The sequence below is a fragment of the Alligator mississippiensis genome, chromosome 8 (assembly GCF_030867095.1).
Source record: "Alligator mississippiensis isolate rAllMis1 chromosome 8, rAllMis1, whole genome shotgun sequence".
NCBI lineage: Eukaryota > Metazoa > Chordata > Crocodylia > Alligatoridae > Alligator > Alligator mississippiensis.
In genome coordinates this window covers 82,826,167-83,106,664 of record NC_081831.1, presented here as the reverse complement: position 1 = coordinate 83,106,664, position 280,498 = coordinate 82,826,167, and the positions used below count along the sequence as shown (strand labels likewise).

The 280,498-nt window shown below is 53.1% G+C and overlaps 5 protein-coding genes and 2 long non-coding RNA genes across 23 annotated transcripts in view; 4 read left to right on the top strand and 3 right to left on the bottom strand.

The window, feature by feature from the left end:
- SLC7A3 (solute carrier family 7 member 3) overlaps positions 1 to 6,771 on the top strand; it is a 10,679-nt gene extending 3,908 nt beyond the window's left edge. Inside the window, exons 2-12 of the mRNA XM_059732941.1 lie at positions 789 to 1,197; positions 1,441 to 1,602; positions 1,697 to 1,877; positions 2,224 to 2,336; positions 2,676 to 2,898; positions 3,833 to 3,972; positions 4,068 to 4,170; positions 4,731 to 4,936; positions 5,267 to 5,433; positions 5,639 to 5,747; positions 6,114 to 6,771. Of these exons, the coding sequence (XP_059588924.1) occupies positions 828 to 1,197; positions 1,441 to 1,602; positions 1,697 to 1,877; positions 2,224 to 2,336; positions 2,676 to 2,898; positions 3,833 to 3,972; positions 4,068 to 4,170; positions 4,731 to 4,936; positions 5,267 to 5,433; positions 5,639 to 5,747; positions 6,114 to 6,235 (1,896 nt within the window). The 5' untranslated portion in view covers positions 789 to 827 and the 3' untranslated portion in view covers positions 6,236 to 6,771. The remainder of the gene's footprint in view (positions 1 to 788; positions 1,198 to 1,440; positions 1,603 to 1,696; positions 1,878 to 2,223; positions 2,337 to 2,675; positions 2,899 to 3,832; positions 3,973 to 4,067; positions 4,171 to 4,730; positions 4,937 to 5,266; positions 5,434 to 5,638; positions 5,748 to 6,113) is intronic.
- Positions 6,772 to 10,185: 3,414 nt separating this feature from the next.
- LOC102574330 (nuclear cap-binding protein subunit 2) lies at positions 10,186 to 12,933 on the bottom strand. The gene is made up of 4 exons (XM_006258063.3): positions 12,797 to 12,933; positions 12,503 to 12,684; positions 11,699 to 11,837; positions 10,186 to 10,942 (listed from the first exon to the last, which is right to left on the bottom strand). Exons 1-4 carry the CDS (start codon positions 12,881 to 12,883, stop codon positions 10,844 to 10,846), a joined length of 507 nt encoding a protein of 168 aa, XP_006258125.1. The 5' UTR covers positions 12,884 to 12,933; the 3' UTR covers positions 10,186 to 10,843.
- Positions 12,934 to 13,154: 221 nt separating this feature from the next.
- Positions 13,155 to 75,239, top strand: TEX11 (testis expressed 11). 3 transcript variants are annotated; one of them, XM_059732939.1, is made up of 29 exons: positions 13,155 to 13,300; positions 15,372 to 15,493; positions 18,246 to 18,330; positions 21,928 to 22,007; positions 22,557 to 22,637; positions 22,734 to 22,853; positions 25,328 to 25,408; positions 29,697 to 29,782; positions 31,821 to 31,878; positions 34,258 to 34,353; positions 36,136 to 36,217; positions 36,849 to 36,927; positions 38,858 to 39,009; positions 41,162 to 41,247; positions 44,002 to 44,139; positions 48,091 to 48,193; positions 49,635 to 49,759; positions 50,827 to 50,912; positions 51,625 to 51,678; positions 52,639 to 52,679; positions 53,685 to 53,771; positions 55,821 to 55,891; positions 58,027 to 58,143; positions 59,446 to 59,518; positions 67,077 to 67,226; positions 68,805 to 68,913; positions 71,478 to 71,586; positions 72,682 to 72,846; positions 74,826 to 75,239. In XM_059732939.1, the coding sequence occupies exons 1-29, from the start codon at positions 13,267 to 13,269 to the stop codon at positions 74,895 to 74,897; spliced, it is 2,742 nt and encodes a 913-aa protein (XP_059588922.1). In that variant the 5' UTR covers positions 13,155 to 13,266; the 3' UTR covers positions 74,898 to 75,239. The 3 variants fall into 3 exon arrangements, with proteins under 3 accessions (XP_059588922.1, XP_019348404.1, XP_059588923.1); XM_019492859.2 differs by having other exon boundaries at positions 13,157 to 13,300; positions 71,478 to 71,598; XM_059732940.1 differs by lacking the exons at positions 48,091 to 48,193; positions 49,635 to 49,759 and having other exon boundaries at positions 13,157 to 13,300; positions 71,478 to 71,598.
- Positions 75,240 to 78,428: 3,189 nt separating this feature from the next.
- DLG3 (discs large MAGUK scaffold protein 3) lies at positions 78,429 to 194,185 on the bottom strand. 11 transcript variants are annotated; one of them, XM_019492817.2, is made up of 24 exons: positions 194,100 to 194,185; positions 191,719 to 191,850; positions 182,502 to 182,650; positions 179,167 to 179,325; positions 139,225 to 139,278; positions 127,851 to 127,901; positions 122,927 to 123,051; positions 122,167 to 122,336; positions 121,459 to 121,595; positions 119,759 to 119,903; positions 119,116 to 119,275; positions 112,103 to 112,259; positions 110,071 to 110,173; positions 97,732 to 97,846; positions 91,707 to 91,883; positions 90,507 to 90,582; positions 89,727 to 89,826; positions 86,450 to 86,491; positions 85,561 to 85,611; positions 84,573 to 84,674; positions 84,288 to 84,460; positions 83,729 to 83,838; positions 82,969 to 83,060; positions 78,429 to 80,995 (listed from the first exon to the last, which is right to left on the bottom strand). In XM_019492817.2, exons 1-24 carry the CDS (start codon positions 194,113 to 194,115, stop codon positions 80,889 to 80,891), a joined length of 2,703 nt encoding a protein of 900 aa, XP_019348362.2. In that variant the 5' UTR covers positions 194,116 to 194,185; the 3' UTR covers positions 78,429 to 80,888. The 11 variants fall into 11 exon arrangements, with proteins under 11 accessions (XP_019348362.2, XP_019348361.2, XP_019348360.2 ...); XM_019492816.2 differs by lacking the exons at positions 89,727 to 89,826; positions 194,100 to 194,185 and adding exons at positions 87,761 to 87,806; positions 192,225 to 193,790; XM_019492815.2 differs by lacking the exon at positions 194,100 to 194,185 and adding an exon at positions 192,225 to 192,577.
- A 2,556-nt stretch (positions 194,186 to 196,741) lies between these two features.
- On the bottom strand, positions 196,742 to 216,125 carry GDPD2 (glycerophosphodiester phosphodiesterase domain containing 2). 5 transcript variants are annotated; one of them, XM_019492844.2, is made up of 16 exons: positions 216,040 to 216,125; positions 204,057 to 204,183; positions 203,152 to 203,255; positions 202,986 to 203,079; positions 202,695 to 202,754; positions 202,251 to 202,349; positions 201,860 to 201,953; positions 201,373 to 201,518; positions 200,938 to 201,020; positions 200,694 to 200,844; positions 199,994 to 200,209; positions 199,248 to 199,399; positions 198,942 to 199,089; positions 198,638 to 198,720; positions 198,095 to 198,123; positions 196,742 to 197,751 (listed from the first exon to the last, which is right to left on the bottom strand). In XM_019492844.2, exons 2-16 carry the CDS (start codon positions 204,162 to 204,164, stop codon positions 197,699 to 197,701), a joined length of 1,620 nt encoding a protein of 539 aa, XP_019348389.1. In that variant the 5' UTR covers positions 204,165 to 204,183; positions 216,040 to 216,125; the 3' UTR covers positions 196,742 to 197,698. The 5 variants fall into 5 exon arrangements, with proteins under 5 accessions (XP_019348389.1, XP_006258127.2, XP_019348388.1 ...); XM_006258065.4 differs by having other exon boundaries at positions 215,972 to 216,055; XM_019492843.2 differs by lacking the exon at positions 216,040 to 216,125 and adding an exon at positions 206,197 to 206,281.
- LOC132252185 (uncharacterized) lies at positions 207,446 to 258,456 on the top strand. Its single transcript, XR_009464041.1, has 4 exons — positions 207,446 to 209,346; positions 212,177 to 212,271; positions 231,947 to 232,183; positions 258,282 to 258,456. It is a non-coding gene; the product is annotated as an uncharacterized LOC132252185 (long non-coding RNA).
- On the top strand, positions 216,125 to 220,173 carry LOC132252184 (uncharacterized). Its single transcript, XR_009464040.1, has 4 exons — positions 216,125 to 216,168; positions 216,780 to 216,840; positions 217,254 to 217,377; positions 218,767 to 220,173. It is a non-coding gene; the product is annotated as an uncharacterized LOC132252184 (long non-coding RNA).
- Positions 258,457 to 280,498: the final 22,042 nt, after the last annotated feature.

The window sequence follows — 280,498 nt, the reverse complement described above, 5'->3', positions numbered from 1 at the left end:
TGAGCTCTGGGCACTTGGGGCTGTGCTCATACCGGTGGCTGCCATGCAGGCCAGGAGCTGCCCAGGCCCAAAGCTGGGGCAGGCAGGCAACGTGGCACCATGATCCCATGCCTGTAGCACGTGGGCAGCCAGGAGGGCTTGGTGCTGGGGGCAGAGCTACATTCACACGCTGCACTTGCGCGTGCAAGTGTCTTGGGAATGGGATGCAGGCGCCGATGCAGGTCCGGGCGCTTCTGCTACCTGGTGACTCACCCACGCCAATTATCTGTTCGCCCTGGCAGAACATCCTGGGACGCTCATGCCCCAAAGCTCCATAAGAGTCGGCATGGAGTCGAGTCCAGGCCAAGTTGTGCCTGGCTGCGTAGGAAGTGTCAGACGGCGAACAGGTCCCAGCACCTCCCTGCAGCCCCGAGCAGGGTGGGGCGCACAGTTGTGTGGAGCCCCTGGTTGCCATCACAAACGGCGCTGGGCTCGTCCTCCCAGGAATCGCAGATCACAGCCTGCTCGGGGTTCTTCCCACGGCCTGCGCTCTGTGCAGGGAATGCCGGTCATGGGTGGAGAGCTGGAAAGCAAACCGCTCTGCTCTGCCCTGCAGCCAGGTAGCTCTCAGCCCGGTGGGGTCTGCTGGAGGGCTCTCATGGAGCCTGGGAGTTTCCTCGCTGGGCAGTAGCTGTCCTGGGGCCCCTGGGTGCTCTTCTCTCCCTTGACTCGCCTGGCGCGCGAGCTCCCTGCGGTCTCTAGGTGGACCTGGGACTGTCCTGACGAGGCTGCGTTTGCCTTTCTTCCAGGTGCTGCGAGTAGTCTGACGCCTCCTGCCAGCGGAGAAGATGTTTCAGACAAAAATGGCCAGCTTTGGGAGGAAGCTGATCCGCCGCCGCGTCCTGGATCTCAGCTCTGACGAGACGCGGTTTGCCCGCTGCCTCTCCACCCTGGACCTGATTGCCCTGGGAGTAGGCAGCACGCTGGGCGCTGGGGTGTACGTGCTGGCCGGGGAGGTGGCCAAGGAGAAGGCCGGCCCCTCGATCGTCCTCTGCTTCCTCGTCGCGGCGCTGTCGTCTGTGCTGGCCGGGCTCTGCTACGCGGAGTTCGGGGCCCGGGTGCCGAAGACAGGCTCTGCCTATCTCTACAGCTTTGTCACCGTGGGGGAGATCTGGGCCTTCACGACCGGCTGGAACCTCATCCTCTCCTACGTCATAGGTGCGTGCACCGCAGCCCAGCTGCCGCGCGGCTCTGGGCCTGAGCTTGCTGGCTGCACCACGGGGGTGGCACGGGGCTGTGTGGGCCAAGGGCTGTGGGTGGCATTTGCAGTCTCCAGGTCCGGTGGCCACGCAGTGCAAGGGAGCTGCGTGGGCTGTGGGAGTAGGGCTGTCTGGTGACCTGCCCCAGGGGGAAGGGGCAGAGGCTCTCTGGACTGACGGCGACTTCCCTCTCGGTCCCCAGGAACGGCCAGTGTAGCCCGAGCGTGGAGCTCGGCTTTCGACAACATCATTGGCAACCACATCTCGGTCTTCTTCAAGAACCACACCTCCATGGGCAGCGTGGGGGGTGTCTTCACCGAGCACCCAGACTTCTTTGCCTTGATCCTGGTCTTCCTGCTCACGGGTGAGTGCTGGAGCTGGGAGCTGGCGGGCGCCTGGGTGAAGGGGTGGGGGCAGCCTTGTCCCTCTGGTGCCAGCTCTGTGTCTTGCTTCCTCAGGCCTGCTGGCATTCGGGGTGAGCGAGTCAGCCCTAGTGAATAAAATTTTCACTGCCGTGAACCTGGTGGTCCTGAGCTTCGTCATCATCTCCGGCTTCGTGAAGGGGGACGTCAAGAACTGGCAGCTCTCCAAGGATGACTATTTTAATGACACAGTCAAAGCCAGCAATGAGGATGCCAGGTGAGGAGCACTCTGCCCATGCCCCGTCCTACAGGGACTGCCCGCTGGCCTTTCCACAGCTGGCCGCGACCAGGTGTGGGGCTGGCTTTGCTCGGAGCTGCCCATCTCACACCCAGGTCCTGAGCCCTGGGGTCGGGGCAGCATGGCCTGTCTGCTCTGGACAGCAGGGCTGCCTGGCACCTGCCCACTGCCAGCAGCGTAGCTGCATGCAGATGCTGGCACTAGCCAAATTCTCTCGATGGTGGCATCGGTGCAGATGGGCCTTGGGCTGGTCCTGCCCCTGCAGACGGACAGGGTTGATGCTGGCGGAGATGCTGCGGTGCTGACCAGGCTCTTTCCCTTTCAGCATTGGCCCCCTGGGCTCGGGGGGGTTTGTGCCCTTTGGGTTCCAAGGGATCCTCTCTGGAGCCGCCACGTGCTTCTACGCCTTTGTGGGTTTCGACTGCATCGCCACGACAGGTAAAGCAGCATCGCGGAGGCTCTGCGGGGAGCCGGGGTGAGGGGTCTTCCCTGCACTGCCCACAGTCCACGAAGCACCAAACATGGGGTGCTCCCCAGGGGGTGATATCCTCCTCCCAGGAGTGGCCTCTGCCTGCTTGGTGTCGCGGCCACTGAATCCTGGAGCTGGACTCTGTCATTTAGACGCTGTCTGGGTGGGGAAAGCAATGCCACTGCCAAGCTCCAGAGAAACCTGCTCACCTGGAGCTCCTGGCCCTGGTTTTGGGCCCTGCCGCCTGGCCCTGGGGGTGCGAGGGCAAGGCCAGGCTGGGCTGACGCTTCCCCCGCTCCCCTCCGCAGGCGAGGAGGCCAAGAACCCGCAGCGGTCCATCCCCATCGGGATCATCGTGTCTCTGCTGATCTGCTTTGTGGCCTACTTCGGGGTCTCCGCTGCTCTGACCCTCATGGTGCCCTACTACCTCCTCAACAAGGAGAGTCCCCTGCCGGAGGCCTTCAAAGCCGTGGGCTGGGAGCCAGCCCGCTACGTTGTCGCCGTCGGGTCCCTCTGTGCACTCTCCACCAGGTGAGGCCTGGGGCTTGGCCATCTGGAGCCCTGGGGGGTGCATGGGGCTGGTTGTGCCACGCCAGTGGGGATCCACGGGAGGGCTGGCTGGCTAGGGAGAAGCTTTCTCTCATGGTCCAACAGCAGTTGCACCCGACTCGGTTAGACCAGCCATGGCCCTAAAACCAGTACCTGCAGCCCCCACGACCTGCGCTGTGGCCCCGGCGGGGGAGAGCAGGCAGCCAGCCCCGTGGGGTGAGGCACATGCAGCGTGCATGCCTCCCCACTGGAGCACTAGCCCCCAAGGTCACGCTTTCATGTGACATGGTGCTGGGCCCCAGGCCCCTGCCAGTGCTATGGGGCGCTGGGTGTGCTTGTCAGCCCTGTGCTCCAGGAGGAGCTGCCCCCTCCGCCCATCCCTGGCTGGTCCCTCGTTCGAGATGGACCCACGGCCAGAGCTCCTAGTGTTCCTGCCAGCACCTTGTTAACATGTGCGTTCTGGGCAGGAGCCAGATCTGACTCCACAGAGGGTCAGCTGGCACATGCAGGCCTGGCCTGGCCCTGCCCTGGCTCCCAGAGCTCCCCAGAGGGGAGAGACACCTTGCAATGGGGCAACAGCAGCCTCCTCTCTAGCAAGGAAGCTTTTTCACCCAGCATGGCATTAAAGGGTGGTCTCGTGGCCACCAGGTGTGGTGGGAGCTGAGAGTTCAGCCAGATTCACCAAGGGGTTGGACATGTCCTTGGAGGATAAGGACATCGGGGGCAATTGAGTGCTAGTGGCGGGTCCAGGGTGCTTCCCCACGGACTTTGTGGTGTTGATGCCCCTGGGGGTAGAGGATCGGCCAATCTTTCACGTTGCAGCCTCAGAGGCTGCAGGCAGGTCAGCGACCGGTTGGTGCAGTGATGGGCAGGGGTGGTGACCGCTGACGGGGGCAACCCCCTCTTCTCCCCGCAGCCTGCTAGGCTCCATGTTCCCCATGCCGCGGGTGATCTACGCCATGGCCGAGGACGGGCTGCTGTTCCGGTTCCTCTCCATGGTGCACACACGGACAAAGACACCCCTGATGGCCACTGTCATGTCAGGGATCGTTGCTGGTAAGAGGCTCTGTCTCCTCCCAGTCTGTGCCTGCACCTCGCCCCCCTTTGATGTGAGCCCACAACCGGTCTAACCCTCATGCTTGTGTGTGCAGCCCTGATGGCCTTCCTGTTTGAGCTGAAGGACCTGGTAGACCTCATGTCAATCGGCACGCTGCTGGCCTACTCCCTGGTTGCCGTGTGTGTGCTCATCCTCAGGTAGGTGCCTGCCTGCAGTGCTCCCCTTCTGCGTGGGGTGCATGGCCCTGCACCCCAGCCTCGCAGCCTGGGCATGTGGCAGCCATGTGCCTGGAAATGAATGGTCCTGGGGGGCAGGGCCAGGTGTAGGGACTCCCATCAGACAGAGGATGATGCTGGGGTGGATTATAACAGCTGGGGCTGGCCCCGCCGCAGGGTAGGAGTGGGCTTACCATCTCCAGGGAGGTTGCAGCTGAGGTTTGGGTGCCCCCCGGTGTCACTCAGAGAGAAGGGCTGGGGGCTGTGTGCTGGTCTCATGGGTAAGGCTGGATAGATTCGGACTAGTAACATCCCCCTTGCATGAATTCCCCCTGCACCCGTGAGAATGGTGCTGGGGCAGGCAGCCCGAGAGCAACAGGCTGGGGACTGCCCTGTGCTGGGGTGGGCTGCAGCATGGACTGTGGGGCTCTTGGCTGGGCAGTCCCAGGTGGGTGTGGGCACATGGGGGGACACTGGGGAACCGAGTCTGTGTTGCGGGGTCTGCCCTAAGACAGCCACCCACTGGTGTGCGTCCTGTCCAGGTACCAGGAGAACCAGCTGAGCGTCTCAAAGGGCATGGAGATGGTGGATCTGCACAGGCAGGAGGAGGAGAAGGCGATCATGGACCCGGACATGATCACTGCTGAGCTGAAAGAGGAGTGCAGCCTGCGCAGCCTCATCAACCCCCGCTGCAAGATACCCACCAACCTGTCCGGGCGGATCGTCTACATCAGCACGTCGGTCATCGGTGAGGACGCCGGGAGCTGCATCCAGCGGCACCCAGGAGGGGGAATGGGAAATGGGAGGGGACCCAGCCTGGCTTTGGGAGGAAGGGGCTCTGTCTCGGTGTGAAAAGGGAGCTAGCATGCAGGTGGCCACGGCTCCCTGGGCTCTCCATCTGGCCTGTTCTGAGGGGGTCCAGCTGCCATCAGGGGCTGCACAGGGGCACATGTCCCCATGAGCTCCAGCAGAGAAGATCATGGGCCTGCCCACTGCTGTGGCTCTGTCCAGGGCTGCAGGCTGGTGCAGGAGCAGGCAGTGACCGACAGCTCAACATCTCCTGCCGTGTCTCTTGCAGCTGTGCTGATCACCATCCTCTGCGTGGTTCTGGCCCAGACCATGGACTTGCTGCTGAGTGGCAATGCGATCTGCATCGCTGTCTGCATCGTCCTCATCGCCATCATCCTGGTCCCCACCATCATCATCTGGAGGCAGCCAGAGAGCAGCGCCCGGCTCACCTTCAAAGTAAGCGCAGCCAGGGTCTGCCTGGTATCTGCGGCTGCTGCAGCAAGAACAGCTGGGCTGTGCCATGCTCTGTTGGTGGCTGGGTCCCAGGGCCTCTCCTGGAGCTGACCTCCTGGTTGGCTGTGCTGGGGCTCCCTCTGCCTTGTAGCACGATGAGGGCAGGTGCCCAGCCCCCAACCCCACTGACCTGGCATCTCCTCCCCAGGTGCCTGGCCTGCCGCTCCTCCCGCTCTTCAGCATCTTCATCAACGTGTATCTCATGATGCAGCTGAGCACCGGGACCTGGGCCCGCTTCGGCGTCTGGATGCTCATAGGTGAGGCCTGGGGCAGCTGACACTAGTCTTGACATTGTGCCCCAGCGCAGAGGAGCTGCTGGGGCTGTGCTTTGCCCAGGTGCCTGGTGGGGCCCTGCTGCTGGAGAGCCTGGTGGGGGCAGAGATCTGGGTCCCCTGGGGTGAGGCTGGGCAACCCTGGCTGGGACATCTGTGCTTCACCAGCCCCTCCTGAGCCCCGGGCTGGGAGCTCGTGAGCTGCTCTTGTACATGCCCGTGCCACGGAGGGCAGGTTCCTGCGGGCAGGGGTTGTGCTTGGGAGGAGGAAGCGAGCATTGGGCGCGTGGGCTGCAGCTGCCATAGCGATCCCTGTGGGCTGCTGTTCAGGGCCGCTGTTCTCTCTTGCAGGCTTTGCCATCTATTTCGGCTACGGCATTCGGAACAGCGTCGAGGCGCAGAGCACACACCAGGCCCCTTCTGCTGGTAGTGGCTCCTCCAGCACGGAGAAGCCTCTGGACCCCACGGTCTGAACTACAGGGAGGTTGGGGGTGTCTTGATCTTGCTCTGGATGCCATAGACCCTCGCCCTCCCCACCCCTTCCCTACAGAGCAGGGTGCCAAGCTGGCGATGTTCCTGAGCCCTGCTTGGCCAGGCCAGGGCGCAGCCAGGGAAGCGCAACTCTGTGGGACACTCGTGCTTCCCTCGAGGAAAAGGATGGCAATGGAGATGTTTCTAGTGTGGCTGAGGAGCGGGACGGGGGGCCGGTACCCAGACCCATGGCCTGTCAGCCTCCCCCGCCTGGGGTATCGTCACCCATCCGCCTCCGCCCAGAGTGCCGCTTCTTTCCGCTCGGACCCTCTGTACATAGTGTACATTAATTTATTGCCTGGCATGTGGCTAGGGGCTGCCTTCCTCGGTGTGAGTCTTGTCGTGCATCAGCTACTGGGTGCTGGACCTCCCCAACCTACCTCCTGCGCGGAAAGTGGCCCTCCCACGTCCTGCATCCCTGGTAGAATCTGAGCATTTGTTGGCCTTTGTACAATTAAATTTGACTTTTTTTTGTAAACCTCGGCTCCTGCTTCTGCGCCACCTCATCCCAGGCAGAGCCCACCGGGCCGTGGGGAGCCGCGTGCAGGGAGCGGCACGGCAGGAAGCTCCTCTGGTGGGGTGGGAGTTGGGCTCCGGTGCAACCTTGTTTGGGCCATGGCCTCCGTGCAGAGGCAGGCGCAGGCCCCCAGGTCCGCTCAAGCCCCTGGTATCCAGTCCCTGGTCCTGGGCAGGAGGCAGGGGCAGGTGCCAGTTGGGTCCCATCTCCAAGGGTCCTGTGAGATGCTTGCTTCTGCCCAGGGAGGTTGCTCTGCTCTCTGCCTTCCCTCCGAGATGATGCCAGAGGCTGACGGGGGGGGGTGGATCAGGGCTTGGTTCTGGGATAGTCTGGGCTGTCTGCTGCCCCTGACGACAGGAAACTCTCAACCTGCTGGCGTGGGCTGCAGATCTGTGCCTCCTGCGTGGCATGATGTGCTGGGCGCCTGCATGAGCACTAGTCTGGGTGTTGTTGCTGCAGGGCAGGTCTGCGGGCACGAGGTTGCAGAGGAAAGCTGTGGAGTGCTGGCGGGCAGGGGAGCTGCTACCCCTGTCTCTGGGGCAGAGCGGTTCCAGGCTTCCCCACTGGGGAGCAGGCAGGACCAGGAGCCTGTGTGGGCTCTGTGGCATGTGAGGCAGCTGTCCCAGGAGGGTTGGCACACCCCTGCCCCAGAGCATCCTAGAGAGGCAGCAGGAGAGGCAGGGAACCCCGAGGCGTCTGGCCAGGTGCCGTGGCTGTGCTGGAGATGGCCTGCCCCAGCCGCAGTTTCATGGGGTTCGGGCGGCACCTCCCCTCGGCGGCTTGCTCAGCCCTGACCCGGGCAGTTCTCCTGCCACGGGACCCACTTCCTGCTGGGCTCCCCCTTGGATGCTTCTGCCCAGGTCTCCTTGGCCTGCACGGGCAGAACGGTGTCTGGACAGCGCATGCTCACCGCAGCCTGCTGCCTCCACAGCGGTGCGGACCATGGAGCCGGGGCAGCTGGCGAGGTGCACGCTGGAGCCCAGGGGCTGGCCTTGCGGCCCTGCAGCAAGAGGCAGGGTCTAGGACTAGCCCTGCTGGAGTCATGCTAGTCCTACCTGTGCCAATATGTAGCAGGGAAGAGGCTCCACTTTGTTGCCTATGCTGTATCCAGGAGGCTGCTGCGCTTTGTCCCTCCCTGGCAAGCGCCTCGGGGAGCAGGGCCCGTAGGTGCCAGGGATCCAGCCCAGGAGACGCTGGCCAGAGGGCAGTGGCCAACAGCAGGATGCACCTCCTCTCCCTTCGGCCATGGGAACATGACCTTGGGGCCAGCCATCGCTGCAGCCTGTGGTGCTCAGCCAGCTTTGCCATGTGCGCACTTTGCTGGCTGAGAAAATACCAGGAGTCTGCTCCCCTGGGGGTCTGCATAGAGAGTTCATCCCTGGCTGAAGGTAGCGGGCACCGGGCATCTTTGAACAGCACCTGGCCCTCGGCCTTGGAGCAGGAAGCCCGGGTTGCTCAGTGCACCCCATCCAGCCTGCATGCTTGCTGTTGAGCTGCACTGCCCGTGTCCAGGGCCCGGTGCCCACACCCCCCGGCCTTGGCAGTCCCTGCCCTGTGGGGACAAAGGGCCTCCTATGCTCCAGCGCGTTGTATGCGGGCGAGCCGTGTCTGAATGGCAGCCCTGGAGACGGGCGTCTCTGGGCACAGAACATCCCCCGGCAGCGCCAGGCTCTGAGACAGCTCCGTCTGCGCTGGCTGGGGTGTCTTTTCCCTCATTAGTGTTTATTGTTTTATTCCTTCCTCTTTGGATCCTCCAGTGGTTGTGAGGCCCCTTTCTCTCATCCTGCTTTTCTCTAGCTTAGCATGACTACAGGCTAGCACTAGAAGTACCAGCACCAGCTACCAGGCAGACAACACAGGTGTGCCCGGCTCCGGGAGCTCTTCTGAGAGATGCAGGTCCTTCCCCCGGCACTGAGCTGGCCCCCGCCTCTGCTTGGAGAAGAGATCTCCCACAGCACAGTGGAGCAACGTGGGAAGAACAATGCGTGTTACGTAGTTCTGTCCCAGCTGATTCACTCCTCCTCCCAGACACTCCCTCAGCCCAGTCTATTTTTTGCCTTCACCCAGCTGCACCTTCCCAGGCACTTACTCCTCTGCAGTCTGCCCTGACCAGGCTGGACAGACCGGTCCCCTTCCCCACAAGACAACCACACACTTGTTCTTACTGCGCATTCCTGCCTGCCCTGCCCTGCAGCCAGCGTTTGGGCCCCGGACGGCCTGGTGCTGAGGGCAGCATCCTCGAGTCTGCATCTTTGCTCCCTGCCTCTTACCTGTTGCATCTGACCAGGGCACAAAGCCCAGGTCACGCTGGCAGGAAGAGCTGGATGGAGGCAGCAGCCTGAGCTTCTCCACAAGTGGACTGAGCCATCTTAAGAATTCAATGTGAAACCCCTTCGAGTCAGGGCTTTGTGGCGACTTGAGCTATAAGCATAGCCTTGTCCAAATGCCTGGTCTGTACCAGCTGCAGCCAGAAGCAGGCTTGGTTCCCATTGGAGCCCAGAGACCCCCTTGAGACAGAGAGCTGCTCCCAGGTAAGTGGGGGATTTCTTTAAACGAGTTCAGTTACATCCCACCCTTTCCCAAAGGCTCAGCACGGCCTACAGCAAACAAGCCACAGAGGATCCTCTGGCACTTGAGGGCTCTGCAGAGCTGTGGCTGCACTGCACAGAGCAGAAGTTGCTGGTGTTTGCATGATCCCAAGCCAGCTCTGAGCAAGGGCGTGATGTACGCAGCTGCGGGGTTCTGCTCTGGCTTGGTGCAACACAGGAGGGGCATATAGCACCCCAGACCCCAGGTACAGGTCCGCTCAGCTGTGCTGTCTTTGAGGGGGAAGCAGTTCTTACAGGAGTCTCCTACCATTAGCTAAGTTGAATTTGGGCAGCCTTGCAAAGGGGCTTGGGGATGAGTGCCGGGCTTACTTTTCTAAGTTCTTGGGCTGACCTTAAAGCACAGGCTGGGCCCTCATGTAGCTGTATGCACCACAGAGGACCCGACACTGCTTGGAGGCAGGGCAGGGCCATTAAGAATAGTGACCTCTGGCTAGTTCCCCAGGCCAAGGGGAAGGCAGATAATGGTGAATTACCCAGCAGTGACCCGTTATCAGTTGATAACTGGGAATGGGCAAGCAGTGGGAAGTAAAGGAACCATGGTGAATTAAGTCACAGTAGTAAGTTATCCACACTCACCTGGATGGGAGCACGGGAGCACTAGTTTGCTGATTTCCATCTTGTTTCAACCAGGAATAAACACGAGAAGAAAAGTGACACCCACACCAAGGGGAAGCTCAGACAAATGCAGGCATCCATCCCTTAGCATGCAGGATGTGCCCCCCAGGCCCGTCACAGGTAAACAGCACCAGAGCACAGACTGCAGAGACAGGATTATACGTTTATTTAAAAAACCCAAAAGACACTTAACAAAAACCACACAGTAACTGGGAGACTGTGCCCCACCTAGGCAGTGCCAAGGGCACGGCGAGGACAGGGACTCTGCAGGTCTGACTGAGCCCAGGGATAGAAGTGCAGGCACCACTTGCACTGGCCAGTACAGTCTGATTATGCTTCTCCAACCCAAGCCAGCAACAGTGCTTTAAAACAGCAGGAGACAATGTAAACGGTAGACTTGAAACTCCTGCCTGTGCCTGGGCAGGTGAGACAGCTTTGATGGCTGATGAGTTCTCAAAGCTTGAACTTGAGGGAAACAACAGTGGCTGGAAGAACAGCTTGGAGGCAGCCAGCTGTGCCAGAGAGAGCAAGAGGAGTGAGTTGCTGCCAGGGTCTGGGTGCCATGCTGCACTTGTCCTTAAAGAGAATCCTGCAGAGCTGGCCACGCTGTTCCCTTGCTGCCCTGCATTAGCAGGGAACAGCCTCTCTATCCCAAAGGGAAGGGGAATGAGCAAATGTAGACAGCCAGTCTAAGGAGGATCACTTCGTCCTGGAACCTGGACCTTGCTCCCCATCCCAGTCCAAAGGGCAAGGACAGGGCTATCTATGGAGGACCAGTGCCCTTCTCTGTGCTAGGACAAATGAGGCACTTAGTAGATCATAGTCTGCTGATTCGCCTTTTGCATCTGGATGATCTTGCCAAAGCCACCTCTCCCCACGTCATAATCCGTCCGGTACTCATCTCGCACCTGGGGGCAGAGCAAGAGGAGGCATTAACACCCTCCACCTACTTACATGTCACAACGCTTTTAGGAGCCAGCTTCCTCTCCACCTCACCCCAGCAGTTGGTGGGCTGAAAGCCAGGGTGCAAGTTCATGTTTTTCAACTCGCTTGATAACACCCCATCACAACAGGGACAGGACAAGTGTGGGGCTGTTTTGAATGTCAAAGCAATACAAAACAGTCCAAACACTGTTCAGTTTGGCTTTGCAGTCTGGCTTGACGGATTGTCAAGGTTGAACCCTCTGAAATCTGGGAATGAATCTCATCTTCCCACTGGCGCATCCCGTCTGACAAGACTGCCCTTGCAACCACACAACAAAAACACGGGGCTGGCAAGACCTTCAGGGGGTCACATCTAGGGCAAGCCCCTTGCTTGAGGTAGAGTCATCTGTGTCAACCATCCCAGACTAGCACTTGTCTTTCCCGAGCACCGTTTCTTCCTCCCTGCTTGTTTCCTCCATCAATCTGACAGCATCTCATTGACAGCAGAGCAACATTCACTTTGCGCCCTCAGGAGCCGGGAACCCAGCTCTTCAGCAGCAGCAACTGTCAATCACTTACTCCAGTCCAGCATCAGGTACTAAACCAGTTTGACCGGCTTTAGTTCAGTTATTGGGTCTACGCTGCATTACTCTTGCTTTGTGTTGGCTCAGTCACGGTGAGCAGCACCCAGCTGAGCCCCGGGGAGCCATGTTCTAGACTGACGTTGGTCTGTTGCTTACCTGTCCTCCCGTCTTTCCTCTCCCGTACTGCCGGCCCTCCTTAAACCCTGCGTCCCAGTCTGTCCGGATAATGCGGTCATCCAGACGGGTGCCATTAATAAATCTCATTGCATGTTCAGCTTCCACTCTTGTGTAATATCTGGAATAACTTATAAGGAAAATACAAGGTGCTGTTCTGCTGGGTAGGGAGGTAGAAAGAGAGAGTAATTTTATATGGCATGGAGGAACCCTGACTTTCAACTCAAGACCCAAACGCTAACTGGCTCCAGTCCCCTCCCAGCGCAGCGCGAGGCCGCGCTCGTGCGTCTCAGCTCTGGCACAGCGAAAGCAACAGCGAGGGGTCCCTCGCTTCAGGGAGAGGCCGGGCGCTGCCCCCAGGGCGCTACACGTGCCCCTTTCCGGGACAGCGCGTGCTGAATTTGTACGCAGGACTTCAAGCTGCATCAGCCCCGCTTCGAGCCTCGTTTGTAGGAGACGCCTCGTTTAGCTGCCCGTGCGCGGCCGCTGAAGATGCTACTGCGCGGGTCGGTCGGTGATCGCACGCACTGCGATGCGCGCCGTGCATGGGCACCGCCACGACAGCCGCCCACCGGGCCGGCACAGCGCGGGGGACACCCCCGCCCGGAGCAACGCACCGACCGCACGGTCCCTCCGCCGGCCAGACACCACGCGCGCCAGCACGAGCAGCGGTCCCACCCGGCCTGGCCCCGTCCCACACGCGGAAAGGGCTGAGACCCGGCGAGGGGCAGCAAAGAAGCCCCTGGAAGAGGGCACCGCGCCGCGCAGGCAGCGGCTGCAGGATACTCCACGAAGCAGAAGCCGCACGGCGTCTTCTTGATCTTGTCCAGACCCATGACGATGCGCTTGACGTCGCCGCACTTGGAGAAGAGCTCCTGGATCTGCTCCTCCGTGGTGTAGAAGGACAGGTTCCCCACGTACAGCGTCGACGACGCCTTCAGCGACTTCTCCTGCAGGTACCGGCTCCCCTGGGGGCACAGCGGGCGTCAGCGCGGGGGGGCCGGCTACCCCCATCCCCTCCCCCACAGCCCGCCGCACCCCAACCCCCTCCCCAGCCCTGCCCCACGTCCCCCGGCGCACCCGGAAGTGCTGGTCGCGGTACTGGCTGATGTCGCAGTAGGAGTCGCTGCTGAGGCCGCCCAGCGAGGTGCCCAGCAGCCCCGACATGGCGCCGCAGCACGCGCCGGCTCCTCCCGCCCTTCTAGCCCCGGCGCAGCGCCGCCGGAACCGCCCCTCCCCCGCTCGCCCGCGCGCCCACCCCATTGGGCCCAGCGCCCGCCACTCCGCAAGGAGAGGCGGGGCGGCGCCCCCATTGGAGGAGGGCCCTGCCCGCCAGCCAATCGCCGCGTGGGGCTGGCCTCCGCCGCGCCGGAAGTGCGCGTGCGCGGCCGCGGGGGGCGCTGGGAGCTGTAGTTTCGCGCCAGGCGCGAAAGCCAGGCGCGTGTCCCGGCATACCTCGCGCGCCCAGGCGCTGAGGTGCGAGGAGCGGGGTGTGAGGCGCAGGCGCTGCCTCGTGCTTGGGGCAGGCCCGAGCAGCCTGGCGCTGCGGCATGGCGGGCGCCCCCAGCCTCCCCGCCCTGCAAGGTAGCGCCTCCCTCCCCTGCCCGCCGAGGGTTTGCAGCCTGGTGTGGCGGGGTGAGGGGCCCTGCTTGCTGGGGGCGGCCTGGTTCACTGCAGGCCCTGCGCACCCCGCTTCTCCACCTCACCCCCCTTCGCCAGCCTCCGTCTCCCAGTGCAATGCAGTGCAGCGCCGCCCGGCTTCCCGCCTCCGAGAAGAGCAAGAGCTCCCCCGAGAAACCCTCCCGCGCCGTCTCTGCTCCCACGGCGCTCCGGTGCCACCGCAGCGCCGTGCTGCAGGACAGCCTCGAGTTCGAGACGAGCGCCCGGGAGAGTCGCCCGGGAGACGAGCAATGGGGCGCTCGTTACAGCCGATACGAAAAGCTGTGTCTGGTGTAGACGGGAGGCCGGCAGGGTTTTCCAGTGTCACAGTGGCGTGCGTCTGCCTCCCTGGCGTCGGGGCTGCGTGCTGCGCCGGGCGCGGTGGCGTCCCGAGAGCAGGCTCTGACAGAGCCGGCAGCCTCCTGGGCAGACACGCAGCACGTCCGGGGGTGCAGCGGCGACTGCCGGGCAGTCTGGCTGTTCAGTGGTGCCGAGCTGCTTTGCCTTGGAGCCGGGCCGCCAGGAACAGGCTGAGTCGTCAGGGGAGATGTGCCGTGAAGCGGGACGCCTCCGGCTGCCGGGGCCCCGCCCCGGGTGAAATACTTCTGGCCCTAAACCAAAAGCTTAGCGACCAGTGCGTAACGTTCGACGTGAAGGCCGTGTCTCGCCCTGTACCCGGTTGAGCTGAGCGCACGGCTGCAGAGGAAATAGCAACCTGTATTTGTTTTAGTTTTGGAGTCTAAAATAGGTACTTGATAACTTGTTCCCGATCAAGGAAAAGGGCACGCTCTGTTACGTAACTTACAATTAAAAGTAATGCGTGATTAGTTCTGGCGTGCTAGGATTACAGGAAAGGAAATGTGGTCGACAGATTCATTTTTGTTAGGACAATATGTAATAAGGTAACTTGTGAAACTCGCAGTGGCTGCAGAGCCTTGTGTGTTCCTGAGTTCATCAGTTAAGAGACTTGGACAAAACTTGTTTTGCCTTTTCACGTTATTGTTTTTGATGTCTTTGGAAGTTAAAACTATTCTCTCTTGCCAGAGATTACAGGGAGCTTTCCGTCGACTTGAGTAAAACAAACATTATAGTGACTGGGGCAGAGGTGCGGGAGGGATTCGTTTTGCTCCTGGACCAGAGTCAGGGTTTTTGTTAGCAAGGTACTGGGCTCTCATGTCTGTACCGTGTAGTGCTGCTACTGGCTGCCCAACTGGGGGTAGATATTTAAGCTAGCACGTGAAAAACTATGGAATTGGAGACAAGGGAGGGCAAAAAGGTTTTATATGGTTTTATTTGGTCCCCTAAACTGCTCTGAGGAGTAGTTTCCAGCTGCCGTTGTAAGGGATTTACCCACTAAAGCAACCTCATTCCTTCCACATTCTGAGAGTGGTTAAGAGAGCACCTGATCAAGTCCGACTTTTTCCTTTTAAGCCAAGGGCAGGGATTTAAAGATTTAGCAGTTTTCTCTCTTTTTATAAAGATGCATGGGGGTTTTAGGATTCTAGAATCGGTGGTGGCAGGTTGTTCTATGATCCTCAAAGGAAGCGCTGGCGTTGGCTTACCAGTATCAAAGATCCTGAATACAGGTTGTGTACATTATACTTTCAGAGGGCCCAAGAATAAAAGTTGTTTAGGAGGGAACAAAAGACTTGGGGGAAGCAGACATTTTATTCACAGATAAGATGTGCCACATTCTGCACTCTTTACTTATGTTTAGTTCCTTTGACAAATGTAGATTTCACTGCCGCAGTTTAGCAGAATATAGCCTTATGCCTTAACTAAAATAAATTTTCTTTAGAATAGAGTTGTTTCTCAGGAGTTACTTTGTTCAGCTTCTCTTGGTCTCCTTGTTTGTGCTTTTTTATTAGCCAGGAAAATATGAAGAAAATGTAAACCAATGGGTTTTGCTTGTACAGACTTGTTCAGAGATGATGTGCTACTCATAACATTTGTATGGTGCTCACTCCGTTTCTGCCTCATGCACCTTATTTTTCAGAGCTTGTTCAAGAGCTGCTGAAGAGAGACGCCCCATCCAACGTTCCTGAGATCATTGACAAACTATTCTCTGAAATAGAAAATGTGGATAAGAAGGCAGAGGACGAGATTCAGGAGGCTGAGGTAGAAGGCCAGGGACTGTTGGATCCCAAAGCTGGATATTTAAAAACAGTCTGTTCTTACAGCCAAGGTGGAGGCAAGCAGTATCTACTGCAGTTTGAATGCTCATTGGCTGGTGCAGATAATGAGTTGTCATAGTACTGAGAATCTATAAAAGCACTTACATTTTTGCATGTTTTACTTATGTTTTGTATAACTATAGAGCATACACTATAACATTTCTACTTCTCCATTAGCACATTTGAAGAAAGTAGAGGTGTTTCTAAAAAAAAAAAAATGTAAATATTAGAATAGTAAACATTAGCAACTGGCAAGTGGGGGATTCCACCTGTCCTTCAAAATGATATGTATTAATGTTTTTGAATTCTGAGGCAAAATATCCTTATTTAAATGTCAACACTACTGACATGAATGAGATGCTGTGACTTTTTACTTTTGAATCTAACAATGCAAAAAGACTAAAAAAAGCACAATAGTAAAATAAATGTAGAAAAGAATAATGAAGATGTTAAAATTGTAAATACAAACACTCCAAAATCGCAATATAAAAACACTGAAGTTTTCTTAGTAAAAATCTTTCCCGTGCTTCACATTGATTAGTGATTACTAGTCATAATTTTAAATGTCCACCTAAATGATAAACTGTAGATGCATTGTAAATGAGTTAATACTTTTGGAGTCTTGGCTTTTTGATTGCTTATAGTTCATACCTAATCAAAATAGAAGAGATAATTGTGTAAAAGCTTATAAATTTAGTTCTTGGTTTTTCCCCTCCTCCAAAATCCTAGTTAAGGATGATTTACAAATAAAGTTGCAAACTTCTCCCATTTTTAAATATCCCTGTCAAAATCTTGCTTGGAAATGTTAGCAGACAAAGATTTTGTGAACTACTTCATTGGAAGTTCTCAAGAAATTGGATAAGCATCAGATATACATGATTTAGGAGTAGTGTTCATGCCAGGGGTTGGATCTAGAGGGCGATCCTCTCAACCCCCTCCAGCCCTATTACGCAATGATGGATGTAAGGGAGGTGAAGGCATCTTGGTTGTTTCCAGCTGCAGTCCTGTTCCCTCTTATAACATGCTACCTTTTGGATGCCTGTTACCTAACTAAGCTGCTAGTGAAACTTTTACTTCAGAAATATTTTATATAAATATATTTTTCCTAAAATAGGAAAAATAGGTTAGGTTCATAGATTTTTATAATCCAAAGCCAGAAGGAACCGTTATTATCCCCCATGTAACCTGACCTCCTGCATAACATGAGCCATACAATTTTACCCAGCTATTGTATCGAGGCCATAACTCCTGGTTGTGCTAAACCATGTTTTAAGGAAAATGCCCAGTCTCGATTTTAAGACTCAAAATGATGGAAATCCAACACATCTCCTGGTATGCTGTTCCAAGGGGTTTTTTTTACTTTGGAATTTGCACCATGCTTCAAGTCTGAATTTGTCTAGGCTCAGTTTTTAGCTGTTGTCTCTTGTCTTAGCTTTGCCTGCTAGATCAGGGGTTGGAAATGTTTTCTGGTGGGGGACTGGAATGACTTGGCTCAGATCTTAGGTGTGTGAGCTTTAGGACCAGACCGCCTCTGCCACTTCTTCCTGCCAGCCAACTGTGGCACAGCACAGGGAGAGCCCCTACTGCCAAATGAGACCTGGCCTGCAGGCTACAGGCTGCTGATCCCTGTGCTAGGTTAAAAGAATCCTGTACTGTTGGAAAACTTCCATGGAGGAACTTGCATACCCCAGTGAAATCGGCTTTTAATCTTCTTTTGTATAAACTACCGGTAAATAAATTGACCTCCTTGAGCTTTGCAGTATAAGGCAGGTCTTTCAGACCTGAAATCATTCTTGGAGCTTTCTTAAACCCTTCCCAATTTTTTTAACATCCTTGTTAGGCTTTGAAAGATCCCAGTAAGTTAGTTGTTTGTCAGTAGCAGTGAATGTGCTATTGCACACATCTTATGTGCTTGTGAGATTTCAGCCCAGACAGATGGGTCAAGTCAAGTCGTAGGTTGAGAGAGTCAGGAAAGGACTTGTCAGAAATGCATGTAAAGACAATTGAATGAAGTGACAGATGAAAAGAAATCTGTTCAAGAAGATGCGCTAATGAAACAAAGCAAAGACTTTGAAATGTTTCTCATTTCTAGCATTTCATGTAAAGAATTTCATGTTCTGTAAAATTTTAAATTATGACTGAAAGCACTGATGGAAAGAAGGCATACGTACTGATAGGGTATACTGCCATCTATCATATGTCTGATTAGATCATTTTAGTTTCTGGTCATAACACTCTTTTGATTTATTTAGGCATAAATATTTACCTAATTTATTTTATTGTAGAAATGTCCACAAAAGCTCAGATGTGAACTAGTATCTTAACATGCTATGAAATACATTTGGAACTAGAATGTGTAACTCATGCTAGCTGAAAATCTTCTGAAATTATCATAATTATACAGTATCGTTCTTGTTTTTAGGACAACAGAGTTCATGTTGTCCGTATCTTATGTCTGTTTTATTCAAATCACTATTGTAGATTCATTTCTGGAGCCACTTAGTTCATGCAATAGTTTCTCAAGAGTCTCTCAGCTTTTGCCTCTGCTTTAAAAGAAATAAACATACACACTTACACGGATTCTTTGAGATGTCATACAGGAAAGATGGCTGTGTTTCTAACAGTAAATTCAAGTAAGCCTTAAAAGCAGGCCAAAAGTGAATTCTGTTCTGAGTGAATTTTCCTTCCTCTCCTAGGTTGAAGAATGTTCAGTAAACCTGTGGAACTGGGCTGTGACCAAGAGAATGGGTTCATTTATCAATGATGAGCAAAGAGCTAAATGTATGTATGTATGTCCTACACTTCAGTTCTTTTATAGTCCAGAGCAAAAAGAAAAAGCTCTCTGATGGTACTTGTCCTTAACTTTTTATGTAATAAACATGCATGGATCTTTTCTGACAAGAATAGGCAAGGCACCATGCAGCTATTTTAGGTAATCAGTTCAAGAAGGATAATTCCAGTTCAAGAATGTTCCACTGGTGATACAGAGTTCATATTCCAGCTCTTATATTAGTCTCCTTCCTTGCTGCTGGTAAAGAGGAAAGAAGCTGTTATCAGCTATGACCAGGAGAAAGAAGCTGTGATCTGCACTCCCCCATGCTCTGTTAAGCGGTGGCTTTGTTTTTGGAAATAATTTATACCAGTATAAACATCTAGACTGTGGAGGTATATTGATACAAACCAGTATAGTAAAATTTGTATAAGCAAACCCTAAGGACATTTTGAAACCTCAAGGTTGCTTTTACTTGATGTGAGCTAATGGCCCTGTCCTATAATAGCACCAGTACTAGTAGGCAGGAGAAGTAGGCTTTAAACTCCCTTGGTACCCCCATCCTCTCCTGCTTTCTGTGCAGGTATTTGGGACCACAGGTTGCTGGAGGAACTAGATGGAGATTTCTTAAGGCTATTGGCAATAATATTTGCAAACATGAAGATGACATGTGAGGTCTTAGGACAGTTAGCGAAGGGCTATCATATTGACTGTTTTTAAAAGGGGAGAGCAGAAGGCTCTGTAGTTAGCCTTATTTCAATTACTATAGGAAATTATAAAACATTTAATTTGTAAATGTTTGGCGAATGAAGGGGTGCTAGCAAATCAAAGCAAACATGGATTTTTTTAAGAACAAATCCTGCCAAATCAAACTTCTAATTCTTTAGCTTGGGAAACAGGTTTAGTGCATAAGCCTTTTGAGACAGTCCCACGTGCCATTTTGATAAGCTGGAGAAATGTGGGTTAGACGGAATTCCTGTTAGGTGGGTTTATAACTGCTTGAATAACTGCAAGCAAATGTTGAATTAATCCCATGTTAGACTGGTCTCAAGTGGGCTTTTATAGGGATCTCTTTTGGGTATTGTTATATTAACATTTTGATTAGCAACTTGGATTCATGAATAGAGAGAATACAGATCAGATTTTCAGATGTCATAAAACTGGAAGGGTTTGTGGACACTTTGGAAGATAGGATTAAAATTCAAATGGATGGGTTATAGATGACAAAATAAAATGCATCAAGGCAGATGTCAGATGCTACACCTAAGGAAGAAAAAAGAAACACCCACAACCAGAATGGGGATAACTGGCTTGCCAGTAGCTGTATCAAAAAAGAGCAGGGGATTGTCTTAGATCACAAACTCAACAAGAATCAGCACTGTGATACTGTTGCAAAAAAAAAAAGTAATGCCATTTTGGGTTGCATTAACCGAGGAATTGTGTGCAAGGCACAAGAAGTGCTGTTTTACTCAGCATTGGTTAGGCTTCAGCTAGAGAACTGTGTTCAGATTTACAAAAGAATGTAGAGAAACCAAAGAAGATTCGGAGTGGAGCGATGAGGATAATAAAGGGATTGGAAGCAAGTCCTGTGAAGAATGTTTGAGGGAACTAGGTGTGTGGTTAGTTTGGGGAAAAGGAGATCGAGCAAAGGACATGATAGCAGTTTTCAAATATGTGAAAGTATGCCATAAAGAAGATGGAGAAAAATGGTTCAAGGCAGTGTTTTTTTTAAACTGCAGCAAAACATTTAAATTAAATCTCAAGAGAAAATAAAACCCTAACTGTGTGAACAGTAGAAAGATGGAATAAGCTGCCCAGGGACGCGGTAATATCTCCTTCCTTGGGGTTTTTTAGGAAGAAGCTGGATCTGTCTAGGATATTTTAGGAATGGTGAATCCTGAATTTGCACATTAGATAACCCTTGAGGTCCCTTCCAGCTCTGTGATTCTATATGTTCCGCTGTGTCTGCCCTAGGAGCTTTACTTTCAGAATCTGAGTTATAAACATGCTACAGGGAGGGATGGTCCAAGGCAAAGGGGAGGGAAGGAGCTTTGTATAAAATTTTGACTGGTCTTGTATCATAGTTAAGGAAGACCTTCAAAATATTAAAAAAAAAATGGGTTGTCATTTTCCTCGTTACTACTTTCTCATATAGAAAGATGTGAAAAAATGCTCTGTTTATTTTTACTTTAGAAATATGAAGGATGCTAATCTTGTCTGCCTTTGTTTAGCTGGAGGGGATTTTGGAATTTTCAGGATGAGTTAATTTAAGCACTTCCATTGTCACTAAAATGCTATAGGCTTATTTAAAGACTTTATCCCAAGTGTTCATTAGTCATTTTTTATAAGAAAGTATTAAGAAAAATACATTTTAAGTGCAGCTTTAAACAGTCTGGCTAAGATTCACATACTGTCTTTGCTGGTGAAGTTTTCTATCTTGTATTTCTTATGATATTATGATATCATAAATTTTCCAGGTACCACAAAAGTCTCACAAGATAGATAAGACCTGAAACTATTATATAACTATAAGAAAAATAAATAAAGAACTTTCAGGCTTTCTTTTACATGTCATAAAGAAACAATAAGTGTACCAATCCTATTTTTGTAGGTCTCCTTTAATCAGGGTCAGTCCTTGAATGGGGAGACCTACCCAGAGAATTAGTGGTGCAGGAATCTTTGTAATTTGGTAAGTAATACATTTGTCTGGTCAGTACTGAACCAGTGCTCCAGTATTGCACTAGTATATGCTGTTCTAGATTTTGCCACCTTCTAATTGAGGCAGAGCAGGTCCTACATACTTGTAGTTACTAAGATCTAATCAGCAGAGGTTGTGTTCATGTGTCTGGTACATTGCAAAATGTGCTGCTACTTTTAGCAATAATAATAATAATAATAATAATAATAGATAAAATTGTGGTGTAATTCAGTGTCCACTGTTATGGATAGTTTCCTGTCTTCTGATGGTACTTTTGGCATAACTAAGATTGGGGATGCTTTGCAGCACAAGCCTTGTGGCCATCAGAATGTTCTACATCCAGTGCAGAATGAGGTTGAAGTGTTCTCTAGAAGACTTCAATTTCAGTGAAGTCTTCTCCAGAGTTTATACCCATGTAGGGGCTGGGGTCTTTTGGTCTTGCATACGTGGAGTCTAATTCTCCCCTCATGGAAGTGAAGGGTGAAATGTGTGTTAACTGTAGTTGGAATGGGCTCAAGTCTCATATGGCATGAACAAATATTACTCTACATAGTTTGCAGAGGATAAATTTTTACAGGTTGTTGTTGTCAGTAGTGGACTTCCATACAGGTCTGGTCTTGGATGTTGCCTGGAGTGGAACTGGTAATCCATAGCAGATTTACATTCAGAGACCTGCGCTCAAGAATGTCAATACTAAGCTCTTGTGCTGACTTCCAGTTTACTGTAGTTACTCAGAACAGTCGACACACACAACAGGGCTTAGGTAGTTAGGCTTTTGGGAGGTTACATTTGCCAATAAATTATCACTTCTAATTGGTGAAGAAGTAACTTCTCTCAGTTTTTGCCTTCATAAGGACTGAAAGGGGAGAAGTGCCCCTCCCAGTTATGTGCATACATTGTTTTCTTGCAGTGCGCCATGTTGCTTGTAGGCTAGCATTGCTGTGTGAAGATAACAGTTCCTCGGAAGAAACTGTGCGAAGGCAGATTCTGGTAAGTAGCTAAATAATATGAGCATAAATAGAGCAGTAGATCACGAATGGAAATCTTGGAATGTTATTTGGAGGTGGTAGTGTCATTCAGGAAAATGGGTGAAATACATACCTTGAATTTCTCAGGAAATGCCAGGGGTGGGCTTATATCATCATAAGGACATCTGGTTCTCCCACCATAGCGAGGAGTTTTTAGGAATGCTGTTATGAACCTTGGCTGCTTTAGTAAACCTACAGTGAACAGTTCATCCTGTAGTGTGAAAAGGAGCTTCTGAGGTCTTGCACATATCAACCAAGAGCACCACCTTTCTGGTATCAGTTCAATAAAGTGTTGAAAAGTTAATTGACTTTTTGTTTCAGCATCCTCATGAAATCTGTAAGTCTCTTTGTGCTGCATTAAAATGAATGGAACTGTATATAAAGAGGCAATTGTTAAATTAATTGTAAAGGCTGTAGTATTAGGTACATGTACAGACATAATGACGGCCAATATCAACTGGTTTGGAAGTTGATGAATTTTCAGAAGACACATTTTATTTTTATTTTTTAGATGACCATGAAGACGGGAAAAGGGTGGGTGGATATTGGAAAAGCTGTCCTTGCTGACTGTTTTCTTGAGATTGCTATAAAAGTAAGTTTCTGCTTAGTTCCAGTCTCTTGCAAATGTGCCTATTTGTACGTTTCACAGGTGAGTAATAGCTCCCTGGATGATTGCTTTGTTTTCCAGAGTATAGAAAACCTGTACACCAGATTAATGAAGAGGAGTAATGGGGAAGCAGATATACATGTGCACAAAGCTGATGTGGAGAAGGACCTGTTCAAAGTGCTGTCTTACCAGGCTGAATCAGTACGTGTCCTGACCAGTTTTCTGTGTGTGTCACCAGCCTTGGAGTGATTGGATGGTGAAAGGAGAGCTCTGACCCACTTGTTAGCAGTGTGAACTCTGGTTGTCAAATGGAAAAAAAAAGTTTACTTTGCTTTGCTGTAAGGTCTCAAATTTGATCTGTGCCCTCAACGTTGCAATTATGTAAATATTTTTAATGTTCCCTTTAGATAGGTATCTCTGCTAATTTATCATAATCTTCTCTGCAGTATTGTTTAGATACTCTCTTAAGCACTTGTTTCTCTTTGATTTGGCTAGCAGGGGGTCTTTATAAAGCAGCCAGCTATCTTTTTGAGTCTTAAATTAAGTACACTCAAGGAAGCTCTGTGTTTCATTGTCTGAAGAAGCAAGATATGTGAGGTTACTTTGGAACCTGGGTCCCCTAGAATCCATGGTCGAACAACATATTTTTAGGAACATTGGTTAATTCACAGCTATTTATCTCTGTGCCAGTATTCTGCAGCTCAAGTACCACTATCTAAGGAGTAGCTGAATAATACTGAAGTACCATTATTTAAGAGGTGGCTGATAAAAAGCTGCACACAGGAAGGCATTTGCAGTGCATAATAATTTGATTGAACCCACAAACTCATGAACATTACAACAAATGCTAGTACTTTTAGATACCGCTAGACCAATGGGAGCAAACCATTTTGGCAGGCATGCCACAGATTAACCCTGCACCCTCCCAAGTGCCACTCCAGTCCTCTTCCCTTGCCCGATCTGCTTTAGTTTCTTCTCCCAGTCCTGTGCTCCCTGCCTGATCCAGTCTTCTACTTTCCTTCCTCCTTCCCTGTACTCCCTGCTTGGTTTGCTGCTTTGCTTTCTGCCTTTTCTGCCACAGCATTGCCCATCCCCTCCCTGATGTCTGCCCATGTCACTTGTGGCACCTGTGCCACAGTTTGCCCACTCATGCATTCATTAGATGGTGATCTTGAGATAAATGATTTGCATTTAGGCACATGCACACATGGTGTTTTAGTGTAAGGCTTGTAACAGCAGGGGAATCAATGTTGCTAACTCTCATCATTTCATCAGTTCTGGCATATATGTGGACCTGTCCTTGATGCCTGTAAGGTGCAGCTGGTACAGAACATAGCAGCCTACCTTCTGATGGGGGTGGGTCACTGGGAGCCTATAACTCCAGTGCTCCAGAGTCTGCATTGACTCCTAGCAACTTTCTGGGTGTAATTCAACGTGCTGGTTTTGATTTACAAGGCCTTAAGTGGCTTGTGTACCTAAGGGACTACTTTCTCCCTTATGGCATATCGTAATCCCTAAAGTCAGCCAAGGACATCCTTCTGCAAGTACCATCAATGTGCCAAGTTCACAAACAAGTGGGAGGTTGTTTTTGATAGTCGCTCCTCAGCTCTGGAACCCCATCCTCTTGCGGCCTACCAGAGCTTGAGCCTGGTCATCTTCAGGAAGTGCTGTAAGACTGTACTGTCTGAGCAGGTGTTTAGCAGGCAAGGCTAAACTGAATTATTGTTTAGGGGTTTTGTTCTATAAATTATCTCAATACCCTATTACTTTTACATGTTATTTTGTTTTTCCTGCTTTGTTCTTCATCTATTTTATAAATTTGCTGTCTTCTGTAAGATGCCCTGAGACCTTGTGAGGAAGGTGGCATATAATCTGATAGTCTCATGATATTTTAATGGTGTTCTCAAAGAGGTGAGAATCAGCTGTAATTAAAAAAATCTTTTTAAGGAGAAAAACATTAAAATTAGTCATGAATGTACTCCAAAGAGTTAAAAGCAAATGAAACATCCCAAATATACATAGAAAAATCTTGTGATTTATAAAGCAATCTAGTAATGATTTTGGTCAGGAGATTTGACTGGATATTTTTGCATATTTGGTACTGGTAATGCTACAGGGTGTTACAGACATTGGGGTGCAAACATAAGGAGGCCTATTTACCAGTGTGTTTTGTATGCAAAGTCCAAAATGCTTTACTGGGATCTCAGAATCAAAAATGGAAGATTCCAAAACACAACAGTTAGCCCAAAAATGTCTGAGAATTTTAACTCAGTCTTTGAGTTGTATGGCTGGAAGGGGAGAGTAGGGGGGAATAAGGGAGAGTCCAGTGTGGCTGGAGAGAGAGAATATTAAGTCTGCTGAGCTGTGTCATACCATATTGTTTGTATTTGAATGGCAGTTTTAGCATTTGAAGGAAATTATCATGTTAGTTCTTTCTGTTCACACTAATCTTAGGGTGGGAGAGTGTCTCTTCATGTTTTTATAAAATGCCCTTGTGCTACTGTATAAGAAAACCTGCTAGCAGGATGTTAAGTATAGTTTTCTCATGTTACAACTGGCTATGCCATATGTGCTAGAGTGCATAGAAGATACACTTTCTTAGAGAAGCAGGATATGGAATTATTTTTGAAGACAAATTGTTTAACAGTTTATTGGCACATCTGTTACTTTCTTAGGCTGTTGCTCAAGGGGATTTTCAAAAGGCAGTGATGTGTGTGCAGCGCTGCAAGGACATGTTGATGAGGCTGCCAAAAGAGGTCAGTAAAATCAGTTTTCCTGTACCTTTCCAAAAGTTTGAAAATGTCTTGCTTCTTGTTTAATGTATTACCAAGCAACTGATGCCATGCGAACTTCTGAAAACCACTGTGAGACTGTTCCATTTGCATCTATTCTGTGCCTTTTCCTTGTTTGTTTCGCACTGTTAACAATATGTATATGAACATACCAGCTTTATTTCTCTAAATATAGTTTCATAGTTTCTAGGGTCGGAAGGGACCTGAACAGATCTTCAAGTCCGACCCCCTGCCCTGGGCAGGAACATGTGCTGGGATCATAATACCCCAGTCAGATATCTATCCAACCTCCTCTTGAATACCCCCAAGGTATGGGAGATCACCACCTCCCTTGGGAGCCCATTCCAGAGCCTCATAGCCCTAACCATAAAGTAATGCCTCCTGATATCAAGCCTGAACCTACGCTCAATCAATTTATGGCCGTTATTTCTTGTTATCCCCAGTGGTGCCCACGGGAACAGAACCTCACCTGTTTTCTGCTGGTCCCCCCTGGTGAGTTTATAGACAGCCACCAGATCCCCTCTCAGTCTTCTCTTGTGGAGGCTGAATAGATTCAGGCCCTTTAGTCTATCTTCGTAGGGCCTGGCCTGCTGCCCCCTGACCATGCGAGTGGCCTTCCTCTGAACCCTCTCAAGGTTAGCCACATCCCTCTTGAAGTGCAGTGCCCAGAACTGGATGCAGTACTCCAACTGCGGCTTGACCAGTACCGCATACAGGGGAAGGATCACCTCCCTGGGCCTGCTTGTGATGCATCTGTAGTCGACAATGACTCCAAGATCCCTTTCAGCCACTGTGTTGTTAGAAGGGTGTTCCCCAGCCTATAGATGTGTTTCAGTTTCCTGCTCCCTAGATGCAGCACCTTGCACTTGTCTGTGCTGAATTCCATCCTATTCTCATCCACCCACCTCTGTAACCTGTCTAGATCTAGTTGGATTTTGTCCCTCCCCTCCAGCGTGCCCACTTCTCCCCACATCTTTGTGTCATCAATGAATCTGGATAGTATGCTTTCCACTCCAACCTCCAAGTTGCTGATAAAGATGTTGAATAGCACAGGCCTGAGGACCGAGCCCTGGGGAACTCCACTGCCCACATCCCTCCAGGTCAATAATGACCTGTCCACCACCACTCTCTGGGTGTGACTGTCGAGCCAATTTGCCACCCATCTGACTTTAGGCATCAGTGCTGCAGTCGCATAGTTTTTTTATGAGCATGGGGTGAGAAACAGTGTCAAAGGCCTTCTTGAAGTCCAGGTAGACGACATCCACCTCAATGCCCGCATCCAAGGACTTGTTGACCTGGTCGTAAAAGGAAACAACGTTAGTCAGGCAGAATCTGCCTGCAGTGTACCTGTGTTGGTTGCCCCTGAGCATTACCTGCCATGCTGGGCCCTTGCGGATGTCCTCTTTGATAATTTTCTCAAAGGTCTTCCCAAGGACTGAGGTGAGACTAACTGGCCTGTAGTTACCCGGGTCCTCCTTTCTCCCCTTCTTGTAAATGGGGACCACACTGGGCCTTTTCCAGTCCTCTGGTACATGGCCAGAGCACCACGATTGCTCATACAGCCGTGTCAGGGGCCCTGCTATGACCTCCATCAATTCCCTCAGTGCCCTCGGATGAAGAGCATCCGGACCTGCTGATTTAAACATATCCAGCCCCTCCAGAAGTTCCCTAACTAGATTGTCCCTGACCCTAGGCATGGTGTTGTGTCCCCTGAGTCTGTCTGTAATCCTAGTGGGGGAGTTGTCCCAGTCTGTGCTCAGAAATATGGAGGCAAAGAACTTGTTGAAGAGATCGGCTTTTTCCTTTGCTGCAATCACTAGATTGCCAAGCCTGTCCTGTAGGGGCCCCACGTTACCTGGTGCCTTCTTCTTACTCCCTATGCATTTGAAAAAGGACTTTTTGTTATCCTTAATTCTGGTCATATTGTGATTTGTTCTTTTTTCTTTTGTGTATTTTAGCAGTACCCTTTCCTAATTCAATATTTGAAATACGTTTGTGATGTTTTGTTCCTTCTCTTTATTAAGTAGGTGATAAAGTTTGAAGGGACAGGAGAAAGCTGAAATAAAACATGGGGAAGTGAAATGCAGTATTGTACATATTGTAGTTGGCTAGGATTTAATTGGTTTCTGCAGTCCTCGCCCCAACCCAGTCAGAGTATCAGTGCTGGTAACTCACTTGAGGAGGTTCTACTTTCATAGCAAAGGCAAAGCTGCAGTCCTTGGCTGAATTGTTACCATGACTCACTAGGGTCTTTGTGTTGCTACTATTCATTTAATTTGAAATGAGTTGCATGCTTTCCAGCTAAACTCCTCCATTAAATAATGTTAAACCTGGTGTCTAAGGAACTCACAATTCACAAACCACAGGCATTGAAGCAGACAGGGAAAGAGTTTCTCTTCATAAAAGATGTGATTTGCATTTATTTTAAGTAGGAACTAATGGTAATTGGAAGGATGAGAAAGAAAGAAGGAGCAAGCAGTTATTTTGACCTACGGGATGAAATCTCAGGAGTGTATCAATCACTTGTAGTTTAGAGGATTGTTGCTGGTGGGAAGAGCTGGTGATATGGCTGATATAGCCAGCCAGCTATTCAGCCATTCATCTGAGAAGCAGCTTTTAATTAATGCTTGCAACTCCTCTGTTCCAAGCATGTTAGTGGAGAAGATGTATGCCTCCAGAGCAGTAATGTTTCAACCAGGTGTTGTGACACCCTGGAGTACCTTGAGATCCTTTCAGGGGTGCTGCAGGGCGCTATGCGGTGTTAGTACTGTTAGGTGTGCAACCACTATACACAAGATAGAGAGAGGTAAGTAGCCGTGTTAGTCTGAGGTCAGACAGAAGGCAGGTAGATTTGTACCTTATAGAGTAAGTGCTAGTATTTCTCATATATAACACTTATATAATATATAATTGCATGCTAATATACCCAATGCTATATATCTCTAATTTAGTTTGTAAGATACAGGTCTACCCTGCCTACTGTCTCTCAAGATAAACCCAGAGGTTCCACAGAGGAATCCGTAGTATTGAAAACATTCCCACCTATGATCTTTCTGGGTTATTTGCAACAGAATATTTTTTCAATTATTTTTCTGTAGCGAAAACAAAAATGAAAAAACTAAGAGCTGGCATTTTCTGAGGGGTGGCTTCTGTAGAAAATGCTTGAGAACCACTGTTGTAGGGTTACGTGAGGGATCCTACCTTGCTCGACACTTTACCTGCGGGGTTATCAACAAGTTAAATTATCTTTTGAGGAGGAAAATCACAGTTTTCCTTAATGTTGTGAAGCATTTTGGAGTCTGCTTCCATGAGTGACCATTCTCTACTTGTGCATTGGCAGGTGACCTGTGCTTTTCATTCCTGGCTGCAGGGAGATCAGAAAGAGATTTGTGTGTAGCAAGATAGGATTTTGCATGGTGGTGCTGTTGGCTTCACTGGAGAGATTCCTTTGGGCTCCTACATAGCACTTACAAGAGGCAGTGTTTACAGCTGGGAGAAGAAGTTATTCGAAAGACGAAGTTTTGTAAATGCTAACAGTTTATTTGCACTTGATTTTTGTTCTCATTCTGATTAAGTGATAACATTTGCAGATAATATTGAGGAGAGATTTTGGTGGACAGATGCCTTCCTCACAGAGAAGTGCCTCCTCAGAGCAGTGGTCTGAGTAATCACATAAGACTATCTCCCCAAATCATGCAGAACAGTGGTTCCTGCTTTAATCAAAAAGAAAATCACCCCCTTTCTCCCTCCTTTATACTCTGCCTTCCCCGTCCCTCCTACTCCTGAAAAAAAACAAAAAAACTATTGTGGATATTGTGGAGGAGTTGTTACCTTCTTCTTTCAGTCTTTTAAAAACACCTCTCTTGGCTTCAGGACATTCTTGTGCCAGGCTTTTGGATAGGTTTTGTTATTTTTTAAAATTCACTTTTAGTTCTCCATTTTTTCCTTTTGTATCCTAATTTTCTCTCTTATTTCTCTACAGTTCTTTTTCAATGATGCATATGAGCTACAGTATGCTTGACCAGTTCTGCTGTTCTGTATGACCTTGGGAGATTTATTTATGTTGCTTTATTTTTGTCATGGATCAAGACTCCAATTTTAGTCACATTCCTTCACCTTCCTGCAAAATCACCTCCAATAGTAGTGGATAGAGCTTTGATATAAAAGGTGTTTTAACTGTGTCTGGAACTGAGCTGCCATAGATCTCAATAAGCCCCTTCAAGAACTGAAAAAACATTGTTTTTATTTGCAGACTTGTTACCTGTCTCTCCTTTGCTATAACTTTGGAGTGGAAACATATGAGCAGAAGAGGTATGAACAGAGCTCCTTCTGGCTCAGGTAATGTGTAAAGAAAAACTAGGTGAAAAGCCTATTTCTGAGAAGAAAAAAAATGTGGCTGAAGAATAGAGAAAGGGAAACTCAAAATATTTTTAGTTTGGGGATTTAATAAAAAAATGGAAAACAATGAAAAACTTCTTAAAAATAAAAATTCTCATTTTTAAAAAAACAGACCAACCATTTTTTCACACAAATTGAGAATTTTCAATTAGCTCTGGTATGAAATTAATTAGTTTAACACTCTAGCTGCCAGTCAAAGCAGAGCTTTATGCTGGTAATTGCTCCATTTTCAGGCACATTCTTAAATTCATATTTTGTTGCCTCACTTGCACACCACTGCTTTGCATGGATTTTCATAATTCTAAAAGGGGCCTTGTTGCATGCAGAAGTTATATTCATAGTTCTCCGTATTTGCAAACAAACTGCTTAGAGATGCAAAGAGAACCTGATGTAGGAGGACTGTTTCCAGCTATTGTGCCTTTCATAATGCAGTGGTATATTGCTACATTTGAAGGGAAATGAAAGTGTTGAAAAGTGCTGAAAATATCTATTTTGCCAGTATTACATCTATTTCTTGTAAATGGTCTTTGATTTTTTTTTCCGAAAGGAGATGCCTAACTATAAGCCCTAATTGTATTATTGGTGAAAATTACCTTGTTTCATGTATTAGTTCTCCTTGTTCTAGTGCTCTCAGTCACATTCACTGGCACAGAGCAGCTCCATAGCAGGCTTGGATACCTTTTCTGCCCACCTGCTGTCACAAGTGACCTTGAGTTATCACATTGTTGACAAACTAGAGAGAATCCAGAAATTAGCAACAAAAATTATTAAGGAACTGGATTTATTGGGATGAAAGATTAAGTGAGTTACGTCTGTCTATTGTGGCTAAATGAAAACATGCTAACTACCTACAAATACTTACGGTATGTAAACTCTGTGGTGGGAAAGGAGGTTTCAGAAGTGGGTAAGTTAAGGTGCAGGGAAGTAATGTATGAAGATTAAAAAAGAAAAGGAAAATTCAGGGTATCAGGAAAAATCCTCCTCAGAAAATTAGAAACCCTGTTTTTTAAAAATGACCTGTATAAGAAATCGAGTTGATGGTGTTCCTTCTAATCCCAAACATTAAGGTTGTATATGTGGAACCAGGGAAGGTATGTGGCAGTGTACAGTCTTAATTAAGGCTGATAGTTTGAACACTGCTTGTTCTCTTTCTTGTAGTAGATGGGGCACTGAGTGCAGAAAAATGCCCCTGAGAAAATCTGAGTATGAAATCAATCTTCCACAAAATACCAACATTTTCTGGATAGAATGATTTGGCACCCTCTAGTGGGGATAAGGTTATCTCAAAATGAGAATATTATCAGATCTGGAAACACATTCCCAGCAAGACTGTTTTTGTTTTTAAATCCCTAGTTCTCTCTTTGTACCACTCATGTACCACTTGTTACGGAGTTTTACTTCTCTGGTGTTAACCTCCAAGCCTGTCTGTGCTGTGTTTAGTTTTTTTGGAAAATACTGGGAATCAAGTATTCTAGGTTCTGTTTCTGGCTCTGCTGCTGATTTAACTGTAATCTTGGCCAATATTACTTGATTCTCTGTATCTTAGTTTTTTCACCTATCAGGTCAGAACGGCTGTCTTTACCTACCTTAAAAGTGGGGAGTGGGTCAGGATGTATCTGGAACATAACTAAAATTGGAGTATAAAGGGCCACAAAGGACTGATTTAAGTCACAGGGCTTTACCACAAAATGCCTAGTCTGTGGTAGATGCCCTTGTGCACATTCTTACTGTATGGTATGTGGAAGCAAAACCATGGTAGCTTCCTCCTCTTTCATTAAGTCAGTAGGCTACCATGAGTTAGTTTCCAAATGCTGCCAGGCAAGATCATGCAAGTGGGCAGTTACTGCAGTATAGCTGACCTGCAGTAAAGGCCTACTCTTTTGTAGTCATGGTAATTTTTTTGTATGTAATATATTAGGGGTGTCAGAGATATGGAACCATATTTTTCCTGATTCTAGTTTTCCTTTATCAATGGTAGCCAGAGCTATGCAATTGGGAAGATGGATAAGAGATACTCTACTGGGCAAGAAATGCAGGTAAGAAATATATATAGTTAGAAGCTTCTGAACTACTAACGCATCAGTAGGAAGATGTAATTATTGCCATCACTTTAACCTTACTGTGTAGCACACATTGTCTCCACAAAGCCTGTCTGGAGTGTGCACAACTGCACCAGAGGTTCTTAGTCATGATTTTCAAAAGTGTCTGATAGTTAGTCTGCAGAATTGAAGTATCATTCAATTGATACTTCATCAGATCCCAGGTGCAGTCAGAGAGAGCAGAAATTGAAATTACAGCCTTAATCACATTTGCATTTAGGTTTTTATACAGATAAAATGTTAGTACATTGACACTCTATACCAGCTAGCATCTCTGGAGAAGAATTACAGCAGAACCCAGAGCAGTTGTATGACTGCTATTAGAGTACTGTGTCCATTTGTGGTATCCACACTTTAGGAAGAATCTGGAAATAATGGAGACAGCAAAGGAGAGCCATAGAAATGGTTGCTGTCCTAGAAAGCAAGCCTTTATTGGATAAAGCTTAAAAGCTTACCTTATTCTTGTTATTGGAGAGACATTTGGGAGGTTACTTGATGACCTGTATTGTGTATTGGAACTTGCGTATGGAGAGGTATGATAGAGGAGGACTTTTCAGCCTTGCTGACAAAAGCATAACAAATGCCAGTGGTGGGAAGATGAAGTGAAGCAAATTCAACTGTAGTATCAGAACATGTTTCCCAGAAATGAGGGTAGCCCTAAAACTGGATACTAGGGATGGTGAACTACTGCTGCTTACAGTTTTTAAGACAAAACCAGATGCATTTCTAAATGAGATGTTTTAAGTTAATTTCTGGGATGAACCTTAAGGCCTTCTTATGTGAGAATTGGGGATGCATAGTCATGGTTGTCCCTTTGGCTTTGGAATCTGAGAGTCATGGGCCATGTGGAGAGCAGGGTTTCCTGTATTTCCATCAACATACTTAAGACTTGAGGCTTGGCATAAAGGCACTGATTATAACCACATTTTATGCTCAGGGTTTTAAGTACTTTTATGCAGGGGTCAGGAAGAATGATCTCCCTTGATGCCCAGTTAGCATAATTCAGTGTGTGCACACGTGTGTATGTGTATGCATGTGTGTATTGGGGGGTGGGGTCAGCCACATAGGAGATTAGAATATTGGATGGGATGGACCAGTGATCCAGGGTGAATTTTTTTTTTTTCAGATGCCTACCTGGTGTGTCTTGCTCAGGTGTTCAGCATCATTCTGCTAACCAGATTTGGGGTCAGGGATGAAGTTCCCTGCAGGTCCCATACATGGAGACTTTTGCATTTTCCCAGTTCTTCTGAAACATAAAGGCTTGGTTTGCTGGCTAGGATTATCTGGGTATGTTTCACCCAGGGCATGTCTACACGTGCTTTTTACGTGCACCTAAACTAAATACGCATTTGTCTAATGCACATCATGGCAATTTAGACATGCGTCTATACCTGCACACATTAAGGCGTATTAATGAGGTGTATGGACCGACTTGGAACTAAAGTTAGTCCCAAGTAAGTCGACATAGAGAGCATTAATGTGCCTTAGTGCATCTACATGTGCATTAAGGTGCTTTAGCTATTTGTGCCTAAATTTGATACCCGCTTTTGCAGGTGAATTTAGGTGCGAATAGCTTAAAATTGTGATTTTAAGGCGCCTTAAGGGTGTGCATGTTTAGACCCGCAACCTTAAGTGCCTTAAAAATGGCTAATGTGCCTTAAATCAGCACGTGTAGACACATCCCCAGTTCTCCTCTTCTCTGCCTGTAATGCACAATAATGTTTTTTTCCTGAGGATTGAATTGGTTTAAATAACTAGAGGGATTGGGCTCACTATAGGAGGATCTGCATGAAACTTAATGGTACTTGGTATATAGGGGGTCAGATTCAGTGGTGTACTCATTGTTTTGGCCTGTATCTCTATGACACCAAGAGGCTTTGTCTTTACTGGGAAAAGTGGTCATGGAAAGTCAGATATTGTGAATATGTGTTAGCAGAGCCTGACCTAAATTCAGCCTTTCCCTTAGGGTAGGTCAACCCAGAACTTGACCAAGTAAATTGAGCTAAAGGTTCTCTGAATCTTCACTAGGAAAAAGGTCAAGTATAGGTTAGGCTTAGCCACCAGCATCCCTTGTCAAGACAGCCTGAGAAAATACATGGATGCAATTATTTATGTAGTCCTTAGCATCCTCAATCAAGGAACAACACATTATGCTAGGCCTTTTACAGCCAATTAGTAAAAAGATAGGCCTTTGACCTATAGAACTTCTTGTCCAAACATTTATGTTTCAGCATCTCATTTTTCAGCCCTTTATGCAGTATTCAGGTGCCATTCATGGTTATTCTGCTTAAATATAGATTTTGTCCTTTTTTCTAGGCTAAAGTGCTGCGGTTATTAGCCACTGTCTACTTGGAATGGGATTGCAAGGTGTATCAAGACAAGGCTCTGCAGGCTATAAGCTTGGCTAACAAGGTTGTAACTTCCTGTAATGTCTAATCCACACAGTAGCTAACCTCTTTTTGGTCTGTTTGCCTAATAATGGAATGTGATAAATTAATCACTAGAGTGTCTCAGTTGAAATCGGGGGAGTTGCATCAGAGGTGACTTCGACACTGAGTAATAGCTGTGTTTTCTTTACATCAGTTGCCATATTCACAAGCTCATATTGCGCTGGTGGCTCTTGCTGTAAAGCAGCACTGCTGAGTTTTACAGGTTATGCATCTGTTCCTGCTGTGTATTTCCATCTGTAATGGACTCCTGTTGATCATGATGTGGCTGGCACTTTTCTGGCATATACCCAAGAAAGCTGCATGTGTTAAGTGGACTTCAGTAGCGGTTCATGTGAGATTTGGGAACTTGGCTTTTCAGATGCCAGACTGGGAAACAATAAAACGTTGGACTTGTAGAAATTCTCTTTGTCAGTTAATTTCATGCTTCTGTCCCATCAGATTAACTGGTACAAATTAAATCATGGTAGCATTTGTCTTTGTTTACCCATCATTTACCATTAAACCATCATTTTCATTATTTTTTGCTTAAAAAAGGATTTATAAGTTTAAAATGCTCTTGATTGTAAGTAAAATCTGAAATCCCAGTTGGTTGTGAGCAAATATTCTGGAAAGATCAAGGTGGTGGGTGCTCTATTTAGGTATTCATATGGCACTTATTACCATAGTACTGAGTGCTTTTCAGTCTTCAGTACAGTCTTCCCTCCCTTACAACACTTCAGTGAGGGAGGGAAGGAGAGAAGTACTCTTCATCTTCATCTTACAGAGGGCAACTGAGGCACAGAAAAAGACTAAGTAACTTCAGCAAATCTGTGGAGGAGCATGGATTTGAACCTACCATGCTGACTGATACCCCTGTCCATCCTTTTCTGAGTGTATTATCAATGGTATGGAAAACTATGAAGGAAATTTTATGTTGGCTTCTGAATTGCACAGGACTGTAGGATACTGTTTTCTCTGTTTCTGTGCATTACAGTGTTAAGGGAATTTCTGTAATTCCTTCATTACGATTAAAATTGCATCACACCAAAATCCCAACGTCATCATTGAGTATTTTGGATTTAGTCATGTTGACTGTTTTCACAGAGTATTTCACCAGGCTCATGAATTATGGCAGCCCTGAGTACTAGTGAAGCTGTGGCATTTTTCAACTCTTGTGAAAATAATAATAATCCTCCCCAGCATTCCAAAATCATTTCACGCACATTCCATCATTGTTGTTTGAGCTGTCTGGTTCTGTAAGCATGTTAGAGTCAGAATTACTAATTGGTTGGAGGGAGCTTGACATAGTGGAAAAGGGCACAGGACTGAGCTTCAGAAGACCTGACTTAAACCACAGGCGGGGGACAAGCTAATTTGGCCTCACTGCAGACTTTCAGGCCCTCTCTGCTGTTGTTTGGAAGTGCTTGAACATGTTTGAGTGGATCCAGCTACATCAGATTTCTGTGTTTTGATTTTGAGCTGTCCTCAGAATCTTTTTGGTAGCATAAAATTAAGCAACAGAATAAAAAAACGTAGACATCTAGTTTGTCACGAGTAATTATCACCTTCTGGGAGGAAAGATTACTGTTTTTCCAGAAGAAAAGATTACACTTATTATTTATGGCCCTGTCACTTCAGAAACTCAAGCTTAGACTGGACAGTACTGTATGTTGTGAGGACTCTAATAGGAGCTAGCTAAAATTGTTCTTTGAGTTCATAAACAATTTGGCTGTCCAAAATAATGCTTTTGTTTCTTAATGTGCAGGAGAATTTGCATCCAGCTGGGTTTTTCTTGAAAATTCAAATCCTTCTGAAAAGTGGAGCAGCTGATGAAGACCTCAGTTCAGGTATCACAGTTCTGTGTTTGATTCAGAACAGGATCATAATATTCCATGCCCAAGAAACAAGGCTAAATGTTGTTAGGGCAAGAGCAAAATCACTGCACAGTCTACTTCAGGAGAAAGGGACTTAATTTGCCAAATGTCACAGTCTGGTTTTCGGGTATGTGTGATGTGGAAATCTGACTGATATTACTATAGCATCATGGGAACACTGCTGCAATGAAATTTTGAGTTGGAAGAAAAAATGTATTTTGTAGTTGATTGAGAGTTTAAATGCATTTCCCCAGGGAGGACAGACCCTGGAGCTTGTGAGAACTAAAAGATAGAACAGATGCAGCAGCGTAAGCAGTGAAGAGTGAATATGGTGTCAGTTAATGAAATAGTCCTTCCTGTTCAAGGATGGGGCACAGGTTCAGGGAGAAACATAAAGAGGAAGCTTACACTATTGCTGCCTGTTCTGCTCTTGTTTTGAGTAGACTGAGGACTTATGTCCCAGAGCTGTCAGCTTGGAACTCTTCATTAGTACCAAATTAGAAACGAAAGTGAAAACATGAAGAAGGAGAAGGCAAGGGACATGAGCAAACAGTTCATTTTCCTTAATGTGTCAGTAATCTTTACTGTTCCCTCCTCTTTCTAGCTATTGCTGAAATTATGCATCACGAGGTATCTTTAGATTTCTGCTTGAACACTGCTAAGATGCTGCTGGAACACAACAGGTAGCGGAACCTTCTTATCCCCTGTATCAGAGGGAAAACACGTTGAGTTTCCGAGATGAGTGATTCCTCGCTATTTGAAATAACGTTTACCATCAAATAACTGAACAAGTAAAGAGGTGCCATGACTGAAATTTTCAAACAATATAAATCATTAAGGCTAGTTTATGAAAAAATTGCAATTTACAAGTCTTTAGAACCACATATCCTTTTAGAGATGGAGAGGTTATTCACTGTGCTTTTTAGCTTTTAAAAAAAACCCCTCAAAATATTTTATGTATATATAGAGAGAGGAGAGATGGATGATATTCTCTGGTTTGTTAAAGTCTCTTTGCACTGTGAATTAACTGGCCAGAGAAAGCCACTGGAGAGTTTCCCACAGGCAAGAGAACTTTTTGCTAGTGGAAACTGGAAGAGCATGGTGTGCCATCTCCTGTACTAGCCAGCCACTCCACTTCCCAGCATAGGTGGGTCAGGGCTGTGCATGTCAAGAGCATGCCATGCCATGGAACGTCCTGGGAGGGAGACATGGTATGTCTTGTTTTCTGTTGGCATGAATATGACTATCTCCATTTAGCTGTAACTTGTGCTGGTGGGCGTCAGCAGGCTCTGAATTATGAGACTGCAACTGGCTGCCTACCAGTTTCCCTCCAAGTTGTCCAACCACTGCTCAGAAAGAGTGAGCAATCCATGCCCATGTGATGGTGGGTTTTTTTTTCAGGTGATGTGATACTGCTGTTTAGGGCCTGCTTTAAATTTTCTTTACAAATTTCTCGTCAAGTCTGCCTACTTCTCAGATTTGGCAGCACTGTTGTGCAATGGGCTGCGGGATATTTTGGTACACTAGTAAGTAGCTAGACAAAACCGAAACAGAAAATATTTTTGGTCAAATTCAGTATCTACCTCTGTCATTACTTGTTCAGCTTTAGTAGTTTTCTTGGTAGGGACAAATTAGGATAGAAGACCAACATGACAAATAATGTTACAGAACATGTTTACCTAGGAGTGTCTCTAGATGATTGGTGATCACCACAACTTTGGGAGAATAATAAGATAGCTAGTAATGCACTTCAAATGAATGTCTAGCCACTCTATTAAGAGCCTTCCTAGGGATTAGCACTTACTCTGCAAGGCTATATCTTTTGGCATTTGCCTTGATGGGCCCTGTAACAACAGGCATAGTTCTTATGAGGGTGTTGCAAAGTGCTCCCTTCTTTCAGGGTTTGGGCACATTACCCCATAGTGCTTCTAGTTCCTTCCCATGATGTACTGAGCATAGGGCTAAACTCTGAGTCCATGTGTGATAGCAGAGCTGCAAATAAGATTCCCAGTGGCCTAAATCAAAAACTGAAGGTTTTGAAATTCTGATCTTGCTGCCTGTAGTTTTGGAAACAAAAAAAGTAAGAGTCTGGATGATAAGAAATGGCTGTAAGTAAGGAAGTTCCATTTCCTCTATTTTCACTTTTTGTTTCTGGTTTTGAATGCATAAAGCTATGCAGAACAGTGTTTTAACTTTACTTCTAGCTTTCATTATTTTGTGGGCTTTAATTAGTCTTTGAATATTTTTTAAATGTATGTGTTCATGGGTTAACGCAACAGATTTATCCTGGGGCCAAATGAATGGTTACTGGTTAAAGAGCCAGTTCTCACACTGATCTGTGGAACACGTGGGGTGCGTGGTCTCTATCCTTGTCATCTTCAGAAGGGTATATTTTCAGTCAGGCAGGTGGCATGGGATACTTGATGTAGGAAGGGTATCTTTCTCTAATTAGTTGCTCCACAGAATTAAAGAACTGGAGAACAACTGAGTCAGGTTATCTGGATTCTTTTTTGTGAGAAGTAATCTGAGTGAGAAATGTATTCCGTGGGTGTATGTGTTAGTTCCCAGAGGAGAAAGCTAATAGCTCTTTCACAAATGCATCTTTGTGAACAGGGAGTTGGTGGGTTTTGATTTTCTGAAGTCTGTTGCTGGGCGATTCGAGTCCTCGCCTGACCTTGGAAAGGTCATCCTGCTCCACATCGAGTTCCTGTTGCAAAGAATGAGGGAGCCACTTGCCAAGCAGAAGATCGAAGACATCATTACAGGTTTGTGTCTGTCCAGCGCCTGCTGTCATTTGCTGAAGACAGGGATGAATTGGCTTAAATATTGAATCTGTCTCTTCCTTCTCATTACCCCCTACTTTCCTCCGTCCTTTTTTTCCCTGTTTCTCTTACTTTCTCTCTCACAGGCTGTCTCTGACTTGTAAAGAATAGCAACAATAACAGAACTAGATTTATTTCTAGCACAGGCCCTTCTCTGTGATTTAGGCTGGGGTAAACATACATTTTAGCTGCTTTAAAAGGGTAGGGGATACTGCTGCTAGGTGGTGAGCAGCTGCAGTTACAAGCTGACTGGTGTTTCCACAATCCTGCTGTGACACAAGTTAGCTAAAACACTGCAACTTGAGGCTATTGATATCAGTGCAGTTGTTAAGTCCATCTGTAGTGAGGGTGACCAGTAAGAGGGAAAGGACATACTGACATTTCTGCACAGTGCAGAGGCATGTGTCGCAGACTAGTCCTATCATTGTTAAAATGCATTGAGTGCAAATCCTTGTTAGACACCTTAATGAACCTGAATACATGTACTTAGCATCTGTATCTCTCATTATCCTCTTTGGCTGCTCACAACTGTAGAGAAGGAGGTCACTTTTTATTTAGAGGCCTAACTACAATGTTAGGAGTTTAATTTTGGGCTTTTAAGTTAAAAAGTGGCAGTGTGTGTGTGTGAAATGCTGTGTTTTTCCTCTAAAACAGGGGTGGGCAATTATTTCGGCTGGAGGGCCACTTAGCAAGTTTTAGTGAGCTGTCAAGGGCCACAAGGGTAGCCCCGCCCCTTGACAGGTTCCCTGCCCCCTTGATTGCCACCTTGGGACTGGAAGTCCCACCCCTAACCTCAGACCTTTGCCACTAGAAGTTCCTCCCCTTGCCCCCAGAAATACTTCTTTTGGGAGGGGTGTTTGCCATCTTGGAACCCCCCAAAAAATCATATACTAAAAATCAAACATCTACTATAGCATAATTTAATTTAATTTTTAATTTTTTTCCCTGATTTACATGTTTGCATAGTTTATAGAGGTGATTGCATTATAGCTCAAAATAAAGTCTCATAATAGCTCAAAATAAAATCTTGTATGTGGGGGGAGTTGGGGGTGCGTGTGTGGGGGTTATGGGAGTGTGGGGTATTTGTGTGTGTGGGATTTGTGGGGTGGTGGGGTTTATGGGTGTAAGTGGGTGTGGGCCTCTCTCCACCATGGCGCACAGCTTCCTCTGGCAGCAGCAGCAGGAACAGCAGGCAGCGGGTCCTTGGGGTGCTCATGGCCCGCACCAGGCAAAGCCCCCCAGTGGCATGTGGCTCTGGCTGAGTCTGGGCAACTGCACATAGCAGCACAGAGCCCACCCGGCCCACTGGTGTGCACCTTCAAACCAGACCAGGTTGGCTGCAGGCCAGCATGTGGTGTTCCCAGCACTGCAGGTGGGAGCTGCATGCCATTGGGCCATCGGGCCGTTTCACCCCATGCCTCCATGTGGGGCTTTCAGCACTCCAGCAGGGAACCACATTTGGAGGCACAGAGCCTGCCTGGCTGGATGGTGTACAGATTGGGTGCCAGGGGGAGCTGTGTGCCATTGGGCCAGGTGGGCTCCATGCTGCCACGTATGGCTCCCTGCTAGAGTGCTGGCAGCCCCAGGTGGAGGCACGGAAACAGCCTGGTCCAGTCCCACACACATCCCCACACCCACCTACACACCCGACACACCCCCACCTCCCTCCTGCAGGCAGGAGCTCCCCTCCCCACTCACCAGCTGTCCAGTCACGTGCCATCACGCTCAGTGCATCCCCGTGGGGGTCCCAGCTGGAATGCTGGAAGCCCCATGGAGGTGGAAGCACAGAGCCCATCTGGTCTGATGGTATGTGACCTCTGAAAGCCCACCTCCTGTCAGCTTTCAGAGGGGCAGCCACGGGCTGGTAGTAATTGTTTTTTGGAGGGGCCCCATGGGCTGGATAGAAGGGCTTGCTGGGATAAATCCAGCGTGCAGGCCATATTTTGTCCACCCATGCTCTAGGAGATGGCAGAGCTACAAGTCACTACCTCCTTGGCTGGAGCTCTTGTTAAGTGTTTGACCATATTGTTTGTGAGTCTAGTCAGCATAGCCTGTCGTCCTCAGATAATTCTAAGGTGTCTCTCGCTCTTCTCAGGTCACTACACAGGAAAACAACTGTCAGCTGAAACACTGAACCAACTGCACATCATTCTGTGGGACAGAGCTGCCAAGAACTATGAGGTTTGGGACTAGATGGGAACTTTGTTCTTTTCTTAAAAGACAAGTGGGTTACTTTTCTTGGCTTGTTTCCTGTGTGTTGTGTCTGTTCCAGGTTGGAGATAAATAATCCTAAATTTGCTGCTCCAACTGGAGTTTGCTTTATTTCTAAGCAGCAACTTACTCTTTTACATCACATTTAGCAACCCAAGTGTGGTCTTGTTTTAGGATTTTTGCTCAGGAGTATAATTATTGCCAGACTAGATTTAGCTGATAAGTCCATCACTACCTGATGATTCAGAAGAGGGTATAGGAACCTTATAATAAATAATTCACTTATCAAATAATCTGCCTGTGGATAGTCACTTTCCTAACCCCTATCAGTTGGTGATGGACTAATGAGGATTTTTTTTCCTTTAGCTTATGTAAGGTATTGGTGGATGTTTGCATTATTTATATCAATATCCAATTCTTCTTTTGAATTGTCAAAAACTCTTGGACTTAGTGATGTTTTGTGGGACTGAATTCCATTGATTAATTATAGGCTATGCAGAGAAATATTTTTCCTTTAGCAGCCTGGCCATCTGCTGCCTTTTTTGCTCAGTGCCTCAGCTTCCCAGATGATATTTCTGACAGATGCATTCATTTTTGTGCAAGAAGGTAAAAGTTTTGTTTATGTCCCTGAGTTTAAGTGAATTTTAAAGGGCTCATAATTCTTTAAACCCCACTTATAGAAACAGAACATTACAGGGACAGGTGAAAATGGATCTTTTAATAATACCTATGTTTAATAATACCAGAGAGTTATCATGAAATAACCAAGGATTGGTAGCTTGTCAACTGCTCTCTGGGACTGCACATGTGTCCATACTTACTCTGTGGTGAGTGAAAGCGAAATTGTGGCAGCTAACCCCTCTTTCACTGGGGGTTAAGTTTTCGCACATTGGCTTCCATTCACCACAGAAGAGGCAGAGGGGTGTTGCAGACTAGTCACCCATCCTGCAAACCCTGATTAATTTCAAAGCAGGTCTGTTCTGAGCAGTGGATGAGGCAGGGTCCTACTGCATATACATCTGTGTAATTAAGAAAGAACAGTCAGTCATATAATTGAGGGCTCTGATTGTATTACATGAGGAAACTCAGTTTCTTGACTTTGCAACCATGATAATGTTTTGTAACATAGCATCTTATGTCATTTTCAAGGCTTTTAAAAAAGCAAACTGAAGAATGCAGAAATCCCATCATGTAGCTTCAGGCTGATATAAGATGGGCTGTTAGCAAGACTGGAATCCTCATATTCATCACACAAGTTCCTGCCACTGGAACTAATAGAGTAACTCACATCAGTAGCAGGTTTCATCCTTTCTGTGGACTAGCATGAAAGGGGGATGGTACATTCACCTTGCCAGTGGATTTCACAGCTGTTTGCTGACAGCAGAGGACTTGTGAGACTGCAGACTCTAGGGTCCCTCCCAGGATTTAGAAGGGTCTGTGTTCTAACAAGCACAGATTCTTTTGCCTCTTACCCAGAGTTTGAGCCCTTCTTCACCATCTCCTCCAATCTGATCCTGGTCCAGTCCCATCTCTTCCTCACTCTTGGCTCATGGACCCAGTCCTGTTCTTGTCTACCTAGACCCAGTCTCTAGTTCTTAGCTTCTTATTCTAGTTCCTGTCTGCTTGTCCAGCAGCCCTTGTCTCTTTCTCCGTGCTAGGTTTAAGTCCAAGTTTTCCTCTCCATTCCTGGTTTCTTACCCTCCACATCTAGTTCTGCTCTTCTTGCCCAGTCACTCTGTTCTGCCTTTGTTCCTTGTCTGCTCAGTCCCTCCCTTCTCTGTCCTCTGGCACTTTAAAACTGCAGAAATGAGGAAAAGACAAGGTGCTTCAACCCAAAATTATTTCAAATTAGATTTACTTAGTAATGAAATGCAGTAACATGCTGGTAAATATAGCAGCTCCAGGAAAAAAACCTGTTGTTCATTCCATTAGAGCTTAGATAGCTGTGTGACCTTCCTGAGGAATGTTCCAATTATGGGGATTTTCAGAACAGCTAAATGATCCCCTCATCATATGTTTGTTCAACGCTGTGCCTCAAAGAAACTGTGGAAAGACAATTCTTCAGTCATTTACGAGGACACTAAATTCCCACTGCCTGAGGAGCACTGTTTAGGAATTACCTAATATATATGAACAGGCACATACATAAGGAAAAACTGTTACCTATATACAAATTATAGTTCTTTAAGGTGTATTATGCACACACATATTCCATGACCCTACTACTGTGGCACATAGCATTGTCAAGATTGTGATGGCAAAGAAATTGAGGATTGGTTGGAGTGGCCAGAACTATTTATTTTCTTGCACAAGGATGTTTGTGATGAACACAGAACCCCAAAAAGAACTGCATGTCACTAGCTGCTGCCTCAAGTACACTGGACAGCCACCCACTTTTGGTGAAATACAGGGGCAATTCTTTATTGGGCAAAAGTTGCCGTTACCTCCCATTCCATTACTTGCTGTGGATCATAAGGGGACCATTTCTTTCTTGAGGCACTGATTCTGTTTCCTATTTGTGTCAACTCTCTACAAATTAACCCATCTTTTTACTGGATCATTTGGTGCTGTTTGAGTGGAAAAGGTTACATTAGAAATGGTGGTTGTATTTAACATGTGTGATTATCTGAATATTTTGGTTGGTCCCTCTGAAGTCTGTAGTTTAGCCTAGGAAAATGTAATTTAGACATCATTGGACTTTTTTGTTTGTTTTTAATTTTCTAGGCAAAAAACTACCCTGAAGCTCTTCAGTGGTACAACTATTCTCTCAGCTTCTATTCATCTGGGCAAATAGATCAAAATTTGGCTAAGCTGCAGAGGAACATGGCTTCCTGCTATCTTCATCTGAAACAACTTGAGAAGGTACTTCATTCATTCATTCGTTCATTCATTCATTCATTCGTTCATTCATATAGCAGTGCCATTGGGCCTTGATTAAAAATTCTGAAAGGGCGAAGTCATTTCCAGAGGTGCAGGATTACCCCAGCAGTCAATGCTAATGTTTTAAAATAAAGCTTTGTATCAATTTCAGTGGACTAAGTGGGTCCATGTGACCCAGTCATTTTACAATGTTGAACAGTTCCTCAAGGTTTGGGAACTGGAGTAGAGAGCCCTTAGCCTGCTTAGTCATGAACAAGCAATCACCATAAAATCTTTTTAACCTTTCATTAAAGATACAGAAGGAAGGAAGAACAAGTAAAGCATTTGAAATAAAGTATAATATAAGGCTTTCATTTTAACATCATCCCCTTTGCCCCTTCTCTTAGCAGGAGAGAATTTTTGTAGGGAAATCTGCATTTTTGATAGATGGTATTAAAGGTATCATAAACAGTCCTTTTTAGGGAATGAGAAAGTTTATTGAGATGGGAACTGTTGTAGGACTCTCATCCTGCTTCATGGAAGACAGAACAAGAAAAACACAAAAGGGGGGAAGAGCATGGAAACGTAGCAAGGATAGAAAACCTAGGTTCTGTTTCTGGGGCTGACTCCCACTTGCAAACCTCCCTGTTGGAGAAAGAGAGTCTATGCAAAGTCTTATCAGCCGTTCTAAAACTTGACAAGCTTGTAGCAGGGTCAGGTTGCTTAAAGTATTGTTCATTGCTTTCTTGCTGGTCATTGGTTCAGCCCTACATTGCAAAAGATGCAGTTTTGGCTAAGTCAGAATCCTGTTAAGCAGAAGGAAAAAAGGAAGAGATAGAAGAAATAAGGTAGGGAAGGAAAAGGAGACCTGAGGGAGGAGGTAACAGCAGAAATGCAAGTTTCACTTTCCTGGTTGTTTTCTGGGCTCAGCCAGAGCTGATGCAGTTGACAATGTCATCAGTGTTCTTCTCTTTGTCTTGTCCATCTCTTCAGGAGCTGTCAGGATGTGGCCCAGTGGTGTTGTGGTGGGTCCCCAGTGCTCAGGACACAGTGTGGGTGGTAGCTGTGGTAGTAGACCTCTCTCCTTCCAATGGACTCATTCTCCTGTGTCCTATCAATTGCTGAACCACAAAAGAGTGAGGGGTAGAACAGCCCATTCTCTCAGTATTTTGCTCACTAGCTCAGTCAAGCTTATGATGCACCAGTTTTGATCCATTGATTTCTTGTCCTGACTTAATGTAATCACAATGGCTGAAAGCCTCAGGGTAAAGGTACTTAGCTAGGGGGTCAGCAACCTGAAGTTCACTGATAATGCTGATCTGCTGGATGCAGAGAATAAGGGTTTTTAGAACCAGGTGGATGCCCTTCATAGGAGGACTAAATCAGCTGTCTGCCACAGGAGAAGGGAAGAGACTTATGCAAGCATTAAAATAGGTAAATGCAAGGTGTCGTCACGGACAGCTTAATTTACCTGGGAATCCACATCAGCTGGAACAGCAGTTAGGGCAATATTTCTGGTGCAGGGTACCTTAGATGGCCTGATACTGGTTGGAGGGACAGCAGACTCTCCCAAGGCACAGAAATCCAACTGTTCAAGTTGTACATGTTTGCACTCCTGCTGTATGTGGCAAAGGCATGGATCTTCAAGGAGACCCACACATGAAGATGCTGACCTTTGAAGTGAAATTTTATGTACAATTGTTTGTGGTCAGTTAGCAGGAACATGTCAGAAATCAGATGATCACAAATAATCAGTGCAAAAGAGACATTTGAGGACACAGCAATGAAGAAGAAGCTCTGGTTGTTTTGTGACATCTGCCAGATGGAGATGATCACCTGCTAAAGGCTGTGCTCAGCCTGGTAGAGGGCAGCAGAACGGGAGGCAGACCATGCTCCTCTGGCTAGATGACATAACAGAATGGTACAGTATGGTGAAAATCTACAGATTCTAAATGCTGAAGCACAAGACAGAGCCCAGTGAAGAGTTAAGAGACTGTCCTCTAAAGTTATCAGGCTGTGGGTGAGAGGAAGGTGCGTTCTTCGTTCACCAGCTATGATCTCAGGACAGTATTTGGGTATTATTCTTAGGCATTTTTGCTTGGATTAATTCCATTTTTAACTTTTTCTCACTTTCATATAACTTTCCATTATTCGGTTTCTTCAAGTCTGTCTTCAAGGAACAAATGTACTTTTCTTTTACATGCCTTTGCATGGCTGCTGCTGGGTGCTGTACTGATGAAAAGGAAAGCATGGCTTCTGTCATAAATAGTTTCCAGTCAAAGCTAGACAAAGGATTGAGGAAGCAGAAGGTATCCAGCAGATAAAGTGGTAAAATTGGAGGTTGGCCACATTTTGATCATAGTGTTTTTGATACTAAAAAACATTTAAAATAGAAGAGCACAAGTATCCCAGTTGCTACTTGCCCTGGCCATTATTTGTTAGGTCATTTATTGAGGGCATTGTGATAGAATATTTTTTCAAAGAGGCCACTGTTAGAAAGATTAAACATCCTGACTGCATCATTGGCAGAGCAGTCAGTAAGGAAACAATGCAAGTGGGCAGGTAGAGAGGGCTTCAGAGAGCAAGAGGATTGAGCCTAATACAGTGGAAAAGCTATCACTACAGCAAGGCCACCTTGGTGTTAGTTGTGAATAGATTGTTTTATGTAAAGCCGGTCATCAGACCTCTTAACTACAAGCAATCTCAGTAACAAAATGATTGAACTGAAGTTTGCACAGTAAAGACTGCTGTAAAGACCAAGAAAAGCAAATGAAATGAGTGCCTCTTGGCATAACAGCTAGCAAGACTCGGGAGACCCCCAGCTAGTATCTTCATCCAAACCTAAAAATCTTTCAACTCCAAATATGCAGGTTATAAAACCAACCCCACTTTTTTCTAACTTGACACTGTCTTAGGCACTTGCTTTACAAAGCCACTAGATGGGGCTGGAAGTTCTGCTTGTTCTGTATTAACACTTGGTGGTTAATAGAGCCAATTATGTCTCTGATCCCGAAGGAGCAGAGGGTGCTCTGAGGTGCAGTCAGTGGTGGCCTGTGAAGTTAAATCCATAGATCTAAGAATTGATTGAAACTGAAAGAGTTAAAGATGCTGGGAAAATGATTAAGAGTGTACTGGAATCCCTGGCCTCTGGTTTGGGGAGATCTACAAGTGGAAATTGTGTATGTGAAATGCAGGCTTAACTGCACCAGTAAATTTGGATTGAAAAAAGTTGCTGTTTTAAAAATTGTACTGTAAATTTGTTAGACACAGTGTGCAGAGCCAGTTTACTAGAGCTAGAGCATAGTGACGACTACTAGTAAAATTGCTAAGTTATTTACATTTTAAACTGGTTTTGAGCTCCCCACAACAATCATGTTTAAGATCTGATCCCTGCTTGAAAGTGAAAGTTCAGGCAAAAAACCATTTGACTGTTTGTGAAGAAGGGAAGAGAAAAACATATTTTCTTGCTGTTTCTTTTTTAGCCAGAGTATCTGAGGGAAATAGGACATTTGGCAGGGACACAGCCATGACTTAGAAGAGCTACCTTGGCAATTTCCAGTTATAACCAGTTTTGATTTGGCCGAATCGGGAAAATTTGAAAATTAATACCTCACACATCTCTAAGACATTTTAACAATAGCTCTTTAAAACATTGTGTGATGGCAGTCAGAATTGTGCTGTACACGTGCTGTTCAAGCAAGGCACATAACAAGCTTCAGTGACTGGAAGCTTGAAGTTAAAAAATTCCAATCAGAAACAAGACCTTCATGGTTAAAAACTTACAGTTAACCGTTCAAATAACTTCCCATGCACCAAGCTCAGCTGGGGAACTATACAAGTAACCACAATATAATCATTAGGAATGTGCTATCTCTGTTCAGTTCACCCCTCCTACCATGTGTTAGTGATTTGTCATAACTGAAGAAAAGTCTTGCTAATCTTTTCTGTGAACAGGCTAAAGAGGCAGTGAAGGAAGCAGAGAGGTGTGATCCTAGGAGCATCTTCACTCAGTTCAGTGTGTATAAGATTGCAGTCTTGGAGGGTAACGCTGACAAAGGTAGAAATAATCGGGTTTAATTGTGCTACGTAAATATGAACAATTGATTATTTTGCAGTTTTACTGCTTTGGTCTCTCAAAACAAAGGATCATGCGTTTTTTAGGTAAAGCTATAAAAATAATAAATGTTAACAGTGACCTGCTGGCACCTTCTTAGCCATTATCAGGGCACAGGCCCAACTGAAGAAAATGGGCCTTAGCCTTACAATGCTTCTTCATTTGTCTCCCAGTTTCCTTCACCCCTGCATCCTTTGGATATGCTGTCTTTATCTCTTACTGTGACCTTCTGTTCTGCTTCATGTAAGACCCTCTCCAACCAGACTGCTTTCCTTTATTCCACTGACATAGCTCTTACCAAAGTGTGATCATTTCAATTTGGCCAAATGTCAACTTCTCTGTTGTCTCTCTGTCTTCCTTGATCTCTCCGTTACTTTTGAAACAATTGATCATTCTCTCTTTTCTTGATAGCTATCCTAGTCTTTTGTGACATGTGATTCTCTTTCTACCTCTCTCGCAATTCTTTTGATATTTTCATTTTTCCCTCTCCTGCTATTCTGAAGAGTTCTTCTGGCAGAAGACTTTAGAGGATGTCATCCATTCACGTAGATTGAGCTACCATCTTGATTCTGATTTATGTATTTGTCCCTCTGCCTTTGACTTGTTTTCTCCTGTCTGATGATATCTTGTCCTGTCTCTGACATCTTCTTTTGGATGTTTTGTGTCAGTATAGCCAAAACTGACCTGCTCAACTTCCTGCTTGGTTCCTGACATCTCTTCTCTCTCTCATGGTTGACGCTTGTACCATTTTTCTCAGTTGGGCCTGTGCCCTGATAATGGCTAAGAAGGTGCCAGCAGGTCACTGTTAACATTTATTATTTTTATAGCTTTATCTAAGAAACGCATGATCCTTTGTTTTGCAGATCGTGTGCGCAACTTCCACACAGCCATGTGATGCTGACCCTGTCTTATTGGCTGTCTGTTTGTTACCCCCATGTTTCATCTTGACTCGTCTTAGAGTGTAAAATACATGAGGCATTAGTAGTCTCTTACTACATATTAGTTCAATACTCAGGATAGTGGGGTTCTCATTCTGCTACTTCAACACAAAATATAAAAGAACAGAAATAGTTGGAGGAAATGTTAAAAATCAGGATGTCTAATGGGACAAAAGGGGCAGAGTCTGGGGACCATCAGTTCTCCCTAGGAGGGCCCTACAGAGCAATGAACTCTGCAGCAAATCTTACAGGAGCAGTGTGTGCTTCCCCAGCATGCAGACTTGCAGGGACTGGTCATCCCCAACTATCAGACCTTGTGCTACTATTCCTGGGTGGTCTCATGATAATCAGCTGATATAATATTAATGTTAAAACAGCAGAGTACAGCCATCACCTCAGCTTCTGTGAGAAATCCCACTCACCATTTTTCTTTGTGTATATTTCAGCGGTGGAGGCAATTGTTTCAATGGGAAAGCTAGCAGAAGAGCCAGCCCAGCACGAAGACAAGCTGTTGGCAGATGGAAGTACAGTAACCAGCCTTTTAAGTTTAGCTGCCCAGATTGCATTAGAGGTAGTTAGAGCATAGCTTTCTCCTTGTTTTTATGCTTTATTTGTGTATAAGTGCAGTAGTTGCAGCCTGTTCTACTTATAGTCTCTTTTTGCTCTGTGATACATTAAAGAAGACCTCACAGCGTGGGCATAAATATACCAGATAAAAGGTATATCTTTTTTCCACTAGAGAAAGAATAAAAAAAAACTTATGAAGATTTTTGTTAAGGCGCAGATGTTAGTATTTAGAAATTGTAATCAGGTGCTTTCTGAAGAATTCTGTCAGCCATTGGCTACAGATTTTTTAATTTTGGGGGGTTATTACATCTTGATTAATGAAGATGTTAGATTTAGAAGGGGAAACTTCCTACTCATAGGGTACTGACAGACATGGAAAAATAAAAACCCAGCTCTTTCCCAGGTGAGGCATGTCAGTTTGACCCAGCACCCATATAGCTTGCACGCTTCAGCGGCACTTTCTGGCACTTTTATTTAATAGCTGATTCAATCAGCTATTAGATAAAAGCACCCCAAAGCCCTGATGAAGTATGTGAGCTACATAGACTGTGGGTGAGCCGGTTCAAACTAACATGATGCCTCTTCTGGGCACGTGCTGTGCTTGGTGCGGAGACACACCGAGCTGAAAGTAAAGCACTGGTTTTTGGAGTTTTTTCTGTGTCTGTTAGCAGCCATAGTGCTTAAAGAAGTCAGACTGGACTGGACAAGACTGAAAGACTATGAAAAGTCACTTGTCTCTTTTGGTTGTTTATAGGTTGTGACTGACTAGTGCATGCTCTAAATCAACAGTTCTTGGCTCCTGTTGCTTGTCTGCTGGGACTTTGTTCACAGCATTCCAGGTACTGATGGCTTCATCAGGCTGTGGATCCTGTTCTGTCCATGCAGTGATTGTGCTCGGGACTCAGGACTTTTCACAAGGGGATTTTTCCTTGCATCTGAGAGAGTTTCTGCTACAGAGTCCTTTTGCCTCTCCTCCATGTAAAGACCACAGCAGCCCAGCTGACATTTCCTGGTGAGGGAGGTAGTCTAAGGGTTAGCACAGCTTTTAGAAAATCTGCTTCTTGTTTTCAGAATGAACAACATGCCGCAGCTATAAAAGCTTTGGAGTATTTATCTCAGAACTCACAAGACTGCCAGCAAGTGTTTATAGCTTTAAAGTAAGTACTTGAGGTACTAACCTAACCATAAGGGTGGGGGATCCGTACTGTATTTCTGTGTTGCATCTGAAGTCAATGATAAAGTGTGTTGATAAAGTGAAGAAAGGAGTGGGAGATGTATGCAGTTACCCAAATATCAGCACCGTGAGGCTAGGCAGCAGCTTGTCTGCTCGCACAGTCCTGAGCACTTGATGATTGTGCAGCTGTAGCCCTGTCCTGAACTATGGCACCTTCAGCTGGGCTTGTCTGAGACCTCTTCTAAGCAGAAGCTGTCAGTTGCTTTGGATTCATGATGATGTGGATGAATGACCAGCAACATTAATGAAAGTGCAACAAATGCATTTGACTTGCAGCTCGTGATCCCCACAGGTGAAAAGGCCCAGTTCATGATGAATCCTGATTTTTAGCCCCTGAACCTGGGCTTTTAGATGACTAATTAATGTGTCATTGAAATGCATTATTCAAACAGAGTAGAATAAATAATAAGATGAACATATTTCCTTTTCTGTTTACTTAAGCCAGGTTGGCCCTGATTTAGTTTGAGATGTGAGATTTGTTGATTGTTTTATAATCTTAAACCTGGTCAGATTGCCTATTTTTATCAGTGGGTGTCTTAAACTGATGGCCTGGGGTCCCTTGGACCTTTTGGGCAGATGATGTTCGTGGAGATGTAATTTTTAAGTTTTATTTTCTGTATTTCTTCTTCGTGTAGGTGTTTGATTCGTCTTGTCTTGTCAAAGGTCATAGCAGAGCTTGAAGAGAAGAGGTGAGTCCATTTGCCAGTACATTTCCCTGCTGCAGCTAGCTGCTTAGTATGACGGCTATGTGGTGTTTATTTTCTTACAGCATGGTCCTTATTCAAGCCAAACTTCCAGACTTGAACCACTGACCTCAGGTGTAACCCTGCCTTGATCTTTTGTAACTTGTCTCCCAAATACTGCTCTGCCCTGCCTCTCTCCCATTAGCTGAATGCCAGCTGAGCATTAAGTTAGTCCTCAGCAAGGAATGTGAATCAGGGAGCTCTTCTAAGGCTGATGATATCTCAAGTTGATGCTAGGATGGGAACAATGTAGCCTTCTATGGTAGACTCCAAGCACTTCACATTTGGATGCTGTGTTCTCATAAGCTCAAGAACTGAAGAGTTCCAGTTGTGGGGCTTGGATAGGGCGGCCATCCTGGAGAACAGCCTGGTTGTCCTCTGTTGATACAAAACCGGACACCTTTATGTCCTCTATTTTTCTTTTGTTAAAACCCAAGAGAAAATAGAGGACATAAAGGTGTCTGGTTTTGTATCAGCAGAGGACAGAGTACAGAAAACTGGAATGTCCTCTATGATGGCCACCCTAGGCTTGGACCATGGGCCTACTTAGACTGGGCTCACTTGTTTGCTCTGCACCAAAGGAGGAGTTAATGGCATACACATTACTTTTGGTGCAGCACTGAAATAAGACTGCGCTTGAGTCTGCAGCTTATCTGCTAAGAGTCCCTTGCAGTGCTTCTACCATGGGCCTACAGTACTGCAAATATACAGCACAGTGGGGGCTGCAGCACTCCTACTCCACAGCTTGCAACTCTGTGGGTTTTAATAAAACTGGGAGTTTTACTGTATTGCAGAGTTACTGTATTCTGTCATATTGGACCAAGTGTTCTATAAAATCGTATCATCTCTGAACCAAGAGTTCTAGAGTTGTGCATTTCTATAAATCTGGTTTTTCCTCCATTCTAGAATGAAAGATCTGGACACACTTCTGACTTATTTGACCTTGGGTAGGTAGCTGTTTAATTTACACTTTCTGTTTTGTGTTCGTCTGTGAACATGGTTATGGTACAGTTAGTGCTGTGGGCTTCCACTCTGGAAAGCTTGCAGGGGAGTACTGAAAAATCTTCACTTAGCACCTGTACAGTGTTAGCTGCTTTCCTCAGACAGAAAGCTACCTCCTTCTAAGCAGTTCCCTTTAGGAAGCAAGAGTTATGCATATAGTCAAAGCAGCTGCTTGGGGCCCAATAATACTGACAGGGCCAGGGGCTCCAGACTGAGAGAGCTTGAAGTGGCAGTTCTCGGCTCACGCTGCATTAGCAGGAGCCAAAACAGCATCTTTCATAGGAAAGCAGGAGATTCCACAGAAGGAAAAAGGAAAATTGCCGTGAGAAATTGGAAGTTAATGCTCACTTCCAATATATACTGCCCTTTCCCACCTCTTAACCAACTGTGAATCCCTTGCTTCCTGCACTAGAGCGTTTTTGTTGCTTGTTTTCAGAAGACTCTTCTCCAGGGGAGAACCGTTTACTTGTACTATGTTGTTTTCAATCTTCTTTTTCTGTCTTGGATAAAGAAGCTCATGAGCGCCAACCTTTACTCTTGTAGTGCCTGGGAAGGGAAATGGCAGGGAAAAGAGTGAAGAGTTCTTTTAAAAGGAACAAGAACAATATCCCAGAAGGCTGATGGGAGCATTTTCTCACCCCATTAGATTGATCCCAGCTGCATTCAGTCCTAATATAAAGGAGGTTGTTGCACCTTGTCTATCAGTCCTCTGTAACAGCCCTACGTATTCAACTGCAAATGCCACTTTGGGCACATCTTAATGTTTTCTATAAGATCTCTCTAGTCATTCAAGTATCTTAGGTCAAGGTTGTAAGTGCTACCTCTCATCCTGTGTTATGTCAGCCTTTTGGAAACCCAAGTTGTGTGTTACTGTTAATGTAGGGTGTAGGAAATACATTTGTTCTGCTCAGGAAGAGCTTCTTATATATTTAATGCCACATTTTCTGCAGCGCATCAGAAGCTTGCCGAGCCTTTCACAGAAGGGAGCCTGACACTGGAACTAAGGACCCAGGTCACTCACTGGTTTAGAAAAGTGGGTAAGTGACACACCCAAAGGCTAAACAGAGCCACTGGCCCCATCTCTGTTAGACACAAAGAAAGAAGGAAATGATGGGATAGGCTTGACTACTCTTCAGTGCCTTTGGGAATTCCCTTTCCAACCTGATCCTGAAATTCCCCTTCTGCACACAGTTTATTCAGATACTGTCAGGCAATCATGTCTGGGTTGTATGGTGATAATTATCAGGAGAAGAATGGCACAAAAACAATGTCATCCAGTAGGTAAGAACCAATATAATTGTTCCCACCAACCCCAAGAATGTTCTCTGTCCCTGACAGAGCTCTGAAAAGTCCCTACTTTTGTTCTTATTTAACTTTTTTCACTATTAAGATCCTGTTCCACAGCAACACTGCTCCTAGGTCAGGAGGACAGGACAGGAATATTAGCTGCTGCTTCTTCAACTGAATGAATTAATTTGTATACTCAGAAGTGGAGCACTGTCAAGTGCCAGCTGGACAAGAGCAGGATTATGCAGCTGAAATGCATGTTCTTGTATGGCATACAGAGGAGATCTTATCTCTGTTGACCATAGGGATTATCTTGATCAGACCCTTAAATCAGGAGCCCTAGATTAGGATTCTCCTTTAACCCTGGGAAATGAAATTTAAAAAGAAACGGAAAGTCTTAACAAATAAAGCTCTTTCCAATGGAAAGTACACCTCACATGTAATTTTCACAAGTCCTATTCACATTGTGTCTCTGGAACTTCATTCCTAGCATACTTCTTAGTGTGGCCATAGTTTTCTGCAGGTAAAAAGGTACTTCTCATCTAGAGTGATAACAGCAATTAGCAGAAAAATGTGTATCGTTTGATTTAGCGGTAAGATGCTGCCTTTGTTTGGCCTATTTGGAGATGGGAGGATTGGCATATACTGTTTACAGGTATAAAGAAGAACCTATGCTCATGCAGTGAAATAGTTTTTCAGAGCTGTACTTCGCTTCAGGGCACATGACAAAAGAATATGTTCCAAATCAGATGTATAAGTCGCCTGTGATACAATGACCTTCATAGGTACGGCCTTCCTTACAGTGGTAGTGTTACAAGATGTTACAGAAGAGAAGGGGAGAAACAAAAGTTGGGAATAGAAGGCTCAAGTATGGAGGTAACCGGCCTTTGGTGATATCTGAATTTTCCTGCAGCAAAGATTTGCCTCACAGGACAAGCTTCTTATGCATAACTGAGAAAGCATATCCCAGAGAAAGACGTAGTATGTAGGGCAGAATCTGAAAAATTGTTGTAGAACCTGAGCTCCTAATTAGACCACTTAGGGTGTCTCTACACATTGTCATATGGCAACATTGCTATGGCGCCATGCTTTTGGAAGTACTAAAGCACAGTGCTTTTGTAAATGTCACTGCTATGGCGCTGTAGCAGTGTGCTATACCTGGGGAGTGTGCCGCTACAACGATGTAGCTGGCCAGAGCATGCCATACGTCGTTGTAGTGTGTCGCTGTCACTGTAGGGTGATGTGTAGATGTGCCCTTAGATATTAAAATTCCACAGTGATGGGTACCACATAACTATCTAGAGGCATATATCGCTAATTAATACCAACGAGAGTTGTGTGCCTAATTCTTCTCTGAGTGAACCTATCAAAGTAGAAACTATGGAGACTGGTCTGAAGTAGTCATCTTTAATGGTATTGGGGATGGTATTGTAAACTTTCAGACAGATTGTCATCTTATTTACAACTTTATACAAGGTTTTTAAAGTTGAAGAAGTTATTCTGATTTTAAACCATCATGATTTAGACTGAAATCTGGCTCTTCACCCTTTATCTTGGTGTGAATGGGTATAGCAATGGAATAATTACTTACTGAAATAAAGGATTTGACAGCATGAATAACTTGTATTAATAGGAAAGCGCAAACAGTATTCTCAGCTGGTGTTAAATGACCCCTTGATATTTATATTGTTTAAAACTTAACAGTGAGCCTTAACTGCCTCTTACTTGAGGTTTTATGGGCATAGCTTATGGCAAGTTGAAGTTCTTTATTCTCTTCTCCTGTTTATTCATTTTATGAGCTTGGAACTTGGCTGTACAGTTCGAGAACTGCCCAGGAACAATGAGGGATTTCTTCATACTGTCTTTCAAGGTATGTGTTTTTTTCCTAATGTTGCCTGTGGTATGAGGGATGGTATAGTGCAACTGGTTTTGTTGCAAGCTCCTGCCAGATACATATGGTGTTTCCTTAAAGAGCTTTACTTTGGATTGGCCACAGTGCGCCGTTTAGGAATTACTGTCACACTTTAAAACAGTCGTTTAAAACGTGGGATGAAAAACTTGGAATTAAAGGGCATTTTTAAAAAAATCAGGTGATTACTGATATTTGGTTAGTTTGGAGTTGATACAATGTTGTTGCATAGGAAACTGCCCCTACTGCACCTGCATGCAGAATTCCCATAACATTGTGCCTTTTATACACCTTCATAGCAGGGGGACTCCAAAGTCATTAGACCTCATTTTCAATGTCATTTTAAATCAGTGGCGCTTAACCTCTGGCTGTGGGAGCCATGTCATCTGGCCTGTGGGGCTTCCCTCAGGTCCAGAAATTTGGCAGCAGGGGAATGATAGCAGCATTAATTACTCCCAGAGCCCCAACAATTAACGCTGCCACTGCTTTCCTGCTGCCAGATGCCTAGATGCACAGGGAGCCCCAAGGTCTAGATGACATGGCCATGCCAGCCAGATTGCACTGGCAAGGGGTCACACTGGGGCTGTATTTGGCAAGTGATGTCTTGCTGTGGTTGGATCTGGTATGCAGGGTCCTGCTGCCATGCCAGGGTCCTATTTTATGCATCTAAATCTCCCCATGCATTTATTAGGAAAGAGGTGGTAGCTCAGGTTTGCAGATTCCATTAGATGGCAGGGCACCCAGACGTGAGCTGTGTCAGCTCTGAGCACAAGTCCCTGTTGTGGGTATAACCGACAGAGCCCCCACAGACTTTAGTTTTCATTGGATATTTAAAAGCCACTGAGGATGTGAACAAATGAACACATGACAGTGAGTTAAAGGGGAGGATGATTTTCTGCATGTCAGCTGCTCCACAGCAATCACTACTGGCCCCTGCTACTTGCAGTTGTTGGTAACTGAATTGTGGTAGCTCGGCCATCCAAGGAATACGAGCAACTGACCATGGCTTAGCTTCCACTGACTACAGGGTTAGAGTGGGCACGTGGGCAATTACTGCGGAGTAACGGAGGCTAAGTAGAAACTCATCCTCTTTAACTAACTGCCCTGTGTTTGTTTTCCCATACCCTAGCTTTCACTTGTAGGGACAGCAGGCTGGGATTAATTTAGGAAGATTTCAAAATACTCAGTGGATCACATGTTTGAATTCTGTTCTTGTTAGGTTCTTATGTGGCTCTCATTGTGGTAGTAATGACCACCTTCTGGAATCACATAAAGTCATGTGATTATCCCCTGTCCTTTCGGGTTTGTTCTTTCTGTGTTGCCCTTCCCAAAGAAGGGGGTTTTTGTTCAGGATTATTGCTATTTTTTTAAGTATTTAAAATTGTTATATACATATCATGTTCTGTGCTTATATTAGGGAGGCAAATCAAAGTATGGTCCCTGGCACTTGAAGCAGACAGGTCTTAAAACTTAAAAACTGTCTTAATATCAGGGAGTCTCCCCTGGGAAGTGTGAGACTTGGCAGACCTGAACTATCAACTTTTGGGAGTGAGGACCTTTTGCAGACTTGAGACATGTTTAAAATAATGGCTGCCACTTTCACAAGGCAGTGGAATATTTGAAGCTTGGGCAGTGCTCCTGTAAAACAAGCAGCAGTGGTAATAATTTCAGTTCTTTTTAGAGCAGTGGGACAATCGGTGTCTGTCAGTGAGAAAAGGAGAGAGATTTTGAGCTTTTGAGGAAGTTAACAGTACAGAAAAAACACACAAATGATTCAGCATACCTCTAACACGTGTCCTCTAGCTGTACTGTCACTGTTTCTGCTGCTGCGGTACAAACCAGGGATTAAACACAAAGCCCCAGAAAGGTCAGCTCCAACATAGTAGTGACATAATCCATGCTCTCCAAGTGGAATAAAACAAGAGCGGGGGGAAGGAAGTGGTAGTTAAGCCCCTGGAAAACTTGCAACTGGAGGAAACATAGAAATGATAAATAAACGTCTCTCTTCACCCCTGCAATAGGGAATATTTTCTTTTGCTGTTTACTGGTAGTGACCAGGCAGAATTCTCACTGATCATTCATGTTTCTGGTTTCAGTTTTCTCAGTTCTGCCGTCCTGATAAAGCTGTTCTGATTGCCCAGAAGACATGTCTGCTAATGGCTGCTGCAATTGGTTTGGAAATGGGGAGACAAAACGTAGCACTTGCTGAACAGGTAGAGAGGTTGCACTAGCTGTTTTGTATCCTGTAAAGATGGGTCGTGTGCACAAATGATTTTCATTTGAGCACTGCTTCTTTTGGTGGTAAAATCTCAGTTACTTACCTTAGGAACTGAGCTTGAAAATATAGGCCTTGGATTTTTTCACAGTATAATTAAAACAAATACATATGGGGCTTTGCAGACAAATACAAGATGCTGGACTGGAGTTAATTGGTCACATTGACTTCAGCAGAGCTAAACGGATTTACACCAGCTGAAAGTGTAGGCCAGTGTCATTGCCCAGAGAATTGTAATCTACAGTAAATTATTGAAGGATTGTGACAAGGAGGTGTGACTGGCAGACAGGGACTTTGACAATAGGGTTATGTAGTTGCTAAAGTTGAGGTTAGTCATATGCATGTCAGAAAGGGCACAGGTATTTTATTATTTTTTTCCTGATACATATACACACCCTTCGGGGGAATGTTGTGGAGGGAAGGCGGGGGACTGCTGCCTTCCTTTGAGAACAGTGTGTAGAGATGTGTTGCTTTCTTAAAAACCACATCTCTGCTGTGAGCATTGCCCCTAGCTGACATCTCTACAATCTTGTGTTTCTGTCATAAGGATTGAGAGACCAGCCATGCAGGAGCAACCAGAGCTGCCAGTTGCCTTCACTGGTCTTCAGCTTGTACCCTTTGCTTCCTTTAGTATGTATGTTTGGTGCCAGATGCCTCTTGCCTTTGTGTTACCACCCTGAATTCTGGGTTTGATTTCTGGTACAACTGCAGATGATAATGGCCTGTGTTACTTGCTACGCCCTTGATTTAGTTTCTGGTTCCAGTGAAGGTGACAGTGCCCTGTGCTACTGGTGTGCCAGAGATGTTGAGATGTTGGTTCAGTTTCTGATATGAAGCTTGTACCAGTCTCTTGCTTTCTAGACAGTCAGTCTGCAGAGCGTTGCACAGACAGTTTAGCTTTTTATAAGATTAAGTGCCTTGCAGCATTTGATAGCAACGTTTTGTGGCTCCTGGTTAAAATAAGTCACATCCAACAAAGTCTGTCTTCTCTGTGCCTAGACTGCTAGACCCTTAAAGCATGAAGGAAACTTGAAGCTTTGACTCAGGTGTAGAGATCTTTAAAAAAAAGAAGAGGAAAAGAAATCTGGGAGCAGATGGTGCATTAGGATTAGCTTGATTCTCCACTGATAATATAGCTACTTACTCTTGAGGCCTCTGCTGAACTTCACTGTAAGAGTAATATACATGTTGCCTTTCAAAAAACATGACCTAAAAACAATGTATTAATTTTGCAAAGTAGATTGATCTTCTGACTCAGGCTCTTCAGCACATCCAGGCATGCAGGGATATCTGGAAAGCTCTGAAGCCAACAGGTAAGCAAAGAAGCAAATGCTTTCAAGTATATTGGAGTAACAGTTCTTAGATCAAGGTATTTCTAAACATCCTATCACCTTGATAATGAAAAATGCGGATAGTAGTGAACTATTCTCTCCCATTCAAGGCTATTGAAGCAGGTGTACAGTTTTAAAGACTGGAGAAACCCACAGCACAAAGATTTGCTTGTGGAGAAACCCACAGCACAAAGCATCCTTGTTGCTTTTTCATTGTCTGGATGTCACTTAATCTTATTTAAAACCAAACAGAGTTCTAAAGGATGACTCTGCACAAAAATTCCCAGGTTTCAAAAACAAGGTCCACTCTGCCTTCCTATGATTCTCTGCCTTCCTACGATCCATTCTATGATTCTCTGATTCCTGCACTGTTCCGTTTAACAGGAGAAAAGAGACCCCGATTTCCTGGTTTAACTAGTGGCACAATAGGCCAAGTGTTCAATGGTCATAGCTACACACCTAGGAAGGCCCGGGTTTCAAATTCACTGATTCATGGTTGACTAATTGCTTTGGGTTCAGGTGTCTCAACAGGTACAAACTCAGTCTTTGTACTCTTGGATCCTTTGCTGGATCCAGTTTGTGTTGCAAACTGAAGATTGAGAGGAAATATCATTGCTGTCCATAAATACATCAAGAAGTAAACACCAGGAAAGAACTGTTTAAGCTAAAGGAGAGCATTGTCACAAGAACAAATGTATATAAACTGGCCAAGAGGAAATTTAACAGGAGGTTTCTAATCATCAAGTGAATGACTTTCTGAAACAGCTTCCCAAAAAAGCATGGGGCGGGGTGGGGGCAAAAAGCCCCTAATTACATTTAAAATGGAGCTGGATCAGTTTGCGTAAGGGATTATGTGATATGGTTGTCTGCAATAGCATTGACCCAGGATGTCCCTTCCAGTCTTAGGTTCCAGTGTAATTTTTGCTGTACCAAGAAAGCAAACATTTGTCTGAGCTCGCAGATGCCTGAAGTAAAATGGTATCCTGTGTATTAAGCTGTAATAATTGGTGGCATTGTTCACTATGACATCTTTTGGTAGCATGCATACACAGAACTGTAGTTGCTACACTGTGAATGTTACCTGCTTCTGTCACAGCTGATTTTGGCTCCTTCCGTTTAATGCCTCTTGCCTAAGAGCCCTTAAGAATAGGTTTTTGGTGTTGTGCATTGAAATGTCCTCTTTTCTCTGAAAGTCTTCAAGATTATTCTTTCACAGCCAAGGACAGGCATTCCTGGCATACAAAACCCAGTCATATTCTTCTGTGCTCTAATTGATGGGTCGTGCACTACCCTGAAATATAGCCAGCTTTCTACTTCAGACTCTCCAACTTGGCAGATTCCTGCTGAGGCTTCTATTCAAAATGGTTGTAAGTATTGGTACCCCAGAAATACAGTGGGACCACTAGGCTGTTGTAGTTTGCATTTTAAAACCATCTCTGGGCAGTGTCCTCTAGGCTTTGCTCTACTGACTGGAAGTTTCCCTGTTGAAGTGTCTGCAAGCTCAGCTTTGTGTTAGAGGAAATCCCGTTTGCTTCTTGCTCCCTGCTCAGGTGTTGGAATCATGCAGGAGTCATCAAGTCCAGCCCTCTGCTCATGGCAGGATTGTCCCTTTCTACCTCAGGGGTGTCTAACTTCCACTCCCTGTAGGCTGCACCAGCAAGGGCCACACAGGTCACACCAGGGTGAACTACAGGCCTCCACTCCACACTGCACAGATGTCCCCACTGCTCTATTGCACACCCATGTGTCTGCCCCTGGTGCTGCACTGCATACCTGCATGGGCACCCACATCACTGCACTATATATCCACCTCCACCACTGCATTGCACACCTGTGCAGCTGCCCTTGCCACTGAATTTTGTGCCTGTGATTCCCCCCAATGCTGTACCATGTGCGTGCATGGACATCCCCCCCACTGCTGCACTGTGGGCACCCTGCCCCCTGCTGCTGCACTGTGCCCAAGTGTAGCCCCAGATGCCCTCTGCTCCCTGCACTGCACTGCTGAGCAGACAGGCAAGACCCTCTAGCCAGGAGCCTCCTGGTTTTTCAATCCTAACAGAACTGGAATTGGAACTCCCTCCCTTTCCTCTTGAGCCTCACCAGAGCCTCAGGCTGGACATTTTTCAAAAGCACTGCAAGACCTTTCTATTTGGGCTGGCATTTAGTAACCAGAATTGGGTCCAGCTGTTGTTTAGTGGGTTTCTGCTCTGTTATTTTGTTTTATTTACTTTAGTTATCTTTTAAAGTTGTTCTGTTTCCCTTGCTGTAAGCCTCCCTAAGCCTTTGTTGGGAAAAGCAGCATGTAAATCACATACATACATACATACACGTGTGTGTACGTGCATGTGGACACACACACACACACACGCGCGCGCGCAAAATGAACAACAGGACCATTGACACACCCCAGTGAAAATCTCCATCCTTATCTGTAGCCAGCAACCAGTACTTCTGAGGAAGGTGGAATAAGCCCCATGACATTTTTAGCAACAAGAGAAACATTTCTTCTTGGTCCCATGCGGCAAACAACAAAGCCCAGAAAACCTGGGAAAACCAAACACCCTCCACTCTGCACTGCAGCCTGGGGACACAACTCCACATGTGACCCACCCTCAATGGAAAGCCAGAATTCCCCTCCATAAACTTATCCCAGCTCCTTTAATCCATCAGAGCCAAGCCAGTTGTAGAGTCCTGCTTAATTCTCCGGTTTCTGCCTCCTCTGGACTGTGGAGCATTTCTCCTGATCTCCAAGCAAGGCATATTTGGGATCTCCTGAGTTTCCAGTTGTTGCTCTTCACAGCACACTCCAGGAGTGCTTTTTTGGATCTGGATGAATTCAAGTCACCAGGGCAGCTGAACTTCATTCTAGGGTACTAAAGGAACTGGCAGAGGAAATCTCTGAGCCTTGGCAGTGATCTTCATGCAGTCCTGGGAGATGGGCCAGATTACTAGAGGACTGGAAAAGGGCCATCATGATGCCCCTCTCTAAAAAAAACAAAAAAACGCCCCAAAAAAACCCAAAGAGGCAAGGAGGAGGACCTGGGGAACTACAGACTAGTTGGCCTCACCTCAATACCTGGGAAATTACTGGAGCAGATCCTAAGGAAGCATCTGTAGGAGGAAAGGCTGATCACAAGCAGCCAGCGTGGACTTATGAAAAACAAATCATGTCAGACAAACCCGATCTTCTTGGACAAAGGAGCTGCTTGGGTGGATGAAGGGCATGCTGTGGATATCTTGCATCTGGACTTCAGCCAAGCTTTTGACAAGGTCCCGCATGACCTTCTCACAAACAAACTGGAGAAATGTGGGCTGGACAAAACTACTACAAGGTTCATAGATAATTGGCTCAATAGCTGCAAGCAAAGGGTAATTATTAATGGTCCATGCCAGAACGGTAGGCGGTTTCAAGTGGAGTCCCACAGGGGCCTGTCCTTGGCCTGGTGCCATTCAACGTGTCTATTAACGATTTGGATCTTGGCCTAGGAAATTTCTTGAGCAAGCTTGTGGATGACACAAAACTGGGAAGGATTGTGAACACGTTGGAGGATGTGAGCGCAGTTCAGACGGATCTTGACACATTGGAAAGTTGGGCTGGAGCTAACAGGATGAAGTTCAGTGTGGGCAAATGCAAGGTGTTGCATTGTGGCAAGAATAAGCAAAAACACAAATACAAAATGGGGGACACCTGGATGGATGGCAGCTCTGTGGAAAAGGACTTGGGAGTCTTGGTAGATCACAGACTGAATAGGGATTTGCAGTATGACGCAGCCACACAAATGGTAAATGTGGTTTTGGGCTGCATCAATAGAAGCATCAGGTGCAGGACATGGGAGGTGACCATGGCTCTCTGCTTGGCATTGTTTAGGCCTCATCTGGATACAGTGCACAGTTCTGGGCTCCACATTTTAAAAAGGATATGAAGAAGTTGAAAGGGTCCAGAGGCAGCAACAAAGATGATCAAAGGTTTGGAAGGTGAATCCTTTGAGGAGAGGCTGAAGGAGCTGGGTATGTTCAGCTTGTAGAAAAGGCACTTAAGAGGGGACATAACATCAGTCTTCAAATACTTGAAGGGCTGTCATAGAGAGGAGGGCAAGCACCTTTTCTCTCTTGCTGCAGAGAGGAGGATGCAGACCAGTGGCTTGAAGGTGCTGAAGATAAGTTTAGATTGGATATATGGAAAAAAATTCTTCACTGTGAGAATAGTGAAGCATTGGACTAGATGCCGGGGAAGCTGTGGACTTTCTATCACTGGAGGTGTTTAAGAAGAGGTTGGACAGCCACTGGTTGGGGAGGATCTAGGTGTAGTGATGCCTATGTCCTACCATGGGGATTTCCCATAGTTCTGTGCTTTGCTGGTTGCTCTTGCCCTCCCCTTTCTGCTACATGTGTCAGGGTGTTTTTAAGTTGCTCTCAGAGGCATTGGGTCTTGGCTACAGCCAAGGTTGGGGACTTTGACTGGGGTGTGCCAATGCTCCTGCTGGGACCAAAGGTGGAGGCTCCTGGCTAGATGGTCTTACCCCTCTGCTCAGGGTCAGACTGATCACTGTCAGAGTCGGGAAGGAATTGTACCCCATGGTCAGACTGGTGTGGACTGTGGGAGGTTATACCTTCCGTAGCAGAGGCCTGGCATCTACCTGACATATCTTAAGCATATATTGTCAACATTTCATAGAAGCAGGATGTTGGCTGCCATGGCTCCCCTGCTTTACCCGTGGTAGGTTAGGGTGTTAGGTCTGTGTTGGCCAGAGTTGAGGGTCGTGTTATGTAGAGTTTAGATTATGGATTGTATAGGATGGTTTGGATAGGGCTGATCGTGCCTCAGACAGGGGGTTGATCCTGCCCCTGGAGGTCCCTGCCAGCCGTACTTCTCTATGATTCCATGAGGCTGTATCATTTCCTATGGATTGCTACTCCAGTCTCTTCTTGAAAGCCTCCAATGATGGAGATTACATGCTTCCCCAGATAGTCTATTCCATTGCTGACTTACTGTGTGAGCTTGGATCCATCACTTCTTGCTTTAGTTTCCCATCTGTAAAATAGTGATGGTGATATTTATTCATTGGTGCAAAGTGCTGTGAGCATGCACTACTTAAATGCTAGGTGGTATTATTATTATTATTATTATTATTATTATGCTTGTTCTGGAGAGAGTCTGCAGAAAGCTTAGTGGAGATCAGGTGATTCTGCATCATAGCTAAACCTCAGAAAGAAGCAGCAGGAGGAAGAGAATTCAACTCAGTAGGTGGAGTATCTTCCTTGGCTTGAAAATGCTACTGCTTCTCCTTATTAATTTTATGATTTCTCTTTACTGTAAACAGCCTTGAGCCTTTTCTGAAGAGGATGGTGTAGAAAAGAAATAAATCCTAGAAAAGTAGGGTTGGAAGGGATCTCATGACATCATCTAGCCCAGCGCCCTGCTCAAGGCAGGACCATTTCTGTTCAAAGCATCCCAAAATAATGCATATACAATCTCTGTGCTGCACCTTGTGCAGAACAACAGCATTTGGGCCCTGTCTCTTGGAATTCATCCTCAGTGAAGGAGCAGAATAACGCCACAAACTGTGCTAGGAACCAGAGGAAAACTAAAGGCACAATTCCCATTTGTACATGTTGCTAGCTGCAAGCGTGTGGTGGTACAGCTCGCCTCTATGGGTAGAGTGCTGTGCTGTGTCAGAAGTGAATTTTAGGATAGGGATTGGGTGATTAGATGGAGGATGCCTAGTGTGGTGATGTTAGGAGTGTTTTTCAGGCATAGAGGAAAGAAAAAAGAGTGATAGAGTTGGAAAAGGATGAGAGAGGAGCGTTCCCAGTGAGGCTGAAAATCTGAAATGCAGCCAAGGGGGATTGTGTTGGCCCTTCCAGGCAGGTAAGAAGCTTGAATTGGAGACGGAGGTTGAAGGAAAGCCAGTAGAGAGCTGTGAGAGCAGGTACGTGCCCGCGTGTGCGTGTTCCCTCGGTGGGGTTTTGTGCTGTGTGTAAGTGGTTCATTGGCATACAGAAAGCTGTGGTCTAGGGACGGACAGGAGCGCGCTCGGATGACTCAGGCAGCCTTTCACTGAAGGCTGCAGCCCTGCTTCTGTCTCAGAGCCCTGCTCTGGAGGGATGAGAGATCCTTGAAGCTAGCAGCCAGTTCTGGAGTGAGTGAAATGAGAGTGATTAGAACTGATGGCAGAACAGCCTTTTGCAGAAGGGAAAGATTAGATCACATTTAAAAAAACCCCACAAATGCACTCAGATCTGTGGCCAGTGCTAGCAACCGTGTTACCCCTGGGATGGTGACCGCTCTCCCTTTGATTGAAGGAAAACCTCTCCAAAGGGACGTGGGCATGTTTGTTCTGGAGACTTTTGTCCATCTTCACAGTACTGCTATTCTGAGTTTTGAATTCATTGTATAGCCCCCAGGAGCACTGCTATAATCTTACTTGCCCACAGGGCAGGGCCTGCTGCCAGGCCTAATGAGGCCCTGTGCTGGGAAATGCCATGCTGATGAGCAGGGGATCAAGCAGGATGCCATGTCTGAATAGTTCTGGAGGGCCATGTAGGGTGGGTAATCTCACCACCAACACTGTGCTGCCTGTCCCAGCCAGGAAGGATGTTTCCTGTCCTCTGCTCTGTGCTGCTGTTAGATACATCTTCAGTCTAATTTCATTAAATATGCAAACAGCAATCTATTTTTCAGTTTTCTTCATAAGGTTGTGGTATCCTGGCAACAAAGTCTAAGGAAGGTGCTGCTAGCTTTCCTCTCACTTCCCTTTTCTTACTATTTAGAGGCCTTTTTGCTATTATAAAATGTAGAACAGTATTTTGAAGCTGTCATTAATTTGCTCAGCGCAACATGTTGTGTAAGCTATGAACTCTCTGACAGATGATGACATTTTTAATGTAGAAGGACATTTCTGACCCATTTCCCTACTTAAGAACAACGTTTTCCTTAGGAGCAGTAGTTAGAGAGCCCTTGTTTAAAGGCCATCACTCACTCATGCCTACTCCAATACCCATTTCACAAGTGGAAGAACTGTACTGCTTAACGTTTAATCTTGGGTAAAAAATCTGCTGTTTATGAGATTGGTACATGCATCTTTTAGGACAGGATCCATTTATCAAAGTTCTTCCTTTTGTTAAAGCATGAAAGAACCTGTTTCACAATCACATCCTGTCAGCATATCAAAATTAAATGTCACTTATCTGTCAGTAAGGCGTTTTCTGCCTGGGAAATGGTTGTGCACTTGGCAACTTCCTGAGGATTATCCACTTGAGATTTCTGCTCTGAACTTTGAAACAGCTACAGACAACCGGGTTCCCAAAAAATCCACCCTGCGTTATGCTGAAAAAGACTTCAGGAGTTTAGTCTATGTATTACAAATATTCATGTAGCTCCACATGACCTGTAAACCACATAGTTTATGTTCCTTCATACTAAGTTCTGGTGCCTCGATTTAGGGCTCTTGTGTGAACCAAAGGCGAAGCTGTCCCTTTCAGTTTCGTCAGCTGGCTTTAATGAAATAAGTAATTATAGGCAGTGCTGTCTCTCCTCTAGGAGATTTCTCCAAAGACCCAACTGACACATTGCTGCTCCTTTATGAGTTCGAAGCAAGAGCCAAACTGAATGATCCAGCCCTGGAGAGCCTTCTGGAATCTGTGTGGGACCTGCCGCAAGTAGAGAGCAAGACGCTGGAAACCATTGCTTGTAAGGGCCGTGCTTGTTCTTTCACAATTCTTAGAGTCATTTTAAAGAATTTGGTCATGGTTGTGTTTTATGTTTTCATTTGTAGTGGGTAGGATCTCTTGTGCTCCACCTTTGGAAAATCTGAGTAAAATCTGGATGTAACTTGTCTTGGGTGGGGAGGTATTTGGGGACTCAGGAGTAGCCAGAAATCTTTGTATTTGGATGTGTCAGGACTGAGTGCCGTACATGGGGGTGACACTGTCCTAAGGGACTCCTTTTATCTCAGGAACCTGAGACCTTTCCCTAGATTATAAGGTAAGAAGGGAACATTAGGGCCTAACACAGGCCAGAAGATGTCTGCATCCAGTCGAACAATTTGTGGTTGAGTTAGTGCAAACCCTTAAGACAGACATTCAGCCTCGTGAAGATTAAAGTTGTGGAGCAGCTGATGAATGAACTTTCTGTCGTTCACCATGGCATCACCAGAAGCCTCCAGCCACTGCTTCTCTAGACTGAGCATCTGGAATGAGCTGTGAGGAAGGTGAAAGAAATTTAGAGCCACAATGATAAATCACTGGTCTGGATGCAGCAAGGTGCTCATGCCAGCACTTCATAACCGGGCATCTGGACTTGGAGAACCAAGCTCCAGTCCCCTTTGCATAACTTAGGGCAGTGCTTTGACCCCAGGTCTCTTCCCTGCTAGCAGAGTGCTCAAGGAGCTGCTTCATGGGCATTCCCAGGTGGGGCTTTTGGAATCCCCCTGCTGAAGCTGTTCATTGTAACAGGGACTGGAACGTGCATCTCCCAGGTGAGTGTGCCAGCCTGCAGGCCACGGAGTCGGCCTGACTGAGTGTTGATACGAAGGACAGCAGCTTCAGAAAAGAGGCTGAGGAAGGCTTGCCTTAGAATACCCTGTAACCAGCGGTCGGGATGCTCTTGGAGATGGGAAACCTTTGGAGGAGGCAGAGGAAGAATGTGAAACTCAGTTTCCCATAGCTCAGGCAGATGTCCCAATCCCAGCTGCTTTATGGGGGCAACGCCTTTTCATTTTTTTCTTGTTAGAAAGAGAGTACTATCCTGGGATGGTTAGTGTGTACCTTTGGAGCAAGGCTCATGGCTGATGATGCCAAGTGGAGACGGGCATCTCCCTCCAGCCTCAACTTAGGGGCCTAACTCTTAAGGGGCCTGGCTTTGGGCACCTAAATGTTGTTCCCCTTGTGAATCTGGTCCTGTGCTGTCCTGAGTTGTCAAATACATGCAACAAGAGCAACAGAGAGTTGATCTTATTTGTTGGACCCTCTGATATTTTGTGTGTGGCTGCAGAAGCAGATTGTCGTGGGAGCACTCATTTAATTATTTAACCTGTTTTCTTAAGCTCTGCAACAATCATTGATCTTGCTTATGACCAGAACTTGGTAAAACTATCTGTCTTGTGCCCTGCACCTGCAATCATCAGCACAGATCAGGCCTCTGGGACAGGAACAGTTTCCATGTTGCTTCATTTATCGTAAGGGAGGCTATTGTAGCTTTGCAGTGGCTTGTGACAGAGGTCTGGCTTTGGTGCTTTCTCTACTTTTCTGTATCCTTTTGTTTTCCAAGCTTTAGCAATGGAGCCGCCAGCTCATTATCCTTCCGTGTGCAAGAAGGCCCTCAAGACCGCGCTGACCATACATAAGAAACAAGAAGCTGTGGATGGTGTGAGAATCAGGTGAGTGGTCACAGGAATTGCTGTGTCTGCTCGAGGCTGGGAATGTGCTGAGCAGCCGGCCATTGCTTATCTTGGATGCGTGTCAGACCATATTCACAAGGGTCTGGCAGGAAGAAAGACAGATGGGACTCAGTCATTGTAACTGCATGGTAGATCCCTTTCCCTGGTCTCTCTACTTTTAGTCTTGTAAGATTGAGACCTGTTTTTACTATGCCTGTGAGGTACCTGGCACTGCCTTCAGTACTGAATTAGGAACATCAAGCACAGTGATTGTCTCTTTGTTTATTCTGACTTCAGAGAAGGTGTTTGCATTACCAAGGGGTTCAGGCTTAGGCCCTCCGCACACCTTATGCTGGCAGAGCCAGCTCTGGTGATCAGCAGGTGGGTTAGCTTAATGAGTTGCCACAGTCAAGTGATGGTGTTCTCACTTTTGCTGCATTCACCGTACATGTCGAAGGTGCATCTCATAGCTCTTGGTGCTTTGGGAACGTGCACTGCTGCTTATTTATGTCCCAGTGAATTGTGGGAGAACGTCTGTAATTTGGGACACGTGGGGATTATAGGAAATACTGACGATTGAGTGATTAAGCCTGTGTGTTCAGTGGGTAGGTTGCACTCAGCACTGTGATGCTACCTGGGGAGGTCTGGTTCCTGTGCTGCAGACCTACAGCAGGCAGAGCGGGAATCTCCCATTTAGCTTTGTCTAGATTGGGATCTAGTCTTATAAGAAAATATGGTAACTATGGTAATAGGCTGAAGTCTCTTAACATGTTGCTAAATGCCATTTGACTGGTAGCCTAGGTGAAGGCAGCTGGTTGTGATTAGCCCAAGAGGCTCTTGGAAGGGGACTGACAAGTGGCTGGTTCCATTCAGACCTATCAGTGGTTCCTTAGTTGTTGGAGAGATGATGCCTGCCCCTCCGTGTTAGATCATGCAGTTCAGGATGATACGCTTCGGACTAAAGATGTTCCAGATTTCAAGAAAAAAAAAAAAAAAAAAGAAATGAAAAAAGCTGTGGACCTTGGTAGGAGAGGACAGGCTGTGCTGAATTTGTAAAGGTTTTTTATGCCTTACTCTCACTGAAATCACAAGTACATTTGAGGCAAGATGTAAGCCAGGAGCTTCTGGTTGGTGGCAGGGCAACAATGAAATGCTTGAGGTAGTTGCAGTTTTGGCCACTTCAGCTCAAGAGGAGCAGAGTTTGCACCCATTTTATAAATCAGTCAATTACCATAGAAAATCTCTTAACTCCATGTCACTGAATTGTCTGCCACTACAAAACAGCCAGGGCCCAAAATTTGCTACTGCAGATGGATAATGCAATAGCAGCAAGTATCACTGTGGTTGTTAAAGTCTGTTTAGGTAACTCGCTTCCTAACATGACTGACATTCGCAGTGGAGATTAAGCCTTTGATGAGGAATATTGGGTAGAAATAGGAACAAGTTACCACTCTGGCTTTATCCTTTGATGAGACTGCTTTCCAGAAGTCACTCTGCAGCACGTGAGCTGTGGAAAAAAATCTGAGCTTGGAGGAAGGCTTCATGTGCTGGGAGTTAGTTGTCATACCACTTTGCATCAAGAATCCAGAGCCACCCACCCTGCATGGAAACACGTGCCTGACTTGCAACAGAGTCTGTGTGTCCCAGATTGGCATTGTCAGCCATCTTCCGACCCACAGATAAGACAATCATGGAAAGCAATCATCCTTGACTGTGAGGGATTGCCAAAAGAAGACCCCACACATGCATGGCATGGTGCTACTGAGCCCCTGGCTTCATAGATTCATAGATTCATAGATGTTAGGGTCGGAAGGGACCTCAATAGATCATCGAGTCCGACCCCCTGCATAGGCAGGAAAGAGTGCTGGGTCTAGATGACCCCAGCTAGATGCTTATCCAACCTCCTCTTGAAGACAAGTAGTAGCTGCTGCATATGAAATCTGAAATACCTCCTGGTATACGTGCCCTGCACGTGTCCCTGTAAGTGGAATCCCCATCCTGAACTGCCTGGCAGTGCTCTGAGTTGCTCACTGCCAATCTCCAGGTTGAGTTACCATCGAGAAGCTGCCTTTTCCCTTCTCACTGAGGAGGAAAAACAGCTTCACCGTGCATGGGTGTTGCTGTTTTCCTTCATTTTAAAGGACAGCAAGACAGGCAGGACCCTATATGGTTATTCCCCTGTGGTAGGCTGGAGTAGCTCTTCCCTTGCTTTCAGTTGTGGCATCGCCTAAAAATACATTATTTACTTAGCTGTATTACCCTGGAGCCTCAAAAACTAGTCATAGACCAGCAGTTGCTCCCTCTGATGTGCCCCCACCCACCCCACATAGGCAGCAGAGATGAGATCAGACACCGGAGAATCTCTTTTTGCTTTCAGGATTGGGTAGGGTGCATCGCAGTGGAGCGCAGACGCCAGATTGGTAACCATAGAGATGGCTTGTAGTGTTGCTGATGTCAAAACTCAGCTATTTGTTCTGTTCACGGTTGCTTTACAGATCAATCAAAGATGTGTTTTTCATATGGCACTGAATACGTTTCCTCTTTTGGTCTGCTTTTATTCCCAGCAAATGTTTGCACAGTTTGATTCACCTTTCTCTGCCATCTGGAGTGATAGATGCAGATGCTTGTGTACTGGAAGAGGCATGGGGTTACTTTGAAGACGCGCTGAGCACTGTAAGCAGCACAGTAAGTTGAACAGAAAAACAAGAGATTGGGCATGATCTTGAGTGCCCTTAAAAATCCTCACCAGAATGAGAGCAGTCATCAGACTCACCTGAGAGCACTGTGGCTCTGATGCAGGTCAGACATTTTTGCAGATGGATGCTGCGTGAGTACCTCAAAGCCACCAGCTTTTTAGATGGCTGTGAATTTCCTATGTGCTTGTCAAGGGGCTTCTTGGACTCCTAAGGCCAAATTTTCAGGGCTTTAGACATTTCCAGAGCCAGAGTATTCCTCTCCTGTTCTCAAAGCACCATCTGCCTTTGCAGATGCAGCTTGTCATGCCAGATCAGTTTGAAGCTGGGTGAAATTTGGCTTGCAGTGTTGCTTTTGAGTCAGCTCTGTTTGTTAAATTTCTTTGTGTGTTTATTAACTTACTGTATTTTTAAATGACCTGCAACTAGGTCTCCCTGCTGTCTATCCTCGCTGCACTGCCTTTAGTCTTTTGTGTCGTGTTTCCATGGGGACTGGTCTACTGGAGAGTGAAGTCTTTCTTTAGCTCAGGCCTTGTCAGCCCCCCCTGTCTGTCCTTTCCCAGCAGACCTGAAGTATTTCTTGGACAGGGCAGACAGCTGAAACTGAGGAACTGACTCAGGATTTGTCCTTACAGTTCCATGAGTGAAAACAAATTGCACAATATTCTCCTTGTTCAGCATCAATGAAGCCAGCACCCTGTTTCACAGTGTCCTCCAAAGCTGGAAAATCCCTTAGTCAAGAGTGAAATTTTCTTTCCTTCTGCAAAGGATTTGAAGCATGCGGCCTCACCCCTGCCAGCCCCCGCCAAATACCCTACTGCGTATTCAGCGCAGGTACATTGCAGGTCTCTTGTCAAGTCCTTCTCCCAGGGTGTGTGCTAGCAGTGCACAAATAAAGCCTTCTGCCTCCGTGCTGGCAGCCAGCAGCTTGGATGTGGTGTGGATGAGTGGTGAGCTATGGGGCATTCTGGCATTTGGCTGTCCAAGGGAAGGGAGCTCAGGTAACTGCTTCAGGCAGGCTTGTAGTGAAAGCTCTCCTAATTCTCCTCCTTGCTTCTTTCTCTCGCTTCTTCAGGACAATTACCCTGAGGTGGAGACCCTTTGGCTGATGACCAAAGCCTGGAATACAGGGATATTTCAGTACAGCAGTGGTAAATACAAGGAAGCCGAGCAGTGGTGTGGGCTGGGAATGCGCTTCCTCCATCACTTGGGATCCCTGAAGAGCAGCTATGAGAGCAATGTAAGTGAGTGCAAGCGTAAGGCAGAGCTGAGCTGCAGAAGGACGAGGGTGTTGTGGAAAGAGCTTTTCCAAAAGGACTGGACAAGCTGAAGGAGGCAGAGGCCCAGATTCTCAAGAGCATTTAGGCACCTAACTTCCACAGAGTATAATGGATAGATGAGGCACCTAAATACCTTTGCAGGTCTGGGTCTCGCTGCTTAACAGCAAGGGCTTTATGTATGTAAGCCTGGCAGTATGATTCAGAGCGGCTGCCCCAGCTCTCAAACCCAAGGGGAGGTGGAGCAGTGATGGATGGGGGGTTTAGGCACAAAGAAGAGCTGGAAGTCCTGGTCATCCTGTGCAGATGGCCACTCAGCGGTTGTGTTGGGCTTGGCTGTCTCTGAAGAAGCATTGGTCTCTGCACACCTCTTGTCCAAGCAGCCTGCCTGCTTGGCCGTGCCTCAGGGTCCCACCCTGGTCATGCCGTGGAGGCTGTGCTGTGGCTGCCTGCTCAGGTGATGCTCTGCAGGCACACCACCACGTCCGTAAGGACAGCTGTCCTCTGCTCTGGCACAGGCGGTTTGTGTGGCCATGCGTTATCCTCAGCATGAGGAGTCTTGCATTTCTCTGGAAGGCCAGAAACTGATCTGGGGAGGGAGTTTGGGCAAAGAAGATGCGTGAAAATGCCTTCTCTGGCAGTGTGCTACAGGACGGCAGTGTCCCTTCTGGTCCCACAGTACAGGTCCCTGAAGGACGCAGTTTGAGCTTGACACAACAGCCCTTTCCCCCAACCGCTGCCTGCCAGCTGAGACTGGGAGCCTGCTTCCCAAAGCCTCTCCAGTTCTAAGAAAATTGCCCATCACCTATCTGAGCATTTCAGCCTGCTAATGAGTGCTTTCTAGCCATAGCAGGGCAGCTGTGAGAAATACTGCTCGCTTCCTACCCTCACACTCATGAGAGGCACCGCATCTCTACCTGGAAGTGATGGGTGGGGAGGCTGTTCTGCACTGAGTGCAGACACTGAACAGTTGAGAGGAAAGCATAGGGCTCTTTGAAACACAGAATTGGCATGTTTTTCTTAAGGTGCAATGTCACGTTGCTTTAATTAAGCCAGCGTTACTGTAGTCAAGGGATGCTCAGTCCTGACTGCCTCAGGAGCTGCATGACCAAGCACTCAGCGATAACCAAGCACCACTGCTGCAGCCTATGCAGCCTCTGTGGATCATGGCAAACACAGTCCAGTTCAAGAGGAAAAGCCACAGTGCAGAGCTGTGCTGCATTTTCATGACGCAAGAAGGACATGCCCAAGGCTCTCAGTTAGAAACCCTCAACCCTTTAATAATTGTGGCTTAGGAAGGGCAGTGTGAGCACTGCTGGTGCAGGCACTCTTACACTGGCTTAAATCTGGCTGCAATAGCAAGTGACAGACGTGACTAAGATCATTTCAAACAACCCACGCCTAGTGAAACCAGCACAGCTGCCAGACAGAGACCAGGCCTGCTTCTGCCGTGCCGGCATCTCTGCACAGAGGAACATGGCTGTTCTTTGCCCTTCACATATGACCAACCTTTTCTGGGCTGCTATGCTTCTGCTTGGGCCTGACACCCATAGAGCTGTCCTTGCTGCAGCAGGAACTGTCCTAGTTGGTACATACAGTCAGACATTATGTGCAGCCCCACAGTGGCTTCAGGCAGGGGCTGGTTGATTTAGGGACTGGGAGTTACACCAGTGAGGCCCTCCAGAGCAGATGCACCTGTGAGCTATGGGGAAAGAAGCACCTTGTCTCTGCACAGATGCACTGACACAAGTGGGTGCAGCATCAGAGTGACTGTCTCTAAAGCAGCAGGCTTTAATTGTCACAGACTGCATAAAGCAGCATGGATTTCCAATCTGGAACAGGCTGTAGTTTCCCCGCTCCTCGCACAACTCTTCTTTCCTGAGTGCCTGAGCTTTTTGCTTCTTTCTGTGCTCAGAGGTCTGTTGATGGTTGTGTCCTCCAGATGGTCGGTCTCTACAGCGAGGTGCTGGATAAGTTGGACAGAGTGAAGGGGTTTCTTCCAAATGAAGAATGATGCCCACCACAACCCTGGCAGATAAGGACACCAGCATCATCAGAAGAGTCTCCTGGGTAGCGGCTGCCAGCTCTGTGATGCCACGTGAGTTCTGGGCACAGGATCGAGGCCTTTCCACTGGCTGTTTCTAAGTTGTGTATGGTTTTGGGGCATGTCTGCTGGAGAAATGCAGTGGTTTTTCTCCACCACTCATGCACCTTTTTGGAGCTGCTGAGTAAGAGGAAGCAGACGTATGCATTCCTTGTTAGGTGGGGGTTGCTGTTTTAGAGAAGAGGGGTAGTTCAAACGTTTGATTTCCATAGGAGGTGACACTGTGAACAATAAAAGAGTTCTAAGACCATACATGTCCACTGGCCACTGCCGTTGTCTTTGTATAAATGCTTGCTGGATTGTTTAGTTTTTCAGTCCATTTCAGTGCGGTGAGGAATGCCGGCCCTCTGCCAAGATAGCCACGATCAATCACTTTGTTCCAGGAGAGAACAGGTGCTCCTTCTCTCGCACACAAGCCGCTGAAGTGCCAGTGAGTGCTGCTGTGGGGGCACTGAATGTAACGTGCTGAAGTAGTCACTGCTTGCAGCACTGAAGCCCAGACAGGCCTAGATAGAAACACAAGTGGGGAGATTCAGCCTGCAGCCGAATGGAGCAGTTGAACAGGTGGCAGCCGGCTGCTGAGAGCTGCTGGGAACAGGCTGGTGCCTCAGCAGTGGTGACAGTTTTGTAGCTGCAGCGCCCGGTGCTTGTGCACAGTGCTGGACTTGGCTTTGTCCCGAGGCAAAAACCAAGTGACTCTGTGCACACCCTGCAGAGAGGGGAGCAGTAGCAGGACAGGAGTAGGGACAGGGCTCTTCTGTTTTTCAGCTTGGGCACTAGGAAGTGGCAGGACTGGAACGCAGGACCTTTTTCTTTAGAGCACAGCGCTCAGACAGGAGACAAGCCATGTGGCTCTCTCCCTGGCCCCGCACAGGTCCCTCGGCTGGCTTCAAGAGGGTGCCTAACCTGTGACCTGGTGGTTTGTGCAGAGGCTGAGGAAAAGCATGATGCAGGTTTGGAGCTGTCTTGGGGCTCTTTGCAACCCACTTCCAGTGTGCTGCTGTCATCTTAGTGCCCGAAATGTTCTGCATTGCACAGGCCAGCCCAGGTGCAGTTGCAGCCCTTTGCCATGTCATTCACAGGTGCCTGCCCTCTAGGACAGCGTTTGCAAACATGTCTTGGCATATGAAAGTCTGGATTTCAGTGCTGTGCAGCCAGTGGGTTAAACGGGCAGACAGCATCTGCCCGAGTCTCAGCCGTCTCTGCATTTACAGTGATTCCCCCAACCCAGCTATGCTATTATGTGCACCTAAGCACTGGAGCTGTGGTTGAGCCATGGTCACTTTTGTGCTTTCTGCAGCCTGTGTTCAAGCAGCTTTAACAGCCTGCGAGTGCCTGAGGACTGTGGTGTGCCAGATTGACCGGAGTGGGAGGGGGTGGCAGGGAGCAGAGTGCTTGGAGCTATGCTTTCTTGAGATGATGCTGGCCTGCAGGAGTGAGGGCATGGATGGTGGCTGGCAGCGGCTTTTCTTGCCCAAGCAGTGCAAGGGAGTGCACTAATATAAAAAAATGCCAACAAAAAGGAAAAACAGGGAGCAGGGACTAGTGTTTTGGCTGTGTACCAGAGTGGCCTATGCAGCAGTGTGTGCTGGTGGCAGGGAGCAATGCAGTGTGGGATGCTTGGAGGAGACATCCTGCATGTGCCACAGAGCGTTTAGCACTGACCTGGCTCAAGACATGGTCCTTGCTGTTCCAGGGGCGCTTTCGTCCCAGTTGAAGAGGCCTGTATGGGGCTGCTTTGTGGCTAAAGTGCACATCAGACTTGAACCGTTGCCTAACATCACTGGGACCCGGTGTGCAATGATGTTGGGGGGCAGTGCTAGCACCCAGTCTTTAGGAAGGGGTTTCTGGGGGAGTGGGAAGCACTTTCTGATTTCCCTTTTCTCAGGAAATGTCAGTCACCTGCAGGGGCTGAACCTCTGCAGGGTGCTTCACTGATTTGAGAGGGGTTGGGGGGGGCTTCGAACAGGCTTTCTGGAGGGAAGGTGAGGGGCTGCGTGGGGATGGGGGGTGGGGGAAGCAAAGGTGCAGCTGGTTGTTAGACGTGTCTATTGGACATACAGAATCAGAGTCATAGACAGCGAGGGTGGAAGGGAGCTCGGGAGGTCACATCCTGTCCAACCCCCTGCTCGCAGCACGGCCAGCCCCGACTACAGCATCCCAGCCAGGGCTTTGTCTACTCGAATCTTCAACACCTCCAAGGATGGAGGCCCCACCACCAATCTAGGTAACCCATTCCAGTGTTTTACTACCCTCCTTATGAGAGGTTTTCCTAATATCCAACCTCAACTTCCCTTGCTGCACCTGGAGACCTCTGCTCCTTGTCCTGCCATCTGCCCCCACTGAGAGCAGCCCAGCTCCATCCTCTTAGCAGCCCCCCTGCAGGGAGGTGAAGGCTGCTATCAAATCCCCCTCGGTCTTCTCTTCTGCAGACTAAATAGGCCCATTTCCCTCAGCCTCTCCTCACCAGTCCTGTCCCCCAGCCCCACAACCATTGTCACTGTCCTCCGCTGGACTCTCTCCAGTGTGTCCACGTCCTTTCTGTAGTGGGGGGCGCACAGCTGGACACAGGACTCCAGATGTGGCCTCCCCAGTGCTGAATAGAGGGGGAAAAATCACTGCCCTCGATCCGCTGGCAATGCTCCTCCCAACGGGCAACATGGGCACACTGCTGGCTCCTGTCCAGCTTCTTGTCCCCTGTCACTCCAGGTCCAAGGGCGTGCTGATACGAGGTGCCAACAGGAGGGTGGAGGAATAGTAGAGTTCTGGCTCCACAGCAGAGTGGCCAGTTGCAGCAGTGGGGGGCAATGCAGCATGGGACACATGGAGGATGCTTGGAGGACCAAGCAGCCCTGTGTTACAGAAGGTTACAGATGCAAACCCTTGCAGCATTGGCCAGGGCAGGGCCCTACGGGCCAGAGGAGGGAAATGTTTTACCCCCCACCTTTGAGCAAAAGAAAACTCCTTTTGCTGCAATTCCCTGTCCCCCGCATGCTGTACGAACAAGGTATTCAAGCATGTAAGCCCCACCTGCCCCTGCCCCTGCCTCACATTCCTGTTAGGCAAAGACCCAGGCTCTTTCCTGCCAGGCTGGCAGCGTCCACCATTGGAGTCCACAGTCCCTCCCCCGGCACAGGACAGTTGCATCTGCTGGTCACCCAGCCTGCAGCGGCTCACCATGGCAAGCTCACCGGGCCACTGTAGCTGCTCCGTACGATCCCTAACCACCCCATGTTTGCAAGGCCTGCAGCCACTAACCCAGGGAGCGCCAGGGCCTGGTTACGAGAGCCCTGGGCACCCAAGAGCTGCAAGGGGTGGTCTTCCTTGCCCACCTCCCAGTACGGCACCTGGTTTTAACCCTTCAGCTGCTAGGAGGAGCCCAGGGCAGGACGGGAGCTGTTATGCCGTGCATTTTCTGCAAGAAGGGCTCTGAGACAGACGTCTTTGTAACTCTGTTTATTAAAAATATACGTCTCCTTGGAAGAAACACTGGTAACCAACTAGTGTTGTCATGATTGATCGGATACTTTCAGCTATGCCATGGAGCACATTGATCTTCTCTCCATGGGACTAGAGGAGAGGGGCACAGGCTATCAGAAAAAGAAAAGGAGCTGGACCTGTGAGACTAGCCGTGGGGGTGTCAGCTGCCGCTGCTTCACCTCCTCCCTGTCTCTGGTGTGAGGCTGGCGGCATCCAGTGTGGGGCCACTGGCGCAGACCCCAGGAAGAGCAACCGCTGGGCCCCTGCCCAGGCTTCCTCCACAGGGAGACTCCAGCTTGACAGTAGGCACCGCTGCTTTGCCTCCGCTGCCCTGATGCTGCTGGTGCGGTCTGCACGGCTGTGCTTCCAGTCTCAGCTGGTGGCTAAAGCCCATCCAAACTCCTCTCGTGACGCAGGCAGCTGCTGCACAAGGAGGTGCTTCTCGCTCACTGCGGTGTGCCTGCACCCTGCAGTGGCCTGGCAGTGACGCGGCTGGCACTGGCGCAAGTGGACAGCATCCTCTCGGTGCTACGTGTAAGCCACCCCAGCCAACCCTACCGGCTAGGCAAGGAACTGGCGCCATCTGCCCCTACCCGGGGAAGAGGAACGTACCTGCCAATGCGGTCGTGGGCAACTGCCTTTGTCCTGTGGCTGTGGCTGGGAGAAAAGTATTTACAGTTTCCCTACCAAAGGGGACCTTGCGCTGCCGAGACGTGAACAGTCCAGACGGTTCCCAAGGGCTTTGTGGGCTTTCTCCTCGGATGGAGCCACGTTCAGCAGCACCTGCTCCTTGCTCCCAGTGCCAGGTTTCACTCCTGCAGCCGTGCCGGTTTCCCTGCTCACAGTCCAGCTCCTGCGTCTGGTTCTAGAAAGCGTGGCTAGGGAGGACAGGATCCCACTTGGAGAACCAGGACATAGGCAGAGGCTTTGAGAGGGATGAGGGGTGAATGCCTGCATAGCTGCCACAGCCCGAGTCCCAGGGGAGCAGAGGGGACATGGCTGCGCTGCCACGAGGGTGGCAGTGCTATGAAGGTCACCAGGGGAAAGAACCCTGAATCTAGGCCGTGGCAGGCAGGCAGGGAGGGAGGTTTTCAGTTGCTCCTGGAATTGAGGCTGCTTTGAATCCCTGGACAGACCTGAGGAGCTGAGCGTCTGTCCCAGGCGCAGCCAGGGCCTGCCACTAAGTCCCAGGGGTTCAAGCGCCCTTCTGCAAAGGAGAGCGGGCCAGCCTGCCTGCTGCCCCCCGGGCCAGGGTCTGCCCGAGGTGCCAGGCGCTCCCCGAGGGGCACGGAGCGGCCGGCCAGTCCATCTCACGTGATCTGCAGAGAGCTCCTGGGCTGCGGCGGCCCGGGCCCAGGTTCTATTTACAATGGAGCCATCTTAAAAAATAAGTTAAAAAATGGACTTTATACCCGTTCAGTTCATTATTAACATGAGAAACTCAGAGTCATGAAAAAGCCGACACAGCAACACAACATGGTTTTGGTTTAACATCCGCTTAAAAAAATAGAACAAAAAGGAAACCTCTCATGCAAACACATCATCAGGTGGCCTGTAAAACAATGTGCAATTTAATATGTACTAGCATCCACGCTTTCGCTCGGCAGCCTCTTGCTTAGTCTCCTCTCCCAGCCTCAGATCAGCTACTGCCGCTCGAGTGGTTCCAGACCCGTGGCCCCCTCTGCGCACACCACATCCTCGTCTCTGCCCTGCCCTCCAGCCCTGGGCACTGGCTCGTGAAAGACTGACCCGACGTGAGAATCATTCAGAGCACCTGGTCCCGGTTCAATCTCTTCCTGACCAGAGCGGACTCCCTTACGCAGTGCCTGGGACAACTGGATGCATCCTAGCAATAAAGTAGTACCGTTTAGGAGGTCCCTCCTGTTTGCTAGTCCACAGATATATATAATATATATATAATATCTCTCTCTATATTATATATAAATTACATATACAGATAAATAAAATGCTTTCTGTTGCCTTTGTGTTGCGCTGGTCAGGGCTGCACGACAGTGACAGACGCACATGGAGAAATGCCCGGGAAGCTCCACTCCTCTCTCAGTGCCGCAGCCCGGTTTCGGTCGTTCTTTACATTAGTCCTCAGCCTCCTCGGCCCGTCTCACTGCTTGGTTTCATTAATAATAATAGTAATAAGAATAAAAAAAAAACCACTCTTGAATGGGGTCTCATCCGTCTCTAATGGCGCAGTGGGGAGGTCCATGCAGGGATGGTGGGAACAGTCACGTGATGAATGAGATCGCTTCATCCCAACAAAAAGAAACAGGACTAGAAAACTCAATTTTGCGACGATCTAAAAAAGGGGCAGGAAGAGTATTCGTGTCCCCCCGTGGGGCAGAGGGCGTGGGCGGGGGTGGGATTTCAGAGATCTTCTGCTCACAAGAAAGGAGGTGGGGGAAGTCTTCAGAGTTTCTCAGGGGACGGGACCCAGATGTAGTGCCCGGACTGGTCCTCAATGATCTGTTTGATTTTGTTGTAAATCTCCTCGAGAGAGTCTCCCTGTACGATGGCTGGAAGAGGAAAGAACAAGCCTGTGAGTGCCGGGCAGCTCAGGGCCTTTGCCAGCTACTGGAGTGGGACAGGCGGAGGGGAAGGGCAGGGCCAGGGCACAGGCACCCGCAGCTCCTGGAAGGTGGACCAGCCCGGGGCAGGTTACAGCACGCCGGCGCTCTCGGGAGGTGGAGGGCGAGAACCAGGGAGAGCTCAGGCAGCGAGATCTCGCGTGCACCAGGCCCTGGCTCGACTCTCCCTAAGGAACCAGCTCATCGGCTTTCCAGCTCGCTTCGGTCAAGAGCTCGTTTTGCAGAGCCCAGCAAGAGCCCGGGGATAATGTCACGCCCGGGGAGGGGGGGAGCCGCGCGGGCTGCGAGGGGCCAGCCCCAGTGCGGGCGGCGCCTGCAGGACCAGCCACGACCCTGTGGCCTCTGGCTGATGCCGCACTGAGTTTCCCCAGCATCAGGGCACTGGTGCCAGAGGCCGGGCACATTTGGTCCGTCACCTGTCGCCCCCCCAGCCAGGCCGTGGGTCCTGAACACGTGCTACAGGACCAGGGGAGAGCGGGGCTGGAAGGGACCCCCTCGAGGCTGCTCAGTGCTGGCGGCAGGGCCGTCCCCGGCCCCCCCAGCCCAGCACAGCCCGTCCAGCCGGCTCCGGCTCCGGCGCTCCCAGGGCTGGAGGCTCCTCCCCGTCGCCAGGCAGCCTGCTCCAGTCACGGGTCTGGAGCTCTAGTCACGGCGGGCTCTGGTTTCCAGCTCCCAGTGCTTCCTGGGACAGGAGTCCTCAGCTGGGCCCTTCTCGCCACCCAGGCGGCCCCCTTCCCTCTGCCCCGGCTCGCTGGAGAGCTGCTTCGTCTCCAGGCCCGGCCTGGCACGCTCAGCTCATTCAGTCTCCCTGCAGCTGAGCTGCTCGGGCCCTTGGACCGCTTTGCTGCTTCTCTTTGAACCTGCCCATCTCCTCCCAGCTCCCAGGCACCGACCCCGCAGCAGAGTCCCAGGCCCCGCACGCTCCAGGCCTCCTGCTATTGCTGCCTGGCGAATGAGGCTTCCTCCCCAACAGGCCTCGGCAGTGCTTGCCCCCTCGGGTGCTCCTTGCTTTCTGCCTCTTGCAGGGTATTTCCCACCCTAGTCCCCCAGCTCCCGCCCATGTCTCGGGTCTCCCAGGCCAGCCAGACTCCGTTACCCCCCCAGGACAGACAGAATCAGCTGCATCGCTGAAGGCCTGGCATGCTTCAGCTTCCTCTGGCAGCTCACGGTCACTCCGTGGACAAAGCAAGCCCAGCTCACTTCACCTCCAGGGAACAGTCTTTGCTCTCCTGATCCTGCTGTGCCACAACCTGGCCCCTGCCCTTGCCCTTGCCCGGCAGAGTGCCCAGGGCGGCGGGGACGGCTGTGCAGTGTTGCTCCCCTTTCCTTTGGAGGAGGCCGGCACTGTGTCCGTGCCGTCCCACCTGCCTGTGGCTTTCCAGACCGTGCGCTGCCCACCCACCCGAATCCTTATGGGTGCCAGCTCCCAGCCCTGAGCCGTATGGGCAGCTGCCCCTGTCCAGGGGTGGAGGCAAGAGGCTGCTTATATCGGCCATGCTGCCCACAAGTGCTGTTCAGAGACAGCCACTGGAGTCACCAATTGCAGCCAGAGCCTCTCGCTGAAGTCACCCTCTCCTTTGGGCACGGCCTGGCCCCGGCCCGGTGAGACGGCCGAAGCCCTCCCACCTGCACCCCTGGGGGCACTGACAGGCCTTCACTTCTCTGCTGCCCTTCCCCGCGCAGCCTCCCTGCACTCAGAGCCCTGCCTGGCTGCCCCCTCCTCCGGGCAATCGCCCTTATCCCAAATCTCTGGAGAGCCCAGCAGTGACGCACGGTGACACACTCCCCTTCTCACTGCTTTTGTTTCCATGCGGGTGGACGGTTTCCCACGACACCAAGCACATGGGTGCAGTCAGCACTGCCGGCGCAGGAGGGGGAAGAGCTGGCCCCGGGGCTCTCACCTGTGAAATACTCCCCGAACTCCTGCTCCAGTTTCATGGCTTTGTCGAAGACCTTGTTGGCTTGCTCGTACGTCTGCCTCCGGTTCATCTCCCTAGAGACAGGGAAGGAAGAGCCACAAACCCTTTCATTTGAAGCAGGCAAAACAACAAACCGCCTGCCCCCCTTCCAGCCCAGCCCCACGGCACATGGGCTCACCCCGTCAGGGCAGGAGGCAGGACGACGAATCTGGGCCCTGCACTTCCTGCTGCCCTGAGCCACCCAACCCAGCTGCAGGAACTGGGCCTGCCCCAGACGGTGTCGCAAAGTGGTCTGGAGCGACCACCCCCACTGCAAGAGCCCTTGAGCTCCGGTCTCATCTCTCGCCAGCCCTCCTCTTGGCCAGTGCCACGCAAGGTCTCCGACAGGCACACACGAGGCTTCTTGCCTCTGCCCAGTGTGCCTGTCTTGATCTATCCCCTGCCTGACAGATCCATTCCCCAGTGGTGGCTTCCCCGCCTGCAGGCCCCGAGCCCTCGGGAGCGCACGGATCAGGGCCCAAGATCGGGATGGCTGCAGCAAGAGGGGATGACGCCATCCAGGCCTGGCCCTTTGCACACGAGCACAGCTGCATGTGGGGAAGGGGAGCCACCCGCAGCAAATGTCACAAGACCTAAGAGCCGATGCTGGAGCAACAGCGACGCCTCTTTCTAAGCTGGAGAGGCAGGGACGCGGGACCTCGCGGCCACAACGGGGAGGCAGCCGACAGGTGGCTTCACTTACATGAGCGCTTCGATGGATTTTGGCTTGATGAAAATGGCAATAGGGTAAAGCTGTGCTTGCTGCAACCTCTTGATGGCGTTGCCAGACACATCCAGGATGCAGTGCTTCCCCTGCAAGGGTGAAAGAGGCCTGGGTCAGTCTCCCACGTGTGGCCTTGCCCGCTTCTCCAGGAGACGGGGCCAGGGCTAGGGGACAGGACGTGGCATCCGTGCCAACGGGGTCCCGCGGCAGTGCCTGAGGCAAGGGACTGCAGCCATCTCCACCACCCAGGCTCTGCTGTGCTCCGGGCACACACAACGTCTGCTCCCGTGGGCACTGGCCAAGCGGCTGTGCACCACCGCCCAGGGCAGACTGGGCTGAGGCTGCTGACAGTGGCTCTAGAGGCCCAGGGGCTTGGCAGCTGGCCTCGTGCCCGTGGTGGGAGCTGCAGGCAGGCACCGAGCAGCAACAGGGTTCTGCTTCAGCCACGTGGCCGGAGGCGGGCTGGTCTCCCCACGCAGCGGGGATTGCTGAAGAGAAGGGAGCGTGGGGCTGTCGTGCCAGAGGGCGTCTCACTCACTCTCTCTGCCACGGCCCGCACCGACTGGATGCTGGTCCCGTAGAGGTTGTCGTTGAACTGCCCGGCTTCGATGAACTTGTTGTCCTGAATGTCCTTCTCCATCTGCTCCCGGGACGCGACGAAGTGATAGTCCTGCCCGTCCACCTCGTTCTCGCGCCGCGGCCTGGTGGTGTCTGGAAGAGAGGGCAGGCTTCGTCACCACCACCACCTGGCTGCCGGGGCCACGGGCAGGCCCCCTCCAAACGTCCCTCTCATCCCACCCCACAAGGAAGACGCCTGACTCACGCGGCACGCAGGAGCCAAACTTGTGCGGGAACTCGGAGATGAGGTCGTCGTTGATCCGGTCCTTCGTCGGCCCCAGGATGATCACCGGCCGCGCGTAATGAACTGGGAACAAAACCCACACCCTGAGCCCTGCTGCTGGCCCCAGGAGCTGGCCACGGCCACGGCCACGCCTGGCTGCGCAGGGGGCCAGGCTGCGGCTTCTGGGGTCGGGGCACGTGCCACTGAGGCAGGCATGAGGGGCTGCAGGACACTCGGGGGTGCAAGCCAGCCAGGTTTGGAGGTGGTGCCCCCTCCCCACATACTGCCAAAGCCATAGCCATAGCCCTGGCCAAGGGCTGGGGCCTGGTCCCCTGGCTGCAGCATCGGTGCACGTCACACCAAGGCCCCTGTGGGGGCAATGCCCCTTCCCAGGCTGCAGCTGGGGCTCTGAGCCCGTGTCATGCTGCAGCTGGAGGAGGAGCCAGCCGGGAGTTTGGGGAAACCGCATGGGATGTCCTTCAACCCAAGCACCAGCAACGCAACAGCACTTGGCCAGGAAGGAAGTTGCAGTCCCATTCGGAGACCTGTCAGGCATGAGCATGCAGGGGCACGGTCTGGACACCGGGGCAGATGGGCAGACTGAGGCCAGGGGAGCAGCTTGGTGCAGGAGGAAGCTGGGGGCAGTGTGTGGGGGGCCAGGCAGGTGAAGGTGCCACAGGCCTGGGGTTACAGCTTCAGCCCTCGTTTCACAGACTGGGGACAAGCTGCAGCCGCAACCAAAGTGGGGCAGGAACCACCGGCAGCTTTGGCAGGGCCTCCTTCCCCGCCAGCAGCCCGGGTGGCAGCAGGCAGCCAGGCACGCCGGATTTGGTGGGCGCTGGCTGGGCTGGGCTGGGCTGGGCTGGGCAGGGAGCAGCGGCCTGGCAGGCTCCAGCTCGCATGGGGAGTACAGGGTCTGGGGAGGGAGGTGCCGTGGCCACGGCCTGCCACCGCTGCCTCCTGCACTTACTTTCTTGCCGCGTCACCGGTTCGTACGACAGAATCGTGTCCTCTTGTCCTTCTGCAACAGACCGGGGGAAGGGAGTGAGCGCCGGCCCCTCCGCTGCTCCAGCCGGGGCTACCAGACACCCAGTGCTGCGCGCAGTCGGGGCTGCCCCTCCCGGCTGGCAGAGCCTGGGCACAGTAGGGCCGGAGACTGCGTCCCAGCCTAAAGCAGCCCCCTGCCCCCCGCATGGCTGCCCTGCAGGTTGCATTCCCGCGGCCGGCAGAGGAGCCACTCGCACCCCTGTGCACCCGTCAGGGCTGTCCCACAGCCAGCCACGTGCTGCCCACATGGACAGCCAGCTAGCTCTGCTCCTGCCCATCACACGTGTGCTCCAGAGCTGGCACTGCCTTGCCTGGACCTGCAGCCTCCAAGGGTGCAAGGAGTGCTGCGGGCACCATGCTCTCTCGTCCAGCCCCAGCCTGCACGCTTGTGTCCACCCAAGATGCAGTCAGGCCAGGGACATGAGTGGCATGCAACCATCAGGTGCCCAAATGCTGCCGGCACAGCAGCCCCAGGCCACAGCTGAGGCCTCTGCTCTGGGGGCAGCCAAGGATTCACAAGGGTCACGACTCCTGAGACCTGGCAGGAGCTGCCTGAGGTCAGGAGAAGCCAGCGCAGCTCTGGCAGTCAGAGCCCTGGGTGGGGTCCTGGTGCTGGGGACAAGCCAGGGGGAAACCAGGTCACAGCACCCGCTGAGGGCCCTTGGGCCAGGCCTGGCAGACAGCACGTGCCGGAGGGAGCTGGCCACAGCGCTGCCCAGCCTTGCAGGCCCCAGAGGCGTGAACTCTGAGCAGGAGACGCCAGCGGGACAGGAGGGAGGGAGACGGTCGGCGCGGAGAAGATGGACACTTACTGGAGCTGCTCTCGCTGTCACTGGTGTTGGATGTCACGCCCTCTGCAAACCAACAAGAGACCCGGGTCAGAACCGGCACGGCCAGGAGCTCCCCGGGATGCGGCCGGGAGGAGACAGACCGTCACTGAGGGCTCGTGGCTGCAGGACACAGGTGCTGCACAGACCTCCCACAACGTGCGGGGCCCACGCAGGACAGGGCTTGCGCACGCCCTGCTTCAGGGGGCTGGGGCAGGCTCCCTCCCTCTGCAGCCCTGGGGCAGCCCCTGCTCGTCTATCCCTAGCAAGGAGCATGGCAGGGGCAGGGCCAGGGCCCTGGCCAAGCCAGCAGCCCCAGCCGGGCACTTCCCCAGGCAGAACCTGCGGGGAGACCGGGGGACAGGACATGGGACGAGGGAGAGCTCAGCTCCAGGCTCCACCCCTGCCCGCGGGCGGCCTCTGCCAGTGCCGTGCCGAGGCGGACGTCTGCACCGGGAACGGGGCGCCGGCAGTGGCCGTGGCCGTGGCCCTGCGAGGGATTCGCCCCGGGGCGGGCGCCAGCTCCCTGCTGGGCCTGGATCTGCGCAGGGCACTGTGTGGGATGCCGGGGCGAGGGCAGCGTGACCTGCTGAGGGCAGACGTAGCGGGCAGGGGAGACGGACGAGACACCAACAGGACGGGGCAGAGTTCGGGGCATGGCTCCTTTACACCGTTTCCAGCACTGCGGCACCCTGCTCCCTATGGGGCTGTTCCCCCCGCGGCCTGCTCCCAAGGTCTTGGGGGGCACGGGAATGGCTGTACCACGTTGGCCGCTGCCTCCGGCATCCTGCGAGATGTGCACGGAGCCTGGGCACAGGCCCTCGGCACCTGGGAGCCGCAGTCCAGAGGCCGCGCGAGCCTCGCTACACGCGCTTTGCAGAGGTCCCACCAGCGCAGGGCTGCGCGCTCCTGCCCAGCTGGCCCCAAAGCGTCACGGCCAAGCCCTGGGAGCCACAGCTCGGGGGGACCGGCCTCCATCGCTGGGCAGCGCCTGCCGCGATACGGGCAGCATGGGGAGGCCTCTGGGCCGGCACAGCCAGCCAGGTCCGCGCCAGCTCCGAGCCCAAGGGGCCAGTGAGGCTCAGCCTGGAGCCCTGAAGGGGGAAGGGCCTGGGCAGGACCCGGCCTACGGCGAGGGGATGCCTGCTCTCCCGCGGAGCAGGCGGAGGGCCGTTCCCCTCCCTGACACCCCAGGCTGAGAAGCCTCGGAGCTGGACTGAAGTCGGGAGCGGTGCCTCCCCGGGACAGGGCCGGACGGGGACGGTGACGGGCCATGCGCACGCAAAGGGGACTTACTCAGGTTCTTTGCTCCATAATAATCGTCACTTAACCCAGGGAAGTCCTGATTTCACAGACAGCAAGAAGGGGGGGAAGAGAAACAGAGAGAGGGAGGCGAGGGAGGCGGAGACAGGGAGAGGAAGAAGACAGAGCCAGGTGAGCATTAGTGACAGGGCAGTTGAGAGCCGCAGCTGCAAGTGAAGTGACAAACCCCTGTCCACAGGCGTCCGGCCCCACAAATGCCCCCTCTCGGCCACAGCAGCCTCCCCGCGGGCCACAGCCCAAGTCCCCGGCCTGGAGCAGGAGCACCGGGACCGCTGCGCCCGCATGGGGCCTGCCCCGGCCCTGCACTCCACGTAAGGCCTGCGAGGGAAGCTCCCCCACGCCACGCGGCCCCCACCCCAGCCCTGCACAGGCAGCGAGACGGCAGCCCAGGCCCCGCGCTGGCAAGAGCATCCTGCACGGGGCAGGTCTCTCCACAAGCCTCTGGCAGCCCAGACTGGGCAGCGAGCAAACCCCAGGTGTGCAGTGCCCTGGTTCAGCAGCTGCCCCTCTCCCTCCCCTTGCCACGGGAAGGCAGAAGTCCCATCCCTCTGGCTCCTGCAGCAAACCCTCCCGCAGGCCGTGGCCACAGGCAGACGTGGAGCTCGGCACCAGCCGGCCGTGCTGGCGCACAGGAAGCACGCACCCTTGACAGGATGGCACCGGGTCCGCAGCCCACTGGTTATTGCCCGAGACGGAGCCTGGAAACTGGGGTCTGTGCCCTCAGTACGGCACTGCGAGCAGCCCCACACACGGGTCTGCTGGGTGCTGGCAACAGCTGCTCTGCTCAGAGGCATCTCTATGGTTCGTAGCCCCGATGCCAGACCCAGGAGCGCTGCAATTGCCCAGCATCAGACACCAGCCGGCACGGCGGCTACTGAGCTTGTTCCACGACCGGGGCACCCGTCTGTCCACGCGTGTAGGCTGGCACCCACAGCGTTCACAGGCCCCTGTCGTCTGGTCAGGCTCCTCAGAGCCCAGCCCAGCCCGGGCACCCCCTCTACGGCTCTCAGTAGGCTCCATCTCCGGAGCACGGCTCGGCCCAGCTCCTGTGCCACGGAGTGAGCGGGAGGTGGAAGAGCAGCTGCCCTCTCAGCCTAGCGCAAACCCCTCTAACCGGGAGCCCGATGCTGCTGCCAGCAGTGGGACTTCCCCCTGCCTGGAACCAGGGTCATGCACCCGAGCCAAGGGGCCGTGGCAGGGGGCTGCCGAGAGCGAGGTGGCAGGGATGTGCGGCTGGGCTCCCTGGGGCACCCGCATGCCCTGCTTCGTGTCCTGCGAGGGAGGCAGCCCGGGGCAGCGGAGGAAGGCAGAGCCCAGGGCACGTCAGGGAGGAGCAGAGGAAAGCAGAGCAGAATGGAGGCGAGGGCTGAGAGCAGTGAAAGGATGAAGACGCCACACACACGAGAGAGCTGGGGCTGGACAGACACGGCTGGGGCAGCCCACACTGTGGCGGGGAGGTTAGCAGCGGTGGAGGGATGAGGTAGGCAGAGAGGAGCGGTGAGGAGGACACTGGCTGAGCTTCAAGGGGCTTCTCCTTGCCCTGAACGCTTGGGTTTCCAACCTAGCCCTAACATCATCTGTGGTGGCAGCAGGCCAAGCCTGCCCTGCACACTGCCCTCCCAGGGCCTGCCCGGCTGTGGAGGAGAGGGCAGGGCTCCCGAGAACGACGGGAAATGCTCCAGACTGGGCTCTCCTGTGCTCAGGGAGCCGCTTGCACGTGGCAGGAAGCCCATGGGACTGGGGGAGGCGCAGCCAGAGGCAGGGAAGCAGTCTCAGACAGGTCCCGTGCGCAAGAAAGCCCAGGTGGGTGCTGCCTGATGGCTGGGCCCAGCCTGGCGCAGGGGACTGCAGGCCGAAGCCACGCCGTGTCTGCCGTGAGCAGGCCCTGGGCATTGGGGGAGTGCGGCCGGCTGCTCCTGTCTGGCCGGCTGCTACTTACGTTCCTGTCCGCTGCTCTCCTGGGCCAGGTTCTCTTTGCTCTTGTAAAATGGGAACTTTCGTGAGAGGCGGAAACTCTTTTTACGTTTCGTTTTGATCGACTGTGAAGAACATGGAGATGGAAGGGAGGACAGAAAAAACAATGGCGTTTAACGCATGCAAGGGAAATTAAAAATGAAGAGACGATGAGGAGCTGGGGGTTGGGGCCATGCCCCGCAAATGAAATCATGGAGATTACATGGAGACTAAAATGCAGGAGAAAAATTAAGTGCAGAGAAAAAAAATGTGTTGCGGGGATGTAGGGGAGTCGACCGTGTAGTGCGCACGGGGAGCCCGTGCCCTGCCTGCCGCAGGGGGAGCCAGCACGGCTTGGGCCTTCCACGGCAGCCCAGTTCAAGGTGCCCGTACACGCCGCGTGAGGCCGGCTCCCGCCAGCCAGGGTCTGCAGAGGGCCGTGCTCCCTCACGACCCAGGCCCTGAGCACCCGCCGGCGGGGTCACCGGCAGCACGGCAGGGAAGTCTGCTACAAGCGCCAGTGTCTGCGCAACCCCGTCAGGCCGCTCCCAACTGCTGTCTCGTAGATCTTCACTCGGACCCAGGGCGCGGGGAGGGGCTCTGCCGCAATGGGTCCAGCCCCAGCCCGCACACAACTGCTCTTGCTGGCTACAATGCCCGAGAGGGGTGCATTACGGCACCGGGCCTAGACTCTGCCTGCCCTTCTCGGTACAACCTCAGCCCAGCCCGCCCGCCCACCCTCCCCCCACCCGGCTCCGGCGCTTACCCTGTTGGACTCGATCATCCCGGTCCGAGCGTGGAACTTGACTGTTTTCAATCGCGCCCTCTCCTTCTTTTCCACCCTGGTTAGAAGTCGAGAGAGAAAACCTGCTAGTGCCCGCACAGCAGCTCCTCACCTTGCCGTGCTCTGCACGAGGCTGCTGAGCTCTGCTGCCGGGCTGCAAAGAGTGACCTCTGCGCCCCTGGGGTCACAGCCAGCCCTGCACCCCAGAGCTCCCAGGAGACAGACCGGCGTGCGGAGACAGCGCTGGAGGCCCTGGGGCCTGCCGTCAGAGGTGGATTAGAACAGCCAGCCTGTTGCAGGTTTGCAACCAATGCCAAGAGCCTGGCTGGCCCTAGCAGCCCTCATGCCAAGAGCAGGTCCGGCACAAACCCTGCCAGGACCATAGGGTGGGTGCAAGGCGTGTTGCAGTGAGCACAGAAAACTCAGCCCCTCTAGCAGGAGTCAGGTGAGGACGCAGAAGCCTTTCCCCACCTGGAGCCCAAGGGAATCAACTCCACTAGGGGTGAAGCTGCTTTCAGGCCTGCACATTGCTGGTCCCAAACATCCCCTGCCTGGAAGGATCCTGCCCATCTCCCTCCAAACCTGGCCAGCTCCTGCTGCAACAGAGACCACCTGTGCCCACATCAGCCCTGCAGGCACCGAAGGACGGGCCGGGTGGTGGATGGGAGGGAAGTGCCTGCTCCCTTCTCACGTGCCCAGAATCTGCTTCTGCTTCAACACAAAACCCGCAGAACCCACAGACACAGCTTGCGGTGGCTGGTTCCTCTTTTCTCCGGGGTCTGAGGTTTTGTGCTCAACGGGGCTTGGCTGGCAGACATGGACAGTCCTGGGCATGTGTTGATTTTCACCCCCGGAGCTGGACGTGCGCCTCCTGGAATAGGCCCGTGTGCTCCTGCCCCAGCAAGCTGGGCTCTGGGGTGGCCCACCAACCCTTTCTGTTCAGGAGGGTCTTGCTGCAGAGCCCTATGAACAAGCTTCCTGCCCCGCTCCCGTGACCCCGCAGCCAGGCAGGGGGGCGGACCCAGCTTCCTTCAAGGGGAGCTGGGGCCCCTGCGCTGCTCACACCTGCGAGTCGGGGCCGTTAATGAAACCACTGCTATGGATGGCTCTCACTACCAGGCCCTGCTGTCAAGCCAAACCCTGGAGCACGGCCAGGGTTAGGAGCGGGGTCTGGACACTCACCTCTTCTTGCTGGGGATGACCCCAATCTGCTCGCTCTCCCCGTGCGGCGTCACTAGCCTCGCCTGCCACCACTCGTCGTCAGAGGCGTTGATGACGTGCAGAATGTCCCCGTAGGAGAAGCTGAGCCCCTGGCTGGGCAGGCAGCTGTCCCGGGTCCGGTCGTAGTCAAACAGCGCTCTGCAAGGGAGCACAAAACAGGGATGTGAGAAGGAGCTTCGCTGGGCACAGCCAGGGGGGCAGGCAGGTCACAGCAGGGCAGCCAGGCAGGCAACAATGCAGCCCACGACCCTGCCAGGGCTGAGCCACGTGCCTGCAGGGGACCTGGCCGGGGGGGGGAGGAGCCACGTGCCCCGACACCAATACGGTGTCCTCCCTATACAGCTGTGGGAAGTGGGTCTCTAACGTGGCTGCCTCTGCAATCCCCGAGCCTCACCCTAGCAGACCAAACCTGCATGCCCAGCCATGTCGGCTGCAGCTTGTGGATGTGCTATGGCCAGCGGCTGCCACTCGCAGGACAGCCGGGACGTCGCTGCAGGCTGTCACCCGCAAGTGCCCTTTGCTGCTGACCCACTGTCACCGCTCGGGCAGCAATTCTGCACCCTGAACATTTCCAGTCCAGGCTGCCTCCGTCCACCACCCTCCTGCTACACACGGTCCCACAGCTCACTGCACCCACAACCACCCAGACACACCCTCCATGCCAGTCTGCACGCGCCTTCCCGAAACGTTGTCGTCTTCCTCCCCGCAGCCCATGAGGAGGCAGCAGCTCAGCAGACAGGAAAAGGCCAGCATCCTTTCCTGACCTGCCCCCTGCACTGGAGTCGGCGCCTCGCCTTCCAGGCCAAGTGCCCCCAGTGTGCTGCCTACATGGAGTGCAGAGCAGCGCTGCTCATCAGGCCAAGCTAACAGGTTTCTTATCCAGCCAGGAAGGGAGATGGGATTACTAGGGCTGCAGACTGGATTAACATGACACCGGTTGGCAGGGATTTAAGATGTTTCTAGTGACGTGGCTGAACTACAACCTTGCTCCCTGGGGCTGGCCAGCAGGCAGCTCCGCCGACAGAGCAGAGGCCGTGTTTAGTGTGATATTTTGTGCAGACACGGGTTCTATTTCAGACGCTGTAAACTGCGAATGTATCTGAATGTTTAAGCCCCTGTCCCATAGCTGTTGCTTCTCCTGCTCACAGTTTACATTACAATTCAATTTACAGTACAGGAATAACTTTGTCTTTCGTGACATCTCTCACCATAAACTTCAATGCACCATGGACTTGTCTGTAAATTTTCTTCTAAAGGAGAGGAACCACAAGCTCCCGGCAAGCTGCGAGGCAGCTGAACAGGAGGCTTTTAATAGCACACGAGCTGCAGCCTTATCTGTGGAGCAGCTCCATACACCGCCAGGCTTTAAATGACCTCGAATGCAAAAGCAGCGAGACCCATGTTCGCTGCAAGGAAATGTCCCTTTGCAACAAATTCACGGTGAGGAAGCAGCGACCAAAAGCACCATGTACCATGGCAGAGCAGAGACAGGGTGCTGAGCGCCCACAGCACCGCTCTCCATCACCCTAGCTCAGGGGAGCTGGTTAATGTCATTTCTAAGACCCTTATGTGCAATCCCCCAACGCACACGCTGCCCAGGGCCTGCAGACCCCCTCCTGCCTGGAGCAGCACCCCGGGCTCCAAGGCAGATCGGCTCTGCAGCGGCTGCCCCGCAGACACGTTGCTCTGCTCAGCCTCCCCTCAGGCCGTCTCTACGTGGCATCTCGGGGCCACTCGCTGTTTCTCTTGCTGAACGGCCGACCCATGGAGCCGGGTTTGCAGAAGTGAGGAGGCAGCAGAGCCCTAGTGCCTCGCACAAACGATGCTCAGCCAGCAACAGCTCTGCTCCAGTGCACCTGGTCTGAACTGGCCCTGAGGGACCGGCAAAGCGGCCACGAGCCTGCTTGGGGCAGAGGAAAGCACTTTCGACTGTGCAAGCCGTCACTTTCACGCTCTGAAGAAACTCTCTCATCCTTCAGGTAACGGGGGCTGAAACCAGGCAGCTTCTAACAAAGCCACTGAAGGACAGCAGCAGCTCGAAGTGGGGTGCATTTCAGAGCTCCCGGTCCAGCCAATGTATCCCCTGTGCCTCTTCTCCATGCAAGGGACTTGCAAGAGAAACCGACTGCCTGGAGAAGGCGTGACTGGGGCTGGAGGCTGCAGCCATCCCACACAGACAAGCTGCTGCAGAGAGAAATGTTCTGTCCCGCCTCGTCGCTTCCGAGCAGGGACCTTTGCAACAGTAAGGGCAGATGTTACCCATTTTTAAGCCGATGAAGTCCCTCTAATTGTGGCTCTACAACCAGCACAGCAGCAACTTCACCATCCTCTCGTACATCACTGGCTTCGAAGTTTGTTTCCTGTGGTCTGGATGGAGATGTCTGCCCTGTCCCTGCACAGACCGCAGCCCCAAAGAGCCCGTCTGCATCCAAGTTGCGGCCCCAGGGTGGCTGCGACAAGCGGGGACCCCGCGACGATGATGATTCCAACACGGCGGTGGTCAGGACGGCAGCCCCCAGCTACGCCAGCACAGTCACAAGGGAGAAAGCCACCGGCAACGCGAGCCAAGACTGAACTGCGGCATCTTCACTCCCGACGGTGCTGAAGCACCAGCAGCTCAGAGCCCGGCTCAGCTCTCAGCTGTACAACTCTCTCCCAACCGCTGTGCTGCAGCCTCGACTCCACAGGGCCCTTCTGCACCCGCTCCACTGAAGCCAGCCCGGCAGAGCCGTCAGGAACAGGAAGATGCGGCAGGCACCAAGGGAACTGGTCAAGCAGGTTTACTCCAAAGCAAGCACAGGCCTCAGCAGTGCTCAGCTCCAGTCTGCCACGCAGCTTGGTTCACGGTGCGCAAGCCACAGCCCGGCAGAGGCGTGGGGGCACAGGGCTGGCTCTGTGTGCCAGTCTAGCCTTGATCCACTGGTTCCCAATGCCCACTAGCTAAGCGGAAGTCTCCCCAGCCCAGGGACTGAACTGTCCCTCTTCTCCTAGCACTGGTGCTGGAACGGCAGCCACGCCGTGGAAGCCCAGCCTGAAGCCAGGCCCGTGTGAAGAACGGCTCCTGGGATCTGACTCTCTGACCATGCCCACGCTGCATTAGATGCTCCAGCAAGCCTCCAGAAGAGCAGCTACAAACACTTCGCCAGGCAGCTTTCTATGGCACCGTGCTCCTGGGGACCTACACCTGCTGGCTTGCCACATGCAGCTTCCCGAGCTCCTCAGAGACCTGCTCCATGCTCAACTCCCTCCCCGCACTGCTCCCAGCTGTTTGTCACCACAGCATCTAGCTCCAAGTGCCCTTGAGATCCAACAACTATCCTGTGCTGCATATGACCCTGGGAAGCCAAAGAAACAACGCGCCTGCACCCTGACAGCGAGGCCACGGCAGAGGACCACGCTCCAGGCTGGGTCTGCACAGCTGTATGGGGCCTGCAGGAACTCCTCCTGGCAACTTGGGTGTGGACCAGGGCTCAGCGCTGGCTGCTGGGAGAGGCTGCAAACAGAGCATGCCTGTCACCACCAGACTGGACATGGAACAGGGCTGTGCCACTGGCGGCTAACAGCAGCCACCTCGCAGGCTCTTGGAGTCTAGATACAGGCAGGGTGGTGTGGCTACCACAAGCCAAGCCACGGCCCACTGCTGCAGGGAGGCGAGAGCTTTCTCAGCAGCACTCAGAGAAGAGGAGGAGGGAGGGAGCCTTGCATACGGCAGGGTCCCCAGACCGGCCAGGCCTGAGAGACTTGTCACAGCAGGGGGCCCGTGCCCTGAGCCGGGGCAGGAACAGGAACAGGAGGGCCTGCGACATGTGTTACACTGCGGCCTGTCTGGACATGCTCTGAAGAGAGTGGTCACTGGTGCACGGGCGACCGGGGGCATCTGGCAGCCCCAAAAGTGCAGGCGTGGCCAGCCCTGGGGCAGGCACTTGCTTCCTGCTGGCAGGAGCTCCCCACCTGACGTCACAGTCGTGCGCCTGCCCGGAGGACTGACTAAGGCAGCTTGGCAGCGAGCCCGGCAATTGCTGTCCCGTCCCTGGCACAGCTCAACCAGTTTCAGCTAAATTGTGCTCGAAACTACCCCACCCCACAAGCCCGGGGCGGGGCGGGGCGGGGCTCTCCAAGATAGGCGCAAGGTGGCTCCGGAGCGTGGTCCTGGGCCACAGGAGCCCTGTCACAGAGTAGGGCTTGAAGGGGGTGGGGCTGGTGAACGGCAGGCAGGAGAGAGGGCCCGACAGGGCAGCTGGGCTGGACCCAGAGCACTGTTACAGCAGAGGGACAGGCCTGGTTCAGTGCCACGTCCCTGCACGAGGTGTGTGGAGGGCACATGAGCCAGGCAATGCGAGCAGATGTGGTGCAAACGTCAGCCCCACGCCCACCAGAGGCAGGCACCTGCCATGGAAGGGAGCTCCTCAGCTCTGGGGCCAGGAAGAAGCACCTCTGGTGCCAACAAGCGTAGGATCCTGTCCAAGCACAGACCATCTCTTCCCATCTGCTCATAAGAGCAGCTCGCTGCAGCGACCAGACATACCTGGGCTCCTGAAGGCCTGTGCAGCCCAGCCCAGCCCAGCCCCCGGGCCATCCGACGGCAGCGTCAATAGGGGCATCTCCACTGCCTGACCCCTGCCAGGCCCGTTCTGCATTACACACCACACAGAAATGCCCTGTGGTGCAGGGAGTCTGCAAGGAGCCAGCACGGCAAGGCTGGATTTAGGGAGCAGGGTCAGATCCACCCGGGAGCACCAGCACTCCTCCACTGGGATTGTCAGATGAGGGCACGGGGTATGCCGATGAGAGGCTGACGCGGGGCCACACACAGGGCCCACAGCAGAGCTCCAGTGCCAGAGCCTACCAAAAAACCTGGACATCAGAGCACAACCTGGCAGCCCTGGCCCCAGGTTCCCTCCGCAGGGGCCTCTTCTGGCGTAGGACGGCGACAGAGCCAAGAAAAAAAAAAAAAAGGCCTTGCAATCTCGTCCCTCTCCAGGCAGCTTTCAGTACACAGCTGCCAGGCACCCCACTGGGATGCCTGCCCACCCCCCCTACCCCGTGACTCATTTTAATTAGCAAGTTACAATCACTTCCTAGCTACACATGCAGCTGCTGGCTGAGGAGAAAGCACCCAGTACCTGCATGGCCTGGTGCCCAGTACAGCAAGGCCTGGTACTGGCACATGGGTGTTGGAGTGGAAGGGGGGGGAGATCTGTGTGGGGCGGGAAGGAAGGGGCTGAAGCAGCAAGGCAGGGATCCCTGCACATCGGATGCAGCTTCATCAGTGCCTTGCTTCAACCTGTGGGGACCCCAGCATGGCTCTGACCCGTGGGCCTGGCCCACAACTGAAGCAATAATCCAACAGAGCTCATCTCCCCTCCAGCTGGACCCAGCCTCAGGGACTTGGAGAGGGAGATAGGAGCCAGCTCAGACAGCCCTGCACCTGACCACAGCTCTGGGAAGGTGCAGCCATGAGGTGACTGAGCATGGCCCTACCGCAAAGCCGTGGTAGGGCCTCCCTACCACGTGATCCTCCCTGCTTAGGGCATTGCTGGTCCCAGGCAGCCTTGATGGCAAATTCCCCATTCCCTGGTGGCCCTTTTATTTCCAAATGCTCCCTATGGTGGGGGGAGCAAGGCAAAGATGTTCTGCTCAGAGATGGCCCTGGGATAAGTGCTCCCATGTGGAGGCTCAGTCTGGGAGGACCTCTGCCCAGCACAAGCCTGTCCTGGCAGGGGTCTTGCACACGTGTGCACACATGTATGTACTGGAGAGGTACCCCCACCTGCAAGGTGTCCCCAGGGTGTAGGCAGAGCAAAATTCAGCTGTAGAAAGGAAGAGATGGGCCCCACGTCACTGGAGAGGTCAGCTGCAGCGTGCCGGTGCTCAGTGGAAAACGTCGGGGTAAGACCCTCCCCTCCCTGCAGTCAAGGGGACCCCCGGCCACCCCCAGCTCATTAGAGGCAGACGAACCCACGGGGAGGGGAAAGATGTGCCTTACCGGACATAGAGGGATCTCTTCTCGCTGGTCCGGAGTGAGCCGGAGCCAGAGCTCATGCTGCTGTTCATCATTTGTTCTCGCAGGTCGTGTATCTTTGACTCGAAGCGGCTGTACTCTGCAGAGAGACAGGGGGTTAGCAGAGGGCAGGGGCAGGCTTGACAACCCCATATCACAGGCTGTTACATCTTGGCTTCACCAAGAAAAGAGGCGACTGCAGCCAATGCTCCTGTGACCCCCTCGCTGGATGGTGCAGCAGACCGAGCCACGGCCATCGACCTGCTTTGATACGGGGCTCAAAGTGCCGGGCTGGGCGCAGAGCAGGGCTCGGCACTGCTGTACTCCAACTACTGCAGCAAAGAGCTCTTCAGGCGGGGAAGAGCTCTTCAGACACCTTGTATGCTCCCCCTCAGTGACAGGAGGGAAACTACCCCTTTTGCCCACCCCGGGCCCACACACTGCTGCCCTGCATGGCTACTCTGCTCAGAGCTGCCGGCCAGCGCCCGTGAGCGCACAAGCCGGATTGCTCCCAGACCGGGTGCCGCAGGCTCTGCACAGGGGAAAAGGCTGAGCTGGGCGCTTCCTCGGTGTGGGCCGCTGTGTTGAGCGGCGAGCCCGGCAATTGCTGTCCCATCCCCGTCCCAGCTCAACCAGTTTCAGCTAAATTGAGGGGAGCAAGCTTTCTGGAGCAGATGTCCTGGGGGGTCAGCCGGCAGTGCCAGAGCTGGGGGCAGCACAGTCCTCTCTGCAAGGCGGCACCAGCCCAGCCCGTCTCCTCCCGCGCTCCCACCACCCTCCTGCCCAGCAGCAGCAAGGGTCCTTTACCAGAGCCTTTAAGAGGGAAGAGGAGCAACGCGCTTGCAGCTCGCGGAAGTGCACGGATACCAAGGTGCCGAGACAAAAGGAACTGAGGCCAGAGGGCCCGCTGTGCTCCCCGAGCTTCAGCATGCACACGAGCAGGGAGTTGGGCTCTTCGGCAGCTCCAAGGGCCTCACGGGTGCTGGAAGCGGCCCCTCGGCCCGATCCACACACGGAAGGACATGCAGGCACTGCGGGCAGGTGCGGAAGGGGCTCGGGAACAACGGAGGCAAGGCTGGGCTCTGAGGAGGCAGCAGGAAGGAGCCGGCAGCTTTGCCATGCGTTGTGCACCCCGAAAGCTGTGCAGCGAGCTGAACAGCCCCTCGCTGGTGGAAGGAAGCCAGCAAGACCCTGCAGCGAGCTGCCGGCAGCATCCCATGGAGCGGGGAGTTTCCAGCACCTGGAGCTCCTCCCAGCTCCCTCGCCTGACCTTCAGCTGGGTGGAAAGGTTGGGGACAAAGGCAGAGGGTGGGAACAGTTTCCGATTACTAGAAGCAGCTGGGAGAAAGTTTGCTCGGGTGCTGCTGTCCCTGCTGCAAAACAACCGGCTGCACCGAGCTGCTGCCCCAGACGGCAGCAGGGAGCCCTCGAGCCATGGCTCCAGCTCTGGGGCAAGGCGCACATCTCCCTGGGCAATAAGGACAGGAGGTCACTGCCCCCGGGTAACAGAGCAGACACAAAATCGCACCCCCTGGCAGGCAGCAGGGACACGCACGCGCTCAGGCAAGCTCGGCCCTGCCCCGGCGGGTGCTCCAGCAGGCAGGAGAGATGCCGGCTGCAGCGGGCCCCACTCTTGCTTACCAAGGCCCCCACCCGCCTGCCCCATTACCGTGCATCGCCAGTGCAGGCTGACATGCACGACAGCTGCGCCTCCTGGCAGGAAGTGGATCCGGGGAGGAGGAGCGAGAAGCTGCCTTGGCACAACCAGGCCCAATGTGCTGCCAAGCTGCCTGGGAAGCGCGGCAGGCGAGGTGTGCTCCAGGCGGGCACGGGGGGAGCCTGGGGCCTCACACACCTTTTGGCAGAAGTGCACGCAGGGCATGGACACGTGCCGACCGCACTCCTGGGCCCAGCTCTGCTCCCCAGCCTGGACTGCTGCAGTCACCGGCTCCTCAGCAACAGGCCCAGGGAGAGGCTAACCAAGTGACACTTGCTCCTCTCTCCCCAAAAAGGCTGCCACCAAACGCAGCTTCCTGTCCTCACCACTTCCACACGAGCCACATCCCTCTGCGGAGGGGGTGCGAGGGCTGGGGGCAGGGCTTGGCGGGAGGGAACCGATCACCAAGAGCAAGGACGTTCCTTTGGCCCGAGTGCCCAGAGGTCACAAGAACCGAACCGCCGCCTGCCTGCCCGCCTGGCACCTATCCCACCGGCAGCTCGCAGGGCAAAAACAGTACGCGAGAGGCCTGGGGAGACAGTGTTCACCCTGGATGCTATCGCGCTCCTGCCATGCTTCACCTTCGCTATGTGGGCTTCCTTCTCACAAGCACCGCGGTCCGGACAGAAAGCAGCACCCACCAGACAATTAAACACTCAGGAGTCAGGAAGAGCCAAAGGTCAGGTCATCTCCACTTGGATCTATCTGTGCTCCCCAAATCCCCGGATTTGCATCCATCACTGAGGCACCCTGTTGCAACACATCTCCAGCTGGGGATTGCCCCCTTCTCTCAGCAAAGACAGACTCCGCAGGCACAGCAGGTCCCGAGAGAGCCCCCGGCCCCCTCAGCTTTTACAGACGACTCCCCTATCGAAAAGGCTGGTCTCTTGCCTCTGCCGCGAGGCCCCTGCGCAGGCAGCAGGAGAAAATGACTGTGCAGGGGAAACTGGAACGGGTGAGGCGACAGGCTGTCACACACAGGAAGCAGGCTGAGCATGGGGAAACGTTTGTCCACGGTTCTTGCTCCCATCACTCGTGACGTCTTCCCAAGCTGCGCTGTACGGGTGGGCAACCAGCATGGCCCTGGGCAGTCCCAGGGCCCCGATTCTGCACCGAGCGCCCAGAACGCTGCACAACGCTGGCAGGAACGGCCCACTCTTTCCTACAAAAAGCTTCTGTGGCTGGACGGGCTGGTGCACAGAACGGAGACACTATGTGCACGTAGCAAAGGTTGCTGGCAAATGCCTGGTGTGCTGCATTTCACAAAACCCCAGCACGTGACTATAATTAGAGACTGGTGTCAGTGCAGATGTAGACAAGCAGGGCTGGAATGACGCAACCCGAAGCACTGGAAAGTCAGGAAATGCCCAAGTTAACTGTGCAGCTTTTGCATTCCTGAGTGTCCTTGCGCTGCGTTTCCAGAGTGGCTTTTCCTAAACCAGAAGTCACAGAAAGGAGCCAAAGTGGTGCCTCACAGTGCAGGCCTCAAGCCGACCGGCGGCTCTCAAAGCCACAACTACAGCGTGTCCAAACTCCACCGTCCAGACCAAGCATCAGCTGACCACTGGTCCCACCTGCCTCGGAAACCCGCATGAAGAAGGTCCTCTCCCGCGTGGCCAGGAACAGCTTCCCTCTGCCCCTCCCCGCCTTTGGTCCAAGCCCACAGCCCGTGGCTCACCTCTCCAGCCGGTAGCCAATGCCCCCGCCGCGGCACAAAGCTGCTCTCCTCTGCTGCGCGCTCCACGCCTCAGCAAGACCCCCTGCAAACAGGCTTGGCATGTACAGCAGGCACTTTCTAAAGACACCTCACTCAGGCAAATCAAGCTCAATTGTCATCAGGACGCTCCACAATACCTCTCCTCAGCGAGAGCTATTTTCCTGCCAAAAATCATCTTTCAACTGCCAGCCATGTCAGCTGCAGAGATGTGCAAAAGACGGGCACAAAACTTTCAAGAGCTGAAGACAGAAACCATTTCCTGCCCTCCATCCCATCATCTTCCCACGCCCCGGCTCCAGCAGTTTGAAGTCACAGAGTTTGTATGTTAGATGAACACCCCCCACAAAGATGCACGGCTCTGGCAAATGTGGCACTGCAGTTGCAAGGTCCCTCACTTGAGAGAGAAGCACCAGGCGTACAACCATAGTTGTGGGCGCCACGAGAGGAGGTCCTGGTGGAAAAAAGCAGCCCATGAGCATGTAATCAGAGAGCACGCCCCGACACGCCAGCAGACGGGGCCACAGCTAGCGTCACTTGTAGTTCAAGAGTGTGTGCTCACCACCGAAACCACGCTCTCTGAACAGCTCCTCGGCTGCTCGGGTTTTTAAAACAAGAAACATGCTTCGTGCACCTGTAACAACCTCCCAGCCTGCATCGTCAGTGGGGCTGAACGCCGTGCTCCCCTGTGCAGCTCGCAGCCAGCGACCACGTGAGCTGCAGCATCAGGCTGCTCTTGGCAGCGGGGAAGGGCAGGGAAATAGGCAGCGCTAGGTCCAAGTGGGGCAGGGAGCCCCGGTGGGGTCGCTCTTCCCTGTGTGATGCCCAAAAGGAGACGACTGCGGTCAAAGCCTGCCCGCGTGCTCGGCTAGCAGTGGTCTGGCAGCCCCATTTGGCATGCCCTGCTGCCGTGGGGGAGACCGTTCCTGTGCAGTGCCTTTGAAAGGCGACCACAGTTTCCTTAGGAAGGGAAGCAAGAGAATGAAAACCACCACTTTTTAAACAGCCCCTATCTCAGCAACAGCTGGGCAGGAACCGATGGGACAAAGGAAACGCGATTCTCCCCAGACAGACGGTTTTCACTCAGCTGCAGGCAACAGAAGTGCGAGAGGAAAGGGGCCGTGGGTCCGAGCTGGCACACGGGCCAGCCCAGCTCTGGCTGCAGCCCTGGCCCTGTGTGCACGACCATGCCAGCTGGCCCACGGGTTGGGAAATTCAGCAGCGAGGGAGTGGTGGCAATGTTAATTGTCACCTCACCCCTGCCAGATTTCAGGACCCACAGGGGGCTCTGAGGGCTGGATGAGGCCTGCAGGCCAGAGGCTGAGCGCCACTGAGCTACACCAATACAAACAAGGTGGCGGTGGGAAGCGTTCTCCGTATGAGAGCCTCTCATGCGAGGCAGCAGCACCCCTGGCCCAGCACGCGAGGGGTCCCGGCTGCACCGGTCAGACACAACCTGCGGGCTGCACGTGGCCTCCCAGTCCAGTCCCCAGCAGGCACCCCTCTGGCCGCTCAGCCTGGCGCCGTTTGGAGCGCGGGATGAAATGGGATCCTCCTCCATCTCAGAGGAGCTGCCCCGGCTAGGTCACGGCTGGCATTCCCGGAGGAGTCCAGCACCCCGCCTATGGCACAAGCTGTCCCGAGATGCCCGAGGGTCCCTTCCTGGAACAAATGCCCTCTCCCCGCCAACCGATCTCAGCTGGAGAGAAGCCGAGCTCCTGGCACGCGCAGCAAGAAAAGGTTGGGGGAAGGGGAGCAGGTTTAAGTTTAACCACCAGCAGCAGGGAGCAGCTCATTAGCAGGGGTGGAGATCACCAACTCCTGCTCCCAGGGGCAGGCAGCCACTTCCCCCCTGCAGACCCAGACACCCCGTGTGCCTTCCCCCAGAGCATGTGGGCACCGCGCCTGCTCTGGACACACTGGGAGCTGGCCTCCCCCCCGAGAGACACGAGATGTTGCCTACGCTTGGAGCAAGACCAGAGCAGGTGCTGCAGAGACACCCATCGGGCACTGGCCTTTTGCTGGGATGGTCGGAGCCAGTGCCCCGAGGGGAGGGAGCTGTGCGAGCACAGGATCTGTACCTGGCTCTGGCGGCAGGGCTGTGCTGCTTGGGCGGAGGGCAGGAGGCACACCCAGCCGACACAGCTGAGCCAGCAGAACGGCAGGGCACGCCAGGCCAGAGCTGCTGGCTCCCCGCGAGGCCCAGGTCACTGTGGTGCGGTGCGCCGGCACCCGTGGCCTCCCCAGAGACACTCAGCCCGGCAGAGCCTGGCATTCCTGCTGCACCAATCTGCTCCAACCCCGGGGCTTTCCTGGGAAGTTTTGCTTGGGCTGTGGAAGAGCGCCGGAAGCCAAGAGGCAGATGGGGACTGTCTCCGTCTGTGGGGAGGATTTGGCCAGCGTAGCGCAGCGGGAAGGGCACGGGATGCCTGCAGTCAGGGTCTCCTTCGACCCGCTGTTAGTAGGTAAGCTCTGCAGCAGAGGTCAGATCCACCTCTGCTCAAGTCCCCGTCTCTTCTGAGCCGGGCAAATGTTACCTCCACCCCAGCTGCTTGGACTGTGTTGTTCGGGAGCTGGGCACCATGCCCTGGGCTCAGAGGCTGCAGCTCGTTATTGCCACTAGCCCATCACCACAGAAAAGCACTTCTGCCCAGTGATCATTCCCCCTGCCAGGAGTGGAGAAGCCAGGGGTCATGCCAGATGCTGCCACAGGTCTCACAAGGACACAGAGGAGCACTCCCCTGACCTGCCACCTTCCAAGAAATCCCTGGACTTTGAACTCTCTGCAGAAACCGAATGGATTTGGGTGCCCAGACGGCGAAGCTCTCGGATCCAAGAGGCTATTGTCTGCATCTGTCTCTCCGGCCTCACAGTGAAATAATTCCTCCTAGGCTTGTGTTTATCGCGAGCCCCATACCCCGAGCCAGTTGCTGTTTCTGCGGTAAAGCCACGCAGTCAACGGAGGCAGAAGGCAGCTGGGTAGTAACCCAACAGTCCCGGGAAGAGCGATCCCCAGCATGCAACTACCCCACGCCCATGCAGGAGCCGTGACTACGGCAGGCCCTGCGCCTGGCGTGTGGAGCCGGGGCAGGAGCCCATGTGGCCTGCTGGCTGCAATGGCCGAGTACGAGTCCTCCTGCCCAGAGCCAGATCTGCCAAATGCTTTGCTGAGCATCCTGCGGTCCAGCTGCAGGCGGCATGGAGATGGCGGTCAGCTGTGCCCCTGGACACAGCCAGCTGTGAGATGGTGATGGAGCCAGGATCTCCATCCTGCTGTCCGCTCTGGATCTACAGTGCTGCGCTTTGCCTGGCGAGTCCCACGGTTACAAGAGAGGGCCCCTAGGACCTGACAAACCAGGCCTCTCTGCTAAACCCCAAAGGCATCTGCCACCAAACAGCTGCTACTTTCTTGCTCTAGCTCCTTTCTCGGGGGTTTGCTAGGGTCACTGGAAAGGAAGTCTCAGACGGCTTTCTCCAGCCAAAGGAGAGAAAGCAACCATCAAAGAGGGAGGCGAGCACAGGGGAAGGGTGCCTCTGGGCAGCGGCATCAGGAACTGGAAAGGAGCCCTGCACCATGGGTCGTGCTCCAAAGGCCCAAGATCCAGCGGAAGGATGTGACTGTGAAACATCCCAAGTCACGATACCCAAGAGGTCCCCAGTGCCAGTTTCTAACAGACAACACCATGCGTGGTAGGGACCAGGCCGCAGGGGACAGCAGGGAGACTTGCTTGGGAAAGTGGCGGGGGCTTGCAGAGAGCAGCGCAGCCAGCTCTGCCGAATGCACGTTTGCTTTGGGAGCAGGGAACTGTGAGCTCCCCACGATGGCCGAAGGAGCCACTCCAGAGGCAATCTCTCTGTCTCATGCTACCAAGATGTCCTTGTTTTCAAGGCACCTCAGTTCACTGCAGTCACTCCCTCCCTGCTTGAACCCACAGCACGCCTCTGCTCCCTGGGCGTGGGCAGAGGAGCCTGGATCCAGCTGTGCAACTTTCTTAAAAGTCACCGCAGCCCTTCAGGTTTCCCTGCTGGGATCAGCCAGGAAGAACGATGACAGCGAAGAGGGCGCCCTGCCCCTTCCTGGAAGCTTATGCCATCATCGAAATCGCGGCGCTGGTGCCAGGGGATGGCAACGCTCGCCAGACGAGAAACTGAAACAAGGGACTCCGGTCAACGCAGACCACTGCAGGGAAGGGCTGCTTTTGCTTAGACGGCTTGCAGAAACCTCTGCACCAGGCCAGCTGGCGCCGGGTACCAGTCCATCTGCCTTGCCACTCCTTCGTGCAGAAGGGGGGATGGGGTGGCACCTCAGAGACTAACGCATTCAGAAAGGCGTAAGCTTTGGTAGGCAGCAGCCTACCTGGTCTGTGCTAACACCTGCTAGCACCTGATGAAAGAGGCTGTCACCTATGGAAATGTATGCCTTTCTGAATTAGTTTCTAAGGTGCCACCCTGCCCTGCCTTCTGACCTCAGACTAACATGGCTGCTATTCTTTCCCAGTTTAACTTGGCTTCCCTCCCACGACTACGTGGATGATATTAAGAGGGCAGAAGCTGTAGAGAGTCAGGCAAGTCACTAAGTCTCCACTCTGACCCAGAAGCTTCAGGGAGCCGGCCCGAGCACTATTAAACAGCATGCACTGATTTATCAGAGTCTGAGCAAAAAGCCTCTCCCTTGTTCACAAGGGCCGGGCAGATAAGAGCACAAGCACTCAAATTAACAATTGCAAGGTAAAAGGGGTGGGGATTTGCCATGTGCCAGCTTCTCCAGTTAACGATCCATTAACCTGTGCTCCTAGACGGGACCCACACCGCCCCTGCTGATGGCTGAGCTTCCGCACGCAAGGGCATGCTGTGGAGCTGACATGCACTTCCATCCGGCAATAACAAGCAGCTGATATGCCCAGGCCCTACGCTTGCAGCTTTCACCTCGTAGCTAATAATGAATTTCTGCCAGTTCCTTTCACGGACATGCACTGCCAGGTTAAGCACGTACCTACTGCATTCAATGTACAGGTTCATCGCAACTGTCTGCCTTCCCTAGCGCTCTGCTCGCCCCTTCAATGCCGGGCACTATATTTGCTCCGAGAACGCCACAGCTGCTTGCTGTGACAACTTCGGATCAGTCGAACCGGCGTTAAGACACTCGTGCGCCTGAAGCCATTGTGCTATGAAGTCACGTGACAGTCGTGACAACACAGGAAGGCCACGTGCTATGAACCCCAGTGATTTCTGAGCCAAAGGCAAAAGGGGGCCAAGATCCTGCTCTCTGCCCTTTGCTGCATGCAAGAAATACTCAGCCCACACTGCTCGTTTCTGTCAAACCCGCTTTGCAAACACAGCCTGAAATACAGGAACACAGAGGACTCCTGGACGCACACCCCTACCACAGCCATCCATCTCCCTCGCAGCTGGGCCTGGGAGGGGGAGAAGCAAGAGCACGCGAAGGGACTGGCAGGGTGCTCACCTGGACAAAGACAGGTTGAGAAAAAGACAAGGTCCAGGGAAGGCTGAAAGCTTTCACCATGAAGAGAGAGGCCAGAGAGGCGGCAGAGAGAGCGAGCGCTCCCGTGCATCCTCATGCACAGCACAACACAACACAAGGGGTCAAGGACGGGGAACAACGTGCAAACTGAGGATGGGAATCTGCATCCTGAAGTCCCAGCACAGACCCAAGGGCCGCGAACGCCAAGAGCCTCCGCACCCGAGACCAGCACGATCGCTGCTCACGGGCGGCCTGCTTCCGGGGCAGACCGCGTGCGAGCTGCTGCAGGAGAGCTCCGACTCCGTCCGGCGGGTCCATGTTGAAACCCCAGGCCCCAAGGAACATGTAGTGGGGAACGAAACACCTGCCCTTCCCTTCCCTTCCCAGGGATGTGCAGAGCCTCCCGGCTCCCCTGCCTGCGGCACGCTGGGTCCGTGGCTTTGGCACAGAGGTGCAAGGCAGCCTGGCGCGGGAGAGGCTGAGGCAGCGCCGGCTGGCTGCCGATACCTTCGCAAGGCAATTACAGGCAAACCTGCTCCTTTTAAAAACACGGTTTAATTAGCATCTTGCGAGGATGCTGCTGAAGCTGTGCAAGGCGCAGCCCTGCAACGCCGGCCTGCCGCCTCCTGGGGCCCTTTGCAACCGGGAGCTGCCCCGGACAACCAGCCATCTGCCCCGGCCCTGCGACCAATGCCTCCCCACAGGCTCTCCCCTGGGGGCTGCCTGCAGAGCACAGCCCCCCCCCCCCGCTCCAGCAGCCCGGAGGGGATCCCCTGGCGGCACCGAGCCGCGCGGCCCACAGCCGGCAGGTCCCCCGCGGGACCCGGCAGCCGGCCCGCGCTGGCTCCGGCACGCGGCCACACGACCGCTTCCCGCGCGGCAGCCATCCCGGCGCAGCACCGCTCGGTCTGCCACGGACAGACAGGCTCTGCTTCCAGCCAGCGCGGCGAGGCGGCCGGGACTGCGCCCCCCGTCAGGCAGACGCGGAGGAGCCCCCCGGCCCGCGGCCCCGCAACCCTCCTCTTGGCGCCGGCCCCGAGCGGGTGCCTGCGGCGCGCCCCTCCGCGGGGCACAGCCCGCCGCCCCCTCCTCCGCGCGGGGCATCGCGAGCCTCAGGCCTAGTTCTCCAGGGGGTCGGGGCCGCCCCCGCCCTCGCTCGCACCGGCACTCGGCTCGCCGGGGCACAGCCGCGCGCCGCCCCGGGGGTCCCCGCCCCGCTGTCCCCCCGGCTGCAGCGGCACCTCGCGGCCTGGGCCCTGCTCACCGGAGCCGGGCGATGCGGGGCCTGTGGCCGCAGGCCCGGGCGGGGTGGGGGTGTTGGGGGGGTGTCCCCCCGCCCCCCCACCTGTGCGTTGCCCCGCGACGCCCCCCCCCGCCCCCCTCACCTGTGCGTTGCCCCGCCCCGCCTGCGCGTTGCCCCGCGACGCCGCCCCCCCCCCCTCACCTGCGCGTTGCCCCGCGACGCCCCCGCCCCGCACACAAAGCGTCGCAGCCGGACTGGCGGGAGGAGCAGGCCCCGCCCCAGCCAATCCGAGCACCGGCCCCGCCCCGCGCGCCAATCGGGGCCCGCGCCCCGCCCCGTCCCCGCTCGGCCTACCCGCGTCCACGTCGTTTGCATGCCGAGCCCCGCCCCCCGCCCGTTCATGCGCGCGCTGCCCCGGGATGCTCCATGCGCCCCCCCCCCCCGGGGCACGTGCTGCCTCACCTTTCCCTGCTGCAGCCCGACCCATTGCTCGCGCTCTGTTTGCCCCCCCCTGCGCTTTCCCTCCAAGCAGGGCTGGACACAGCCGGCATATGGTTGCTCTGCCCTCTGGGCATCCCTACACCGCCCAGCCCAGCCCGGCCCCTCTGGGCTCGGAGACCCCGCACGCTTCGCATCCCTGGAGGAGAGCGGGAGCGCGACTGCAGTGTCCACCGGGGTCTTGGCACCGACCGTCTCGGGGATCACGACGCACAGAGACGCACCGAAGCGATTCCCCGCGCACGCCGGATCTCCTCCTCCAGGCCAGGTGTCACCAGAAGAAATCCTGGCGCCAGCACGGCTCCTGGAGCAGCACTCCGCTCCCAGGACTCAGCCAGCACTTATGGACACCGTCTATACAGACAACGACCGCGCCACGATGCCCCCGATAAACCCGGGGTGCGTCCACGCCTCGAGCCCCGTGCCCAGCTCCGGTCCCGCGCCTCACCAGGGCACAGACGAGCTGGGGGTGCAGAGGAGGGCAGCACGGATGATGGGGTGCGGAGGGGCTTCCCGGCCAGGAGAGACCAGACAGGCCGGGCCTGTTCAGCTCAGAAGAGAGACGCTTGGGTGGGGGCAGGAGAAGTGCTTACAAAATACTCAATGGTGAAGAAATGCAAAAATCTAGACCTCTTGGTTCAGAGATGATACCTTCTATTAGACCAACTAAGAAGCTGCAAAGAAAATGGTATTTTTTGCAAGCTTTCGGGCTCACACGCCCTTCCTCAGGCTCAGGGAAAGTTACTTCACTTTTGCACAGAGAAAGCTGAAGCTGGAAATCTGCCCTAGGCACTTTTTACCATCCTTAACTTTCCCTGAGCCTGAGGAAGGGCGCGTGAGCCCGAAAGCTTGCAGAAAAACACCATTTTCTTTGCAGCTTCTCAGCTGGTCTAATAAAAGATATCCAAGGGTTCTAGGTTTTTGCATTTCTTTTTGTCTCAGACCAACACGGCTACCAAGTACATCCCTAAATGGTGAAGAGAAAGTCAACGGATTTATCGTTGACTCCCTTTTATCTGCCCACTTTGCACCTCTTCGACTGCTCTTTCAGCTCCGGAGCCCCAGACAACCCTCCCCGCCAGCCCCAGCCAGCGCGCAGCACCGCTCCCGCACTGGCCTCTCTCCCAGTCTGCCGCGGTTTGTCCGAGGCACCGAGGGTGGCGGGTGTAGGAGCTGGCTGCTGGGTCCCTCTACGGCAGCGGTTCCCAAACTCAGACAATTGCGCACCACCACTTTAAAACGATACAACCTTGAGTACCACCAGCAATTTTTTGTCATATAAAGTCATTATAATAAATCTGTGAACACGGAGCACTGACAGGCTGCCTGCGCACCGCGGATTGGGAACTGCTGCTCCGTGGGGGAAAGGAAGGGGCTTGGGGAGCATCCGTGCGAGCGCAGCATCCGCCTTCCGCTAGGGTGGCAGCGAGGCAGCGGGGAGCTACACGGGCTCTGCCGGCCTTGCCCTGGCTCCCCGAGCGTGGATCCGTTCGGCCAAGGAGCCGCTAGATCCAGGATCCCAGGCCCCACGGCCGACAGCGAGAGCCACAATGAGGTGACAAGGAGGAGGCAGGCGCAGTGAGCGTCCCGTGGGGCTGATGTGAGGCCGTGGCTGGGGCAGGGCAGGGCAGGCGGAGGTGCCTGGAGGGCTGGTTTCAGCTGTCTCCTACCTTCAGGCCTGTACTGGGCGATGATGGTCACCGTCTGTCCTGCCCGCTTCAGGGCTGCGGCCGCCTGCTCATGAGTCGCATTGCGGAGGTTCGCCCCATTTACCTGACCGGAAACAAAACGACAGCATCGGGCTTTAGTTCACCAGCCCAGCCCCCTTCCCTCTCCGCTTCCAGCCTCTCCCCTGGCTGCTGCCTGCTCAGATGCCCCTTCCCTTGAGCTGATGCTGCCTGGAGGTGCTAGGATCCCAGTTCATGTCTTGCCCTTTGCAATGCCTTCCTACTTATATGTCACCCCAGAGCTCATCCCAGCCGGGGACCCAGCTGGAGATCGCCAGCTGCACTCGGGCCCTCCACAACCGGACTGATGGCGGAGAAAGGTGCATGGGGAAGACGCTGCCCTGCATAGCCAGGGTGCGTGCCTGCATGAAGGATCCGCTGGTCCTTCCTTCCACCACCTTCTCCTGGCTGAGTACGTGACAGGAATTGAAGAGGCAACTGCTGCAAATAGCCCCTGCGGAGACTGCACACGCACTGGCTCAGCTCTAGGTATGCTCGCAGTCTGCTACCCCACAGCCCTCCTTTGCCCAGGTGATTCGGTGCCTCTGCCTCATCCCTGCATGCCGCCCAGGAGGAGGTACCAGCCCTCCTTCGCTGGAGGCGGACCGCACGGTCCAGACAACGAGATGGAGTCGCCCTTTGGACCTTGCTGAGCTCTCAGCTGCATCGGGTTATCTTTCCAGCAGCAAGACAAGCTCCAGATGAGCCTTGGCAGCTACACAGTTAAATGTCTCTGAATCTGGCACTGTGGCTTTCCAGCCTGACTCCACGGCATCTCCCGAGGGCTCCCAGCAGTTCGAAATCCAGCCGAGCTAGAAAATCAGTAATAGCTAGCATAGCCTGAGCAAGAGCAGGGGCAGCTTTCTCGCTCCCGGCACTGCCGAGGTATCCTCTGCTGCTCCTCTCCGGGGCCCCGTTCCACCTGTGCCGATGCCCCTCAGTCCTGACCTGCAGGTCCCCAGCTACTCCAGTTCCACTCGTGCCAGTTACTGTGGTTGTTTCCTATGCACAAATGTGCACTCGGGACTTCATTAAAAGCTGCTTTCTCCTGGGACTCCATCTGGGTTTGAACCCAGGTCTCTAGAGGTAAAATGTTCTTGCCTAGCAAATCTGCCCGTGAATTGAAAAGGAAGAAAATCCTTCTTTAGCCATGGGCGAATCAGTAACTTTTGATCTAAGCCTGTTCACGTCAGAACTTGAGAAGAACATTTCTCTGGTGACAAAGTGCTAAAGTCAAAGGAAGCAGCAACCACCCTGGGCCAACCCAGACCAGTCTGTTCACCTGCGCTCAGGCATTAACTCCTTATGCCTGAAACTGAAACCCTCTTCAGCTAAATCCAGCCTGGCTAGATTAATTTAGCAAGAGCTCAGCATTTGGCCCCTGGAAGGAGAACGAGAAGTGAGACTTGTGCAGTAGTGCAGCCATCTGCACTGCTGCACGAGACCGGCTCTAATCCTGAGCGCGGCACCCCCTCGTTGGCCTGGCGAAAGCAGAGCTGAGACCCGTGGAGGGTGGGGAATTGGCCCGTCGCTCGTCGGCAGTCCCCGCTGCGCAGGTGTGGGAGTCAGACCGGCGGGACAGCGCCTGGCATGCAGGGTTTGGGGGTGCCCCATGGAAGGAAGACGTGCCTGGCATCCGCCCACTCGCCAGCAGACAAGAGGTTTCGGCAGCGCTTTGCTGTCTCCCGTCCTGCTTGGCCACTGGGGTTATAACAGCACAGCCTGGTAGCTGAGCCTCCCCGCCCCAGCTCTGCCTGTCAGCCCAGCCTCACTTTGCTGCGGAAAAAGCCAGACAGGTTTGTGCCCACACTGGTGAGACCTTGGTTGTCACTAGGGACTCAGCCCACAGGAGGTGAAAGGAGGGGACAGGGGCCCTACAAATGCCAGCAGGGCCGCTTGCTGCTGGACAGGCGACAGCAGCCTCAGCACAGGAGCTCTGCAGCTGGTTGAGGGCCCCCGCGGCGATGGGACTCACCGAAAGGATGCGGTCTCCTCTCCGCAGCTCCCCACTGAGGTCGGCAGGGCCTCCGGCCAGGATAAAGGAGACGAAGATCCCCTCTCCATCCTCGCCTCCAACGATGTTGAAGCCCAGTCCCGTGGAGCCTTTGTGCAGGATGATTTTCCGGGGCTCTCTAGGTGAAGAGACACCAGACATTTAGAGGGCAGGGAAGCTGCACGCAGTGCCCTGGCTGTGGTGCTCTCCAGGTGTGCAGGAGGCAGGCAGCTTTCTGCCACACCTGGAATCCGGCAGGGCTGGAATCTCCCCCTGCATCCTGAGCTCAGCCTCTCGCCGCTCGCTCGTCAGCCAGTAACGAGGGGGTTGACGAATCACAGAGCAGGTGCTGGGAGTTGCACCAGCCCAGGTCACGAGACCTGGGCAGAAGGCTGGAGGAATGTGGAGCTCAGCGACTGGCTGAACGGGCCTCTTTGTGCGCAGAGGGACGGCGCTGGGGAGGAAGGACTTTGCCTCCAGAGCAGCGCTCTGCAATGGGCTCAGCAAAGGCCGTAGCCTGGGCAACGTGCTCCTGGCTGGCAGTGAGCGGGGAGGCATTAACCAGGTCGTCAGACTAGGAGTAATCGTTCAAGACAGCATCGGGGAGGTGACCCGCACAGTACACTTTGCATATTTGAAGACAGCGTGTGACAGCCTCCGGCACAGCCACTCATGAGTGCCTGGAGGCCTGATAGCGAACCAGCACTAACAATTCCTATCATCAGGCGCTGTTTGCACACTTAGAGCATGCGCAGACCTGGGCACAGGCACTTGTGCCAAACAGGGATGCTCCCTTTGACCGTTCCTGTTTGCCTTTGTCACTGATGTCATTGCGAGAGAAGGCGCCGTCTCACGGCTTTAAAACAGCATGCCACCAGATCTTGACTGTTTGCTGATGAAACGGTGCTTCTACGTTACAGTTTAAACCGCCAGAGCGAAAAACCAGTCCAGCATCAGGAAAATACAGGGGCAAATAAAAATCGAGCCTAATGAGCACGCCTGCCTGTTCCAACTCCAGCCCTGCGATCAAAGGCAGAGGAATACATGTGGTAAGTCGATTAACATACCTTGGCAAGAGCATGCAACCCTGCGGGGATGTCCAGGAGGCAATAACGTCACGACTTGGCCAGGTGACAGTGGCATTGATCAGCTTAAACAAGATTTGGCCTCTGAACATGGACTTTAGAAAGGCCAAACTCCACATCTCAGTCCAAATGCTATTTCCACTTGAATATGTGGAAGTGAAAGCTGGAAACTCACCAAAAGATACAGATGTCTAACTAACTTCAAACACCCATGAAAATACTAGGCATTAACTGGAATGACTGTACAGCAAATGCCGAGACGTGTCAGAGTTCAACTACCCCAGCGCTTTCCAACCGTTATGCATTTGCAGAGCCCAGGCTGACTGGTGCCTCCTGAGTCTGGGGGGGCACAACTTGTGGGTGGGCCTGGGGCCGGGCCAAAAGCCCCATATCCACTCCTGTATTTCTGTGCCATGGCTTAGTGCCCCCCCAACACACTGCTGGCCCACGTGGCAAAAAACTGCCCCATCCTGAGCAGTGCCAAGTTGGGGGCCAATCTCAGGGGGGGCATGTGCCCCCCCGTGACTGCCCTACCAGTTGCCTGTGATGGACCCCTAACATTTTTCAAATGGAAGTGCGGACCCCTTTTTTATTCTAAGTGTGGGTATTCATGGACTTATTCGCAGCTGGGGAAAGGAAGACTTTGGGCTGGGAGCTACGCTGGGATCATGGAGAGTTGCAGCCCGGGCAACCCGCCGCAGGGCTAGGGCGGCTGGGCGGCAGCATTGCAGGGACGCTCTCATGCGAGCCCTGCAGGACAGACGCACCGGGGACAGGCTGTAGCCCTTTCACTGACACAGGCATCCTGGCAGCAATGTACAGCACGGGGCACGGCCCACCAGCCGAAACAGCCTCCTCGGCCCCCCTCGGTTGGGGCGAGTGCTACTCAGCGAGAGGGGCCTTGCAGGAGAGCGATGGGAGGAGGAGAGAAGCAGGAGGTGCTGGGTGCCCGGTAGGAAAGTCTGGCTCTCCCGGCTTTGCCCCCTCATCCCAGTCCTGCAGGGAAGGGGTCAGGCTGCCTTCCCCCAGTCTTGGCCAGCCTTTTGCCGTATGGCTACGAGCTCTGGCTGTGGCAGCTAAACAAGTATGTCCACTCAAGCATTTACCCCTTCTGATGGCTGAACCTGCAGCCTGGGAGCCCCGAGCGCCACGGCTTTAGTGTTTCACCAGACAGGCAGGCAGGCACCGCTGTCCCAGCTGCAGCGAGGGCTCCTCCGTGCAAGGCAGCTCCCCACCGGGGCCCAGAGCCGCAGACACCAGCTCCGGGACACAGAGACCTTGCACCGCCACGACACAAGCATCTGTGCCCAGCTCCAGCCCACGGGGGTGAATGGGAATGGCGCACACCGCCTCTGCCCTTGAATGCAAGCCCTGAGGTCACAGCGAGCAGCCTGGACAATCTCAACCCAGACAGCAAGGACTTCTGGCCAGCGCCAGAGTCATGTCCACCTGCGCACAAAGGTGCAGAAACCTCCCCCTGCTCGCTGCCAGAACCGCGGTCCCTTCTCCCCTGCCCGCAGCTCTACCGGAGCTGGCGTAGCAGCACGGCGGTATGGTACCTCTGGTTGCGTTGCCTCCGGGGGTCTGGCTGCTGTCTGGAGGGAGAGATGGATGCGGGGTGTCCCTTGTAGGACATGGATGATGAGACGTTGACGGTGAACATTGCAGAGCTCCCCGCTCTGCTCGCGGCCTCGCTGCCTGGCTGCTGCTCCTCGCAGGGAAGTGCGGAGAGGAATGTCCTGAATGCTCTCAGCTCTGCTCCCCTGCTCTGTTTATCTCTGCCGTCTCTCCCGGTAGCGCGCAGGGCACTCAGCGTCTTCAGCCCGGCTCCGGCTTTTTTATAGAAGCGCGGAGAGGACGCAGACTTCGGCACGCACTTCACTCCACCGAGGCCTCGTGGGCTTAACTCGTTCCTCCCCTGGCAGGCAAAGCCAACGCCGTCCGAGCCGAAGCGAGGGGCCGCAGAGGGAAGGCCAGATGGACTTGGAGCACCTCGAGACGATGGCCCCACTCTCCCAGTCCCTGCTGCCAGCATGGGCGCGCCGGCAGCTTTGTAACCCCCCCTCTCTCAGAAACACAGAACGGCAGGGCATCAAAGCACCGTCTGCACCCCCAGGACGACAGGTGTGTCCGGCTGAAGCTCCACGTGCGGGCTGTGGCTCGCTGGCCGAAGGTCCCTTGGCTCATGCTGCCCGTGCAGACAGGTGCACGCAGTCTGGGGCTCTGCGCCCACCGGGCTGCTCACAAAGTCACTAAAGGGGCAAGTAACGGCACTCTGAAATGCTCTGCTGCGGGCGGCTTGCGCGGCTGTCTGCCCAGGCAAAGCAGGAGGACGGTGTATCAGCCTCTGTTCTCTGGCCTGGCAACAGCGGTGAGCACCGCATGCTGAGGGCGTCTGTCAGGGCAGCCTCGTGCCCGCACCAGGGACCAGTGTGCCAGCACATGCCACCCAAGGGGCTTTCAAAGGAGCCGTCGGGTACGTGTGCTTGCAGACAGACACACTATGCCTGCAATGTCTAACAGAGCGCTACCTTCAGCCGCTGCCCCCCAACCTGCCGTCTGCACCCTCGCTCCACCCCAGCCTGCACGGCCTGCCCCAGGCCCCTTCCTCTCGCTTCCAGCTCTGTGCTGGCAAGTAGGGGCGGGCGGCAGGACTCACTCCGGGGAACTCACCAGCATGGAGGGGCTGAGCCTGGGGCGGCGGAGCTGGAGCGCAGCGAGGCTGCCCGTGGGGAGCTGGGCGGAGAGCACGCATGGTGCAAAGCAAGGCAGTGCCTGCCCTGAGCTGCCTTTGCGGGTGCGGGGACCACAGTCCCCAGACACTCCAGTATCCTCCCCCCAGGCCTGGAGGCTTTGCCTGGGAGAAGGGAGGGATGGCTCTGGCCCCACTCACCCTGGCCCCCAGAGGCAGCGGGTGCTGCAGGAGCCAGGGGTCCCTTGCTGCTATGGAGCCACTGGGAAGGAGACCTGCCCCACTGCTCTGAGCAGCAGCGCCCTTAATCCCTAGGCATGTGCTCAGCTTGCAGGAAGGAGACTGCTCCCCAGAAGAGACCAGTGCCTTCCCCATCTGGGGCTGCTCCAGTTTTTTGGCTATGCTGCAGTGCAGAGAGCAGTGCTGAACTGACCCCCGCACTAGGCTTCAGGCCACCAGGCTTTCTGCAGATACGTACGAGCGCTGTTTCTCCTGCTCGTCGGAGGTTGGCTTGCCGGGGAGAACGTGCTGCAGACGATGAGCTGTAAGCGGAGATCTTGCCCTGCCTTGTGTCTTGCTCATCAGCCTTGTGTCTTGCTCACCAGCTTTAGAAAGAAAAACTCTCTCAGGATTTTCCATGCCGTCAGAGTCCATTTCTCTCCTGGGGCTGGAAAGGCCTCTTGGTTCTGTTCCTGGTCTCCTCAGGGCCCCCATCTCCCGTGCGACTCACTGGGTGATGGTCACTGCTCTTGCAGGACAGCGCTGCTGCCTGTGGAGGGGCGGTCCACCCACCGCTGAGCCCAGTATGACGCGTTGTGTGCCCTGGGAATCATCTTCGGACGGTAGCTCTCCACGTGACCGGGAGCAGAGCAGACCTCTGAACTGCAATGCCGTGCCTGTGAACAGATGACAGCCCGGACCGGCGGCGCTGCTCCCTGTGCGCGGGAAAATGAAAACAGGAACAAATGAATGGCCGTTCTGCCTCAGCCCGGAGCCCGATGATGAGTCCAGCATCCGCTCGGACAACGGCTGGTACCAGACGCTTGGGAGGGAGGTGGGTGAAGGATGCTCTGGCTGTGGCCGCACTATAAGGACTCGGACAAGAGTTCAGAAAGGGAGGATAAGGAAGGATGTCTTTTGTTCAGTGCAACAGGCCAGAATCTTCTCTTACACCCCTGGAGGAGGAGTAGGGAGCTACCCCCGGAGACGGAGTCTCAGTCTGACGTTACGGCCCCACATTCAAGAAGATACAAGGGGATCATCACCACCTACAAGGGGTCAGGGCAGAGATGCCTCTAGCAGCACGCTGGGCTCTAAGGGTCATTTCTAACTCGACTGGAGCGGTGCCACTCGCTGCAGGGCTGCACCTCAGCCCCAGCCTGGGCCACGGGGTCAGGGCTGACTCAGACCCCGATGGCAGGCAGGAAAGGGCTAGCAATCCTCTTCTGACACGGCCGTTTAGTGGAGAGGCTATGTCTTATCATGCAACTGTGAAGTGCCTCCGGAGACCACACTGGCCTCTGTCCGGACGTTGGGTGCCGCAGGGTGCTCTCGCTGCCTGCAGGTCTCACGCATACACAGAGACACCGCCGGGTCGCTGCTACCTGTGAGACCACGGGGTCGCTGCTGTCTGAGACCTGCCGTGATGAAACTTCTCCAGCAAACGATTTTTCATCCGGGGCCTGGGATTTGGCGGTTGCCTCCCCTTCCTGCTAGAGGAGGTGAGGAGGAAGCCATGCACAGTGCTGCAGACCAGGGGCATGATGAGGGTGCTCTGAGGGCTGCTGAGAGGGACATGTGGGGGCTGCCAGGGAGGCCGCTGAGGGCCAGCTCACGGAGATGGAGAGAAACGGGCACAGCCCAGGCAGGCGGCTCGCTCAGGCAGAGCCCGGGACACGGCAATAGGCTGCGAATCAAAGCCTGGAGAATCTGGGCCAGGCCTGGGAAACAGCAGCCGGCACTGGCGTGTCACTCTCGCTCAGTGTTTCTCCATCGGTGCATCCCCAGAGCCTCTCGCACGCCTGTGCTCTCGCCTGACCTCCTCTGAAGAGTGCAGTAACATCCTCTAGCGGCCAGGAACCGGCACGGCACCACGCCTGCAGCCAGACCCCGCACGTGTCTCGCGCCTGTTGTGCTCAGGGGCAGAGGGGAGGAGCGTGGAGAGGAGCGGAGAGGCTGATTTAGCCCCTTTCTGTTCCCCCCAATGACAGCAGCTGACGCACACACGGGCCACGTGGTGATGAGAGCACCCTGCCCTGATAAAACGACCTGACCGTGTCGCTGGTAATGGACACCCCAAAATTGCGGCTTTTAGCAGCATGGGGAGTGGGTGGTGCTGTACTCTCACTACAGGGACTGCAGCTACTTTGGCAGAGCCAAGGGCAGGAACATCACTGCATGATCTGAAAGCCATAAGCATCACATGGTTTTGAAGCTGCCATCGTTGGCCTGAGAACGTAGGAGCTGCTACTCGTGGGGAAGAGAGACAGCAGGAAACAGCTTGCAATAAGCTGAGCCTTAGCTGCTGCAACCACTCCGGTAGTGACAGGCCCCAGCAAAGGTCGCACGAGGCACAGCGCAGCCCCCATCCCAGTTGGGCTTCAGATGCCAGGGCAATACAAGTCAATAAAGAGATGTGCTTTGACTGAGCCCCCACTCCACGGACCCCCTGAAATGAATTCAGGCAGCTGAGTCCATAAAGGACTCCTTCAAACCAGGGCTCACACAGCAGAAGTGCACGCATGGCCCAGGAAGAAGAGGTGCACGTGGGCTGCCAGTGCTTCTCCACCACTAATGTCACCAAGGACCACGGTATCACCTCCAGGGGACCCAGCGCCTGGCCCCACGGCAGAGCGGGAGGCAGGCCTGCCACCTTCGCCGGGCACCACCACGAGAGCACAGAGCAACTCAGATTTCAAAATGAAGTAAATGAAAAATGTCCCAGGACAGTTCAAAGAGAAAGAGAGGAGCACAGGGAAAAGAGGGAATGGGAAAGACGGGGGGAAACAGGGCGAGAGCAGCAGGGGCACGTGGGACCAGGACCCCTGCACAGCTCCTCCACTGACCCTGCCTCTCGTTCGGCATCGGAGCGCCGAGCTCCACGGAGAGAGCCGTGCGTGCGTGGCCTAACGGAGCCGCAGCTGTCCCACGGACATTTGAAGATAAACAGGGGCTTTGTGCTGGGCGAGAAAGCGCAGCGCCCCGCGGCCCCGACTCACCTGGTGAAGTCCTCCTCCCCAATCATGTGTCGAGGGATGGGCGAGTACCTGGATGGGGTCACCTGCGGGGGGGCCGGGTAGGCAGGCTTGTTCTCAACGCCGCCCAGGTAACCCAGACTGGAGTTATGGCTTATGTGGTTATCGGCCAGGGCTGAGAAGGCTGCGGGGAAAGGAAAAGACAAAATCAGGAGCCGAAATCCCAGAGCCCGCCCAGCGGGAGAGTAAGCTCCACGGGCCCCCATCGCTAACGCACGTTTCATGAAGTGCCAGAGCAGCACGGCTGGAAGGGCCCTGCAGAGATCGTCCAGCGCCGCCCCTGCCGGGGGCAGGACCAGCCCCACTGAGCCATCCTACAGACGCCCATTACCCAACCTCTGCGTAGCAAAACCACAGTCGGCCCTGACACGGCTGGGTGCTTGGGCTCAGCCCCCCAACACCGCCCGGGGCTCTCGCTGCGAAGCCCAGCCCTCCTTCCTGGATCCCATGCGCCGCTCTCCCTTCGTCCCGCTGCGTCCTCCTTGCCAGCCCCCAACCACGCTCCCCGCCCTTCCCCTCCCCTCCCTGAGCTGTGGCCGTGGCCGTGGCCGTGGCCGTGGCCAGGCTTGGCTTCTTGGCTGGGCAGGCCTGGCTGCGGACTACGTACTGCTGGCGTAGTCGGGGGGCGCATACATGTCGTTGAGGTGGACGTTGCCAGGCTTGGCCACTTTCAGGTACACCATGTCCGAAGTGTTTTTCAAGGCGGCCACCGCCTCCTCATGCCGCACGTCTTGTAGGTTTGTGTTATTCACCTGCAAGAGAGACGGGGGGAGGAGGGTGTGAGGAGGGGCAAGGAGACGGGGCAGAGGCACCGGGGCAGAGGAACGCAAGCCCGGCCATCGAGTCCATCCCCTGCAACTGTTTACCAAGGGGCAAGACACCCCCGCTCCCCATGCCCACGGGATTGCTACCGCCCCATCCCACCCCCACAACCTCCTGCACCATCGCTCCATCCCTTGCACACGCCTGGAAGCGTGTGCAAGGGATGTGACTTCAGCTCCTTGCCCAGCACTGTGCTTGGAGGGCCCTTCTGAAATGTCACGCCTGATACTTAGAAACCTTTTCCCAGTTCCTGTCTGAATTTGTCTGCACCTGGTTTGTAGCCAGGGCTGTTTTCTAACCTAAAGAGCTCTTCTCCTTCCCCATCTGCGCCCAGGAGTACTCATACAGGGTAAGCACATCCCCTCCCGACCGCTCTTCTGCGGAGCTCAACAAGCCCAGCTCCTTTAATCTTCTTTCATCAGAAAAAGTCTCCTTTCCCTTCACCATCTTCATGGCCCTTCGGTGACCTCGTTCCAGCTTATCTGCTTGAACATTACAGTGTCCTAAAGGGGTTTTTCCAATGCCTTCTTCAATGGGACTAGTACACCCTTGTCTGTGCTGAACATATGCTACCTAATCCCCCTGGTTTGCACTACGAGGGCCAGGGAACTGATTTAATACATTCCCTCTTTACTTCATGAATAGATCCCGGTGAAATGAGAGGTGACATGGTCCCGAGTGGAAGTTAAACAACATATCCTGGGCATGTCTGAGCTCCAGGGACAGCTGGGGTCTGCTTCCTCGGCAGCATCCCACAAGAATGTGGTATTTAATGTCCTTTCAAACACCAGGTACTTATTTGTCTTCACACCATAGAAACTCCTCCCCAGGGCCACCCCGAGCATGCACGCAGCCCAGCTCCGTGCAGCACGCAGGTGCTATCCCACAGCACAGAAACACCATCGTCCTCAGCCAGGCTGGTCATTCAGGGCCCAAAGTGTGGGCCCTTCCCGCCCAAGGGAGCTGGGGGAACCCCTGGCTGGCAGATCTCGACCATCACGTCCCAGTAGCAAAGGGCTTGGTGTTTGTGGCACCAGCCCTGCCAACAAATCACCCTGGCCTGCGAAGGCCCAGCACAAATAGCAATGGCATCGACAGCCAGCAGTCGCAGGCTCTGTAGCCAGGAGCGGCTGCTTTGTGCCGCCCCAGTGTCGTGAAGCAGCTTTTGCTGGTCCTTCATCCCCGCTGCCATGCTCCGACGGGCTCCCGGGGTAGCAGTCCTCTGTCCCGCTGACAGTCGAATTGCAGGGAGTGTGAACTACCTTCCCGCTCCTTCCCCACGTCCCCTCCATACCCTTGCAATGGAAGAGACAGGGCCCTGGCCATAAAAAGGAAGAGCTAATGCTTCCCAGATGGTGGGAAAGGGGCACTGGAGCAATGGGCAGCCCAGGCAGCACAGGGAACCAGGGCCGGTGCCAGGCGGTGCCTCCCATGCTCACAGCCCTCCCTGGCATCCAGAGCCCGCGTGAAGAGGTGCGTGCTCACCGCGAGCAGCCGGTCCCCGATCTGCAGCCGGCCGTCCTTCTGGGCAGCCCCTCCCTCGATGATCTTGGTGATGTAGATGCTGTTGTCTCCTGGGATGTGCTGGTTTCCGATTCCACCCGCGATGCTGAAGCCTAGTCCTGTGGGGAGAGCAAGAGGGGATGAGGGGAGAGCAAAGAAAGCCAGGCCAGAGGTGGTGTGTGGGGAGCAAGAGCTACCCGACAGTGAGGACCAGGGGTGCCGCACAGCCCCGACGGGCTCCTTTCCCTCGGCCCCTCCTTTCACATCATCAGGCTCTTCCTCTGGCCTGGGCACAGGGACGTGCTCAGAGAAGAGCCAGCAGCCCCAGATCCAGCTGCAGGCTGGGGCTGGTGAGAGCTCCTACCCTGGGCACTGGGTAAGGCCAGTGGGCTCCAGGCACACTGAGAAGCTGACCAGTGGCGTGACCTGGGTTTGGGGGGGAGACCCAGGGGTCCTGGGATGCAGGCACAGGAGAAGCTGGGGAGGTCTGGCCCCGGTGCACGGGGGTGTCCAGAGATGCCCACGTGCCCTCCCGCGTGGCTGGACCCACGGGCTGTTCAGGTGGTGCGGGGGAGCTGCAAGGCTCCCTCGCCCCCCGGCAATGCGGCCGCGCTGTGGTCAGAGCCGCACTCCCTCAGCCCAGGCTGCCGGGGGCCGGTCTCATTGCAGGGCCAATGGAAGAGGTTTCACCTTTGGGTCCTTTCATCAGGTTAACCTCCATGATGGTCTCTGGCGGGGGCTGCCTCCGCCGCACCACGAGCCGGACCACGGGGCCGGCCTCCTTCAGCGCCTCCACTGCTTTGCTGTGCACCACCTCGGAGACGTCCACGTCGTTCACTCTCAGGACACAGTCGTTCACCCTGCAGCAGTGGGCAGGTTGCTGGTGAGCCCACACGTCCCGCGTGCCCCTCCTGGGGCATCTGCAGCATCCCCTTGGGAATCCCAGGGACCCCGTGGCCGCCCCAGCTGCCCTGGGCCAGGGCCACAAGCTCTTTGCAGGCCCACAGGGAACCACAGGGAACCGCGCTCTCAACACAGACCTCCCTGCTTTCCCCGAGCCAAAGCGCAGCACAAGCACGCTGCATCCTGGCGCTGCGCCTGTGAGTAGGGCTGCCGTGCGGGAGGGAGCCCAGACCCCAAGTGCAAGTGCAAGGGGTAGGTGTGCGACAGGGGGCACTGATCCCTGACAGGCAGAGAGGTGAAAGAGGACCAGACCCCAGTCCAGGCAGCAGTGGGGCCGGATCTCCTACTGCAGGTGAAGAGGGACTGACAACAGGCAACGATGCTCTGTTCATGGCTCTCCTCCCTGCTGAGCACACGCTGGCATCACCCCACGCTCTTCCATCTCCGGCCCCGGTTTCTCCCATGCAGCCCCCCTGCCATTCCCATCCCTTTGCCCCACAGAGCCGTACTGTTGCCCATCGGTCCTGACCCGTCCCTGGACACTCACCCTAGACGGCCGTCCATAGCTGCAGCTCCACCGGGGATGATTTTGGTGATGAAAATACCTGGATCATCTGGAATATGAGGGTTGTCGATACCTCCTGCAATGCTGAAGCCGAGGCCGGAGTTACCCTGGGGAAAAACAAAACACACCAGGCCCTTACCACAAGAAATTTGCTCCGTGGTGGCTTGTGCATCCCCTGAGCTGAAGGCTGCAGCGCTGGCTCTCACTGCTACCTAGTGTTAGCGCATCCTGCACCTCCCGGGGAGAGCAGCCCCCCTCGCGCGGTCTCTCCTTGGGGCACCGCTGCTGCTGCAGCATCTGGGCTTGGCCCGAGGTGCCTGGCTCGGACAGGACAGCAGCGCGAGCTCTCCCCTCGACGGGATATGGAGGCTTGCTAGAGTTTCCCTTAACAAGGCTGTGCTTGGGCAGCCTCCTGCAACGCGGTCAAGTAAAATACAGAGGGGCACATTGCCCTAGGGGTTTCTGTTGCAGAGGTGTAGATCTTATTGTATACGTTATCTGCTTTTATACGTTACGTTCCTTTTTACTGTAAGCCGCCCTTATAAATCAATCTAACAAATGAATAAAGTCAGAGGCTGAACTAGACTTCATCTGAATGCAAGCAGCCCCCAGCAGTGCCTCCTCCGGAAGAGGACATGTGCGTTGTAACGCCGTCTCTTCTGCATTCCCAGTACGGTCCCCTGGGACTCGTCTGCGTCTCACCACGATGAAGAATTAGGCTCAGCACATGCCCCAGCTCTTCAGACAGTGGAGTGAGCTCTGTGACAAAGCCATGATATTATGCATCTTGTGAGACACGGTCTGACAACAGCCTTGTGAGGTAGGCAAGTATCTTATCATCATTATCCCATTTTCCAGAGGGAGGCAGGAACTGAATCACAGAGAAACGAAGTGAATTTGTCCAGCTTGCTCAATAAGGCAGTCTGAAAACAGCATGAGATACCAGAGAAGTTGCAAACACATTCTGGATAGAAAACCTGGACGGGCTGACATGAATAGAAGGCAGATGACATCAGCAGACAGCATCGAGGTATGAAATCTGTGAATGAGAGGTGACCTTTAATTGCCATCTCAGGGATTATAAACCTGACACTGTTCATTTCAGTGTAGCTTTGCCTCGTTCTTCTGCCTGATGGAGATAACCCCAGACATGAATTAAGTCCTCCTGTTCATGTGGGTGCCATAATGCATTGAGACCAGAGCTGGTAAAATCTTTATTTCCCTAGGAAAGGGTTAATCTCCCCCAGACATGGCAGATTTTCTGGACTGATTGAAAAGGTGCTTTTTCTTTGCACTCACGGGGAGTTGAGAAAAGGGGAGCAGCTGATTTCTAGGAGATAACGCTGCTTATGGTTTGCAGCCACTTCTAGCATGCCACCCTATGCATAAATAAGACATCCCGGGAAGCACGGAAACGCTTGTCCTTGCTGCGCTCGGTGAGGCTCTGCGGGCCGGGACCTGTGTCTGGCACACGGCGAGAGGGCACCTGATGGTACAAGCTCATCATCCCGACCTGGGGTTATGCTTTCTCTCGGGGGATTCAAGCTGCTTTATGTTCAGCCTGGAGAAAGTGATTTGCTGTCACTTGGAGACACCTCCATTGCTAGCTCATGCATGTTCCCCTGGTAATCTTGTGCCAGCGAAGAAGCAGGTTGCTCTCCGACTCAGACATGATGTCCCAGCACTTGAGTCATTAGTTCTGTTTGGCTGTGCTGGGGTAACTCTTGATGTGAGCTGACAGACAGACCTATTTGGCTTCCTCTGGGCAGACGAAAGGCAAGCTAGCTCCGGGACGGTGCTGCTCCCACAGCTGCCTGTTCGAGCGATGCTCTACCCTGAGCAGACACACGCCCTGACAGCGACCAGGCTTTCCACGTGGGAAGGGCTTCCTTGGCTGTTGTCTGAAGAGTTGCAGCACTGCTCGGATGTTTTCTTATAACCCCGTTTCGGGGATTTCCTAGCCGCGAGGCTGAATGCTACGCAACAGCACAGTAAATCCTGGCCCCCGAGCCCGTGGGGGAACTCACACGCGGCCGCACCGTGATCCAACCGCAGCCTTTGCAAGGAGGCCACGATTACAACGACCGGCCTTTTAGGCTCATAGCGCATGGGATGCTGTGGCTAAATTCCTGTCTGGCAGAAAGGGGACATCTTCTCCCCGGCTACAGGTGGAAAGAGGGCGGGCTGTCACTGCCGTGGTTCTTTGGCTGGAACGAAGGCGCCAGGAACGTGACGTGCAGGAGACGCAGAACAGGATGTGCCCCTGCACGGCTGGCATTGCCGTCCCACCTGCTTCTCAGGCTCTGCCCAGGACACGAAGCAGCAGGTGCCTTTCTGTTTCTCGCTGCAACCGAGCAGGAACAACCGATGCAATCCGAGTGTGATCCTGCAATGTCCCTGCGGTGTGACCGCCGCTTCCCAGGGTCAGCTGGGCCAGAAGTGGTGGAGAGGCTCCGAAACGCGTGGGGGCTGAGTCTTGTTTTCTGAGCTCGGCTGGGAGGAAGCAGGGAGAAAAGGGGAATTTCTTGTGCTCCATAAATCTACATCCACCCCGAGGATCTGACAGCCAATGTGCCTTGCCTGACAGAAAAAATCACACCAAAAATCTAACAACTGCTGATCCACGTGAGGGCTCAGGCACCACGGGCCCGCAACACAGCGCTTCTCCATCTGTCTGTCCATCTGCTGCCTCTCGTCTCCTACTTGGACTGTAAGCTCTTTGAGGCAGGGACTGCCTTGCTCTATAAGGGTATGGCGCACGGCACCGGGGGTCCTGGTCCGGGCCTGGGGGCCCTCGGGGTCCGGGAAGGGCCCGCTGAGCTCCTGAGGGCCTCCTCGTCCCTCACCGTAGGGCTGGGGTGCTTCCTAGACTGGTGCATCGGTGGGGACCCAGCCAAACGTGACCGGGGGCCGCTGTCGGGGCAGGATCACCTCTAGCCCATCCCGGTTATTGCATGTGGCTCCATTTTGAAGCCCAGCAGCAGGGACGCTACCTGGCGCCATGCGGCCGCATCTCAAGTCATAACATCGGTGGGACGGCGCAGGCTGAAGGCTCCGTCTACGAACAGCCCCTCGGACCAACGGGGCCAGGGAATAACCTGGGAGCGCGACTTCACCTTGGAGGGCTTGGTCCCTCCAGCCCCCTTCCCTATGGGTCTCTGCTTTGGATGCTCCTGTACACGGAAAACCTCTCTGTCCTTTGGCTAGAAAGGCTTAACCTTAACCCTCAGATAACCCGGAGCACCAGAGTTCACTGCATAGCAGACCAGAGAAATAGCAAGGAACAATTTCCCCTCCTATTTAGCTGGTCTAATAAAAGAAATGACATTTACCTAAAGAAACTTGTCTTAGACCAGCACGGCTACAACCAACAACCCTACAGGTCACCACGACAGTCAGAGCCCTGGGGACAAAACCCAGATAGTGCCACCCCCGGGAAGACACAGCACACATCTGGCAACAGCTGGAAAGCTGGCGCTGTTCTGGCCAGCCTGGCGTTGGGACTGGCCTGCCCCATGCCACCCTTTCTGCCAGGCCCAGGAGCGCCACGATGCCCCACCAAAACCAAGCAGAAACCCGCCTTGCCCTGCCTCCGAGCCGCCTGCAAACAGGGTGGTTAGAAGAAACGGGGTCGACTCACGCCAGGTGGGCCACCATCGCAGACAGCCACACAACAGAGGTCAAACCTACCAGTGTCCACAAGCACGCTCCTGCGGTGCACCACAAGCCCAGAAAGACTCCCAGCCCCCCATAAGTTGGGAGCAGAGAGCCCTGTGCACGCCGAGCCTGACAGGCGCTCCAAAAGCACGCACCAAATAACCTGCCAGCCTGCCTCCAGCCCTGCCGGGGCGCAGCTCTGCTGCACTCGCGCATCTTCCTGCTTCAGGGCATGCGGCCAGAGCCCTTTGGCTTCTGCAAAGCTGCTGCATATCCGCGGGCAGACTCAGGCCTCCTGTGTGCCCGGCTGGGGTCAAACCTCCCACCCATCTGCGATGGTCGCCTGGCCCCGAGAGCCCAGCCAGCCCCATCCCTGCCTTGCACGAGGACAGGCGCCCTTAGCCGCTCCTGCTCATCCTCTCCCCACCTGACAGGAGCTCAGGCTCCGTGCCTCCGTGCCTGCTCTGCCACTCAGGACCGGCAGCAAGCCTGACTCAGCCGGGCAGAGGACGTACGGGATTAGCACGTGGCACAGAGACACGTTCTGCTGAAACCTCCAGCTCGTCCTCGTACAAGCTCCTGTGTGGGAGCTAATTTTAGTCTTTGTCTGCACGGTGCACGCCATCAGCCCCGCTTTGGCGGTATCTCAGAGAGACAAGGAAAAGGCCCAAGCAGAGATTCCCCTCGTTCCAACCCAGTTACTAGAAAGCCTGTCTCCGCAGTTCAGGATCACCGTGCCGCGTACCTAGACGTGATACGCAGCCGGCTAACAGGCCGGAAGAGAGCACGGCCGACTCCGTGGGCCTGCCCGTCTGCTGCTCTTCAGACCCCTGCTCTCCATCCTGTAGCTGAGCATGTGTGGGAGACAGAGCCGCCCCACCTCCCTCAGCTGTGCTGGGGGCGTATGTGCGGAGTGAGTGTGAAAGAGACCCACCTATCTTCCATCATATGGCGTGTGGGGGTGTGTAAGAGAGAGGGGGAGAGACACATTGCCTACTTGTGTGTGAGCATGTGCGAGCATGCGAGAAACCCCATGCATCCTGTGTGCATGCATGCATGTGTCAGGAGGCCAGCTGTGCGGGTGGGCGGGTGAGTGGGAGATCGCTGTGGGAAACACACAGCACACAGTCAAAAGGCTGCTTTTCAGCCTGCGCTGACGCTCTGCTCTCCTGCAGAAGGAAACCCACATGCCCAGCACAAAGAGCGTGGCTCAGAGCAGCGCGCGTCGCAAAACACCGGCGTCACTCACCCTTTCCAGGACGATCTCCTCGTACTTAAACATCCCATCGCTGCCATTCACCTGGCGAGAGAGAGAGAGAGAGAGAGACGGGGAGTTAAACCTCTGCCCAGCTCACGGGTCAGTCCTGGCCAGGAGCAAGAGGGAATCAGGCCCAGCGTCCTTGGCTTCATAACGGAAACCCTCGAGTGCGATCCTCCGCTCGCATCCCTCCAATTAAATGCTCTGTGTCGTTCTTTGGGCCTGCTTCAAAGCCCACAGAAAGCAATGGCAGGACACACTGGCTTTAATGCACCTTAGATTAGACCCTTTGCCCTCGTTTCTTTCATACGACTTAAAAAGGAGTACAATTAAACCACACAAAAGGACATGCCTTTGCTATGCAGCATATAATTAACCTCTGGAATTCCCTGCCGCATGATCCCATTGAAGTAAATCAAACGGTACAGTGAATTGTAAAAAGACCTATACACAACAACACTTAGCATGTCTCTAACAGCTCACATCTTCCAACTGCTTTAGTAACATGAACTCCTTCTGGTGGACTGAGTAATTTAGAGTATAATTTATTCCACTAAATTAGCCGGCCACAAAAGCAAACAGGATATTAGGAAGCACCAGGAACGGGATGGAGAATAGTAGGGAAAGTATTATAATGACACCATATAAATGCACGGTTCGGCCCCACCTGGATACCGAGTGCCATACCAATTGCTGCACCTCCACAACGATAGTGCAGGATTGGAGGAGGGCAGTAAAAATGGTGAGGGCCTGGACGGATATAACAGGAAGAGAGACTGAGACGCCCGGGACTGTTTCCCTGGAAAGGAGAGAGTGAGGTTACGAGGGGATGCAATCGGTCTATGCACTGCTGGGTGGTGCAGAGAAGCGATCATCGGGCACACCTGCTTTCCAGCCCCATAACTCCAGAACAAGGGGAAATCAATGAAATTGCAATGATAAACAGGATCCGTTCTCACACACCGCAGCTGCAACGTGGAAGTCATTGCCACCCTTGTGTTGTTGAGGCCAAGGTTTTAGCACGGTCCCTGGAGGGATTCAACATAAGTACGGACAATGAGGATATCTAGAGTTAGCAGAAATGTCTCTGACAACAGTTTTGGAAGGGATTACACCCTAAACTTCAGGGGCTTGGCTTCTCTCTTCCTATTAGAGACCAGCATTGGGCTTACGTGGGCATATCCCACATCCCTCTACTTTGGGGCTCTTACTCTGTGAAATAATTGTTGTTGGCAAGTCTCAGGCAGGGTCTTGGACCAGGTGGACCTTGAATCGATCCGGTTGTGCAAGCTGCTGTCTCCGCTCAGTAATGGCTGCGTGCAGCTTATGCACTGGTGAACACTTGTGTTTCAGGGGCCGTTAGTGGATGCCCTACAGACTGCGTGCAAACAGCGTAGTGCAAGCACTCTGGAGCCCACAACGGGAGATGTGCTGGTCATTTTGACTGGATACAGAGGTTGCACTGTGCTGATTGGGTACGTGTGAATAGCCACAGCTTAACTTTAAATGCAACGACTCTGTAATATTCACATCGGAGTCGCTGCTTCTCGGGCATTTTTGCCAAAAAACTTCCTCAATAGAAGGTTCATGGCAGCAAACGCAAAGCGGCGGTGACCGCAGCCAAAGCAAAGTTACTGAATGAGGCACCCAAAGAGCCACACGACTGTCCTGCAGGGTTGGCCCAGCTCCACGATGTAACTGGAATAAGAACAAAACTCATTGATAAGGGGCTGTGAGCTATCTATCAGTCCTCAGAGGCACATTTCAGAGGGAGCGGCATTCAGACTCACCCCAAACTCGGCTCGTCTTAGGTCCAGTTCACGGTCAAAAAATATGAAAGCTTGAACCATGGAAACTGGGGAGCAGCAAATGTTATTTATACTAAGGGAATAACCTTCAGGCTATTCCTAGTTCCTTCCACGGTTCCTTTTCTCGTCTGCCTCGTGTCAGGGCCTCACCTCCAGTCTGCCTCTCGCGGGGGGGCTTGGCAGGTCCAGCAGCACGAGGAGGAGGATGGCTGCGATAGCAGGAGAGGAAGGAGTGGGTTCTGGCTGCTGTCACTGCTCTTGGAGATAATAATGGTAATTGCCTGGTACCAGCCGTGCTGGAGCAGAGGGAAAGCAGGGGGGTAATTTATGTGCAGAACTGCAGGTTCACAGAAGCAAGGCATCATTTCCATTCCCTTGGCAGTGCCACTCTTCTCCTGCCTTAAATCTTCTCTGTGCAACTGCTTGGCAGAGCATGCAGCAGCAGAAGAGGCTCACGGCTCGTTCCCCACGGCACGGCCCTCTCACTCTTGCAGCTCAGAGGAGGCGAGGGTCGATCCCTCTGCAGATGCCTGGTTTCTATAAGCTCCGGGGCTCCTGAGCGCCGAGCCTGCACCCCGCGCTGGGGGCTCTTGCTCAGCTTCCATCACGGCCTGAAAGTGGGGAGACCCGTGGCCTCCTTTTGCTCGAGCAGGGACCGGAGGAACCAAAAGGTCCTGGCTTCTGGATTTAGCAGTCGTGCCAAGCAGCGGAGGTGCGGGCTCTCTCCGACGTGACCTGGGCTCGGTGTGGAGCAGGAACGTGAGCAGGGCCTGGGATCAGCAGCGGCAGGAGCTGGCTCGCGGGGTCAGGGAGGAGGGTGTAAGAGCAGGAGACCGCTGGTGCTGGTCTCCGCACGCGTCGGCAGCGCAGCCCTGCCGGCAGGAGCACCCTCGCTCCTGCCCCTGCCGGCCCTGAGGGCTGCCAAGCTGAGCCACCAGCGTCAGCCCGCTTCGGTCCCTCTTCCTTCGTTCCAGAGCCTGGCCGATGAGGACAGGTTTCTAGAGTGGTCGAAATGCCAGCCACCTCCTAAACAGCCCCTTCCCGGCACGCCCGGGGCTCAACCGGCCCAGCGACCCTGTGCCACGCAAGGGACCTGCTCTGGAAAAGTCACCCGAGGAACCGACGGAGCCCGGGCACCGCACTCAGCCTCCCATTACCTTGTTATCCATGTTTTAGTTGGCTGTCTCTGCTTGCGGGTGAGGCTGGGCTAAAACTGCCGTCCTCTCTCACAAGCAACAGTGGCGGCCGGACGTGAGCAGCAGTGTTTGTGCCGAAATGCCAGACGTGAGTGGTGAACATTTTCTTCCAGCATTGCCTGGTTTCTGTCTCGAGGCACAGAGGGAGTTTGGCCACTTTTGGCTTTCCTGTAGCCAAAGCCACAGTGCGAGGGCTAGGAGCTGAGCAAGCGGGCATGAATGAGAACTCATCAGCTGCCTTAGAGACAGAAAATGCTAGTGTTAGGCTTTTTCCATTGCTTTTTGCTTTTTAATAAAAAGAAATAAAAATCCAATTCTAGGAGTGTCCCTCTTCCCTAATCCACTGATCCCTGAAGGCTGCTGAATGTCAAATGCCGGGTCCTTGACGTGAGTACTGCCTGTCGCAGCCATTCTGGGAGTCTCAGCCTGGGGGAAATGCTGCGTAAAGAGGAGGAGGTGAAGGAAGCCTGAGCATGTAGATCCCAAGTGAGATCCGCGTGGGCGATGCTCCTTATTTCCAGGCCCATCCCCAGCAGCTCAAGCGGGTGATGGCTCTCTTGGACCTGCAGAAGGGCATGGACCGAAGGGATTTGAAGCTGGAGATGAAAGTTTCCCCCAGCCCTTTGCAGCAGGCCCCCTGAGAGGCCAGGGATAATTGCTGCCCTTGCAGTGACCGTAAGGCTGCACCCCCGAAGCGGCACCTTGCAGTCAGGCCCCTATTCTTATTATGCAGCGGGGTACCCGACCCGCAGAGAGCCCGAACTGACCGGACCCCTTCACCGCTGGATCTGAGGACCTGCCTCAGCAGCTCGACAGCCGTCAGCGATGGCTCCCTTGGTGGGAACTGGGGAATTCTTCCAGGTGTAAAGAAGGTCTGCAGGGCTAGCAGGGCTTCCCCGCCGGGCGCCTGGAGGGGTGGGTGGGTACTTCCAGGACATCTGAACTGCCATTCCTGCAGCCTGAGTGTGCTCCTCAGAAGCGTGCAGATGCTGTTTCTTCTTTGTCTTTGGAGAGAGGGATGGGGGAGCTTGCCCTCTGTCCAAGCTGCACTTTCTCCTCTGTGTTGGAGGGTCTCAGGGCACTCATGAGATCCCTGCCCAGCTCAATTCACATCCTGGGCTGCATATCCCAGATTCCCGCCGGATGGATCCCTGCAGGTTCCTGTGCCCCCCAAGGCCTGGACACTTGCCTCAGAGGCTCGTGCACGCCTCTGCACTCTGCTCAGTCTGGAAGCAGGGCAGGAAATGGGAACTGAATGCCCCGTTATCTGTAGCTCCGAACACATCGGTGCCAGGCTTCAGCCCTGGCGTCTCGTTCAAGCATATGCTCAGAGGCTGTGTACAGCCTCATCCACCTTCCCAGCTCGGTCCAGGGCAACGTGTACCTGGGGGGTCCATTATCCATTAGCTGTGGGTGCTGCCTGGACGTGGCCAGGTGCTGCCACAGCTTACTGCCTGTCGTGTTTATGCCACCAGAGGCATTTTGGAGCATGGCTTGGGGAAATATGGCGAGGGCAGTCGTGGCTAGTGAAACCTACCCCCCGCTCCAGGGCACGCCGCATTCATGTCAGAGCTGCTAGAGCTGGGAGCGCTGCAGCAACTTCCTTGCTGCTTCCAGGCCTCCTTCCACCGCACAGTGCGAGGTGCGGCGTGCGCGATGCCCGTCTGTGCTGCCATCCGCAGCCCTGCCTGCAGTCACCAGCTCTCTGGCTCCTTTATGTGCAGCGATGGGCCCTGCTAACCCCACCAGACTGGGGCTGGGTGCCCTGGGACTGGGGCGCAACAGCCTGGGGCTGGATCAGGTTGTGACTGGGGACCTCTAAGGAAAGGGCAGGCTCCCGTTCGGAGCGGAGGTGCTCGAGCAGACGCCAGCCCAGGACCGCGCTGCAGTGTCGGGATGCCTCCTCCTCTGAACCGCTGTGCAGCGGTTGCACAGCTGCCTCCTTGCATTACGGGCAGGGCTGCACAGCACCCTGGGGACGCGGTTCCAGCGCGCGGGTGAATCCAGGCACTAACGGCTCCTTCTGGCTGTGAGATCATTATCTCCCCTTCTGTGGCCTCTCCGACTAACATCGTTTCCCTTCTCCTCCTCCCACTCCCACCGCACTGACTAATGCAAAATCCAGAAACTGGTGTCAGCTCTTTGTTCTGCTCCTCCTTCACAGACCGGCTCCCCCATCGCCGGCGTGATGACGTTTCTGGAGCGCGGTGACCTCTCCTCCTAGCCCACGACATCTTAACTCCCTCACGACTCGCTGCCCGGGCACCTGAGTTTCCACCTGCCTTTCCCTCTGCCCTGCTCCCCAGCGGCTCTGCCGGCACTGCCCTGCGTTAGATGTCAGCACCCCAGGGGCAAGCAGCATGCACACCCCCATCACACAGACGCACCACGTAGCTGCAGCTACCACCCAGGCGCGCAGAAACCTCTGCCAAGCCCTCAGCCGCATGGTGAGTCAGTGGCATGCAGACCAAGCAGAGACCAATAACCTTTGTTTTCACAGACTAACGATGGCAAACACTCACGGAGATCCCACTGCAGAGTGTCAGCTCAGGGCTTGCTTGCTATGCGATAGAGCCCAACAGCTTGGTCACGGGCACAGAGATTGGGCACACAGGCCACGGCAATCAGAAAGAAACCTACCCCTCAGGAAGAGACATACGTACCCCTTCTACCCCTCAGGAAGAAGCCCACACAAGGACAGACTTCATGGTAAAGACAGACTCTCATGGGAGACCAGGCGGGCAGAGCAGCTCGGTGCTAGCAAAGGACATGCAAATGTTAGGGGTGGGCAGGACAGTAACGGGCAACACATGAAACAAGAAACCAAGCAGAGGAGGGAGATACTTGGCACTAATGAAGTGACCATGAGCCTTTCCAGACAGTCAGCTCTCAGCCCTGAGAACAAGGGGAACAAACGCTCCCCAGGGAGAAGCAATGCTGGGGAGACGAGCGGATCCAAGACGAGGTGCAGCAGTCGCCCACACAGGGACGCGGCGCAGCACAGGACACCGTCTGCTCCACGGGGTCTCTGTGGCTGGAGCTCCCCCAGAAGATCCCCTCGTGCAGACGGCACGTGGCCCGAAGGGGAGCTTTCTGCTGGCAAAGCTATGCCGCCTCCCCAGACAAAAGCAGCCAAGCCGACACAAGCGCCCTTGTGCCATCACAGCTGCATCTACACCGGGGGCTGCCAATGCAGCTGTTTCAGCAAGCGGGTGCAATCTCTGCACGCCCCGAGCTGACGCAGCTACGCAGGCAAACCTTTGTAGTGTGGGCTTTGCCTCCGTCCCTCCGCCGGCACCCCCCACCATCCCCTCCTTCCTGCTTCGTGCACGGGGGTTGCTCTCCCACCGCTGCCTCAGGTCGCATGGCAGAGCTGCACGGGAGGCAGCACCAAAAGGACGGATGCACACTTCCCCGACCGCCGCTGGGAACGGAGACTGCAAGGCGCTTTGCTGACTCCAGTACTAAATGCCACAAGCCGTGGGGCTCGCTCCTCTTCCCTGGGGGAGGCTGCCAAGGCCTCATACACGTCGTGCTCGAGGCTTTCCCTGATGTTCAACCTCATCTTGTCCTACCTCAGCTCCATGGCACTCCTCCTCCTCCCCCTCCTCGCAGCGGACACATGCTCTGGCTAATTCAAACGTGATTGCCGGGCCCACGAGTCCAGTGCGCTCCCTCTTGGAAACGGTGTAACGCTCGAGCTTCCCCAGCTCCCAACACATCTCAGACATCCCCGTCCTGCCCAGACACTGGGATATTTCCCAGAAGCTTGACTTCAGCTTTGCCCGTACATCCCAAATTCACACGATGGCGTGTCGAGTAATTGCACGAGGCAGCTACACGGGCACGCAGAACGAGCCACGTAGCTAAGACGCCAGACCACCGAAACACTTTCAGAAGCACGAAGACCGATTCTCCAGCTCTTCAGCCAGGGCAAAATCCATCTGTGGGAGCAGACGGCTACCTAGCACTGGGGTTAGCCAGGCACCGGGTGGAGAACGAAACTGCCTGCTCCATTTTCTACCCCCTTGTCTGACACGACGCCATTCCCTTTCTTCCTTGGTGCTCGTGCTCTGCCCCGGTGTCGCCAGCCGGTGCCCGCGGCCAGGCCCATCCTGCAGTCGGCGGCCGCGCTTGCCGAGGGGCAGAGGGGATCTGGCCCACGACAGACCTGGTCTCATCCATGGGGCCGTTCTGGGAACAAGGTGCTAACGAGGACCTTGTGTCCCAAGTGCAATCCTAGCAGAGCTGGTAGAGGGCCACTCCACCGTCCTCGTCCAGTCCCTCCACAAGCACAGCCTAATGAGCGCTTGGTGCCATGCTGCCTGGCACGCTCAGGCCTGACACGCTATTTGATTTCACCTTCAAGTCTCCTTTCGTGTTGCTGTTTCCCAGGAGACGTAACTCCTGAGCTCCGGCGCTGACTCCAGGCACATCCCATCCTTCCCCAGGCTCCCCGCGTATAACAGCTGTCTGCTGCCACCCTAGCCCCAACCCGGGGCCAACTCCTCTGCCCAGCTCCACCTCGACATCAAGCCTTACCCGGCTGAGCCATCAACACAAGCGTCCGCTCACAAGAGACTGAGCAGCTTTGCAAAACATGATCATCCCTCTCCTCCTTACACGTTTGCGTTGAAACACTTGATGGTTCATAGATTCATAGACTGTAGAGTCAGAAGAGACCCAAAGGTTCATCGTGTCCGACCCCCTGTCCCGGCAGGAAAGAGGACTGAGATCAGACGACCCCAGCCAGGTGACTGAAGACCTCCAAGCTAGGTGACAGCACCACGTCTCCCGGCAGCCCGTTCCAGACTGGCCACCCTTACTGTAAAACATTTCTTCCGAGTGTCTAACCTACATCTACTCTCCACTAGTTTGCACCCATTACTCCTAGTTACTCCCTGGGGCGCTCTGGAAAGCAGCGCATCCCCAATTCCCTGCTGTCCTCCCCTGATAAATGTCATTTATAATGACATTCAGATGCCCATCACGTGGCTGCAGAGCAAACAGGACAGGCTGTGGCGTGAACCTACTTTCCAGAGCTGTTGCAGGCTCTATGCAAACTGAGATGGATGTCACTACCTTGGATACCCTCCGTTCACACGCGGCACGGTTTTCTTTGCCACAATCAGGGCTAGAGTGAGGACTTAGCCAGGCACTTGGAGCCCAATCACCAGCACCGGGCTGCTGCCCCGGCCTGGGGACTCATCTGGGACAGTGAAAGCGTAAGCGTGCGCTCCAGACTGTGCCGTCACTTTATGATGTGGACAAACACCCAGAACGAAACGACCAGCCTTGTTTCAGCTTCGGCAGGTAACGTTGCTTTGCATTGGGTCTGGAGGCTTGATCCGAGAAAGCACGTGGCCAGGCTGGCTTTTCTTCTCTGAAGCCAAAAATGGGACGTTTCGATTCCTCACTAAACAAGCCAATTGATTAGGGAACATGAGCGGTGGTGAATGTCGGCACGTGAAAGTACCTCCAGAGACCATCTTGGCATCCCCCAGGGCAGCTCTGCCGCCTGGGGAGGTGCTTCCAGGCAGACTCTCGCCAGGAATCGCACGCGCCATGTTTCTGAACAGGACGCAGGTTGCTTTCTTCCCTTCCCCGGGAGCGCAGGCACGAGGGGCGACTGAAATGAACCTGGGGGGCAGGCTCTAGGGAAAAGGCCTGCCATGCCGCTTGAGATGAGCCTGTCTCTATAACGCTGCTAGGGAGAAAATGATCCAGTTGCAGGCTCTTCTTTTGCTATAATATCGTATTGTGTTGTAATTTCTTGCAAGCTTGAAACCTGTGTGGGCACTGAGGATGGGGAGTGAAGGACAGGCACACTGCATGCACAGCCTCGACCTCCAAGTACCCGCTCTCCCTCGCCGGGTAGGTTTGTGGCTGGGGCCACTCTGAGTTTCCGGTCTGAAACCAAGGGCTGGGTTATGAGCCGCAGGGGCGAGCCAGTCCTTTGTCCGGCGAGGGGAGCATCTGGGGTCCCACATAAGGTCGATCAAGCATGCTCTCTCTTCACCTGTGAAGTCACATTTTCTCTCCGTTACACCGCATGCTCCACGCCTCATATTTGGCCTTACATGCAAGGCAAGAAAATGCTGTATTTATAGCCCTGTTTCAGGCTCCAGTAAGGGAGCTCACACAGGGCAGTTTACCAAAGGGCATTAATTATGAGCCAAGGTGTTCACTCCTCCGTAGCTGGGACAATAGGACAGCGTTTGAATCACAGCCCAGTCCCCTTGTTATACATGTGAAACAGGCCTGAGAGTGCGAGTGCAAGTCCGAATGCTGTTAAATGCTCGTGGGCGTGCCGTGCCGTAAGATGTCACGTCAAAAGCCAGAACTGACCTTACTGCGCACAACATATTCTGCTGCCCTCCGAGCCTCTGCTCGTGGGTGACCGCCTGCGAGAGAGGAGCCCGCTGCCCGCAGAGCGGGCGATACCTCCCTAGGGCGACCGTCCCTGCGCCCGGTCACACACAGCAGCTTTGTGCTAGTGCCCATCGCAGCGGTGGGGCTTGCACAGACGCTGCAGCACCAGCTGGAAAATACATAAAGTATCTGTAGCTGTCTTTTAATGTAATTCAGTAAGTGGAAGAAGGAAACAAGGGAAGCATCAGAAACCAATTCCTCTTCTCACATCCTGAACAGTCCTGTCCTCTCAGCCAGCGCCTTGCAACCAGCCTGGTGTCGGTCGGGCACCAGCCAAGTGCTCTGGGGGCTATCGTCTGGGTTGTGGAGCTCACTTCACACTGATTTCTTGCCCCGGGCAGCAATGGAGCTGCACCCCAGAGACCAGGGGCACAAGAACATGAGGGGAGGGGAGAGACTTCTCTCTGCATGAGCTGACTCTCGTCTGCGGTGTACAAAAGACACCGGTCCGTGCAGGAGCCATGACGCGTGTGCACAAAGGACCCCAGCCTCTGCAGGCGAGGAGTTTGGACCTTCCTCAGCGTTCGGATACCGAATGAGAGAAGATGGACGAATCGTGCCCACACCGGAGTACTGGCTCTACCAGCTGTGGACCCTCGAAATGTGCTGCTGGCTGGACACGCGCCTTCAGGAAGGGGACTTGGATTATAATTGGTTTAATGGCAACATGAAAAGCCATTTTGAGGCCGTGGGAGAATACTGCTGCTTTGACGGGGCTGTGTGGTGGATGTGGCTCCCTCTGAAAGGATTACCCCAGGCTAGCAGGGGCGAGAGAGACTTGTGCGAGGACGCTGCGGTCCCCTGGCAGGGGTGCACCATTGCAGGAAGACTCTTACGTGGTGTCTGTGGAGGGGCTCGAGAGCAAGAGGCCGCGCAGCGGGGTGGGCAGCTCTTGTTCAGCTGAGCTGGGGATGCTCGCAGGCCCTGGCCGGCACTGCAAGGCCTGGACACAGACATCCTTTGAGTGTGACCTTGGAACACTTGGGCCACCAAGCAGGGCAGGCACGCGAGACACTCACGTGCAGCATGCAAGCTACCTTCCCCCCAGACCCCAGCACTACCGTGCCCCGGCTGTGTGCACGGGCCCTCCCAGCACCCAGGATGATGCTGGCTGCACATTGCTGGACCCCAGGAGAACTAGGCGCAGCCTCCACCCCGCCAGCAGTGTCGGCGCAGCGTGCAGCTGGGCAAGACGCGAGCGCCCCGTGCCGAGGCAGCCGGCGCTGCAGAAATCCAGGCGCTCGCAGCAGCCCACCCTTCTGCCTCTCCTTCAGGGGCCCACGTGCAAGCACATGGCGAGGGCTGCCGCGGCTCATGATCTGTCACCGCAACAAACCCACGAGGGGTATCTTTAAGCAGAATGAAAAGTGCCAAATGCTTTGTGCTTGTAAACGCTCACACTCGCCTCCAACTCTGGCTGCCTGACGTTATTTGTTCAGACAGAAGCGGCGTCTCACGAGCTCCACCGCCCCACCAGGCCACGCAGGGCTTCGGTCCAAGCCCAGCTCTGGTTACGGTGCAAAGCACCCGGGTGGGTTCAGTAAATCCTGCTGCTGTCCCGAGGGGCACAGGCCCTTCTGCCAGGGGCCACGAGCGCGGAGTGACGTGAAGCCCCGGGGGGGCACGGCCGGCCACGATAAATGTGGGGGGGTTCCAGACAAACCCTTCCACGCCACGGGGGTGAGCAAGGACACAGCCCCAGCTCCTGCACCTGGGACCCGATGCTGCCCTGCCCACCAGGTGTGCTCCACCTGCCGGGGGGCACGCTCGGTCCTCTCCCCCCTGCCCACCGTCACTCCACTGAGCCCCTCCGATGGCTCAGCTGACGCTTCCTCCCGACACAGAAGTGTTTCTGGCGCTGGGTCAGGAAGAGTTAACCCGCCGTTTTTGCACAAGAAAATGAAAATCAAAGGAAAGCAGGAGACTTACCGAGAGCCCTTGTTCCAGCGAGTCCGTGTTCACAATAATGGGAGCGGGGTTGGCCTGTGTGAGACAAAAACCGGAGCGTCACACATCTGGACACCGGGACACGGTGCTGCAAAGCCCCCCCCACTCTCCTCAAGACTCGCCTGCCGGAAACCCAGCTGATTGCTACCGGACAGACGACAGGGAAATAAAAGAGGGGCACCATCCCTGGACCTGGGCTCCCACCCCCTTTGGATGGACGCTCCCTGCAGCCCCTGACGTGTGGGCACGGCATCTCCCCCAGACCTGGCAAGATTTCTATGGGCAGGGAAAGCCATTTCCGGTGCCACGGGGAGCCCCGAGGCTGTGGGGAAGGAAGGATGCTCTCCAGGACCTGTGCCAGCATCACGACAGGTGTCTTAGCCGAAACCCGGCTACAGCAAGCCTGGCAGACAGGAGAGGGAGAAAGGAGCTAGCAAGAGATGGAGAGAGGCAGCACCGTTGCACGGACCAGCCACAGGAGCTCACAAGTGAGCCGCTGTGCGATCCAGGCCTGGCTCCATGCGGGATGTCCGCCGCGGCCTGCCCGAGCTCCTTCTCCTCGGGAAACGGTGGTGCACCTAGTGGGGCCGGCCCCCAGACTCTGGGGCAAGGGAGCTGCAAGGCCCATGGGAGCGCGCGGACAGACAGTGTCCCCCCTGCTCCTTGGCACCCTTGCACGGCGAGGCCGGCACCCGGCCACAGCATCTAGGAGGCCGGGGACACGACAAGGAGCTGCTATTGCCCAGCCTGCAGTCTGTCCCACCCGGGCGAGCCCCACGTGCAGCATCCCGACGGGCCGTGCTCAGCCCCCAGGACCACCGACACCTCCGTCTCCACGCGGGCCCTCCTCCCCCGGGCACCGCAAAGCCCTGCTCTTCCCCACTGCCCGAGCGGGTCCCGCGTGGTTCCTGCGCTTCGCCTGTCGCTGCCTTCAGAGATCACAGCGCCCTGGCGCGGCCAGCGCAGATGGACACGAGCCCCCGGACACGGACGTGATCAGGGTGCCATCGGTGAGGAAGGTGCGGGGCAGAGCCCGGGGAGGGGAGAGAAGCACCGTGGGGAGAAGCCAGCGGGAGAGGATGCCTTGCAATGTCCGGGCAGTGAGCGGTCGGCGAACGGGAGCAGGCACGGGTGGAAGATCTCGACCCAGCGCCCACGCCGGGCCAGGACGGTCTTTCCCAGCTCCGGCACTCTCTGTCTCGGGGAACCACCGCCCGTCCCCGGCTCTGCTCTCGGCTCGGAGCCCAGCACGAGAAACCGGAGCGAGCGCAGGGAGCAGCCCCCGAGCTGTCCGTCCCCGGGACCTCTCGTCCGGCAGGGAGCTGTCCAGCGGGAACGGGGCAGCTGCGAGCCCAGCCTGGGAGGAGCGGTCGTCCCCGAGGCCCTGCCGCTCTCACCCAGGCCCCCGCGCCTGCCGGGGAAGAGCAGCTCTGCAACATGCTCTTCTTGCACGCGCCCGAGCGAGCGAGCACAGCCCCGCTCTGGCCAAACACCCCCACGAGCGTGAATGTGGTGGCGATATGACAGTCTTGCCCACGGTGAGGCCCAGAGGTCCACAGACAAGGCCATGCCCTGTCGCCCCAGAGCTCGGGACGTGGGTCCCCTGCTTGGACATCTCTGGTGTCTCAGGGCTACGTGGCACGGGGAGGCCTCGCTGCCACGACCGCCGTCAGCCAGACCCATCTGCCCCAGCGGTCCTCCCTCTCCCCGCCCCGTACGTCCCAGCCACAAACGGGCTGGGGGATTCTCGGAAGAGCACGTTTGTGCCATTGCTTCCACTAAGACAAGCTGGTTTGATTGGGACTAGGTGGCAGTAAAAGGGAAAATCAGTGTTTCCCACAAGACCGCTCTCCTCACAAAGACACGGCAAGTTTTAGCCAAAGGACAGAGTTTGGAAAGTTCCTCACAAGTTCGAGCCCCGTGCAAACCCCTCTGGCCTCGATGCTGGTCTCATGCATGGGAGGATGTGCCTACTCTACCAGGCCCCCCTTGCTGCTATCTTCAAACACTGCTTTTGCACATTCATTTCCACCACCTCTTTACAGTCCCCCCTTGCACACCGGGCCCCCAGGAATGGGTTGCCTTGCACCCCACTTCTTCCAGAGCGACAGGTTTGATAAGGATGGAAATGACCCTCCTCTCTCAGCATCAACCCTGCAAAGCAATGAGTGGCTGGGAGACGGGAGATACGTTTTCATAACACTTACATTCACCCATTTCCACAATGCAGGAACAAAGGGACATTCATCGACACGCGAAAGGTCACAAATACAAAACGGGTAAAGAACATCACTTTTCAGGGTGCACAGCTACGTGAAACTCGTTGCCACACGGTACCAGCAAGGCCACGAGTTTAGCAGGATTTAAAACGTGGCTTCCACGCCTGCGTGAGCAGTAAATATTAAAAAAGAAACAATGGTCCTGGAAGGAAGGGACAACAAACCTGCCTCGGGGCATCAGAAACCTGTCACGGTGGGCGATGTCCAGCTGAATTACGGACTACTACCGCAAGGGCTGGGCAATGCTGCCTGGCCTGTGCAATGCAGGAGGTCAGACTAAATGATCAAAATACTCTCTTCTGGCCTAAACCTATGAACCTAGTCAACCTTCCCAAGGGACACACGATCCCATTGCCGCGCACTTCGGAGTTTCTTGCACTTTCCCGTGAAGCCGCCGGTTCTGCGGTGACCGCTGTCGGAGGCAGCAGCGCTAGCATGATCCCGAACGGCCGCTCCTACGCCGTCATGTGGCGTTTCTGTCGTTTCTGAACGTCTAGCTCCTTGTCCACACTTAATCAAAAGGGCCGAGACGCTGGTCTGACTCCGGAAGGCTCTGATCACGAGAACGAAGCAGGAGGGAGTTAATTAGATTTTTTCAGATGGTTTCTGATCTTTCCTGCAGCCATGACTACTTGCTACAAAATGATGGCTTTTTATGCAAGCTGAATTTTATCCAACGGCTCAGGCAAACAGGGCCATTTGCAACTGCGCCTGCAAAACTCCTCCCGCACACGGAAGAAGACGAGTACTGCAGTTGGGAGGTCCTGGGAGCGCCCGGTGACAAGCTGGGCATCTCTCCTTTTTGGCTGCACGAAGCTCCTCGAGGCAGCCCGATCAGTTGTGAGACAGCGAGCACTGCACCGGGCACTGGGCCAGGCCAGACGCTGCATGTCCAGGGCCAAGGCCAGTCCCGCTCGGGGAGGACATCTCACATTTCTGGCCGAAAGGAAAGGGTTTTGTAGCTGGTGGTTACAAACCCACGAAGGGCCAAAGCTTGTCCGGAGCCGGGCGTGGTAAAGGCCATTTCGGGTGGGCAGAGCGCAGAAGAGCCGATGGTGGATGCGGTTCGCCGTGGGGGCAGGAGTTTAGCACACGACGGTCATCATCCCGCTTCTGCCCCCGCACAGCCCACCACGGCCTCTCTGCTGCATTACTAACAGCCCACCAACCACCCGGCGCCTGCGCAGCGCGAACGCCCTCCGGACACCCTTTGTCTCGCCCGCTCGCTGCGCTCCTCCACGCCGCGCACGGGCTGTCCCGCCCTGCCCTGCCGTTCCACGCTGTTGGTTTTCACGTCTGAAAGTACGGCTGGGAGCACAATTTTCCACTTAGGCTCCAGATGGGACCCAGAAGAACATGAATGTGTGAGTGGCTGCTTTAAAAAAGTCACATATGGCCAGAAGGACTTCAGTCCAGGAAATTCCCATTTGCTTCCTGCTGGGAGCTGTTCCCGAAGCTGACTATTGCAGGAGAGGTATCTGGACATGTGTCCTGGTTTTCCATCTGAAGAGAGCCCCACGATTGTAGGTCGCCTGCCTTTCTCAGCCCAAGCCCAGGAAGGGAACCTAAAAACCAAAGCAATTGCAAACACGGGCACGAGCCCTCCAGGGCAGGGGGCAGGGAGGGAGTGTCTTTATTTTTGTCTGGGCAGCAGAAGCACACTGGCAAATTAACCGTGCTCCTGATTCCTTGGGGCCCTGCAAGCAAGGCGTGCCGCAGGAGCCGAGAGTGATCCCACGCGGGGCATCCAGAGGAAGATAGGGGCATCCAGGTGACACTCGATGGGGCTCTCCGATCTCTTCAACCTAAAACACTGCATCGCATTATTATTATTTGCTGAGCCCAGGTACTGTGCTTGGGGCCGGACAAATGCAAGAAGGGGTCCCTGCTCCATGGAGCCCACCACCTTGGCACAGAGACGTGCTCCTGAATTTTGGGGCTTCTTACAAGATGCTGCGTTGCATCATGCCTTTGGTCTTCTTTCTAGTTCTTCACTTTTCAAGAGGGAGGGTCAGAGACTATTGTGGGAACCTGGTCCACTCCCATCTTTCTGGAGCTGCCTTTTGTTGCCTGCGCAGTCTCCCAAAATCATAGCTTGAGAAGCTAGTGGGGGTTTGAGGGGCGCTCCTTCCAAATGGAGGAGGGATAGCTTAGGAATTCCCAGGTTGAACTCGGGAGAAAGGGATGAAAATTTAAGAGGGCTATCCAAATCTTTTTCCAAACAATAAGGAATTTATAAGCCTGGAAAAGCACTAGGAAGGGGACCCTACACTATGACTGGACTGGCCAGGAAAATGCCATTTGCTTTGACCTTTTTGTCTGAAAACAGTGATCCACAGGCTGAAGTGCTTTTACAAGTGTTTGCCACAGAGAAAAGGGTGAATCTGACTGCCAGCAGCGTATGCCTCATTCCAAATGCCATCAGGTTGACTGCAAAAGCATGTGCAACCTTCCCCGACCTCAGCGACCCCAAAGGGGGCTCACAGCCAAGTCCCGCATCCGCTGCCATGCCTCTGCAAGGCTGGAAATGTCAGAGAGATCACACGGAAAGTGGTACAGGAGAACTGCCACACCAGGATTGCATCTTTGCAAACCTCTGCAAAGTGCTGAGCAGGGCTCGAGCAGGTGACCGCAGTCTGAGCACCTGGAAGCACAGCTGGGGGACCACCCAGCACCATCCTCCTGCCCCTTCCCTTGACACGGCAGACACATCTCCATGTTCCTGTGATGCTTTGTATATGCACCCAAACACTGCAAGCTCTTGGTCTGGCTTTGTCCAGCGCCCAGCACACGAGGGTCCAGGTCCATGGGTGGCCCCTAGGCATTTTCACACTGCAGAGGAGTAATAGCAGACCCCTCCAGTGTCCGTAGCTCTCCCAGGATACAGCCTGCAAGGTGGGAACTGGAGGTTTTAAAACCTGGTAAGCTTTGTACTATGGAGAGCCACCTGCAATCTGCAGAAACCTCACACCAAGAGCACCTTTGCATTTCAGCAGCCTACGCTCTTCTGCACGGACCGCAAGGACCTGATTTCAAACATCGCCAGCTGCCTGGCTTCCCCCCCTGCAAGGAGCCTTGGCAGAGTTGCTCAAGTAGTCAAGGTTTAACATATCCATGAGCAGCAACATAGCATGCTATGCTCTTCAGTGTTTGGTTCTGGGGTTTTAAACAGAGACTGGGAAAAAACCTCGCTCACTGCAACAGGGACAGATGGGACAGGAAGCTTTCCTCGGAAAGAGCCACCCGCTTCTGCAGAATCTAAACTTTCATTTAAAAACAATTAAGGCCAGTGTGTTCAAACCTGAAAGTTAAACATCTCGCTCCACATTCAGACCTCTAAAATAAATGACCCAATTTTCGGAAGTGCCGGGCACCCACGACTCCCTTCTGCCCTGATCATTACCTGCTGAAGTTGACTCTCTCCCTTCACAAGAACAGTTTGTTCTGTGAGACTTTCATGCAAGTGTTTTTCCTCTTTAAAAACCTTCAGACAAGAGAGGCAAAGAGACCGAACAAGGGAAATCATTAGAAGCAGAGCGTGCTTGATCTTGGGAGCTCAAATATTTTGGGGTTTTTTAAATACCTTCTGCTATGCAGTTAATAAGTACTGATGAGATGTCAAGAAACACTTTTTGCATGGTGTGAAAGCAAACCAAGACCTTGACCCCAAAGCACTGTTACAACAGGAGTGAGCCAAGGTAACAGAAAGGGTGGCTCTGTGACAGCAGCATCCTGAACACAGCACCCGAGCCCTATTCCAGGCACCGTCAGGACTTTCGGGTGGCTCGTACAGTGTCACGCTGCCCCGCGCTAGTCACTACAGCAGTGCCAACACACAGCGAGGATTTGCACCTTTGCGCATCCCTCGGCGAGCAGGTGTCCAAACGTCACGTTCAGTTCAGAGTTGGGTTTTTAAATGCTGCACAGCCCTTAAATTACTGACATATTTATAGTCCTAGCTTCAAATTGACAACATTTTCCCTCTGGCAATCTATGTCTCTTTTTTTTTAAACACAGTGGGCATGCATGTGTGTTCAAAAACCCATTCATTAGTGTCTCATAGTGCTTTTCATCTGCGTGTCTCACATCGCTTCACAGAGAGAGGTCAGTTTTATCCCCATCGCAGTGCTGCAGAAGCTGGGACACAAGGCGATGCTGTGATCTGCCCGGGGACAGACCAGACTGCCGGCAGAACTAGGATCTAGGATCCCTGACTCCTCTTTGGGCATGTCTACACATTCATTAATGCGCCACAGTTATGGTGCATTAAGTTTAAGTACCTGTATTACCAGGTACTAAATCCACGTGCAGTAACCAGCGCTACCGCGCAGCGGCCCTGGCACATGCCTTTTAAGCGATGGTACTGCGGAGTAGACTAATACTGCTGTGCATTAGCATGGCTTTTGCCGTGACGCACTGATGCCCAGTGGAATTAGTCTACTGCGCATTTGGAGTCTCACGTAGACGCGCCCATTCAGTCCCGACCCACTTCAATACACCAACTTCCTGTAAGTCGCTGCTTAGTTGTACAAGCTGCCTGGCTCTAAACCATGATTACTACCTCACCTCCTGCATACTTACATTAAAAACCCCAAACGATTCAATTGCTGGATTTAAGAAGTTGTTCCAGGGCAATGATTTTACTGATACGCGTCTCCTTTGCCATGTGGGGGCCACGACGGACGATGCGTGCGATGCTCTGGAGGGGTGCTTGGTGCAATGATCTGGGATGACTGACTTTTCTCTTTCTCCCCTGGGATGAGCCCCCGGCCTGTGCTGTGTCCATGTGCAGCCCCTGGCAGCCAGGATGGGCACCCTCCGTGCCAGCCGGTCAGGAGTGGGGACTCCCGGCTGGGACGTGCCGCTCTGCACTCCTGGGGCCAGCTTGGATTTGCACCACCAGGAAAGACGTAAGGAGGTGGTTCTGAATTACACCGTCTTGTGCTCTGACACTGGCACTCGCTCACCGTTTCCCGTGCCACGAGAGCCACCTGCCTCCACGCGTGTCATGAGGGCGCGTGGCTGGGGACTTTCTTCAGGCGGGAGCGAGCAGTCTTTCATGCACACGGAGAAGGCAGAGCTCAGCGCAGAGCGAGTCAGCCTTGTTCACCGTGATTTATCGTGTTTAGCTGGATCAACCACAGGAACGAGGGAGAGAGACCACCGATCCTCTGGGCTCAGTCCTGGGAAGTGCTGGGCAAACACCTGCTCAGTCTGAACGCTGGGACTCTGATTAAACTCCCTAATTCCTGTGCTCCTCCTGCCCCGTCCCTGTAGACCTGACAAGGGGCCGTAGCTGCACGGGAGATTTCCCCAGGCGGTGGGGAACAATAATTCTGCCTGGTTTTTGTATACGGCTTCCTCCACCCAGCTGGTTCCTCAGGGAGGATACCCGCAAACGCACTTTCTTCCCAGTCTGCAGCACCCTCCTGGCACCCGCTACACCAACTTTTGCATTTCTTTTTCAGGCAAATCCCCACTGGCTCTTTGGGGCTGAGCCTACGCCATGCGACTTGGCCATGCCCCGCGCTGCCGACTGGGGACAAGGAGGGGCAGGGACCATTGCCCTGGGTGCAGGGGCTGGCAATGCCCGAACGCGGCGCGTGAAGGGCCCGCCACCTGCCACCTCCAGCAGGCGCCAGGCGTCAGTCACGGATGTGCGCTGCACGGACCACCTCTCTGCTCCGCGCACCTGCCTCTTGCAGAAACCTCCCTGCCTTGGCCTCCTCCCCACGAGCCTCAGCCCCTCTCCGGCTGCCCGGCTCTGCTTGCCTTGCCTTGCCTCTCCTTCCTCCTCTCTCCCGCTGCTGGACGGCCCCCTGCTCTCTCGGCTCCCTCTCCTTAGAGAGTCTCCCCTCCTGAGATGGCTTCGGCTACAGTCCGTATGCCAATAATTAACAGCATTATCTCTCCGCTCCTGGTGGCCTATTTCCAATCCAGCCGCCCTCTGCTATTCCCTCATGGACAGACAACCATCCATTTAAGTAAGTGGCCAGATCTTCAGCTGGCATGAAGTGGCACGGTGCCCGATGCCAGCGGAGCTGGGCTCACTTGGGAACAGATGTGGATCTGGTGCAGCGTGGTCTAGGCCGAGCTCTTCATCTCCCTTCCTCCCCGTCGGTGCCTCTGGAAGGAGACACCGATGCACGGGGGGATTCGACAAAGGGGCAGAGGGACCGCGGGCGATGGAGATGAGACGCGGGCTGCACAGGGGCCACAGCGTGCAGTCCTGGCTGCAAGGCGGAGGCAGGAGGAGACGGGCGGCGAGGGGATTCAGAGAAGCAAGGCTGAGACGCGGCTGCATCAGCAAGAAGGGGCAGAGGAGACGGTCCCGCTGGCAGCATTTCGTGTGGCCTGCGTGGCGCGGGAGAGGAACCACCTGCGGGACCAGGAGGCCAGTTACCCACAGGGGAAGCGGGAGGTTTGGGGGAGAGGCCGAGGAGCTTCGCTGAAGCCGAGTGCAAGATCTCTGTGACGGGATCGGAGAAACGCACTGAGGTTTGGGGGCCAGGCTGGGAGCACGCACTGACTTGCATCTGAGCGAGGGGCAGGTATCACTCGAGAGAGGGCACGGGAGGAGAGAAACGCCCTGCAGTGCCACGGACCAGGTGCGAGTCGGGGCAGGCAGGGGAAGGACCTAGCGCAACACCCGGGTGGGCAGAGAAACCCAGGAGCGGACGGTGCTGGGGCAGGCGTGAGCACTGAGGACCAGCGATGCCCCGTGTCCTTGGGCACGGCCCTCGGCCCCCAGCACAGCACGGCGCGGCACAGCGCGGCGCAGGAAGGGGCTCTGCTAGACTTGTACCGACACCTCGTTCCTGGAAATGGCTCTCTCAAGGGTGGAAATGTTTAATTACAACAAAGGCTATTGCACAGCGAATCCCCCCGGCGCCCAGCAGAGCCGGCTCCTCGCACGGAGGAGTCTCGGTGGCGCATGCCGGCCATGCTGGGACGCACCAGTGCTCCCAGTCCTTCTGGAAGCGACCAGCCGCCCGGGGCAAGCGGCCAGGGTCGCTGCGCTGACGCCATCCCGCAGATTTCCCCTCGCTCCGCGCCCACCTGCCGCACGGGTCAGAGCTGAACGCGCGACAGCGTTTCTCTGCACGGCAGGTGTGGGGAGAGGGAGGCAAACTTAACCCCCTTCCTGCTCCGGCTCCTCTCGCCTCCTCCTTCCACGAAATGCTGAGAATCCCTCCTCCTCCTCCTCCTCCTCCCCTACCTTCAAGTGCAAAGATTTAGCTAATTTCTTCTATGAATAGAACACAAGTAGCCATAGCAACGTCACCCTGCCAACCTCCCCACCTCCAGCCTCGCTGTCCCCGGCACCCCGTTCTCTCTCACCCTTCCTCCCACCGCTCCTGCAACATCTGGGGCATCGGCCCTTTCCAACAAATATAACCACTTTTGGCTTCCAGCCTATTTCCTCTCAATTTATCTCCTTCCTTCCAACCTGGCCTTTTGCATCGCTGAAGCAATCAGCGGTTCCTGGCCGGCTAGCCCATTTTATCTCCCCTGATATTCCCAAGATAAGCTCCAGAAATGCTCTCCCTCCCCAGTCCAGCCCCGGACGGGGTCACCCTCTCGCTGTTTCTGGAGGGGCTCCTGTCTTTCTCTCTCGCAGCAGCATCAAACCGGGGGCCCCCACCCCTTGACGAGGCGCTTTAATATCGACAACCATTTCATCCTTCCCAACCATTTGCACAGCCCTCTATCAGTGCTGTCTTCCTGCTGTCATTGCCGTCTATCCAGCCACGCAGCTCGGAGGTGCAAAATCCTAATTCTTGCTAACGCTCGATTCTTCAAGAGGCGTCGCTGCCACAAAAGCAAGCCTGCTGCACCCAGTGCCCCACAGACCCCGCGGCACGCCCCATTTCAAGGGAGGAAGCAAAGAAAAGCAAGCTCTGGGTGGCACGACTTTCGTTGGCAAGCCCCCCGCATCCAGACGTGCACAAAGCACGGCGGTGCCTGTTGCTTCGCTTCCCTTACCTGTAGCGGCACAGTCAGAGTCCTGCCGCAGAGGACGTCCTGCCGTGCGGCCCCCGGGCTCCCCCACGCATCTCCAGAAAAGGTCAGCCCTAAGCACGCACCCAGCGCAGCCCTCCTGACAATTTAGCAGTGCCGGCAGCCCACAAGCACTGGGCCATCCCCTTTACCAGCCTACTTCCACGGCTTAGACATGCTCTTTGAACTCCCCCTGCCTCCGTCATCAGCTTTCCTTCTCTGCCTGCACAGGCTTTTTCTGCCTGATGCAATGATTGCCATTTTTACTTTGACTTGCATAGCAGTGACAGAGCAGTGCCGAGAAGCCCGCTGCATGAGAGAAGAGCTATGGCTTCCCTGGGACCTTTATGCACCAGAGGGCATTTCAGACCCGGCGCGGCCAGGGGCGGCGAGCAGGCCTCAAGAAATGGGGCATACCTGCTAATGTCACCTGCGGTTCAGTTTAAAGCACGGCTGCGTCCCACCCCAGCCAGGAGGCGTGGGAAACCTCACGGACACTGTTTTCATCTTTTTTGCAGGAAATCCTTAGTGCCTCAAAGAATCTTATCATGGGCCCTTGGAAATCCTTGATTTCTCTCATTTTAACTACTGTGCTCACGCTTCACAGGGACCCAAATCTCACTGCTTTGGGCCTCTGCTGGCTGAGATGAGCCCCTTGAGCTGAGGCTGGTACGAGCTGGGAGAGCTTGCAGGGCCTGCCGGCTTCCCAGGAGACACGGCCCCACTTCGGGGAGTGCAAGCATCAGCACCCAGCCCCAGCACCTGAGCACACGGTGTGCACTCGAGAGCGGGCTTCAGCACAGCACGTCGGAGTGGCCTTAGATGGAGGTGTGGGGATGTCTCAGTGCCTCTCGGGAGAAGCTGTGGGCGTCAGTGTGCGGGAGAGAGGAGGGGTTTCGGGCTCTCACTCTGCAGATCAGGGATGCTGCCCTACAAGAGAACCGTGCTCGCTGCCTTGCTTTCCTCGTGCTAGCAGACTGCACACGGTGGTGCACTGATTCCTCTGCTACCGAGGCCTGGCACGGAGTCCTTTCCTTCCCTTTCCCAGCACACCGGCAGGCAAAGCAGGGAGGGGATGAATGGCTGACCAGGGAAGCCAAAGGAAAACCAGAATAGCTAAGAAACAGGGGAGAGAGATGGTGAAAAAAGCAGGGGAGAAAAAGCAAAGAGAAGAAGAAGAAGGGATGCGTGAATGAATAACAGGAACGACAGCAAATGGGGAGGGAGAGAAGGGGCGGAGGGGGCCGGGAGGGCTGGGCTCGGATCAGGTGCAGGAGCTTCTCAGTCACTTGCATTGAGCCCAACCGTGCCCCGGAAAAAGGGCGAGGGGCGACGGAGAAGGGAGGTGGGCGGAGGTGTAGGCTCGTGTCTGTGACTGCGGCGTGCTCGAGTGCAAGGCAGCATGTGTGGGCACAGCACTACATGCCAGGTAACGGTGCACGCAGCACAGGTGCTCGTGACGTAAGTGAACATGCACCATGTGGGAACGTGTGCAGCCTGTGAGCAAGGGCCCGTTTTGCATGTCAGGGCGTGCTGTGTGCGCACCGGCAGCTGAGCATGCACCCTGTGTGCGTGTGCATCTGCTGGCATGTGCGGCACAGAGGAAAGAGGCTGCACCGGGAGAAGCAAGAGGGGTAGAGCTGCGGCTGGCAGCCCCACAGCCCCCCTCTGCCCGCGCTCCCGTTTTCATCTCCGCCGTCGGAAGTGGTTCCCAGGACACATCTCTATTGGAAAGGGGCAGCCCAGGACCCCTGACGCGACCGTGATCTGGGCAGCACCCCAGAGGCTTGTATCTGCAGCACCCCATGAGGTCCAGCCTCGCCACGGGGCCTTCTTCAGTCTCCCAGAACCAAAGCAATCCCCTCTGCTTTGCGCCAGCCACGCACAGCTGTCCCCATCGGATCCCCTTTTGTCTCTCTGTCCGCAACCGGACTGTGCAGAACATGAATGCTGAAAGACCCGGACATTTTGCCCCTTCCTAGCAGAGCAGGAACACGGCTGTGGTGTTTGCTGCAAAGCTTTACCCACTGCCTATATTTGCTGCACACCAGGGAGCAATTCTGCCTTCTCTGATACAGTCTGTGCACATCCCACATGCGTGGCACATTATACATGCAGACCCTGGCTAGGAGCACGGAGCCCTGCACATAGGCAGGGCATCGCTCGTGCTCCGTGTTGCACTGCGAGGAGATGGCTTTGCATCTGTGCCTTTAGCGAAGCCCGAAGGGAAGGCAGCACGCTCCCGGCTGCGGATGCTCGGACCAAACCAGCGCTAGAGCGAGCGGCCGTATCACAAAGACACAATGACGTCTGTTCCACCATTGCAAACGTGAACGGTGCTCTGCCCAGCCCAGCTCTGGCTGATGGAGCAGCCAGGCAGCCATGGCAGCAAGGCAACCGGCACTTCTTTCCTTCCATCTTCTTTTGTCATCATCTTCACGGGGACCCTTGGCCGTGCCGGCACCCACCTGCCAGGCCTGGGGGATGGGTAAGGAAGGGATAACAGAGAGGGCTTCAGTCTCCCTGTCCCTGTCTCAGCTCTTCGAGCCCGATGCCCTGCGTGGAGCTGCAGCAGAGGAGGGATGAGAAAGCTGGCCAGGAGTCAGCAGGGAAGCTAGAGACGGACTGAGACGAAGAGAGAGAGGCTGAGGCAGACAGAAGCCAATAGCAGGGTTGTTTCTGGGTGCTTTTGTAAATGCCCATGTGAGAGCTTCAGTTCCAAACCAGATTATTTCCTATTTTCCCCAGCCCCGGATATTCAGACTAATTAAGAAAAGCATATAAAGGAAAGCAGAGGTCCTGAAGGGGGGATGGGGGGGGTGACTTCTGATTGCTCATTGTGTGTCCATCTGGGTTGCAGATAACTCGGAAAATAACAGGTAGAAGGGGCAAGAAAAAGCCCCAGGTAAGGTTTGAAGCCAGTGAATGGAAGAGGCAGAGAGAGAGGTTGAAATGTCTTCCACCAAAGCAAGGTAAAATGCTTCTCAGGCTGGGTCTAGCCTCCATTTTACTGCTTTGCAAACAGGCTCCAACCATTTTCTCAGCTGGCTGATGGGTTCAAAATCAGACTGGCCTCTCCATGTAAAGGGGAAAGAGAGAGACAGCTGGCCACTGGGCTGGAAAGAGAGCCCTAATAAGATGGATGCACATGGGAAGCAATGACGGCGGTGAAATGGGGCAGAAAGCACCCAGCATGGCAGAGACCAGATCTCGGTTATATAATAGTCGAGGGGAATGGGGAGTGGGAGACGACGAGTGGGAGACCGGTGCCCCAGCCCGGTGGAGGGCGAGGAGCCGGTCGGGCGAGCGAGCAAGGGCCACCGGTGCCAGCAGCCTCGGAGGCTGCCCCCAGGGCAGCGTGCCCAGTGCCCAGTAAACAGGGTATGATGGGAGCCTTGACATCATCGAGACTTTGGGCGATTGCATCAGAAGCAAAGAAAGCCTGGGCCAGGCCGTGCGCAGGCCGTTGCCCGACACCCCCGCTCGTGCCAGGCAGGAGCCCCCGGGACGCCGTCCTCGCCCCCCGCAGAGCGCCGAAACCGAGGCGTGCACCACCTCTGCCACGAGCCCAGCCCGGCTGGCCAGGGCACCGCAGGAGCGCCCAGACGCGCCGTCGGACACCATTTTCTTGCTAACACGCGACTCCCCGAGGATGATTTATCCCCCTTCTGCATTAGCCCACCCGCCCCCTCCCCTGGCAAGGCCGGTCCCTTGAGCCCCGCATGCCCGTACGCTCTAGACGACGGAGGTTCAACGCGTGTCTAATATGCCGGCTGCATGTGAACGAGCCCCGCAACAAAAGGCTGCCCTCCTCCTCCCCGCCGGCGGCGGGGAGCCGACCTGCGTGGCGTACCTGTTCATACCAGTCGCGGTTCGAGCATGTGCATTCTGGCCACCAGCCCGTGCTGTTCCCGTTCATCTTGGGCGTGCTCTTCCCCTGCCCCTGCTTCAGGGGGGCAGGGACATTGTCCCGGGAGGTGGGGATGAGTTTGTTCTTGTTCCTGGGGGTGGGAGCTGCTCCCCCCTGGGACGGCAGGGTCTGCGAGCCGTAGCCCCCATAGCCATACTGCTCGTGCTGCCACTCTCCGTAGCTGGGAGGCTCCATGCGCCTCAGGGCTGCCATCCGCGTCACCTCGTAGCACTCTGGGCACTTACAACAGTGGTGGTGCTTGTGCATATTGGCTTTCATAACATAGACCCCGCCGGGCAGAGGGAGAAGGGCGAGGGAAGGAGAAAAAGACCCCCTCCCCGAGCTGAAAACACGTCCGCCTCCGCTCCCGCTAGGCACCCCCTTCCCCGCGTCTGTTCAGAGAAGGTCCACGTCCGGCTGTAAAAAAAATAGAATTACAAATCTATTATCTCCAAAGGGTAGCAAAAAAATAGAAAAGAGCTGTGGCGCTGTGCGTCGCCTGCCATTCAGGTGCCCGCAGGTCCCCGTCAGCCCCGGGAAGGCGCCTGGCTGTGGGGCATCTGTGCAGCCTTCGCTCCGCTTGGCTTCATGAAGCTGCCCGGTGGGAGGGGAGCGCCCGGGACCCCTGCGGGCAGTCGGGCAGGCGGTCGGGCGGTCGGGCAGCCTCCTCCCCGGGTCCGGCTGGCTTCACCTGCCCGGCTCAAGCTGGAGGATCCTGCTGCTTCTGGTCCCTGGATGGGAAGGGAGAAGGCAAGAGCATCTCTCCAGCCTCCCTGCTCTCCCGGACGCAGCCAATCCGGGCGCAGGGCCGCAGCAGCAGCAGCACCGAGAATGGAAAGCAGCCGCTCTTAAAGGCACCGGTGCCTCCTTGGTGCTCAGGGCGCCTGCGGCAGCCTTCACCCCTCACGCAGACCGCTGCCAGCCCCAGCCCTGGGACGCAGGGGCCAAAACGTCCGCCCTGGCCGGCGTGACGCGGTCAGCACGCCCCGCGCACCCACCGACCCGCGGAAGCTGTGGGTGGAAAACACCCCTCGGGTCACTCACCCCGCAGGTGACACCCTGGCGTACCGCACAACTGTGCAATCATCACCCATGCGCTCACAGCTGGGCGAGCCCCCAAATCCAGGCGCCGCGGCCGTCCTTAGACACTTGACACGAAATGACTAACCAGGATGTGATCTCACTGTTCGCAATGCTCCCTGCGCTGAGGACAGGGACTAGCTAGGGATATTGCATGCACTGAAGCAATGCCATCTAATTATTGGGAGCAAACCTGAGAAGTTTTTCAGGGTGATTACTGGGTAACGAAGCCAGAAGCTGCATTAAAATAAGCTAAGGAAACTCCCCACTCAGCACACAGGAAACAGCAAGACAAAATGGCCTAATCTCGTGCTTTCCCAGCAGCAAGCGCCCCAACGAACAGCCAGAAAAGGTCCAAGGTTTGCCTAAGACGAGCAGCCCGCCGGCCTAGCGTGGGCGAGGCGCATCAGTTTGGGCAGCCAGTGGCACGCCAGGCACCGCGAACGTTAGCTGGAAGTTTGCACGCACAGGTGTGTTTTGGCACAAGCAAGTGAGGAACCGTGGTCCGGGGACTGCAGTCAGCACCGATGCCCCAGTGTGACCCCCCAGGCCCAGGCTCCCCACGTGCAGAGCTCTGCGGATGAGGCGCGACTCTGGCGCACCGCCGCTCCCTGCCACCCTGCCCTGCACAGTCTGACCAGCTTCCCTGGCGGCTCGGTGATGGGCACAAGCTGAGAGCCACCTGCCAGCCCAATGCCACCAACACCCTCCCCTCCCGGCCATCGCATCTGTCGGTCTTTTGCCAGAGAAGTGATGAGCTCCCCTGCTGCAGCCGGGGCTGCGCCTCCAGGCACGCCCATCTCGGTGCGTGCAAGGAGGGGCATCAAGCACCTCGGCAAAGCGTGACGGCTCCCCGCAGTACTTTGACCACCACGAGACAGCGCAGGAAGCACTTTGCAGCTGCAGGGACAGAAGCCTGTGGGGCAGGCAGCGGGAGGGCAGTGCTCTCTGTACAGCTCTCATGGCCCCTGGACAAGAGGTCACCCCAGGACTAGAGGCACACATGCAAACAGGTGCAGACGGCCTCTACGACGATTCAGGGCCCAGCCCTACGGAGACAACAAGGGCAGTTCCCTCTTAGGAAACGTATCTAGTCAAGTTTAGCTCCCATGCAGGGAAAATTGGAAAGAAGGCACAAGCATCAAATGGGGAGAGGAATCATTTAGAGAAATGTGCACGGTGTGTAATTAGGAGCAATGGGATGAAATCAGAAGAGCAGAGCTGCTCTGGAACTCAGGCAAACACATAAAACAGAAACTAGAAGGGAAATGAGGGATCGATTAGCCCGAGGGATGGTGTCCCCAGAGAAGCAGGGGAAAGCACCGCCATGCAGAAGATTTAAAACGAGGCTGACACAGCCCTGGAAACCGCAGAAGAGAAAGCTCCTGCCCTTGCTTGCAAAGGACGGGCGGGCGGGCGAGACCCCCTCCAGGAGCATTTCTGTGGCATAACTGCACCGTGAAAGAGGCGGTGGGACTAGCGCGGGGCATCTATAGGCACCGAACCCAGACTCAGATGGGGACAGTACGAGCAGGAAGGAGACATCCCACTCCTTGCACGGCTTCCCCCTGGAGCGCTCGGTGTCTGATGGAAGGGAGCAGCCCCACGTTTCTTCAGCAGGCTGGAGCGCAGGGGAGGTCGCCGTCCATCGCAGCTAGTAACTGCTGCGACTGGGGATCGAGGGGATCCGTGCGTACAGACAGATGCATCAATTATATCAAGTGAAAAGTGTGTGTGAGGGGGAGCTACCACACATCAGCTGCACTGCAGTAACTGTCCTGTGTGCCTGCTCCTATCCTGTGGTAAGTGAGGCTAAACCAAATGAAACAGGCCAAGTTACTGCAATGTAGCTTCTACTTAACCCTGGGATAGGAGTGGACACACAGAGCAGTTACCGTGGAGCAGTAAGTCCTCCCCCACCTTTAACTCAGTATGTTTTTGTTCATCTCTCCAAATCCTGAGCTATCCGGATGGTTCAGTTTATACCCACTTCAATAAACTTCACCCTCTCGGTGCCTTTGGGACCTATCAATGCTGCCCCTTGATTGCCAGCAGCAAAAGGCACTGGTCTAGCGGGTATCTGCTAGCCTAACTGACCACAGGTCCAACCCACATCCCGAAGAGACATTGCATCTCCTTCACAGTACTGTGTTCAGTTTTGGCCCCCCCGCAGGTGAAGGCTCACTAGTGCTGAATGGAAAAATCACTGCCCTTGATCTGCAAGCGGCATCCCTGCTAACGCAACTCAGCACGGTGTTGGCTTTTGTTGGAACAAGAGCACGCTGCTCACCCACATTGATACTGCTCTTCCATCTCAACTGCAGGACTTTGCACTTTTCCTTGTTCTCTAGGTAGCCTGGTCCAATGCTTGACCATCCTCTGCTCTATTATCACCTTTCTTGACTCTCATCTAATTGATTGCAGACCATTTTCCAGTCTACCCAGTCATTCTGGATCCTAGTCCTGCCCTACTGAGTGTCTGCAACTCTGCCCAACTTGGTGTCATCCACAAATTGGCTAAGTGTGCATTCAATCCCATCATCCAAACCATTAATGACGACGTTGAACAACACCAGGCCCAGGACAGACCCCTGGGGAACCCCATCAGATACTTCCTCCCGACTAGACATTAAGCCATCGGTGGGATGTTTGGGACTGGGCACAACATTCCCCACATAGCAACTGTGCCATCATTTTAACATCTGCCAAGAGCCAGACTTAGAGCTGTCAAAAGTCTGTGACAAAATGAATCACAATGCACCTTTACTGGGAGAAGTGATGTAATCTGGAGGGAACTGCAGAGATTCACGCGTTCACTCCAGTACATTACTGGATTACAAGGCGTGTTAAGGCAGAGAGATGGTGTCCTTGGTCTCCAATGTCTAGGTCTCCATGTGAAGCCTAATGTGGCAGAGATGTACGAAACGCTCCCATTTACAATTTACTGTCCGACCTTAGCAAAACTACGCAGCAAACCCTGACACAGCGCAAGACGTAGCACCCGAGCCGCTACAGGTACAGCAGGGGGGCCGTGACAGCCGCCTGCTGCAAATACCCTGGAGAGATCCCAGGAAGAGGGTCTTGCCCCTGGTACCAATCTGATCACGGGGTATAATTCCTTCCTCGCCCCAAATGTGGTGGTCGGTCTGACCCCGAGCAGAGGGGCAAGACCCCCAAGCCAGGAAACTCCAGGTCCGAGTCCCGGCAGAACTGGCACAGCCCAGTCCCCGTCTCCAGCCTCAGCTACAGCCAATGCCTAAACGAAGGCTGCAAAAACCCTGACACAGGGAGCAGCAGGACGGGAAAAAATTCCCTCCTGATCCCAGACAGCGACCAACAAAGCCCAGAAGTGCGTCTGGAAATCGTAAACCTGATCATGGATGGTTGCTCCAGAGCTGGTAACAGCTGAGGGTGCAGCCGGAGCTGGAGATCACCTCGGAAAGGGACTGCATTGCTTGAGAAGGGAACATAAAAACTGTATTGTGGGGAATTGGGCTACATAAAGCAAGAGCTTCTTGGCCAAGGCTGTTCCATATTGGTACAGCCTGTTACCAATATCGGTATATTAATAATGGCATCTCTCTTTCCTCCTGCCCAGCCCAGTCCTGCAGTCACGTCAGACATGCACACACAACGTCGCAGTCTAACGGGGACGTCGAGGCATTTTTTCTGTGCTAACTTCAGCCAAGCGTGAGAAGTGCTAGGACACGGCGCTGATTCACACAGGATGCTGTGTCCCATTTGGCTGTAACTCCATGTCAGCCCGTGTTGTCTCTCCCAAAGGCTTCACACGTCAGGGAAAGGTAGGGAGAGTGCTGCACTCCTGAAGCGAAAAGTTGGAGGTGGAGGAATACCTGCCCTGAAGAACGTGGGTCAGTCTTAGCGACAGGACTCAAGCCATTTCAGGATGTTTCTGCGGGGCTTGTATGGATCGACAGCTTCACACCCTGCAAAAAGCCTGAGCAGGATGAGCACGGGCATCTACAGACAGACTGAAATCACTAGAGCGACACCTGCGATTGCTTTATGGTCCCCGGGCTCTCCTGAAAGCAGCCTGGGAGGGTGCAGAGCACCGTCAGCTGCCAGCTAGCCATGGAGCCTGGCTTTTGTTACCTCTTCATCAGCTGGCTCAAGAAAGGGAAGCCTCTCCCGGGTGGTACGGCACATCTCTGCAGTCGAGGGATGGTCTCTCTGGTGCCAGATGCACCACGGGTGCAGTAAGGTGTGTGACCACATCCCCAGCGGGGTCAACCCTTGCTAGCCGGTGCGCGAGGGGGTCTCGAATGGACACGGCTCAGCCCTGGCTCGCGGCCCGTCTGCGGTCAGCTCCTCCATGCCTGCTTGTGGGAACAGGCTCAAGGCTCGGGCCGAGGGTGCGGCATCCCTGGCCCTGCTCTTGGCTTATCCGCGGTGCCTACAAGCCATCTTGGAAGTGGGCAATCGTCGTGAAATCAGACAACAGCCCCGCGCAGCAGGAGGTGCAATGTCCCACAGCTGAGCTAGGCTTATTCTTCGCACACTTTTACGCTGGTGTATCAGGCTTAGCCCCGATAACACCAATCAGCCTCCTGCAGGCTCTGCCCAGAGTGATTTGCCAAATGCCTCCAGACTAAGGAGGAGATAACGGTCTTAAACGAACAGATGGGGCGCAGCGGAGATGATGTTTCTATGGAGACTGGGTCACCAGGGAAGGACGGATGCAGGGGCAGCGCGGTGAGCCCAAGACCCGGGCTCCTCGTGCCGATGCCCTGCAATGACACGCTCCCTGCCCCACAAAGAGCCCTGCACCTTGATTTGCAGTGACCTCCGTGGGGGAGCCCAGACATACCGTCCCTGGATGGCACGACCCCGATGGGTGCCCAGAGCCGCTGGGACAGCTCCTGCGGCCCTTACTTGGGGGATCACGAGTAGGCAGCTCCTCCATAAACACCCACCGTTCATTTTTGTGACAAAAAAATAAGGCAAACCAAAAATATTTCACAGCCGTAGCCATGGAGGAGGGCGACTGGTGCATTAATGCCTTCACCATGGAGACCTGGCTGCAGATCCCACGCAACAGCCCAGGTTTCCCCTCTGAAGGAGACCCCGACCCTCTGCGTAGCCACTGCCCTTCGCAGCCGGCTCTGTCGTTTACTGGCAGTGTCACAAGACCCCCGCAGACCCTCGCCAGGGCGAAGCGCTTCCGCTATAATTGGCAAAACGGAGCCTTTGGATGGAGGAAAACTGAACAGACAAACCATAGAGAAATCCCCTCTCTCAGCGACCTGGGGCCAGGGCCTTCCCTACAGCGCCGGGTCCGGTCCTCGTGACCACCGAGGTCTTTTCCCTCCCCCCGGCAGTCAGCACGCTGCTGGGTTCATCGGTGGTGGAAGCAGAGCCCGGCAAATCCACCCGTCCCGCATCCTGTGCATGCTGAATACCTCGCTGCAGGAGAGACAGGACTAATGTCTTTTCTCCCCAGGGACCCATTTGGGCAGGATGCTACCGGCACACAGAGGATCTCTCCTCCCAGGTGGCCGCGAAACCCCTCGGAGCAGCTGGAAGGGGCTGGCGAGCGGCGCGGCAGGTGAACAGCGAGCCCGCGGCCCTGTGGGACCGCTCCTCCTTCGGAGGTCGCTTCCCAGCGGAGCCATCGCCGCAACGCTCGCTGGCCGCGGTCAGCGGTGAGGAAGTGGCACGGACGTTTCCTCAGACTGTCTTTCCGTTGAGAAGGTTATTCGCAGCTAAAGTGCTCCTCTACCCTGACGAGAGCCCGCAAATGGTATCAGAGGGATTCTTGCTTTAATGTCTCCTCTTTCTTCCAGATCAAATGTCCACAGTTTACAAATAAAAAAAGATTTCTTTTTTCCTGCCTGCCAGTGCCACAACGCCCCGCGAGCGCCGAGAGCGGTGCTGGGGCTTCCTTTCATCATCGTCTGCAGCCACAGCGGCAAGAAATATTCGGGGAGCCAGATTTCACCCCCTGTGCCTGCCCTGCCGACGGAGCGGCACACGAGCGGAGCTGACCACGACTTCTGCAATGACACACGGGCCTGGACAGGAGCTGCCTCCCTCTCCCATAGCTGCGCTGGCTCGGAGGCCAACTGGATGAAAAAGAAGGAAATGCTAATTTTTGTCGCTGAAGCCAGAAGCTGGGTTTCCAGGGCACATTTGAGAGCTCTGCATCAGACACACGGGTACCCGGGGAGCAGCTCTGCTAGTGAAGAAGGAACCGTTCTTGCAAAGACACACTTCACAGTAAAACTGCACCCGAGGCACCACGGACACGGCCAGTGTCACACAAAACACACCGGTAGAAGATCCCCTAATTCCAAAGAGGTGACACGACCATGATTCAATCCTTGCCTTCTAGCCTTGCCAACTCTTCGGTTGCTTTTGTTCAGACCGCAGTGTTTGGTATTCTTCCCAAAGGCCCAGATCCTGCAGTCATAACTGGGAGAAAATCTCTTTTGTTTCCAAAAATGAAGTCTTTCGGTTGCAAAGAAAAGCAGAGCAACCAACCCCAGGCAGAAAGCAAAGAATAAAATCTATTTATTTCTAATTTCATGATTTTTATGTCAGTCTCATGATTTTGCTGTCCTGCTCCTTGTTTTCTGAAGGCTCTGGGTCAGCACTACTGCACGCACTGCCCTGCTTCCTTTCACCGGCTCCTCACGCGTCCTCCGCAGGGCCGGGGCGAGCAGTGGCATTCGGTCTCAGCAGGAAGCGACAGCAGGTAACACAGTGGCTTGTGATACGTGGAAGAACTACAGCAAATGTCGCTGCTTTTCTCAAGCTTCAATAGCTCAGTGCAGTGGCGCTCAACCTGTTTTCATTTGCAGACCACTAAAAGGTTTTGGACGGAGGTGCAGACCCCTCTGCATTGTGAGTGTGGGTATTCACACGCTTTTGACTGCCATCTTTTGCGGGCCCCTTAGACACAGTCTGTGGATCCCCGGGGGTCTGTGGACCACGGGTTGAAAACCACTGCCGTAGTCCTTCTCAGTCCAGGAGGGGAACTCGGGAGGGGTGTGCACAGTCCCTTATGCTATGTCCTTCACGGAGAGCTGTGGCCTAGCCTGTCTTCTCAACCAAAGCAAAACCCATGGCCCTGGAGCAAGCACATCAGCGCTGTTCCCGAGTCAGCAAGGTCACTCTGACCCCAAACCCACTGAAATCAGCAGGGAGATCGGCCTGGACCTCAGCTGGCTCTGGACAGGCCCCCAAACCTCCGCGGCTGAGCTCTGTCCACTCAAGCAGGGCTGGCCACGCTGTGGGACGTGGCAGATAGCACGTGGTGCACGCAAGACTGGCAAGGGGATAGGCAGCACAGTGGCAGATAGGGCAAGAAGCAGAAAGCAGAGCAGCAGATCAGGTCAGGGAAAGGGTCCAAGTGGCACTCAGGCTAGGCTAATTTGTGGCATGCCCGCCAAGCAGGTTGGCCCGTCTGGTCGGACTCCCCAGCTCTACGGCAGCCCCGGAAAGGAAAAGCAATGCCAAAGGGCCGGGTCCCCGTCAAGGGCTTCCTGCCTGCGGCAAAATCTGCCATCTCGCACCCAGGGCTTCGAAGGCCTGGGAGAGCTGCCGTGGGCCGTGCAGCGGCCGTCCTCTCCTGCTGTAAGGGGGTCGGCTCTCCTTGCGTGCATCCTCAGCAGCAGGCTTCCCGGGGAGAGCTCTCTGCTCCCAGCACAGAGACCGGCCGGGTTGCCGGACTGTGGGGCCTGGGAGAGATACGGAGGTGGAGCAAGCTCAGTCTCTGGAGAGAGACTGCGTCCTCCCTCACCTCGCAGCCCGGGGGACAAGGGCGTCCCTCCTACCCGTCCTGGGCCAAAGGTACCTTGCAGCTTGGAGGTCTTGAGGGGAGAGGGGAGAAAAGTTAGGGGCTCCTTGCAAGTGCTAAAAGGGAGCGTGGTGCCTCCTCGCCCCCCTCAAGCCAAGAGGATTGGCGGGTGGTCAGCCCAAGCACCGCAAAATGATCCCGACACGAGAAAGTGGCACAGGATCGGGGTGACGGCGAAACCATCAGCTCGGGCGCAGTGATGGTCAGGCAGGTGACAGCCAGGGCTTGCAGGTGCTCCTGGCTCAGCCTAAAGCCTGGCTGCTGCAAAATGTTCCTCTTTCTCTGCTTTTAAGCCCGGTTTTTGCAGCCCCAGAAATTCTGACTGCTTGTCCGGCAGCAGCTGATAAACTATCTGCGGGCAACGGATGAGGATATTGCAAATGACTCTGCTTAATGGGCTCCAGGCAGCATTATCAGACTGGAAATGCATAACGTGATGTCACCCGTAGCCTTGGAGATCCGGCGGGAGATGACAGAGCCAGGGACATGTCGCAGCCGGGAATCGGGGTTCTGGTGTTTCGCAGACCGTGGTGGGAAGTCGGGACGCTCCTCTCTCCCTCCCCACCCCCCAAACCTGTCCCCTTTAAATACGGAAAGAAATGCATGAATTTTGTCAATGGTCGCCCCCCCCCTCTGCCTGCCTGGTGGCTTCTCAGCCAATCCGATGGCATTTTGAAGCTGCAGCATCCAATTCACTGCTGTCTCTTAAAGGTGCACTGTCCCCATAGACAATTCCAGCTCCTCTGTCCTCAGCGACAAGGACAGAAATGCCTTAGACAATGGCAGTTTAGTATAATGTCAAGGACGGATCACCTATGTCCAGAGCCCCGATGTGCTTTGCAAATGGTGTCCCACCAGGGAAATACGACGAAGGGCGCTGGAACAATCGAACAGGTAGTTAGGAAGGTAGATTTAAATATGGACTTCTCTGCCTGGTGCGGAGAACGACAGATGTCGGACTGATGCAACTTTAAATCACGTTTTCCTATTCTGTGCAGCACACGGATCCTGTGAAGCAAGAAAGGGTCCCTCTTCTCAGCAATGCCCAACCCTGAAACCTGTGCACGTGCCCCGGCCCTTCCTACAGGTTGTCGGCAGGGTTTATGGAGGCAGAACCTGGAGCACGGAGGGAATCGCCTGGTATTGCTGTGACAAACGGCGCTTCAGGTCTGCTCGGCCGAAAGGAAGGGAAGTCCAATGCTGGAAGAGCCGATCTTTGCAGAGCCTGCGAGCTGATTTCCAGGATTTCAGTTCCTGCTGCCTACGTCTCAATGGCAAGAATAATTTCTTAGAGATATTGTTGCTAAAGTGCTGTGCAAACCACCACACGCACCTAATGAATGCCAACTGTCACTGGGATTTTATTTTTAGTACCCAAGGGACTTAGGAACAAATCCAAATCCAATTGAGTTTTAGTGGGATTTGTGCAATGAAGTATTTAAGGCTCTTTAGAAAATCCTACCCCGCGTTCAATTCCGGGCACATCAGAAAAATAAATGATGCTGCTGGGTTGAAGGGAGTTCAGAAAAGAGAGAGCAAATAACCAGGAGGCTGGAGGGATTCGTTCTTGGGAAAGTCCGTCTCGGCCACGAGATGACGGGACGGGCAGGGGCACCTGGTAACGTGCTGCAAACATTGCAGAGGGGCAAACACGCACCTCTTTATTCTGACCCGGAGCTCTTCGTGGTGGAAAAGGTTCCCACCATCCAGTCAGCAAAGCAGAATGAGGATCTGCCTCAAAATTGGGTGTTCGCGCCTCCTCCCTGCCTGAAAAAGGGCACAGAGACAACTAAGGGCTGCCTCCACATTAGTCCTGTTTTGCTCCTGTCTGGCTGCACTGAAGTAGCTGTGCGGGGGCTGCACTGCTGCAAACCCTCTGGGTAAGAGTGTTTCACCGCGGCGGTCTTCCCCCTCGGTGCAGCGCGTCTGCACTGAACGCTCATTACCGCGGCTGCGTTGGCACTGGCAGCCCCAGCATGGACACTCCTGTGTAGAAAGGTTTGAAGGAGAGCTCTTTCAAAGAGGCACTTGAATGCGCAACAGGCACTTGAGTGTGCAACAGGGTCAAGGCCATCCCCAAACCTGCATTCATCCACCGTTCTCCTCCCGCCTCAAGCAGATTCCTCAAACTCATGTTTTCAAGCACCGGAGACAATGGATCTCAGCAGAGCTCAATCCTGACTCTTCAAATCCTAAAGAGCAAAAGCCTTGAGGAGCATTATCATGGCTGCTCTATTTATAAGTGCAGGTGTTGCCTCTGCCACGGGTCCCGATCTCAATCCAGCCCAACTCCAGTATGACGTAGTGACGCCTCTCGAGCTCCAGCCGTCCCAACACAAAGCAGCCATGCGGCCAGCCTCTGCGTTCATGCTTGGCTTGCTCTTTTAAAAGTGGAGCTAAGAGGAGTCGGTCTGGTTTGCAGTCATAGATTCATAGATGTTAGGGTCGGAAGGGACCTCAATAGATCATCAAGTCCGACCCCCTGCATAGGCAGGAAAGAGTGCTGGGTCTAGATGACCCCAGCTAGATGCATATCCAACCTCCTCTTGAAGACCCCCAGGGTAGGGGAGAGCGCCACCTCCCTTGGGAGCCCGTTCCAGTCATACGTGCAGGAGGGGGTCGCACCTCGGAGTGGTGCAAACAGAAGCAGAGAGGTGGGAAAGGAAAGCGCAGGCACAAATGTTGTGCTCTGGGCACAGAGGATCCACTCCGACGTGAGTCACGGATGACATGAATTTGCGGTGGTCGCTCTGGTAGTGGGATTTTGTCCCCTACCCCATAATGCAAGCACCTGTCAACTCTGCCCAGAAGGCAAGGCCACGAATGCAAAGCCGTTTCTGAGCTGCGAGGTTGGGGGAGATTTGGTGAAGGCAAACGACCTGGACTGGAACAGCAAGGAGTGTGGGTATGAGCAGAGGGCATGTCTGGCACACAGATAGCACCAGGGATGGGGTAGAAAGGTGGATGCGAGACGCTTCCCGCTGCACCGCACGCAGGGTGTGCGCTACCGGCGTTTGAATCTGAAGTTGCAAACAACGCCGAGACTCCAGCTCGACCTGCTTCACAACCCCGGCTCCAGGGAGCGCATCGAGCCTGCGCTTCAGTCCCTCTCTAGCTCCGAGTCCGAGGGTGAAGCCACCTTATAGTCTTGATCCTAATCTTCGAAACAACGCATGAAGTGGGTTCCAGCTATACAGAGACTGACTTTCAGCTGCGATCCTCTGGGAAAGCCCAGAACGAGGCAGGGGGAGCTGGAAGGCAGCGCTCTTAGCACGGGCGTTCAGCGACAGCGAACAACCATCATTTTCAATAATACGATGAAGGGTGAAACCAGAGTCGGACCAGCGTTAGACTACGCTACCAAGCCTTCCTCTTCAAAAAGACCTGTTCATCTTCATCAAAATGACACCCCCTTCACTTCCCCCCAGAAAATAAAACAGAATAAACCACAAGAAACAGACAGGCAAAAAAATAAGGATCTGAAAGTAGCAAGTTTAACAACTAAAGAATAAATCACTTGAACCCAAGGCAGGGGTTTCATACCCCAGGAAAGCAGAGATGCCGGAGAATCCATGAGGTCCATTACGGACTTCAGGTTTGCTACTGCTTTTAGGTGAAGGTACCCTCGATCCTGCGGTAGTAGGAGGCACACGAAAACGCTTAGATGGATAAACCAATGGCTCAACTAACTTTTTCTGCTCTCCAGTGCAGTCATACGTCAACCTGGAAAAGTTGAGATTTGAACATCTTCCTCGTCTCCCTGTTCATCCCTGGGGTAGGGATAGCAAGCGCCTCCAGTCAAACTCAAGTCACTTGACCCCAAAACGTCCACCACCATGACAGCTCTCGCTGACACGCTCAGGACTGCAGCTCCCTCCGGACGCAGGCAGATTAGATGCCAAGTCGTGTTTCGATTGTTAAGAGAAGCCGCGGTCAGAAACTTTGGCTGAAGTGAATTGTTCAGAGACAAAACAGGACTTGAGCCTCGGCTGCTTTGGCTTTTGAGCTCCTGCTCTGCAATGAAAAATGCAAAACTGCTTGTAATTGCAAGGGCTGAAAAGGAACATTCTGGGAAAGAGATCAGCTCCAAACAAGCTCTGAGCACCAGCTGCCGCCGCGGTCAGGGCCTGGGGCTGTGACCATCGCTCGCCTTCCCTCCTCCCAGCACCAGGCAAGAGCTGTGCGTCCCTTGTCAAATAAAACCTGCCTCCCAAAGGTGCACAGAGGGGACCGGGGAGAGCATCACCCTCCGGCTCACGCTCCGATCGCTTCCCCGCTGACACGTCTTCACGATTATCCCCACGTTCCTAGAGACTTGGCTGTCACAAGACTGGTGCTGCCGCGCAGCAGCCGACAGCCCCCACGTAAGGCAGCAGGAAGCAAATTCTGCAGCGACAGCTTCGGCATGGCTGACTGCAGCAGCTCCCTCCAGAAAGAAGACGCGTTTCGCATCCAGAGGCCGTGGGGCCAGGCTGGCTGTGGGCAGGGTGGGAGCGGTGCTCCTCGTCAGAGCTCAGCTGCGCCTTCACGTCCACGGGGGGCATCTCCGCAGCAAGCTGCCTTATTCCCAGGCACTCCAGCGGCAGAAGCAGGCACCCTGGGCTCTCACATGAAGGATGAGCAGGGGCTTCGTGTTCACCCGACACGTCTGTCTGGGTTTTGTGCCAAGGAGCCAGCTGATGGGATTTCCATTCCCTCTTCCCCGCACATCAAGGAGGTCACGTTCCCGCTACCCCTAAAACCAAAGGCTTGGAAGGGACCTCAAGGGCCCCGAGTCCACCCCACACAGACGCAGCACGCTCTGCTCCCAAACCATCCCAGACAGATGCCAACCGGGCCTCTTCAAACTACCAGGGAGGTGAAGGATGTTCCCCAGCTGGCCTGGGCAGCTTGTCCCACTGTCCTCCTGTTCACAGACAAGGAAGCTTTTGCTGAGATTTATCTAAATCTGATCTGCTGCAGTTTAAACACATTATTTCACGTCCTGCCCTCTGTGGCAAAGGAGGACAGTTGTTCTTCCTGACAGCAGCCTTTCAAGACCGCTGTCGTGCCCCACCTTAATTTCCTTTTGCCAAATTAAACGTACCCACTCTCTTCGCTCCCTCCTTGGATGGCTACCTTTCAACCCCCCACCATCTTCACTGCTCACCTTTGGACCCTCTCCATTTTCTCTACATCTATCTTAAAATGCAGTACCCAGAACAAGACAGAGGCACTACTCCTTTTTGTATTTTGCAGGCAGTGCTTCTATTAATGGAGCCCGAAAATGCATTGCTTTTTGAGACACGAGTGGTGGCATGGGATTTAGAAACCCCGCACACTGCAAACACAGGGTGTCTTTCTTGGGGACAGCTCGCTTTTCCAACAAACACAGAACTGGCAGGGATGGACCAACAGATACCTGGGCCATCAACTCCAGTCCCCTACACGAGCAAGTAATCCCTTACCAAGGAATATCCAAACCTTCGCACACAACTGACAGGCCCGGTGCCCAAAACACCAAGACCACTTTGTAACAGGCCACAGGTAAAAGCAGGGGGGGCGAGGGCACTGCCAATACCTGCCACGGCAATGACACGAATGTAGTGGGCTACGATCTGCTCTGAGAGCCAAGGAAATGAACCGATTCCCACATTGCAGAGGAAGGTGGAAAACCTCACAGTGACCGCTAATCTGATTTGGGGGAAAAGTCCTTCCTGTCCCACCCTGGTACTGGTGGGACCCGAGCACAGCAGCGAGACCCTCCAGGTTGGGAGCCTCTGGGACATCCAAGGACTGGCAGAAGCATCAGCACATTGCAACCAAGGACTTCAGGCCTCACCTGCGGGCAATGCTGCAATGCGTCCTGGCCCCAACTATTGACCGACAAGCCCTGAGGTACGGGGTTACCTGATGTCTCCCAAATGCCAAGAGCGGGGCTGCAAACGTGATCCCACGTGTCGCACGCATGTGTCACTGTGCAGAGTCCCCTGCCACGCCATGCCTCCTGTCCCCTTGGTTTTGCACCTAATACAAATACAGGCCGGGTCTGAAAGGGGAACACACTGGCCTCAGCGCTGCTGACACAGGGATAACACCGGCGCCTGCAGGCATCAGAGCAAACCACTGCTTTGCTTTCGGGTTTGTACTGTACATTCAGTACAGTGCCCCTGCTCACCCACACATCGCAAAAAAAGGCAGGATCTCTGCACAGGGATGTTTCCTATTTATAGGCTGCCTATAGAAAGGAGCAGATGTTGCACCCGCCCAGCCCAAACTGGGCAGGCTGACAAAACTGTGCAATTTAGGAGCAGGCAGGGAACGTATATCCTCTGAAATAGTCTCTCTCTCTTCATCTTGTTAAGATCTGCCGCTGCTCACACTATCATCTGTTCAAATAAGCAGGGATAATCCAACAGTGTCAGCCTCAGAGCTCTCGAACAAAAGCCGCGGGGAAGGGACAGAGTCAACACCTCACGGGAAGCGCGTGGAGCAGGTGAAGGATGGCGGGGATGGGCCGCGCTGGCAGGCTGACAGCGATGAAGTCAGCTTCATTACCGAGTCACGTGGGGAGCAGGACTGTGCGGTGGAGGAAGAGCAGCATTTGCTACGTGGTGCTGAGCTGCTGCTCATCAGTGGTATTGTTCCTGTTTAATTTTATCTGCACAGCTGCCTGCCTGCCTGCCTGCACTCCTCTCCCTGAATGGGGGGAGGCAGCTGAGTGGTGTTTGGAAAGCGGGGAGGCCTCGATGCAGCCCCAAATGAGAGTGAAAATGGTCCCGGAGCAGCAACGCAGATCAGAGGGAAGGTCACGGCTACATTTCCAGATCCTTTCTTTGGACGCATGGGGTAAACACGAGCAGGAAACCCCATGGGTGCCGTGCCCAGGGGAAAGGATGGCACGTGATGGGCAGATGCGGAGGCTGCTGAGCAGCCCAGGTCACCCCATGACATCCGTCAGACTACTGGCTTCGGGTTCCTGAGCACCTGCTTTCCAGGTCGACTCATAAAACAGCCCAGACAAGATGGTTTTGGGCATCCAATCTGAAGTCCAGTTAAAAGCCTGTCCATAGGACCTTCCCAAATTAATTCTTCCTTCAACTACAGCATCACCTCTTTTAGAAAGCATCCGACCTTGATTCAGAAAGTCCCAGGACTGCCGAATCCAGATGTGGTGAATTGCTGCAGGGGCCAGTTGCCCTTGCATTAAAAACGTGCTCCTTGTATCCAGTCTGAATTCATCCATGTTCAACTTCCAGCTGCTGGGACGTGTCACACTTGTACGTGGATTGAAGAGCTCTCTGTTGTCACATTTCTGCTCCCTTACCTAAGTGCTGAAATGTTGGGATCATTGTTAAGAGAAGCAGATTGAGCTCCTTGGGTACGCAGCTAGAAGGCAAGTTCCTCGATCCATGAATCATTCCTTTTCTTGGCTCTTCTCTGAACCACCTACAACTCACAAACGTACTCTGAGCTGTGGACACCAGAGCTAGTGATCCAGTCGGGACAGCACCAGTGCCAAGTCCAGCCGTCTCATCACCGCGGCGTCTCCCTCTTACACGTCCAAGGATTGCATTGGCTCTGTTGGTGACAGTCGCGCTGAGAGCTGAAGGAAGTGTGCAGGGGCTGGCAGACGACGGTCTTGGTTCATTAACTGGCTAAGTGTGCTTCCTTCCCTACTAAATAAACACGGGGGGGCACAGGGTTTCCTCAGGTGCGTCTGGGACACGAAGCTGACCACAGGTTTATAGGGCTTCAGGACCCTTATAGGACCGTAGCAAGCATCCTGTGCTGCAGCTTTTGCAAAGCTCTGGCACGACAGGCACAAAGCAATAGAGAAGACGGCAAATGCTCACCTTATGCAATGTTTCCTCCGTGCCCCTAGCTCACTCGAGACATGATTTCACCGTACTCAGCTGATGAAAGCAGTCAAACTCAGCAGCCTGCAAAACTCTCCCCCTATGAACTATATTTCTTTTAGTGCCCATGTCCACCTCAGTCTCCCCTGTTTCACCAATATCTAGCAACACTTCAGAGTCTCCAAGCTATAGCCATTAGCATTAACTTAACCATCCAAGACCTGCTCTGGAGGCCCCTTGTGAGCACTGCCTTAACTGTAGCAGGTGGGTTTCTGGGCATCTCCCCTGGACAGCACTGCAAAGACCTTCAGAGACTTCCCCACGACACGTGCCAGCGACTTAACACCTGCGCACGCACCTTTGTGGTCTTTCCCCACCAGCCACTGACTTCTCACTACCTACAGTAGAGACTCATAAGCCTAAATCCAAAGGGCCACATTCAGGAAACCATACATCTTCCTTTCCTTTATCTGTGACTGCCTGAGTTTTCGTGCCCTGGAAGGCAGGACTATGCAACCAGTGCCCCCCAGCCCTGTGGCTTTCTCTCTCCTATTCCTGGTGCAGTTGCCATAAAGAGACCTCTCCAAAGCTTTGCCGTTTGCACAAGGTGCCATTTTAGGACTTTTCCTGCATTGCGCTCTGGAAACACTCCTGGCCCAAGCCAGCCAATATGCAAGAGGCCACCTACGAAACAAGACATAGATGGAGAAAGGGCTCAAGGCTCAGAGAGTACAGAGAGGTCAGACTAGATGATTGAACGGCCCCTTCCGGCCTGAAAATCTGCACGTTGCTGTGACGGCAGCTACAGAAAACCTGAAGACGACAGGATGATAGATGGGTGCTTTGACCCGGCAGGCCCAAGCTCATATACAGTCAACGGATGCCAAAATAAGAGAACCGTCTCTTCTCACGGACACAAGGGTTGCTCGCTTCACTTCCCCAGGGTTATGATTTCGGGATAGTTCTGCCCAACACCCGCTCTCGCAGGCGGCACCGTAGGGATGCCGAGCGCTATGCATTAATTTCTGACAATCAGGTTTTCCTAGCGGTTATGTGACCGGGGTGCACATCCTGGCATCATCCTTTCTCTTTTTTTTGTGTGTAGATTTGCTCTCAAGAGCTCACTTGTAACTTCAGTGCAAGGCAGGCTTTCTTTCATAAGCTGCTCCTGAATTCAGCTGGCATGCCCGCAGGGCGTCAGAGCTCACCTCCTTCCAGGTGTTCGGATTTATCTACAAAGATACTAACACGTTGGATGTCAAGCTTCAGGCCTAGGAGGTCTTCTCTGAGGGCTGCTCGGGGCCGAAAGCCATTTCCACTTCCCGTCCATCCAAGAGAAGCTGGTGATCCCCCGTGGCGCCGGGAGCCCGCGGGAACGCGTGGGTCACTGTGCTGGGTTCGAAACCCCCCGGGCAGGCAGGGAGGGTAACGAGGAGTCTGCCACCCGCTCAGACATTGCTGCTCCGCTTTACGGTCCAAATCCTTTCACATCGATCCGTTCGGAGGAACACGGGCGAGGCTGCCGTGCCATCTGGGCACGGCGCGCGTTGCCGTCTACAAGAGCGTTGGAGAGGCAGCGTCGGAGACAACACTCCCGTTTCTCTGCGGGAGATCACCGCAAGCTGGAAGAGCCAGCCCTCGGCCGCCGGCCCCTCTCGGGCTGAACGCCTTCTCGGTGCTAGCTAAGTGTCTTCTCTAAGCATCAGGTGCATAACTATGCCCACACGGCCTCTCCCAGGAAGGGGGACTGCAGAGGACAGGGCGGGACCCCCACCCACGCCCCAGCTGCAGGAGAGCTAGAGGCACGCAGCACCCTTGCTGCTTTACCGTCTCTGTTATTCTCCACCGAGGACCGGTCTAGAAACAGGCTCCAGAGTCAGACCTGCTGCCTCCGGGACCGTGCTCGACGGCTCCCGCTCCGCACCACCTCTGGATCCAGCTCCTCAGAAACATCAGCTTTTGCACTGGAAGCCTCCGAGCCTCTCGATATCCTCTACAGGCTGTGACTAGATGGGGTTGGAAGACAAAAAGCAGAGGGTTTATTCACCTCTCGTGCACAGACAAGTAGCCTCAGCAGCAGGTGAAGACTTCTTCCAGGGACTGAAGCCCACCATACCCCACTTCGCGCGGGACGCCGCCAACCCATGCAGTCACCTCTCCGCGTCTTGGGTAGCGAGCGGCACGACGGCTCCAAATCGGTCGCGGCTCTCACGGCGTTGCCTAGGCCAGGTGGGGCACAGACATTTTTGCGACGCTCCCGCCTGGCCGCGGGGAGGTCCTGCTGGGATCGCAGCCCACCGCTCACCCCGTGCACACGCAGGCGCCCGCCCGCGATGCCCAAGGACCTGCCCTATGCAGGAGTCGCCGGGGCTCATTACGAGGTCCCTTCCAGCAGGGAAGAGCAAGGCAAGCACATCCCCTTCTGCCCGATGCCGGGGAGCGCTTGTGAAAGGCAGCCGGCAATCTCCGCCAGGACTCGTGGCTCCCCGGAGGCAGCTGTCCACAGCGAGGGCCCCGGCGCATCAGGATCAGCCCCGTCCCTCCATGTGCCGAGATCCAGCTGCAGTGACTCATCCTCACTCCCCTGCATTCGCACGAGCAGAGCAGCAGTCTCCCCGGCTCCGTCCCGCCGCCCCTGCACCGCGGCTCAGGCGCGGGGAGCGTGAGAATCACCCATCAGGAGCCTGAAGCGCAGGCTGGGATTTTCACCTGCTTCACAGGCAGCCACCGAGGCCGCTGGAGCCTCACTAAGACAAGCGGCGAGGTCTCCGTGCCGTTCTCGCAGGCAGGCGGCTGCATCACCGTGGCCTTCCCGGGCGCACTCTCCTCGGGCACCCCGGCAGACGCAACGCCGCTCGCCCCAAGCGGCAGACTGCTTCGAGGCGCGCGAGGCAGCTGCCCGGCACGTGGGAAGCCTGCATCGCCTTTGCTGGAGGCGTGCTGGGAGGAAAGAAAGATCTTTGGATGCTGGACACGACCGGTGAGAATGAAACGTACTCGCACGTGGAAACGTAAACCCGACTCGTGCACGGGTTGGTGCATCGGTGCCCACCCCGCCGGCAGCACGCGCTCCTTTTCCGCTCCTCGCAGAGAGAAGACCGCCTGTCCTGTTGGAAAGCAGTCGCTGACGAGCTCTTGGTGGGTAATCCCTTAATTGAGAGCTCCCAGCGTGATGTGGCGGCTACGAGAGCGAACGTGCTCCTTGGGTGTAAGAACAAGGAAATATGGAGCAAGAGGGGGGAGCGAGGACGGCCGCTGTCTCTGGGAGGAGGTGGCCCCGAGCTGTTACTGTATGCCGTGTCCAGTTCTAGTTGTCTACACATTAAAAAGGACATTGAAAAAATGGAAAAGCTCAGAAAAGAACGAAGGAATTATTTCAGGTCTGGAAAACCTGCTGTAAGCTGGCAGAATAAAAGAGCTCGTCCATTCGGTTTGCCTAAGTGAAATTCAATTGGAAATTGATCCTGGCCTAGGAATACCTCCGAGGGGAGGTTTCTGACAGCAGACGGCTCTTTCTCCTAGCAAACAAAGCCAGCGCTAGATCCAGCAGCTGGAAACTGTTCCTAGATGCATGCGGGCTAGAAGTAAAGCCCAGCAATGAGCAGAACAATGGGCCGAGATGTGGTGCTTTCTCCTTAAATCAAGGCTGGATGTCTCTTCCGGCAAGAATGGCTCCAAGACGACCAGAGCTACGGGCTTCCTGCAGAAGTCACGGCCTCCTACGGCCCGCGCTGCACAGAAAGTCCCGTTAGATGACCCCAGCGTGGATGTCCAGAGGCCGAGCAGACGTGGGGAACCCGCACTTCAAAGAGGATGAGAGAGCCCGGGCTGTATGATTGCGCTTTGGAGAGGAGAACCATTTTACTTCATCCCCAGGACTGTCTTCTCCTCCCTTTGCAACGCCACCCACAAACGACCAGCTCAGCCAGCACGGAGAATCCCGGGTAGTTTGAGCAATACCAATGATAAAATTGTACGATTATAAAAAAAGGCTCAACAGTGGCTCTTCCAGCTTTACAGGCCATGAGAAATACCACAATACTGCCACGTGTCAGGCCACCATCCTAGCATACGTCTCCTTCCACTTTCCTATCCCTCATTACCTTCTGGCCGGTGATCGGCTCCAGTTACCCCACAGGAATCACGCTAGGCCAGCAGTTCTCACCTTTTTGTAGACTCGAGGCTCCCCCAGCTAGACCTGCGGCAGGCATGGATAGGTTCAAGGCACCCTTTGGAAAATGCCAGCTCCTAGCTGTCACTGCTTTTCTCTACAGAAAAATGATGGAGCAATTCTGCTTCTGCAGAGAGCTCAGAAAGACCATCACAGGGCACAATGTGGAGTGAAAGCTCCACCTTCCTGTTTGCAGTCTGGGTTTATCTTGTGAATCGTGTGTGCACACCTAGCAGTGCTAACATTGCACAGCACCCCATGGCACCCTGGTTGCAAACCCTTGTGCAAGGCTATCCCCTGCTCTAGAGCTCAAGGGCGTGCACTAGAGATGAACACTGCTTCCCCTCTGTAGCATGCATTCAATAACTGTTTTGTGCTCCTTCACAGCATAGTGAGAACCAGACCAGAAGTAGCAAGCAGGGTCCACGTGTGATGTGCGGGATGCCGCGTTTCCTTACAGAGCGTGCGCTAGCGGCACTGGAAGAGTCTAAGGATACATCCGCACTAGAAAAATTACCGGCTGGTGACAAGAAGCAGTTCACAGACCTCAGAGGGAGGAAGATACAGCCTTTCTGTAAGGGCTATTGGAGAGGTTGATGCTCCTTTGCTGGTATCCAAATAGTTTTCAGCCCTGGTTGAGGGGACAAAGTGACTGTCATTTTGGAGGTGACTCTGGGCCCACTGAGTTCAGCAGTCCACCTCCAACAGTGACCACCATCAGCTGCGTCAGAGAGATGTGTAAGGAGCTCTGCATCAGGCAGATTATTTTATATCTGCTCCCTATTGTTATGCCTCTTCCTAATATCTTATGGTTCAAGACTGAGCGTCATCTAAGCAAGAGGGATAATGTCTCTGCCAAAAACAAACCAATGCAGTTAGCATTAACCATTATAACTCTGACTATTACTGTTATCTGTTAAAAGTTCAGTCCTTGCTGAATCCTGTTAAGTTCGTGGCCTCAATGACAATTATATGCTATGTGAAAAGCATTCCCTTTTGTCCGTGTTGACATTTAATGCTGCATTTAAATGTAGTGGGAAGTCCCCTGCTTGTGCCAGGGGATGAGGAGAACAGATGTCTAATCTGTGTCTCTGTATGATTCATTACTTCATTCATGCAGACGTCACACACTTCTCGTCTCAGCACCCTTCAGACCTGCCGCCCGGTTTCCAAGATGTGGTGACCAGTACCGTACAGAGTCCGTAGATCAAAGGCCACATGGCATTTCCCACTTCACACACCTTCCCAGGCCTTTTGCACCTTTTCCAGGCCCGAACGTCTTTGGTTTCTTGACCACAGCTGCATAGTCAGCCCAGGTCGTCAGTGAGCCCGGGCCCCTTCCCAGAAGGGATGCTCCTTATTCTGCGAAGTGAATGAGTAGTTTACATTTTTCTCTCTGAAGTGCATTACTTTGCATTGTTGACTTTGAACTTCATCTGCCATCATGAAGTCGGTTCACCTAGCTTGACTGGGGCCCTTTAAAGGTCTCCACCATTCTCTCTGGGCTTCATTAATTAGAGGGAGGAAAGACATTTACAATAGACGCTCGCTTTCAAACCGGGTCACTGTCCCAGTAAACACTGCCTGGGAGGTCAGACGTGTATTTTGAAAGAGAGAAGAGAAAACTGATAGGTATTGCATGCCCTGGCACGGTGAACTAGAGCAGCATCACTGGAAGGAGCAGAACCTAGCCCAGATTTCTGTCTTCACCTCAATTTGCTGCTACCTGCTCTTTCCTCAGCGCTACAACACGACCTTCCTCCATCGTCTCAAGCACATACTTGCATATATGAATGCAGAAGACCTGGCTACTCTATAAAGTACCCAGACAGTGAATATCCAGAGGCTAGAGGTCACAAGCTACCTGCAGAGATGGGCTGGGGAGCAGCTTTTTGGACACACTGAGCTATACCCAGGTCCTTTCCTTCGCACGTATGCCCGCTGTGGCTGTGTCCTATTCACCTGAAGGTGCTCCTTGTAAACGGAGGAGACTAAACTCACTAACAAAGGCTCCTCGCTACTGGACAACTGTGCCCGCTCTCAGGGGCAGAGCAACTTCTTTTGTTCAGCAAACGTGTAAGTGGAGCAATCAAATGGTGCAGTTCAGGCTTAGCCACGGGGAACCAGGCAATCTGGCATTGCACATGCCGTGTGGAAGGTCTGAAGAAGAAAGCCCGTGCGTGGATCCCGTTCCCACCCCTTGCAGGGGCACAAGGGCGGCATGTGGAGTGGGCTGAATCTAGCTCCAGTGCATCTTTCGATATAAAAAGCGATTCTCCTCAATGACACGAAGTGACATCGCAGCCTATGGCTCATGCCCATGTGCAGACAGGCTGTTAGTTAGGGTTGCTAGGCAGCCGGCTAAAACAGCCTTGCCGGGGAGGAGAACCCACATAAAGCGCAAGCACAGCAGACCAGTTTGGGGGGAAAAACCTGGGCTCCATCAGAAAGCCCCAAGTCAGCTGAGCACTTTGTGCTCACCCCGCTGCTCTCTGCCGATGTCCCCCAGCACCTCCAGCCCCGAGCTCCCCACGGGCACGAGCGGCAGTCCTGGCCTAGGGCGTCCGCCTCGGCCCGGGGGAGCGCGCGGGGTAACGGGAACGGCGAGACCTAATATTGCAAACACCAGCGCCCTTCTTCATACCGTACCTGCCGGCGGTGTTTGATCGCAGCGGCAACGGGGCGTGCTTCTCCACCTCGAACTCACCGCAGCTACTTTGGTTACTGGCCTCACCGGGGAGCTGCTCTTGGCTGTTTCTTTAACATGCGAATAGAGACAACGGGACAGCAGCCTTCACCTCTCCTGGAGCACACGCAAGCTCGCCGTTACAGCTAGAAGGGTTTTTTGCCCGAAACTTTTCATTTGTATTTAGTGAAAAGAAGATTTTTTCTATACTGAAACATTTTACAAAGATATATATATCTATATAGATCTAGATATATGTATCTTTGTCAAATGTTTCAGTAGCTGAAACATTTTACAAAGATATATCATCTATAGAAAAGATATATATCTATATCTATACATAGCTATATAGATATAGATATATATTTTTATAAAATGTTTCAGTATAGAAAAAATCTTCTTCATATATATATCTATATATCTCTCTCTATAGGTATATATCTACAGAGAGATATATATATACTGTATATGGAAAAAATCTTCCAGGAAAAACTCTTACGTGTGTACACACACACACACACACTCAAATATTTCAAAATGTTATTGTTTTATTTTGGGGGTTTTTTTTCATTTTTTCTTTTTCTGCTGTATGCAGAATGAAAAAGCAACGAAACTGTCATTTCGCCAGGCTGGAACTTTTAAAAAGCTGGAGAAGTTTAGAAAAGTTATAGACTAAGAAAAGGAAAAGGAAAGTAAAAAAAAATGACAGACCAGGAAAAAATGCTGAATGCCATTTCTTCCATTGCACTCAATGGCACAAAGGAAAAAGGAAAAGAAGGAAATGAAACCTAGAAGTTTTCAGAAAAACTTCTATAGTTACACATTTTGAAAAAGTGGAAAAAGGACTGTAACTTTGAATATTTTCATGTTTTTTTCTACTTTGCCCAACTCAATTCACGACACTCCTGTCAACTCACAGAAAAGGCACCGAGCAACTCTCCTTCACTGGTATCTAAAAAGCGAAACCCCGGTGTCCAGGCTCCGCATTGCGTTAGCGCAGGGAGTCAGAAAACAGCAGAAACGGGCGGTTTACATTGCAGATCCATAAATAAATGACGTTTAAAGGCACAGATGTGAGAGGTGCGAAGTCTCCCCTGGACATCACTGTTTGGAAAGTTCAGCGGAAAACAGGGATGCGGCACAAGCTGAAAACCCTGCACCGCAGTGCCTTGCCTCCATGGCTCGCCGTCTCTCTCGACTCCCCCCTAATCTCATCTCACCATTTCTCCGTGCTCTCCTCGCTCCAGGACAAGACTGAAGTTTTAAAAACAATACGATCGGGGTTTTACCGAGCACGAGAAGGGACATCATCTACATTTCCTCTGCCTGAAAACCCTGTTTGTCGCCTCTCTCAGACGCCTACAAAACGTCACATGGACGCTGAGCAGACCGGCTCCAAGACGCGCTACCAGCCCGAACGAGGGGTACTTCTGGTAGGAAGAGGCCGGGATGGAGAATGCTTCCCCAGCACAAGTGTGGGTTGCTATGGAAACACTGCACAGCCTTGCACTCGCACGCTCAGCTTTGGGGCAGACTCCCAGGAAATCCCCTCGGAGGGTTTTGAGTCAGCAGAGACTCGAGGGGGACTGGGGTTCAGCTGGCCCTCACAAGGAAGCAGCAGTTTTAGCTTCCCCAGTGAAAGCTGGGTACAGGTTTGCAAGGTCAGCTGAGCGGTGACCTATACAGCAATGGGACCGTCGGCCTCAATACCTCTCCGTACCCCCATCCATAACCACGCTCTTTTCTCCGTTTGCCCACGTTAGAAAACGGCGCATTAGTCCAATGAACATCACAGGCAATAGGGGCGGGGAAGCAGCAAATAAAGGGCAGAAGTTACACCGTTGTGGGTGCCAGGAAGAGAAGCACCAGACCCGAATGGGTGCTACCCGCCACGCCTGAACCCGCGCCGATTGGGACTGCACGTCTGTGCACACAAGCCCCTAGCTCTGCTCCGCCTGCCTCCACCCTCGCCCAGGCCAGAGGGGCTTTACCGCGCAGCTCGTCGTCTCCTTTCCTTAGGCTTGCCTGGACTTAAAAGTTTTGCTGCTTTAATTCTAGTGGCAGAGGGAACGGTGCAGCCGCCCCCCGCACAGCTGCATGCAGCTCCGAGCGAAAGGGCAAAGCCCTCCCGGAGCCTCACCTGGGGCAGGGTGCTGTGGGCATGCATCACCAGGCTGGAAACGCTGACGGGCAGCTCCGTGCTGCTGGCGGTCACTCTCACCAGCTGCGGCTGCTGCCCTGGCGTGCCGTCTCCCTGCGCCCCCTTGGACCGTCTCTGCTCCGCGCCCAGGAGCGGCTCCTGCAACGAAACACAGACGAGGGGATGACAGGTCCAGTAACAGCAAACGGGACACAATGAGGACAAAACGAGGTGGCTTGACCCAGACACCACGGCGGGCGGTGAAGGAGACGCGCAGGCAGGAGGAAAGCATCTCTCTGGAGTCAACGGGCCAGCAGGTCGCAGGACCCTCGCATTGACAGGGAGGTGGGCGACCCCGGGGCTCCTAGACCACCGCGGAGGGTGGCACCCAGAAGGCAGATCGACCCCGGCGGTGGCAGTCATCCAACAGTGAGAACAGTGCTGGCCCTTGCAGATTGCTATCGCTATTGCGATGAAGCCTGCGAGACTGCAAGAGGACCCTTCCCTCCGACTGCCTTGTGGCTCCCAACGCCAGCAGCGAGGAGCGCCGTGTCCGTGCACCACGGCTCAGCCGCGTGCACACGCACCCGGGAATCCCACACTCCCACATGCCGCTCGCCAGGTGAAGGCTGGTGGCTGCCTCCAGCGTCTCCCTTTGATGTCACTGCACTGCCATAGCATAATGCCCACTTGCCCAAAGGCATCGTCCCCCGAGCGTCACAACCAGGCGCTAGGCATCTCCGGGACAGAGGCACTGGGGCCGGGTCCCGTTCAAGTAAGGGGGTTTGCAGAGAGTGGAGGCAACGAAGTCATCGGGGTCTCCACTTACTACCAGGCTACTCCCACCTTGAACGTGAAGGATTCATGCCAGGCAGGAAAACTCTCATCTGCCCCGAATGGGAGAAACCGCTGCACCGAGCAAGACAAAAAGCAGAGGCCTGCAGATAACTGTGCATCGGGGGAGAGTCTGCGCCGGCTCCAGCGACAGACCAGGATTGTCGGAGACTTGCTAATGCTCCCTCCTCGCACATCACCCGCCAGAGGAGTTTGCTCCTTACAAAGCCCCAGGCCTCCCTGAGCGAGCCCCACCGGGTCTGGCTGCCCTGGTCGTGTGCTGCGGACCCACGAGCTCGGCACGCAGCATCCGCCGGCCCAGACAGACAGCCGTGCGGAGAGCGGGGCAGGAGCACAACTTGCAGGGATGCAGGGTGCTGCCCGGGGAAGGAAGACGGCACAGTCTGTTCCCAGCAGCACGGAGACACATGGATGCTGGGGGCGGCAGGGAGAGCTCGCAGACAGGGAGGAGGAGCGGCGGAAGAGCCTGTCGACAAGGATGCTGGCCGTCTGGCTGCTCCCCCTCCCCGACCCGCAGACACTGACCCCAGGCGCAGGCCGACCAAACGGCCGGCCAGAGCCCAGCGCTCGGGGCAGGAGTGACGGCTAGTATTTTTCGCAGCCTCCAACAGGACCTCGGGTTGAAGCCCCATGATAACAAGCAGGCCCTTAGCCAAAAGGTCATCCTTCACCCTCCCCAGAGTTGCACAGAGACGTCCAGGCTGCAGAGACCCCCTGGACCCGGCCCGGGTGAAGGGCACCTACTAGGGAAGCAGGCTGAATAGCCCGACACGTCCTGCTGGGGTTACAACACTTCGCTCCTGGGGAAATGGGTCTGGCCAAGGAGCTGCTGCCGAGAGAGAGCTGTCCTGGCACCCCCTGGCGACCGGCCGCTGAACAGGGAAAACAGGAATTTGTCTCGGCGACAGACAAACGCACAAGACGGCTTGTTCTGCCTCGAGCACCACTCGCGCAGCAGGAAGGACGAACTTGTGCTCTCCCGGGGAGTCTCCGGATAACGGGGGTTACTTTGAGGGACCAGAGGGGTCCTGCAAAGTGCATCCTCCTAATCTGCTGCTGCTCGGTCCTGCTTTCCCTGCACCTGACCGCTTCATACGCCCAGGTGCATTGCTTGGGGCCCCACAGACCTTTTGACTCTTCCATGTGGGCATCTGCTTGCTGCTAATGAGGCAGCTGTTATAAACACCCCCCCGCATGGCCACCTCCTCTGGCCCTGATATTATTGCTCTCCCACTTATTTCCACATAGATTTTTAAATGCCTTTATTGACTATTACATTTCCTGAGGGCTGTGTCCAGCTCGCTGCCTGGAGAGCAGGGCTGGCACCCTACACAGCGCACCGACTGTAAGCCTGGTGACTTCTAAAGATGCTCATAATGCAAAGACAATCTCCCTCCTCTACTCCCCGCACATACTTAACCTTCAAGGTCAAAGACTTTCTGTCAACATCTCAAAGTGCACGTGCAAATATATCTGTAGCCCCTTATTGTTGTTTATAACGGCACATTTTTTACTCCGGTGAGCTCCTGAAGCAACAGGCTCAAGTGCCAACAACATGCAGCTGATTCCCAGCTCCCTGCGGCCTCTGCCACGCACAGCCCCCAGCTAACCACGACCGCTGGGCAGCGCCAACCTCTTGAAGAGTTTGCAGTCACCGCACAGTCTCCTGTGGTGCAAAGTGCATGCCCACAATCAACCAACTCATTTCATTATACGAGAGGCTTCCAGATTCCTGGTCCAAGCTCATCTCTCACGTGGAAATGTCTGTGAGCAATGCTTTCTGTCCTCTCCAGTCAGCTAGGACACTGTCTCAGGCCATATGTTCGGGCCTCCGTTTATATCTCTGCTCATGCAATGGTCCGGTCATCAAACACACTGGGACACAGACTGTGCTCAACAACTCCACGATGGAGCTTTCTACCAGGAGCAGAAAAGCTCATCTGTGAAAAGCTCATCTGTGCAAGACACTTTGAGCAAGCTGGCCTGAGACGGCAGCAAGAACAAAGCCCAGCGCCTTCCCCTTGAAGGACAAAGCACGCTCCTTAGACCTGCCTTCCCTCAGGGAAGCCCCGGGCAGCATGGACATTTGAATACAAACCTACCTACAAGAAAACCTCCCCGTGCTCCCTAGTCTCAGCTTCAAAAAAAAGAAAATTGCCCCATACATACAATTAGTCTCCTGGCAAAGGGCAGAGAAAGGCAACAAGCCAATGTGACAGATATTAGTCGGGTTGCTTAATGCAATACTGCAAGATGCTCAGAGATTCGGTTATGGGGACAGTCTGAGAACCTGAAATGAGTTTGGGAATAGGGGTGTCACCAACAACTACTCCGGTGCTGCGGGTGGAAATACTTCTTTGCCAGCACAGGTGTGGGAACAGAGGTTTTTCCAGCGGTCACTTGTTTCTATGCAGATGGTGTAGGATCAGGTAGGAAGAGCGTGGGCGTTTATGCAGCATAGCACAGCAGGAGACTCTTACCTCTAGAGCATGCCTGGGACTTCCCGGGCTACCGGCTGGACCCGTCTCTTCTTCACCATGCTGCTGTTTCGAGGGACTGGGGGCTGGATCCCGGACCCCGCGCTGCACGCGTGCCGACAGCAACATGAACTCGTAGAACTCCTGGATGTCTGCAAAACAGCACGAGACACATTTGCGGAGCTGCAAACTCGAACCAAACGACTGAGCGGGCTCTGCCCAGCGAAGCAAAGGCAGGCCTCTATCTTCTTTTTGTTCCCTTCCGCTTCAATGGGGTTGAGACTGGCCACGGATTAAATTGTCTGGATACCTTCCAGGTACTGGTGTCTTTAGGGCGCATGGCCCGTAGCCTGGCTGTCCTCTGCTATAGGCAACTGACCCGCGTGGGGCTACATGGCATCCGAGGCATGAGGTGCAATGCTCCACGCGCCAGGTAGGACCTACGGCTGAGCCCTCAGGGGGTCCCATAAACGCCCGGACCTTCTGGTGCGGGACAGACGATCACTTTACTGAGACCAGAAGAAACAGGGGAGTTGCCGCTACCCTGGGCACGACGACTGCCACTTACACCCAGTCCAACCAGCCCGGTGACCACGTGTGCTGCTGCCCTGTAAACAGCAGGCAGCAAGCCGCTTTCCTGCTCAGCGATCTTGAAGCCCAGCTGGCTGCCGGGCTGCTCCTCCAGCCCGCTCCCCTCTGACCACCGGACACCGACCCCTTATCCTATCCCTTCGGCAACGCCACAGAGTGGAAATCCCTCTGGCTCGCTCTTCTGCTGGCTGACACGGCCCTGCACGGGCCGGACCCTTTCCCTCCACCCCAGCCAGTGAATCCAACATTGGCAGAACTGGCTGCCCAACTCATGGGAGAGGAGACGGGGGGAGAGAGATGAAGAAGTACAAGACAGCGCCTTTGGAGAACTGGGCCGTCCGGGGAGGAAGCTTCCCAGACCGGTGCATAGAGAGCGTTTGGGGCGTCGGGGTGAGGACGTAGCTCGGCCAGCGCGCGAGGACCGACCAAGAGGTAGATGAGCAGCTGTGGCGCCCACATTGGCCTGACCAACTTCGAGGCCAGCAGCAGTTTTTGCCTCTCATTACTTCTGAAGCCTTCTTCCACACAAGTGCCCAGCGCTTCACAGCTGCACCCTAGCCCTAACCCTAGCCTGACCCCTGCAACAGCCTCTGCACGAGAGGCAGGAACTGCCCAAAGGCAGGGTTTTCCTCCAGGCTCTGCGTCTGGCACCAAGCACCGCGCCGATTCCTGTCCAAAATAAGGGATGACTCATTCGGAGGAGGCAGCTTCGCTTTCTCCTCCAAGCGTACCAAAGTCCAACCTACACGGAAGAGATGCGCCCTGCGACACACCTCACAGTTGCGAGCAAGCCAGCTACGAGCTCATTTAATTGAAACTAATATTTGACGCCTAGCCCAATCTGGATTCAGGCCAGGAAGTGAAACGGCTTTCCTGATACCGAGAGATGACCTGCCCAGAGACAGCAGACATCCACTCCCCTTCTCCCGGCTCTCTCTAGCGTGCGGCGCTGCTGACCGGTGCACCCAGGTCCCCAGGTCACCCCCATGTATGCCACCAGTGCACCCAGTGCCAGCGGCACCCCGTTAGCAGCCCCAGCTGAAACCGACCCCAAGCAAGACGGGGTGATGCCGGTGGGCAGAAGAAAACACTATGTGGAGCCCCCAGCCAGATTTCAGCCTCCGTTGGCTGAAAGCACACATGGCAATTCATCAATTCAGTCTGCAATTTAGGAATATTCTTGGAGTCCTTCCTGAGGCTACACTTACACATGAGTAATGCTTCTGTCCTCTCCAGCTGGCAAGGAGACTTTGCTATCCTGGTGGGTGATGATCTGCCCTCACTTATTCGTGCCTCTGTCAGCACGAGGTTGGACCACGCCGGCTGCGAGTGTGACACCCCTGGGCACGAAGCCGTCCGCACTTAGGAAACAACTATTAGCACCGAACACGGCCGTGAATCTCCTCGGCAGCTTGGGCTACCCTGAGCATATGAAGTCTTCCCTCCACCACGTATGCCGGCTTCCCACGCAATTTCAAACCAAGTTCATGATTGCAGTCCTTATCTGCAAGGCTCGCCATGGCCCGGTCCCACAGCATCTAAAAGCAACCTGCAGCTCTGGACTGGAGAGGATGGTGCTCCTCTGGTTGGATGCACCAGCCGGGATAAGGGCAAAGCTCATCGGTGAAGGAGGTGGACCATCCCCAGGGATAAATCCAAGGCTGTGAGAAAAGACACCCCCCTCGCCCCAGATAAAGGACCACCACCAACCTCATAATCCTTTGCTCTCCAGTGCAAGGGGCATTTCTCTTTCTTTGCCTTCTCTAGCACGAATGCACAGAACCTGTATATTAAAAAGCCCACCTCTAAAACCTACTCAAAGCACAATGCCACATGCACACCTCCCCATTTCGGGAGAGGAGAGACCAAACACGCGAGGGAGGTGCAGTCGCATCACTTTGTGCAAAGCTGGGGACGCCGGGGAGCGCGCGGCAAGAGCCTGCGCCGAGCGGACCAGACACACTGACCTGCTTTCGCTGTGCCACCATATGGCCGCACAAACAACTTGGGAAGCTGCTGCGTAGGGAAGTTCCTGAAATAGGCTCTTCTATACCAAAGCCCCAGGATTATCTCCCCGCGAAGGGAAGTTAACGGCAGTCCTCCCCCCATGGTCTCCCGCGCACCCCTTAGTATCGGGGCACGTTGGGAAGGGGACAGGGAGCGGCTGTGATATTTTGTCCTTCAGCTCTTGCGGGCTGTTGAACAGCTCACTGGCAGCGATGGGAAAGCTGCCATAAATTCAAGCAGCCTCAAGAGCTGCTTTGCTTATGCTGGGAACCATGCCAGGCTCCAGAGCAGCCCCGAATCCAAGAGGCACCATGGCCTCTCCTAAACCCAATGCCCCGTTGTGAGTCGCTCCTCGTGCACCACGGCTCCTGAGGATTGCAGCTCTGAATCTGGCCCGAGGTGACCGGAGGGAAAAGCAGGGCAGCTAGCAATGCAGGGTGCAGGGGGAAACCTGGGGTGCATCTTTCATGGACCTCGGGAGAGCCACACACGTACCCTAAAAGTGCCCAGGAAGCCGCCAATAACCCAAGAAGCCATTAGACCAGACATGAGATCACAGTAACTAATCACTATTAAGCAGCACAAACAGGACTTTGTTTCAGTGCGAAAACATCCTTCCCTCTGTTATAAAAAGTCATTGTGTAACAGTGTAGCACTAGCTCCTAATTATCCAGATTATTCTCAGCTACCGCTGGCATGCACTAAACTTTATGAAAAGAAAAATCGGATTAAAAAAAAAAAAAGCCTTTCTCTCAGTCTGTCACCAGACAAACCATCTGTGGAGTTAAGTGACCGAGCTGCGGGAGGGCTCCTGGACGCCGCAGGACCCACCCCGGCACGTTACCGCTCACGTTCCCTCGGCGTCCGCAAGGCAGGTCCCAAAGCAGAGGAAGGGCCCCCCAAGCAGTGGGGCTGCGCTCGTGTCGCCTGGGCCCGCAGAGGTCATTGCAGGACTGGAGTCGGACCTTAGACACGATGCCATGGACAGGCAGGAAACAATAAGGAGAGCGGAGGCAGCGAAGGACAAGGCTTACGGCAATGCCCGCACTGTTTCAGGGCAGGGGCAGTCACAGTTTAATTAAAGCAAATTACAGATATGCTCCCTTCATTCGTTTCTTAGAGACGTCAGGAACTGTACACAAGTTTCTCACGTACTTTTTTTACCAACACGGAATTATTATAGAAAACAAGTCTTTGGGAAGAGGACATTGTAAATGCATGACTGAGCACTGAAATCAGGAAATACCAAAGGTAATTTTGTATGCTCAGCATAAGGGGCCAAATTCAGTCCAGGCACATTGGTGTAAACCCAGGGTAACTCCCTGCTGGGTTTAGTATGCAAGTAAGAGTTACTCGAGATTGAAACTGGGTGACGGGGATGAGAATCTGTCTGCAGCGTTTCCTTCTGGAGGAGACGCATCATCTTTAAACATTTATTGAAGTTGGACCGGTGCCTGGAGGCCAAGGAGGTTGAACCATCTTGTGCCAACCATTGTACAAACCCTATACAAAGTGACAGTCCATGCCCCAAAGACCATACATTTTTTTGTTCCATGATTACAGCCTTGTTCAAATAACAGACTACATTTTTTCTATTCCCTCCAATTACACAGGCATAGCACTTTGTGCGATAATTATGAATCCCTGCATGTAGTACCAACACTGAGCTCATGATTATACTAGGCCAGTTGGGGATGCTGGTACTCCCTGTCCCCGTCTGCTGCCTCCCATCCCACACACGGCCATTTCAGAGGCAGGAGCGCTTTAAGGGTTGTTTTAAATGTTTCAGAGCCCTCTGATCACCGGCATTAGGCACTAGCGACCAGCCTGCGTTGCAAGACAGGCTCCGTCCCCACAGGCAGCTACCACTGCCGAGTTCAGGCAGGAGCCTGTGCCCCATTTCTGTGGCATAAGAACATTTTTGGAGGATAGAAAGGTCCCCTCCAGGGTGGCACCCCACAGCCCTACCGTCTCTCTAGTGCCCTGGGTGCCACCATGCTTGGACGTCTGGGGGATGCATTTGTTGGGGATAGGAGCGGGGTGCTTTGCTGAGCTGCCGACATCCATCCATCCATCCATCCATCCATCCATCCATCCATCCATCCATCCACGTCCCCGCTGCTCCTGCGAACCTCTGGCTGCCGCTTGGCAGCGACAGTCCGCAGGCGCGTGCCCCAGACACACGAAGGGGAGGCCTCGTCCTTCCTGTCTCTGCCCACTCCTCGGGGCAGGGCACCTGTCCGGGCATGGGTTCCCACCACCTCAGCCTCCCCCCCACTTTGATTTTCCAGCCTTCCCAAAAGACACGGCAGCCCCTTTCAGCCCACAGCGTGTCTTCTGGGAGTGAGACGGATCGTCTCGCAGAGGAAGCCACGTCCTCCCTGCCCCGTGACGGCTCTCCCAGCCCGGCTGGCCTCTGACCGAGGCTCCCCCAGCTCTTTCCTTGTGCGCACAACCAGCGACTGGCGTGTCCCCCCGTCTCTGCCCCTTCTCCGCCCTCCGGCCCCTGCATTTGTTCTCCTCTCTGCTCCGTCACCCACGCCTCCCCCCAGCCTTGCCTTACTCCACTTGTGACAGCTCCACCACGCTCCCCCTCACTCGCTCTTTCACTTTTCCTCCCACACTTCCTCTCCCTCCCTTCCCAAGCAGCGTGAGCACATGCGAGAAGGAAAGGGCAGGAGAAGGGGGGACGGGGAAGGGAGCCCTGGCAACACTGGAGGCTGGCCGAGCGGGGAGCGCCTCCCCCGCAGCGCCCGCGGGCAGCGCTGCCGTGCATGGTGCTCAGCAGCGGGGGAAGGCAGGCAAGACATGCCACACGCAGCGTGGGGGCCTCTGGGAAGCAGCCCGTTGGATCAGCACGCCCAGGCCAGGTCCGGCAGCACGCGTGTAGGATTGTGCGTCTGGAGCAACACGCCTGGAGGTACAGCCCCAGAGCCTGCCGCGCGCATACCCTGTGCCAGGAGGTCGGTGCGTCTGGCACGCGCGCCCGTTGCCTACGGGAGACGGCATTGCACACCCAGCCTGGGCCAGGCCGCCCAAGGAGAGCCTCGTGTCTCGGTCGGTCTGTGCTTAGCGTGGGAGCTACGGCTCAGGCAGAGACACCAGGACTTTGCAGGGCTCAGAAGAGGGGCTACAGCAGGGCACGGATGCTCAGTGATGCAAAATAACCTACTCCAACACGGACAGCAGGACGCTCACACTAAGTGGGACGCAGAGATGTGTTTGTTTGAAGCCCTGCCTTCAGATCCGGGGCACAGAGCGCTGCTGCTTCGCCCGCGACACGGCTGTCTTCTGCGCCCGGCCCGGAGAGACACACACGTGCATGCACACACAGCCAATGAGTGGCACACGTATGTCACACAGCAGTGATACCGGGTGTCAGGATACTTGCATTCACTTCCCTGATAGTGTTATAACAAGCACAATGTAGCAGTGCCCTTGTCCAGGCCCTGCAAATGATTCATGCTTGTGCCTCATGGATAGAAAAGCACGGGGGTTTTCGGACTCGAGGCACCCCTCACTGAACTCAAGGCACCCCTCGATACCACTTGCAAATGGACTGGCACCCGATGCCCAAAACGACTGTGTGTATTACAGTGCTTATCTCCTTGCAGAGGGGCCCGGCAGTGGGCAGGGGCAAACATGCTCATCTCTCAGCACCCTTCAAAGCATCTGGCGGCACCCCAGCTCTACAGCATCGCGCAGCACGAGGGCTGGGAGGCACCTCAGGGGGTCACATCCAGTCCAGCCCCCCGCTCACACCAGGACCAGCCCCAGCTGCATCGTCCCAGCCGAGGCTGTGTTGAGCCGGGCCGTAAAAACCTCCAAGCGGCACCCTGGTCGAGCATCACCGTGCCAGCACCGGGGCTGAAGCAGAGCCCTTACCACTGCAGCAGCGAGTGGGTGAAATAGCAGGACAGGCGGTCTGGGTGCCAGGGAGCCATATGGGAGCACCGTGTTAGGGTGCATAACACAGCTCCTGCTTCACCGTGCTCCTCCCGAAAGGCTGGGGGCTGCAGCTGAGCACCGAGAAGCTCCCAGGCACCTTACCCCGAAACCAGGGGCTGCGAGCTCGCCTCCAGCACGCGAGCTGGGCGTGCTAACGGTGGTCAGGGGAAGCTGGAGGCTGTCACTTTTTGCCTCATCGTGAGAGACCGCCTGCAGCAAGGGCCAAAATCGCATTTGTTGCCAAGACTGGCCACGCTGTTTTCACGAGTCCTGGGGTCCTGCGGCGCCCGATCCCTCCGCGGCCAGCGTCACGCGAAACCACCAACTCGGCCTGGCAAAGCCTCCGGCGATGTAAGAGAAAGGCAGGAGGCAAGAGCCAGCAAATCCTGTTTCCCCTGCTCACGGCCAAAGAATTTCCTTTGTGTCGGGGCCCAGCATTCGTGCATTCCCGAGCAGCAGCAGCAGCCTCGGTCCAGAAATAACTCCCGCCTCGCACAGCATCTCCACGCCAAGCACGGCTCGCTCCCATGGCAGGCAGCCCGCACCCCAACCGTCCCCCTCGCCATCCCCAGGACACACGGCCCTGCCGGCCCCGGGCACGGGGCACGGAGGGCTATGTGCTGGCAGGCTCGGGCCGACCGAGGAGGGCAGGACCAAGTGGGCCCTGCACGCTAGCGGGTGCATGAGTTTTGGACCCGGCTCATGCCTCTTGGTGTCTGCGAGGCACAAGCAGGGACCTGGAGGAAGCAGCCACAGTGTGCTGCGGCAAGGAGAGCTCTGCCGCCTGCGACCGAGCGTGCGGTGGGCAGGCAGCGGGCCCAGCCAAGCAGGGAGCTAACGGATGAATGACGACAGCCCCACAGATTTAACTGCATAGATGGGGTGGGGCTGACCCTGCCTCAGGCAGGGGTTGGGTTAGACGTGGTCTCCGAAGGTCCCTGCCAGCCCTGCTCCCTGAGCGCCAGGCAGGAGAAACCCCAGCCCACCAGAGACGTGGCAAGTGAAAAGTGAAAAGCAACGCTCCCGGAGCGTCACTGTGACGGGGGTGTTTTGGAAGAGGGGAAAGCCCAGGTTGTGCCAGATGCGAGGAGTGCTGTACGCCTCTCGTGGGAATAGGAGGAGCCGGAGCAAAGAGCAACGAATGCAAATCTCTAGCACGTAAACAATGCTGGGGAAAGCCCTGCCCCACAGGACAAACAGCACATCCTGGTCTGACCCGGTGAAGAAAGCTCCCAGGCAATGAATGGAGAACTCTGCCTGCACTTGGTAATTCCAAGAAATGACACAAAGCTACACAGCGACGCAAGTGTCCTTTCACTTGCAAGATGGGCTGGCTCCAAAGTTTATTTCTTGAGCATGCATTTCCCCCTCAGCACTTGGTATTACTTGCAGATGCTTCATGGTCTAAGTGCCCAATAGACAGAGCTGTACTGAAAGGTGTTTCCCCAGCCATATGTATGTGAAATGTTATGTCCCACAGGAAACAAACAGGAGAAATTACTTCCTGAGGGATGATAAGAGTGGACAGGCACAACAGCCAGAATGAGCAGGCTTTGTGCAGAGAGTCCGGGATGAGGCTTTGCACAGTACACTAGTGCTAAGATGCCCTTTGAATGGCCAGCACAGTGTCCAGCTGAAACATGGCACCACGAGGCATCATCGGGTTTGCACAGTGCTGCACAGAACTTCAAGAAGTCTTAATATGCACTGAATTTGGCACTCAAGAGGATAAAAATCCTCCTTAAAAAACACTATGGTAAAAACTGGAGGGCTGAGGCATCCGTCCAAACACAGAATCTGGACAGGAGAGAGTTCTGCAGAAGAGAAGACCGAGGGGGATTCGACAGCTGCCTTCAGCTCCCTGCCGGGGGGCTGCAAAGAGTACGGAGCTGGACTGGTCTCAGTGGGGGCAGATGGCAGGACAAGGAGCTATGGGCTCAAGCTGCAGCAAGGGAAGTTGAGGTTGGATATTAGGAAAAACTTCCTCATGAGGAGGGTAGCAAAGTGGAGCAGGTTACCCAGAGAGATGGTGCGGTCTCCACCCTTGGAGGTTTTTAATGCCTGGCTAGACAAAGCCTTGGCTGGGATGATGCAGTTGGGGCTGGTCCTGCTTGGAGCAGGGGGTTGGACTGGATGTGACCTCCTGAGGTCCCTGCCACCCTCCTTGTCTGTGATTCTGGGGATCGTGGTCCATGGGGCCTCTTAGCAACTGACCTTCACTGCCTTTCAGCCGGACAGACTTGCACGGTTGACTCCACCTCTGGAACGAAGCTTTGACCTCTCACATGCTTTGACCTGTACGTGCACCACTGTACTCACAAATGGGTTGGGGGGTTTGAACTAGGCTCCCAGCTCCAACTTCTCCCCCGGGGCCTTCTTAGGGCAACGAGCTGCTCTCAGCAGCCCTCCCATGGCAGCCCAGGACTTTGCAGACAAAGGTGGAATCACAGGATCACTCCTGCCCCGCCGGGGCAGATACTGGAAAAGCCTTGACATGTGCCCTGCTGTAGGTTACTTAGCCCACATTTCACTGAGGAGTCTGCCTCACACCAGGAGATCAGAGCCCACGCCCCCAGCATCCTTCCCCCAGACCCGGTGCACGGCTGCTCTGGGCAAAGCCAGGAGAGGCTGCCCAGCAGCGGGCTGCAAGGTGCACATGCTGCACGGTGCTTACCTAACAGGGCCTGGAAGAGCTCGCTTCGGAAGATGTGCGAGACCTTCCCGATGGAGGTCTTCAGCTGCTGCTCATCTGGAGACTTCAGAGTGCTTTGGTATCTGGTCAGGATTTCCACGGCCCGCCGGGTGTCTAGGGAGGCAAGACAGGAGAAGCACAGTTTAATCTCTAACGCTAGAAAAACAGCAGCCAGGGATGGTCTAGGTAGGCGTCTTCGGCCTGCGTGCAGGAGGCGAGCGAGATGCCTCCGGGGTCCTCGTCAACCCGACGCTGCTATGAGCCCACGCACACGAGACAATTAGACTCTGCCCCGCTCACAGCTGGAGTGGCTCTTCCACCCCTCCGTCCACGTCCCTGCTGTCACTGGGCTCCCAGCCACAGCCACATTTTGCCTTGCAGCGAGATCTGGAAGTCACAGCCAGGCACCGGCTACAGAAAGCGAGATTCGGTTTCTTCAGATTCCTTTTGAACCTGACGGCAAGAGCTCAAGGGACATGCCCACTTACCCCCAAAACCTCCAGCATTATACTGCAGGCTCCACCCACGGTACAGAGCCACCCCAGAGCTGCACCAGCACCTCCGACCTGCGGGCTGCGGCTGCCCCTGGAAGCAGAGGAGGGGGAATCCGTGTGAACCGCCCTCGGACAAATGGTGTCCCCACGGGACCCACGACCTGCATCCCAAGCTGGTCTTCATTAGCCAGGAGCGCAGCCTGGGGCAAGAGCTGCTTTCTGGGGCAGCTGGGAGAGGCCAGGGCAGGGACGTGGAAGGAGAGGCCCGGGCTGGAAGAGCAGGACTGCACTGGGAGGAAGGGGTGCAGCAAAGCGGTGGTTGTGGGGGAGGCCAGGGTGGGGGTCCCAGCACTGAACGGAGACTCGTCCAGCCTGGGGAGCTTGACCCTTCTCTGGGCTCGTCCCCGGCATGGCACCGTTAGCCCTGATGCAGCCTGTCCTGGCTGCAAAGGGCATCTCAGACAGGAGGAGCGGTTCTCACAGACCTTGAGCCCCGGGTCCCTATCAGGGAACGTTTCCCTTTGTTAGGAGGCCTCCGTAAAACAAAGAGTGCCTGTGTGAGAGGGGGAGGGGACGTGTCCAGGGAGCGGCAGGGGCTCCTCGCCTGACCTAGGAGCGAATGCAGAAGAGACGGCCTGGCCCCGGGAGCCTGGCCGCAGCCCGGCCAGGGGGCTGGGCCCAGCAGAGCCCAGACACGACCGGCTGCCTGCAGGCCGTGCTCCCCCCTCGCGGCTGCTTCGCCTTCTCCAGCGAAAAAGGTGGTCTACCAACCGCACCGGGGCATCGTGCACGGCCCAGAGGGGGAAAGGGAAGCTGGCGAGGCATGAATAATCCCTAGCACAAACAGAGACACTTGGAGCCTGCCTCTGAGCCTGCACAGCCAGGGCTTGCCCTGACCCAGGCACAGCCTGGGGCTCCCTGGCATGCCGGAGGGATTCATGAGCTTCTGCAAATCCCAGCTGAGGGCCAGCGGTGGATGCTAACCCCCTCTGCTCACGGAGCAGACGTGGCCCGGGCTGGGGCCGGGCAAGCTGCTGTGCTGCCCCCCAGCCCCGAAGGGACTTCCGTCTGCAGCCGGTCCACTTCTCGGCCCGCCAGCTCAGCCCAGCGAGAGGGGAGACCCCTGCTCACCAACAACCAGGCTGAGAACTGCAACTTCGGGGCACGCACGCAGGGTGCTGCCGCCCCACACGCCCGAGCCCTGCACCTGCCTGGGAGTGCACACCTCCCGCATCAGACCCCCTGGAGATGAGCGAGGGGCGCCTCCGCCTCGGCCCCAGGAGGCTCGTCTGGCCTGGAAGGACCAGCTGCGGGGCGAGGCGGGCGAGCGGTGCCCCGGGCCGGAGGCAGGAGGGTGGGCAGCTCTCCCATTTCACCCCTGCTCTGGAGCAGGGAAGCCAGGGACGGGAGCCCAGGGGCCCACGCTCGTGGGAGAGCTCACGGCATGCCCCTGTCCACCCGCCCTGGGCTGGCGCCAGCACGGGGGGCTCAGCCTGCACCCCTGGCCTCTGCGCACCGAGGCGGCGTCGGCGCCGAGAGGCAGGGTGCTGGGCACCAACCCTGCGCAGACGGAGACGCCTGGCCGGCCGGCTGGTCGGGGCACCCCGGACAGGAGCACCTCCTCCACGCCCCACTTTGAGAGTCTGGCCCGGACTTTGCCGGGAGGGGCCGGGCCGGGCACGGGGCGCGGGGGCCGGCGGGGACGGGGTGGCACGATGCCCCGGGTGCAAGCCGCGGGCACACCCCGCTCCGGGCCGGGCCGGGCCGGGGCTTGCCCCGCAGCGCCGTCCGCAGCCCGGCCCGGCACACTTGTTGCGCAGCGCTTCCCTCCCTTCCTTCCCTCCCTCCCTTCCTAACTCCCTTCCTTACCTCTCCTGCTAATCATCGCTCCTCCGGCCGGCGGCCGGGCGGGCAGCGCTCCCAGCCCCGCGCCGCCGCCGCCGCCGCCGCCTCCCCTGCCCTCCCTCCCCTCCCCTCCCCTCCCCTTCCCTTCTCCGCTCGCCCAGCCCAGCCCAGCCCCGCCGGCCGCACCCGGCCTCCGGCTCGGGCAGCCGCAAGGGCCCGGGCTCGCAGCCTCCTGCAAGAGCCAGGCGGGCGGGGAGCCCGCTGGCCAGCTGTGCAGAGCGGCGTGGACACCCCGGGGACCTGGCAGCGCGAGTGGCTGCGGGGTTGAGTCTGCAGAAGAGAAGACCGAGGGGATTGAATAGCAGCCGTCACCTCCCTGCAGGGGGGCTGCTAAGAGGACGGAGCTGGGCTGGTCTCAGTGGGAGCAGATAGCAGGACAAGGAGCAATGGGCTCAGGCTGCAGCAAGGGGAGTTGAGGTTGGATATTAGGGAAAACTTTCTCACGAGGAGGGTGGTGAAGCACTGGAGCAGGCTCCCCAGAGAGGTGGTGCAGTCTCCGTCCTTGCAGGTTTTTGAGACTGGACTACACGAAGCCGTGGCTGGGGTGATGTAGTTGGGGCTGGTCCTGCTTTGTGGGGGGGAAGGGCTCGGGTGGGCCTCCTGAGGTCCCCTCCCTCTCACCTAGGATCCTCCGCTTTGACTTGAAGGACTATCCGGCTAATGAAACCATTTATTTTCACTACTTTTACCCAGTTTGTTGTGTTTTTTTAAAACTTAATAGATCAGCTAGGGGTGAGTGCACATCCTGAGCAAGCTGCATTCATTTTTGCTTTAGTGTAAAACTGAACAGCACAGCCCTCAGCTCCTCGCAGCGCAGTACAGCCGCCCGTTTCTTTGTACCCAGGGAGCGATGCGTGTTGGGCTCTAGGCGATGCTGAGTGGGAGATGAGGGTTTCAGCCACGCTGCAAGGGTCAGGGTCTCCGACCGCAAAGGCTCCAAGTGCCTAGGAAGAGGCCTCTTGCTCCATCCCCAGTTTGCTCTCGTTTCCATCCAGGGCAGAGCACCCCTGCCAGTCTGCAAGGGCCGAGACGGGGGAAGAAAGGCTCGGGTGCAGCAAAGTCAAGTCACCCCGAGAGAAGGCAGTGTAGATCCATCCCTGGAAGCAGATCCAAGAGCAAAACAGCTGCCAAACCCTAGGCTGAAGGAGACTACTTAGAGGTACAAGGACCCTGCTACCTGTTCAAATAAAAGCTGGATGGAAACCAGCTCTGGAGTTGTGACATGTTCAAGCACTAATCTTATAGCAGGTTGGTTCTTTTTACAGCTAGAGAGTTGTTTTATTGGGTGATTGTTACTTTGCACATGCAGCCAGCCTAAATTTATTGTGAGATTAACCAGATCATTGTGAGATAAGTACTTTGCACTTATGGTAGGTCTAAATTTATTGTGCAACTGCCCATTAAATCACATATATGCAAGGTGTAGCAGGAGCTGAAGAGGTGCAGGACACGAAGAAGGGCTGGTGCTCTTCCTCTCCCACGTGTGTCACAGGAGGGACCACACGAGAGACGATCGTGCCCGCTGCCGGGGCCAGGCCACAGCCCTAGCTGCACCTCAGGCCACGGACAGCTTGCAAGCAAAAGCAGGAAGAGCTCGGGGCACCAGGAATCTGCTCCAGGGACAAGCCAGTTCACAAGCTCACGGCACGTGCAATACGTGCACCTTCGCCCCACTGCCACGTTCACCTCTACGTGCTTGGGAGGGCTCCTGTTCGCCCACACTGGAGCTTTTAGACCTTGGCTACTGCAGCTGTTCAGCAAAGGTTATGGGAACATTACTGCCAGGAGAGTTTCACTTTCCCTTCTTTTGTTAGGAAAGGGAGAGGTTTTCCTAGAAGTACCTCCTCCTTGCCCCAGAGGCAAGGGCTCCTTGAGGTCCCAATCCTGTAAAACTGAGGGCTTGAAACAAGGGAAGATGTTTAACCCTGAGTCATCTCCATGAGTAGCCTGGCTCCAGTTTTCTCACCCTCGGCACCAGCGAGCCAGGACATTTTAACGTTAGTCATCCTTCCTTCTCCGCGCCACGAGGTGGCAGTGACAGAGCACGTTGCACAGCACCGGCCGGCGACTTGGACTTCATCCAGTCCTTGCTCACACAATCCAGGTCTCTTTTGAAAGTGGTTTCCAAGGGTAGGAAACAAGCTCCGGCCCAGCACAGACCCATAGTGCAGAGAGCCGGCAGCCCCCATCCAGGTCTCTGCCCGCATGCCCAGGTGTGGATGCAGCTAGAGCCCAGCCATGAGTGCAAGCACGTGCGTGCCAGCCCCGCTGTACAAACCCTGCTGGGCTAGGCTGCCCCAGAGCCCTTTCACACTGAGTCAGTAACCTCTTCCCCCTCAAGACAGGCTTTCAGACCCTCTCCAAGCACGCTGCAAGGCAGGGAGGCTATGTGAGCCAGCTGACAGGCAGGAGAATGAGCAGGAGGCCGGACCGGAGGCCCAGTAACTCTGTGCCAAGGCAGGGATCTCCCACTGCAGTTACTCTACTTTTCCTCCCCTGTCCTCTGCGTAGTGCCTGTCCTTCCCCAGCAAGCAGACAAAAGCCAGCGCCTGAGCCCAGCTTCCCCTTGCCAGAACAGAAGCCCTCAGACACATGCAGCAGCAAGGTTTCTTGGTCCAGCTCAGGTCTATTTATTAACATAAATAGTTAAGAACAAGTAAAATAGACTCCCGGCTCAAAGGCCCTGCAGCAAAGCAATCATGGGCAAGTAACACTGCTTCCTCGTCGTTCCCCCGCACAGCCCCTTGCCCCAGCAGCAGGACGGGGTCACTGCCCCCGGGCCCGCCGTCCTGCCTACACAGGAGAGACGGTCCCTGCCAGCCCAGGGCACCGGGGAGGATCTAGCTGCTGGCGCTGGGCTGACGACAGTTGTGGTCTTGGCCTCTACCGGGGACAAGACAGCAAGCGAGACAGGAGCCCTCTGCTCAGCACCGGATTCGGTCCCTGTCCTGCTTCACCAGTCCCCTGCTGCTGCCCCGCCAGGCCCTCCCAGACCTCCACCGGCCCCAGGCAGCACAAAGCAAAAACATCAAGCTCATCCGCTCCTAGCGCAGGAAGGGCAGGAGCGCTCTCAACCGGCAAGGGAGAGGAGCATTGCCCCTATACTCTCACTACAGCCACGGCTGCTCTGGAGACGCAGCAGCACATCCCAGCAGCCTGGATCTGCACCAGCGCGTGCCTGGGGTGGGGGCGAGCACCCGGCCCAGCCCAGGGCAGGACCGAGGAGAAGCCAGTTAATCTAATCTAGACAGAAGAGAGGTGCCCACAGCCCCAGGGGACAGAAAGCCCGATGCCCCGAGGCAGGTGCGCTCGAGGGCACAGAACCGTCACCAAGGAAAGGGCCACGTGCCGGTGGAGACCAGAAACCCAGTCCCAAGCCCCTCCAATCCAGGGCAGGGGATGGCTTTGGGGGGGGGGGGGAATCCGTTCTCCACGAGGAGCAGAGTCGTGCAGAGCCGCGGGGTCTACAAAAGGAGCTGGCAACAGGGCGCTCACGCGCGCCCCGCTCAACACCACCTGTCCCCAGCACGTCCCCTCCACCGCCAGGCGCTGCGGGCAGAGGGTCACTCCTGCATGAGACTGTTGATCTTGGTGAGCAGCACGTCCGTTTCAGCCTCTGGGAACGGAGACAGAAGCCGCATTGGTCTAGGCGGCGTCCCCCACCTCCAGCCACCCCGGCTGCAGGAAGCGCTGCTCGCAGCAGGGCCCACGGGACTCCAGCCAGGCAATGCCGCCCGCGGCCCTGGGGAGCTGCGCCTGCCGAGGCAGGCAGGGCACGCGCTGGCAGCCGCAGGGAGATCCCAGGCACCAGCAGCCTCCGCGGGAGGACCGCGTGCTGCCTGCCAGGAGAGCCGGGGAAGCCCAGCCTGGCTGGGAAGAGTCCCACGACCAGACCGGCAGCCACGTCCCGGTCAGGGAGAGGGAGAGGGAGTCGCGCGGTGCAGCCGCTGCCCCGTTACCTGCTGGTTCTCTTCTCCGGGAGCATTTCCTAGGAAGTGGAACAAGCCTGAGGTTAGCTCGGAGGGCCGGGGGTCAGCACCTAGGCCTGCCCCCAGGAACCCACCCATCACCACCTGGGCAGGAGCAAGACCCCTTGAGGGGCTCTGCTCGACACTGGTGGCCCCTGTAAGGGCCAGCAAGCTGGGGAAAGCCACAGGGCACTGGTGTCACCTCCCACCCACCGTGGGCTCCTGCTTCCACCCCCTCAGCTCAACTTGCAAGGGCCAAGCCAACACCAAACAGGGCTAAAGGCACGCAGGGAAGACTGCTCGGGGCCAGGCTTCCCCTGTGCTGCAAGGATGAATGCCCCCTCCCATCCCAGCTGTTTTGCAGGATGCAGCAGGAGATGGGAGTTTCAGGGCTGAGAAACAGACTCCCCCCAGATCAGCAGGGAAAGCGACAGTTTGCCAGGCAGCGTACAGGGCAAACAGCCTCAGGTGTGGCTCAGGGAGGGCAGCATGAGGCCTCCTGCCCAGAACGGAGGCAGAGGGGTAAGAGCTTACTGCAGGAGGACGAAGGCCCAGAGGATCAGGAGGATGGAAACGCAGTCCACAACAATCCAGATCATCAGGTAGGTGTTGCTGGGCTGCAGGGCAACGAGAGCAGGTCAGCATCCCGGGGCAGGGTACGTGCACCCCAGGAAGGGACTGACTGCAGTGCAGACATGGCCCACACAGGCTCCACAGATGCCCTTGCTGGGTGACGAGCAAGGAGGATGCTCCGGAAGGCTTTGGCCTGGCCTCGGGGCAGCAGGGGCAGGTGGAGGGTACAGGACTGACCAGCATGTGGCCAGGCCATTTCACTTACGAGGATCCAGAGGGGACGGTCCATCTCCTTCAGCACCTGGCAGGCATTGGTGGTCACGGAGCTGACGCCAGCACACCACAGCACGGAGAAGAGCCAGGGCCGGTTGACCACGTACAGGTTGACGGAGATGTTGTCCCGGCGGTACAGCCTGCAGAGGAGGCGGCCGCCAGCCTCGGTCAGGCTCCCCATGGGAGGTGGCTGCTCTCTGGGGCGCTTCTGCAGGCCCAGAGCAGCGCCCCTCTGCCAGAGCCGTTCAGCTCCCATGGGTGCCCCTGCCTACGCTCTGCACCCTCCCCGGGCTTGCACCTGATCTCCTCCGTGCTCATGTCCTGGTACGGGAGGTTCACCCGCCGCAGAGGCACCGTCTCATTCTGGAGCTTCTTCCGACAGTAGATCTGCTGAAATCCGGGTGCTTGCTGTTCGACCTGCTCCCTGAACCCCTCGGGCAGCCACAGGATCTAGGGGCAAAGGGGGTGCAGGGCAAGAGCAGCCGGGAAGGGGTGCCATCAGAAGCGATCCCCGATGGCAGGGATCCCTGCACATGTGCGGGGCGATGCAGACGGGGTTGTAGGCAGAGCTGCAGGGGGTGGGTGTGGCAGGGCGGAGGGAGGTGGAGGGCACTTGCCACTTTCCCCATTCTGGTTCACACCCATTCCCAAGCCGTGTGTCACTGTTTACACACCAGAAGGCGGGGCAGCCGAGCGGATGTGCCAGGCAGCTTTCCCTGCAGGGTTTGGGCAGACACCACTCCGCAGCACCCTGCCAGTGGCACCAAACACCTCCAAATGGCGGTGCTGATCTGCACCAGCGCCAAGACGCCCGGGCTGCTCTTGCTGGCTGGGCATCCCCTGGGTGACACGATGGAGGCCGCAGCCCTCGTGGGGACTGCGCTGGGGGGCCCAGAGCATCGGGGACAATAGTGATGGGCAAACACAGGAGGGCTCGAGGTGGAGACAACACGGGCATGCCCTGCTCCATGGGGAAGGCCAGTGCTCTGCCCCCGAAAGAGCAGAGACAGGCAGCCGGGTCCTGCTCTGGGCCCAGGCGCTCACCAGCTGCGGCGGGATGCCGGACCGGAGGATGGTCTCCACGGTGGCATTGATGAAGTGCTGGTAGTCGCTGTGGTTCTCGGGACGGAGGTCGAACATGACGGAGAGGTTGTGTTGCTGGGCCTCTCCCAGGACCTGCTGCAGGGATGGGATCTTCTGGCGCTCTGCCCGGTGTCGGTCCTCGCCGGAGAGGCTCTGCACCGTGGGGAAGGGCTTCTTCTGCAAGGGGCAGCTTTGTGTCAGCGCCTGTCCCGCGCAGATTGAGGCACTCGTGGGAGACCCCCGGGTCCCCCCCACTGGCCTCTCAGGGCACCCGCTCAGTGCAGGAAGAGGGGTTCTCCCCCACCCACGATGCCCCTTCATACCAGCACAGGGCACCAGCAGCCTGAGAGTGCAGAGGCCAGCGCTACCCTGCCCTGTACCCATGCTCATCCCGTCCGAGCCCCGTCAGCCCATGCAGCCAGACAGCGTCCCCCCTTCCTCAGACGCCCCCTCCTAGCCAGCGCTGCAGCAGCTCCAGCCCAGGGCAAGTGCTAGCAGCCAGGCACAGGGCAGAAGATGCACCCAGGGGAGCACGAGGGCTCGGGAAGGAGGGTGCCTTTGTTCTGGGAGCCCGGAGCACTGCGAGCACCTGGGCCCACATGCCTGGCAGAGCCCAGCGCTCCTCTCCCCGCGGCCAGGTGGCCTCCCTGGGGCAGCCCACCTCCAGGAACCAGCTGCCGGCATCCAGCTGCTGCAGCTCGGTCCAGTTGAAGGTGGTGGCGTTCATGGCAGCTCGGGCAGGGAACTCGTCTTGCACATTGGTGGTCCTGGTGAGCTTGGCATCGTGCATCAGGAACGGGACCCCGTCGGCGCTGGCGGAGGCAGGCGGTTGGCACCCTGCTCCCCTCGCCAGGCCTGTGCCCACGTCTCCCTGCCTCCGGCCGCCCTCCCTGCTGCCCCCTTACCTCACCGTGACGTCCGTCTCGAACACGCGCACGCCGCACTGCGCCGACTTGCTCAGCGACATGAGGGTGTTCTCGGGAGCCAGCTGCAGCAGGGACCGGAGTTAGCGCGGGGAGAGGACGGGCTGCCGAGGGCCCCGCGTGCCCACTCCCCGGCTCGGCTCTACCACGGCTCCCACAGGCAGCTCGGGCTGGGCTTGCAAGGAGCCGAGGCCCCAGACCGGGCCCGGCGGCTCCAACTCCAGCCGGGGAGCGCAGGTGCCGAGGGGCAGGTCCCCATCAGGGCTGCTTTCAAGCCTTGCAGCCAAGCTCTCTCCGGAAGAGCCGGGTTGTGCCTGGACCGGGGGGCACAGGACGAGGGCAGCACCAAGCTGCCCCAGCCCGGGCAGGCAGCAAAGGCAAGGTCTGGGATGAGCAGCGTCTCTGCTTGCCACTCACCATGGGGGCCCCGCGGTGCCCAAACAGGTCCGGCTTGGGGGGCAGCTGGCTCTCCTCCAGGAGGCAGGGGGAGGTGATGGCCAGGGGGGCCAGGTAGAGGGCAGCCATCGTGCCGAAATACCCCAGGAGCAGCAGCACGCGGAGGCCTGCAGACACGCGGACAAGGTGAGCCGTCACTTCCAGGGGCTGCCCGTCCTCATCCGAGGATGGGGCACAAGACAAAGACTGGCCTCAAGGCAACAACCGGTCCCCCGAAATGCCAGCTCCCCCGGGGCGGGCCAGAAGGGAGCAACCGCCCAGCCAGGGCGGTGGGGGACACTGGAGTGACTCCATCCTCTGTCTGGGTGCCAGGCAGGGATTCCTCCTCCCCCGACAAACATGCCCCTGGGAACACATTTTGCTCCCCCGGGCTCTGGCCCCAGGCACCCTCCCCAGAGGGCATGGCAGGGGGTCCGTGCGGAGGGCTGGGGCCGACCCCCAAAGGTACCTGCACTGCTGCTGCAATAGAAGGTGCTGGCCACGGGCCAGGCCAGCAGCGTCATGCCCGCCACGGCGCCGATGTGCAGGAAGGGACCCGTGGCCTGGAGGAGGATGCCAGCATCACTCAGCTGCCCACAATGTAGCCCAGGCCCATCCTGCTGCACGCTCCCCGCGTGACTGCTGCGGTCACCCCTCCACCTGCCCCAGGACATGGGCTTTGGGGGTGTGGGGAAGAGGAGGAGACAGGGCCCGGTCCTGCACAGGAGCAGGATGCAGGGGAGGAGTCGAGGAGGCATCAGCTTTGCTGCACCGGGGCCGAGTTCGGGCACCCACTGCCCCCGCCCCCCCGCCTGCTGGATGGGGCCAGGCCCTGGCCCCCGGCCACGCTCCGCTCTCACCTGCAGGGAGACGTACGCGCTCCGCCACTCCTCAGCCCACTGGACGTCCAGCCCCACGAAGGCTGCCACCACGAGCAGTGCTGTGAGGACCAGGAGGATCTGCAGGGGAGGAGCTGGACACTGCAGGTGTCTGGACACCCACCCGGGGCCACCCTGCTGCAGCACACCCCCTCCCCAGGGACCTCCACTCGCTTACACCCCAGCGAAGAACCAGCTTGTTTCACAGCCCCCAAGCCCAGCTACGACCTTTGGGCTCAGACAGCCGCTTCTCCCCCGTGCATCCAGCACATGCCAGCTGCTCCCCTGGTCCAGTCCTCCAGCCCCTGGGGCCAAACCCTCCAGGGACCAGGTGCCATTTCTTCCCTGCTCCAGCTTGGGGTGCAGGGTGCACTGGCTTTGAGGGCAGGCACCTGCCCCATCCGCCCAGCACCGGGTTTGCATTACCTTGTGCAGCCAGTGTAGCTTCAAGGGCTGTCCACAGAGCTGCAGGCACAGCGCCAGGACCTGCAGCGAGAGCACGGGTAAGGGCAAAGCAGAGCGGGGCACCCCGGACACCCCAACCCGCCGAGCCCCAGACCAGCAGCTGCCCAGGGCAGGAAACCCCTTCTTCAGGGCACGGAGCCGGGGGCTGCTTGCGTCCGCCCTGCACCAGCGTGAGGCTGGCACGTCCCCTCGTCCTCAGCTCCAGCGGTCGGCGCAAGGGTCCCAGGCGGGCGGGCGTGCGGCGGGGCTCACCAGCAGCAGAGCCGAGTACGTGAGCAGCAGCGCAGAGGCGGCCAGCAGGATCGGGGACCAGTCCACCCACGCCTGCGTCTGCCGGAAGAACCACCTGCGAGCAGAGGGGCAGTCAGCGGGGCCGGGCACACGCGGGGGCCGAGGGGGCACGGGGGCCATCACTCACTCGTTGAAGTTGTGGAAGTCGTTGAGGAGGACGAAGGCGAAGTAGAGCCAGACGAGCGCGAAGAGGCACACGGCCAGGAGCAGCAGCCACCAGCTGCGGTCGCACTGCAAGGCAGGAGGGCCGCGGACGTCAGGGGACCCTGCTGGCCCCACAACGTGCCAGGGACATACGGGGTGGAGGAGCATCCCGGGGATCCCTGGGGGCCCGGGCCTGCGCCGGGGGAAGGCGGGTTGGTGGTGCCCAGCAGGGAGGAAGGAGCAGGGTTGGTGGATACAGCCGAGCAAGGGGGAGCCGGGACCCTCGGGGATGAGGATGGAGCGACAAGCCCCACATCTGTGGGGAAGCGCCCGGGCGAGCAGCAGCCCAGCCCTGAGGCTCAGTGCAGGGCCAGGTGCTGCGGTGGCGGCGCAGGGGAGTTCCCAGCCGCGGCTGCAGACGAGACAGGACAGGACAGGCCACGGCTCGGCTCCACCCGTGGGAGCAGGCGGCCGGCCAGAGTCCCAGGGCTCTGCTCCTCACGCCCCGCTACGCTTGCAGAGGCTCCAGGACCCAGCAAAGTCCTGGAGGTGCCCAGGGGACCCCGCTAGCCTGGCACGCCCAACCCCACCATGCCCCTGCTCCCAGCTGGGGACCGGCCTCGTGCGGTGCTGGAGCTCAGCGTGCTGCGAGAACGGGGCTTCCCGCCACCCCGGAGACGTGCAGCAAGACAAGGGCGAGGGGGAGCTGCTCTCCATCCTCAAGCCCAGGGCCAGACCCAGCGGCCACCCGTCCCCTTGGGGCAGAGCTCCAGCAGCTCAGCCGCCCCTGCCCGTGGACCCTGTCCCCAGAGCCGCCTGCACGTGGGGCCCGCGAGACCCGCATAGCGAGAGCCAGCAGGCACCAAGGGGTCCCGGCCCCGCGCTCACCTTGGTGGTCCGCAGGCCTTTCTTCTTCTTGCCCGAGGCGCACCGGCAGCCGTACAGACAGAGCAGGCAGGTGGCACAGGCCTGGCAGCAGGCAGGGCACTCCTCCATGGCGCTGGGCAGTCAGTGCCTGCAGGGAGCACACGGCTAGAGTGATGTGGCCACGAGCCTGGAGACCGGCACCCCTGGGGGCTGCGAGCTGGGGGTCTCTGCCCCCCGGGCACAGCCTGCGAGCTGCCCCCGAGCACGGGGCAGGGCCAGGAATGCCGCTCCCAGGCTGGAAGGCAGCAGGCAGGGACGCGGGATGGCCCGACCTGCCTGGCAGGCTGCTGCGCCGCCCCCGTGCCCGGCAAGCCGGGGCAAGCCTGGGCCCAGGTGCATGGCTCGGCGCTCCGGCTGCAATGCAGAGGGGAACGCGGGGACCTGTCTGCTGCAGCAACGGGGTCCAGCCTCCCCAAGCCACAGTGACCAAGTGGTGCAAAGGCGTCGGGGGTACAACCCCCCGGGCATTGCAGCAGGCTTGGGCAAGCGTGCATGGGCTGCCCGCAGACACGTGCGGGCCGAGCCTGCCAGCGCCCCTGCCACTCCCATCGCACGCTGCTGGGAAACTCCTGGAGCTGCCCCATGACTTCCCCACCACCCGGGGAAAAGCCTGGGAGCTCTGCCCTGCTGCCCGTGCCCGCTGGGTGCAAAGAGCTTGGGAGGGTGGAGAGAGCTGTGCTGCAGGGTGGGGGTGCTGGAGCTCCGTGCACGCAGGTTTGGGGGCTCCAGGGACCGGCACCCCTGCCCGATGCTCCCAGGCAGCGCCTTGCAGCCCCAGCACAAGATTAAGTGACTCTGCAAAGGGCATGGGGGAAGCTAGTGGCAGAACCCCCTTCCTTTTGCCTGCCCCATGACCATTACCCCAGCAGGGAACAGCCCCAGCCCCCAGTGACCCCCGCCCTCGCTTCCCCGCACACAGCAGCCCCTTGCAGAGGCCTCCCGGGCCGGGAAGCCGTTGCCATGGACACTGGAGGACATTCCTGCCCGGGACGGGCATCGTGCAGCCCCGTGCGCAGGGAGGGCACCGGCCCCCGGCCCCGCGGCCAAGCCCCCAGTGCAAAGCAGCAGGCCCAGCAAGGAGGGGACCACGCAGCCCGGACACCTGGTTCCACACCCAGCTCGGCTGCCCCTTTCCGGTGCCTCAGTTTCCCCCCTCTGTAGAGCACGGGCGCCCCTTGGCAGCCTCTCCTGAGCCCCTGCACACGGGTCACCGGCACCTGGCTGCGTGTGGGAGCAGCAGTCTGCCCACCCCGGGCGAGGGCCCCAAGCACCGGGGCGCGGGATCTCCAGACGCTCGTCCCCAGGGCGTACAGGGAAGCCCTGGTGCCACCGCCCCCGCTAGGGCAAAGGGTGCAGCCAGGAGGGCAGGGCAGGGCAGGGCAGGGGCCTGCCTCGACGCCGCTGTGCAAACACAGGCACTGGACGCTCGAACTCGGTGCCAGGTGCCCCCAGCTCTGGGGCCTCCGTGTCACCACAGACCGAGGAACAGGCTCCCCTCCCCAGACCCCGGGCTGCAGGAGCTGCGGCTTCCAGCTTCCCTGCGAGCAGGGCCAGGGGGCCAGGCCCCCAGGGACCTGCACGCCAGCCACCCCATCACCGTCCTGGGGATGCATGCACTGCCAGGGACCAGGCTGGCCAAGCCCCGCAGGACTACAGCACAACTCCCAAAGCCCCTCCTGCGGGCTCAGCCCCCGGCAAGAGCGCAGTTTGCAGAGACCCCCACCCCTACGGCCAGGCGCAGCGCTACCTGCTCCGGGGCTCGGCGGCACCTGCAGCAGGTGGGCACCCCTGGGCTGCGTGGCTCGGGACCGTCCCCACGGGCTGCGCCTCAGTCCTCTCCCGGGCTGCCTGCGTCTGCCTGGCTCCCAGCCCAAGCACCCTCCCCTCCCCTCCGCGCCCAGGTGCGTGCCTCGCCTCCTCACCTGTGCACCAGCCAGCCAGCCAGCCCCGGTGCCGCCTACAGGGCTGCGGCTCCCGGCTCGAGCCCCAGCGCATGCAGGCACCGGCGGGCTGGCTCAGGGGCCGGCGGGAGGAGGCAGGGCATGGGGTCGAGGTGAGGGGCTGGGAATGCCTTTGTCCCATTCCCCGTCCTGTCACTCACCCGAGGGCTGGGTGCAGCCTCCGCTTTGTGGCAGCTCAGGAGCCAGAGCAGGGGCCCGGGGCGACGAGCGACGGCACGCCGGAGTTTGCAGGCAGCCCACGCTCCAGCCGGATTAAATTCCCGGGACGGCTCCGGAGACGGGCAGGCGGGGGGAAGAGGTGGACAGAGGCAGGCTCCTGCCGCCGCCGGGGCCTGCTCCTAGGAGCAGGAGAAGTTTGGGGGAAAAGACTTGGTTCTGCTCCGAGAACAGCAAGCCTCGCACCCAAGCGCTTACCAGGGAAGCAATCCCGAAAGCAACAGGTTGCATTGGCCAGCGCGCAGGCCTCGAGGACGAACTTTGCAGGAAAAAAATAGACGGAGCAGGGTGGTAAACGGAAGTGGCCTAAAAAATACCCCCAGCCAGGGCGAGACCCACACGCCTTATCAGTTTTGGGCAGGGGAGAGGTTCAGAACAAAGAAAACGTTAGATCAGACCTGTCCAGACCCCGCGCCGCGCTAGCCGCATGGTGCCAAGTTAAGGCACATACACTGGAGATAATGGGGCTAGAATTAACATAGCACGGAGGTAGCTAGCGACCGGAGCGGGGCCTGTCGAACTGGCAACAGGTAGGAGTGAGATCCCCGAAATCCCCAAGTAGCGGCAAGACTGGAGAAGGCCGCGGAGGACCCAAGCCGAGAGGCAGCCTCAGCGCCAAGGGTGGTCATGTCACAGCACTTCGACTACTCCAGCGATCAAGTGCAAGCAGGAAAGTCGTGCACTTGAGCGAGTCCCTGTTGTGAACTGGGGACTCGGCAGCTGGAAGCGATGGTCACAGGCTGACTCCGGGCCACCCACGCAGCGTGGCGCTGGTGCAGGGTAACGCAATGCTCGGATGCACTGAGGGAGCCTCTTCCAGCAGAGGAAGAGAGGATGCAGAGGAAAGGCTGAGCTGCGGCAGGTACCGGTGCAGCGAAGGGGTCCTAGGGCGATGCGGCGAACGGAGATGCAACGGGGACACGCTGGCAGATGCTGGGGAGGAAGCAGATGGCCTCTCCACGGCGGGCAACAGCAACGTGAGCAAGTCTGCAAATCCCACAGCCTCAGCACCGGACGGTCATGCTGCCAGAGCCCGGGTGCTGCCTGGGAGACCCCACGGTGCCCGGGGGTTGCGATGGCAGCCTGTGCCCCCACGTCACCAGCTCTGGGGACATCCAGGGCACAACAGCCCCCCGGCAGAACACGGGCCAGCCCACCCCGCTGGTCTGCCTGCCTCCAGCTCCAGTGCTCGGGGCAGGGAAACCCGGCACCCCCCACTCGAGCCCCCTTGCCTCCTGCAGTCGCGGGCTTCGCCTGTGCAGCGCGTGCACGGCTGTGGCTCGAGCGCCCAGGGCTGAATGCCGCATGGCTCATCCCCTCCCCTGTGAAGCGCCGGACTCAGCCCCGACGTTGCCTGCGGAGCCTACCTGCGCGGCGCGGAGCTGCTGGAGGCCTGCGCTAGCCCACCTGCGTGTGCCAGCTGTGGAGGCCCGGTGCAGAGCTAGCGGTCATTGCAAGCGCTCCTGGCTCGAGGAGCGGAGCTGCTCGCCCGCGGAGCGCGAGGGCCGCCTCCAGCCGATCCGTGCGTGCTGCCAGTGGCTTCGACCCATGCAGACGCTGCCCAGCGCGTGACAGCCGGCTCCCCTCCAGTAGCCAGGCGACTTGGGGGCTCTCCGGGCACAGGGGAGGGAATTTGGCCCTCCCTAGGGACATCCCCGCGTCTCGCTTACACGGGGCCCGTCCGTCCCCACGCGATCCCTCCCCCCGCCCAGCTGCTGCCGAAACAGCAGATGATCTGGGGGACACGGCGCTACTTTTCCATGAGCAAGCGAGCTTTCCTGTGCGACCCATCTGGAGGGCAGAAAGGAGCGTCCTGGCTTGCAAAGCCACATTGCGTCCTAGACCAGCCGTCTGGCGGATACACAGGGCCCTTTATTCCAGCCAGCGCCAGGTGATTTTCCACCGCAACTCCCCCTCTGCCGTCCCCGTGGCGGGATCGCAGCCCGGAGCGCTGCCCCACGCGAGCCCCATCACTGCCGAGACAGGCTTCGCAGAGGGGCTGAGGAGGAGAGAAGCACTTCCACAATGTATTTGAACTCCTTGAAGCCCAGGACTTGGCACGATGCAGGCAGGGAGTAGGTATTTTTGGGAGTTGTCAGGTTTATCAGCAGCAGCAAGGTCTTTGGAAGGGGATCGGGATGTCCTGGCCTCTCAGCTGGAGACTCGGGACCTGTCAGGGTGGATTATGCCACACCTGTGCAGGTATCGCATCTTCCAGAAGCCCTCCACAGGGGTCACAGCTGGGGACGGGAGTCTGGTCCAGAGGGTCGCAGCGGCTGCACCCCTGCACGCATGCGTCTTGCAGCAAAGGGCATGAACCTGAGCTCCTGGAGAGCAGGGGCGCTGCATCTCCCACCCCGTGGCTCAGCCCCCGGCTGCCTCCTCATCCCATTGATCTGGGCATCGTGCAAGACCACGAGGGGCCCAGGTCGGTGCAACGAGGCATGCAGCAGCATGCCTGGTCCTGCGCAGACATTTGCAGCAGCACCACCCTGGTCCTGCCCAGGACCTTGGGCTGCGCCCCTGCCCCTGCAGCCAGCCCGGAGCTGCCGCACCCACCCCGCCCACAAGGGGGACACCCAGCTCCCTCCAGCTCTATGGCTCTTTCCTGCAGGAAGTCGCTCACTACGGTCCTTCTTTCCACCACCTTTTACTCTATGCTCCTGCCCGAGGCCCCCTCGTGGGGCTGCCCCAGCGACTGCCTGTTCACAACAACTGACACACGCCCGGAACCAGGGGGCACCCCGGGAAATGGCTAATAAGTCTCTCTTCGCCATGCTCCCATTCTTATAATCTGTTTCCTGAGCAGAACGCACACGAGCAGCCATGTTTTCTGAGGGCACTCGGGAAGGAAGGCTCGGCAGCCATCTTTGTTAGGGGCAGCGTGCTTTCCCCGCCCCACCTGAGGGGTAGCAGCCATCTTGGCTGAGGGCACCGGGAGCGTCAGATCCCGGGCGGCGCCATTTTGAGTCCTGGCAAAACCTGTGGCAACGGGCGCGACGCCGGACCCCGCGCGCCCTCCCCGCGGATACGGCACGGCCTCAACTCCTGGCTGGCGGGGTGCGGAGGCAGCGGTGGGCGCCTGGCTAGGGGGGTCGGGGGAAGCTCCGCGGAGCCTGGCCCGAGGCGGGAGAGCTACCTTTCCCCTCTCACAGGGCTCTGACCTACTGCGCATGCGCGGCCTAGCCAGCGCGCGGGGCCCCATTACTCATGCGCACCCCAGCCGGCGCGCACTGCTGCAGCAGCGCCGCTAGAGGGCGCCAGAGAGCAGGGCGCAGGGCAGAGCTGCGCATGCGCCTGGCGGCAGCAGGGGGCGCTCCAGGCCTCCCTCGAGTGCATGGAGGGAAATGCAACCCCCTGAAAAGCACCCCTGCAAGCAATGCACCCCTGCCCTGCAGCCCCGAGCAGAGCTGGGCACACCCCTTCCCACCTGCAGAGCAGTGCCAGCACCCAGGAAAGCTTAGACGTCCTAGAATTGGGGACCAGATGCACTGCCTGCACCTGCAGACCACAGGCTAGGAAGGACCTGGTCCTCCACGGGCACTTGTCACAGCAACTGCATGGTGCTCGGCATCCTTCTTGAGCCCCGCGTCTTTGGCTGCCTCTGCGCACGGCCCTGGGGTTGGGCAGGGCAGGTCTAGCGCTCTCCGTGCATCCAAGAGGCTGCAGCCCAAGGCGCGCAGCTCGGCCCTCTGCAACGTGGGTGATCAGAATAGCCAGCGCAGGCAGGATGTTGTCTAGAGCACAACAACACTGAGCCTGGGGCAAAGTAGTGGGGGTGGAGGTGGGGGAAGATGCACTTTGGCAGCAGAGGCGCAGGGAGAGCTGGTAGCACAGCCTGACCCACGTCACGAGGCCTTTGCTTACAGTTTCACCCAATTCTGCCCTTGGCATCCATCTCAGCCTGATGTTGTCAGGGGGGGCGGGCAGGCAGGAAGTGGGTTGCAGGATTATTTTGTTTTTAGAAGGGCCCCGTGGTTCTCTCCGAAAAATATTTTCATGTACACGGATAAACAAAAAACAGATTCAGCCCCAGACAAAGCACTCGGCATGGAAAGAAAGAAGTCTCAACACAAATATTTAGTTCAGTAATATCAAACATCTGAGTGGCCTTCCAGTGACAAGGGGAAAATGTCTGCCCACATTAAAGAATTCTTGTCATCTCTGCTAGGACACATTCCTTGCAGAACGGACCGAGCGTGCTGGCCGCCAGCACCAGATGTTTTTTACTACCCCTGTAAAAGATGCATCTGGATTTGGTCATAAATGCACATTTTTGGGAACTATGCAGTTTGCACATGCCCAGCTGAGACTTCTTGGGTTTTTAGCATCCCTGTTTGGGCTGCAGAGGAGAGCAGGATTTTTCCCCTCCAGTTGCACATCTTAGCATGCTGCTGACCATGCAGGGTCCCGGTCCCCAAATCAAGGGAAAGGAGCCTCTCTCTGGTGCACTCAGTGCGTTCCCCTTTCCTCTGCTGCACACTGGAAGTAGGGGGGAGGGAGAAGTGGGGTAAAAGGGATTGGGACAAAGACCAGGGGTGAAGCAAGACTAGGACAAGCATCCTATGCAGGGGAAGCTGGCGTGCAACACAGCAAGGGGTAGTTAGCTGTGTTAGTCTGGAGTTGGGCAGAAGGCAGGATAACTATACACTTTGTAGACCAATTCAATAAGAGAATACGCTTTCATGATTTCAAACTCATTTCATCAGATCCTAGAACAAGGTTCCAAGGGAAGAAGCCAGATTGGACAGAGGAGTGAAGGAATGGATGGCAAAGCCATCTCCCTTCCATGTAGAGCCTGGAGCTCAATTGTGAACACTTCCCACGTGCTCCCTGTGCCACAGCCGCCAGCAATAGCTGTGGAGCCCACTAGCAAAGTGCATCTCGCTTCCACCCGCCCCAGGCCGATTTATACATACAAGCCTCCTGCCTACACTGGCTATTTGGGTCAGGCAAGTTCACAGGGGTTCAAGTTGTGCATCTTGGGCTGCAACTTTAGATGCACAGGAGAGCACAAGATCTACCCTGCCCAGCCCCTGGTAGGATACCTGGGCCTTGTAGAGGCAGCCAGACGAAGGGCTGAAGAAAGCTTCAGGGAAAGAAGAGCCCAAGATTCCCCCTGCCCCTTGATTGCCCCTCTCCTCCACACAGATTGCAGCCAAGTGAGAACCTGCCTGAAAAGGTGCATGCCTCAGAACCTGCCAGAGCACCGAAGAAGCCTTTGCTCAAGGGAAAGACCCCTGACATTGGGAACAAGCAGCTCTCAGGGACAAAACATCTGTGTTTATCTTGTGGTGGATGTGCAAGTTCCTGTCTGCCTATTTGTTCCAGCTCCTCAAGCCTGCCAGGCCTTTATTGCACTGCTTGTTCGCATTGCAGCAGGGTCTGGGCACCCTATAAAACCAAACAGAAAAGCAGAAGCCTTACGCTAAAAGAGACAGCCACTGCCCTACAACACTTAGCAACCAAGTACAGCCTTGGCATGCAATAGCCATTTGTGGCCCTGACCTTCAGGATTTCATGTTCCCCTGCACCCCCCACCACAGGACTCATCATCAATGCAACTCCCGGACAGGACTTAGAGAGTCAGGGACAGGTTTTAAAGTAAATGGGACATGGGAGAGAGGGTCTGGCACCTGTGGCGGACTTGCATGAGGCTATAAAACTTGACCTGTCATTTCACTTGGATTATGGTACTTTTAGACTCGGTTCAAAACCTGCACAGGAATTTTGTATTTGGTTCAGTGCTTGTTCTCTGGACACCATGCCTGATATCTTCCCATCATTTCCCCTTTGTTCAGTTCTAATGTTCATGTTAAATTATTTAAAAATAAAATAAAAAAAAAGTGTTAGCACACTATTCTAGAGGGTGCACTTTAAATTTTTTTATTTTTTATTTTAAAGAGATTTTTCCAAGTCTGGAGGCTCACAGCTGGAACACCACTAAAACTCAGCCCCTGTCAGGAAGTCCCATGCTGTGTGCAGTTGGTGCCTTTCAGGTAATTATTCAAATCCTTCTGACATTATAAAGACCAGTGACAGTGTCACACAAATGCTGTTTAGTTTGCTTTCACCCTCATTTCAGGTATTCACAGAGCTGATGTTCTGGCACTAAGAGCCAACAGCTTGGGGTGATCTCAACTGCTGCTTTTAGCTCAGCAGAGCCTCTTCAGAGTTCCCTCTTGCAGTTATGCTAATCCCATTTAAGCCATCTCTCAGAATGATTATTGCCTAATGAGTTCCAGCTCCTTTCATTCTGTATCTGGGATTGATTTTCATATGTTAAATACCATAGCCCAATTTCTGCTCTCCATTTAACTGAGAATGAGCATGATTGTATCTCACTACAGGCAGAGGTTGACAGAGTGGCTTTTCTTGTTCCAGTTATACCCAATATTTTTGGCACTTTACTTGGAATGGGCTGGGGAGAGAGGGAAGAGGAAGAGGCACTGAGATTTGTTCTTAAATGGGCTGAGTATATTACAAAGCTGGCTGGATTTTTTCCTTAACTCCCAAACCTAGAAGAGAATGTGTTTCAGACATGCTGAAGACACCCCTGGATTTATATTACACAGTGAAATAAATTTATCAGCTTGGCTAGATCATAAGCCAGTCCCTTTACAGAACAAAATTTAAGCACATTATATTGTACAACGAACACCTTCCATTTTTCACTCTGCCTCTTTTCATCTTTACTACCTACATGCAGCTACTTATAGCTTTGGGAGATTTTCTAGAAATATACTCTTATTTTAAGCTTTCATGTACTCTACACCGCTATAAAGCAAATTCGGCTTTTCAACCATCTACATCAAAGCTTTAAAGTGACTGAATCCAACTATATTTGTCCTCCCCCCCCCCCCCCCGGCTTTCCTGTCTTCAGAGGGCTGATTTATCAGAAGCAAATATTTCAGTCAAGGCACAACAGGCTTGTACCTAGAGAAACAAAGGGTATGGCAGAAATAAAGTACATGGCAAATCATCCACGTGTTCATTACTGTGGTTACAGACATCCAGGAGCAGCAGGGTCTGTAACCAAATTTCAGCACATTTGTCAGAACTCAAAATTGAACCCAGGAGTCCCAAATCTCTCCATTTCCCTGCCATCAGGGAGGAGCCTTCCAGTCCACTGGCAAGGGCTGCATTTCATTCCCCTCTAGCAATTGGTCCATAAAGACGACAATAGCCACCTACTGCTACTCTGTTAGCTCAAAAAGTAAGTTTACTCTGAGAAGTTAAAGAGTCCAACTCTGTTGCCGACCTGTAGGAGGGTCTTGGAGTTCCCTGCAGCAGTATCTGCCTTTTAAAGTGTGAGGCATTGTATAACCCTACATTGCAAGGGCACCAAGACTGCAAAGACAAGGTTTCAAAAAGTTAAGAAATCCCAGCACCAAGAGGCATAATGAATTAGGATACTGCCCGCAATGGAAGGGAAGCATCTCCCCTGCCATCAGTGCACTTGTGAGCATTGCTCTGGATAGACTCGGGGCCAAGTAATAACTGAGGCCGTTCGTAGCTCACCTGCCTCATTTGCTGCAGAAATTAGAAGCTGGTGGTAAATGAACCAGGGCACTGCAGGAAGAGAAAGAATGGCCTCCTGGTTAAGCAAATAAATGCTTCTGGGCATAACTGTTTTATTCTAGTCTCTGCCTCAGTGCTTGCAAGACCCTGGGAAGCCACTTTAAAACAAATATTTTCCAAGTTGGTCACAAAGCCTGCATGTTCCTTGTTTTCTGGAAACTTAACCTGAGACACCCGAGGTCAGAGTAGAAGTCAGCAGGCTCAGTGCACCTTCAGCTCTCACTGAAGAGTCAGGATTGAGGTCACACCACTTGTGTGCCCAGAATTAGTTGGTACTTTTGACTATTTTGGCTTTAATCTGCGCACCAGTTTTTACTGCACCTTGGTAGGAAGTGTCTTCTATTTTAAGTATAGGAAGATAAATCCCTTCACATCTGTAACGCTGAGGTAGCACGAAGAAGACATCGTGGAAAAGCATTTTGAGCGAGCTATTCCACAAGAACCACCTACCCTGTGTGCTCAACCAAGCTCGGAGGCACGCGATACATGCGTCTTTCCTGCAAGCACACATTTCACTGGGGTGTTATGCAGGATTGAAATGATTGTTTTCCTTTAAAAGCCAATTTGTTGTTTGAAAAAAAAAAAAAAAATCTCAAGTTAATTCAGCCTTTAAAGATGTTTATCATTTGCCATTTCCTAATTAACTTATAATTAGCTACAATTAAGTGTGCAAAACAAGGGGAATTGAAGCCAGAATATTAAATAGGGGTTTTAATATGTGGCAAGAGATTATGCGCATAGGATACAATATAGAACTATAATTCACTTCAGTTTAAAGGAGCACATGGTTCTTGGCCTGCCCAGGAAGTTCTCCAGCTCTACTACAGGAGAGTTTTCCCAGCCACAGGAAAACGGATCCATTTTCCCCAAGTAGACAAGCTTCATAAGGCTGATTACAAGATGCAGCCTACCAAAAGGGGCACGTCAGGGCTCTGCCTAGACTAGACTAGTTTGCCCTTGGTTAGGAGCACTTGCAGAGCAGCGTGGTAAGAGACTCGCCCATTAAGTACCTCTGCCTGTATTGAGGATCTCAGGAGCAATGCTATTTCTCTTTTCTGTAAGCAGAGGCACGTCTCATCTATTCCCATTTTGTACATTTGCTGCTATAATGACTTTGGCATTTAGACTTCTTTGCTGTTTGTGAGCTGTTAAGATTTACCATTGTTTTAGTACTGGAGATGAACCTGGGTAATAGGATGTTTGCTCTTACCTGTTGGCAGGCCTGTAATTTGTGCTCAGAGTTAGCGTTACCACAGAATGACACCGTTACCCGGAGAGGATACAAGCAAAGCTGACTAAGAGGTCAGCGCATTAGACCAGGTTGCAAATGAAATGCTATTATTTATTGCAAAAGCCAGCTTTTCTTTTTCATTACTCTGAGTTTCAGAGTGCTTTCACACACCAGCTACAGCTCATCGCTTTTGTTATTAAACTGTAACCTTTTTTGTAGTATCATTAAGGAGTTAACCAGCTCCTAGCAAGGAGAATACTCAAGTCAGTGTTCTTGACATAGTAGACATTGCTGAGCATGGTCATCACAAGCAAGCTCAGTGCTCAGGCTTAGGCTCCTGTAGCTGCATTGGGACACTCACATGCCATTTTCAGCAAGGTGACAAAGGAAGAAATACTGCAAACCAGAGTACTCCAGTACCAGCACATCCATACAACAACTTTGTCCTAGGAGTGCCATTCACCCCTGCAGCCAGCTCTCCAATTCCAACAGCTCTTCCTCTGCTCCAGAAAAGAGCACCAAAGCCCTCAAAGAGAAGCCACCCTAAGCCTTACCATCACCACCATCAAGGAATCCATGCCTTGCCCCACACCCTCCTGTCCCTCTAACACACAGTGGGTTCCCTCCACTATCTCTAACACAGTCTAGTTAGCTATTGCCTACTTAGCTGCTAGATAGAGAACACTACTGTCCTTTCTCCTGGGCCCTACATAGGTTCCCTAGGATAACACTTAACAAGGCATTCTCAGCTATTTTAGGATAAGCCTTTACTTCTGTTCATGGAGAAGCTGTTTGACTTCCTAGACTAGTAGCCAACCACAGTAGAGCTCACAATAAGGATCCTTAGCATTTTCCACTGCCCTAGCCCTTCCCAGGTATCAACTCACCCTCTGTTCCTGGGGAGCAGACTTCCCCAGCTTTCCCCCGAACCACAAGAAGAAGACCAGAAACTCACCAGCCAAGCAAGCCAGAAACAGCTGCTGGTTGCAAAACCCATGCTTTAAAGCAGCAGCTGTTTGCCGCTGTAAAATTTAAAGGGACAGCCCTCCAGAGGAGCATGCTGGAGGTAAATTGGTAGAAAAGGGTAAGTGAACAGTGTAAAGTGAGGAGCTCTGGGGAAGGAAAATGTTTTGTTAGAACAGTAAGCCTTCTGGTAAGGTTGTAATCCACTTTGTAAGGGGATAACTGATTTGTAGGGACGGGTATGTGCTGTAGCTCACCTAAGGCTACTGGCTAGAAACTGTGATGAACAAAGTAGGAACTTAATTCATAGCTGTGTACAGCAAGTCTCTCTCTTCCCCTACTCATACCTCTTTCTTTCTCTCTTTCTTCTCTGGTAATACCATGTAGTGAGCCCTTGCTCCACCTTATCAATAATCAATATTTCCCTTCAGAGAAAATTCCAGCTGCTCATTCAGTGTAATAAAGCAGTTTAGGAGGCATTCACTGCTTCTAGTCCTGCCTGTGATATCTATTCCTAGCCTGCTGACAAAGCCTCTTGCCTTGAGTCCCGATGGTGGCTGTGTTTTGATAGCATCTGTACAAATCTTCCGAGGCTTTAGCACAAACAATTGCAGGAGGCTGTAGTGTTTAACTACATGTGGCTGGTTGTATTTCTAGTTTTCCCTTTGCCTGCTGCTGCCCTGACTGTATTTAGCAGCTCTGTGCTTTGGTGTCTGTTTTTCTGTCTTCTAGTGTGTATCTGCAGACTTGGGAGCAGTGTCTGCCTTCCTGTGGGGTGCATGGGGGAGCTCAGGTACAGTGGTGAATGCAAGCTCTCTGGGCTGGAGGAGATGACAAAGAAGGATCCTCTACTTCTAGGGTGGTGAAATGCAGGTGTAAATTGTGTGTGTGACTATCCCTGGTAGCACTGCCGTGTAGGTGCTTCTTGGAACTGGGTTTGGGCAGGTCATACAGCACAGGCTCTTCCAGCTGGGTGACCCAGGGCAAAGGACTAAATTTGGGAAATCAGTTTTCACTCTGGAAAGTATAGTGTCCTCAGGTGGCTTCAATCAAAGTCAATAAGGCCCTTCACAGACACAAGTCGGCTGGTGTGGAGTGGAGCCTTCAAGCAGGTGGATGTGCAGGGTGAAAAATTCAGGAGAATATGCTGAAGAAAAAAACCCTATTCCGTGAGCTGAAAACAGTGGTTTCATTTTAATGATCTAGGCCATAAAATGGGTTACCCTGTACTTTGCTGGAGTGACAGGTTTGGATGTGCCCTTGTTCTGTATGCAGCGGCTGTTTCTGTTGGAGCACCGTGCCTGGCTGCTGGAAGAGAAGACATCTCGAGGTAGGTGCAGATGTGCTCTTCCCGGTCCTACACCTGCTGGCTACCCAAAAGGGGTGAAGAAAAGTCCCTGAGGCAGCTGGCAATCTTGTGATGAGCTGCACTTCTTTTTATTTAGTAACAAATCCAATTTATCGAGTGACATGTGTAACATTTTAAGGGAACTTCCAATCCCCTGAAGTATATACATAAAATGGATATTTATTTTTCATCAACAGTGTTCCCTTAACCCAAGCTGATCTCCACAGAGGAGAGTCTTGCACTCTCTTCTCTTCCTTTCAGTCTTCTACAGCTCCTTTACATTTCATAGTCAATGTTCAGCTTTTGTGTGTCTTTATCTTTATATGTGACCTGCTTAATAATTCACCCCCTTTTTTCCTGAGAGCTCTGCATAATACAAGGCTCACTACCTTCTACCCATCTCTGCTTTTAGATTTCATTTCAAATTTGCTCTTAACTGATGGCTTATAAAACTTGCACCATCCTTGAATAGTCAAAAGTTTCTCAAAGTTTCTGGTTTGGAGGCAGGGGAAGATTCTTTTTTAAAAAAAAAAAAAGGGAAAAAAGCTGTATTTCAGCTTAAATACCGAGACGGGTCTGCATTGTAACCTTCTAAAGCTGGAAATACCTGCAACTACTCTGAATAAAATGGGGCTTAACAACTCTGAATTGCTGTACATGTTTTGGGATGAATGGGGACAACAGTACAGGTCTAGATGCCGATTGGACTGGAACAATATTAATCTTGCTAGCGGGCTGCGGTACTGACAGTTATAATCTGTGGGTGTCTTGGAAACTAGTTCAACAGATTAAAGCAGGCTGGTGTTTGTGGGTATGCAGATTGGCTGGGGGTGGGGGTTGTCTGAGGCTGGATAGGCACTGCTAGCAGCAGAACTTGGCACCTTGCATATGGTGTCCAGATCACATACCACATGTTAATCTTCCAGTATGTTTTTGTGTAAAAAGACTTGGAGTTTATAGGCTTCTGACAGTACTCAGACAGCAGAAAGCTTTTTTTTCTTAAATTGGCTGCTGATGCCAAGTTATGTCCAACTGTGGAATCCAACCAAGAGGATGATTATCCTTGTCCAATGGCACGTTGCAGAGGACACCTCCAGTCCAGAATGTCTTGGTTTTCTGTTGGTGCCTCTGCTTCAGGATGGGTCAGTGTCCTTATTCTCTGATCCCACGCCGCTGTGCTACTCTGAGGCTCGGGTACCGCGTCTCTGCTTTTTTTGGCAGTCTTGCCTCCTAGTAGAACCAACTTTGCTATGCACCCACTATTTCACATTGCAAGAACCAAAACAGATTAAACATTATTTGCGATGATGCAAAGCCATGTGGCTCAGTTCTCTCTTCCTTATGGCTTGCTTTCTGAATGTCTTTTCACAGCATCTGATGAAGTGAACTTCAGCTCATGAAAGCTTGTGCTATTTATCTACTTAGTCTATAAGGTGCAAATCTTCCCTCCTTTCTACTTGACATCAGACCAGCACACTACTATGTCTCAAGGCCAACAAGCAGCACCTGACTTTTACTGGGTATCTGACAGAAGAGTTGGAGCAGAGGAAATTGGGAGATGTCCGTGAACTTCTCTGCTCGATCCTGCCTGTGCGTGGGGTGGGGGGCACTTGTTTTGGGCTTCTGAACATTTCCCGTTGCCACCTGTCTTCCGGCTGCTTCCCTTTGACACAGCTGGATGTGTCACTACCGCTGTCACCTTTGCTCCAGCTGTCTGGTTTATCAGCTCATTACCCTAATGCTCAGTTAAGTGTCTCTTTACATTAATTGATATCTTGCCTTTGAATCTGTTTCATACGTTTGTAATGTGTGAATAAACCTGGACCTTTTGTCGAGTCATTCCAATCTACAGACACAGCTGTTCTTCTGTATTTGTATCTCTTGCACAGCTGCCCTTGGTCTTCAGTCCTTGTTTTCCTTAATGAAGCTATCTTTACTTGTCAAATGAAAAGCATAGAGAGGTATAAATACATGCTTTCCCCTAAATTAATTTAAACCACTTTGGAACAAGCCCTGTGTGTCACTGTGGGTAGCAATGGAAACCCCAGCAGTAGTTGGAACCAAATGCTATTGGGTTCCATAATAGACCCATGAATTTCAGGGCCTGATGTGATCCTTCTGATAACTTAGTCCAGCCTCCTGGCCAGAGAATTTCAGTTGCTGATTTCTGCAGCAAATCTTTAACTTCTGGCTGCGTTAGAGCAGGTTTGAAGAAAAAAATGTACTCGTGATTTAAAGACTTCCAACGGATGGGCAGTCCACCACATGGCTGTTGAGTTACTTCTATGGCCGGTTACTCTCGCTGTTAGGAATTTGTCATAAGGAAGAGTTTTTAGAAGATGTGGTGTCCTTGTGTAGCTTGGTGGCATGTCTTCATGATTGTACTGAGACCGGATCTTGATTCATTTTTTGTCATCGTTAAGGCTACCAGCAGGCGTCTATTTGGCCTTTCATTAACAAAACCCAAATTACAAAGATGACATTTTATTTAGCCTCTGTTTTTTTGGGTGGCATTTTATTTCGTTTAATTTCATGCAGCTTTCTATGGCTCAGCGTCTAGATGTTGAAATGATTTAAGGGAACTTCACTGCAGGAATCCTTAGAGCAAAGGCAGAAGTTAGTCACAGAATGTGTTTTAGAAATACAAGGTTTGCCTTTTACTTTCCAAGCGCAATAAAATTTAAAAAAATGAGGACTGCAAAACTCTGGATAGAGGCTGCCTAGCAAGCACTTTTGTTCTTTTCTCATCTTAAGATTTCCAGGCTTTGTAGCTCACAAACCTGCTGTAGTGTTACTAAATAAAACTTATGAAGGAATAAAACACCAGACCCAACTCTCCTTCCTCCAGTAGTGCACTACATGAGCAATAGTTGCTAGAAGCTAGCCCACGTGGGTTTGCCCTAGACTTCCTCCCAACCCATGCAGTGGCCAAAACGCTCACGCACATCTTTGGCATAATTTGTGTTGTGTTGTGTGTTCTCTTAAGATGTGTCGACTTGGCGCAGTGCAATACTGTGCAGAGCGGTCTGAGGTAGCTCGGGTACTGGAGGTGGGCGGCACAGTGCTTCACCTGAGAAGCAGGTGTGGGCCTGGGCAGAGCACTGCACTAATGCAGCTGTACTACTGCTAGTACCTCCTGGCTCCGGCATCTCTGCACAGTGCTGTACTGTGCCTCGTAGACGTTATCTTTCCCATGTACCCGAGTGCTGAGATCCACACCTGTGCCCATCCTTCAGCTGAGCTCTGCCCCTGGCTCCGGTAGAAGTAAAAGTGCACGTGCTGGCCCAGAGTCTCCAGTGTGGCGAGGAGCCCCTGCCGTGGTGGCGGTAGGACTGTGCAGAAGTGCTCGGAGGGAGCTAGCTCACGCTGCTTCTCTTTGCCCGGTATGGGAGCAGAGGGGAGGTTTTCAGCAGCAAGGCCCAGGTGCCAGCTGCTGTAAATCCAGGGTAAAAAGACAATTCCTGCCTTGAGGAACGTCCAGTCTACATAGACAAGAGGCAGCAGATGGAAACGGGTATGGGGAATACACAAGGTATTGAGACGGTTCGTGTGATAGGCACCAGATGAGACCACTCCCCAACTGTGGTTGGGCTTACATTGAAAGGCAGAGAAGATGTCACCTCTTGACCAAGTGAGTTTTACTGGGGCAGGGGGGGATGTTATTCACCGTAGGCAGGCTGTTCTCCATATGCATGGTCTATAGCTCTCAGCAAGGACCTGAAAGCCTGTTGTTTATCTGCACCCTTTCCCATCTGATGCAAGAAGATAAAGCTGCTATTCCCATTGTGCTGTAGACAAAGCACCATCTTCCTCGGGAGGGAAAACTAAATGCCTTAACTAAATTCTTCATCAGTCTGAAGTCTGTGGCATTGTTTTTTGCTGTTTTTACTGTTCTCAGGCAAAACAAAACCCAATTTTAAACAGGAGACTATAGAACAAGAAATCGCCCACAGACCGGACTGTGTTAAGTGTGGTTTAAGCAGGGATTTTGGATTCTAATCTTGTTACCTGGATTAGTTTGTGTGATTTGCTACAGGTTTACTGCTCCTTAGCTTTTCTCTCCTAGCATGGCCCCCATCTCTCTCTCCTTGTCTTTTGTGTTCTAATTTCTCTCCTTATACTGCACTTTCTGCAAGTCCTTCCACAGCATTTGATGACATGAACTTGGGCTCACAAAAGCTTGTTCTTTCTATACACGTATCTTAGTTAGTCTGTCACGGTGTATATCTTCTCTGCTTTCTGTTTGTTTTACTGCAGCTCAAAAACCATCTCTGAAATGATTCATAGATGTTAGGGTCGGAAGGGACCTCAATAGATCATCGAGTCCGACCCCCTGCATAGGCAGGAAAGAGTGCTGGGTCTAGATGACCCCAGCTAGATACTCATCTGATTGGAGGGAGAGCCTGAAGTCGGGCAGAAACAGGGCAGGATTAAAGACTAACTTGGTCAGAAAGTTAAGGTGCCTCCCTGCCCTGCCTTCTGCCTGAAATAAGGTTGTAGTGGCACATTGCAAAGAGAACGCAGCTCGGTTCCATGCTGGGGCATGACAACGCCTACTACCTTCGTCAGTGCTTCATGCTAACCTGGGCCTAGCTGTAGCCGTCTCTTGAAGGAAACCCAAAACCTTGAGTCCTCTAGAGTTACTTTTCTCATGGGACAGTGATTTGGAGCCCCAGGCTTCCCCCAAACAGCAGATGAGCTACAATGATCAAAGCCATAGTGGATGTTAATTCTATCGGGCTCGTTAGTGTTACATTAGGAAATTGGCCCCACGGTATATTGGACACTAAAAACGAGGTCCATATCCCTTCAAATCAGATCATACTTGCATAGTACATTATCTTGGAACGTGCCAACTCGTTCATTTCCGGACCTTTCCACTCTAATTTGTTTGCTGATTTGCACTTCAAAATAATTCAGCAGCTGCAGCTGCTGCATCTTGCTCAAAGCTGAGATGTTCTCTGTTTTAAAGTATCTCTGGCCATTCAGCATGTTGCAGGTGAGATCCACTTGAACTAGGATCGCATCCAAAGTGTGCCGGCATTAATCTCCTATTGAATCAGGTTGAATTCACTCTCCAGAAAAGGGATAGGCAACCTTTTTCTAGCTGCAGGCTGGAACAGCCCATCCCAAGTCAGAGCCGAGTGGGGCTTGCTCTTTTCCTTTTCTAACATGGCTGCTGCCATTGGCGTTCCTCTTTCCTGCTCTTCTGGACCAGTCGGCCTCACCTCAGTCCCCAGAAAAGCCATGGAGCAGGTCGCAAAGGGATCCATTTCTAAGCATTTGGAGGAGGAGAAGAAGGTGATTTGGATCAGTCGGCATGGATTCACCAGGGGCAAGTCCTGCTTGACCAACCTGATTGCCCTCTGTGATGGGATGACTGGCTCTGTGGATGCGGGGAGAGCATTAGACATGATATTTTATTTCTTCTGGAGAAGAGAAGGCCAAGGAGGGATTTAATAGCTGCCTTCAGTCCCTGCAGGGGGGCTGCAAAGAGGATGGAGCTGGGCTGTTCTCAATGGGGGTAGATGACAGGACAAGGAGCAATGGACTCCGGCTGCAGCAAGGGAAGTTGAGGTCCTATATGAGGAAAAACTCTCACCAGGAGGGAAGTAAAGTACTGGAGCAGGTCACCCAGAGAGGTGGTGGAGCCTCCATCCTTGGAGGCTTTTAAGACCCGGGTAGGCCAAGCCTTGGCTGGGATGATGCAGTTGGGGCTGGTCCTGCTTGGAGCAGGGGGTGGACTAGATGTGACCTCCTGAGCTCCCTGCCACCCTTATTTTCTATAACTCTATGGAGGAGGGTGCAAAGTACTATAGTCTGCCATCCTCTGCAAAGAGGATTTTAAAGGCTTGCACAAACAGTACTTCTAGTTGGGCAATGCTGAGAGTTGCGATTGTATTTCATATGTCCTAGAGCTATAGATGGTGTCCTCACACCCATCCCTGCAACCCTTCGGACCTGTCCTAGAACATGCAAGAGCTATTGCTGGTGATGCTGGGAACAAGGAGCTGCAAGTGCATTGACAGGAATGATTGCTACATTTATACCGCTCTTTACCGTATAAAAATAACTGCTCTAGTTTCTCCCCTCTTGCTTTGTACTAGTAAGTCTAATATGGCAATTTTAAGAAGCATGCTATTCAGAATGACAGATCAGATTTCCTCAAGAAACTGCACATCAGAAAAGAAGCAGTTGTTTAAAGTATATATATAAAGCCCTGTCTGTACCAAGTCTTCTTGCTACCTGTTTTGCCTGGTAGCGGTGTCCACAGAACTGGGCTAAGCAGCGGAGTGAAGGAATTTTTTTGCATGTGCCTCATTCTCTTTTTTTTTTTAATGTGGTTTTGCCAAGTTTGATTCATCAAGCCAAAGTGGCAACTCTGCCCCACTTAGCCCACTGATTTTTTTTTTTTTTTTTTTTTTTTTTTTCTCCAGTTCACTTCAGCAAATGGATGACTTTCTATGTTGATGTCAATTCAGTGGTTACGTATAGCTTTGTTTGCTTGTTTTGTATTTCTGGGAGGACAGGGCGATATGAGGTGGCTGCTTTCAGATGGAGCCATTCCCAGCTGAGAACATCTGCAATGTGTTCAAAGCAGCCAACGCTATTATTTTTTTTTTTTTTTTTTTTTAGGCTGGTGCTGATGGATGCGGAAGGTGATAATAAGAGCAGACAGCATGCACAGACTCAAAAGAAGCCCAAACAGACTAGTATGCCTCAAATCAGAATATTGTCTGCCTGGAGGAGACTCTAAGTGCGGACATGGAAACTATTGTCTGCTGTAGTGGACCACGAGCCGGGGCTCTGAGCTCTACTCCTTTCGTTGCTCTGTGGCGTGACAAGGAGCAACTGGTTTAATTGCTCAATATCTACTTTAAATCCCTATCTTGCAGGGAGGTAAATACAAAGGGAGCAAAATCCAAGGCCCCCTTCTATGGGTTACCTTGATGCCATGATTAATGGCTTAATTGCAGCATAAATGGCAAGGGTGCTACATGTCCATTCAGTTTAGGTTCCATAAAATGGCAATCCAGCCATAAAAATGTTCGGATAGATGTAGAACATGTTGATGGCTGGTTGGTATGGTGCCTTAAATAGAAGAAGCCAGTTGACTCTCTCACTGCTACCTGAATAGAAATGCTGCTGACCCAGTTTGTGATGTGTGTATGTGAATCCACACCACCCCCATTTATTGGAAAATGAGCCGGAAGGCGGTTTGTCCTAACGTATTCTGTGATGATGATGTCTTCCTGAATCTGTATAGTGGTACATCTCTTTGGGGTGGACATTGACAGGGTTCTTTCATAAAGTTGTTTTTATGATAGTTTCAAGACCTGCTATTATCATAAGGCAGTTTATAAAACTATTTATCAAGAGAGTCTTGAACACAGGAAAAGTGCCAGAAGAGACTAGTTAAGCAGTCTTTGATTTTTAAATACTTTAATCAGCACACTAAATCTCAATGAGATGGTGCTTACCTGTCTGCTTTAGAAAGCTGAGACAGTTTTGGGGCCAAGTAAGAAACATTGTCCTCCCAGCCTGCTAAGAAGAAAAATACTGGGGCCTTGCTTACAGCCAAAAGTTGAAATGCTTTTTACAGTGGAAAAAACTCCTCGTATTGTTTTAGTGCTGAAGGATGCTTCCTCTGGAAGATAAAACATTTTCTACCTTGATTTGATGATCCTCTATATTTAGAGCATGCTTCTACCAGACTCTATTTAATCTCAACAAGATGAAATCCTATTGCTTGTCTTAGTCCCTTCCCCCAAGAATAAACTGGTTGGCAAGAGTACAGACTAATAGTAGTTAGAAATGATGGATGGTTGCAGGGCTGGATAAATCCTATCGCATCTTCAGAGCTACGTACCGCACAATATTTATTGTTCTAATCACAGTAAGGCTTCACGTCGTAACTATACTTCTGTCTCTCCTCTGCTTCAGCTCCCCGGATGGTCCTTGTTAGAGAGTCTGGGAGGATAATTATGTGCGGTGCGGCCGGTGAAGATGGCAGGGAGAGAACAAGGATCTTGGCTGACTTAGTCCTTGAGGCATCTTAGTAACTGTTCACTGGTTAATGGGGTAGTACCAGGGCTGCTCTTGTCACAGCATTGCACTCCAATCTGTAATGAATCCTTTGTGTTATCAAATGTCACTGTCTTAGCCAAGGGAGTAGGGAGTGTCCTATGGCCTGCAGCAGACCTCTCAAAGGAAATGTGACAAGTGTGGTGACCATCTCAGTGACATCAGCTGGCCCTGCACACTGATGGGATTTGTCTTTGTTCATTACTGCTTTATTAGCTCTCTTCCTCCTGCTTTCATTGCCTGCAATGAAATCCTGATCCTGCACTTGTGACATCCACGTTGTGGATGTAATTGCTATAAACATTGAAGTATGACATCAGGGTGTGGAGTAATGCCTCCACGCATATGTAGTAGGAAATGGGTATCTTATTCCGCTTCTGATTAACTTGAGGAAATCTTCACAACACGCTACCTCTGAAGCAAAGATTGCAGGAGAGTGTGAAAGACTCCAGGCAGTCATTTGGAGAATGAGCGTGCACACAGTTACAGTAAATAGGGGTAAATGAGTAAAATCAAGACCCTCCTTCCTTTCAGAGTAACCCTGGCACTAGGTCCTGGGATCAGCCAAAGCTTTCCTAGTGGTCAGTGTGCTGCATCCTGGGGTTGCTTGTACTTGCTGAGAAATACCGATACCTGGTACTGGTCACTGCTTGTGACACGGGAGCCCAGTCCCATCCACTTGAGCAGTTGTGCTCTGTGAAGCAATTGTATATATGCAGCAACGCTTTTCTTTCTAAAGCGGGGTGTGGGGGAAGAGCATGTTTTGCAAAAACGTTTCTGCGAGGCACCACTTTCTCGTAGCTGTCAGGACAGGCGGCCTCAGTTTTTCAAGCTTGATGCATTGCAGCAACCCATAATGCTTTTCCAGTCCTCCGTGCAGAGCATGCGAAGTAAAGAGTTGTGTTAAGCTTGGCTATATTTAGAGCCGGGCTCTCTAGATGGCATTTCCCCTCCGCCAACTTAGGAAGAACCCATTCAGGCAGAACACGCTTGTGCCAAAGACATCAGATGGCACGTGGGCATCAACGGCACCTGCAACCTACCCAAACCTCAACACAGAGCTGTCATGAGGATGCATCTCGCAGGGAAACTTGCTACAGGCTTGGGTTCAGGATGCAGAACCTTGGGGGAGCCCTGCCCATTCTGGAGTGGTTGTCAACATGTGCAAATGCTGTTCAGCATCTTATGTCAACTGAGTTCGTGTGGGTTCGGGTTGAGTTGTTACTAAATAAAACTGGTTGAAAAATGAGGGGGAAGAGTTCACGGAACTTCTTGCACAAGTGTTTGGTCTGCATTTCCTATGCACAGCGTGGATCTTTAAAAATCTCTGCCGATTTTTGGAGAGGAAACGTTGAGCAATCTTTCCCTGGAAAAGAGCCAGGGTGAGCCCATGCTACCACACAGTGCACACCCTGCAGTCAGACTGCCAGCTACGCGCATGTTGCTCTGCAAAGGGAAATAAAGAGTTCCTATGTTGGCTAGAGAGAGGCTATTCCTGGGGAAGCGTGCATACCGAGAAGCCATGTACCTTTATGCACCAGCTGCCTAGGAGCATTTATCCGGTGTCCCAACACCAACCTGCCCAGGGTGCTGCTGCATGAATTTTACACGTGTGAGCTTGAGTGTTTAGCCATGACTCTAGTGTGTAACACTGCATTGATGGAAGAGGATAAAATAATGGAAGAGGCTTTCTCTCGACTTCAACTATGACTCCAAGATCTCTCAGCCTCTGAACTACTGAGGAGGACATCCTCACCCCACAACTCGGAATCGCAGCACACCTACTCTTCCCTGGTAGAGTGCCTTACATTTATCTTTGTTGACTTGCATCCTATTTTGTTCCGCCCATTGATCCAACCTGTCCAGGTTGGCCTGTAATTGCTCCTTGCCCTCTGGTGTATTAACTTTGCCCCATAATTCGGTATCATCTGCGAACTTGGAGAGCGTGCTCTCCACACCCTTGTCTAAATCACTGATGAAGATATTAAATAACACTGGTCCAAGGACCGACCCCTGTGGGAGGGACCCCACTGCCCACCTCCCTCCGGGCCAAGAACGACCCGTCCACCACCGCTCTGGCGTGGCCCCTGAGCCAGTTGGCCACCCCACCTGACCATGTAGGCGTTCATTCCACGGCCCATTAGCTTCCCTGTGAGAATAGGATGCGAAACTGTGTCGAAGGCCTTCCTAAAACCCATGTAGACTACATCGGCCTCCGCTCCTGTGTCAAGGCAGTGTGTGACCTGGTCATAAAGGGCTATAAGGTTTGTCAGGCAGGATCTATCTGCGACGAACCCGTGCTGGTTTCCATTCAGCATCGTTTCCCCTGCTGGGCCTGCACAAATGCGCTCTTTGATTGATTGATTGATTTATTTATTTATTTATTTATTTATTCCTAGTATTTTCCCAGGGATAGAGGCAAGACTGGCCTAGTTACCTGGCTCCTTCCTTTTCCCCTTCTTAAAAACAGGCACCACATTGGCCTTTTTCAGTCCTCGGGGACCTGTCCAGAGCACCATGAGTGCTCAAACAGCCGTGCCGGCAGCCCAGCTATGACGCTGGCCAGTTTCTTCAGCCCCGTGGGTGGAGGTTGTCTGGGCCAGCTGACTTGGAAGGGCTGGATAGGTACAAGTGCTCCTTCGCTAAGTCAGCGCTCACCTTTGGCGGTCTGGTGCCTTTTGGACATCCGTCTGTGTTCAAGGTGGGGGGTTGTCTTGGTCGGTATTAAGGCATACTGAAGCAAAGAACTCGCTGAAGAGCTCTGCCTTTTTGTCTGCATCAACCACCAACTGCGCTGATTTGTCCTGCAGGGGCCCTGTGAGGGCACGAGAGGCTTGGCACGTAGGGATGAAAAAACTAGACTACCTCTCCAGTCCCGAAGTTCAGAGCAATGAGGAGGGGACTCCAGGACAGTCTTGTCCTCAGGGCCAGGTCGTGGAGCAGCTCCTGACTCAAGCAGACCCAGTGGGCTCTCCGCGTGCTCAGTCACGCTTGTCTGTATATCGTGACTTTGGAGAGTGACAATTATTTTGTACATGTTGCTGCTTTTAATGTTCAGTTTGTAGTAAATGTAGTCTGAAAACTTGCTTAAAGTATATTAACACTTGAAAGCTGTCCTGGCTTCTTCCCGTTCCAAAGCAGTATGTCAGTTCACTTCTCCCGTCTGTGCTCCCAGCTGTGCCCTCTGTGCCTACAGACGCAATCGCAGGCCAGTCAGCGCACCTGTCTGAAGGATGTCGCCAATGCAGAACTTGAAAACGAGGGTTGGTTTTACCTTTTATCTAGCTTTTGTCTAACCAAGCTCTGGGATGAGCCCTCTGGGATGGTGATGGGGTGTAGCAGTGCCCGGCCCTCCATGCTGGCACGTGAAAGCTTGAAAGCATTTGTGGCCAGGCAGTGCAGCCCTGACAGTGGGTGTTGCAGGTGGAAGTGGTGGGGCTGGAGCAGTTGGGATTGTGTTGGCTTGGTCTGTCCCTCGGGGAGACTCTGCCGGGAGCCTGGCTGCCAAAGTCGGGCACAGTGGCTCCTGCAGGCCTCTACTAGAGAGGGTGGGAGCAGCACTGCACCTCCAGACAGGGTGATTCAAACTATTGCCCTTTGCTCCTGGCTTATGTACAGTCCCTCCTGGTAGCTAGAGCTTTGTTCTCGTGCCAGAGGTCCCAGATGTGAACATGTGTCCACAGCAGCAGATGGGGGGGGGGGAGGCAGATTCTGTCCTATTAGTACTATAAATCTTGCTCAGAGCTTGGAAACGCACCATTTCAAAATCTTTGTACAGGAGTCAGATCTTTTGATTTATTCCGGGGTTTGTTTGTACATCCAGCTGGAAAGCCGGATTAGTCGGCACCGAGCCTGGAGCATCGTGGAGAGAAAGCGCATAGGACGTGTGAAGTGAGGTTTCCGATGGCTGACAAGGCAGTGATGGCAGCTGCATCAGGCAGGCTGGCGTTGTTGGAGGCGTTCACTTTGTCCCGTGAAATATGTAATCTTTGTTTTTCCTTTTACAAAATCTTCTTGGGGTTTGTGCTTCTTAAAACTTCCTGTTTCTTTTCTTATATTTATGGGTAGATGTCTTATGCATTCGTAATTCATTGGTTTACCAACTGTGCCTTGTGTCTCGCAGGAAAGCTGCAAGGTGATTAAAGAATGAGGCAATTGGTTTGAGGGAAGCATCAAGTCTGTTCAACTTGGGTAAACGTGGGAGATCTGAAGATGAACAAGGAGTGTTTGAAGGGTGTAGTCCAGTGGTTCTCCACCTTTTTTAGACTCAGGGCGGCAGCCCTTTATGAGAGAGGCCAGCTTTGGTTTCCACTCTTTTTTTGACTGTGAAAATGTTAGAGAGCAATTGCTCTGTTGTAAAGAACTCTGGAAACCCGCAGCAGGGCAGAACGTTTTTAGCACGGTGGATTCCTGCTTGAGATCTCTGCGTTCATCTTGGGGAATTGTGCAGGTGTTTGCACTGAACAGTGCTAGTATTGCCTGGCACCCTGGCGCTGCAGCATCCTGGCGGAGAGCCATGGGTGTGCTCGGAGAGCAGTGACCCAGGCTGGCACGGGAGGGGTGGAACAAGGGCCGGTGGAAGCGAGCAATGGCAATGTGCATTTGCACGCATGATCTGTTCCTGCGGTCAGGTGACGCAGATAGGGAAGTGGTCTCCAGGAGGAGTATACCATCCCAGCATGTCTGTCGCTTTAAACCTGGACTGGGAAAAGCACTTCAGAAGAGGGTCTAGGAATAAATCTAGCCTAGGCTGTGGGATGAGTACGATGCCCTCGCGCTTCTGATTTCTGCTATGTAGCCATGGCTTCACACTAGCCTGATGATTCACACTTTGTATAAGGGGGCTATTTTGATCAGCTAGTCTGAATTTCCACCGTTGATTCCTGAAGTAAATCCATCATTTCAGGTTTCATGGACTGTAGGGTGATCTAAGGCAACGCCCTTCTCTAAGAACAATTTTTCCACCTATTTAGTTGGTAGATGTCATGTCTTTTATTAGACGCAAAGAACCTTGTCTGCCTATGTCCTTAGACCAACACTGCCCTAACCAACAACCCTATGTCTTTCTCTAATATTTTTCCTAGCCCTACATTTTCTAAAACCCTTGTTGGGTTCATTTACCATTCGTAGAGAGGGTTTGGAAATGAAATGCAAATTGGTAGCCTAAATCTCTTCTTTTAAGCCCAATTTCCCCCTTTTCATGCACACACCTGAAAGGTGGACTACACTACCCAGCGTAGGGACTGACAGCAGTTCTGTTGTTGAGCATACGATGCACTAGCATTTTGCCATCAAAACCCAGTACAGGAGGAGGAGGAGGAGGAGGAGAAGCACGTGCCAGAATACTGGGAAGTGGCAATGCCAGCATGTTTGATACTTTGGATGCGTCTCTCAATAAAATTGCACAGGTGAACTTTCTGCATCTGTTGTTCTGCCGGGAGTTGTGTGTTACACCAGAAATCAAGCATTGCTACTTTATTAGGTTGAGCAGAATCAACACCCAGCCATAAATCTCAGTTTAGTGTCTCCCTTTTTTTTTTTTTTTTTTTTAAAGAAAAAATGTCTTTCATACCGCTTCTGTGGGTGGATTAGGAAGTACGTGTGATCATTGGTCCTAGCTGGCTAAGGATTTGTACATGCTGTTATTGTTGCTGCCCCATTATCTCCTCTATCCTCGGTGCTGATCCCTTTTGTTTGTGCTTCTTTACGACTTGATACTCCTCCTTTCTTAAGTTACAGCTTAGGTAGGGCGCTCTTCAATGGGACTCGATCTGATTGACCCCTGTGTGCCACCACAGTACAATGATTTGAGGATGGTAATGCATAGGCCTGATTGAAAGCAGTTCTTCAGAGTAAACATTGGATCATCCGGGAAGAGAGGTTCCCAAGCCGGCTTCGATGTCGCAAGGGATGAATAAACAGTCTCATGCCATTCTTGGCTCTTAGTCTAACGGCAGCAGGAGGCTGGACATAGATGTGCCTGCATGTACACTTCAGGTCGGACAGCAGTGCGGGACAAGTCTGCATTGTGCTGCACAGTGCTAAGGGGGATGCTGTGAAAGCACCCCCACCCACTCGCTCCACGCGCACTAAATACTGGAAAACATGTCACACAACTGCTTTTGTGTGCATGCCCAGCGCTGCTCTGTCTCGCCATCTCCAGGGTGCTTACTGGTGTGGTGCCCCGCTCCAGCGTGGCTGCATTGCTTTCGTCAGCCTTCTGCGCGTACATGTCCAGAGCGGGGCTGTGTGGGCAGGGGTGTTTCCATAGGATGGCTTTTGAGCACAGTCCCCTATGGCAGAGAGTTGCCCTGAGCCTCTCTGAGCTTTCTTTTTTCTGTCATCCCATGTTTATAAAAGAAGTGAAGTGATGTGGCTGGAAAGAGTGGGAGCTGTGCTGCTTGTGGCAGTGAGGGTCTGACTCATGGTTTCGATGTTCTCTGACTCATGATTTTAAATCTTTCAGGCTGGAAATACTGCACTCTGCTTCTGAAAATGGACTTCAAACAGCCAGAGATGGCTGGGGGACAGCTGTCTTGCCCAGGGACCCTGGCTGACTGGGGGAGTGCTGGCAGAAGCTATTCTCCTGGACCCATGAGACACCCTTCCCTCTTCTCCCCCACCCCGGCCTGTTGTATGGAGAGCACCTGTAGCTGATACCTGCTTCACTGCTGGCATAAGGTCTTGTGCAGAACTCATACAGGTGAGAGCCTTCCCTTTCCTGTGTACATCGACCACCCTTGCACTCATGCAACCTTAGCAAGCTACAGATGATTACCTCCTGGAACAAATGTTTGCGGGGTATCAGTACAAGGGAGGTTAGAAAGAAAAACCTGGTCACACAAGCTGGAAGGAGAGATTGCTTGAGTGCGATGAGACTTGATGTTGGGCAAAAGCTAAAACAAAGCTCTGGACACTTGACACGGTAGAGGTTTCCTCCCACATCCACATGAGCTCTGACCCTGTCCTGTGTACAAGGAGCAAGCCAACAGCTTTATCTCAAACAGATTTCATTTCCTAGCAAATGGTTTTGATTTCTGAGACACAAGGACCTTTTTATTTCTTTATGCAAAACTGTTTTTGTTTTCCAAATTCAAAGCCAAATATGACACTTTATCAAGAAGAAACAAAACCTCTATGAAAACAATCCAAGCAGTGCTGAAAGGCAAGTGCAATATCTGACCCCATAATTTGATGTAGACTGAGCCAATAACAGTCTGCAGTAATAATAGAAACATCTTTGGGTGGTCATAAATTATGCCATTTAAAAACAATCGGTGCTCTTGATTTCTGAATGTGCTGGCTCAGATTGCTGAGATGATCCTTTCAGAGAACACACTGGACAGTGAGGAGTTCAGATTAGCTAGTGGCACTTCAAAGATGTCTCTGTTTGCAACAGAAGGAGCAATGACACTCGCAGGCAACAGCCTGTAACTATTAAAATGCATTTGAACTATCAAAACCCTTCCCTGAAACACCGGTAGTTACACTTCTGTGCAATTATTTTTCTTTTAAACTAAATCACTTTGTTTGGAGAGGGAGCTCTAAATGTGCTAATGCATTTTATTATTGTGGTCATTGACCAGGCCTTTGGCACAACAGTCTCACTGTAAATTTGGACTTGCTGTGGTACAGTAGAGATCACAATCTGCTCCTCAGACTTCAGCCATAAAAAACTGGATGTGTCTGAAAGCATAACCGTGTAATGGGATTGTTGGCTGGCTATGTATAGAGGTGGAGTACAGCCCAGGTCTGAGATGTGGTGAGGTGATCTGCTCAGGTCCCTTCCGACCCTACCGACTATGAAACGATGAGGTGTTCACCCACCACTTTAAAAGGAAAACCAGCAATGTCTTGGGCATTTTACAAACAGAATACTGTAGCCTTGGCTTCTGGGGAAAGGATTTAAGATTATGGCTAGGTACAGACATTACACCAGAAGCAGACAGCACTCTAATGCTGTAACTGAACAGACGCTCACAGCTCTTAGAGTGCTTTAAAAACAGCGTCGTACTCTAAGTTAACCCTAGATGGATGAGGTATTAGATTAAAGCGCTTTCTGTTAGAGCGCGTTATTGAACGTCTGTGCCAGATCCTAGCAGCAGTGCGATGTGGGGCTGTGGCTGCTGCAGGGACAGAGGGCCCAGACCTCTTCCCGTGTTGCCTGTCCTAGCTGGGCAGCCCTGCTGGCTATTTTGGGGGAGCTGCAGAGGAAAGGGATCTGGGCTTCCTGTCCCTGCAGCAACCCCGGCCCTGTGCTGGGGAGCTGCGGAGGAAAAGGGTCCCCACAACAGTGCCTGGCTGGGGGGACTGCGGGGAAGGGGTTTGGAGTCTCTCCCCCCAACCTTTGCTGACAGTCGACAGTGGCCAGTGCAGGCAGGCTCCAAGCCCCCTGCACCAAATAACGAACATCTGTCCAGATCACTTGCACTCTAACTATAGCACTTCAAAGTGCGATAGAGCGCTTGCACCAGGGGTTTTTGAACATCTGTACTTAGCCTATATCATCTTTAGCTGTACTGTTGAATGACAGCCCTTGTAGCGTTCAACTCAGTGAAATCACCTGTGCGTGTGTGAAGTTACGTGGGTGTTTGGAGGACTGGATTCTCAAAGGTTGAGGACATTGAGGAGACTGACCTGAAGCTTGTGTGAGTTGTTAGTTTCCTATTGGCTTGTAAGTGCCTGGGAATAGATAGAAAAAGGAATGGCTGTGATGGCTGGTGAATGCATACGTTGCCTATACTGGGGATCAGGTGAACTGGGAGTTGGTCTGGCTGCTGCTTTAGTTTCTTTCATACAATGGAAACGTTGATTCTGATAATAAAAATTAGTCCCAGTGTTGAGGAGCTCTAGTTGGACACTCTGTGATGATTCTGTGCACAATGTGGCATGTGCAGATATGGTTGCCAGATGGTACTAGGCAAACTCGAATATATCCAAGCAAAATAAATGACACTTCTTATGTAGAAAGAGTCAGCAACAAGAAGAAATGCTTATTATGCATTCTTTTGCAGCAGTAGAGCATTCAGAAGTGAACACAGATTCAGGGCTAATCTATCACTGCTTGAAAGGGAGGTGCCAAGATTTCATGGCTTGATAACACTTCTGTCCTAGAGTACTTAATTTTTCAATTCATCATTAAACAATACTTATAACTCAAACCCTCATTTACTAGGACTGTAGCTCCTGTCTACCCCTTGAATAGCTGCTCTTTAAACAGAGACATGGATAGAAAAATTCAGACATAAGACAGGGAAGATGTGTGGGACTACAAAGGAGTGTAAATCATTTTAGAAAGTTGCCACTGCCTTAAATTAAAGTGAATAAAGAGCTAAAAGAGACTGATGAGGTACTTATTCCCTAGGCATCAGCACAGTATCAAAAGGCAGATTATATTGATTCTTCTAACTTTGAGAAAACATTTGCTTCTAATGATGGAGTGAGAATTTCTTATTCAGAGATTTCTGTACTTTAACAAGAAACTTATATTATCACTTACATTATCACTTGATTGCACTTGTCAGGAAATTAACAAGTTGAAATCGTTTAAAGTTATACATACCAAAGAGGATACTCTCGCAGCTTGGCTATAATCAAGATAATTATTTATGAAGGAGTCAGGTATTTTATATTAAACAGTAATCCAGTGCCAAACGAATGCTTTTTAGTTTGGTGGGTTATTGAATAAGCCTCAGCAGAGCTTCAATTAACAGAGATTTTGAACTTAAAAAAAAAAAAAAAAAAGAATCCCAAGTAATTGCAAAATAGCATATTTGATAGTTTACTTCTTTTCTGCACTATATTTGAAACCCCCACAGCTAAGCCTGGGGGTGCCTGAGCCCTTAGTGGTGAAATCGCCAATGCCAAGTGTGGTCAGGGACTTTACCGCAGGTAGATGTGGCTGCTTATTAGTTTACTGAAGAGCCTCCAAATTCCAAGCCAATAGCATCAATGGGGGAGGCAAATGGCTTTGCTGACAGCTCACGTGATGGTGTCTGTTTTCAGTGTCCAGGTGGGTATTTCTAACTGCAGTGCTGAGTCTGGCAATGCTGATGAGGCTTCCTGGAGTGGGGCTGGTTATGATGACCCTGGTTAATCAGCAGCAGAACTATGTAGAGGGCAATCGTGGGATGCAGGGATCCAAGGTGGTGGTGAGCTGGAGGACAGGGTGTGCTGACATGGGCTTCCCTATCCCGGCACAGCAGGCAGGCCATAACCTGTGTAAGAAGGACCAGTCTGGGAAATGACGTCCTCTGAGGGAGGAGCTGGCCCTGACCTGGGTCTCTCAGGATCCAGCTTCCCTGGCCATGCTGACCCCTCCTGGCACCTGGGAGCAGCCTGGCCCCAGAAAAGGAGGCAAGAGCAGAGTGGAGCAGTCTGGGAATGGGTGATCCCGCACCAAGGGAACAAGAGTCAGCCCCAGGAACCGTGGATGGGGGTGCATGGGGTGGTGGCCACCCCAGGACCCCACCTGTGGGTATCTTATCCTAGACATAATGCTCATGTGATAGTGACTGGTGCTTTGGGAGCTGATCCCAAGAGCCAGACTCAAAAACTGGGGAGATAGGTGCCCAGTGGGCTTTATGAAAGCGTGCACACCTCTTCAGCATCTCTCACTCCTTGATTTCCTGGGATTACCCGTGAATCTACCTTTGGTACCTAAACCCCTTTGACAATCCGGCACTAGTGACCTTGGTGGTGTTTTGCAAGAGGAACAATGCTGTCTCTTCTCTTCCCTCCCCTCTCCCAGGCATTGTGCGCTACAGGTAGTACTTAGTCATCCTGCTGGCTGGACTCTGCCCCTTCGGTGCCTTTGTAAGAGATGAAAGCACAAACTCCCAGTGGACCAGAACCGAGGTTTGTTGCCGTACCAGTGTAGCCTGCTGACAAACCAACCTAAAGACCCACCAGCTCCCACATTAATAAACAAACACTCAGGTGCTTCAAAGTGAGACGCATTCCCAACCAGCCGTGTAGGAGGGGCAAGACCAGGGAGCATTTGGATGCTGTTTTCTTGCGGTAAGGCCTGGAGACAGCCTGCAGAGCCTGGGGGCAGTATAATGACGTTCAGTAGCAGAGGTGCATGAGGTCCCCACAGTCTGAGTCTAGCGTAGCCCTGGCACTAGCCTGCCGAGTGTGTACCTTCTTTGCTGGGAATAACAGGCTGCTGTGGGTACTGATGTTGCACGCAGGATGGGAGACAGGGTTACAGCCACCGAGCTGGGGCATGGTACGGGCACTCTGGGGCAGAGTATGTGTTTGCACTGGGTGGCTGGCACTGGAATAATGCTCGGCCACGAATCCTCCTCTTGCCTCCAGCAGTTACAGCTCCACAGCCCTGTAACCAGAACCCCAAGGATGTTTGATCCTGTGATGCCCAGAGCAGCATGTCAAAGAGAGACTATTTATGCCACTAGTCACCGTGTGCTACTAGAATTGTACTCTGACTTCAGTGCTACACTTGCTATGGCTGGGACACTGGTAAAATGCTCTCTGCAGCAACTCTCATTACTAGGTGGCAGTAGAAAGGCTAGGAGTGCCTGCAGCGTGCTTAAACCTGATAAATAGGTTATGGAGCGAGGCAGCGCACAATAAAACGAACCATAACTGCTTGTTCGTCTCCTTGGATTTGACGTGGGAGTGGTCACGGAGTTGCACCCTAGCTGGCAATCACTGTTTTGGTGAAGAGAATTAGGCCTATCTGAGATCTGATGCATGCTCTTTTTTTTTCTCCCTGTGCTTTATCGTTCTTGATTTACCTCTTAACCTTATACAAAGGATGACCTGCTGTTAAACATTCTTGGCAAGCTGCTCCCTAACTTATCTCCCATTCTATAACATTATTTGAGCTGTATTGAAACTGTTTGTTCAGCAAGTGTACTCTGATAAGCAAGCCCCAGGTCACTTCTGAGCTCTCTGCAGGGGAAGTGGGTGGATCAGCTTCTAGTGGGAAGCAAGCCTGGATGCCAGCACTGGGTTTGCAAGGCAAAGCAAAACTACATACGTTAACCTTTGTGCTGTTAAGCTAGCAGCAAATGTCATCTTAACCAGCAAACCCCATCACTCAGGATTTCTTAAGAGCTGGAGTGAACTTTGCTGCTGAATACTGAATGAGCTAGAGCAACTTGCTGTGACAGGTTTTCATAGATTCATAGATTTCTCAGTACATGCATCAGATCTCAGGCTGCATGATACCACCTTTAATCCAAGGATCTCGTGGTGCTTCAGAATCAAACAGCTGCTTGAGCCAAAGTCCACTCTCCTCTGTATGTGGACTGCAGTTCCTCATGAGTGCATGGGGTTTGCAGCGCACACGTGTGCCAAGGAGCAGGGTTTTTTCTCTGTTTCCTAGCAATGCATCTAGGAGTTCGACTAAGCTGCACATGTAGCCCCGAGGCACTCTGGTTGTGGTGGATGAAGCTGCATGCAGTACAGGAATCTCTGCGTTTGCCATTAGACTCCTCTTGACCTGAGCTGGGACACCGCTGGTGATGACGCTTTTGGAACGGGAGTGCAGAGCTGTTGGAGGAGGGAGGACTTCTAGAACTGGACAAGTTCTGTCTTGGATTTGACAGCTGATGTCTTGCCATTGCGCGTTGGAGGGACACATTGAGAAGTTGCCTCCCGCTCGGCGAACAGCTGGTGCCTGGACTTGCGGAACTGCTTTCCCTTTTTCAGCCTTGGATCTGCTAATCGGTCATCTCTGACAGAGTGGCTCCACCATTGCCCTGCTTAGAGTGCCTTGGAATCGTGCCAGCGGTGTTCATTTCAAACCACAGCTTGCTACGACGAGAGCCCCAGGCAGATGAATGATTTCTTTCTAGGAGTTTTGGAGGCTTACGTTGGCGTGTATCCGTGTTTGTTCCAGTGTGAGAACGTGGTCTTGGGTAGCACGGCATGGTCTGACCCTAGACCTGGACCATGGACTTGGCCTGGTGCTGGCCTGTACCCCTAGACTGATGAGGAGGGACTGCACTTTTGTGCCCTAATTGCATTTGAGATTTGCTCTTCTGTACCCCTGATGTTTCCAGGAGTCGTTGTTCTGAGGCTCGGAATAGCGTGAGGGCAAGGACTTCTGGGCCGTTCGCCTTTCCCAAGTAAACAAGCACAAAGGAATGATTGCTTCACCCCTCACTCTTGAATGTAGAGCCTCTGCTCACTTCCCAGGCTCAACAGCTATCCCCAGCTGTAGGCCAGCAATGGGGGCACTGGCCTAGGATCTAACACAAACTTAGCTTCCTGCTTCCCCTTCAGGGATGCTCAGGGGAAGGGAGCAGGGCTGACTGCTCACAGGACCTAGTGGGGAAGGGGGAAGGCAGTATTTCACATACAGACACAGGACTGTGTGGCTGGGTTGAACACTGGCCTGGGATGTCTTGAAAACCTTTATTTCTCTCTCTGATAATCTGAATATAACCACAGCATCCTCTGTGTGCCCTTCTGCTTAGCCCAGGCATAACTGGAGAGTAGCATCCTTGTGGCAGTCCTGTTACCTAGCCAACAGGAGCCACAGGAGTGACTTTTTGTACTGCACTGCTGCGTAGAGCTCATTGTGCCACGCGCTGTATGTGGTCTGCATCCCCCCTGCCAAAGAGCTCAAGAGAGAAGGGGCTGCATAATCCCATCAAGCAGCTATCGGCTTTGCCATTGATGCTGATTGCTACCTGGAGGGTGCTCAGGTGGCATGACGATGGGCATTGGTGTGGAAACCTAAGAGGACCAGGACAGCGGAGTCTCAGTTCATTCCTCATACCTCCCATGTAGGACAGATGAAGAGCCGCGTTCAGCTATAGGTTTCAACAGCTTATTAAGCAACACAGAGGAGAAGAGGAGCAGGGCACAGACAGCTAGGATGGAGGCCCCGCGTGCAGGGCAGTCGTGCCACTATCAGCCTCCATTGCTCACAGACACTCAATTCCCGAGTTAAGTGGGCACTGAGAACTGAACTTGGCACGTGGGCTGGTTGGAGCTGCTTCAGAGCAGGCAGGGCCTGGCTTGCGGGGGCTGCTAAAGAGCCAGTGCTGGGTCTCGGTGCGAGTGTGACCTGTTGTCCTGAGGCCTCTCCTCCCTCATCAGCTCTTCACATCTCCCCCCATGACTGCCCACTTCTGCCTTTCTTTGCCCTGCTTTTCCCCTTTGCTTGCTCATCTCTGCATTTTCCCTCTCTTGCACTCTCTCATCTCCCCCAGGTTTTCCAAGCTCCTGGCTCTGTGTCGCTCCCATTTTACAGGTCATGCAAAGCTCACGACTGCTTCTGAGAGCTGCTTCCTTTTGCTGATGTCAGTGTTGGCACAAGCTTTTGGAGGGAAGAGGGAATGTGTGACATACTGGCCCCTGATAAAATGTTCTAAATTGGGATCAGGGTGTATGGCGTCGAGTTGGGCTGGGAGAGACCCGTATCCGCACCAGGCACTGATCTCTGGAGTGAAAGCATTTGGTGATGCTGACAGTGTGCTGGCTCCCTGGGCCTCCCAGCTGAGGCCATCAAAATGTTTACTTACTCCATCTTTCCAGGAAGTTCATAGGAGCTCCCGTCCCCCCAGCTTATGGGACAAGCACTGCTCTGGTGCATTGGATGGTCCGGCCGGGGATTTTCATTCTAGACGTCAGGGTCTTGTGTGCCGCAGATTTCCAGGTCTGGGTAAAAGCTGTATTTCAGCAGGCAGACATGGCCAATGGGAAAAGTACTTGGAGGAGAGGCGTGTGCACGCGTGTACATGGCTAACGGCCTTAGAGAGGAGCCAGAATGCTGGGATTTTAGTGGTGTAGAGCCCCAAGGTTCGATGGCTGCCCGTGAGCTAGCACATGCATGGGTTTCTCTGCCTGGCTGTCTCGAGGACGAGCCTGTCTGCTCACCTGTCCGTCCTCTGCAGGCTTCTCTCCTGCCAGGAGAGGGTGCAGGGGTTTGGGAAATGCTGGTGGAATTAGGGTCTCAAATAGGGCCTGTGAAAGAAATTTGGGGGCCCAGTATGTCTCATTTTGGAAGGAGGAAATACAGCATGATCTGGGGACCTAGTGCAACTGTACCCAACTGCCCCCTTCTCACGTGCCCTGCTCTGAAATCCATGGATGGGATATTTCAGCATCTTCCTTAGCAGAAAGACAAGCAGGCCTGGCAGTAGAGAGGGGAAGATTTGGCCCCAGACAGAGGGCCAGGCCTCCTCTTTGCTGCATGCCAGCTGCAAGGGAAGTAATGTGGTGTCAACACAAGATCACATATCCTGCTGCTGTGCAATCGCAGTGCTGCTATCAGCATGCTGCTGACGGGCGTGGGTCCGCATCGGTGCCACGCCTTGTCCTGACGTGCACTACGTAAATCCGGGTTTGTCTCTGGTCACCTGTACCCAGCCCTCGCTCTACCTAAACTCCTGCTGGAGTTGGTGAAAACTGAAGGCACATGGCACTTTGCGCCTCTGCAGATTCTGTCCCCTCTTTCGCCGTCTGGCCGATGAAGTCTGTCCCTGCTCAGTGATGGCATTGCAGCTTTCCCTTTTAAAGCGGGTAGTAGCTGCTGTATCGAGGCACTTGTTAAAACGGTGCAACGTGGTCCTACCTGCCCCCCCAGGTGCAAGCACTAGCATGATTTTGAGCTGGGCCACCCTACGGCAGACACTCCAGTTGTTGGCAGCCTTGTACTCTCTTTACCGGCCTCCTGGCTCTTCACGCTGGGACCGATACAAATCGCCTCTGTAGGTCTAGTTCTTTCATCATTAAAATCATTACTGCTATCTTCTGGGCTGCTCCCTGCCAGGGCAGAGATGTATCTAGTGGCTGAACAAACACTCATCATCTTCATTGTACCAGGATTTACACACAGATGAGCAGAATCATTTTAGCAACCAAATTAATTTGCTTTAGATTAGTCCCATGACTAATAATCCTCCGTAATTGTGATTTACAAACTCTGCCACTTCGATATTCAGCATGCAAAGGCAGAGCCAGCAGATTCGGCTGTTTTAAGTCAAATAAAAAATGACCATAGCAGGAGGCTGATGATCCGAGTGTGGCGCACAAAGCAGCAAACCCTGGTAATGGTGATGTAGTGTGCTTTGGGCAGGCTGAAGACGGGGGACCCTGCAGCTATTCCTATTCAGTATAATGAATGGGAATGTGATTTCTCTAATCCCACTCTGTATAACTCCAGGCAGCAGAACTGATTATGTGCAGAGAAGGAGGTTTTCCTTCCACTGCATTCAGCTTAATTTGGGGGGGTTGCATTTTCACAAATATCATAAGTGCATTGATCTGTGCAAAATCTCATTACTGATCTGGTGAAGGCTTGTGAAGCAGATGTCCAGGCAGTGAACCCTGCCTGGCAGAAAGCAGGAGGGGATAGGCATGGCGATAGGGTCTTGTGCAGGCTCCTTGCACACAAGGGCATTTCACCCTGTCTTGTGTAGGCAGGGAGAAAATCTCAAGTTGCTTTTTAGTTAATGGACCTGGTGAAATTGCCACTTTTTTCATTCTGCAGATTGCATGAGTGCACTCAGTGTGTACAGCCAGGACCCCGCCTGCAGTAACCAAACACTAGGGCAGGCATCTGAGTCCTGCTAAGATTAGCAGGAGTGACAAGAGTTGGGAAGAAAGGCGGTATTGGTGGAGTTTGAGGTTAGCCAGCTTTTAATTAAAATGGAGAGGTAGCTGACACACTTAACAGAACCAGTTAAACACTCTGTGAAGGGGAAGTACGATACGTGCCTTCTGAACTTAGCCATCATGCTAGAATTACTGTTGCCTTCTATATTAGTTTGCAATTAAAATAAATTATCTGGGTTGGATGATGAGTGCTCTTTAGTGTACTTTTGTAGTTTTCTATGGAAAATGACTTATTAGCCAGGCACAGGACTAATGTTATTATAACAGGGTGAAGTCTTGGCCCCGTCAAAATCAACAGGGACACTTCTACTGGTGTCAATAGAGCCAGGCTCTATTGTTCACTCCTGATTAAATACCTATACGTGAGCTCATAGGTACCTTTTGCTGTATTGGTTTCTTCAGTGAAGTCTTGTGCTGCTACATGGTCCTAGGCTCTGTAGCCATCATGCCAAATGATGGGGCTCTCTGAGCTGCAGATCATGCCTGTTGGGGCTCTCTGGGCTGCAGAATATTCTCTGTGTATTAATACCTGTGGGATTTTCACTAGAAGAAGCCTCGGGCCATCAGGACATCACTGGGTGCCTGCAGGGGCAGATCCAGGATTTGGCAAATGGGTGTGGGAGCAGCCACCTGGGCTGCAGGGCTGGCTGCACCCGGCTCCCAGCCTTCTCCCTGCTCCCCCAACCAGTACGGACAGACCATGATGCTGGAGCCTCTGGGGACTTTTTTAAAGTACCCAAAGCAGGTAAAAATTCCCCCTTCTCCTTTGTGCTCAGAAGCAGGTCCCCTTCTCTCCTCTTCCTCCCCATCCTGTGCCTGCTGTTGCTGCTTTCTCTGCTGTCCTGGGCTGGGGAAGCCTCCAAGCCCCTCCTGTCTGCTCCATCCTGGCTGTGAAGGAGCTGGGCTCAGCTGGGACAGGCAGAGTGGTAGCAGTGGAGATGGGCAGGGCTGTGTTCCCATACCATGCCCAGTCCCCCCAGGGGCACACATGGGAAGGGGGAATTCCCCTGCACATCACTTTTGCTGCTGTCACTGTTCCCAGCTGAGCCCACCCTGGCACAGCCTGGCTGGAGCAGGCAGGAATGGCTTTGAAACTTCCCTGGCCTCCAGGGAAAAGCAGTAGCAGCGTGTGGGGAATGGGGCGGGGGTCCTGCCTCTGAGTGTGGAGGGGAAGGAGGGAGATTCTTACAGCTTTGGGGACTTAAAAAAAGCCCCCGGGGCTCCCAGAGTGTGATCCCATCTGAAAGAGGGGGTGCAGCCATGCTGTTGCACTCCCTCCTGATCCTCCTCTCAGTGCCTGACTGCTTCAGCTGCTCTCTTCTCAGTGAGGCCCTCGGAGAGCACAAGAAGGACCAGATGCTTGCCCTTTACAGTGTTTATATAAGTTGGAGGAGCCAGAGGATAGCCCCAGGGACACCAGTCTGTGTCCAGGATAGGGAGGGCAGAGCCAGGGGCAGTAGCACTTCTTGCACTTCTCCATCCATCACGCATCATTGGCACCACCCTGCAGGGACCGCCCGGCCCTTTGCTGAATCCAGCCAAACTCTTGACCTCGTTATAGCTCAGATGGAGCCCTGTGCTGCTGGGGTCACTCCGTTTTCAAGTTGGCATAGCTGAGAGCGCTGTTCTTTATCAATCTTGGGAGCCTCTGCCCCTTCCCTGCCCAACATGCCTCTGTCCAGCCTCGCCGGTGTGCCTCGTGCCTACTGGCTCTTCACTCCACACTCATGCTGTCGACTAGATAGCACCATCATTTCCTTTTGATCTCAGGTCTTGCAACTTGACTAGAAGCTCAGTCACCCCTTACCTGGTTATAGGCAACATGGGTAAGCATGTGTCCTCACTGCGGCCCCTTTGCTGTGCCATCTCCGCTGTGTTTGTGCCTCTGTGCGTGCCACACTGCAGAGTGCGGGGAGGAAGGACCAGGGTTTGCAGGATACTTGTCACCGACACCAGCCAGCCTCCGTGCTGCAATGCCTCTGGCATGGGTAGCTGACCCTGGTTACTAGCCCAGTTCACTGTGTGATGTGTGGGTACACAATCTAGTCAAGGGAACGTGCCAGTAACTAGCCAAACTCAGCTGAGTGGATGGGGCTGTTTTAAGGGCAGGATGCAGCTCCTCCAGGGGGGAAGGCCCTGCTGGGATTTGAGGCAAGGTTATCGCTGGCAAATTCTGTAAAGCACGTAGGCTGGAGGAGCCAATGTCAAGAGCAGCAATTCCTGTTGTATTTAAAATGTAGAGGTTGAAAACAGTTATTTGTGAGGCCTTTGGAGCTGGTCCAAAGCCCCGAGAAATGGCTTGAAAAATGAGAGTGGTATACATTCAGCCCCGTAAATGCACCTAGGATTTCATCTGCTTTACATATCACTCATTGCTGTGTTAGAAGACACCAGTCCTAGCCCTGGACTGTTTAAAATAAATTGAGCACTCAAGGTGGGTATTCAGTAGCTGAGCTGTTTTGATTGGATGCATAAATCACATGGCTTATTTCTGTACTGTAACTGGACAAAGCATAAGGCTCAAAACTGAGTTTCCACGCAGCTTCTGGCAATTATGAATGAATCTGGCTTTCTGCAAACTCCCTGCAGAAGTTGGAGTTGAAGTGAACGCTGCTGCTGGCAAACATTTGCCAGAAGTGTCGCATTTGTGCCAGGAACAGTTGGAGTCAATTTTCCTTTCCCATCGGAACAGAAAGTTGTGGACCCTTTTCATCTGTTTTCACCCATCACTAGTCACACGGGCTTTGTGCTGCATGGGCAGACTCTGCGCTTGCATGAAGTCCATTGCCGGACTGGACTCATACGGCATGTCAGCACATGCTTAGCTTCAGGCCTGGCTGTGAGTCTATTGCTTTTCAACTAAGCGTGTGCAGCAGGAGGGCATTTTCCAAAATGAAAGGGGAGGAATGTCTGACCCCATTTGTGCCTTTGGAAACACCGAGGTACTTGCTGACTGGGACCAGGATTGCTCACGTGCTTAAAGACTGAAGCATTCTGTGGAGTCAAGAAATTCTAGCCCAGTTTTGGAGAGGATGGCAATGAGCTGAGTTGCAGTAGGGAGAAAGAACTAGCTAAGGGGGAGATGGCAATGGGTCCTATGGGAAGCAGGAGTATTGAGTGGGAGGGAGGTCACTAGTGGAGTTTCTCCAGGGTTGATTGTGGGATCAATCTTGTTTAATACTCTTATTATTGACTTTGGCACAAAAAGTAAGAGAGGGTTAATCACATTTTCTGTTTGTACAAAATTGGAAGGCAGTGTCGACATAGAGGATAAGGACTGGGATATCCCAGAGGAAGAAATTGGATACCTTGAAGAAGGGAGTAATAGAACTGGGGTGGAAGTTAATAGTCCAAAGTGAACAGTCGCGCTCTTGGAGAGTAAGGACACAGATTTCTGTTATGAAGAGGGAGCTCCGCAGCTGGAAACAACAGAAGATGTGAAAGGCTGCGTGCTACCGGTTTATCCCAGGATGACAATGAGTCACCAATGTCATGCAAGCATGACGCATGCTGCTAGGATCAGAGCAGTTGAGGTATCTTCAGTAAAGATAAAGAAGTAGTAATGCCACATACAGGGCATTGCAGAGCTCATCAGAAGTCTCGTGTATAGCTGTGGCTCCTCAAATTCAACCTGAAACTCTTGAAGAGAGGGGTTACTAGCATGGTCAGTGGGATGGATGGGGAGCCTGCCATCCAGGAGGAGGCGTCAGGTGCTGGAGGAAGGATGAGAAGGGAAATAACATCTGTCTAGAAGTATACCAGAGGGTAGATGCCAGGGGGAGAGGTGAGCTTGTCTCATGAAAAGACAAACCTGGCAGAGGAACAGAAGAATATAAACTGGTTATGAATAAATTTAGGCTGGAAATGAGAAGGCTTCTATCCACAGAGCAGTATGGTTTTAGAACAGGCTCCCAGGAGAGGTCATGAGGGCCAGGAACCAGCTATTTCTAGGCTGGAGCCAGTCAGTTTAGGAAAGGGATATTGTTCTGCGATTGCCTACAGGAGGTCCCTTTGCAGTCCCACGTTCCTATGGCCATGTGTTGGCATAGTTGGTGCGCAGATGCAAGTGTCCTCTGGGGAACCCTTCGTGGACATTTGCCCTCTGAAGTGCTCTTACATTCAGAGATGAAGTTAATTCTTACATGAGCAGCTGGAGGAAATCACAAAGATTTAATGCACTTCCCAAATACTTCAGTTACTGTTACAAGTAAAAGAGGCTGTAAAAGATTATTGTCACCAGCAGCTGGCCAGGGTGGGACTCAAGCTAACTCCTTTACAGTAGGAGATCATAACATCTCTCCGAGTCCCAGCGTTTTTGGAACAGCAGCACAGCTAAGAGCCTGTAATGCAGCTACTCGGAGCCACCTGTTTCCCTCCCCGCTGTCTCATTGCATGCAGCCAGAGTTGGCTGGTGAATCACTTTGGAGCCAATATGCTCGTTCTGATGCAGCCCTATCAGAAGATTTGTAGGGTGGTAGAAATGCAGAGCTGGGCTGCCCTCCACGTACTGTACGCTCCAAACCCTCATGGGCTCTCCCTACGAGTGCCGCAGCTGACGCCGTCAGACGGGTTCAAATAGAAAGAACCATGGCAGCGTCACCAAGGCTGGGAACAGGCCTGCGGGCCATGGGGCCAACATGGCTTTGCTCTGCCTGGCCCATGGCATTCTGGGGTGCAGCTGTATTGGTAATATGCTGGTCCCAGCTTTCCCTAGATGCTTAGTTCAGGTCAGTCCTGAGAGCAGCGTGGCCCCAGTGAGTTAAAGTAGCTGAAGGCAGAGGTACCGGACAGGATCTGTGCTGGCAGAGAAGGTTTTTACTAATATCCAAGCAGTGTGCGTTCATGCAAGGAGCCAGGTCCCTTCAGAGGCTCCAGGGACCCATTAGCACCCTCCAGACCACTCGTGTCTCTTGGGCATCCACGGCTGGGATTGTGTTCTCTGAGCAGCGTGTGAAGGGGGGAGTTCCCTCCCCAAGTTGGTGCCGGGGCCTGCTGCCCTGGTTGTTGGCTTCCCCCTGCCCCCACATCCTAGTTACGCTACTGATTGCTGCAGTGCCTGCAGAGCTGGGTTCAGAAAAGCCGGATAGTTGGGGCCAGGTTAGCCAATCCAGGACTCTAGGCATCACGGCAAAGGACCACCTGTGCAATTTCCTCTCTGGCCTTGCTTCTTCACTTCAAGCCCAGGTGCTTCCCAGCATAGGGAAAGAAGGGGCATGCCTGCTGCCACACCTTCTTCCTGTACCAGGATTTGGCCCGGTGCACCCTTGCTACGTGCACTTGGTGGCCACGTACTTGTTGCCCATTGTACAGTTCCCCTGTCCTGTATGGTGGCCCACCATGGCCGTCTTGTGCCTCGATTCTCTGTGCACATTGCATTCCTGCCCATGCCAGTGAAAGGGGTGTGTGAAATCCTATCTAAACAGCCTCATAGATTGTAATCCCTTGCACGCCCCTCTGCTCTGGCACAAACCACTCTATAGGGTGTGAGGCTCCTTCTCTGCAAGGTGCAGGAGCTGCACCTTCCCTCTACTGGCATTTCCACTGCTGCTGCAACCCTGGGCAGCTGCCTGGCACCTTTGAAGGTGCAGCAGGGAGGTATTTTCTGGCTGGGACAGGATGCACCAAGAATTCGCTGCTTTTGTGCTTTCTCTTTGCACCCACAGTTTGGTGGGCTTCACTGCTGCCATATCGGCCGGTGGTTGATAGATTGCCCTTCTCAGTCCCTCTACCGCCTGACCCTTGTCCATGTCATTCACGCTTCTGCTGATAAAGAGGCAACAGCAGAATTGCAAAGAGGGGGAGTCCATTATAGGAAAACATTACAGTTAATACTCACCCACTGTACAGACTCTCTCTGGTCAAGGAGTAAGAGATGTACACAATGCAAGGACTGAACACAGCTCTCATTTTTTTTAAATCCAGTTTTCTTCTTAACCGGTGACTAGCATTTTTCCAATAAAAATGTGTTCGTATTGAAGTTGCCCAACTGCTGTTTCTATTTGAGATGTACAGTATATTTCTGCATTCTAACAGCTCTTGCTTTGTCACCAAGAATAGCAGAAAATAATTAGTAATCAGCAGTGGGAGCTTAATATTTATAATTCTCCAGCTGTTGTGCAAAAGAACTTTGTGGATGTCTAGTAGACACAATTAGTCAAAAAGAAGGGGATCAGAACTACACAACAGCATTGGAGCTGGCGAACAGTGCGGTAGGTAGAAATTAATAGGCTCTTTGGCATGTTGCCAGTTATTTAAATGAAATACAAAAAGCTAAAAACCTGTCAGACAAGGAACTCTTATTATTGGCACCAAGAGCTTGACAGATGAGGTAGCATTAACGGTGGAACTGGATGCTCTAATGTAAGTTAAGAAAACATTTTAATAAAAGCTGTACTGTACGCCTGAGAGAGGACATTTTAGGAGCTTTAAACAGCTCGTGCTGTGCAAGTGAGTGGGCGCATTTAGTTACACAAAAACACTAACATTTTGAACTTCCAGCTGGCCAGCACTTAGACTGCTACCACAGCACATGTATAGGATGCTAATGGCCACCCGCTTGGTGGCCCACTTATTCTCAAGAGTCCTGCAGATATTCTGGCAAATTCAGCGGCTTTTCCCTGCCTCCATTTCCTCCACCAAAACGAAAGGGCTCCAGTTTTCTTCGCTTGCAAAGATGAGCCCAGACAAAACGATGGGCTTGGAGAATGCTGCTGGCTGGGGCCGAGTGTGATTTGAGTCAGCCCAGCGTGACAGCTCCTTTTCTCCATTCTGGTCCCGTGAGCCCAAACACAGGTGCACCCCGATGCCACCGAGCCTGCCTCTCTTCTTATTGTAGGTATGCTGAAGTTTCAAAGATGGGTGCGCAGGTGAGTGCATAACTGAGCGGGCTCTTGTACACTGCTGAGCTCACAGTCCTCTGACATCTACCGATGTAAATCGGTGTAGTCATCCGCCGGCAGTGTGACGAAGCCATCAGAAAAGCCAATGGCACTTTATCGTGCATCAGCAGATGCATGACAAATAGGTCCAGGGAGGTGATACTTCCCCTCTATAGGGCGTTGGTCAGACCGCAGTTGGAGTACTGCGTGCAATTCTGGGCGCCACACTTCAAGAAGGATGCGGATAACCTGGAGAGGGTCCAGAGAAGGGCAACTCGTATGGTCAAGGGCCTGCGGACCAAGCCCTACGAGGAGAGACTAGAGAAACTGGACCTTTTCAGCCTCCGCAAGAGAAGGTTGAGAGGCGACCTTGTGGCTGCCTATAAGTTCATCACGGGGGCACAGAAGGGAATTGGTGAGGATTTATTCACCAAGGCGCCCCCGGGGGTTACAAGAAACAATGGCCACAAGCTAGCAGAGAGCAGATTTAGACTGGACATTAGGAAGAACTTCTTCACAGTTCGAGTGGCCAAGGTCTGGAACGGGCTCCCAAGGGAGGTGGTGCTCTCCCCTACCCTGGGGGTCTTCAAGAGGAGGTTAGACGAGTATCTAGCTGGGGTCATCTAGACCCAGCACTCTTTCCTGCTTATGCAGGGGGTCGGACTTGATGATCTATTGAGGTCCCTTCCGACCCTAACATCTATGAATCTATCCCTGTGCAAAATTGGTGCGAGATGTGAATCGGGCCCCTGTTTGCAGGGAAACGGAGATGGACAGTCTGCACAGTCAACTCTCCCAACAGCTTCCCACTAGCGGGCGAGTGGCAGGGGAAAGGCAGCGTTGCGCAGGCTGCTGGGAGATTCCCGGACATCAGTGGAGTTACACGGGGTGGCTGAGATCATAAAATGGGTCTCACGGTAGAGGGGCTTAGGCCAGGGGACCTGGCCCTTCGCCTCAGCTCATCAAAGCTTGGGAAAGCTCCAGGTGCTCCGAATCCAAACGTGCCAGCCTGGGCACACCCCTGCAAGGGGCTGCATGTGGGTCCCACCCCTGAAGGGCACTGAGGAAGTCCAGGCTCGGCTCCAGTGCTCTGTTTTGTCGCTCAGCCCCGTCTCTGACAGGTCAGGGTGGCTCCTTAGCAGATGAGCAGGCTCCTTTTCCCACACCTTCTCATGTGTTTGGAAGGCTTCCCGCAAGACGTGCGCTGACATCCGGTTGTGGCAGGGGGCGCGGGGAAGAGCAGGGAGGAACAGTGCGTGGGAACCAGAGGAGAAGTGGAACCGAGGGAGAAAACCGCCGTGGCTGTATTAGCCCTGTTGTGCTGCGGGGCTGCTGTGTCCGCGGCACCAGACCAGGCGCTGAGGGCAGGTTTTCACTGCAGCCTTCGCCTGGGCTCTTACCCAGGCTATAACTCAACACCACCTCCTGTCCTGACCTGGGAAGTCTCGCATCCTGATCTGGAGGCACTTGAAGTTCAGGCCAGGCTACTTGTCTGGGGGTGTAAGTCCCTCATCCCTCCTCTTCAGGGCCTGGGAGGGAGGCTTGGAACCGCAGGGGCTGGGGACACGGGCTTCCAGGGCCAGGAGCTCCAGGCAGCTCCGAAAACCGTGTTCAAGAGACACTACCCTCCCCATCAGTGTGGTAAGTGGTGCTTCAGAGGGTTGGAGAATTCCCCATCCAGGATCAGCTTAAAGCTCTGACTGTTGCTTCTGGGTGGCCTCATAGCACAGCAGCTCCTTAGCTGTTGGGACGTGGTCCAAGTGCTGCTCGAATTACCTTGACTCAGGATTCACCGTGCTGGTGGGAGGGCAAGGGCCTTCCAGGCTGAGCAGCAGGCACCTGGAAGTAACTGAAACACAGTTTTCAGCCAAGGAAGATTTGTGCTTGTGTAAAGGCTCCTCTGGAAAAGGTAGCAATCAGGTAGGCAGGTAAAGCAACAGCCCCCAACTCTAATCACGCTGTGTTACAGAGGAGACGTCTGTGTCTGGGTTTGAAACTTCCCACATTCTTGCGTGACATTAGCCTCTTATCTTACCAGCTCATCATTTCCGCTTAGGAAGCTATGCAACTTGTGTCAAGTAATCAGTTAGCAGTTAATGAGCACTACAATTACAACCCTTTTAGCAGAATGAAGCACAGCCGCTCTAAACACTGTCCACAAATGTGGTGAGCATGAGAAATTTCCTGTGAGGTCAGGCATAGAGGAAACTTGCTGAAATGTGATTGAGCTAAAGTTGACCCCTTTGTCAAGCTGCCTTTTTGATGGAGTCTATAATTATGTTTATAGTTCCTCTTGCTTCCTTCTGGAGTGCAGCATACTTCACTTCAGCTTTTCGTAGTCTCTTGCTGAAGTCACCCCTGGCTTTGCATTCCTCTGGAATAGCAACTGTATGTCTGTGGGTGTCATATGCATGCTTTTTAAGGACTTTTGGATTTAGAAACCCCCCCAAAATGCAGACTTGCATGGTCTTGGCAAACGGGTATTATACTGATGCAAATGAATAGCTTTGAGAGCACGCTGGCAGCTGCTGTGGAGTGGCGCTGATGGCCACGAGGGGGCTGCAGTCAGTCGCAGAGAGCACAGGTAGGAACTCATCAGCCCCAACCAGTTATTCATACTTTGGAAATAGCTCGAGGGCTGTGGACACAGGGCGAGAAGGGCCCGTCTGGGTCAGTCGGCCCCATGGCCAGCAGCTGGAGGCTGCCACGTTGTTGGACCTCTTCCTAAACTGACCACGCTCCTTTCCCAACCCAAACCAGGAAGGTTCTCGCCTGCCCTCCCCACAGGGGAGCCCCACGGCTGTGGCAGTGAGGGACCTGCTTCGAGTTTCCAGCCTTTTGCTCATGCTCTACTTATTCTTGGTTGTTGTTGGTTTTTTTTTTTTTTTTGTGTGTGTGCCCATATTCTCCTTTAGCTTAAGAAGTTATTTTTGGTGTTTGCCCCGATGTATTCATAGCGGGCAGTCATGTCCCCTCTCACTTTCCATTTGCCATCTTTGTCTTGTCTGCTAAGATACGCTCCTGACTCTTGTGAGCATCCTCATTAACCCTTCTCAGTGCCTCTTCTTGGCTCGGTTCCTGTTTCTGGAGCGTAGGCAGCCGGAGTTGTATGCAGCACTGCAGATGAGGCCTCCCCTGGACCTTGTACCATGGCATTTATATTTCCCCATCTCTCCTGGAAATACCTTGCCTGATGCACCCAAGGATCACCTTTGCCTCTCTTATGGCTCCGTCACTCAGGTGGCTCACTCACCCCACGATTGGGTGCCACACCTATATCTTTCTTCTCCGCCTGTTTCCAGCTGGTGACTCCCCAACTCCTGGGCTGAAGTATCTCGCACTGCCCGTCAGCTCTCCTAGTGGTGACGGTAGCTTGGATGAGAGCCCGTGCGTCGTGTTGCAGTACTTGAGTGGCTGCTCCCGGCCTTTTGTGCTCTCTGCTCTGGTCTATACAGTACCGCTCCTTGTAATGTCTCTAGAAACAGGCGGCGGTGCAGGTAGCTGCCCCGGGCAGTGCTGATGGCTGGAAAGTCGCAGCGTGGCAGGAAGGGGGAGAGGAGATGTTGTGTACAGGTTTGGAGGAAGCGCGTCTCATACTATCCCTGTGTTTAAAGACTCATAGACTCCTAGGGCTGGAAGGGACCTTGAGGTCATCTGGTGCAGCCCCCTCCGGAGTACAGGTAGGCTGCTCCTAAAATGTTGTTCGTGCTCTGCCCCAGAGGTGACGGCACTCCTACCGTGATTCATGGGTATTGTAAGCCAAGTGCTCCAGGAGCCTTTGGGATCAAGCGCTATCATGTAAAAGATTATTTTTCTCTCAGCCCTGATTATCCTCTTTCAGGCCATGTAAAGCCCGCAAAATCTCCTTTGATATACTAATGTGTGTGCCCTAGAGGTTCGTCCTGTGAATGCTGTCAAAGGTAGCGGCGGGTACAAGTCAGGCTAAAAAAGCACGCGTGTTCGTTACGTGTCAAATGTCTTACCTTCATAAAACCGTCGCTCCCGTGCAGGAACTTGTGCGCTGACCAAGGACTTGTGGGAGATCATGCTGGCATTTTCCCCTTAAATCTCTACCCGCTGCTTTTTAGATTTGTGGCTACAGACTTGTGAGAGCAGGAGGGAACGCCGTGTTCTCTAGCCGGAGCTGCTGGACATGCATGCTGCGCAATCCCTCCCGGGACCTACACTAAAGTGCGTCTTCTAGAAAGATATCTAACTTCACCTTTAAGTCCCCAACTGATGGCGAGCCCTCCGTCTCCCCTGGTAAGCCAGTCCAGCACTCGCTTGCCTCCCCTGCACTGATAGGAAGCCGTATCTTATTTCATGGTTGAATTTGTCAAGCTCCAACTTCCTTTTAAGAAGCTTTGGTGTAAGTTATCTAGGTCTGTTGACTTGAAAAAGTTTAATTTTAGTAGGTTCTGCCTCACAGCCTCCTCAGTTACAGATGGCAAACTCTTCCATTTACATCATCAGATGGGATGGAGACATACATCCTCCTGCGTCTTCCAAACAGAACAGAAATATCTGCTGAACATTTCTGCCTATTCTGTATCACTATTTTGATTTTGCCATCTGCATCTAGTAAGGCATCTGCCTGACCCATGGTTCCCTTTGTTTCTAATCTGTTTAAGAAAGCCCACTTCTTGTCTTTAACTATATAGGTTGTTGATATTTCACTGATTGGTTTTGTTTCCATTAGCAGGTACTTACACTTTTCCTTGCAACTTATATTCCTTTCCATTAAGTTTCCTTTTTGTTCCATTCTCATGTATTGATCTGTTGGGTTGTATGGCTGTATTCACTTCTTTTAAATAGTTTTTTAACCTTTTTCATGCTTGCGCATTCATGGGTTGATGGGCATTCAATAAGATGTCCTGAGCAATTCATAGTTTTCAATAGTACTTTCCACTTTAACTTTGATATTCCTGGTCAGATGCAGAGTTAAGATATCTTTTGGTTTGTGCATGTGGCAGCAAAGGGCTGTATATCCAGGTCAAAACTCTGCTGGAATTATTATTAATGAAAAATTATCTGCCTATTACACATGGCCGTTTCGGTTTATCTTTCCTCTTGTTAGCTAAGCTCACAGACTAAGCTGTAAAGGAGTAGGATCATGCTTTCAATTAAAAATGGCTCAGCTGAAATCGTTAGGATTTGTTGCAATCAGTGAAGTTAAGCTTGGTAGAACAGTTGACTGAACTATTTTGTGGGCTCTTGGTCTTGATCTTGCTTTTTTATTAGTAGTAAAGTCTGCTAATGACTAGACAGATAGCTATCATTACTGTTGGGAAGACAATTGGGATGGCTTCATCAAGATGTGATTGAATACGAGTGTACTGTTTACACTATTCATTATGCCTACAAAAACTCTGCCTTCACCTTCCAGCATCCGCGAGATATGTTGCCGTAGGCAGGACCTGCTATCTGATGTCTGAAGCGGAGATTGGAATGACTAAAATAGCTATTGAAATAAATGCTGTCTCCAAATGTGACCCCATCTAGTGCCCTCAGAGAGCGAGCACAAAGCTGTAGTGTTTGAAGTGCGAAGCTTTCTGCTCCTGTTGTTTCCTTCACCCTGGCTGCTCAAGTAGCAACTTCTTCTCCCAGCTTTCTCAGCATCTAACTCTGACTTAAGTGAAATGTAGAGGACCGTTTTTATTTGTACGGGAACGGTCCATCTGTTTGAACCTTCTGGGGCTGCAACTGCAGCTCCACTGAGGTTCTCTCTCACATGACATTTCTTATATAATAGAGCTTGCTTCCTAAAATTGAGCCACCGTATGAGGTATGCATACAATGGTATTTAGGGTCAACCCCTCAGGCCAGCCCAAGCCATGCAACCTGCTCATCCCTATCTGTATGTTACCTTGCGGGCACTGTATATCACGTTTCTTGTTCCTCCAATAAAGCCGTTGTAGGAGTGGATCTGTGGACTCCTTTGTCCTTCCACATGTGCATGGCTCTAGCTGTTGGCAGCGCAGATGGGAAGTGATATGCAGAAGGGCCAGAAGTCAGGACCAGGCACTTATGGGATTGCTGCTGGTTGTTTCCCTTTGCTTGCATCTGCATGCCTGGGCAAGCTCCAAGCACGCTACAGGGAGGATGAGCGAGGAGGCAAGCAAGGCTGAGGTCGGCTCCGGGTCCTGCAGGTCAGCAGAGGCTCTAGGGTCAAGCTGGACTCCTGGGAGGGAGTGGCCTGTGGGTTTATCCATGGATCGACATCACGGTGCAGGTGCATGGTGGGGACCCCACCGTTTACAGGCCAAGGAGCCTTGTTTGTGCTCAACGTAGTCAATGACTGCCCCAAAGAGCCAGCAGTCTGGAGGAGTTATGAGGGGGCCGGTCACTGCCCACCTGTGTCCTTGTGCAGCCTTCGAGCATCGCAGCGGAGAGCAGCATCCTGGAAGCTGCCATGTTGCTATGAACATGCTGCGTTGCATCTGGATGGCGACAAAACGAGCCTTGTGGTTGTCTGAAACCCCCCCAGAGGAAGCAAGTGTCTTGTCCTTGTTTGATGGAGTGCTCGCCATTCTTGGGTCTGGCTGAACGCTCTGCCTATTTGCTGTTTTGTGTTCTTATCTTTATTTTTTTTAGGAATTTTTTGTGCTTGAAGAAAAACAAATAGCACTCAGATGTAGGCTGAACAAAATGAACATACAGGAGGCCAAATCTCTTTCCCTTGTCTCCTTACAGGGCTCAGCCCATGAATTCTTAACGTCCGATATGTAGCCGAGTAGCTTCCAACCGGTATAGTAGTTTGTGTTTGATTCATTTTTAATCAGTGTGGATAAAACTATGGCTCCTGGTGCGGTTATCGCCTCCATCCTCCCTAGCACAGCAGCTTTGGGCTAGGTTTGTTCTTGAATACAGGAGCGCAACAGACATGTCTGTGTTGCAGAACAGCGGCGGGTGGCAGCTTTCCTCTCAAGTTAATGCATTAGCCTGGTGCTAGATGGTATTTTTACTACAGGAGGTGCCAATGTTTTGGAAAAGATGTGGCCATGGCATTTTTCCCATAAGCACAGAGATATTAGCTCCAGAGTAATTGATACTGCCTTGCTGGCGGTTTTGGTTGGATGAGACATTCCCAATTTTCCATCGCTTTCTGTAAAGCCGTTGTGTGTTGTTGCCCTCTGCTGTTAGATAACAGTTTCATTTTGATTTTGTGATCTATTCTGCATGTATAGCATATGTTTTGCGCTGGGATCCTTTGGCCTTGAAGGTGCGGTATAAAGCCAAACTGTTATGTGAATAATAAAGGCATAATGGGCAAATGATAAAAGGGCAAGTTGCAATTATACTCTTAAATGAAAATCTAGACCTGTGACATTGTGGAGATCAGAATAAATGATCTAACTCAAAAATCCATGGGAGGACGAGTAGGACTAGAGGCTGCTTTCAGACCTCTGCTAACAAGAAGGGAGATGTGGAAAGAAAACTTGGGTCTAGTTACCACTCTTGGCTAACTTTGCAATGAAACAGAGAGGATCAGGAGTGCTGACTTCATGAAACCGGAGCACCAGGGACTTCGCTGCCTTTGTTTTGTAGGATTTAATAAGGAATTAACCAAATTTCAGTTTTCCATAATCCATTTATTTCAGTATCAGTTGGATGATGCTGTAAATTGCATTACATTTACATGGGATTTGACGAAGAGCATGGCATGCATTCTGGGCCCTGAGGAGCACAAGTCGCATACACTCTCCACTGACATCCTGGCCTGTCCTATTGCAGTGTGATGCAGCTGTACTGCCACAGATAAAATCAATGCGGTTCTAACTTCAGCAGAATAAATCAGCTCTAGAAGTACAAAATAAATAAGCACTGCTGCCTAGCCTGGGCAAGTACATTGCCGATTTCCAAAGCTAGAAAGAAACCAGCCCAGAACCACAAACAAAACTTTCAGATCTTGTGCAAGTGGGTATGAAAAAGAGCTGCAAACCTACCATGCGGATTTACTGTAGGATGTAAGAGGTCAGTGGCTAGTTCACTGAATAAGATGAGCAAGTATGTGCTTCTACTTTCCTGACTACATTGGGTGGATGCAGGATGCTGCCCTCCGAATTGGTGAAGCGCTACTGCTCATCCATTTCAATAATGCCAGTGCAGGAAAAGGTAATGAGCTGTGGATTCACTTTCTGCTGAGTTTCTCACAGCTTTTCATTTAATCCAAGAGATCTTTCTGCTTGTTCGTGTTAATGGATAGTTATGGAATATCGCATGATGGATAGGGAGGCTGAACCCATTAGCATTTTGAATGGTTTGCAGATATCTTAAATCAACCACATCCTGTAATCTTAGCTCAGCATAAGGGCTGCAAGTGCTCTTTATTCAAAACAAATGTCAGTACGGATTTTACTTCCCCCCATTCTGTACAATGACCCAGTGATTGGGCTGCTTTTAAAGTCATGATAATAAAAAGGTTTATTACCAACTCCTGCCACACACAAGCAGATGCTTGAGGAAAGCATGTTGGATTGAAGGTGGCATCTTTTCTTTGCTGGCTGTTTGCACCCGTGTATCTCTTGGGAGCCTTTTGCAAAACACTGGGGGAAAAAAATTACCTGAGTTGTAGATCTGAAACAAAGCAGAAACTGCAAATCAGGGACATGTATTCAATATATTCCTATTTTGGATGAGACATTTCCCACCCACTGAAGCTCTGCAGGCTGGTAATCAAATTGTATCTTGGGGTTTGGGTGGTTTTGTTAACCACAAAAAGCAGTCGTGCAGCTGAAATGGCTGTTGCATTTCCCTCGGAGTCTGCAGGCTCTCCCAGGAAAATTGCCAGCTGTCTTTCAAGTCTGAGTATTAAACAGGTTCTAGTTCCTCACGTCTCAGTGGATGGAGCATGCCCTGAAGACGTGTGCTTAGGGAGAGACCTTGGAATTGATCTCAGCGGTGATGAAACCACAAAGACACCTTAGATGTGGCTGAGTGGGGTGTGGTCTACATCTGCTGTTAAGAGATTGTCACTCTGATAAAAGTTTCAGTATATTGCTTAAAAATTGCTAATAAGAAAGGTATTCTTTATAAATTCTTGAGGATGTATTTAATGGCTCTACCTAAATCCCTGACTTGATAGATAAGACTGGAATTTTTATGTGAAAGTCTTCATCTCTTTGGATTTTATGTAGCTGACTTGTCTAAGGTAAAAATGCATATGGAGAACTGTTCTCCAGACTATTTTAAATCTTTGTTTCTCTGCTAGGACAAGGGTGAGTATTCTGTTACAGGGCATGACGCTAGATAATGTGTTCAGTGTTGTGGATATAATAAAGATGGATTTTTGTAAAGCTCTTGCTATTGAATTATGTTCCATCCTAGCTCACAATGTGTCCATACATCTCTTCTTTATCTTGAGAGACACCCGAAACACTAGCAAGTGCCAAGACAAATTGAAGCATCCAGCCTAAGGAAACAAGCACATGGTGGAGTCCATATGTTCTAAAATTAGGCTCATCTTTGTTTATAACGATATGTAATAAATGAATACGTTGCACCAAAATGAGTTCTTCATTTGTGCCAGAAGCTGACATCTGAGTCTTGTGTACTTTATGGAGCTGATCAGCTGTATTGTACCCCTGATTGTCTGGCTGATGCATGTGACTCCGTGCGTGCATCTTCCTGCCTAGTGCAGGGGGCCTGGACCCCATGACCTTGTGAGGTCCCTTCCAGCCCCTTACAGTCTGTACATCTGTGAACCCCAGCTCTTGCAGCTCTGTCCCAATGTGGCACATTTCTGCAGTTCCTTGCAGGAGGCCAAGGTGGGCAGAGTTATAACCAAGGGACCCCAGGTTTGAGAACTTGAGACACGGGACCTCCTTATTCGTCTAACTCCAGCTGGAAATCTGGCATTTCATTGACAGCCAGGCATTGCGTCGACTCTAGGGATTACTAAGGAAACTAATTAACTAACCCATATAATGTAAAATACACTTTCATAAAATATTTAAACATATTCTACATATAAAGCTAATATGAGACACATTTTCATAACACCAAAGCATTTATTTATTTTTTTTCTTGTAGCTCAAACTACGTCCCCAATTTCATGTCATGTGGCATTGCATCGAGTTTCTGACTTTACCCTACCGAATATGCCAACCTAGCACAGCAGGCTCAAGCATTTCTGAACGCTAGGACATGTGTATGTAAGTGTGAATTCCTTTTATCCAGAGCTCTTCCACAGATTCAGGACATCTGAGCAGTAACTTGGGTGGAAATATCTCTGAATAATAAAGCTTTTCCCTTCAACTCATCATAGCTGGCAGCTTATAATTAGGGATCTATTAAAAGAATTGTGTAACTCTTAAATGTATTTTAAAACTTAAAAAAAGATAATTATCTAGGCATCATTTTAGTATTTAATGACATATTAGAGTTATAGGTCAATATCTAGCACCCAATATGTAACTTTGTAACTTGTGTAATTATGAGTAAAAAATAACCCGCTCGAATACATGGAAAGTAGCTTGTATCTGCTACTTCTGTGCGATGACTCTTCCTTGCAGATGTGGAAAGACAAGTCTCATATTAGACATCTGCTCTTTAAGTTTCTGTTTGTAAATGTCTCGAGACATTTAGTCTAAATGTCGTGGAAGAATATTTGCTCGTTTGTAGCCTGCTAAGACTCAGCAGTCCTTTGCAGAGATGAAGATCTATTTATTAATTAATAGTGAAATGAATACAGCTGTCTTTCTGGCTAGCAAATTGTTTGTGAAGCAATGCCTGTGGTCTACACTTGTTTGTCACTCGTAAGTAGCTCACCACATATGGGAGGTTCACAGATTTAGTTTACTCTTCATTTATGTTTCCTAATGGGTTTCCTCCGTCACTTATTGCTTTTCCTTCTGGATCGCATGACAAGTACTCCAGATGGATGAAAGAGCAGTCAATGGAACCATTGATACTAAAACTGGTGAATGTTCTGGGGTCCATAGACCATTTTAGATGTGCTGGGTGGTTGTCTCCACATTCAGGAAAAATGAATACTCTGACCTAACCATGAGCCCTTGGACATCCAGCTGTGAACTACTCTTTTTGGAAGTACATGCTGCTGCTTGTTACTATGCTCGACCAGCGCTAGAGTTGTAACGTCAGTGAAAAGCAGCCACTGGCGGTAACCAGGTGTTTTGGTGACCTGTTGCATTTTTCTCGTGTCTTGCATTTAACTTGGTCTTTAGATGCTAGCTGCCGAGTGCCTTCAATGATCATGCATGCTGTTGCAATGAAGGAGTGTGCGTGTCTGTCCTGAAGGGTGGAACATGCCCTGTGTTTCTCACTCAGGTCCAATGATAACGGTGGTCTTACCTACCGGTTTGTGCTCCCTCCAGTCTGAAATATTGTTTGGGCTTGGCAGTGATTCTAAGGACCCTGGCGCACACTCTGGCTACGGCGAGTTCAGTTCCCAAATCTCCTACACTGGTACGTTATGTTCTGCTCTAAGGCGTCCCTTTAGATGTCCCCATTTGGGCTGGGGACGTCTCTGCACCAGTCCGGTTAAGGGCCTAGCCTGAAAACCTGGAGAGGGCGATACGCATACCTCAAGTGTGCACTTGTCTGAACGCAGTGTAAGCAACGCTGCTTGAGGACACGGGAGCGTCGAGTGCTGCCACGTTATCGGCTCCCGCGCTGACTTGCTCCTGTCATTTTCAAGGCACCTAATAATCAGTTTTAGGGCTGTTGTCAGAAGCCTTGAAAATGAGGAGAAATAGCAGTTATGAAATGGGCTTGTTCCTGTCATTTCCAAGGCTGCTAAGTGCAGATGCTTCCCCTTTGCTGCTTCTGTGCAGTTAACTGTCTGCTCTGCAACTCAGATTCAGTTTATAGGTGCAGTTAGCGTGCAGCTAGCCCGGGTGCAGTTGCAGGTACACACTGACAGTGGGGCTGAAAGATGCTCTGCACTATGCGGCTCTGCAGATAATGAAAGTTGCCTTATAATGTAAGCTATTAGCAACGTGGTGGGACTGTCACTGTGTTATGCAGTGACCTGAGGTACATGCTTACCGCAGGTGGGCATGGCAAGCCGAGTATACTGCTTATTTGAAGCGAAAAGCATACATTACAAAAATTAAGTTTCCAGACTCTGGATAGCTTTTTTGGGTTTAAATGACTTACAATTCATAATGAGTTACTCTCTAAGGTATGCAGTTCAAGCTTTTTCTAGAACAGCCTCATTACACAAAGCTGTTCCAGTCTCTGTAGGAAATACCACTTACTAATTTCCTTGAGATTCTCTCTCTAAAGTGAACTTAAATACAAGTCTATAAAAAAGTAAGAATTATGACTGATATGCAGCTCTCACTTTGCTGCATGCTTTAAGCCCTGTATCAGTCGAATGCAAGGAGTTGGGGGAAAATATTCCAAAATGTTCCTACAGTCTTGGATTATAGCTGCTGGCTTTTATGTTTTCATTATTCTGAATGAATTATGGAGACCATTGACTTTTTGATGGTCCAGAGGACATGCTGCCTTATTGTTCTTATCTCGTGTTGCTTCTGAGTTGTCCTGCACATTGTCCTGTCCTGGGCGAAGTACCCTCAACACTGCCTGTGGAAGACCCTCCAAATCCAGTGGGAAATAGATACACCAACATTTAGCGTCCTCTCGCAAGCAAACACCATGAGCATCGAGGTGGTGATCATCTGACATCAACTTCGCTGGGCCAGCCCTGTCATCCAGATGTTCGACTCCAAACTCCCAAAGCAAGTTTTACTCTCCCAGCTCAGTCAAGGTGTATGGTGAAAAGGAGGACAGACAAAGCACTTCAAGGACATTCTCAAGGCCAACTGGGAAAAAAAATGCAATGTTGACAACAACTCACTGGAGGCTATCACCCAGGACTGCCCCAAATGGAGGAAGAGTTGGCTGTAAGGATCGTAGTACTCGGAAATCTTATGACAACAGCGGATAGAAAAGTGGGAGAGGCAGAAACAACATGTTGCGGCCAAACCAAACCAAGCCTCCAGAGCCACTAACCCTGCATGGAAACATGTGCCTGAGTTGCAGCGGAGTCTGGTGATCCCATATTGGCTTCATCAGTCATCTTTGAACCCACATCTAAGACAGTCGTGGAAGATGAACATCCTTGACTATGAGGGATTGCCAAAGAAGAAGCTTCTGAGTGTGAGCAGAGTGCATGTTTCACGATGGCTTTAGGATATCAACAACTGGAAGCAAAGGTGAGACAACAGAACCCATTTCCTCTTGTGGTCTAGGGGTCTAGACTCAGAGAAGTGGGGCTGGAAGAGACCTCTACAGGTCATCTAATCCAACCCCCTGCTCGAGGCAAGATCCCCCCTATCCAAGCCACCCCATACAAATCCTTGTCTAAATTGGGGTTTACAGAGATGCACTTGCTTTGCTGTATCACTAGACCCCTATATTCTGAATCTCTGTTGGTTTCTTTTCTTCCCCTGTTTTTTTTCTCCTGGGGACCTGAGAGCAATTAAGGAACTATCCTGGAAACAGACACAAACAAATGAAAATAGCTAACTGCAAATATCAAATCACATAAAAGACTAACAAAAATGAATGTAATTTAGTGATCAGTATTTGCATGCACTTTCTGTACCCTTGTTCAAGTATGATGATGTATTGGTCCATTTGTATGGTATGCTCAGTTGTTAACAACATTAAAGCAGGGCACTCGGAGGTAGGAGCCCAGGATTGTATTTGTAACTCTGCTCTACCCTTGCTTTGTCATCCTAGGCAAGTCTTTTAATCTCTGTACTTTAATTGGTATACAAGTTAAAAAAAAATAAAAAAAAAAGATTAACACCTTGCACTTTGGTAGTATCCTCTCCTTGAAGATCTTGAAGCACTTTTTCTTCATTTTTGCCCACATCTTTCAAGGATTTTCTAAAAAGTTTGAACAGCAGCAATTCTAGAACAGGCGGCTGCACGCCAGTAGTGAAACGGGTTCTCTTTCTTTAATCTGTAAAAGCAGCAACTCAGCTGGGGCCACTAGCCACTGCTATAATGATCTTCTAAGTGATGGTGATGAGCAAAGCTGGGACTCTGCTTGGCTGAAAACAGCTCTCTTCAGATGAGGGTAATTCAGGAAACCGTGTCAGCATGCACCTCGCTCATTCCTTGTCCACCCTAGGAGCCCGGAGCTGTTCAAGTAGAATTTCTCTTCTGGCTGCTCATAATTTGGGACAGTATCACAAGAAAGATGGACACGGAGCACAAACAGACTGCTTATCGCTTGCCACTGAATGAACAATTTTACACACATCAGCCCCTCAGAAGCTCATACTCTTCAGGCATCTGGGTGCGGACAGAGCCAATAAGACAAATTGTTTATGACTAGTGTATTCCCTTGGTGGTCTCCTCTGGGCAGAATGACCTGCAATGCCACATGCTCTAGTTGGGATGTTATTGGGAGTTTTACCACGGTTCCTGCAGGAAGCTACTTGCCAGATCCTTGGCCTTGGCCTTGCAGTTTCTGGTGGCTGTACTTCCACGAAGGCCTGCGGGAGCTGTGTAGTAATCGCACAGCGTAACCCGGGTGGAGCGACTGCACCATGCAACTGAACAGCTTCTCTGGGCCGGAAATTTCCCCGTGGAGTTGGATGGTCCTCCGAGGAGCGGTGTTGCTATAGCAGCCCATGTTCTGTGGCACGGTCTAGCTAATTCCCAAGGATTCATTCATTAAGCTTCTCTTCCCTTTTCATAAGATTTTGGTTTCTATTTTGTGTCTGTGCCTGTCTAAGGCTGGAAATGCAAATTGTCTTGGCTATGATGAAAGTCTGGGTTCAGTTGCTGGTTACTTGTTAAACCCTGGCGAATGATTAATTCTGGCGTTCAGCGTAGATTTACTCTGGATGTTCAGCGATTTGCTCATTAATGTGGGTTAAGTTACATAATTCAATTAGGAATCCTTCCAAGGGCTTGTCTACATCGCTTCTCTGCTGAGCCGAGGCACGTCGCTGAGAAGTGTGCTGCATCTGCCAGCTCGGAGGCTGCACGCATCTCGCCCAGAAAGGAGGCAGTGCGGCTGCTGCAGGGCACCTCTGAGCACGGGGCAAAGACCGCCTGGGAGCAGGTCCACCGGAGCCAGGCCTGTGCGCCCCACCTGCCCACTGCCTGCCCCTGGTCCCAGGCTTCTGGCAGTGGGAGGAGCGCCTCTTTCCCCAGCCCGTGGCTGTGGGCCCTGGGACTAGCCCTGAGCTGGCTGCTGGCGTGGGCCGAGCAGAGTTGACTCCAGAGCCCTGGTGGAGTAGGCACTGGGTGGAGATCCTGCTGCTGGGTTTCAGTCTGGGAAGTGTGGCTGCGTGACAGGCACTTCTGACAAGAGCATGTGGAGGTGAGGCAAGGGACTAGCTTCCAAACTGGGGCACCCGGGCAGTCCAGACCTGGCAGAGGAGCCTTGCCCAGTGCAGTCGAGGTGGGCTTGACCTTCCAAGGCGCTCTGGGGCAGGATGTCCACTGAGGCTCTTGGTCACATTGGAGGGCATTTGTCTGTGCACTGGGGCGTGCTCTTTCTGGGCGCTTGTCAGGAGCTCTCTCCCCAAGAGGCCCCAAGTGGTCCCTGGTCCCAGTTTGGGCTGCAGCCTGTGCCCAGGTAAGGGGGGCAGAGAGGGTCTATTGTATTTAATTGGTTTCAAGGCGAGGTTTTCTCCCCCATAAAACACGGGGGAAATGAAGCCTTGTCTTAGAATTGAGTATCAAGGGTCCTGCATTGCTCCCTGCTCTGCACTGATTCCCTCGCCACTCGCAGGCTCGGCGCGGTGCCAGGCAGCATGGCAGGGCCCAGTGCAGAGCCATGGAGTAGTGCAAGACCTAGGTGGGTACCCTCGCCAACCTCTGGCTCTGTGCTGGGTCCCGGTGCTTTCTGGCTCCATGCAGAGCCAGGGTGGCAAGGAAATTGGTGCAGAGCCAGGGAGCAGCGAGGGACCCAGCACAGAGGCAGCCTGCAGGGGGGCAGGCACCATGGCAGGGGAAATAGTGGAGAGGGCAAGGGGGAAGGGGCAAGGGACTGGGGGGCAGGCATGGGGTGGGGGCAAGTGGCCAGACAGCACACACCAGGGGGAAAGGTGCAGGGAGGCTAGACACAGGGTGAGGCAAGGGGCCAAGGTCAGGCTGCCTGCCCCCGCTGCTGGCCTTCCTACCGCCTGTCCCTCTCCCACTGCTTTCTTTGCCACAGCAGTACCAGGTATGGATTTAAAATGGCCCCCCAGTAATCAAATTCTGTACGTGGAAAATTGTAACCAATTTATACATTTTCAGTGCATAGAATCGAATTCCTGGAGGGTCATCTTAAATTTGAAGTAGTCTTGGATTCGGGTAGATAGGGGTTAGAAGGCTTTCTGTATCTAGTCGTTACTCCTGGGGTTAATTGCTGCCTCCCCAAGGCTGTGGCAGGGAAGCGACAGCACGGGCCAGGTGGAGATGAGCAGAGTTCACAGGCACGTGGCTGGAGACGTGGGGTCTGCTCAGCCCGTGCGGTTTGTCCCCCCGCAGTGCCTGGGCTTTCATGAGGTTCCCTTGGGACAGCAGGAGTGACAGCAAGGCTTCAGCTTCCAAGAAAAGAAAGGCTGTGCACCCAAAGCACAAATGGATGCTGACTTGGGAGAGAGCAGAGCGACCTGCAAGTGTGTTGTGCATCTCTACTCCTTCACGTGAGGGCGCCTGGTCCTGTAGCTCTCCGAGCGCAGAAACACCCATGAAAGTCTCGCTTGAAAGCTGCTGGAGCTGACACGTGCGGAAAGCAATTGCATTCTGACCAAACGCCGCAGAAACCCGTGATGCTTGGATTCTTCTGCCAAACACCATAAACGAAAAGAATTATGCTTGAAAAAGTGATACCCCTCAGATGCCATCTTGATTTTAACGGCACATTTTACCCTTGAATGTACAGGACCTTGGGTTTATTTGTTTTGTATGCGATTGTGAAAGCAACGGCTGGGTCCTCTGAAAAGACTCTTCTGATTTTCTCCCCCAGTCTTTTCCGGGATAGCTTCATTAACATGACAGAATGCTTGTGGTGTAGGGACATATCGATTACAGCGAGAGGGAAGGAGCAGTGGATAAAGCAATCAGACTAAAAGTTGGTTTGTGTAATGAGCTGTCTGCAGAAAGTCAAAGGTGTGGAATATTTATGTGATCGGAGCAAGATGCTGGTCTTTGCCTTGCTGGGAGCACCCTGGCCTCCACTACTGTAGCCAGGTGGCTCTGCAGGTGTCAGCGAGCAGAAATGGGCCACCCCAGGCTGGAAGTGCCTTTTGGTCACCCTGTCACCTCATTTTTATTCTGTGTCTGTCCTGAGTAAAGGGAGGGCAGGATGCACGAACTCTTAATAGCATTAGTGAAGGAAATGGCAGCAGGCGAGTTGGGCGGGCAGGTTTAGCCCACCCCAGGACACTGTCAGTCCCCCCAGATACTCGCAGTCCCAGTAACAGTTCAGACAGGTAAGTGCTGCTGGTGTGGAGAGAGGCGGTAACCACGCTTCCCTCCGTAACCTTGCCCTCTGCATGGAGGAGCACAGGCTGCTGCCAAGCTCGCTGCTGCGCAGGTGGAGGATGGGGATGGGGGTGAGAGCCTCCAGTTCTACCAGCTGCTTTTCCCACTAGGGGTGCAAGGGACCAGCACGGGACCCAAGATCTCTTCCACTTTCCAGAAAGAGGTAGGTAGTTGTGTTAGTCTGAAGTCAAGGGAGGGTGGCACCCTAGAGACTAACTGGTTCAGAGAAGCATCAGCTTTTGTACTTAGCATCTGCTGAAATAGGTTGTCACCTGTGAAAGCTCATGCCTCGCTGGACCAGGTAGTCCCTGGGGTCCACCCTACCTTGCCCTGCCTTCCACCTCACTTGTAGGAGTGACAGGATAGCATAATCCTCTCCGCTCACCCCTTCACTTGAACTACTTGTGCACGTTACAGTATCATTGGCTTTGTGCTGTGATTAAATAACCGTTCCTTCCTTTACCTCTTCGTGGGGTGAAACGTGTGGGGTGAATGGTACCACGAGGCTGAAAACAATCAACCCGAACAAACCGACTGCCTAAAGGCACGATCAGGGCACCCACAACTTGCATTAGTGACATAGATAGGTACATTAAACGGCTCGCGCCGTATAGCTGGGAATTTAATATCGCCTTTGAAATGGATAGAACTGAACAGATTGGCGGTGTAATATTACACAATACATACAGCAAAGATGTAGTCCGCTTTAGCAGCTCTCTTCTGTTTCAGCTTTAGGGAGAAAATGCTAGTCTTGAAAAAGTGGAAATATTTGCTTTGACCTTCGTAGAGTAAGTTTCCATGAGTAAAATGCCTGCATTCACTAAAACAAATGCATTCATTATCCATTTAAATCAGATTTATATTGAAAATAAAACTGAAAATTCAGTTGATATTTAAAGAGAACTTGTGTTTAATTTGGCATGTGATGTATAAACCCATAGGAGCTCAGAACTATTATTTATGAATAATAAATGTGTAATGGGGTAGTTATTTATACATTACAATTACAATGAATATTTATGCATTTAATTAACATTTTACCAGAGAGAAATAATAATTAAGCTGGGTATTTCAACCAGTAATGCTTATTAAAATGATGATATTTTAACTTCGCACATGTGTGTGTAGGAAATAATCAATTACCTTCAGCCTCTATGTATTTACTAGGGGCGGGTGACTGGAGGACTCCAGGGGTTTATAATGGGGTATTTGGCCTATCGGTGCGAGGCAATTATCCTATACACTTAGGATAATTAGCTATGCATAAGTTAGCTATGCTAACCTTTCTGTTTTATTGCTCCGGTCAAAGATCTCTTCTCAGGCTAGGTGGCACACTGGGCTAGCATGGGTTCATCTCACTAGTTTCTGTAGCCACCGACAAGCAAGGTATCGATGTGGTATGCATTATGCCTAGCCACTGTTTCCGTGCCCAGTGGCTACCATTCCCAGCGGGGTGTTTTGCGGGCTGCCTTTGCAATGAGTCCAGGGAGGCGCAAACTCCTGCACGTGGGTCCTTAGCACGTGCATTGATGGCTCTACTGCCACGTTCCTTAATGCTCTGGCATCCCACGTAGGATGTGCTGATGATTTCAGTCGAGATGCAAATCCAGCGCCCACTGGGAGACTTGAACAAGCTTTGGATTCGGTTTCTAATTCCTAGTGCATGGATATTTCTTGAAGTTGACAACATGGTTGGCTGGATCAGCAGAACTGAAGAATTAAACTAGGTGTGGATGTCCAAGAGATGGCTTCCTGGGGGTGCTCTTGAGACGGCATTGACAGGGAAACGTGTATCATCTCAGCTTCTGGCGCTTGTGACTCCCTCCTGCCTGGGTACATAGAAGACTCCAGTGCTCAGGAGGGGAAAACTGCATTTTACACCATTTATGAACTAGTTTTTTATTGGACAGTTGTTTGACAGAACGTGTTGTTTTTTAAACACTGAGAGGTGATAACAATTAAAGGATTCATAATGGAGTTGAAGCTTAGAGTGGCTGTACGTTTGTGCAGTACTATGACAGCCATGACTTCTTAATCATTTGATCCAGTTGGCCCCAATTTGCTCCTGCTGGTCCACTCTTGATCTAAGAGGTAAGGAAGTTATTATCTCTCGGCAGTCATGGGAAAAGTTTATGAAAAATGTAACTAGTTAAAGTTAAAAATTAGCAGCCTTTAAAATTAACTTGAGTTAAGTTAAAAGTTAAATATTTCTACTTTCAACTAGTTGGAAGGTAAGTTGATTCATGAGAAATGTGTGAAACACAGTGAATTGCCTCTTAGCATCATTTTTCATTTTCAAATGCAATGCGTGGGTTTCTTTTCCATCAGCCCACAGAAGCACACTCACTTACTCAGACCTCACCCTGCTTTACCTAAAAACAATGTTATACTTGTCATACAGTTTTCAGAATAACAGTTTACCAATACCTATGTAATGTTAGATCCTTCTCACCCTCTCCATGTGAAGTACTTTGTAAAAGTCAGTGCATCATATAGGTATACCAGAATAGCAGAAAGGAGATATTCATAGCCAGGCAATGAATGAAAGCTGGTTCCACAGAAAACCTCTGTTGTTACAATTTTTATTGCTCAAAAGGTAACCAAAGGGTATGAAATACATCTGAATTAGAAATAATGAAAGTGTTTGAAAATCAAAATTAGACTGAAGTGAAAAAATCAGTTGAAGTGAGAAAAATAATGCTCAGTTGCAGAGCAGAAACTGTTTAAACATGCTTATTGAACTGGCATTTCAAAATTTACATCTGACAATTTTCCTCTTCTGTCTTGCAAAACTAAGCCCCATTACTGACCAATTGCTCTACACGGGCAGATGAGGGGATGCTTGCGTTGTAACGGATGAATAGCTTTTTCATCACAGGTGACAGCTCAGAGAAGTTTCTCACAGATGAGAAGTAATGCTCAACTTCTTGGGCCCGGGGCTGCTGGTTCGGATCTTCGTTAAAATTAAAAAAGTCATCATCTGCTTCACCCTCGCTACTTGCTCCCACTCTTGCTGGGATCAGTGTCTCTGCTTGCTTGTGCTCGTTCCCTCTCCTGCAGCCAGCTGGCTCCCTGTTAACTTCTGCAAACCCAGCGAAGATGCCAGCATGAACTAAGGAGCTCTGGGACGTGTAGTTCTTAAGAGACCATCTCTCAAGGGAAGGAGCACTGCTCTCTGTCTCTCAACCAAGAAGTCTTAGCGTTTCGATAAAGAAATATCATTGCATGCAAGTCCGAGAGAGTGACTGTGTCAGGAGAGACTCTGGGAAAGTTGGATTTCAATTTTTTTTTAACTTTAAAAAAAGTTAAAGTTAACATTTTTTTTTTTAACTAGCTAAAGTTAAAAGTTGACAGCTGAAAAATTTAACTAGTTAAAGTTAAAAGGTAGCCATTTCTTTAACTTTTTAACTAGTTAATTAACTAGGTAATTCCCATGACTGTCTCTCGGTTCTTTCTTCCTCATTAGCTTCTTTTCTGTGGATAATAGTCTGGTTCCAGCCGTAAATCCCTATCTTGAAATCAAATCTGGATGGGCAGACCCTTGCACACTTGTCGATTTTATAGCAGGATTGGGACTACAAGGATGAAATGCATTTACTGGTGAGGAAATTTCCCTTACTCGGATGTTGTGGATTCTAGATTTAGAACAGGTTCAGCACTTCTGAGGTTTCTGTCCTGCTTGGCTTTGATTAAATTGAGCATTTCACTGACAGCTGAATTTTGCAAAATGTATTCTTTGATAGCCCTAGATCCAGGACACAGTGATTCCAAATCAAAATATGTATTGTAATGTTAGGGTTTGAACATTGAGTATTTTCAGTGAAATGTTCGCAAGCTGTTCATGAAAGGAACTCGCTCGCGAGTAACCTTGAATAAAGAGTAAATTAAGGGATTTATGAGCTGCTGCTTCTATTAATTGCAGATAATTCACTAAGCTCTCCAGTTCATATCCTAAATAAGGCAGAACATTTTGGAAATCTTCAACTCAAAGCAGCGTAGCAGCTGAGATGTCCAGACATTGGTTACATTATCTACACAGATCTTCCAAGGCTAGCCCATTTCTAAAAAGATCATTATCTTTTTTTTCCCAGTAGAAAAAACAATGTTGTGCTTGGTCCTGTCTTTGCTATTGTTGATATATCAGTTTGAATGGTGCAAGAACGCAGTGCTACCAGGTTTATAGTCCTTTGGAGAGGAAAAACGTCTTAGAGGCAGGCCAAATTGAGTCCTAGTATGAGCTGTCCCATCCCCTTGCGACTCAAGGATGTGATGTACATTAAGCCAGGAGTGAATCTGGCCCTTTGTGGCTGTGCAGTAGATATTGAGCTTTTTAGCCAATCTGTATGTTTTTTCCAGGTTAATCCCATTAAAAATACCCAAGGGTGGTGCCTTTTTTCTTTCTCTTAATCTAAACCAAGTTATTTTAAGTTGAACCTCTTTGGTTAACTTTTGCAAGACACAATCACATTCAGAAGGTTATTTAAGAAATGGCAAGGAAATGGAAACATTTATGGGGAGAGAGAAATACCAATATAGAATCATAGACAATTGGCATTTGAAGGGACCTCAGGGGGTCACATCTAGTCCAACCCCCTGCTCACACCAGGACCAGCCCCAACTGCATCATCTCAGCCAAGGCTTTGTCTACCCGGGTCTTTAAAACCCCCACCTCTCTGGGTAACCAGTTCCAGTGCTTCAATACTCTCCTAATGAGAGAGTTTTCCCTAATATCCAACCTCACCTTCCCTTGCTGCAGCTGGAGCCCATTGCTCCTTGTCCTGCCGTCTGCCCCCACTGAGAACAGCCCAGCTCCATCCTCGTTGCAGCCCCGCTGCAGGGAGGTGAAGGCTGCTATTCAATCCCCTCTCAATCTTCTCTTCTCTAGACTAAATCAGCCCATTTCCCTCAGCCTCTCCTCACCAGTCCTGTCCTCCAGCCCCACAGCCATTTTCACTGCCCTCCACTGGATTTTCTCCAGTTTGTCCACATTCTTACTTGAACAAGTATTTTTTGGCCCCTTACTGTAGTGGGGGGCCCAAAACTGGGCACAGGTTTGACAGATATTAAAGATTTTTGGGATGTCATCAGGGACATGGCTTTGGTACAGTTTAGCTCTTTACCTTAGCGGACACCGTTTTAGGTCTGTAATGTTCGAAGATGCAGTCAGGCCACAGCTACTGGATCTGTATCTGCAGCCATGCTCACGCGCCATTCAGGTAATGGCAGCGAATAGCGGAGGGAAAGGGAAGCTCCTGAGAGGTGAGCCATGTCGCAAAGCCTGGCTCAGCTCAGTGCTCAGTGCAAACTGTTCAAACCTGGTCCACAGTGGGAGTCTTTAAAACACGCTGCAGGGTGCCAAGTGCATTTTCATCCGTCTCCAAGAGGAATCAGATGATGCTATTTGGGTTTTTTAATGTTTGTTTCTGAAGCACAGCCAGGATTTTTGTAGCTTTGACAGAGTGTTAAGTGGCTTCAGATTTTTAGGTATTGCCTTTGTGGGTGTTAATAGCCAAGCAAAAGCATTGGTTTGTTTGTAACATCGGGGCCAAATTCTGTTACCATTGAAATCAAAGACAAAACTTGCATTTACTTTGGGAGCAGGATAGAGCCTGGCTTTTTTCCTTTCTCTTTCCATGTGCCCTTTAATGCATGTAAAGTGTCTTCACACAACCAAATAAGATTTAAGCATAGATCTTATTGCAAACAGGAAAGCTTTGATTGGGAGATCAGAGACATTCACGTAGCCTCTTATGGTCCACCCGGAGAACTCAGAATGATTGTTCATCACTTGAAAGACATCAGCCAGAGAGCAACAAGAAAGGAGAATGGTAATTCTACTGTCTGAGACTGGGAATTATTATTGAGCTTTCATGCTCATCAAAAAAAAAAAGAAAACTGCTTTATAAAATTGTACAGCTGTCCAAATTATAGACTTGAAGTTTTTCTCTGCAAGAGATAATCATTTCCATTATTCCTTCATCAACTTTTTACTGCCGTGAAACATGTTTGGTTTATTTTGTTTTTGTTTTTTGCCTGTAAAGCAGACAGTAGAGGCCAGATTCTGGCTTTGTGCGGTCTAGTTTTACACCAGTGCAACCCTTGAGACTTCAGCTGCGTTGCTCTTCATTTACGCTCCCAGTCTGACTGAGGCTCTAGTTTCTGTGGATAAGGATGAACCTATTGAGATATGTGATTGAGCCTATTGAGACATCTAAATGCTTTACCAGCCGAGAAAGCCAGCTGCAACATTCACGTCCTCGGGTCTGATCAGGAGATTGGTAGACACTGCTCTGTTTTCCAAACTTGTCTGAATCGTATTTGAAGGTCAAAAGCCCTGAGTAGCTCAACGCTGTGACAGCCGCTGTACCTCCCTCTTTAACAGAAGGTGTGGATGAAGCGAATCCCATGCGTATGACGAAGGAGAGCAGAAATGTAACTAATCACAGTCGCATTTGATTCCAATAATTAAAACTTCCAAATAATTTTTCACTGTGTTTGGTAGGTAAGTAACTACATACCTGGCTTGAAGCACATAGCATGCCTCAGCTACAGTGCATGAGTCCTGTCCCACACGTTGAAGTTTGAAGCGTGCGACTGTTGCATCGCACCATTTCAGTCATTCTGCAACCAGGAGGAAACATACTGCATTTAAGAAACACAGGCCTATTGTTGGTGGCGATGTCCCACTTGGGAATAACAGCTTGCTGATGTGTCCCAGCAGATATGCAACAACAGCTGCTATGCCCCAGAAAAATTATACGTAGCAGGACACGAGACAACTAGCTGTCAACGCGACTTGCCTAGGACACAGTGCAGGAGCGGGGCCCTCAAACAAGTGACGTGTCCCTAGGCGTACTGTTCCCTGACTGGCATAGCAGATCTCTCAGGGCGAAGGGTGGACTTGTTGGCAGCCCTGCTGGTCAGTGTGCCTGCGGGGCCACTTACCCTCAGCTGCGCTGCTTTTGCTCGTGGCACTCGCGTGTGTGCAGTAGCGCAGCCTGTAGAGGACATGGCTGCTACGCACATCACCTTTGCGCTCTAGGATCCTAGAACTGCAGGGCTACCCCAAGGGTCGTCTGGTCCAAGTCCCTGCACGAATCCATGGCAAGACCTGGGGGCTGGGCGGAGATTAACAGCCCAGGTCCGGCCATGCTGATGATCAGTTGCTGGCTGGACACCCATGTGGGAGTGTCACAGGCAGGGGCTCAGCCGAAGGCCTGGATTCGGGGGCATGGCTGCTTGGCTGCTCACTCAGGACAGTGGCCAGGGCGAGGCGGGAGTCTCTCACTTCATCTCCTTCAGAGGGGAGGTTCCATGCCAGATCTCTTATACTTCCCTCCTCCCTTGGACCTGAATGGGCTTGCTACTGCTGTCTCTTGCTGCGTGTGCTCTGTGGATACTGTCAGTACAATCCCGCCGCTGTCCTGCTCCAGATGGGGCTTGGCGTTTTCGTTCCCTGGGCATTGGCCGTGCTTGCCGTGCATGTCCAGCTGGTGGGCAGTTGTGCTCCCTTTGGAAGCCCATGAACAGGGCACCCAGACTGCCTTCTTCAATTGGAGCCCAAGACTTTCACCAGCTAACAGTTCATACATGTCCATCGTATCCAATGCCCTGCCCTTAGCCTGATGCTCCTCAATTCTTCAGATGCCCCTGGCAGATCTTCATCCCGAGCCCCTCCCTGGAGCAACTTCCAACTCTTGTTTGATGATGTGTCCCTTCTAAATCCTGCTGTCCTTTTTGTTCCCAGAGTTTGGCCTTTCTACTCTGTACCAATCCATTAGACACAGCCAGGGGCCGGGCCACAGTCTTTGGAGGGAAAAGGCATGTCTGCATTGCATGGACAGTGCTCGGCGTGCCACTGTGGAAACGTGTCCTGCTCACTTCCCCCTTCCACGTGTGCCACGTGCCGGAGAGAAGGAGCCTGCCTGGCCGAGAGCCTGACGGCCACCCTGGCCCCTGCCAAAAAGCAGCCAAAGATGCGTTCCAAATTCAGTAGCACAGAGAGGGGGAGTCGGGGCATGTTTTCATCACACCTGTGCGATGTGAACGTATTGGAAGTTTCTGCTGTTGTCCCTTCCTCCAGGGTTTGCTGAGGAATAGTTTATGCGGGACCTTTCTTTTCTCTCCTGCCTGCTTGCTCCAGGAGGCTGAGATAAACCAGTCCAGTCTTACTGTAGGCATCCCAGTAATAACGCCAACATGGGGCATGCACAAATCATTCAGAAGAGGTCCAAATCTGTCATTTTTCTCGAGTTGCAAGGACCACAGCTGTGCACAGATCACATTCTTTGGCACCCACCTAGAAATTAGCAAATAGTTATTTTTCAGTGTGGCTGAGATTGAGGATCAGATTCTCTAGATTAATTTTATGTAGCATGTCATTGTGGCACTGAGGAATCTGGGCTGTGTACCTTGAACCAGAAGTGACATCCTGCAGAAAACGAGAAGTGAAGGAAATTAGGTTGGACTCTGAGCCGGTGTCTCCTATTAGAAATGTGACAGGTGCATAAAGATTTAAATCTTCAGAAAACTTGTGAGGACAAGAATAGTCTTTACTTCAGCATAATTGTTCAGTGCTTTAGAATTGAGAGGGGGTGTGCTGCAGCTTTGAATTGGTTTTGGGAGCTTCAGAGATACGAAGGTGGTTGCCCTTACAGCGACAGTGGGGTGTATCATGTATGTGAAACGAGGGGAATCCATGCAATTTTGCTGGAGCAGTAAATTTCTGTTACATTGGCATTTTTCGGGGGTGATAAAGAGGAAAATCTGAGAGAGGGGTTTGTGGGAATGGCCAGATTGCTTGTTAGCAAGCGCCTGCCCTTGTAGATTGGATTGCAGAGTATTTTCCATTCATGATGCTATAGCCAGGTGCTATTGAATGACTTGTCTTTTTTGCTTTTTGCCCAATAGAAAACCTCGGGGGCACGGCTGGGTACATCGTAAAAATAAACGTGCAAAGCCAACAGCGTATATACGTTACTGCTCTGGATGGGGTCTGAGCACTTGTGCAACACCCTGCCTGCTGGCCAGCAAAGCGTCCGCAGAGTATTTAGTGAGCGATAGCCCTCTTCCTGTAGACTACACTTGAAAACCAGTTGCATCTTTTCCATTTTGTCTGTAGCTTGGTCAGCACTTTTCTGCCATTGCTGCCAGGCTCTCGCAAAAGAATGCAACATTTTAGAAAGGTGGTCCCTGGGAGGAGTTGTGTTTCTGTCCCTGCGGATCATGTCTCTCATTCCAGAACGTGTGGATTGAGAATTTGGGTGGAGAGAGTTCAGTGCCATAAATACAGAAATTCGCCTGATCCACACTGAGCCAAAACTACATGCATTGTTTTAAATATCGTGCAAAAAAAGTATTAAGGATGTGTGTGTGTGTGTGTGTGTGTGTGTGTGTCTCAAAAACACCTGGAAATGCAGAAGAACAGGCCAAGCCTCTCTCTGTGCTCAGGCTAGTTGATTGGCAGCATTGGAAAGCCAAGGAAGGATTTATTCCACTTGCAACAGGTGCAAGATGTTCACAAGTTGGCGTGTCTCCTGTTCCCACTCCTTTCTGCCCTCTAGTAAGGATGGGCTCCATGCTCTGGCAGGAGTCAGCAGAGCGGGGTTTGCTGGTGCGAGCCCAGGGGCTGCCTGGGACTCGGTAGTTTTGTTCTGCTCAGGTCCGTGACGAGGTAGGGCAGGGTGGCACTGTGGCAGAAATGCCACCGTGGGTGCCCCTCTCCAGAGACCTGTCTCAGCCAGCCTGGGAGGCTGGTGTTTCATTCCTCAGGGTGGGGATCTCCCACCTGGTCTACATGACAAAAGCCTGGCGCCTGGGAGGCGATGCTCTGGTCACCTGGGCAGGGGGGAAAGGCCCGGCCCTGCGCGGGCCCAGGTAGCCAGGGATGCTGGGGAGATTGGTCGGCTTGTGGCCAGTATTGGCAGCTTCGATCAGACCGGGCTGCTGAGGGCAGAGAGGTTATTTAAGGGCTCGGTCCAAGAAGAAGAGGCAGTCAGCCATTAGCCATGCGGTCATCCAGGTGAATCTGAGCCTGGCTCTCTCCTCATCACCGCATGCTCCAAGAGCGCCCTGCCTTCAGAGGAAACGCCAACCACCTCTGGACGATGCGAGTGAGTAAGCTACTAAAGATCCGATTAGATATTTAGTTTCAGTAACTCAGATGCGTTTAAACGGCTACCTCAGCCACCCTGGTTTGCTCAATGGGATTCCTTTGATATTCCTGTAAGATTTCTATGACACTGCTCTACCTTTTACCCTGTTTCCGCCCTACCCCCTGTAATCAATAAAGTTCTCCTTTGTGACCGGTGCGGGAGACTTATTGAGGGGTGGGTCTAAATTATGCCAAGGAGGCCCCTTAGGTCTGTGGACTAAGGGAGACTTTCCTAATAAGCCCCTGACTTGGGGAAGTGCTCCAAGTGCTTGTATTGGGTCTAGCACCCATTGGACGATCAGGCCTGTGTTCTCCAAGGCGCGCAGAGCCAGAAGTGAGTCCAGAGCCTTGGATGGTGGCAGCGGGACCCCAGGCTAGCGGGTGTGCTCCAGGGAAGGGGTCGGCCGGACGGGAGGCACCCTAAGGGAGGCACTCGGAGCCTGGGAGGTGGTCGGGCGCAGGGAGGTGGGCGGCTCAACGCAGGAGCGCCCCCTACTGGCCCGCCACACGTGGTGGCAGTGGTGGGATCTGAATACCCTGCTGTATTAGAGGCATAATTTGGGGAAAGGAATAGAGTCACTGAAATCCCTTGAGCAAACAATTTCTAATTTAACATCGGGTCGACTGGATAGGGTAGAGAGTCAGGATGGCGGACGAGTATGTCCGGATGACTGTGCCCGAACTGAAGGAACTGGCAAAAGAGAGAGGCCTTCATGCAACAGGAAGGCTAAAGAAGGATGAGCTGGTTGAACTCTTGTGCACCAGCGAGTCAGAACCAGCGTCAGCTTCATGCTTGTCAACTCCTGGGCCTGACCCAGGACCACACTCCCGCTCGCCAAGCCCAGAGGCTGCTGGGAGATCACTCTCTGAGAGCGAGCAACAGAGACTCCATGAGAGAGAGATGAAAAGGATGGAGCTGGAGGAGAAACAGCTGGAAGACAAGAAGGAACAACGACAGCTGGAGGCCCAGCGTGAGAAGGAGCAGATAGAATTGAAAAGGCTGGAGCTGGAGGCCCAGCGCCAGCGCGAGAAGGAGCAGATAGAATTGAAAAGGCTGGAGCTGGAGGCCCAGCGCCAGCGCGAGAAGGAGCAGATAGAATTGAAAAGGATGGAGATGGAAGAGAGGAGGTTGGAAAGGGAAGCCTGGTTGGAGGCACAAAAGCTGGAAGCACAGCTCCATTTGCAGACCATTGGGGGAAACGCGAACCCTCCGCAAGCGTCCGGGGAACAGCCCAAACTGGACGTCTCCGCCTTCGCTCGCTACCGAGAGGGAGACGATCCTGCAGTGTTCCTAAGCAACTTCGAAAGACAAGCCCAGCGGTGCAAGGTGCCGGAGGAAAAGATCATGATGTACTTGTCTGCTCTGGTAGAAGGTGACATGGCGGTGATCCTGAACAGCCTGCCCCCAGATGCAGCCGATGACTATAATGCCTTCAAAGCTGCTGTGTCCAAACGGTTCAAGTTAGGACCGGATTATTTTCGGAAAAAATTCCGGAATACGTGCCCACAACCCGAAAAGTCATTGAATGATTATGCGGTCATGTTGTACGACACATACTTTAAATGGTTGGCTGAAGCCAAGGTTGACAATTTAGATAAGGCAAGCCATCTCCTGGTGCTGGAACAATTCTATTTTTGGTGTCCGAGAGAGATTAAGACCCTGGTCAGGGACAGGGACCCCAAAGATGCTTACGAGGCCGCAGACATTGCAGACCGACTGCTGCTAAACCGTGAGAGGCCTCCCTACTCTGGGAAGGAGCAAAAAGGGGTCCAAAGAGGGGGGAAGGGAGGCCCAGGTCAAAAAGGGGAAAGAGGGCCACCTCCTGCCGAGCGCAAGGCGGCCCCAGATTCGGACAGACCACCCAATTCGGGAAAGAGGGGGTGCTATAACTGCGGGGAGCAGGGCCACATCAAGCCCAACTGCCCAAAGCTAAGCACTAGACCCAGGCCCGTCAGGCGTGCAACAGCCGTGAGCAGCAAGGGGGAGGGCCGGAGCCCCTCTGAGGAGAGTGTCTGTTGCTACAGGATCACAAACTCGGAGGAGGTGATGGCCCCCCACCGGACCATGATCACGGTGAAGGGGAGGACCGTTGTGGGGGAACTGGACACGGGGGCCAGTGTGACACTGATTAGTTCCAACCTGGTCTCACCTGCAGACATAATCCCGGGGAAGACCCTCACTATTCACGGAGTGGGGTCTGCACCCCAGAAGGTACCGGTATTCTGTGCCCCCGTCGTGTGGAACGACTGTGCAACGTACCTGGAAATGGGGGTACTGGAAGGGGCTCCGGTCCCCATCCTGGTGGGACGGGATCTTATAGAGCAGGAAGCCCAGCTCCGGAGGTGGGAACAGATCCAAGAGCCAAAGCCCTGCACTGTTCATGCGGTGACTCGCCTGCAGAGCAGGAAGGCTAAAGAAGGGGGGTTAGGAAATCCCCGGGAGAAAGTCACACCATTGGCCGCAGGGGAAGGGACCCCTGCAGACGGCGATTGCACCCTGGTCCCAGAGGGAACCGGTAACCCCGAGGGTGGGTTAAGTGACAGTCCCGGGGAGGCGTGCATTCCGTCAGTGGCAGAGGGGGGTGACACTAGCAGGGAGGAGACCCAGGAAGTCCCTGTGGGTGAGTGTGCACTCCCTGCTGATTGCCTAGTTGGGCAAGAGGAGTTCAAGCGGGAGGTTTGGGAGGACCCCAGCTTGGAGGGACTCCGGCAGATGGCTCAGGAGCAAGAGACTGAGTTCACTCCGGACAAGAGGGAACAGGTGGTCTGGGATAAGAGGCTTCTCTATCGGTTGTGGGTGCCAAAGAACCATGCCGAGACCAGGGAGCCCCAGCGCCAGCTCATAGTACCCCGGAAATACAGACAGCAATTGCTTGCCCTGGCTCATGATCTACCGTGTGCTGGTCACATGGGCAGGGAACGGACACGCCAGTGGTTGCAGGTGAACTTTTTTTGGCCCAGAATTGCCCAGAATGTGACGGACTATTGCAAATCTTGCGAGACATGCCAGCGGATGGGCAAAAGCGGGGACAAGAGAAGGGCTCCCCTGCAGCCCCTCCCGATCATAGACCAACCCTTCCATAGGGTGGCCGTGGACATTGTGGGACCGCTGAAGCATAGGACTCGTAGGGGAAAGAAATACATACTGACTCTGGTGGATTACACAACGCGGTACCCGGAGGCAGTTGCCTTGACCTCCATCGAGGCCCCCGTGGTGGCTGATGCCCTCATCAAGGTCTTCTGCCAGCTGGGTTTTCCCTCCGAGATCCTGACGGACCGGGGTGGGAACTTCATGGCGGAGGTGATGGAGTGCCTGTGGGACTGCTGTGGGGTGCAACACCTTAAGACCACAGCCTACCACCCTCAGACAAATGGGCTGGTGGAAAGGTTCAACGGGACCTTGAAAGGGATGCTCAAGGCCTATGTGGACTCCAACCCCAATGACTGGGATGAGAAACTGCCGCATCTGCTCTTTGCCTACCGGGAGGTGCCCCAGGAGTCCACTGGGTTCTCGCCCTTCGAGCTGATGTTCGGGAGGCGAGTGCAAGGTCCTCTCGATTTGGTGAGAGAGGAATGGGAAGGGAAGATCGCTTCCACAAAGACCTCCGTGGTGGAGTATGTGCTTGACTTTCGTCAAAAACTGACTGACATGATGAAGGTGGCACGGGACTCCCTGGGACAGGCCCAGGAGAAGCAAAGGTCCTGGTATGATGAGAAGGCCCGCTTACGTACCTTTGAGCGGGGTGAGAATGTGATGGTTTTCCTGCCACTAAAAACGGACAAGCTGCAAGCTGCTTGGGAAGGTCCCCATGCTGTCCTGGACAGACTGGATGATGTGACCTATGTAGTGGGTATTAAGGGTAGAAAACCTAAGACAATTCACGTGAACATGCTTAAACCCTACTACGACAGAAAGGAGATG

Bases quoted from the DNA above. Each gene is read 5' to 3' on its own strand.
- LOC102574330 (XM_006258063.3), bottom strand. From the start codon at position 12,883: ATGTCGGGGCTGCTGGGCACCTCGCTGGGCGGCCTCAGCAGCGACTCC. The intron at 11,838-12,502 runs GTATCCTGCAGC...AAGTTATTCCAG, and splicing joins TGCGGCTTCTGCTTCGTGGA to ATATTACACAAGAGTGGAAG. The intron at 10,943-11,698 runs GTAAGCAACAGA...CTCTGCCCCCAG, and splicing joins GAGGAAAGACGGGAGGACAG to GTGCGAGATGAGTACCGGAC.
- TEX11 (XM_019492859.2), top strand. From the start codon at position 13,267: ATGGCGGGCGCCCCCAGCCTCCCCGCCCTGCAAG. The intron at 39,010-41,161 runs GTTTGTGTCTGT...CGCTCTTCTCAG, and splicing joins GATCGAAGACATCATTACAG to GTCACTACACAGGAAAACAA. The intron at 50,913-51,624 runs GTAAGTACTTGA...TTCTTCGTGTAG, and splicing joins CAAGTGTTTATAGCTTTAAA to GTGTTTGATTCGTCTTGTCT.
- DLG3 (XM_019492815.2), bottom strand. From the start codon at position 192,414: ATGAAGACCAGCTTGGGATGCAGGTCGTGGGTCCCGTGGGGACACCAT. The intron at 139,279-179,166 runs GTGAGGCTCCGG...TGTCTCACACAG, and splicing joins CCCACAGCACCCTGCCCCAG to GCCAACCCCGCTCCCATTAT. The intron at 80,996-82,968 runs GTGAGAGCCCCG...TTCCTCTTCCAG, and splicing joins GTTCGGGGAGTATTTCACAG to CCATCGTACAGGGAGACTCT.
- GDPD2 (XM_019492844.2), bottom strand. From the start codon at position 204,164: ATGGAGGAGTGCCCTGCCTGCTGCCAGGCCTGTGCCACCTGCCTGCTC. The intron at 203,256-204,056 runs GTGAGCGCGGGG...CCTGCCTTGCAG, and splicing joins AAGGCCTGCGGACCACCAAG to TGCGACCGCAGCTGGTGGCT. The intron at 201,954-202,250 runs GTGAGAGCGGAG...ATCCTCCTCCAG, and splicing joins GCGCGTACGTCTCCCTGCAG to GCCACGGGTCCCTTCCTGCA.